Source organism: Furipterus horrens, unplaced genomic scaffold (assembly GCF_987537825.1).
Source record: "Furipterus horrens unplaced genomic scaffold, mFurHor1.1.pri manual_scaffold_10, whole genome shotgun sequence".
Classification (NCBI taxonomy): Eukaryota; Metazoa; Chordata; class Mammalia; order Chiroptera; family Furipteridae; genus Furipterus; species Furipterus horrens.
Genome location: NW_028327180.1, coordinates 73,970,470 through 74,215,192, shown reverse-complemented (window position 1 = coordinate 74,215,192; position 244,723 = coordinate 73,970,470). Strand labels below are relative to the sequence as shown.

The 244,723-nt window shown below is 44.8% G+C and overlaps 1 protein-coding gene, 3 non-coding genes and 2 pseudogenes across 6 annotated transcripts; 3 read left to right on the top strand and 3 right to left on the bottom strand.

The window, feature by feature from the left end:
- Nucleotides 1-3,474: 3,474 nt before the first annotated feature.
- On the bottom strand, nucleotides 3,475-179,452 carry NRG2 (neuregulin 2). Of its 3 annotated transcripts, XM_090288191.1 has the most exons (11): nucleotides 178,579-179,452; nucleotides 39,875-40,046; nucleotides 33,460-33,578; nucleotides 24,920-25,040; nucleotides 18,515-18,573; nucleotides 14,291-14,314; nucleotides 10,520-10,622; nucleotides 8,302-8,425; nucleotides 7,850-7,977; nucleotides 6,775-7,002; nucleotides 3,475-4,334 (listed from the first exon to the last, which is right to left on the bottom strand). In XM_090288191.1, exons 1-11 carry the CDS (start codon nucleotides 179,258-179,260, stop codon nucleotides 3,581-3,583), a joined length of 2,514 nt encoding a protein of 837 aa, XP_090144317.1. In that variant the 5' UTR covers nucleotides 179,261-179,452; the 3' UTR covers nucleotides 3,475-3,580. The 3 variants fall into 3 exon arrangements, with proteins under 3 accessions (XP_090144317.1, XP_090144318.1, XP_090144319.1); XM_090288192.1 differs by lacking the exons at nucleotides 14,291-14,314; nucleotides 18,515-18,573 and adding an exon at nucleotides 18,956-19,032; XM_090288193.1 differs by lacking the exons at nucleotides 10,520-10,622; nucleotides 14,291-14,314; nucleotides 18,515-18,573.
- On the top strand, nucleotides 70,882-70,990 carry LOC150000696 (U6 spliceosomal RNA). The gene has a single exon (XR_016513888.1). It is a non-coding gene; the product is annotated as a U6 spliceosomal RNA (small nuclear RNA).
- Nucleotides 179,453-185,569: 6,117 nt separating the features above from the next.
- On the bottom strand, nucleotides 185,570-185,674 carry LOC150000694 (U6 spliceosomal RNA). Its single transcript, XR_016513896.1, has one exon. It is a non-coding gene; the product is annotated as a U6 spliceosomal RNA (small nuclear RNA).
- Nucleotides 185,675-188,962: 3,288 nt separating this feature from the next.
- LOC150000693 (checkpoint protein HUS1-like) lies at nucleotides 188,963-194,963 on the top strand (annotated as a pseudogene).
- Nucleotides 194,964-200,070: 5,107 nt separating this feature from the next.
- LOC150000692 (U1 spliceosomal RNA) lies at nucleotides 200,071-200,233 on the top strand. Its single transcript, XR_016513900.1, has one exon. It is a non-coding gene; the product is annotated as a U1 spliceosomal RNA (small nuclear RNA).
- A 10,046-nt stretch (nucleotides 200,234-210,279) lies between these two features.
- LOC150000691 (large ribosomal subunit protein uL23 pseudogene) lies at nucleotides 210,280-210,746 on the bottom strand (annotated as a pseudogene).
- Nucleotides 210,747-244,723: the final 33,977 nt, after the last annotated feature.

Below are 244,723 nucleotides of genomic sequence, written 5' to 3'. Positions count from 1 at the left end.
AGAGAGAAGAAAGAATTGGAAGAGTGGGGAAGAAGACTGACTCAGGAAGTCACTCGAATGTCCTAAGTGCTCTTGGGGACAGAGTGGTAGTAAAGAAGACACTTAACCAGACTACACCTCTTCCTGAAAGGCCATACTAAAAACGGCCCAACACAGAAATTTTAGAGGCAGAGTAGAGAAGGGCCTCTCTGGCCACACCTGCTCCCAGGTCCCTTTCACACCTGTGAAACAAATGAGTGGATGCAATGATGAGAAAGGAGTCAAGGTTCAGACTTTACACTCTCAGTAGGTATCTTGGAATCCAGAGCAGATAATGAAGGCACCAAATGGGATCACGGGAAGGCCAATACATCTACCGGGTAGTTATTCAGAATTACTTAGGGTCACATAGAGGTTGGTGGGTTCATTGGAGTTTTAGAGGTGCTTTCTGACTGAAAGTTAAGAAGGTAACAGCAACTAGGTCCTCAGAAGGGACATATGAGGACACTAAGCTGGGTCGTGAAGAAGTCAATGGGTTCACCAAGAGTTCATTCCTAATTAGTTGGGGTCATGAAGAGGTCAATGGGTTCACCAAGAGTTCATTCTTAATTACTTGGGGTCACGAAGAGGTCAACAGGTTCATTCTGACTAAAAGTTCAGAAAGTAACAGCAAGACCTTCTCAGAAAGGTTAAATGAGGACACTAAGCTGGGTCATGAAGAGGTCAATGGGTTCACCAAGAGTTCATTCCTAATTAGTTGGGGTCATGAAGAGGTCAGTGGGTTCACCAAGAGTTCATTCCTAATTAGTTGGGGTCACAAAGAGGTCAGTGGGTTCACTGGAGTCATGGAGGTGGTTTTTGACTGAAAGTTTAGAGAGTAACAGCAATTCCCTTTCAGAAAGGTTAAATGAGGACACTAAGCTGGGTCATGAAGAGGTCAGTGGGTTCACCAAGAGGTCATTCCTAATTACTTGTGGTCACATAGAGGAACTACTGGCTTTCAAAAAATTTAAAAGCCAACAGCAAACTCAGAGCCAGTAGGGGGATCTGGATGAAAATATCAGATGGGGGTCAGTGATTTGCAGGTTTTTGTAGCATTTAGTTCATTATTTTCATTTGTTTCTTTGTAATGTATTTTTTTCCAGTGACCCACAATGAATAAAATGACTTTATTATTTGTTTTTCTCCATAACCTCCCTTTCATCCAGTTTTTGCCATTCTGTGTGACTTAAGAATGCAGGACACAGGATGTCCTCATCACCATCATCAAATGAGCTATTAACAGGCACCTTTAGGCATACCTCATTTTATTTCATGTTGCTTTATTGTTTCACAGATGTTGCATGTTTTATAAATTGAAGGCAAGATCTTCCACCAGCAAAAAGTTTACGATTTGCTTTATTGCAAGACTCGCTTTACTGCAGTGGTCTGGAACTGAGCCTGCCATATCTTTGAGGTATGCTTGTATCATGTGCCAGAAGCTATACTGGATGCTTTATGTATATAATCTCCACAACAACCTTTTGAAGTAGGTATTAACATCATTTCAATCGAGGAAACTGCAGCCTAGAGAAATCACACAGCTAGTGAGGGGTGGAGGTGGAATTTGAACTCAGGCCCTGTTGATACCTAAATCTTCTCAATCCTAAATCTCTGTCCCTCCTATCCATAGGTCTCAGAACTGACCAGACACACCCTGGGGGCATTTGAGTGCATGCATACACAAGTCAAACACTTGAGCAATTTGAATAGAAGACTTCCTCATGTTGGGCTGGAACCTAATGGCTCCTGGTGCTGGGCACTGGTTTAATAAATTAATCAACGAGGGCAAAGGCTTCCTAACCCTGGACCTCCCTCTGCCTTTTCCATGCCTGAAATCATGTACTCTTCATTAGGGACTGCAGGTTTAGACAAGCCCTAGCTCTGAGGGGTCTAGAGTCAGGAAAAGTGTAACACCCTGTGGGCTTACAAGCTGCAGCAGCTGTGGTCTTCCTGGCAGCTGAGGGTACCCATTATCCACCCTGCATGTCCAGACTTTGCCTGTGACATGCCTGAGGCCCTAAGGGTCATCTTGCTTCAGCTGCCACAGTGCCAACCCCACAATCCTTCCCTCCTCACCCACCTAGGCCCGGAAACTGTTGCCTCAGTCCGGCTCCTGTAGCTCCAGGGCAGGAACTGGGCCAGGGTTCTGAGGCTGAGCTTGAAGCAGAGTAATTTGCGTCAGCCCCTTGGCCAGGTTCCCCAGCAGCCACGGGGGATACCTTGTGAATGTTCCTGGAAGAGGGAGGAGGGCTGGAGCCTGTCCTGGGAACTGGAGCCAGGGAGATTGGAGGGAGTATCTCTTCCTTCCAGGGATTACCTTGGCCCTTTCCAACTCCCAAACCAACATCCATCCATCTGCCCCCCAGGTCTTCATCTTCTGTCTGCCCTCCTCACTTGGGGGCTAGGCACACACAGTCAAACATGAATTATTTCTGATTTTATTTATAATATAAAAATGTTCAAGTGTCAACAGTCAGGTGTTTGGACAATTCAGGGCAGGGTTCCCATTTGTTTGGGATATCTTTTAAACAATACCTTTTCGACAAATTAGCAGTGGACCCAGTTTTAGGGGGTGGGGAGGATGGGGCTGGAGAGGAAGTGGAAGTCATAGGTGGGTTGGAAGCTGAGAGTTAGACTGGAAGGAAGTGGGGTTATTTTATTGCTAAAAGGGGGATCAAATAGACTGCCCAGTGACTCTTCTTGGTCCCAGCGTGACCATGCATCCAATCTAAAGAATCTGAAATGCAAAGGACATGCAGGCATAAAATAGAAAAGACAACCTGTAAACGAAGATGCTGCAGAGGAGGAGGGGCGTCCTGGAGGCGATGGGGGAGGAGGAGCCTCGAACATTGGGGCCCTGGCAGAGCTGCCCCCTCCCTGTGGTGGGGACTGTTGGGAAGACCTGGTTCTCAGTGCCCCCTCCCTTAGCAGCTGTGAGGAGTGGGGAGGCCCCCTCCCCATTCAGGTTGCTGTCGCTGGGCCTTAGTCTCCCTCTGGACGTGACCTGACCCAACTCTAGCTTCCAACCTAGGATCCCTAGCCTTTCCTCAGGGGACCCAGGACTCGAGATCTTGCAAGGGGGCAAAGGGCCAATCCATCACTGCCCCATACCTCGCCCCACCCCCACCCCCAACCGCGCAGCCTCTTCTCTGCCCCTTTTCTCTCACCCTCACCAGCTCAGGATCCTACATTCCCCCCACCCCCACCCTGCAACCCAGACTTTTCTTTAGGAGCTCCAGATTAGCGTACAGCAAAAGGCACCACAATATAGGTTTCTATTAAAGAGTCAAAAAATTGGCCCATCTCTCTTTTTTTTTGTTGTTTCTTTTTTTTTTCCGAAGCTGTAAATCAGGATGTTACATATAAATAGTTTCCCTATAAAAACGTCTTTGCCGTTAGCTAGTATTATAAGACAATTTTTGCTAAAATGAAAATAAAACATTTTGTTATACCTTTTCCTTTTATAGAAAATAAAAATATTTTTATTTCATTTTTTCCTCCTTTCTCCAGTCGGTGGTCTCCCTTCTCCTTAAAGACCGGGGAGGGGGAAGGGCGGGCCCTAGAGGGGCGCTGAGTCCTGCTTGGCCCGCGCGGGCGGCCCGCGGCTGTGTCTGCTGCTGGCCTGGGTGCTGTGGCTTTCCAGGGAGTAGTAAGTCCTGCTGTCCGCCGCCCCGCACAGCGGCGGCGAGTCCGAACGCAGCGCCTCGTGCGCCGCTCGCAAGCCGAGGAAAGGCGTGCTCTCTGCTGCCAGCGCCCCGTCCGCGTCGTCCTCGTCGTCTTCTGAAGCTGAGACCGAGCCGCAACCAGAACCGCTGCTCAGCGACAGCGAGTCCCGCGCCGCGCGTGCGCGTTGCGCCGCCAGCCCATTGAGGCGCGAGCGGCGCCAACGCCGAGGCCCCGCCGACGTCCTGCGGGACGCACCGCGGGCGCGCGGCGGCGGCGGCGGGGGCGCGCACTCCTGCGTGGTCTCATACTCGTCGTCCTCCGGGATGCGGAAGGGGCTGGCGGGCAGGCTGCCCAGGCTGCCCCCTAGAGCGCAGGCGCCACGCCGGGGCCCCGGCCCCACCGCGGGGTAGTAATAGCTGTCGTAGCTGCGCTGCATATCGGCTCCGAGCTCGGGGCCGGGGGGCGCCGGTTGCCGCAGTAGCGGCTGCTGCTCCGCCAAGCGGTAGCTGATGGGTGCGGCCGGCGGCAGCGACACAGCGTGCGCAGAGTTGGGGGACGTAATCTCGAAAGTCGGCACCTGCGTGGCCAGCGAGTAGTGGAAGTCCACCGGAGAGAGGCGCGCAGGTGTGGTCAGGGCCGACACGTACCTGTGGGGAGAGGCAGAGGTGTGGGCCGGGGCGGAACGGAGACCACGCACACCTGCAAGAGCTGTGGTGCTAATCCTCAGTAACCTTAAGCAATTTCCTTAACCTTTCCGAGTCTCAGTTTCGTTATCTCTTAAGTGGAGATGAACTACGAGTCCTTAAATGTACCAGTGGGATGTTATAGCCCAATGCCTGTCTGAACCTCGATAAGCCTCGGTGAAGGGTCCTTTGCTGTGGAGATGCTGAGTCATCGTTATTCCTGAATGGCTACTTTGGGTCAGGCTCACGCTGGGGCATTTGACATGTTCGATCTCATCTAATACACTAATTCTATAAGACCCTATGCTATCTCCCATGTGGCATGTGAGGAGACTGAGACGCAGAACATTTAAGTCACTAAAGGTTCACACAGCCAGGGAAATAGTTGAGCTGGAATTTGAACAGAGGCTAGGCAGGAACCTGGATTCATACTGCCCAATTCCAGAAGCCACTAGTCCCCCTTTTAGCCTCCCCTATGACTTGCACTCACTGTTTCTGCAGGAACAATTTATACCTTGGCTGATGACTTCAGTAGGGGAAACATTTTCTCTTGAATCTAAAAGCTGCCTCAGGGAAATGATTGCTCACACCTCAGATAGGATCCTCAGCTCAGGGCTGACAGTTACCAAGATACCACTCACTGAAGTGTCCCTGCTCGGGCCTAAAGGCCACCAGTTCCTCCAGTTGTCCCTTACTAATATCTCCCAGCCTGGGCCCCTGGCACCTGTCCCTTTTTTTCCCCCATATCCCCCATGCTGAAGTCCATCAGCCTCTTGCACAACATTTGTCCATTTCAGTACAGGTACCACCCACCTCCATGCCACTCATCCAAACAGTAGAGCCAGGACCTCACTGCTCTCCAGAGTCCCCATTACTCTCTGAATCAACGGACTCCCTTCTCTTCCCTCTCTCACATGCACATCCAATTAACCACCAAGTTGTACCTATTCTCCTTGTGCTGGAGCTACCTTCTACCCTATGCTACCCCATCCTGGTCCTAGTTGTTTACTCTGGTGATCCCCCCACTCCAGGGTCTCTCTCCTCCTTCACTCTATGCAGTCCCCAGAGTCACAGCTCTGCGTTACCCACTCAAGGCCCACCCCCTAAGCAGAAGCCCAGGTCCCTCAGCCATCCATCTGGTCCCATCTTGCCTGTTCAGGCCCAGCTCCTCTCCCCACAGTTCACTCTGCTCTAGGCATTTCACTCACCAGCCATGTTCTGAAGTGCCTGTGCTAGAACAGCTCAAGATGTTCCCCTTGTACTTTCCCCATCTCTCTACCTTCCAACCATTAAGGAGTCCTTTTGCTATTGATAACAATGGCTACACCTAGTGAGCACCAGCTCCACACCAGGTAGGAAGCAAAGAGCTTTGTACAAGTGATCTCTGGTGGCCGTCACAAGAACCACGATGATAGGCATTGTTCTCCCTGTTCTACAGCTGAGGACACAAAGACACAGAGGTGGTCAACCTCCCCCAAATCACACAGGTGGTGGAGCTGGGTTTGGAAAGGTTGGTCTTTGAAAACCTGAGTGCTTTCCAGAGCCTGTAGCACATGGGGTTTCTTTGCTATGGTTGGATGTTCTGTGCTTAGAACTTTCCATACTGGAGCTGTGAGCTTCAGTGGTCTGTGCTCATGGCCAGGAGCTCCCCGGAAGCAAGAACCAGGTGGATCCCCAGGCAGGCCTGCACAGCATGGGGATAGCTCCGAGTAGGCTGAGTTGAGAGCAGAACATCTGCTCTTCTCCCTCCATTCCAGCCTGGAATTCCTGGTACTCTGCTCTCCTCCCACGGAACCCACTTGCCAAAGGCCACTTGAGGATTAAGCAAAGGAGGGGCCTGGCCCCTGTGACTTCCGGCTTGGGGTCAGGGAAGAGGGGAGCTTCGTGATTCTCACTGCGTCAATTGCTCGGGAGCCCAATGGTGTCTTGATCCATTCTGCAGTCATTCTTGGCTCATGTCCCTCCGGCACTGGTCAGTTTCCTCACAGACAACGTCTCCTCCCACCCTCCAATTTGCTCAATCTTAGTGTCTTTCTGTTCCTGCTGGGACACAGGGCCTTTAGGTAACACAAGGGTAAGGCAACCCTATGTTCTTATTAGTTTGGGACAGCCCTTCTTTGTTCCTGATGTTTCAGTGCAAGTAATAGTAACATCCTCTTCTACTCTGAAAAGTGTCCTTGTAGGACAATTAAATTAGATGGTCACTGCACACCAGGGTCCACTGGCCCAGCCATAGACCCATTCTATCATTAACATCATCAGTCCCTGAGCAGATCTTTTAGAGATCTTATTTGTGCACCTAAAAGATGGGATAAAGCTCTGAGGTGCCCTGAAGGTCATCCCTGGGTTAGTGGTGCCAGTTCTCTGGCCAAGGTGGAGCATAGATCATAGGGTAGGAACTGACCGCTCACTGTGTGGAGAGTCACGCAGGGAGTCTATGGAGTCATGGTAAGGTGGTACGGTGGTCCTGCGCTGCTCCTCCAGGCTGTAGGCTGCTGCCCGCCGTGCCCGGGCCTCCACGCATGCTGGGCTGTTGCACTTGCTCGTGCCCACTGATGACAGCATGATGCCCGACTGGGAGTCGGAAGTTAGGCTCTCAGAACGTTCCAGGCTCCATGTGTGGCTCTCATGCCTGAAGAAGCCAGGAGGGGGTAAGGTGGAGGGCCCGGAAGGGGCAGGGCCGCATAGCAGGTGTGGTCCTAGGCCCACCCCCTCCCTGGTTCTTTATTCCATTTCAGGCTCTTTCAGCTCACTGCCCTTCTCCACTCTGGGCTGATGTGTAGTGTCACAAATGCCCAACCCCAACATAGGGAAAGGAGGGCTGGGTCCTGTGAATGGGTGAGCTACAGCATGCACACACCTCTTGCTTCCCTCCCTGCACCCCCATGACCCAGCACCCAGCCTTAGCTCTTCCACTCCTGTAGTCCTTAGCCATCTGTCTCAGGAGCCCAGCCCCAAAGGCTAGTCACATGGGAGCCTGCCTAAGGCATGCTGGTCCCCAGGGAAGAAAGGGGCCAACCATGTTACTTCTGAGCTGTGTGTGTGAGTCTTTGTGCTTGTGTGGACAGGCCTCCCCACCTTTGGAGAGAAGGAAGCTAAGGTGGACTAGGTTCCTGTGGGCAAATCCAGGAGAGGGCATTAAAAAGCTTTGGGCAGTTGAGTGAGTTAGCACTTTATGCCAGAGAAAATGGTGCTAATGAGGTCCAAACAAAACTAGTCATTAGGTGGGAATGCAGTGATGCCATTGTTCCCCTGGGGCTGATGTAGATGGAAAAGGGAATCTGGTCCCCTGAGCGTGTAGATGAACTTTGGCAGTGGGTTCTGATCTGGAGGCCCCCACATCAATCCTCCCAATCAGAGGGGCCCTCAGTACGGAGTCTGGCTGAGGATTTCTCTGTGTGTCCCTGGGCAGGTGTGTGATGCATGTGTCCTCGCTCTCTGCGGGTACACGTCTATATGGTGACCTCGGTGGTGCCCACCTGTGGCTGGAGGTGGGTGTGGCCGTGGAGCAGTGGTGAGACGGAGAACAGGAGTGACTCCCAGAGAAGGTGGTCTCATTTTCCCTTCGGATGACATGGTCTGTGGCTGGCACATTCTTGGAGATATACTGGAACAGAGAATTGGGCAGGAGTTAGTGACGGGTGATGGAGTTGGTCCTCCTTTCTGATGGGAATGGGGAAGTGAGGCACTAAGCTCCAGGTTGGTGGGTGGAGGGTCAGTGACTTTGTGTTGGGGCAGTGATGGCCCCTGCAAATCATCCCCCACCACCGTTCCTTAAAGAAGTGGGCAAAGAGACCAGTCACCCTGGTGAGGTGAGCAAACAAAGCTAAGAATGGGAGGGGCTGGCTGTGGCCCTGGCCCATCCTTTAGGGGCAAGAGAAGGCTGACTGTACAGCGAGAGCTCAGAGTCGGACCTGGGAATACCACTCACATCTGCCATCTGGATCTCCTCAGGGTCCAGGCGGGGGTGGCTAGGCCCATTGGCCAGGCTCCGGTTCTGATGGGCTGGACACATATTCTGCCGGAGGTGGTTGTGCATCTGCTTCCGCTGTTTTCTGTGCAGGGGAAGGGTGCGTTAGCCTGGCATGGCCTCGCACAGTGCAGCAACTCCCGTAGCTGCCCCTCCAGGGGAACAAGTCTCTTCTGCCTGGACTGCTGTGGCAGCCTCTTGCTTGTGCTGTGCTTAGGCTGCCCTCAGCCAGGACCCCTCCAGTGTGCCGCCCACACCATCACCACCAGCCTGAATTCAGCAGCACCTGACCATAGTGGTAATGAGCTTTGGCTCTGCTGAGAGAGTAGAACTCCACTACTTTTTAAGTGTGTAACCCTGGGCGAGTTAAATTCTCCATGTTTCGCTTTCCTTGTCTGTAAAATGGGGTGATTATTTACCCATCCTAAATACCACTGAGGATTAAGAGTAGATAAAATATTCAAGCACAGTGCTGGTCCACTCACTCACTCATTCATTCATTTGGTATTTATTGGCTTTTTACTATGTGCCAGATGCTGTTTTGGAGCAGAGGAGGAGACACAGTCCCTGCTCTCAGGGAGCTTGCAGGTCAGCCGGGAGGCTGACCATAAACACGTAAACAAATGCATGAACAAGATACTTTTGGCAAAGTGTTATGAAGAAAATAAGACAGAGTGCTGTGGTCAGGAGTGTAGACCCAGGGTGGGGCTACTTTAGTTTGGTATAATATTAAGTACTCATTACCTTTGTTTTGTAATCAACAGGTCTAATCATGTCACTCCCTTGTTTAAAGCCCTTCCTTGGCCCTCAGTTCTCATTTTTCCCCTCGGTCCTGTCTCATTGGCCACTTCCCACCCCAGCTTGCAGCAACTTTGGAGGGCTTGTTTCTGATCCTCTACTGTGCCTGCCCGCTCTGGCCACTGGACCTTTGCATATACTCTTATATCCAACAGGAACACATTCTCTGTCTCTTCACCTGCTAACTCCTGCGCATCTCCCAGGCCCAGCCTAACTGCTCCCCTCAGGGAAATCTTTTCTGCCCTCCAGTTGAGTTTAGGTGCCCCTGGAATGTGTGCTGGGACACAGGACCTCATGCTTAGGGCACTGGCCGTGGTGCTGGGCTTGGTGTCCAGCCGGCACTGAATGGAAGTTTCTTGAGAAAAGGAGTAACTGCAGTGGGGGTTAGAACAGGGGGCTTGCTTTTCAATTCTTGGCTTCAATTTTCCTACTTGGGCCCAGTCTCCCCTCCCTGAGCTCCAACTCCTTCCATTCCTCCCCTCGGCCCTTTTTGGTCCTGGACTCATGTAGCACAAGGCTAGCAGAGCCTTAGGTCCCATATATAGGGTAGCAGGACTCAAGACCCAGAGGTTCAGTCCCCCAAATGGTGGCTATGCCCACACTCTTTCTCTCCAGATAAGAATATGACAAACCTACCATTTTCTACATTACATCACTCTATTACCTTTGTTGGCTCCCCATTACCTGCAGGATAAATCCAGGATCCCTAGCTTGGCATTCAAGGCCCCGTGGTGCCATCTGGGTAGGATAGCTCCAGGAACATAGCTGACGCTCTCCTAGAACTGCCCAGACCCTAAGGTTCTGCCCCAACCTCTTTTCTGCCCAGGGGTGACCCAACACCAACTTCTCTGTGTTCTTGCCTGGATTGCTCCAGGTGGGACCAGGCAGTGCCTTGTGAGGTCTCTTTTCCCCCTGGGAACATGGCTTGCCTCTCTGCACTTCCCCATCTTCAACACTGCTCCATGTGTGCCCACTTGACAGGGAAGATGCTCCCTCACAGCATCCTCCGAGATACACGCTAGGTCATTGCCATTTAATAGGAGAGCTTGGAGAGATTCATCAATTTGCTTGGGGTCCCACAGGAAATGGCCGAGCTGGATTCAAACCCAGATCTGTCTTCTTACAATGCCTGTGCTCATGATCATTCCTGTTCAGTCCCCTGAGGCCCCTCTCCCCGACCCACTGTTCCTGACTCTTGACCCAGCCCTTTAGCCCCATAGGAACTGCAAAGGGCAGCTGGGTTATATGAAGGTGTATGAGTTGGGGGTAGGCCAGGCACCATGGGTGGTGGTCGGGGGGAGGAAAGCCTGTCCTCACGTAGCAGTCTTTGTGAGGCCCACCCCTGGCTTGGCCTGACCTGGCCTGAGTGCCTGACACTCACTTGGTCTTGCAGTAGGCGACCACGCAGACGATGCCCACAACCAGCAGAGCCACGCAGATGCCAGTGATAGTCAGAACCCTCTTCTGGTACAGCTCCTCAGCTTCTGCAGAGGCAGGAGATGTGAGGGGGCCGGGCAGGAGGTCAACCTGTGGTGACAGTGGTGCAGAGACACCCCCTGCCCCCAAAGCCTTGGGCTCTCTTCAGCTCAGGTTCTGCCCAGTTCCTCCCCCTCCTTCCCTCCCCAACAGTCTCCTCCCTCCTGCCTGCTCCTGGATTGCCTTCTGCTCCCCTGAACTCCACCCACCCATGGATCTGGGCACAAGTGACTATGCCCAAGTTCACCTTCCCAAACCCCACGCTCTGCCCAGGGCACGTGAGTGGAAAATGCAGGGGGATGGGCGGCATGGAGGCAGATTTCCCAGGGCCATTGAGGACAGCTACACAGCTTGGCCAGCAACCCTTCCCTGTCTCACTATGGCCTCATGGCTGCACAGAACCTGATGGGTTGGGGGAGCTGTTCTTTATGGTGGTGAACATGACAACCCCAGGCAGAGGCCTGGCTTGCTACTGCAGCTTCTCTAAGAAGGTGGCAAGTGGCTTGTTCTGGGCTGGTGACAGGGCATCTGACCCAGAGGCTGGACAGAGCAGACCTGGCCCATGGGGAAAGGTCTTTGCTTATCCCGGCAGCCTGGTCAGGGATCTGGCCCTGGCCCACGCCAGCCCTCCCAGTCTCTGGCAGCAGAGCCCTTGTGTTCCAGGTACAGCCCTACCCTTTCTGAGGAGCTGAGCTAGGCTGGACCTCAAAGCCCTCAAAAAGACCTGCTTAGCCCCTCCATTTCTTGGTGAAGTGCCTTCTACCCTTCCAGAATAGAGGAAGCAAAAGGAAGGAAAGGAAAGAGGTGACAGTACCAGCCACAGTCAAGTCACACACCCTGGACGCCCCGCCTGCCCCACCCACTCCTTCTGACTGGCGTTTCCACATCGCTGGTCTCCCACCAGCACAGGGATAAGTGAAGGCTGGACCCCAGTGCCTTGATGGAGCCCTGGGAAATGTCTCCAAGCTGTCAGGCTTGTTGCACCTCCTATGGCAAAGGTATACCAACCAGCAAACTCCTGAGGGAACAAACCCCCCAGACACACATACTTGTAGGGCTATGCCTACCTGATACACAGACAGAGCCCCTTCACTGACTCATTCACACACACATCCAGAAGCACATGGACACATGCATACACATGTGCACGTGCAATCATGTCCACAGACACACAATCATGTGGTTTCTTGGACAAACAGCCCTCCACCCCAGACCCCCACCTTGGGGCCCTGTGGTCTGTCCTGCTCCCAGTTCTCTTCTCTGTCCATCTCTCAGCCCTGTTCAGTCAGACATCTGTCTCCGTCACTCCTGAGACCACCCTGGTCATGGTCACCGACATCCTCTCCGCTGACTCGCCTGCTGGGCCCACTCCTGTTCGCTCCTGGGTTTCCTCCCCCTTCATTGCCTTAGTATCTGTCTCAGTTGCTGCTTCCTCCTCTTCTATGTGGGCTGCAAGGCGGAAGGGTCCAGAGCTTTCAGGCTTCTTTTCCTCCACCTGCTGACGCTCAAATGTATACCCCCTGCTCTGGCTCTTCCCTGAGCCCAGACTTCTGCATCCAAGGGCCACGCCTCAACACAAGCACTGATTCCTCTTTCCAGCCTGTTCCCTGCCCTCCTCAGCTCTTCAGTGGCAGCCCCACCTTTCTTGTTGCTCAGGCCCCTTCCCATCACCCTGGCACTCGATCCATCAGCTCTACCTCCCAAGCAGATCCTGATCTGACCACTTCTTACCATTTCCACCTCTTCCAGCTTAGTGCAAGATGAGGCCATCTCTCACTTGGACAGCTGGTCACCTTCCGACTGGTTTCTCTGCTTCCACTTCTCCCCACCCTGAACTCCAACCCAGTCTGTTCTCCAGCCAAAAGCCACAATGATTTACAACCATAAAGCAGATCATTTTACTTCCTGCTTAAAAACTTAATGGCTTCCACTGCATCTTGAATACAACTCAAAGCCTCACCGTGGCCTATGAGGCCCCAGATTGCCCAGCTCCACCTTCCCTCTTAGATCTCACCTGTGGTCCTCTTCCCCATGTGTACAGTGCTCCAGGGTTGCTGGCAGTCTTTCCGTCCACTGAATGAGGCCAGCCCACTCCAGCCACGCCATCCCCAACTTGTGCCACTGCCTCAAATCTGCCCCCTACTGTTTGTAGGGCTGGCTACTTTTCATGTCACTAAATGTCATCTTGTTGGACAAGCCTTCCCTGACTACTTAGGTAAAGTAGCTTCCACCCCAGCTGGGCACTATCCCATTACCTTCTTTTATTTTCTGGATAGCACTTACCACCGCCTGTCAGCTTTCCAGTTTGTTTTATTGTCTGTCTCACCCTGTGAATCTGAGTGCCAGGAAGACAGGGACTCTGTGTGCTGGATTGCCAGACTGGCAAATTCGGGGTTCAGCAGATGTTTGTTGAGTTGGAGAGTTAATGAATGTACAGACCACCATGATAGACACAGACACATTTACATAGGCTCCCATCCACCTCCTCACCCTCACAGTTCCAATTGCACAACACTCAGTCCTTAACTGAAAGTACCCACTATGGCCCTCCGTGCACTCACATCTTGCACTGAAAGACCGAACAGGCGTGAACACTTTCACCCTCCACAACACACACAACCCCCCTACAGATTCACCCCTGTGCACCCTGTCACCACCACACAGACACCACCCAGATTCAGCCTCTCTTCTCCCACACCCCAGTCACAGTCAATAGATACTCTGATATACAGACTTTCAGTTCTAGCTTATACTGAGAACGGCTGATAGGGGCTGGGAGCTGGGGATGCTGGGCCCTCCCCAGACCTGCCATAAGAACAGCCCTTTCATGACTGTAGGCTCCACACCATGTCTGAGGTCTGACACCACAGAGGCCTTGGCCCCTCTGAGCCCCTCCATCTCTCCTGCTGTAAAACATCTGGACACGTGAGGCAGGATGGAGCCTCCCAGCACAAGCCAGAGAGCTGGACAGACCAACCTGTCAAAGTTCCTTCCTATCTGAGGTGTCTTCCAGGGGCCAGAGGGCAGGAGTGGGAAGGAGGTAAGTTCTCCACTGGGGGGACAAGCACCAGAGGCCAGCCCACCCTAGACCCTTGCTTACAGATGAACACACGTGCCATCATGGGGACAGATCATGGAGGGAGTGACAGCCTTAAGCAGATGGCAAAACCTGGATGACCCAGGGCAGGGGGCAGAGACAATCAGTGTTCTCAGCCACCAGCCTGGTGCAGGATGAAAAGCAGTGGAGATGGAAATGCGAGAAGGAAGGGAATTAAAGTTAAGTGGAAGGTGCTGCCTCTCTGCACAACTCTCTCAACCAACATGCTGTGGCTTCCAGACACGAACTCTCTGAGGGGCCAACCCACTGGACTGCACACAGCGTGGGAGGCTCCTGCCCTTGGAGGCCTCCTAGCAATCAGCCCCGGGCAAGGGGGCCGTCCCATACATTGGGGCCACAGTGTGACTCCCAGGGTGCCTTGCTTTTCATGAGCTTCTCTTGTCTCTCCAAAATTGAAGTAGTTTATGACTGGACACCTTGATTGGGCCAGGGGAGAATTTGAGAATCACCCCTTTTCCATGTTTTGGAAAGGAAGCCACACATCTAGCACACACGGTGTCAGAGGTTGTGAAGAGGGGCTATGTGGATGGCACTTAGTGATAAATGAAGGCTCCGTACCCTTTAGTTCAAATCCAAGGTGCTCTGGCAGTGCAGAAGAGAGGAGGGTCAGAGAGGGGAAGGGACGGAGGGAGAGATACAGAGAGAGATGGGAGAGGGAGAGGGTGGGAGAGAGAGAGAGAGAGAGAAAGAGAGAGAGAGAGAAACGTTGGTCAGGACTCTTCAGACACCAGCAGCCAGCCTGTGAGGTGAAAGCAGGTTAGTGGTGTCCCCTCCCAGCTTCCTGAGCCCCTTCCCTGGCACCCTGTCCCCAAGAGCCCCTGAAAAGGGTGGAGAGAGGAAATGTTAGGATCGGCAGGCAGGGCAGGTTCTTTAGAGATGAGCTGTGGGGTTAGTACCTGGTGGAGGCAGAGGCATTAAGAGTCAGTTGGTATATGTCTCCAGGGAGGAAAGGTGAGTGGGAGTGGGGGTCTGAACAGTCCCCATTGTCCCCCTGCCAGCTCCAGTGCCAGGCCCTCAGCACTCTCAAGCCCCTCTGGAAACAACAGCTTGCTCAGTCCCCAGTTAATTCGTGGAGCTTGCTTTTCTGTTTGAAGAGTGTGTGGGGTCCTTGGACTGGCCCCTTGCCCCTGTCCGCCCCCACAGGCCCAGCTGGCCTGCCCATCTACTAGGAGCCTGGGCACGGAGACTCAGAGTTTGTGGGGAGCAGGAGTGGGGGAGAGGAAGAAGCTCCAGTTGGAAGGTCACTTCTCCATTTGACTCCCCCAGCACCCTAGAAGCCTATAGGGTGCAGGCCTCAAGGTCTGAGCCTGATTTCATAACTTTGCAAAGCAAACTGCAACTCTGAGAGAGACAAGTGGGTTCACTTGTGGAACACCTGTGCCCCTTAAGTGGTGGGCCAATCGCACTCTTTAAAGTGGGATCATGTTGCAAATGTGTGAGAAAACGCCCATGCTACCCAAGGGTTAGGTAAGAGGGCCTTGCCCAAGGGTGTGACCCCAAGCATACCTCGTCTACTTGGCTGTCAGTCTCTTATCTGTTAAAATGGGGGTTAGGCCTGACCATGGCATCTCTGGGGGTTTGCAACCTGGCTTTGCTTCAGAATCATCCAGGCCAATGAAACCAGAGCCTGGGGTGGGAACCCAGAAATCTCAGCAGCGTTTTTGAAAACCTCACCTACCATTCTCATGTAGTAGCCAGCTCCTGACTGGAGGCCCTGAGGCTCAGTTTTGCCCCTAATTTGCTGCGTGGATGTGAGCAAGTCATAATCTTTGCTCATCTTTCAAAAGTGCCCGCACACAGGCAGGGGTCAGGTATGAGCAGGTCAGGAGAGCGTGAGGCTCACACAGGGGCAGGGCCCACACTGTGGGCCCCTCCCCTGCCCCCTAGTCAGCTCTGCTAGATCAGGGAGCTGAGGAACTTGTGTTCTGATGTTCTCATCCTCTGTAGAGGAAGGAGATCACCGAGACATCAGCAGGAAGTCCTGCGCATTGTCCATTCCTGCATCTCTTTCTGCTCCCTTACTGGGACTCCAGAGGGTTCTGCAGTTGGAAAAGGGAAGGAGAGCAGGGTGGCTCTGACCCAGGGACCAAAATGGCTCTGACTGAAAGAGGCTCAAGGGAGATCCTGGGCTCCGACAGCAGTTCCATGCAGAGACCATGTCCTTGAAGCATGAACCCCAGCCCTCCTGTTAAATGCGAGGTTGGGAGTGACCTTGAATGTGGTTTCTTTGCAGTTTTTTTTTTTTTGAGTAAGAGTCACCATAAGCATAGCGAGGCCACTCCTCTCCCTGTGCTAAGTAGACAGTACAGCCTTGACAAACTCACAGTCCTGAGGGGCAACCTTCCCTGAGTAATTAAACCTGTGGCCTGAGGGACCCTCCAGGTAGCTTGAGAGAGTTCCCATTGTTTGGCTATCCAGCCAGGCCTCCAGAGAGAGAACAGCCTAACTTGACCACAGCACCTGGGACACTAAGAAGTCTGTGATTCACAGAGCAGGTCTGGGCCCACTTTTGATCACTGTTGTATTAGATGAGGCAGCTGGGGCCCAGAGGTGCTAGAACACTTTCCTAAGGTCACACAGCAAATTAGGAGGCAGGAGGAAGACTGGAGGCTAGGTCTCTGCTCTCTTGTGGCTAAACCATGGCCATTCTTGCCCACTGGGTCTCTGGGCAGGCCCGACTGGCCAGTCTGAAGGACAATGACCATCTGGAGAAGGGAGCAGGGCTCCCAAAGCTGGAAGTCAGCCTCTAATGGATTGGTGCTGGCCCTCCTGCTGGAACTACACTCAGATAGCCATGGCAAACTCTCTGCTAAGCTCTTCCTATGCATCATTTCATTTCATCCTCACAGCAACTCTAGAGGCAGAAATGTCATTATCCCCATTTTACAGATGTGAAAATAAGCACTAAGAGGTTAAGTGAGGCCCCAGAGCTGGCATTTTTATTCAGGTCTACCTGAATTCAAAGCCTGAACACTTCATCTAGCATCTTCTGCTACCTTTTTAATAACAATCTATAGAGCACTGCATGAAGAGCTCTGGAAAAGTGCTTCAAGAGTATATAAATCCTTTACCCAAAGCTAATAAGGGAACAGCAGAGATTCTGATAACACTAGGCAGGAAGGCCTGGGGCTGCATTTTCAGGCTCTTTTCTGAGCTCCCGGGGCCCTGCTGACCCTCCCAGCAGATCTGAGCTGAAAGATGAAGCAGCCCAGCTGGCAGAGAGGCTTGGCCAGTGGCTGAGTTCCAGTATCTCTGCTGCTCCAATTCAGGATGGGCTGGGACTCCCTGTCCAGAACAGTACCATAGGCCAGGGAGGCTCTGGACCTAAAGGTGAAAAGGAATAGGCCCTCAATGTCTCTCTCCCCTGGTCTACCTTGCTGCTCTGCCCCATCCTGAGGCCCCTCCTGACCTATGGTCCTCCACTGGGGCTGGATCTGACTCTGCAGTTTTCCTGGAGCCTGGGCTCTGGATAATTCTGTTGGGCTACATGCCCTGCCCACAGGCTCTGCTCTGACCCCATGGCCTTCCTCTCCAGCCTCCAACAGGAAGAGCCTGGGAGCGTGATGCCTCCCACACTTTATTAAGATAGTTGACCATCTGGGATGACCAGCCCTTACCCCCCTGGAGCCTCTACTTTCCTCTCCAAGTCTTGGCTTCCATGCTCCTAGAAGAGGAGGCAGGGAGTAGCATCGTCTAGGCTTTTGTGCTATGGCCTGAGCACCCTTTTTTCCAAGAGCTACCTCAATGGCCCCAGGGGTCCCACCCTCAGCCTCTTCTGGGGCTCCAGCTGTGCATGCCCAGGGCCCATCACTGTGGCTCCTATGTCCTCACGGGATCCAGCTGTCCTCCCTGGAAAGGAGGAGGTTGCGGGGAGGGCAAGCAGGGGCCTAGTGTACTAGGAGGATATCCTGCCTTACAGGCCAACAGACCAGTGGGCCCCAAACGGAGTCCATGGCCATGGCCGCCCTGTGACTCTTTGCTCTGCTCCACCTCCACCTGGTGGCACTTGAAGGGAATTACTTGCAGCTCCAAATAAAAGCACAACTATGGCTTCATCCTTCCACTGCAGAGCTCACTTTTTAAATTTTTTCCCCAAGCAAACTGTGCACACCAGAAAGCTCCAGACTTGGATATGGAAGAACAGAAGGGAATGAACACCTGTATGGGGACTCAGACCAGGGCCTGGAGGGTGTCACCAATGATCTCTCGATTCTCAGTCCCTATATCTTTTAGTATCTGCAGCAACCCTGCCCCCGACCCCCTCCTGTAGCTACCATGGAAACCATTGCCGTGGGACCTGTTTTCCCTCAGCCCGTGTTCTCCACTCCCCCATTACCTAAAACCAAACCAAAACCAACTTTGGCCTCATCCAAAGACAGGCTTTCAGAGAACTTGTTTCTCTCAAGTGCACTAGCACACATGTGCACACACTCACTGCCCAGCTGCATTGGCAGCTGACATCCTCAAACAGCCTTCAGAGGCAGGGGAGGGCTGTGCCAGGCTGCCTGACCCCAGGAGCAGTGAGGAGGCCTGAGCAGGCTCCCACCAGCTACAGGGAAAATTTGGCATTACTGCATCCAGGCAGTACAGTGACGTAGGAGGTGGGGGTGCCAGGGGTATATGGATCTCCTCCATACAGGTCTCTGGTGAGCACTGAGGACTGAGAGGAGCCTGGGACACCCCCGTGTCCCCCGCTAGTCTGGCTAAGCAAGACCCCATCCCTCCCACAGTGGGAGACTGTCAGTCACCAGGGAAGAAAAGAAATAGAAGAAAGAGACATACTGGAGAAGTTGACCATTGCGAACTGCTGACACCTGTCCCCGGTGTATCCCACAGGACACCTACCAAAAGAAAGAAAACCAGAAAGAGAGAGCCAGGATAGCAAGACACAGGCATTGCAATGCCCTGGCACGGGCTCCTGCCAATGCCAGTTGGGTTCCTTGCCAACGTTACCATTTGTACTGGCCTTGCCACTCTGCCCCTTACCTGCAGCCCTGAACTTTAAACCCAAGGATTAGGCCAAAAATGAAAAAACAAAGCAAAACAGAACAAAACAAAAAGAACTAACAAACCAAAATACAGAAAAGAAAAGAGAAACAAAACGAAACAGCCGAAGATCAAAACAACCAACACCCCTGGCCCTACGCCCTACATCGGGGGTGGGGGGACTGCACCCGAAGCTTTCTAAGGAGCAGGGACTTGTGTTTGTATCTTCAAACATACTTTGCTTAGGATCTGGCATGTACAATCGCAAAGGCAGTTTCTCCAAACATCTCTGTCCGAAGAATCCGTTTGGACATCTGGAGAAGGAAAAGGGGAAAAATCACAGAACAAACTGGCATCATCCGCGAGGCTCAGGTTAGAAATCAAAGTGCACAGTGATGAATGAGAAAACCAAGTTGGGCGCTGGGGCACACTCATCGCAGGAGGGGCTGGAGTCGGCTGGGTGGAGGGCTCGGAAGTCTTCAAAATCTCTCTAATAGATGTGGCTCCGTGGGTGGTGGGGAGGGGGTGGGGCAGGGAGGAGAATGATATAGGGAAGCAGGGTGGGGAAATGGGGGACTTACTGCCTAATTGATCTAATGGCCTTGAGACTTCCCTTCTGACCTGCCTGGGGCCCCAGGAAGCCAGAACTGCAGCCCCTTGGTGCCAGGCAGTCAGCAGGCAGGGTGCTGGGGGTCTTCTGGAACACCAAGTTCTGGGGAGCCAGTTCTTTGAGGCCCTACCACCGAAGGATTCTCTCCAGGGCTCTGGGCAGGTTTTCTCATCCATGAAACAGCTCCCAGAAAGCTCAGAGGAGAACTCCAGAATGCTGTTCCCGGACTCCATGCCCATGACAAAAGGGTCCTTGGAGATATCTCATCTGTTCTCTGAAGAGGGTTCTATGGCCAAGTAAGTTTAGGAAATCCATTCCCAGGCTTCCTTGTAGAGTTGTGGTGCACATTGGCATCCGAAAAGTTCTGTAGGAGGAAAGAGCTGAACTTTCCAATATGTCACAAATTTATTTGACCATGGAAGTCTTTTTTTGAGGAACCCTTGTAACACAGTTTGGTGGGAGGCTGTCCTAGAGCAATATATATGGGAAAGCTTAGTGGGGCATAGGGGGAGCTAGAGAAGAGCCGGAATTGCAAGCATCCCAAAGCTGGCCTGCCGAGGCCGGGGCAGAACATCTGGCCTCAGGTGGGAAGAACTGCCATGGGAACTGGAGTAGGCTCCCTGGGGCTCCTGAAGCCTGGTCACTGTCAGGAGCCTATGGCTGCCTGGCACACCTGCCTTTTCCCCTTGACCTGCTCCTCCATCCCTGCTTGGCTCTGGCAGGGCTCATTCTCCCATGTTGCCTCCTCTGTAGCTGTAAAGCAACACCCACTTTCATCTCCTTGAATTTGTCCTTCCTTCCACATATATGTCCTTCTGCTCTTTGGCTGCCATTCTTCCCTCAAGTGAGTCCCTGTCTTGTAGGTTTCTGGGAGACATGCCCAACCCTGTACTCTCTCCTGAACCCCAGCAGGATGAGATACCTCAGGGAAGCTTACAGATAGGGCCAACTAACCCCTTTTCCCTACTCAGAGATGAGTTTATGCTGCCTTTGCCTCTTCTTAGGAAATTAGGCCAGCCTATCACCAGTGTGCTCTCAATAACGGGTCATTGTTCAACATTAATCAAGAGGTGAGTGTACTCGACCTCTTAGCATTCTAGTATATACAAACCATCAGTAGCCTCTTAAGCTTATAGGAGGTGGTGGCCATTGGCTGTGACAGACACTCATGAAAACCCTGTGGCCTCCAATCTAGCCTGGAGGATTGGGAGTGGTTGGTGAGCAGGTAGCTGGGGTTTTTCTGGGCCTTGACATCATCTCCCTCAGGGGAGGCAGGAGGCTGGCCCCTGCCTGCAGTGGTGGCAGCGTGTGCGCAGGTGTGCCTGGCTAGCGGGCGGTGGTCAATGACTGGGAAGTGTGCCTGGAGAAAGCGAGAGGGAGGCTACAAGTAAAACTGATGCATGCTCATCCTGTTGAACAGGGTGGCTCGGGGGAGCAGGCTACCACCTTTTCAATACATCCTTCTCTGATCCCTGGCCCTTGTCCCCAGCCATCCCAGCCCAGGAAAATTGAGGTCTTGGTTAAGGCTAAGGCTTCTCAACCAGCTGCAGTCAGGCTCAGCTCTTCTTCCTCAGCTCTCAGAAACTGATGTCCATTTGGGATGGGGACTAAAGGGGAGAAGTGATTTTTCAAGTAGCAGCACCTTTGAGGGTGGAGGATAAAGACCTAGGAACTTGCCAAAATGATTCTTGGAATCACAAAGGAACAAGAAAGAGATAGGGTTGATTGTGTCTAATGTCTGAGATTAGCCTGGCTCCTGTGTGTGTGTGTGTGTGTGTGTGTGTGTGTGTGTGTGAGAAAGACAGTGGGGGAGTGCAGGAGGAAACAAAGAGGAAATTTATTGCCAATGCATCAGTACTAACAGTCCGGGAGGCTGTCCCATGGGTCTTGGAGACCAATGATAACTAAGCATACCCCTGTGTCCCTGATCCCACACCCAGCCTGGACTAGCCCACCTGAATTCTCCTGTCTTTTGCGGCCACTGAGTTGCACAACTGAAGGTGGTTCTATGGACATGGTCTATAACATGAACATGCCCCTGGAGTTGTGCCTTCCTGCCTGGGAAAATGTGTTCTCCACTGGCTGAACAAAAGAAAAGGCAGTGGGAGATGGGCACAGCATGGGTGTCGGGGTGGACTGACACCTCATGCTGTTCTTTGGGCACTGGCTCCTTCCAGGGGGCTCCTGGACACTCCTGTTCTCTCCTTAGCCTTGCTTTTTGAGGATGATTCACATCCAGGGGGCTGGGGCTTCCCTGGAGAAGGTTCTGGGGCTGGGCCTACAGCCTTTCTACCGTGCACCCAGGACCAGGTAACAGGGTACTCAATGTGGGTGGCTGGCTGGTAGTTTCCACTCAGACAGGATTGACGTGGCACGGGAGCACAGGGGACAGATTAGAAGGAGCGGCAGCTAACAGCCTTCCCAGCCCTTCCCCTCAAGTCATTGGCTATGACTATGGGAAGGTCTGTGCCCAGGGCTGGAGAAGGGCAGAGATGAGAGAGGGGCCGAGAGGAGAGCCCACGGGCTGCATCTGGGGTGACAGAGAGGTTGGGACTCTGCCTCCCCGTTTTCCCACCCCACCTCCCGGGCCTCAGTTTCTCCCTTTGGTAGCCTGGGGATAATGCCATGTGTGCTGCCCTCACCCGGGGGAGGGGGAGGATGAAGGATGAGGGTGTGCCCCGGGCACTGGAGGGAGGGAAGGGTCTCTGGCCTCATGAGGGGTGGGGTGGCGATGTGGGGAGGATGAGCAGGCATGTAGGTATGGGATGGCAGAATCACCTGAAAATGGGAGGAGGGGAGCAGAAGGAATGGGGGGGATGAGCTGATGGGAAAGGGAGGCATGCCACTGGTATGTGCACAGGGCTGGAAAGAGAGTCTTGTTCTGTCATCATCCCCTGAACCAGTCCCCAAGAGTCACGCACCAACCGTGCTCTACAAAAACACGGAGAGAAGAGGAGAAAGCAGCAAGAGGAAGCACAAAGGCCCCTGTCTGGCCCAGACAGGAGACAGTCCCCTTGATTTGGACCCCCATTTTCAAATCCCCCTAAGTTTTCTTCTTAAAACAAAATCCAGTATCAGTGACACTGTTTCTTTTGGCTCTGAATTCCAGAAAAACAGGAGGGCGGAGTGTGCCTGCTCTCCAACACTCCCTGCAGGGCTCTGAACCAATACACAACAACAAGTGTCAGAAAACCAGGAAGGAAAACTGATTTTTGTAGAAACTGGAATGAAACTGACCAGTCTAGTTTCATTATCCAAGCTAAGCGGAAATGCAAAAAAATCAAAATAAAAAGTAAACAAACAGCACAAATGGTAAGACGTGAGTCCCGTTTCCTGAGTTCTCTCCTTTGCATTCCATTCAGGTGTCATCAGGAACCCCAAGAGGCCTGCCCCCCTTCCCTCCCAGCTCACCCGCCCCCAGAATGGCCTCTGGGCTCTTCCCGGCCCCCCTCCCCCTGTCCTTCTCCAGCACAGCTCTGAGGACCTGCCTTCCTGGCCGCAATCCCCTCCAGGGATGCCCTTTCTCCCCTGAGGGCTCAGGGAGTCAGGGAAGTTGGTTCCAGGGTGGGTTGAGATGAGGAGGTGGTGGTTCTGGGTACCAAGTTCAAGTGCTAAGCAGTGACTCCCCTCAGGTGCCCTGGTGGGGAGAGGGAACAGGATACTACCTTCACAATAGCTCAGGTTCCTGCCCTCTATTCCTCTCAGATGGAGCTGGGTGGGACCCAGAGGGTCCTAAGGGTACATCCTTGATGGCAGGGCCCTCTGGGAAGCTCATTGGCTCATCCCTCTCTTTCCCACTCTAGACTCTCTAGCGCTGGAGTACTTGGCCCCCAAAGCTCTCCTCAGCTCTGGCACCTGTCCTGGGTGGCTGGAACTTTCCCTCTCTGGAGCCAGGGCTGACGTCCGTGGCATTGCTGGATCCCTTCAAGGTTCCAGGGTCCAAGGGGCCAAGGAGAGGAGAAGCCTGGTGTGTGTGCGTTGGGGGAGGGGCAAGTAGGGGGTACAAGGCTGGGCTGTCTCTGAGAGGTATTCCAGACCCTTGAATTCTATGTCTATTCCAAGGAACTCAGAGCATCATCAAAGCTAGAATGTTCCCCAGGGTCTGCAGCACTAATGTGGCAGCCTCCTAGAGGCAGAGGAGGGAAAGGATGAGGGACTGAGTCTGGGCTGAGAACTCCCCTGGGGGACCTGCTGTTGCTGTTGTGACTGTCCCCTGAGATTGAGGATGGGGGAGGAGGAAAGGGGATGGCAGCAGGTGAAGGGTGGGACCGGGGAGGAAGCTAGCAAAGGAGGCCAGCTCGGGCATGAGGCACACATCTGCCGGGCAGTCCAGGCCCAGCCAGCCCAGCACTGGTGGGAGAGCATAAAGGAGGCATAGCCCCTCGTTACACTTTGTGTGGTCCGGTGGTTTTTAAAAGTCCCCGGCTGAGGCTGTAGTCAGGAGGGAGAGCAGGAAAGCCGAGGAGTGCTGAATCTGACGTTGTCTGTGGGGACGGCAAACGCCTCTCTGAATCTCCATCGATACTCTGGTGGCCTTTGCCCAGATGCCATGGGAATGGGGCAGCTTTGGCACCTTATCAGATCCTAGGCTTGGGCTGCTTTGAAAACTCAAAATTGTTAACTAGACCCCCCCCCCCCCACTCCTCCTGAGGATCCGGCCAGAACCTGTGCTTCTCTTACCAAGCGCTCCTCCTCCTCCTCATTCACCTACCAGAGAACCTGTCAAGGGGGGCACTGTGGGCCCAGCTGCACAGAGGTCTGGCTGGGCCTGAACAAGCCCTCTCTGATGACCATGCTCCCACCTGCCCTGTCTGTAGGCGGAGCAGGTGGTTCTAAGCTCCTGGGAGGTCCTACTGGGGCAGCCCGGCCTGGCTGGAGAGGAGACTCTGACCCTTGGGAAGGGGAAGAAGCCCCAGCTTGAGCTTCTTTTCAACGCTGACCTCTCCATTGGGTCACTTCCAGAGTGGTGCTCTCACTGGTGCCCCTTCACCACATAGAGGGGCTGGAGACTAGGGTAGTATAGGCAGCAGCCAGGACATATCTGTGGATGCTGGGGTCCTGCCAGGCAGGGAGAGCAGCCAGGCCTGAGGCGAGCACTGGGGGTAGAGCCCTCCTCTCCCCTCAAGGCTCCAAGAGCACGTCCTCAGCTACCAAGGGCTCCGTTCTCGGTTCTCGGGCCCTGCCTGACCCTGCCAGGCTCCTCCCTGCTAGGGAAGACGCACCCTGGGAAACGTTCATCAGAACAACGTTTGGAAAGTTGCTGAGAGATGGGGAGGGGAAGTGAGAGAGAGAACGAACCCAATGCCCAGGTCCAAGACTGGCCTCCTCACCTCCTTAAAAGGTATTGGTGAAAGGGTGGACATCGGGAGAAGGGGTGGCTTGGGCCTGGGAAGCTGGGACTGCAGAAGCCTTGAGCCCTTTGAAGTTTACAGCTCCCAGTATTCCAGGAAGTGGGGCACACCTCCCTGCCTACACCCCTTGGGGACCCCTTGTTAGTGGCTCAAAGCCCACATTTCCTAGAGCCCTCCACTTCTGCCCCAGCCTCTCTCACTCTGCTTTTGCCCCCACGCCCGCCCCCACTGGTCACTTACTTGCAGGAGAGCTGGTTGATGCCCTCGATGTAGTAGCAGACTCCTCCATTGACACAATAGGACTTGGCTGTCTCGTTGCACTTCCGGGCGTGCCCCGACCAGGATGACAGAGTGGTGCTCACTGGAGGTATGAGAGACATGTGCCAGTGACCCACTGAGACCACCTCTGGGCCCCAGGACCCACCTCCTTTCTGGCCCTTCACTGCCCATCTCAAAGCTTGAAGCTCAGAGACTGCAGGGATGGCTGAGCCGGGAAGGTCTGGAGGTCCTTCTCAGTCGCCAACAAGGCAAAGGGGAGGCCACCATGAGCTCTGACCGTCTGCCCAGCATCACCCTGCACCCCTGCTCTGGCCAAACCTCCAAAGGCCAGGAAGGTTTCCCGTTTTTGGAGGTGGTGAGAGGCTAGCAAAAACTGTTCCCTCTCCTGGAGTAAGGCCACCTCTGTCCCCTCCCTGCCTGCCTTCCTGATGAGACACCATGTCTTCTCTGGGGAGCAAAGTCACAGGGAAGGGACACTTACGTCCATCTGCACTGCTTGGGCTCCCACAAGCTATGCTTTGGGGGAACAGCATCCTTTGGACACCGTCATTTTCTAAGCTCTAAGGAGATGTGGGGAGAACCCCAGCTTCAATTTCTTTCCCCTTTGTTGGGAGGGGGCGAGGACAAGCCTTCCAGGAATGTTATAAAGGCTACTATGCCCATCTCCATAAGCACCCAGGGCGTTCTTCACATCTGCCCTTGCCACGTACCCCACCCCCTTCCCCACCTTGTTAGCTGCAGCCTCCAGAGGAGCCTCAGGGCCTTGGGCAGCCCAGGCCATGAGCCCTGAGCTTCATGTTGCGGAGAGAACTCTGGCTGGGAGAGGGCTGGCCCGCTGGGGTGTGAACGCTGGGTGAGAGCAAGACTAGGCTTCAAGGCTGCTAACCCAGACTGCACACCTGATTGATCAGCTTCCTTTGATGAATGAAAGTAACTGAAGTTCTGCTTTGGCCTCTGGCTCTGAGGACCTCTCACTCACCAGCAGCAACTCCTGACTGAGGCGAAACCTCCTACCTTGGCTGGTCCTGTCTCCTCAGGGGTATTGAGTGTCTACCACCTCCCGTAGTAATGCGGGGTGAGGAGGAGGAGGAGAAGGAGGGCAGGCGCTCAGCGCCCTCAGTGTTTAGACATGTGGGGAGACAGATGGAGCGCGGGGACTGGGAGTGTATACACAGCTTTGCCTCTGTATATGTCTGAGGAGCTCGCTGATAAAACCCAGCGGGCAGGGCCAGCTCCCACCTTCCCCTCCATGCCGTGCCTGCTGCTGGCCTGGCACCCTGAGCCCCACCCTTGCCGAGGGCTCCTGCCTACACTCAGCTCCACGCCCAGCTGGGACCCACATGCTGGCTGGGAGAGGAGGCCTCCTGCTGGTCTCTGGCCCACTTCTGGGTCAGTGAGACCCAGGGAACTAAGAAAGGGACAGAGAAGAGAAACAGCTGAGGTGACCACGCCTGTGAGTTATAAAATCCCGTTGCTGGAATGACCCTAGAGGTTGTCCTGCCCTTTGGTCACACTGCCAAGGAAAGAGAGCAGGCAAGTGCCTGTGCAGAGTCATGATGTGTGCTGTGACAAGGCTTCAGAACTCCCGATGCCTGGCTGAGCATTCTTGCCAGCCACCCAGTCCCTTGTGGAAGAACACGTCAGCACCCAGGTTGACATAAGCAGATAAATGCAAACCCGATGTGGACCACAAGCCTGGGTGCTCTTGTGAGCCTTGGCTAAGGCAGAGAAATCTTGTCCTGGAGCTGCCAGGCCTAGCTTGGCCTCCACTACAGCCATGGGTGGTGAAGCCTGCCCATTGCCGCGCTGAGTGAGCAGCAGACAGCAGAGGGGATGGTGGCAGGGACCACAACTGCACACTTGGCTCTGTCCACATGCATGTCTGTTCTTATCAAGGTGCCCTGGGAGGCAGAGGACGACTCCTGAAGGAGTGTACCCACTGGGGTACATGGGCCTGGGCTGCCAGGACTGTGTTGTCATGGGGAGTGGTCTGGGGCCCAGAGAGGCAACAGGAGAGGCCAACGGGGAAGCCAGACACAGAGGCTGTGGGGAAAGTGACACAGGCCCTTCTATTTCAGAAGGAAGTACCTTGAGGCCACCCCCTGGGATGCCAGGGCCTTCCCTAGTTATTGTGGCGCAACTCTGCTGGTGGTGAAGGCTCACGCCAGGGAGAGTTCCACGCCCAGATGTGTATTCACGCTGTTTCAGTACACGTGTCCTCCCGTGTTTGGGGAAGTGAAGAGGACACATGGACTCCAAGTTGCAGAATCTGGCTACTCCCTTGACACCTCCACTGGGTTGGCTCCTAGCCACCCCAAACTCCGCTGCCACTCATCTGCCCAGCCAGTGACTGCACGGCCCAAACCTAGAGCCTAGAGGGGTATATTTGATTCTCTTCTTCCTTTGTTTCCCCCAGCTGCCTGTCACCCAAGCGCTGCCTTCTACCTCCTCATGGGGAACCGTCCATGTCTCGTGCCTGCCTCCCCAGCCCTGGCTGCCATGGTCTCTTTTGTGCACGACCTTAATAGCCTCTTTACTGGTCTTTCTGCCCTCGGTGTTATGTTCAATTGGACGTTTTTGCTTTGCAGCTGCCAAAGTAGTTTTTAAAATACTAATCAATTACTTCTATTATCAAAATCCACCAAAGGCTTCCATTTGCACTCAGAATAGTCCCCCAGTTTTTCCCAGGTCTACTCTGGGCCTCCACACCTCTCCTGCTCCGTGTTCTGTCCCTCTCTTGCAGTATATTCAGATGATACTGGCTTAGTACAGCTTGTCTAAAAAGCCAGGTGCCTCCCTGTCCAGAACTTTGAAAATATCAGTATCTCATCTCTGGTGAACTGAGTGTGAGGACCTGAGGCTTGCTAACAGCCAGCCATATGAGAGAGTTTATAAGTGATCCTGACCCCTTGGTCCTGACTCTAAACACCCAGGTTGAGTGCCAATGCTCTTACTGAAGTTTTGTGAGGGGCCCTGAGCTGCAGGAATCAGCTAAGCTGTGCCTGAGCCACAGGACAAACAAACAAACAAACATCCAACACCAACAACAAACTGAGAGATAATAAATGCTGTTTTAAGTAACTAAAAAAGAAGTCAGTATCTCAGAGAGGTTGCCCAGGCTCCTCCTTACTCCTTCTCTTAGCTTTGTGTATGTGTACTTGTAGTACTTATTCTGACATAATTAACTGACTAGTTGTGCAATCACTGGCTGTTTAAAGCTTAGCCACTCCACTAGAATGTAACTTCCATTTGGGCAGGGGCCCTGTCTGTCTCGTTTACCACTGAACCTTGGCTGATGAGGAGCTATCTTTTCTGTAGATGAAAGCACTGTTTCCTACTAAATGCAAATATTAGGTCATTAGGAAAGTACAGATCGAACGACAGTGAGATACCACTTCACCTCAGCTTGGACGGCTACAATAAAAGAGATGGATAATAACAAGTGGCGGTGAAGACTAGGAGCAATTGGAACCAGCACACATTGCTGATGGGAATGTTAAATGGTGCTGCCCCTTTGGAACACAGTCTGGCAGTTCTTCAAAAACTTAGACATGGCGGTATCATGTGGCCTGGCAATTCTCCTCCTAGGTATATACTTATGACAAATGCAAACGTATGTCCTCATAAAGACATGTACATGGATGATAGAGCAGCATTATTTATAACAGCCCAAATGTAAAAACAAGCTTGAATGACCCAACAACCCACTGATGAATGGATAAACAAAATGTGGTATATCCATACCATGGAGCATTATTCAGCCATAAGAAGTAAAGAAGTACTGATACGTGCTACGACATGGATGCAATGCGAAACCATTATATTAAGTGGAAGAAACTAGTCACAAAAGGTCACATGTTGTATGATTCTATTTATATAAAATATTTGGAATAGGTCAATTCATAGAGGCAGAAAGCAGATGAGTGGTTGCCAGAAACTAAGGGGAGGGATAAACAGGGAGTGGCTGCTAGCGAGTTGGGGGTTTTCTTTTTGAGGTGATGAAAATGTTTTGGAATTAGTGGTGATGGTTATACAGTTTTGTAAATATACTAAAAACACTGAATTGTACGCTTTAGAAAAGGTGAATTTTATAGTATGTCAATTAGACCTCAAAAAATTGATTTAGAAAAATGCCTGGGCAGAGTAAACCCAGAAAACCTCCATCAGCCATTAGTGTCTTCATGTGATAAGGTTACTGGAGCCCTGAAGAGGGAGCGGGCCAGGAGGGAGTGGCACTATGGGCATGCTCTCCCTGCTGCCAGCTGCTTCTCCCTCACTCATGGAGAAACCTCTGATTATCTTTCAAGGCTCAGATCAAGTCTCTCTTCATCCATAAGGTTCCCCTCCCACTTGCCCAGATGCCCCCTTTCCTGTTGGTCAAATTGCCTATCCTTCCTCGTCAGTGTGTTGGAACAGGCAGACACTTTGAGTTTAGGTTTTAGCTTCTGCCATTTAAGGAGCTTTGTCGCAGGGTCTTGCTGAGTAAGGTATGCATGTGTGCGCATGGATATGATTAAAAAGCTGGACTTTTTAAGTCCCCAGGTTACAGACAGACTCAGAGGCCTCTCCAGGACTTCCATGGTCCTGTGACACCCCAGGTCAACACCTGCCTGCCCTCTGGGTGAAACCAGGCTCAGCCCAACATCCTGGAGATGAGGCAGCTGGTTTCTCTAACTCAGAAGTGGACTGGACCAAGTGGATTGTTTTGTTAAAAGCACCACAAACTTCTTGCCTACTCCTCCTCATCCCAGCCACCCCAGGAACGTGCCTCTTGTGAGCTGGTAGAGCTATGACTGCAAGAAGGGTGCACTGTGGTTTGGAGAAGGAGCATTGAGGTCACTGGAACAGAGCTACAATAGGCAAAGAACCACCGCGATGCCCCTTGAGCAGCTACTGCTCCTTGGCAGCCCTCGCATGCCCTCTTCCGGCCTCCCCACCCCAGTAGTCCTGGCAGGAGACCCACCTTGGGATGAGTCAGAGGGGGACAGACACAGATGCCGCTACTCACCCTCTACCCCCATACCCAGGGTGTGGTTGCTGCAGGTCTTCTGGGTTCCATGGGAACACAGGGAGCCTGAGGATCTCTGTGGGAAAGCATCCCCAGCAGGCGCCTTTGGTCCCCTTGAGTGACCCTGTTCACCTCCCCACATCAAGGGTAGGCTCTTGCCTGCTGTGGACTGAACAGGACAACAGAAGAGGTGTGGTAGTGGTGGTAGTAGTGGGGTGTGTGTGTGTGTGGTGGTGGGGTGTGTGTGTGTGTGGTGGTGGTGATAGTGGTGTGTGTATGGTGGTGATGGTGGTGTGTGTAGTGGTGGTGGTGGTAGTAGTGTATGTGTGTGTATGGTGGTGGTGGGGTGTGTGTGTGGTGGTGGTGGTAGTAGTGGTGGTGTGTGTGTGTATGTGTGTGTGTATGGTGGTGGAGGTGGTGTGTGTAATGGTGGTGGTGGTAGTAGCAGTGGTGTGTGTGTGTGGTGGTGGGGTGTGTGTGTGTGTGGTGGTGGTAGTAGCAGTGGTGTATGTGAGTGTGTATGTGTGTGTGTGTGTGTGTGTGGTGGTGGTGGGGGGTGTGTGTGTGGTGGTGGCTAGGTGCATAGGATGTCACCCTCAACACCAAACTCAGAATCCCAGAGGTTTCTCCATGAGCAAGGTAGCAGGGGCTTAGAGATCACCCAGCTGAGCCTCAGATGGGAAAACCTAAGACTAGGGAGATAGAGTAACTTGTCCTGGGTTGTACCTCAGAGCTGAGATGAGACCAAAGCTCTGGATTCTTTTCACCACTCTGCCCTGCTGCTCTGCAGCCAGGCTGGAGGGACAAGGGGCAAGGAGCCACGTGGGAAGTCCTCAGGACCCAGCCTCAGGCTCCCGTCTGATGCCCTAACTGATCAGAACATGGGCTGCTGTGGGCTGACTGGAGCCTGTATGGGGGGTGAGCTACAGCTTCTCTGAGGGATCTCACAACAGTCCCCAGGGTTCGGTCCCAAGACTTGCGCAGGAAAGAGGGCGCTCCTGTGGCTCTCTGCACAGCAGCCCTCTCCTCCTCCTCCACTAACAGTACACATCTGGGCCCCCTCTCCCCACCCCATAGTTCTGGCCGGGTCACACTCACAGTGCTCTGTCTCTCAATAGCCCCTCTGCACACTCACAGGTCTGGCAAGGATGGCACCTACTCCCCTAAGCACCATGACTGGGCCAAACGGGGCACAACACCTAAGCAGGAGCTGTCGGAATCCACCTTTCTGATTGTATGAATGGACACAGAGACAAAGCTATCCCTTTCCTCTGGGTGGCGAGCTGGGATGATGTCAGCCTGGAGCTGTCTGAGGCCATGGCCTCTTCTTCTCAATCCATTCCCCAAACACGGGAGGAGCCCATTTTCCAGCAGGAGAAAATGAGGCCAATGTGGAGTGGGAAGTAGTGTCCTGGCCCCTGCTCTGAGTTCTTGTCATGTCTGGGGCCTTATCCAGGTATCTCAGTTTTATAAACCCCTGAATTCCTTCAGGTAGTTTTAAGTTGAGTTCTTATAAGTTCTAAGCAAGAAAGTCTTGAATTATGAAATAGGACACCTCAAATCCAAAGTGGACCTGAAACTGCCTGCCCACTCTGGCTGAGGTAGCAGGTGCTGGACACTTGGTGAGCCCATTTTTCCAGGCTTGGGGCAGGTTGGGAGGAGCAGGGGGGCCTAGGTAGCCCCACTACAGCCATACCCAGGCTGGGGCCTGTGGGAGTCAGTTAAAGGCCTTGGAGCAGGTTCTAAGTCCTTTTATATAATATTTCCCAGGTGCCTGCTATAAGCCAGGCATGGTGCTAGGCCCAGAGCCCAGAGCAGCAAACAGGCCCCACATAGCCCCCTGGAGCACACAGTCTCATTGTTTGCCAACTACTGATATATTGCACAGTTCCATCATTAACCAGTTCTTTGACTTTGGGCAGAATATTTAACCTCTCATGGCCTTGAGTAAGGGCTCAAGAGACAATGGGGAGCCTGGCACATGGCAGGCGCTCGGGAATCGTAGCTATTATTGAAACTCCCAGGGAGAAGCTATCACCCATGCTCTCCTCACTCCCGGCTCACAATCCACTGGGGCGGGCACACCCACACAGAAAGCTCGGCAACATTAGGGTACTTGAAGAACCTAGTCAAAGGCTAGAAATCAAGAGACACACAAGACCATGGTTGGCCAAAACATGGCCCAGGAGTGGGGTCCAGGCTGGGAGTGTTCAGGGAGGACAGCCGCCTGGGAAGGATGACATGGGAAGAGAAATAATGGTGAGATGTGAGGGACAGGCTGTGGTTATGACCAGAAAGATTATTTGGGCCTTCCTTTGAGGGCTTGGCTGTGGGACAAAGTCTTTGCTCTGTGGCTCCAGAGTGGGCCCCTGACAGGATGAAAGGGTCCTAAGAGGCCTTTACCCTGGGTCAGGTGACGGTTAGCACCTGGGCCAAGGTTGCTCCAGAGGTGGGGTTGGAATGGAAGGGTCAGGCGTGAGAAAGATTCAGGAAATGGCCCGACCTGGATCTATTAGATACAGTGGCGAGGGAGATGGAGAAGGCTGGGAGGCTGGGAGAGCATTGGATCCCTTACAAGACAGGACAGACAGGGTCCGCGCCAGGCTCTCCTCTGAGAGCAGGGCCCAAGGCAGCAATGTTGTTCTCTTTAGACTGTGCTGGGTGTAGAGAGTACTGGAAGGCTACATGGTGGAAATACAGCTGGGCGAGGACACATAAAGGATGAGACTCTGTGACAGGGGCAGTACTGGGAAGCAAACCCAAATAACCAGGGAGCCACATGGTACACTAGGCCTGTGGGTGTCGAGAGTCGGGGAGAGTAGAGGGGTGCAGTCCAAGGACAGGCAGTTCTGGTGACTGTCCCCAGTCAAGGGAAACGACCAGGGCAGCAGAGGATAGCCTGGCGGGAGGCAGCCTCTACATTCAAGCTGGAGAGGGAAAGCTAAGGGTGCCTAGAGCTCCTGACCTCACACGTTTTCAAGGGACAGGATTACACGTGGGGAAGGGGCCTGTCATTCCTGAACAGAGGCTGTCCCTGGGGCCAAAAGCACCCGAGCCTCCCACCATGGCCCTGTGGAGACAGTGGCCTGCACTCGGGTGCCCAGCAAAGCAACAGGCAGCAGGCAGTCAGCTCGCACACACCCTGGGCCTGCCTCTCCCCGGAGCCGGGACCTGGCAGCCCAGCCTCCCATAATTGCCTTCTAAAAATATCCTTCCCCCACCCCCACCTCTTGATTTCAAAATATTTAGTTTTTAGGGTATTTAAAATGAGAGCTGGCGGCTCTTCCAGGCCCAGATAACAAAGCTAAACATTTATGCTTCGACTGCATTTCTCTGAATCGGCCCAGATCTTGGGGCTTGATATGGCAGCAGCAAGAGGGAGGGGAGTCAAGTGCAAGATGGATCATGTGCTGGCCTCCCCAGGGCTGGGGGACAACCAGCCCGACCCACCGAACCCCTAAGGGACCCCGCCCTTTGTCAGGGGACTACCTACCGCTGTTGACATAGAGCCGGCCTCGGACTGTGTCCTTCCCTAGGATGTTCTCAGCCTCGCAGACGTACTCCCCTGCATCCTCCACCTTCACCTTGTTGAACTGTAGTCGTGAGTTCTTTCTGGTTAGGGAGGTAATAAGAGGGGGAGAGGCATGAGCCAGGCTGCAGGCTGGCTGTGACTCCCCAGCGGCCACCCAGAGGTCACCTCCCCCTGCAGAGCCACAGTGGCTGTGCAGCGTGGACGGGAAGTCAAGTCTGGGGTCCGGGTGGAACATGGAGTCCCTGGCACTTGAAAGAGACCTGGGCGCTTGGGAGAACACAGGGCAGGGCTTGTGGCTACACAAATGTTCTAAATCTTTGAATCTCTACATCATGTTTCCAGTGCTGGCCTTTATTTGTAGTTAGTATTTTCCTAGGGGAGGAAAGCAGGATCCCTTAGGAAGTTCCATGGCCACCTCCTTCCTCTTCTTTCAATGCCCCTCCCCCAGTCCCAGTGTCCTTCCCCCAACTGGAACAGGTCAGCCACGGGCTCACCAGCTACCTCAGCCATCCTTTAGAAGTGGCAGCATGTCACTCTATAGGCCAGGCCTATTGCCAGGTACCTGGGGGTGGGGGCTGTTCTAACAGGTTCTCATGGCAACTGTGCCCAGCCTCCCAGTTCCAACCTGTGACTCCCCTAACCTCACATTAGCCCTGCCACTAAGGGGCACTCTGTGGCTTCTCCAAGGGGCTTTCGCTTGCTTCACTCATTCACTCATCAATTCAGTAAATGTTTCCTGAGTGCCTTCTGAGTGCCAGAAGCTTGGATAGATAGGGAACAAAGAGGTCCTATCCTCGGTGGCCTGACTTGACCAACGTGGCTAATCGGGGGGTAGACAGGATAGCACAGGTGGGAAAACTGAGTCCTAGAGGAGCTTCTAGGCTTGTGTAAGGGCACATGGCAAGGCACAGGCAGAAGTGGATAAGGAACTGCAGTTCCTCTCACCAGAACATGGACTGTCTCCTGGAGCCTGATGCTGCAGCTAGTCGCCTTGGTGGAGGACTCTGCATCCAGTTTCTACAAGCTGAGTGGTGTGGGGCCAAGGTCTGGGCAGGGACTCCAGTGCTGTTTGTGACTCCAGAGCACTTGGCCTTGGTTCCCTTTTCTGAAGACCCTGCCAAACCTCTTCTTCCTTCCCAGAGTCTTTCTGCATCTGCCCCCAGGAGCCTGGGCTCTGCAGGGTGTGGTCACACCGCCCACTGCCCGCTCTGCCCCAGTGTTCTCTAGGGGCTGCTCAGAGCCCCAGGTACAGCCCGGGCCCCTAGCCTGGCGCCCACGGGGAAACAAGTAGCACAAAAATTTCTTTCCATGATGGAGTCTTCTCCTCTTTTTAGTCCCAGAACTAAACACCAGATTCCCAGAATGTGTGTGGTGAGTTGGAGGGGAGGTGAAACAGGAGGGTAGGGTAGCACAACTGCCGCTGTCCTGAGCCCAGGGAGCCGAGTAGAGGGGCTGGGTTTGGGGGAGGAGACAGCAAACTGACCCACATCTTTACCTGGGCTGTGTGTGGCCACCTGTCTCCTAGGCTCCACCTGGGCCTCTTCCCAGACCTCCTCACTCTATGATCCCCCAAACAAGAGTCCATAAGGTTGTCTTGTCAGTAGGCCCTGTTGCTATGGCAATATCCTTACTGATGTTACAGTGACAGCTGCCTGACCCTTTCCCCCCAATTCTTCCCAGCTCAAGCCGATCTGAGTCTCCTTGGCCTGGTGTCTGCCTACAACCCTCTTCTGTCAATTCAAGTTTGTTCCCTTCATTATAAACAGAGCCTTGGAGGCCCCTCTGACTAAGCATCTTCTTCCTGGCTTCAGCCTAATTAGATGCCACAAAGCCCAGCTGACCCAGGACCAGGTTTCTCTTGCTTCCGAGCCCCCAATTTCCCCTGACGTAGACAAGCAGAATGAGGGATCACCTGAGCGTCATGGGGTCAAGGTAGAATGAACCTAGAGTCTGAACTTCCTTGTTACCATAGCTGAATGCAAAGGACCTTCCTTTACATGACATCATATGTAGCACGATAAGGCAGAGCTAGGCTCAGATATCTGGAGAAAAAAAGCTAGAACTGGAAAGAAGAGCTTCTCACATGAAAGTGTGTGAGACCTGGGGAAACGAGGCACAGGGAGAGCCCCTTGCCTTTGAGGAACCAGAAAGAGGCAAGGGGACAGAATCAATGACCCCTACTGTATGAGCTGTGTGAAGATCTTGCCAGTCCAGGGAGGTGGGCCCCAGACTTGTGTAAGAGGCCCTGGGGTTAGAGGTGAAGGGTTGGGCTTTATGGGTCTCTTGAGACCTGCAGGAGCAGAGGGCTGGTGGGGAAGACACACTTCATTCTGTTCTCCTCATTCCTGGCCACCTCCTGGCAGGCCTGGTGCCCCCTGGCCACCCTGCCCCAGGCCTGCCCCTGTGATGGACACCCCGTCCTTCCTTCCTCAGCCAATTGTTTTGCTGGCAGGGACAGGATTTGGGCGGCCATGTCCTCTACCTGCACATTTTCCTCAGCGCCTGCCTCCCTCTGCCTGCCTGAGGGGCCTGTTCCAGCCTGCCCCTCATAAACATGGGAACACGCGGTGCTGCTGGGAGGGCCCCGTGCCCAGGACTTGGGGGGCCAGTTTCCTCCTGGCACAGGAAGGCTGGGGTGAGACACCTTGTGCGGTGGCCCCTGAGACAGACAGCACCTGCTGCGGAGGGCATCTTGCAAGGTCAAGAGCAATGTCAAGACAGAGTGTGGCCTGGGTAGAGGACTTCTAGGAGAGCCAGAGAGCAAGCTGCAGTGCAGGCTGAAGGAAAGATGGTGCTTCCAGAATGGAGACACCTGCCCCTGCCCCTGGCCTCCATGCCAGGTGAAGTGTGTGTGGAGGTGGCAGCTGTCTCTGAGTCACAATGCAGGAATCAGCAGTTCCTGATCATGGCCCACTCCTCCACCCCATGCACTCACTGCTGGGAGCCCAGGGGCAGGATGGGTGGGGCAAGAAAGTTTCAAAAAGGCAGCAGATACCATGGGGTCAGGGGGACACTTCAGGCTCTCAGGGGTCCCTGATACCTAGGAGAAGACATGACCAGGCCCGATTTCTGGATTGGCTGACCTATTTGTCAGATGAAACTGAGGATTTACTTGGATGCTAAAGTGCTCAAAGTCCAGGTCAACTCAAAGGGCTACCTGCCCAGTCCTAGTGTCACCCTGTACCCAAGAGAGGATAGCTAGTCCTGCAAGGTTCTCATTAATTCAATCCTGAATGCAGATCTCTGCCAGGCCACATAGGGGATAGGGTGTGTGTGTGGGGGGGGGCTCTATCTTTCTGGGAAGAGAGATAGTCCCCCCAACAATGCAATGGAACTGTATTTGAGGCATCACGACAAGATTTGACAAGAGCTTGCCTGGAGGGCTCAGAAGGTGTCCCAGAGGATATGACATTTACGCTGGGCCTTGGAGGACTTTTCCAGGGACAATGTGTGTGTATGGGGGGGGGGGTGCTGCTGCCAGCATAGGGAAGAGCCTGGGCTCAAGTCCTGGATCATGCAAGGAAAGAGCAGGGATCAGGAGCACTGAGGCCTTGGGGAACAGTAGGACAGTGACTTAGAGGCCAGGGAAAGAAGAGTCGGAAGAGCCTCAAGGCCTAGGCTGTTCCTGGCGTACAGCAGGCTCTCAAGATCTGTCAAGTAAACGAATGAAAGATCGGATATGTGCCCGTGTTAGAAAGATCATTATCCCCTGTCAGAGTCACGGGAGTCAGTGACTCTGTAGACTTCTAGAATTGTAAGCCAAACTGGGTGGATGAGATTTTTTTTTCTGAAGAAAGGGTGGAGGCCTTTACCTAATTTTACACTAGAAGCTAGACTAGAAACTCTGTGAAGGTTGGGATCATGTCCGTTCCATTTCCTGGTGCATCTCCAGCCTCTGGCAGAGTGCCTGGCACATAGTTGATTCTGTGTTAGAAACAGAGATGAATTCACAAAGGGGCCTATGGCCCAGAAAAGGTGGGGATAGCCAAGAGTGGCACAGTGAAGGAAAAGAGGCTAAAAGCTGGGAGACCAGAAAAGGAAGTGGCGGAGTGGGGAGAAGGGTGCCTTCCTCTGGAGAAGTATCTAACAGGAGGGGACGGCAAGGGGTCAGTGCTGAGAGGGGAGCATGAGAGGGTGAGGCAGGGCCAGAGGGAGAGGCTGGACTGGCGCATTCTGGATCAGAGACACCTGTGGGGTATGTCAGGATGGTCTCTAGTGTTTAGCTGGTAGCATGGGTCTGGAACTCAGGTTATAAAAAAGCCATCAGATTAGAGATGGAGGCTTGGGGTCATCAGATATGAGAGGGTGCAATCACCCAGAGGTGGGGAGGGAGGAGAAGGGTAAAGCTCAAAACACAGAAAAGTTCCAGCATAGATGGCAACTGAGAGAGGGTGGTTAGAAGCAGAGGAGCAGGATGACCACAGGGGCAAGGAAGCACATGGCACCCATGCCAGCGGCTGCTGAGAGGCCTGGAGGTGCAGGGCCAGGAGGCATGGAGGTTGCCGGGTCTCTCCAGAGCCACAGCCATAGGGGTGGAGGGTGTATTTATAGGGCAGGTGCCGCCATAGCCGAGAGGAGGCAGGACATGGAGCATGGAGACAGTGGGCATGAAACTGACTCCATGGGGTGCTGGAGGGAGGAAGCTAGATGGGGCAACAGCTGGAGGAGGAAGAGGCAAGGAGGAGGGAAGTGGCATGAGTGGGTTTGTGAGTAGACAGAGAAAAGCTGATGTCATCAGAGAAGGAATGTTGTTGGTGGCACAGGCGCTCTGGGGGTGTGCATGCTCATGTGTGTGCAGGAATATGGGGGGGGGTAATGAATGGTTGTGGGGTCAGGAGTGGGGGGATGAGGATGGCCAAGTTGAGGACATGCTCCAGAGTGATGAGGGGACAAGGAGGACACTGTCTCCTGACTTCTGATGTCTTTCTGGAAGATGACCCCCCCCCCCCCCCCCACAGTTCACTGAGACAACAGAAGACTGGAGAGAGTGCTCTTCCTTGCCCTCCTAGGATGCGGGAATAGGAGCCCCAACAACTGCAGAAGCTCTGTTCTCCAGCATGGAGCTAGTCTTGGCAGGACAGTGGGAAGGGGTGGGGTGGCCTCAGGAGGTGGACTTGGTGGGCAGCCTGAGTTTCTTACTAAATCTATAGATTGGGGACACACAAGACCCCATCTCCCCAATTCCCTTAGGCAGCAGCATTCTTTCATCTACAAACTTTTGATCTAAACCATAGACTTTATAAATCACTGTTTTCTGCTTGGCCCACTTTCTAGGTGACGAGGTTTGCCTCTGCTCCCTGCTCTTGAAAGGACAGTAAAAAACTGGAAGTACCTCTCAGACCCCTTAACCCCACATCCTCTTTCACAGATTTGGAGACTAAGGTCTAGGGGCAGAATGTGTGCATCTAGGGCCACACTGGAACCCAGGAGCAACCTTAGCCTGGGCTTTCCATCACTTTCTGTTGTGGGGGCAGGCTGGGGTCCTCTAAAACCACCCTTGTTTGCATTTTGGGGCCAGTGAGAAGGGTAAGGACGGCCAGGAAGAAGGTGGTTGTATGCTACCCCAGCGGGGCAGAAAAGACTAGGGTGCTCCTCAACCAGAGAGGGAAGTCCACTTGGCAGAAGAGAGGTCAGGTAGAGCTTCTGTTTTGCAGGCAGATGGGGACCTCCCTTCTTGATTGTCCTGCCTTCTAATAGCCCCTCAGGGGCTGAGAGAGGCAGGAGAGAAGTGAAGAGTAGCCCTTGGACTCCTGGCTTCTCTGAAGCCCCCATCCAATCAGCCCAAGATGGAAGACAGGCCATCTTCCACAGCTGGAGGCTCCAGAAACTGTGATTCACTTCTCTGGAACACTGACTCCAAGATTAAAGACAATCCCCATGTCACAGGTGGAAAATGTCTAAGACATAGCCTCTCCTGACACTAGTCAAAGCCATGTGTCCTTTCCCCTTATCTAGCTCTCTGCCCAGTAGGGATTGTTGGGCTGAGAAACCAGCCCATCAAAACACATGACCTCCCAGATGCATTCTGCAATCAGAGACATTCGCCAAAGACTGCCAAATGCTGGCTTTCAGACACTGTGGCAGGTCCTTTGAAAAGTTTGAGGACTAGAGGGGACTTTCACAGGTAAAACTGACTCTGACAATCAAATTGCCTTCAACCATCCAGAGACATTAGTTAAGCATCTACAGTCTGAGGACAGTGGGCCACCACAGGCAGAGGAGCCCAGGGTTGCAAGGAGAAATTGGGCGTGGCGAGGAAGGGGGATGAGAATTTGATCCACAGGTGGACCTGAGGGCACAGCCCTGGGTTCTGCCAGCTCAGGCCACTCCTTCTCAGGAGGGAAGATGCCAGGAGGGAGGGATGGCTGCTGCTCACCTGCCATTGCCGTACTTGATGCGAATGTCGCGGGTGCGGTTTAGCTCCTTGCCATCTTTGAACCAGCGGTAGGAGGGCAGGGGGTTACCGGCCACTGCCTCGCACTTCAGCGATTGCTTCTCCCCCACCTGTCCCGTCTGACTTTTCATCTTCTTCAGCTTGGGCCGGGTGGCTGTGGGAGTACAAGGCAGGGAGGTGAGCATGGTGGTGATGGGGCACTGCCAAGAATGAGCAGTGGAGGAAGGGCCACTGTCCTTGGGCTAGACCTGGGGAGCCGCCCTTCTGGGTGTCATTTCGTAGTTCAACTCAACAAACATTCACAGAGGGTCTGCAATGATGCAGGTGTGGCTACTACCAGTGGAGAGTTTCCTTCATGCCTAGTATGGTACTGGGAGCTTCACATACATTACCTTATGAAAATGACCCCATGAGTTCACTGCAATAATTAAACCTATGTATAGGTGGGGAAACTGAGGCACAGGATGGTGAAGTCACTTCCTTGAGGTGATGGAACAGGGATTCAAACCCAGGTCTCCTTGAATTCAGTGCTCATGATCTAACTTCTGTCCCAGGCTTATACTGGGCCCAGGGGACACAGGCAGACAAAGATGACAGATACAGCTCCTCCCCTCAGGGAAGCTGCTACCTGGCATTGAGATCACAACATGGTTCATGGAGGCATGAGGGTGCTGAAGCCCAGAGGAGCTACCCCAACTCAGGTTGAAGGAGGAGCCAATTCAGTCAAGAGCTAGGGCTAGAAGGAGGAGTAGGCCAGGCCAAGATAGTACTGAGACTTGAGAGAATCATATTTATAGATACCCATTTTCATAGATAATATATTCACATGTTTCAAAATTCAAGAAGTGAAAAAAGGTATATGGCTCAAAAAAAAAAAAAAAACAAAAAACCAACTCTCTAACTTCTGAGCACAGCCACACAGTTCCCTTTCTAGAAGGCAACCAATTTTATCACTTCCTTTTATATCATTTCAGAGGTCATTTATGCATATACAAAACACACAATCACACACACTTTTAAACAAAATGAAATCATTGCCAGTAGCATACATATAAAAACCCCCTATTGTTCACACACACTTTTTTCTATCTCATCATTTTTCATAGTTGCATAATATTCTTGTGAGCATATATAACAATTTACATGACCAATTCTTATCATGGGGCACTCAGCATGATTTCCCCTTCCCCCCCATTACAAACAAGCCCAGAGGAACATCCTTGCAGCTTCATCCAGTATATACAATGTACACATCCAGCGCACACAGTGTTCATCCTTTGCACACATTCTGTGCACACTGCTGTACAGGTAGTGTGACTCTAGACTCCTTGGGTTCAAATCCAGGCTTTGCTACTGGTTAGCTTTGTGTCCTCAGGTCATTGACTCAATCTTTTTGCACCTCAGTTTCCCCCTCTGTAAAATACAGGTGATAACAGTTCCTACCTTGTGGGATGATGACAGTGAGGATTATATGAGATAATGTGTGTGGAGCCTGGCATGCACAGAGCATTTAATAAGGGTTAGCTATTATTGTTATTATTATCCACAATTATTTCCTAAGGCAATCTTCCTAAAAGTGGAATTGCTGTGTCAAAAAGGTTTGCAATCTTCCTCAGCTTTATGGTAGCCAAATTACCTTCTGGAAAGGCTGCATAAATCTGTACCCCCACCAGTGAATGACAGTGAGTGGTTTTTTCCACACCCTCGCCAACATGAGGTATTGTCATTATCGAATTTTCACCAATTAGCTAGGCAAAAGATAACATCTCTTTTGTTTTAATTTGCATTTATTTGATTCCTGGTGAGGCTGACCATTTTTCCTAAGTGTATTGGCCCATTGTATTCTTTGTGAATTGTCTGTTCTTGTCCATATTCTGGTTTTATACTGGATGCTCATCTTATTGATTTGTAAGAGTTCTTTATACATATTAAAACTATGTATGAAGCTTTTGCTACCCACCCCCCCATTACCTGCTTCTTGAATTTTATAATGTTGGGGTTTTTTTCTTTTGGACATCCAGAGGTTTTATGTCTATCAACCTACCAATCAGTGGGACCTTCTGGAACTTCGTTACTCTAAATGAGACTGAAGTCCTGCCTCAGCATCCTTCCCTCTTACTTACACCTCAATCTTCCTTCATCTGCTTATCAATAGTTCTTAACCCTACATGCCAATAAGAATCATATGGAAAGCTTTAAAAATTATATAAGTGCCTAGGACATATCCTAGACATTATGAAGCAGAACCTGTGAGAGTGGGCCCAGGCATGTGGGTCTAAAAAATAAATAATAAAACTATACATACAGGAAAGTGCACGTATTGTCAATGGATAGCTCATGACTGGTTACTGACTGAACACATCTTTACAGGTGGCTTTGCTCTAAATTTGGGCTGACATCCAGTGATCTAATCTCTTTGTCAACTGGTGATCTCCAGCTAGTCTCCTCCCCCTTCTTGTGAACTGGAGACATCAAGAGCTCTTCTCAGGTGGGAAAGTGTTGACCTTCTTTGCAGTTCTGAGGCAGGGGGCCCTCTAACAACCCCCTCACTGGGAGGCTGCCTTCCTCCCAACAAGTGGGGTGAGGATTCCTGGTGGGAAGAAGTGGTGGATACTCTACTACCTTGTTTCTTGATGTGAGTGTTAGTGCAACACTGTGCACTGAGCCTATGACCACTGCTCAATGGTGGTGGTGATGGGGGTGGGGGGTACAGTTACTAACCCCAGAAATAACAGCCATGGCCCCAATTCAGAGGTCTCGAGAACAGGGGGCTTCAAAGTCATTCTTTGCCACCAGTAGAAAACCCAAGACCAGATCACAAGGAGCCCACTCCATCTAGTAAGAGCCATGTGTGATCCATTAGCCACTTCTTGATAGTCTACTCCAGAACAATCCCACCAAGTTCACTTGTTCCTCATTCATTCATTCATTCATTCATTTATTCAACCTACTACATGACAGGCACCGTTCTGGGCCCTGAGAATAGAGCAATGAACAAGATAAGCTTCCTGCTCTTGGGGAGCCTGAAGTTTAGTGAGGAGGATAGACAATGGCAAATAATCATAAGGAATTATGAGGCAGTGATAAGCAGCCAGATGAAAGAGGCCCATGTGTCTGGAAGATTCTGAAAGCTAGGGGTGGTGGGAGGGGAGCCTGGAGAGGTAGGCCTAGGTGACTGACATGCAGCTATATGAGCAAGGCATGACAAGAAGTCTGGATTTGTCCCCTCCCCCCCTTTTGGGGGTAACTTTTTATGTGCCTACTAGAAATTTTAAAACGACCTCTATATAGACCACATTATTTTCCTATTTGACAGCACTCGTCTAAAGAATGACAAAATAAAAATAGTCATATATTTGAACCACGTTGTGCTCTTTACAGAGCCTTCTTTTCTATCTCTTAACAGTTCCTCACAAGAATCAACTAAGGTACAGTAATCACCCCTTATCCACATTTTTGCTTTCCAAAGTTTCAGTTACTCACAGTACAAATATATTAAATAGAGAATTCCAGAAATAAACAATTCATAAGCTTTAAATAGTGTGCCGTTCTGACTAGTGTGATAACATCTCAGGCTTCCCTGCTCTGTCTTGCCCAGGATGTGAATTATCTCCTTGCCCAGCATCTCTACTTTGTATATGCTCCCTGACCATTTAGTCACTTAGCAGCTGCCTTGGTTATTGGATGGACTAGCTCAGAACCCTTATTTTACTTCATAATGGCCCCCAAACCATTCATGCAACTTTTATTACAGTATATTTTCATAATTGTTCCATTTTATTATTAGTTATTGTTACTCTCTTACTGTGTCTAATTTATAAATTAAACTTTATCATAGGTATGTACGTACAGGAGAAAACAGTATATGGAGGGTTCAGTATATCTGGGGTTTCAGGCACCTACTGGTGGTCTTGGAACTTATCCCCCAAGGATGAGAGGGGGCTAGTGTACTAAAAACCATGTCTTCTTCTTTAGCAATGTCTAGTCCTGGTTCCAGTTCCCAGAAACCTCAGTTCACAGTTCTTTGAAAACCAAAGATGCACATTTTGAAAGGCAATTGGATTCTGAGAACAGGCTATGGCTTTTTGTCTGTTTTTGCCTCAAGCAAAGCCCTCGGGGAAGGGCAGCAGCTCAGGTGGCAGGAAAGTGAAGAACCTTCACCAGGTGGTACTCTGAACCTCACTCCTGGGCCCAGAGCTTTCTATCATGAGAAGTATGGACAACCTCCTCAAGATGGCTCTGGATTTGTCTTGCAATGTGATGGGAAGACATCAGAGGCTTACAAGTCAGGAAATGACTTGATCTTACTTTTTGCATTTTAAGTTTATTCTTATTCTGAGCATCACGCTTTTCCCACAGTGGTTTCTAGCCACTGGAACCAATACTGGCCCTTGGAGATACCTGGGATAAGACTAAGAGGCTATTCACACAGCAGGCCTTTGAGGACCTGGAGATAGTTTACAGGGCATTGGATACAACTAGGCAGCTATGTCTGGGCCCCCTCTCTGAGCTAGGTCCAGTATTGTCTGGGTCACTTGGATGGCCAGGGCCCAGAATGCAATGCTAGTATGAAAACCACTGTATCATGTCTCCAGAGTGTCTTGAGGTCAGAGCTGACCAGACAGAGGAATAGGCTTCCTGGGATGAATGGGATCTGTCAGGACAACAGCTGAAGCAAAGCACTGGGCAAGCACTCCCTCCCCCCGCCCCAGTCAGTTGACATGCGTTTACTGAGTGCTTACCATGTGCCAGGTTCTGTGCTTTGTCCCAGACAAAAATGACTAGCCTACACAGAGTAGCCACTCCTGCCCCACAAGGAGTTTAGCTTGTCTCCCTCTGTTATTGTTTTGTTACGTAAGAAATACATTTTTGTTGTAGAAAAATTACATAATTCAAGTAAGGAATAAGAAAAACACATTTAAATCCATTCAGTTACCACCAGAGAGAAAACCACTGGCAACATTTTCAAATATCTCCAAGACTTTTCTCTCTAAAATGTTTTATGTTCTACTTTTTTCTTCCAAAATATATTGTAAAAACATTTCCCCAAATCTAGAAAATACAGATCTAAATCATCTTAGTGGTTGCATAATAGTTCATTGTTCAGATGAATCTGTTAGGTTCTGCTACTGTTAACAAGACTGCAATAGACTTCTCTATAAATTCAGCTTTGCAGCCAAAGGGAGGAGTCATAGTCCTGAGGGTCTCAGCACATTTCCCCACGTGGGGGGTGGGGGGAGGTGCTCAGAGGCTCAGCACACAGGAAAGTGACAAAGAGAGGCATCCAGTAGGGCATGAAGAAGAAGGTGAAGATTCCCACACTCTGCTCCCATGACTGTCATTGACACCCTGCTTCCCCGTGGCTTCTTCCCCACATGTGGACGGGCAGGTGGCAAGGTGATGGCCTAGTTGGTCCCTTTGGTGTTGGGCTACTCTCCCTATGTCTCCTTTCCTCCTCAGACCAAGCCCTCTCTGCTGAGCTCTCACACTCCTTGAGGCCACTTTCCCCGGCTCCTTCTCTCCTAGAACAATGCCCATCCAAGCAGCAGGACTAGGGCTCTCTGGCGTGGGGGTGTGGGGAGATCTCTTTGGCAGTTTTATAACAACAAGAGGAAGGCCTCTCAAGGATGATCCAGGTCTCCATAGAAAGAGTTCCCATCAGGATGGGTCTTCTAAAATCTAAAGACACAGCTCAGTTGCCATGAGCGGGACATGGGGTATCTGGTGGCTTCTGCGTCCTCATAATCTTATGCCAACCTAGCCAGGGCACCTGGCCTGTGTTTGACAGGGAATCCTCGGAAGGCACCTCACTGAAGATAACAACAGCAAGAACAGCCAGGGCTGCTCCTTCCCCACATCCCAGCCCTGAGGCCAGAAGATACCGCTGCTGCCAGCAGTTTGACCTCATTCCTCTCAGCAGTGGGCGGTGGGTGCGGAGCCTGCAGAGATCTGAGAGCAAGACAGACGCCCAGGACATGGCCGGGCAGCCCAGCCAGGAAGGACCTGGCCTGGCCTGGCCTCCCTGGGGGGCAGGGGCAGCGGACTCTTAAAAGGGTTAATGATCTTCGTTTCATGACTAAGGCTGAGCAGTCACCTTTGCAGGACAACACCTGGAGACAATGTGGCCAACCCGCCTGTCATCAAAGTCTCCCACTGTCCTGCTACTGGAAGGCTTTGGGTCGGACCCCTCCCCACCCCTCTCCCACCCACAAAGTGACCTAGAGGAAGTAATTACAGACTCCAAGTTCAAATGAGAAAGAAAAAAAACAACAACTAAAAACACAGCTGACTTAAATGGGCACAGAGGGCCTACTCTGTGAAAAGGGCAGTCACGTATCCTCCTGTGGCCTGTGGAAGAGCCATCTGACACTCACAGGCCAGTGCTCCCAAAGGGAGTGGCCCCCGAGCCACATTTTCTTAGCCAACCAGGCCCAGCCTGGCACCTGGGCTTGCCTTGCCCTCTTCTCACATCCATCTAACACATGCCCCCCTCCTGCAGTCCTATGATATACCAAGCACCTACCCACCATCAGGAATATGATGCTGAACAAGACAACAAGGCTTCTGTGCTCAGGTCAGGCCCTGCCTCCTTTAGGGCTATGCTGAGACTGGCAGGGGCCACAGCCTCACAGAGGGCCACTTTCCCTGCGCCAGTGAAAGCCAGTCCAGACCTGATGGGCTTCCAGCTGAGCAGGCCAGCTGCCTGGCTCCTTAGCTAGAAGGTAGAGAGGAGGGGTCAGGGCTGGCTAGGGACGGGAGCTAGAGGCGGGAGGCTGACGCTGTTCCAGGAGGGCAAGTAAAGAAGGACAAGGGAGGAAGGGGGGAGGAGACAAAGCTCTGCAAGCTCTAGGACCAACAGAAATGGTTTCTGCCTTAAAGCTTCTTGCCTGCCCATCCCAAAGCTCCCAGCTACTGACACCCAACATACAATGTGATTGAAGGGCATAAACAGGCCTGGCTTGACCACCAGGGTCAACACTATGGTCACCCTCAGCACCCTCTGCCAGGAGCCAGGCATCCTGACCAAAACGCTGGCCTCCTCAGGGCCCTGCCAAGGCAGAGGTGGCCAACCCCAGGATTCAAACAGGTGCCTGTCGAGGAGGCTCCTTGCCTAGGCTCGGGCCTGAGACATGGGGACATGATGGGGCAGCAGAGATAAGGGAATTGGGGGATGTCACCTATGCTGAGGGAGATTGCACAGGCTCACAAACAGAGGTGGCAGTTGCTGAGATAGCACATGGGTACTCAATGCACGCCGTTTCCCTGGCTTCTTACCAGAGACATGTAGAGCTGGCGTAGATGAGACAACAGGGGCAGCAGTGCTTAGCAGAGGAAAGGATGGCAGCTGAGGACACAGCAGTTTAGGCCTTTATCCTGGTCACCTCATTTTCCAGCTGTCTGCCTGTTGGTAAGTAGTTTAGCCTCTCTGGGCCTCAGCTGACTCATCTATAAACTACGCTCTGCCTATTTTAGAGGAACATGGTAAGAGAAAGCTCTCTATGGAGAGATGGAGGCTTCTGACCATTATCTCTTTAGGCTCTGGGGTTAGAGGTAGGAACAAAGCAGAGGTGACAGACCTGGGAGGTCATTACTATTTGTCCAAACTCTGTTTAATCTTCCCACCAGGGAAGGCTGGGCCTTGGCCCAGAGAACCCTCCAAGGAGAGGGCATGCTGCTGATGAACTAGGCAGCTCCTTTCTCAAGGAACCTGAGAAGATCTCAGAGTCCCCATCCCCTTTGGGATGGGCTCGCACTTCCCACCTCCTCAGCCTGGTGGAGAAAGTTGTTTTTGAAGCTCTGGGTCACGGGAAATGTGGTGGGGACAGGGAAAGGGGAGGCACCTTATACACCAGACAAGACCTTCTTAAACTGGGATACAGGCAAAGCCCCAGGATGATCTCAGGGCCTCTTTCTGAACAGTCTGCTGAGCTCATTAATAAGGAAAAGCAGCACCTTTATATTAAAGCAAACAGGCATATGATGGAGTACAATGTCAAGTTCATGTGGATTTTTAAGAAAATAAAAATACAAGAATGTGCCCTGGCTGGGGTGGCTCAGTGGACTGAGAGCTGGCCTCTGAATCAAATGGTCGCAAGTTCAATTCCCAGTCAGGGCACATGCCTGCATTGTGGGCCAGGTCTCCAGTTCGGGGTGCGTGAGAGGCAACCACACATTGATATTTCTCTCCCTTTCTCCCTCCATTCCCCACTCTCTAAAAATAAATAAATAAAATCTTTAAAAATATATGAGAATTCAAAGAAATGTAGGAGAAAAGTCTCAGCAGACCTGTTACAGGTAAGGATAAGGCCCATGTGCTCACTAAATGCAGATACCCCAGAAGCCTAGCTTCCTTTCCTATAAGTCTACCTGAAGCATGGATAGCCCTGGCCTAGGCACTCTGGGGTCTGGAAAGGTGGAGATGTGGTCCTTGTGGTCCCGGCCAGTGAGAGAGAGGAAGCTGGAAAGAACTCACCCCAAAATGAATGACTGCCTGGATATTCAAACACTGGCTCAGATATAACATGTAGGAAACCAGTTTCCCTGTCTACTCTCCCAAGACCACTCTTGCTCCTGGGTTCTTTCTTTCAGTCACCTTGTCTTTTCTGATAACTGTCTCTTTTGACTCTCTCCCCAAATCAAGAACATCCACCTTGCACCAAGCCTCCTACCCTCATAGCCCTTCATTGTCCACCAGGCCCTAGTTTAGGCTTTACTGCCCCCACCCCCATCCCAGTACTACTCTACCTGCAAAGGACTCGGGGCAGAGTCATCTCTATGTGCCTCCGGCCATGCAGAAACTTTCCTTGGTTCCATGATGTCTGTAGAAGAAAGGCCACCTGCCTTCCTTGGGTGTCAACCAGGGACCCGGAAGGGTTGCGGGGGGTGAGGGGTGGGGGACTTACTGGGTCAGTAAACCAGGCCACTTCCCATACATACCTGTCCGTTTTTCCCCTACCAATTCCTTTCAGGAATTGAATATTTCAGGCAGACCAAAATCACTGGCTATTTCCGAAGCATGCCTATTCTGTTTTCTGCTTGCCTCATGCCCTCTCAGCCATGCCATTCTCCACACAGTCAAGAGGGTCAGACATGCAGGCTAGGGGCTCAGACTGGTCTTGGTTTGCACTCTGGCTCTGCCTGGTGTCCTATATAACTAGACAAGTTCCTTAACTTCTCTGAGAATTTATTTCCTTGTCTGTAAAACAGGGAGAATGTCACCTACCTCTTAAGACTGTGGCAAGAATTAAATGGGGGTACTGTCCGTCCAATTTAGCACAGTACCTGAAACAGAGAGAGCTCAATAGTCGGCAGCTCTGAGTAATCTAAATCTCCACCGGTCCTACCGCCTCCTCTAATCCACCCAGCCAGAAGCAATCTCTGCCTCACATAGACTTCTCAAGCACTTCTGCTCTATTTGGGCCTTTCTACTTTGGAGCAAACTGCTTTCTTAACTTTCTAGACTGTGGGGACGTTGAGGAGGGATGTGCTGGAGCATTGCTATTTATTCTTTGCATCTGGCACTGAGTAGGTGCACACTGATCACTGGCTGAACAAGTGGATTAATGATGGGTGTCTCAGAATGGTGTGTGGCTCAGTGGATTGAGTGCCAGCCTGAAAACCAGAGGGTTGCTGGTTTGATTCCCGGTCAGTGCACATGCCGGGGTTGCGGGCCAGGTCCCCAGTTGGGAGTGTGCGAGAGGCAATCACACATTGATGTTTCTCTTCCTCTCTCCCTTCCCCTCTCTCTAAAAAATAAATAAATAAAATCTTAAAAAAAAAAAATCAAATAAAACATACATATTGGCCCCATCCCCACAGTTTCTGATTCAATAGGTCAGGGGTAAGGCCCCAGAATTTGCATGTCTGGCAAGTTCCCAGTTTACGCTTTAAATCGGGTTCTCATTGACTTAAACATTCATCTTTTACACCAGGGGCTCCATAGGAGCAGAAAACCATCCAGATTAGTGCTAGATCTAGCTGAACTCTCTAGACCCTCAGCTTGGTTTCTGGCTAGGCCACTTGACCATAATAACCTCTTCCCAGGAGCTCCTGCCTGTTGGTGCAGCCCCAGGGCTTCAGGACTGCTCTCCTGTGTCAGTGCTCCACGGGTCCTGTTTGCTATAGTCACACTGCAAGCTCCTTGTGAGGGCAGGGACTCAACTGTTCCTCTGTGTAACCTCTAAACCCCTTCAAGAGCCCAGAAAGGAAATACCTGACCAGTTGATGTGATGGGAGGACTTGTTCCAACAAGTGAACAAACAGAGCGTCCTCTGCCTCTGGCTGGTTTTTTCTTGAGGGACACAGACTGCAGAAGAGCCCATAGCCAGATGAACTACACACAGCGAGGCAGTGCAGGGGGGCAGACCTGAGCTAAAGATCACATCCTGCCGCCAATTCATGGCTGGATCACAGGCAAGCCATAGACTTTTCCTGCCTCAGTTTTCTCATCTATAAAGTGGAGAGGATAAAATAATACCCACACTTCATAAAATTGGTAATGATATGTAGTCAGAGCTCAGAAAGTGGTAACTCCCTCCCTCCCTGTCCCCCTCACCCATGTAAGTAGGCATGGTCACGTTTCTCGTCTTAGAAGGCCCTTTCTCACCCTGGTGAATTCCTACTCACCATCAAGGCTCAGCTCAAATACCACCCCCCCCCCATAAAGCTCTCCCCACACCTCCCCAGAACAAATCATTCCCATCCTCACCATACGCTGCACATATCTCTGGCCTTACCCTTGGTTCCAGTCATGGTATTTGTGTGAGGATCTGTCTTTGATCCTGAGGGTAGAGGCTGTGATTCATTCACATAGTAGGTGTTCAGTGAATGTTTGCACAACCAAGTACACAAAAGTGAGCAAAAGCACATGCAGTTTGTATAGTTACCATGTGGCCAGGACCTGGAAGTCTTGCTAAATGGATGGTAAGACCAGGGCTGGGCTGGAGAATGATAAGGAGGATTTTGCTGCCACTTGCCTCTGCTAAGTTATGTATAGTGACTACAGGCTCAGAAATGGTGCAAAAACACAATGGGATCCTGACTCTGATGGGCCCCAAGCCTCAAATTTTGGCAATGCTTTGCCGGTGTTTTAAAAAAAAACCCAACTCCTCTCTTCTGTATGGCAACTGTCCCACAGGCCAGCTTTGTGGGCCAGAGAGCAGAGGAGGCCTAGAGGGGTGAGTGGTGGTAACTAAGCATTGGCAATCACTCTAGGAAGCCACTATGACCGGGACTAGGGCCTGCCCATGCTGGGCCAGCACCTTCCTCCATACACTCCTCACTCTGGTGCTGTCCTAAGGTCAGGCTTACCCTGACTTGGCCCCGAACCTTCTGGCACTGAGGGCACAGGGCAGTAACAGGGATCGCTTGGGGATTCCTGAAAATATTTGAATTATAGGGCCTGTTTCCCAAGATGCTGCTTCTTCTTCCTCTCATAATTCACATAGCCACATGGCCAGAGTGCCTGGTGGGAGGAAGGGCCCAGCTTGTACTCTTTTAAGGGAGAATATTCCCTCTTGTTGCAGCCTGAGGCCCTCAGTCCAAACTTACTGCTATCCCAGACCTACCGGACACCTGAATCCCCCACCCTAGGTGACTCAGTGTCCTACCCCAGCCCTGCTGCTGTGCCATTCTGGAAAACTAGAGCTCTCTGTTCCCACCCCCACCCCCGCCCCACCCCCCACCCCCACTGAGTGCCTGGAACCTGGGCAGAGGAGGACCGATGAGTCCTGATCTGTAAAGTGCTTTGAGCTTTCAGGATGAAAGACAGCTGGTAAGTACAAAGTCATTCTCTGCCTGTTGTTATTGTTCCTAATGAACCCTGAGGTGCCAGGGAGCCGGAACAGAGCGTGAGGCACAGGCTGCGCCCCAGAGTGGCAGGAGGATTGCTCTGGGTGCCTGGCTCAGCTGGGTCAGCCAGGGGCCAAGGCCAGAGGTGGAAGCTGCCCAAGCAACTGCCAGATGTGGCTCAGCCACATTCAAATGGGCATTTCGTCACCTCTGATTTGGACAGCCTAAAGATAGGAGTTTGTCCTAGAAGTCTGGGCACTATTTTTACCAGAGACAGGAGACGGGAAAGATGGGGGAGAAAGACCTTGCAAGGATTCTGTGTGCCCATTCAAATGAGATGTAACCAGAGTTCTCAAGTAGTGATAGTGATCCACTTTCGTACTCCAGGACACCGGGGTGAAGAGCGAAGCTGCCTGTGGCAGACCTAGCTTCCCAATCCACAGGGGAGCTCCCACAGAGGGGGCCTTCCCATCAAACCCTGACTGGTTTTCCAGGGGCATACAGAAAAGGCCAGCAACTTAGAATCCAATTCTCAAGTTATTCTTTAAAATAACATGGCACCTTCAGAAGGGTTATCGCTTTCTTCGGGACCAGCTCCCTACCTTGTCCTGCTGCCCAACTCATAGCTCTCCTCCTTTAGGAATTCTCAGAGACACAGGGCCCGAGGGCTGCGGCTCTGCCCTTATGGGGAGAAGGTGATAGCTGAGAGCAGAGAGCATTTCCAGAGGCCCAAAGAGGCAGGGCAGTGCCAAGGTCACAGAGAGGCAGAGAAGGATGGACCTCAGCCACCTTCCCCTAAATCCCCTAGGATAAGGGGAAGTGGGGGCTGGGGGAAACCCAGCCCCAGGTAGGGATACAGCCCCAAGAACTCTGAGTCATGGAGCAGAGCTCACACCTGCTGTTCAGCCCCACCCAGCACTCCGGTGCTGGGGCCGAGGGAAAGCCCATCTTCCCACACTGGACTGAGTGTGTCTGGTAGGGAGGAGATGGGGGAGGGGGGCTGTTGGATATATGGTCAGAGGTGGGACCAGTTCATTAATGTCCCCTTCTCTCTTCTTCCTTTCTCCTTCCCACTTTCCAGATTCCCTCCCCCATCTAAGCTAAAGATTTTAATGGATAACTTGCTCACACTCTCCATGTCTGCACCCCCTGATCTTTCTACAAAATGTGGCCCTACCCTGGCTAAGACTGCTCTCTAACTGCCCAGTGCCCATGTTTTCCCTGGCTGGGGCCCTCTAAGCATGAAATAAGAGAACTCTGCATCTTCGGGTGGGCTAAAGGGGAGTTGCAAGGGAGGCCTCCAGCTCTGTAGGTCACTGTTGGCTCATGTACCCATTCCACCTCTAGTCACATATCAGGAATTTAAGATTGCAGCTTCTCATTGACATGGTACTTGACCCTTCCCTATGCCCTCCCTATTCCAGTGTCTTAGGTCTCCCAAATCCCTCTAGCCCAGGCCTCGTGTTTGTCTGGTTTCTGCTCACCAGCCAACTCATTGAAAAGGCATTCTGAAGAGCTGGCTGTCCACTTGGAAGCAGGGAACAAGAGAAAGCGGAGAAGAAAAGGTAGTAGGAAAGATTTTAGACATGAAGAAAGACTTTCTCTCCTGGGTAGAAGATGCCGGAAGAGATCATTGAGAGGCCCATAGAATCTCCTACCTGTAGCGCTCTCCCACCTCTGCCCCAATGCATACTCTATCCTTAGCAGCAGGCTCATTCCCCTGGCATCTTTACTCCCACCAGATGAAGCCCACCAAGTGGCTGGCTTCCAGCTCAGCTCTTGCAACCTTGACATTGGGAGGGCGCCCTTACCTAGCCAGCCCTCCAAGGTGCCACAATAGAATGTGGGGGTGGGGGTGGGGTGGGGGGAGAAGAGCGGTGGCTCACTGAGCCAAACCCATGAATTTTGATCCCGAAAATAGTCATCCTGAATTCCTTCAAGTCTCAGATTGGGAGCTCATTCCACACCACATGAGCCCAGCATAAGCTGACCCACATTCTACTCAGTGTCCCTGTCCTTAGGGAGGTCTCCTAGACATACTCACCCAGCAGAAATGGGCAGAAGCCTTCTTTATAAGGAAGAGAACACAGCACTGGACTTTAAATTCCCTTAGCTCCTTTTCTCTACTGAGTTGAAGGCATTGTTGACTCCTTGGCTCTTCCCAATCATGAGACGTCAGAGGCGACCTTGCTACCCACCCCTTGTTATACAGAAATTTAGAAAAGGAAAGACATTTGGCCAAATTCTCAACCACAACTAAAGCTTCCCAACTCCCAGGCCAGTGCTCTTTCGAAGACATTTCTATGTTGCAGTTCTGGCAGAATTCTGATGGGAGGATAGAGATCCAGCAAAATGGGCGTCATCGTCCAGAGAATGTAGATTTGAAGCCCCCAAGACCTAACTCTGGAACTTACTTTGTGATTTTAACCTCAGTCAGCCTCAGTTGCTCCCTCTGTAAAATGGGGCTGGGACCACCTGCCCCCAGGGTCATTATGAGGATTAAATGGAGTTGAAGCATTTGAACATGCTTAGCTTGCTGACTAGTACAAAATAGGCATTAACAAAATACCAAAGAAAAAAGAAGTGAGAACCCAATGGCACCCCAACAATACAAGCCTGTTTTTGCAGGGGGCAGACCTTAGGTCCATCCTTGAGAAGTCCCAGACCAGTGTACTGAGTGGGGGCCCCTCCTCCTTCACCCTACAGTTGCCCACGGAGGGCACCAAAGTAGGTCTCAGCATGATCACCCAGAGCACCTTCTCATCTCCCTCCTTGGGGACAGAATCCAAGGGTCCATGGGAGTCACTCCTGAACACTAAAGCGATACAACTGCCTGACGGAAACATTCCAAGGGAAGTATCTGTCACAGAAGCAGCTGCTCCCTACTCCCTGGGGCTTGCCCGCTGGACTGGGCATCCCCTCCGGGTCTGGGGAGGTGGTAGGCGCTGCAGCCCCTGCTCCAATAGCTGAGCAGAACTCACGGAGGTGTGGCACATGGGTAGGAGTGCGCCCAGAGCACACTCCAGGAAGGGAAGGCAGTGACAGCTCCCTGAGCTCCCCGCAGCCAGGCCAGGCCCCGCGTCTGCTTGTCCGCTGTCTTTCCCTGTGCTCTGGCTCCACTCTCTGCTTGCTCCGCTTGCTCCAGGCTCCTCACCTGCAGGCGGGTACCCCCGGCAGCGCTTCTTTCCCTCCCCTCTAGTGGGACTCACTGGCCCGGGGACAGGCGCGCATAGCCACTGATGGCTCCGGGGCACAATTCCTTGTCCACCGGGACACATCGACTAGCTCGCTCGCGTGCAAGCATGCACGCCCCTCGGTGACTGTCACCTCCGCCTCCGAGGTGGCTCGCACAGCCCCAGACTCACCCCGCGCAGTGCCACGGGCAGGTGAGCAGGGCGGCAGGTTTCTCCCAGCAAAACGGGGTTTCTGGGTGAGCCGAGGTGCCCTACCTTTCTCCCCCGGGTCAGGCTCCGGCTCCGGCTCCCGCTCCCGCTTCCTCCCCTCTCGGTGCTTCTTGCCGCGGCCCTGGCCTTGGCCCCTCTTCCTGGGCTCGGACATTCTGTATGGGGTCCCGGAGTGGGACAGACGGTGGGACAGACGCGAGTTGCGCGAAGGCTGAAACGGCCTTTGCTCTGCTCGCTGCCGCCACGCTGCGCCCCCCGCCGCCTGCAGCCCCAGTGCCCGGCGCGCTCCTGTCTTATAGGCAGTCACACCCTCCGGGGGAGGGGAACCATGAGCCTTAACTCTTCCCCTCCCACCGGGCGCCTGCTGCCCTCATCCCCCCTCCCCACCCGCTCAGGCTGCCTTGCGGGAAGGGGGCGGAGGAGGGGAGGTGCAGGCGCCCTCTCCGAGCCCTGGGCTCCCTCCCTGGGTCCACCGAGCGAGGGAGCCAGCGAGGCAGGACTGGCGCCGCAGCAGAATGCCACCGACCTCCTCTCCGGAGAGGAGAGGGACTCGAGCTGGGCTGGGGGCCTGAGCCAGGATGGGGGTAGTGGTGGGGAGTAGAGATCCCACAGCGAGGGCCAGGCTAAGGACAGCATGGGGGTGGGGAGACAGCAAGAGGAGGGCCCGAAAAGGGACCAAAATGAAGCCACTGGACAGCCCAGCGGGGTAGGAAGCTGTCTCCACTGCCTGGTGCCACCCCCCACCCCCAAGTTCATAAGCAGTTTGCCTGCGCCTCCTCAACCTTGACAGTCTGACCTCAGCCCCATGGGATGCCACCATCTGGGGGAATACCTTTTATGCAGCTACCATTTGTGCTTGGTTGCAGGGGTCTGTGGCCCAGGAGCCTCTCCCAGCCAGGGGGGCTGCAGCCTGAGGGAAGCCTATGTGCCCCAGGTGGCTTTTAGCCCCTCTCCCACACACACTCTGACAGCATAGGGCTGCCAACAACAGCTGGCTTCTCTCCTCAAGGCCTGTGGAGGTGAATTCAGACACTTACGCCCCACCCCCTGAACAATACTTCCCACAAGCCATGGGACATGGACTGCCAAAAAGGACAGTGTCCTGCCTCCTGCTTGGGTGTGGTGCTGAAAGGGTTACATAGCAAATGCTCTCCCTCTTCTGGCTCCCAGAAAGCCTGAGCCTGCGGTTTGCCTGCCTCTCTCTGCCTGAGGTGTCCCCTTACAGCCATCCCAACTGGAATCCCAGTCAAAGATCATCTCAGCCAGTCCTCTGCCTCCTCAAGAGAGGGACCCAAGGCCTCTCTGGACAGTGCCCTCCTTAGGAGAGCCTGGAGCAGGCTAGGACTCTGGGTCAAGGGCAGGTACTCTAGGGCTCTGGGGCTACCTGGGGGCCTGACCAGACCTTGAGGCCAAACTTGGGGGCAGACACAGAAAGAGGGAAGATGGAGGCAATGTCCATGTAGAGGGTTGATTTCTGGTACTCTTGGGGCCTCAAGTCTGTCTCATCAGGGGCCAGCTCTGGGGAGACAAATGTAAGAGATAGGCCTCCTCTCCCATATCCCAGCTAAGGTGTAGTGAACACTCACCCCCATTCACGTGGTATCACTCTCTGTGAGGTAGGCAGTGAGGGGTCCTGGGCAGAGCCAGAGCCAGACCCCAGGTCTTACCCCTGCTCTAACCCCCTGCTCATTTAGCTTCCAGAATGGCGTTCACATCCACTCCTCCCCAGCCACCCAAACCCTGGTCAGTTCACGTCCTCCTCCTGTCCCTCAGACTCTGTTTCCTCAAGGTCATCAGAATGAGCTTTCTAAAATTTAAACCAGATCACTTTGCTCGCTATTATTTATGGGTTAAACCGAAGCTCCTTATTGGAGTCCAAAGCCCTCTTCCACTGGGCCCAAGTTCATAGCCTTCTAGCCCCCAATCCTATGTCTCAGCTACATTTACCTTCAAACAACACACACTATACTATTTCCTTTCCATATCTTTGTAGATACTCACTCTCTCTGCTCTGAGTGGTCTTCGCCCTTCTTGGCTTGGCCAGCCTCTTTGTTCATTAATTTAGCAACTATGTACTGTAGTAAGGCACAGTGCTTTGTGCTGGGGATTGGTCATGAGCAAGAGGCACGTGGGCTTACTTACATGAAAATTACAGTCTTGGTGGGGATGGACAAACAACTAATCATACCAACAATGAATTAATTAAAATTTGTGTTCAGTATTAAAGAGACATATTCATTCAATAAACACTTCTGTATGTTGACACACAGGTCGACAGAGTCAAGAAACTGTAGTGAGGGAAACCTTTTCCTAGAAAACACTTAAACTGGGATTCAAGAAATGAGTAGGAGTTGGCTGGACAAGGGCAGCTGGGGAAGAGCATTCCTGGCAGAAGCAACAGCACATCTGAGGGCTGTGGGGCAGCAAAGAGCTTCTGTGCCTTTGTAAAACAGAAAAATGGTCAGTGTGTTTGTGAGTGGCGTGTGTTTGTGTGAGAGAGAGTTTGTGTGTCTGTGTATAAGGTATATGTGCATGTACATGGGGTGTGTGGGGGTGTGGGGTGGCACACATGTCTGCAAGAAGCTTAGAGAGGAGGCCAAGTATAGACATTGGGGTTTATCCTAAGAGCAATGTTCTGCTACTAAAAGCTTTTAAGTAGGGTCTGTGAGGGGTAGGAGAGAGCAATGATTACATCTTCTGCTTCCTTAGTACTTTTAATGTATTTCTATAAGAACACATCACTTTGTATTGCTTTTTATTTTAGAGTCAGGCCCCTCTAGGGCTGGGAGCCCCACATCTGGCATGTGCGAGGAGGTCAGTAACTCCCTGTGGGACAGAGGAGTGGGTAACCCCATCCTGCTAGAGAAGAATGGCCCAGGGCAGCAGCAAGATAAAATGGCTCTAAGTGGGAGCCTGCAGCCAGCAGCCAGCTGAATATACAGTAGTCCCTCTCTATATCGTGGTTCACTTATCGCGGCCTTACTCTATTGCAGGACTTTTAAAAATATTATATTTAATTATTTATCGCAGATTTTTTGCTATATCATGGGATTTTGCGGTACTGTATACGTATGTTGTTGAAGTTATGTAGGTTTAAGAGTGTAGAATATGTTTAATAACATAAGTAGTGTTTATAAAAGTGTGGGAAAGGTTAATAAGGCACTGGGAACGATTTATAAGTGTGTGGGAAGGGTTTATAAAGCCTTAAAATATATATAAATACTAAAATAAATGTAAGGTTCCTACTTCATGGATTTTCACCTATCGTGGGGGTAGTCTAGAACGTAATACCGTGATAAGTGAGAGAATACTGTAACATGTCCTGGGTAGAGCTCTCCTGGAGTCCAAGACTGCTCAGGGCTTGTATCAATGCATGATATGACTCAGAAACACTAGGGGTACTCACGGGGGCATGAGCATGCTCCATAGGCAAGGGGTACACCACAGGACTGAGGTAGGCGGGGCTTGGAGAAGGTCTTTAAGGATGGGGAGGATTTCAAAGAGGGGGCAGTGGGTGAAGGGTTCTGAAGGGTGAGATACGGCAAAGCCCTAGTGGAAGAATTGCCTGGGTGCTCACCCAGGAGATGAGGGCACACCAGGATTACGTTAGGAGATGCGGAAAGCTACCAGTAATTAATACAGCAAACACCTACTGGGCGCTCAGTAAAGCTAACGGCGCTGAGAACCTTATATGTTATCTTTTGTCGTCTCCACAACACCCCTGTAGGTAGGTCCGATCATTATCTCTGTCAGAGAAGACGGAACAAAACCAGGAATGAAGAGATGACTCGTTCAAAGTCACGTAGCTGGGAGTGACAGAGCCGGGACTCACGGTGCAGCCGCTTTTCACCAGTGCCATGCTCTTCACCATCGAACTACACTGCTCGTGCGCGGGCCAGAGGTGCACTCAAGCTGCCAGGCTGAGGCTTGGGGACCTTATTTGCAAATAAGGGGAATTCGCTGATGATTTTTTTGAGGAAGGAAGTGACATGTGCATTAGAAAAATTAATCTGACTGGCATGTGTAGGATGGATGGAAAGGGGAAGAGTGGAGGCCAGTGACCCATTTAAGCAGGCCAACCCTTAACTATTTCTTTAGAGTTGACTCTGTGCGAGGACCCAAATATTTTGAGGGTCAGGTAAGGACGGCCTGAACCAGAGAGTCAAGGCAGTGAAAACAGTAGTAAGAGTAGCCAACCTTATATTCTTGATATACAATTCTTCACAACACCATTATGAAGCAAGTCTACTATTATCTTCATTTGCAGGGAACAGAGAGGTGAAGTTATTTCTGTTTGTCCAAGTCAAACAACTAGGAAGTAGAGCAGGGTTAGGAACCTCTATGCACATGGGGACCCAGAGCCAGACTCAAGTACAGCTCCATGATGTTGCTGAAGATGTGGAAAAGGGATAGAGAGCAGAGAAAGGGCCTCTTCAAGGCCAATCTGGCCTTGGGATCAGCATAGTCCCTGCAGCTCTGTGACCCATGCTCAGTGCCTAGGTGACAGGCAGGTGGAGAGAGCCACATGGCACCATGAAACATGCTAGCAGCATTCCTGCTGCCCTGACCTCCCAGTGCCCGCAGCAAAGGCTTCTAGGGGGAAGGACAGCAGGCACTTGGGGCACCCCCCCTCCCCCAGCCCAGCCCAGGTTCCTGCCAGAAGCCTGAAAATGACCCTGGGAGCTGGGCCTATTGCCATGGGGACTCCTTTCTCTTACCACAGGTTGTGTAATGCCCTGTACAATCTCAGGTGGGTGAAGAGCCGAACCTGGCGACGGCCTAGAGACCACATCACCCAGAGGAGAAGCCTCTCTTCAACCCTGGTTTCACAATGGGACACTAATAGTAATATAACAAGTTAATTCAATTCCTTTACAGAGCAAAAACACAATGTTTAACTGGCTAACACACTTCTCTTTTCCTTTTTAACATTTCCCCCTCCACTTTGAGGTCATGCCATGGGCAAACTTTGAAGTTCAGGAAAGTTTAGACTTGTTTGAGTCCTGTGCAAAAATGCCTTTGAGTAAAAAGGGGGGAAAATCTACTCATACTACCCCTTCCCTCACCTGAGACTTTGGGGCTCCAAGAGGCTTGCCTGTAAAATTCTCCTGCAAAGAGGTCTTGGGGACCAAGCCCCTTTCTCTTGGACTCACTCCCTGGTGGAAATCCTCAAGGTGAGTTATTGGTGACCTCGGGGTAGGGCAAGCCTACAGCAGTTCCTTAGTACCACCTCAGCATCAGGAAAGGGCACCCGGAACCATCCTCCTTGGAGAAGATGAGGCTACCCTTACCCTCAGACATTTCCTTTAGAGCCTCCAAGTCACGAGGCTCCTCTACCTCACTCTCCACCCAGGGAGGCTTCCAGAGGAAGAAATAGATCAAGATGCCACTCCCTGCAGGACCAGAGAAATTCCCTGTCACCCTGGAGGATTTTACAAGGCCTAGGAAGCCCTCTTACCCCTGTGACTCTAGGATGCGGCAGGATTCTGGTGGGAGCCAGGCATGTCCTGAGGAGAGGAGCTTGTGGGGGGCCAATTCCCGCTCACCAGGCCCAGAGAGTGCCTCTCCCTGAAGCTGCACCCCAGCTGCACGTTTAGCATCCCTATAAGCCACTCCGGAGTTCTCTCTCTCACTGAAGTTCACTCATACCTCCACCTGCTTCAGATAGCCTGCAGAGAACTGGGCAGCCAGAAAGAAGGGGGCTGCACGGTGTGGACCAAAAGGACTTGGTTAGATGCTATAACACCTGGGCTTGAGCCCAGTTTTGTCCCTAAGATTAGGTTACTCTGAGCAGATCACTTTCCACACTAGGAACCCAAGCTACAAAATGGGCCCCCGATGGACCCCTCTGCTCATCGGGGTTGAGTGCATGCGTGAAGCAGACAGGCACAATTTTGAGAGGAATGGCCATATGCAGACAAGTAAACCCTGGCTACTCCTCTCAAAAGTCTGCCTACCTGCTCCATGCGTGCACTCAGCCCTGGTGTGTGAATTTCCCTGGGCCCTGAGGCTGCAGAGACTGACATTGACCAGCCCACCCCAGCCCCAAAGCAGTCCTCCATTCATTTCTGATCTTCCAGAATTGAGGACAGTGCTGTCATGCCATTTTGACCCCCCATCTCCTTTCCCTTTGCTCCCGTGGGACATAAGTCAGCAGTCTCGGAGTCTGAGCTGGGTCCTGATTATGGGGGCTGCCATGGTGGGCACCTCTGTCTCCACTCCCACCATTCGAAGGCTTCTCTTGCCTTAGCCCACCCAATCCCAAACCCAGAAGGGAATTCATGCTCCCTGCTCAGGAGTTTAGTCTCTTTCTTTCATTTCAGACCCCCATGGGAGCAAGAAGATAGTGGAAGGGAAGGGGCAGCCCATCCCAGGAGGAGCCCCAAGACAAGCTGGGGGAAACCAGGAGAGACAGCACTGGCCAAAGAGAGGGTGCGGAGCCTCCCCTGGCTCCAGGGGCCGGGAGAAGAAAGCAGAGGCAGCAATGGGAGAGCAAATGAGGGGAGAGGTGAGGCTACAGGCAGGCCCAGGCAGAGCTGGAGGCAGGATGGGGAGAGGAAGTGAGAAACTGGAGCAGCCCAGTGAGGAGGGAGGGGCAGTGGGAGTGTGAGATGACAAAGGAGGGAAAGAGAAGGGAGGTTGCAAGGAGGGAAGCCAGGAGCTGCTTTTGGGACTTGTGCTGGGTGCCCTCGGGCAAGTTGCTTTCCCTCTCTGGCCCACCTCCCCATCTGGAAAATGAGAGGCCCAACTAGATGATCTTGATAGGCCTAGCCCTCTGAAGAACCCAGCATCCCAAGCTCTACAGCAAGAGAGGAAAGGGCTGGAAGGAGTGAGTGGCCCCCGGTTCCACAGATGGGGGGACTAGGTGTAATGGGTCCACAGGCCTTCCTCCCAGCTCCATGTTCTCCCTCAGCCCTTTCCTTCCGTGGCCTCTTGGCCTGGCAGAAGCCCTGAGTTGTAGTCTGTGAGTCCCTGTGTTAGGCTGGGGGGAGGTAATCAAGGGCTGGCAGAAAGCCTGAGGCATGCATGTGTATCAGGTGAGTAAGCCTGGATGCCTGCCGTCAGCCTCTTCAAGGGCCTGGCCTTGGGGTAAATTGCCCCATCTGCATGGAGACAGCTAGGAGACTCCAGCACTTTATCTTATGTGACCCAGAGCCACAGTTCTCCCTGGGGTGAGAGTTGGAGCCTGTCTACCCTTCCCAGGGTTGGGGGTGATTCAGTCCTTCCACCTGCCTCCCTCTTTAAGCTAACTGCATAATTACACAGCAATAATGCTAACTGGCACTTATATACCAAGTCCTGTGTAAGTACATAATTTATTTATGTAATGGCATAATGACTTCTTTGCTGTGGGGACCACGCACAGGGCTTAGCTACTGTCTACACCACCCTAGGTACACGTGGATCAGGAACCCATGGAAGCCATGTCTCCCAGAAGTAGTTGTCCCCTGCCCTGAGGGTCCTGTCCTTGGGTAGCAGGGGTACTGAGGGACCAGCCTGCTACATGGAATTTAGTTATAACTCTCCATCCACTCTAGAAGGTCAGACTGGAGGTGCTAGGACCCTTTCCCAATCCCTTGAGGACCGAGGGGGCTCCTCTAGGAGGTTGCAGTCCCTTTCTAGGCAGAAGGAGACAACTCAAGCCAGGCTGGCAAATCTGGAGACTCCTGGTCACCACCCAAGGAAACAAGAGGCCTTGCCCAATATAGGCATTTATAAGCCTGGAGGCAAAAAATTCTCTCCTCTTTCTCAGCCCTGCCCAGCCTAGCCCTACCCAGCCCAGCCCTGCCACCCTAGCCTTGGCTGCTCCTGGGACTACAGCCCAGGTTCCCTGGCCCCGTCTGGCTGTGGGTTCTCCTGCCAGACTTAGGTCTCTTGGGACCTAATGGACGACATCGCAGATGCTAATTTCACAGTGGCTGTGGCAGGCTTCAAGGACTCTGAAGACCCAACTCTGCCTCTGTTTTCTTTCTCCTCACTACCCAAAATCACCCCTTTCCTTCTCCTCAGAACCCCATTTACAGGTTCTGAAAGTTCCAGCACTAACAACAAAGCAAGGATCACCAGAATATCAATGTCCTTAGATCCTGGAGCACCCTGGAGGTATAAATGCCATAATTCACCCAGAAGCAAGATATACAAATACCAAGTAGAAAAATTCCGAGATAGAGGTTAGGAAACTTCTCCTTTCAGCTTGGCCAGGTTTTTTTTTTTTTTTTTCCTTCTGTTTTTTTCTTTTTCCTTCTGGTGGTTTCTGGGGTATATTTTCCCTTTGGGTCTCAATGTCTATTTACCTGTGAACCAAGGGAAACCAAAAGCCTCTCCAAGGACCACTCTGGCAATAAAACTTGAGACATAAATAAAACTCAGAAGAGCTCAGAGTTTCCAAATATGTTCCCAGCTGTGGGGACTTCATCCCTTACCATTACCTGCTCCCCTGCAGCTGGCCCTCTAGCAGCCTCCCTTCCATCTCTGGAAGGTCCACCACTGGTTTCCGGAACCTCTACTCTTGCAAGCCAGCCTGTGGATGAATATGGGAATGCCCATGGGAACCAGCGTGCATGCACATGGCCTCAGGAGCTCTGAGCACCTGAACCAGACCGCTTTGCCCCAGAATTCCTTGCTGTTTTCCTAGGACTGCAGGCCATAGCATCAAATCAACCTTCCCCTCCCCCATCACGATAATGATGACAATGAGGAGGAGGAGGATGACAATGACGGTGACCTGAACAGCTGGCCCTCTTGGCCATATTCATTCCTAAATCTGTTTCCTACACCCTGCCCACTCACACCCATGCTTCTGGTAAATCTGACTCGTTCTCCCAGCTAGAGGATTCTGAAAGCTGTGGTCAGTGAGTGCCTACATTACCCACATTGTTCTGGGTTCTGACTGATGCCTAGCCAAGTGCTTCTTTTATGTAATTTTATACAGAGTCTATTCCCCTAAATCAGCTTGCAGCTCCAATACCACCAACCCACTCCTAGTCCCCGGGGCTCACCTAATGGCCAATGGATTCAGGAGCTCAGCTGCCTGAAGGGATCCCCATCAGAGCCTTTGGACCCTTTCCTCTGCCTGGCCTTGGCCTTCTCCTTACAGTCAGACATTGCTCACTCAGTACCTGCTCTGTGACAGGCACAGTGCTGGGCACTGCTGGATGCAAAGGCTCTGTCTAGAGGGAGGACAGCATTTTTGCTGATGGACAAAGATTACACATAACGCAGCTGCAGCACCTTATGGATAATTTCCTAAGAGAGAAACAGACTAAATATCCTGAACATTCCTTGGGGAGATAGATAGTTGGAGTGACCTGGGATGGCCAGTCAAGATGGGCTTCCTACGGGAGGAAGAGGAAGATTCCAATTAGCAGAAAGGGCTGGAGGTGAAATGTGAGCTGGGAGGGGATATGGAGGTCAGAGGAAGGTGCACTGACTTATAAGGGCAAGTCTGGGGCCTCAAGTCCCACATCTGTGCTCTCTGTCCATTTCACTGTCCCTACCACCTCAGAACCAGTGAGTCCACCCATTTGGAGTGGCCTGACAGCCACCTTGGGTGCAGACCTCAGCCTCACTTAGAGTTACCTTCTTGTAGCTGCTTTCCAGGGTTGCAGAGAGAATGACACCCCCCACCCCAATATGCACATATACACATGCACACCCACCCTAAAGACAAGGGCCAAATCCCCTAGAATTTCCCCTCCCTCTCCTTCATTCGCTCATACCAATATACATCTCGCAGCATCATCCCTCCTAGCATATCCCTCCCATACCTTACATAACTCTGTTTGGGATTATTTGTGCCCAGAGGTATGAGCTGCATTTCTGCATATTTAAGCTGTCCTTGATTCATTCCTGCCCGTTTCTTAGTTCTGTTTGCCCAGGTGCCCGCCCCACCCATAGGCTCTGAGGCCCCTGGGAACATGCCCACATTGGGTTCAGCTTGCCTCCTAGTTACTGGCTGCTCGACTCTAGGTCCAAAGGAGCAGACACAGAGCTACACAGCTGGGGGGAGGTGTGGCACTCAGGTGGGCCCTAGGCCACGGTAGGCCCTGGGGCTGCTTACACTGGAATCACAAAAATTCTGATACTTTCCTCTGATACTTTCCATTACTCTTCATTCTTTCCTGTGAGACTTGACCCGTGTATCTCCTCATTTTTTCCACCCATATGCCTATACCCCCAGTCTATGGCCCCAGGGTGCAGCTGCAATAATTCAAGGGGGAAGGGACAGTGGGAGAAAAGAAAAGATGCTAATTAATGGTTTGTTTTCTATTAGCTTCTTACAAATAGAATGGCTTAATGTAATTACTGAAATGGTTGCAAGGGGGCTCTTGTTGCACTGTAAAATAATTATCTGACAATCATTATTTTATTTTTAAGGGCTACTGCCAAATAAGAGTGTAATCTGCTCGTTGGCCTTCTCTCCTGCTGTGGAGACAAAGATGAGGTGATTTGGTGGACAATGGGGTGGGGAGCCCTCCTAATGGGGTCAACAGTTAAAGTGAGAATTCAGCACAGCAGTTCCCAGCTACTTTGAGGAGCTGGCGCCAGCAAAGCTGCTGAGGCTTGACCAACTTGGTGGTAACCAGGGCCCCCCAAGTCCTGCACACATCACAGTGGCATCTGACGCCAGCCCCCCCAAGTCCTGCACACATCACAGTGGTATCTGACGCAGATCGCTGATCCCTAGGTCCCAAGGAGGACATTGAACTTCTCAGAATCCACTGAGTTTTCTCCTGATGTGCCAGCACTACCACCTCCATACCCGCACGCTGCACACTGGGGGCCCTGTTGTGTGCTATCTCACTCAGTTATTATGTTCCTATCATGTGTCAGGCTGTGTTGTTTGAACAACATGTGTCCTCTCATAACTCTGAGTATTGTTATCTGATTTACAAGCAGCAGAATTACATAGTTTAAAAGTTAATGAAAAGACATGTGCTAAATTCTAGATGATCATCTAGTTAAAACGAAAGGCATTATGGTTAAAAATGAAAGGATCGTGGTAACATTTGTATTGCAAAACATGAGCTGGGAGTATATGAAATGCTTTCCTGGATTATGGGACAGCCTGGGCAAAGGCACACGAGTAGGAACCCACAAAGTGGGTTCAGGGAATGATGAACATTCCAGTTTGACCGACATAGAAGACTCATGTGGGGAGTCTGGGAAAAGAAGGTAGAAACCAGATGGCTTAGAGCTCTTGGAGCCCATGCCAAGGAAATGAGAAAATGTAGAAGGTTTCTGAGCAAGGAGGGGACCAGACGCAAGTTCTCTTGGAGGCTCATCTGGCAGCAATGTGGTGCAGGGCAGAAGAGAGCAGGAGTCTGGTTGCAGCAAGATTGATCAATGCAACGCCTTTTTTCTCAATGGGCTGTAGCCACCTGCTGCAGCCTCACTGGGGTGCTTGCTACAAAAGTGGGGTACTGATACCATCCAATACATTCTGGATTACTGTTTCTGGGATGGGGCCAGGCTTGGTATTGTAACTATTCTGATGCAGATGGTAGATGAAATGCATTTTGAGAAAACACCCTACAGAATCCAGCCTGGCATTTACAGCTTACTATAACCCTCCCCACCAATTTTTTCCCTTCAACTGTATTTTTAAAGTTGAGATATAATTCACATACCATACAACTGACCCATTTAAAGTGTACAATTCACTGTTTTTAGTATATTCAGAGTTATGCAACTATCATTATAATCAATTTTAGGACATTTCTATCACCTCCTAAAGAAACCTCATATTCTTTAGCTCCCTTTTTCCCCTTCCCCTTGTAGCTCTAGCAAGCACTATTCTCCTTTCTATCTCTATAGATTTGCCAGTTCTGGACATGTTATGTATATGGAACCATACATGTGGTCTTTTTCTTTCACTTAGCATAAGGTTCATCCATGTTACAGAATGTATATGTACTTCATTCTTTTCTATGCCTGAATAATATTCAATTGTATGGATATATCACTTATTACTTATATATTCATTAACTGATGAACATTTGGGTCATTTCTATTTTCTGGTTATTGTGAACAATGTTTTTCAATGAACATCTGTATACAAGTTTTTGTATGGATGTATGTTGTCATTTTTCTTGACTGTATATTTACCTGGGAGTGGGATTGCTGGGTCATATGGTAATTCTGTTTAACCTTTTGAGAAACTACTGAGTTTTTTCCAAAGGAGCTGTATCATTTTATCTCATTGTGTGTGTTTTTTAAAGTAGCTTTACTGAGATATAATTCACGTACCATACAATTTACCCATTTATACAATTAAATGGTTTTTGGAATATTACATGATTTCATTGTGGTTTTAATTTGCATTTCCCTGTTGAGCATCTTTTCTTGTACATATTGGCCATTTGTCTATCTTCTTTGGAGAAATGTCTATTCAGATTCTTTCCTCATTTTTAATTGGGTCATTTATCTATTCTAAAAATATCCTCACTCAAGGATATATTTATTGATTTCGGAGAGAGAGGAAGGGGGTGGGGGAGAGAGAGAGAAAGAGAGAGAGAGAGACATTGATATGAGAGAGAAACATCGACTGGCCACCTCCTGTATATACTCCAACTGGGGATTGAACCCACAACCTAGGTATGTGCCTTGACCAGGAATCGAACCCACAACCTTTTTGAGGTATGGGATGACATTCCAACCAACTGAGCCACCTAGCCAGGGTTGGGTCATTTATCTTTTTATTGAGTTATAAGAGTCCTTTATATGTTATAGATAGAAGTCCCTTATCAGATACATGATTTGCAAAATGTTTCTTCCAATCTGTGGACGGTTGTCTTTCACTTGCTTGATGGTGTTCTTTGAAGCACAAAGATTTTTAATTTTCATGAATGCCAATATATCTATTTGTTCTTTGGTTGGTGTACTTTTGGTGTCATATCATAGAAACCATTACCTAATCCAAGGTCAACAAGATTTATGCGCCTACCTTTTCTTCTAAGAGTTTTGTATTTTTAGCTCTTACATTTTTTGTCTTTGATCCAGGTTGAATTAATTTTTGTTTATAGTGTTAGGTAGCCATTTGCACGTAGATATTCAGTGGTCCCAGCACTATTGTTAATAAGACTATGATTGCATTTTTAATCAGTCCTTCTCAGTGATTCTTACGTGGACTGTAGTCTGAGAACCACTGAAATAGAGGATACAGAACTAGGCTAGGCAATGGGGGTCATATCAAGAATTGAGATAAAAGGACAAATGGGAGTTATAGAGATGAAGGAAATGGTAACACAAGGTAATAAAGCTGTTGTAGTGACCCACACAAATCTAAAGATGATAGTCCTGTGATTGCACTATTTCTTCATGTACCTTTTTACAGCTTAAAACCTGTCTCCATATACCTTGTTTCATTCAGTCATCTTAGTGAGGCAGAGAGGGCATTACTATCTCCATATAACAGATGAGGAAAGCGAGGGTCCAAGATGTGGATTGTAAGCCATCCAGACAGGACAGGCCCCAAGATTCTGAACATCAGTGACTAGGTCACTGATGGAAGTTGGGAAAACAGGGGGAAGAGTGGCTTGGGCTGTTTCTGCAAGTTGGATTTGGGTTGCCAGCCAAATGCGTTTAGCAGACATCAGAAAATGCACTGGTAGAGTCAGCTCAAGAGATCTGGTTGAAGATAGGATTTGAGGAGTCACTGTTGAAGGGCATCATTAAAGTCATCAGGAAAAGCATGCAGCCAGAAAAGCATTGCAGAGGAAAAAAGAGAAGGGCTGAAGCAGAGACTCATGAGAATAGGCCCATATTTAGAGTCCAGGAAAAAAATCTGAAGATGAGACCATGAGGAATTAAAGGAGTAAATGGGGGAAAAGGTAGGAGAAGAATTTTCCTAGCCAGGAGGGTGAAATGTCCAAAAGGCAGAGGTATGTGAGTGAAGCGGGCAGGGAAGGAATATCGCAGGTCACTGCTCTGAAGAGCTGGCTGTTGGACCACCCTTTATTGTTTGATGGGACTGTGTTTCTTGAAGGAAATGCTTCTTAATTTCTTTTAAAAAGCAAATAATCACTCTCTAATATTTTTTTCCCTCTCTCTCAAAGAGAATTTTCATAAAAAGTTTTGCTTGAAGCTAGCTATGCCTGCCTGTGGAAAGGAGGACAACATGCTTCTGAAATGCTTACCCTCCAAGGGCAGAGGAGCCAGGCCAGGTTTCTTCAGAGTATAGATTAAGTAGGTAGTTCATTGAGGTTGAGCTTACATTCAAAATTGGGGAAATGATAGGTATGGGGTCACTAACTCTACCCTCTCCATGACCCTCTAGCCCAGTGGTTCTCAGCCTTCCTAATGCCGCGATCCTTTAATAGAGTTCCTCATGTTGTGGTGACCCCCAACCATAAAATTATTTTCATTGCTACTTCATAACTGTAATTTTGCTACTGTTATGAATCGTAATGTAAATATCTGATACGCAGGATGTATTTTCATTGTTACAAATTGAACATAATTAAAACGTAGTGATTAATCACAAAAACAATATGTAATTGTATATGTGTTTTCTGGTGGTCTTAGGCGACCCCTGTGAAAGGGTCGTTCGACTCCCAAAGGGGTCGTGACCCACAGGTTGAGAACCACTGCTCTAGACCCTTTATGGCCTGTGTTACTAAGAGCAAGAAGCACTTGCCAGGAACCTGACCCTTATGTTTGGCTTGTGTGCATTAGCTCCTGGAGAAGATGATCTTCAAGATTCCCTGAGAGATGCAATGTTAGAGCGATCAAGCATCTGGAGACTCTCTTGTTTCACATCTTAGCCTGTATGGGTTTAGTTTATATCAAGGTAGAAGTGGGGGGTGAATTATATGGCTAAATGCCTGGCTTTGGGATAATTTAGTTCTACTGAGCAGGGCTCTCTGAGCATCTGGTATATGCAAGCTAAGCGCTGTGGGGGAGAGAGTGATGTTGAAAATAATCCTGGTCTTGAGGAGCTCACAACTGACATCCTAACAGACAAGAGATGTGGTCTCTTGCACATACTTGCATGAAAAATTGAATCAAAATACACAATACAATGATCTAAAAGAGAAGCAGAGAGTGTGCACCATGGAATACTAGGTAACCACGTCAATGACAAATACAGCGACGTACTACAAAGATTGCAAATAAAATGTAGCCATTGAACAAGGCAGAGACCACACCAGGGACAGCTGTGCAAAGTTCTCCACCAAAACCACAGGGACTGTGGGCAGTAAAGGTTTACCTGTTTGGCATTCCATAAGTTTTCTTCTTGTAAACTTGTGTAGGTGCCCTGATGGGTGTGGCTCAGTGCGTTGGTCTTGCAAACTAAAAGGTTGCTGGTTTGATTCCTGGTCAAGGCACATGCCTAAATTGCAGGCCAGTCTCTGGTAGAGGCGCATGTGAGAGGCAATTGATCGATGCTTCTCTCACATATCAATGTTTCTCTCTCTCTCTTTCTTCCCCTCTTCCCCCCTCTCCAAAAATAAACAATATCTTTAAAAAAAATTAAAAATATTAAAATAAATTTGTGTAGGTTCATAATAAAAATAAGTGGTCTAGAAAACAAGTGCTATAAAACTGTGCAGGATAGAGGAGTCATGGAAGAATGAGACTACAAATGGTGGATGTTCAAGGATAGGTAAAACTCATCCACACCAAAGGGGCTGGGGAACATCCCAGAAAATAGACTATAACAAGACATAATGAGGAATCCAGCTTAGCTTGGAAAAGTAGATGTGGATCCTGATAGGAAGGCTTATCTGACAACCTAATGTATCTGGATTCTCATAGTAATCAAGACAATGTGGTGTTAAGAATGAATAGACAGTGCTCACTTCGGCAGCACACATACTAAAATACTGGAACGATACAGAGAAGATTAGTATGACCCCTGCACAAGGATGACATGTAAATTTGTGAAGTGTTCCATATTTTTAGGGGAACCAACAGTATGGGAAAACATACTTGCCAATGGTACCTCAGACAAGGGTTTGATCTCCAAAATATATAAAGAACTTATATGACTCAACACCAGGAAGACAGACAATACAATTAAAAAATGGGCAAAGGACCTGAACAAACACTTCTCCAAAGAGAACATGCAGAGGGTCCATAGGCATATGAAAAAATGCTCAACATCACTAGCCATCAGAGAGATGCAAATAAAAATCACAATGAGATACTACCTCACACTGTCAGAATGGCCTTCACTAACAAATCAACAAACAAGTGCTGGTGAGGATGTGGAGAAACGGGAACCCTACTGCACTGTTGGTGGGAATGCAGACTGGTGCAGCCAATATGGAACGCAGTATGGAATTTCCTCAAAAAACTAAAAATTAAAGTGCTTTTTGATCCAGCAATATCATTGCTAGGATTATACCCTAAGAATCCTGAAACACCAATTCAAAAGAACCTATGCACCCCTATGTTCATAGCAGCACTATTTACAATAGCCAAATGCTGGAAACAACCTAAGTGCCCGTCTATAGATGAGTGGATCAAAAAACTGTGGTACATTTACACAATGGAATACTATGTAGCAGAAAGAAAGAAGGAACTCCTACCATTTGCGACAACATGGATAGAACTAGAGAGAATTATGCTTAGCGAAATAAGCCAGGCAACAAAAGACATATACCATATGACATCACCTAATACAGGAAACTAATGAACAACACAAACAAATGAGCAAAATTGAACCAGAGGCATGTAAACAAGGAGCAGGCTGACAGTGACCAGTGGGGAGGGGAAGAAGGGGGTAAAGAAGGGGAAGAGTCTAGTCAAGGAACTAGTGTGGATGACCCATGGACACGAACAATGGGGTGGGGATTGACTGTGGGAGAAGGAGTGGGCAGGGTGGTGGGGAGCAATGAAAGAAAAAGTAGGACAACTAATAGAAAAACAATGAAAAAAAAAAGAATGAATAGACAAATAGATCAATGGAACAGGACCTACAGGACCTACATAAGTATAATCAACTGATCTTTGACAAAGGAACAAAGGCAATACAATGAAGCAAAGACAGTTTTTCAACAAATGGTGTTAGAACACCTGAAGATCCATGTGAAAAAAAATCAGTATAGGCATAGACTTTACACCTTTCACAATGATCTCAAAGTGGATAACAGATTGAAATGTAAAATGCAAAACCATAAAACTGGAAGATAATACAGGCGAAAATCTACATGACTTTAAGTTTGGTGATGACCTTCTAGATACACCACCAAAGGCACAATCCATGCAATAAATAATTGATCAGCTGTACTTCATTAAAATTAAAAACTTCTAAATGTTCTTATCACAAAAAGAAATGATAAGATGACTAGAGGTGCTAGCTAATGCTATAGTGGAAATCATATTGCAATGTATAAATGTACCACATCAACACCTTGAACATCTTAAACTTACATAATATTATATGTCAATTATATATCACAAATAAATAAAATAAAAAGCCCAAAACTTCTGCTCTGTTAAAGACAATGTCAAGGAAATGAGAATACAAGTCACAGACTGGGAGAAAATATTTGCAAAAGAAACATCTGATAAAGTACTGTTATCCAACATATGTAAAACAACTCTTAACACTCAACAATAAGAAAAGGAATGACCTGATTTAAAATGGGCGAAAGACCTAAACAGACACCTGACCAAAGAATATACACAAATGGCAACTAAGCATAAAATTGTTCAACATCATATGTCATTAGGAAATTGCAAATTGAAACAGTGATATGTCACTACACATCTGTTAGAATGGCCAAAATCCAGAACACTGACAGCACCAAATGCTGATAAAGATGTGGAGCAACAGGAACTCTCGTTCACTGCAGGTGAGAATGTAAAATGGTGCAGCCACTTTGGAAGACAGTTTAGTGCTTTCTTACAAAACTAAATACACTCTTACCATACGATCCAGCAGTTGTGCTCCTTGGTATTTACCCAAATGAACTGAAAACTTATGTCCACACAAGAACCTGCACAGGGATGTGTATAGCAGCTTTACTCGTATTTGTCAAAACCTGAACATAACCAAGAGTCCTTTAGTAAGTGAAAGGATAAACTGTGGTATATCCAGACAACGAAGTAGTGCTAAAAAGAAATGAGCTATCAAGCCATGAAAAGACATTGAAGAAACTTAAATGATATTACTAAGTAAAAGAAGCCAATCTGAAAAGGCTCCATACTGTATGATTCCAACTATATAACATTCCGGAAAAGGCAAAACTGTGGAGGCAAGTAAAAAGATCAGTGGTTGCCAAGGGAGTGGAATCAATAGGCAGAACTCAGAGGATTTTTAGGACAATGAAACTATTTAGTATGATACTGTAATGGCAGACACACGTTATTATACATTTGTCAAAACCCAGAGAATGTACAACACTTAAGAGTGAACCCTGATGTAAACTATGGATTTTGGGTGATAATGGAGTGTCAATGGAGTTTTCTCAACTATAACAAATTACAATTGTGGGAAGGCATGCTGATAGTGGGGAGGTGATGCATTTGTGGATAGGAGTATATGGGAAATCTCTGTACTTTCTACTCATTTTTTTAAAAAAAATTCAGAGACAGAGAGATAGAAACATCAATCAGTTGCCTCCTGTATGTGCCCTGACTGGGGACAGAACTCACAACCTAGGTATGCGCTCTGACTGGGAATCAAACCCACGACCTTTCAGTGCATGGGATGATGCTCCAACCAACTGAGCCACAATAGCCAGGGCTCTGCTCAATTTTGTTGTAAACTTAAAACTTATCTAAAAATAAAGTTTATTAAGTAATGAAAAAGCAAATGGCAATTATGAAACAGCACTGTTCCACATAATCTCTCATTAAAAGGTATCTTGTGTTCTCTAGGGGTCTCCTAGGCATGTCTGTGGTAGACAGCCCTGAATTAGGACAGAGCATGATGAACACAAGGCAGAAGTGAGCTACCAGGACTTGCTAAGAAACCCTAGTTCATGTTCTGCTCAGACACTAATTAGCTCTGTGGCTTCAGATAGGTCTCATACTCTTCCTCTGTCTTTCTCTTCCCCAGTTTCTTCCTCTCACATCCTGTGACTATGCCAAAGAACTTGGGAGCTTTGGCTCTTTGGTACCTTAATTGGAGAGAAGGCCCTTGGAGGTCAGTCTCAAAGGAATCAAAGCCAGAGCCCCAGTTGTAATTCATAAGACTTGACAAACAAGAAACCAGCAGGATCCCTAGGGCTGATGAGATCCATTTGGCCTGCTGGGGACTGCCATGCTTGGGACCTCTAAACTCCCTGAAGGGAGCAGCATCTCAGATATGAGCTCTCCCCAAACAAGTGAATCCCAGGATCCTGTGACCAGGTGACGTGGTGCTGCAACAGCAACCCCGTTGGTCATTTCCCCCTTGTGCTGGCTGTCAACAGGGTTAGCTGGAAAGACCGGCTCTGACGGCTCTAGAGAGCGTGCACTGTACTAAGGACTCCTAACTCCAAGTGGAAGCAGAGAAGAGAAGATAGTGAGCAGAATACAGAAGACAGTCCAGGCCTGCCCAGGATCACTGGAATGGATGAGTGAGGCTCCGTCTCACCTTCTGCTGCCACCTCCCATATCCCTGCAGACTGGCACTGAAGAGATCTTTGAGGGGCCCATGATCTTGGATAGAAGAAGTGCCCTGGCTGTCTGGGCTCATGGGTCTCTGGTGGATTTCCGCCTTTTCTGATCAGAACTGAACTCTCTTCAGTAGAACACCCTGGTGCTAAATTAATTAGTTTTTGACAAGAATAAGTCTTTTTGGTTTGCGAGGCAATATCAAAAGCACAGAATTTCTGGTAAACGAGAAAAAAGAGAAAAAGCCTGAATATTTTTCTCAAGGGCGATGAATTATGCCTTCCTGGTTGTGTCCTACAGACAGAATTACTCAACTGGCTTGTTCTATTTTAATTAACCCAGCTAATAACTTCCCTGCTGGATTCCCTTGTTCATAACTTCTGGGTTTCACATAATAATGTGTTTGTTTCTTCCTTTGTGTTCTAATGAAATGATAATAACCTTCCCTGGCATTCATTTCACCCTTAATATCCGGAGGTTTCATTAATACAAATCCTCTTTCCATCTGCTCTTGCTCCCTTTTAAAGGAAACATTTGTGTTCTTTTTCCTTCTCTTTTTTGGGGAGGCTCAGCTAATCTGTTCTTTCCTCTAGGAAGAATCTCTCAGTAAGGCGTCCTTGGGCTGACGGAGCTTGGCATAGGTTCTATTGGCCACCTATCTTTCCAAGGCCTCGCTGATGTCTCTGTTGCTGCTTCTGGGATGAAGATCATTGCTCACTTAGAGCCCATCCTTCCAAGGAAGGCAAGGGCACTAAGTTGCTAACACCTCAAGGTACAAGAGTGAAATGACATTGGTGTGGGGATTGTGAGCTGCCCCAGGGCCTGTCCAAGTCTTGGGACAGTAGTGTATATTAAGACCAGAGGCATACCATAGGGATGGTACTGGAAGGCAGGAACAAGAGGACAGCCTGAGGTCAAGGAAGATGTGAGGCTAACCAAGGTATTGGGATGAAATAGGAACATACCATCTGTCAGTTCATCAATAACTTCCACTGTCTGGCTGTCTTTTTCATGGTTTTCTTGGTCAGGAGCTAAATCCTGGGTATAAGCTAGTGCCAAAATTTCCATGGAATAAAGTCTGGGTTCAAAATGATGCCTCACTGGAACATTGACTGGGTAACCGACCCCTTGCACCACACTTTCTTGTATGTGGTCTTTTATTGCTGGTGAGGGGAGCCTGACTCTTCCCTGAAGAGTTTCTGTACTGGTGGGAGACTGAGACAATACAGCCCAAAACACCAGCAATCCCAGATCCCAAGGGCTGGTGCCCATTGCATGTACCTACACTGATGGTCTCAGAGGGGGAACTTTCCTCGTAGCCAAGTGGCGAGAAAAGGCTTCCACTCTTCCCTGGTGCCTATTTACCTTATTTGCCACTACCATCTAGGCTAGGGGTCTCTCCAGGACTCCTATGCTGTAGCTAATCTAGCCCCTGCACCTGGAGTTGGGGGATGCTGGGAGTAGAGCCATTCAGGCCCCTTGACCTACTGGTTAAGGGGAAAAGCACAGGCTCTAGCCAAACGAAGTTAAAGGAAGAACCGTGCCTGCAGCAAACCTTTGAGGTCTGTTAGAGGACTTCTGAAGGGACTGAAGGCTTGAGGGAAGATGGCAGGGGTCAATTACAGTCTGTCTTCTCTCACCTGCCTGGCCAGCACAGCCTGGCAGGCCTCACCACTCTACCCACTCCACAGGGTCTCCCAAGCAGTCATCCACAGCTGCAGGGTGACTGCTTCTGCCAGCTGGCAGGGCCCACTCCAGCGGCCTAGGGCACCTTTACCTTGTTTCCTTCCACCTCACATGCATCCCTGCCCCCTGCACCCAGCAGGCGCAGCAGACATGGCCCCTGTAGCTTCTGAGTCATCCCATTGCCCCTAATACGGTGGCAGGATGTGGGAAGAGCCGGGGCCTGTCTCTGACCCAAAAAGGGGGCAGGAGAGCCTTTACCACCACAGCAGAGTTACTTCTTCAGGACCCCAAGAAAATGAGCCACATGCACTGGCTGCTCTGCTACGATCAGCATGCACGCATGTGTGCTTCTTGGCTCCTTGCACTTAACAGGTACCTTGGCATGGGGTGTCAGCCAGGACAGATGACACCACACAGGCAGCCGGGGAGTAAGCACCGGTATGCGCAGGCCCTCTGCAGGGAGCAGTGCACACAGCACAGGCACGGCCATGCTCAGTCACATATCATTGTGCAAGTCTGACTCTCCACGGCTTCCCGGACTCCAGGCTGGCTGCAGTGGGGGATGCTGCTGTGCTTACGGCCTCAGGAGCCTGGCCCCTGGCCTCATGGTTTGTCCAGAGGTGTGCGCTGCCAAGGAGGATACCGCTGGGCAGAAAAACAGCCTAGCTGTGCTGTTCTGCTTCCTTACTCATGAGGCTAGAAGAGGTCAGCCTCCAGCTTCCAGGCTCAGGCAAGTCTGCCTCTAGCCCACAGGGAATATGTGAATGCTCAGTAAAGCCCTCCAGGAATGGAACCCAAACTTCCTCTCCTTTGGTAGGTCTCATCTCACTCCTTACAAATGCCCTTCCATTCCAAAGTGGATGCAATGGATCCCGTCTATGAGGTGTACCCCCTGAGCTCACCTTCCAAGCACATGCCATCCAGACCTTTGCCAGGCAGTTGGACAGGGCACTCTCTGCGTCAATGGAAGGGAGAAAAACTGCCTGCTCTCAAGGAGATGGAGCTCAGGCCTTATGCCAGCCACCGCACTACTAGGACCTCACTCTTGGGATGTCCCTACTGCACCCTAACTTAGTTTCTTCCGCAGAGTCAAGATTCTCATCCAGCCCTGTTCTAAGAGGCCAAGCAGAACCTAATAAAAGGATGTGGTACCTGGCAAGGGTCACAGCTGCCTCCCCAGGAGACCGTACTGGGAGAGCGCGCTCGTGGGAGTAGCAGCCTCTCCTCCTCCCCCCTTCCCACTGCGGTTATTCTTGGCTCACTCTGGGACCAGATGCCTCACCCCTGCCCTATTACCCCATCCTATTTGGAACCTTTACTGCAGTGAGTTCCAAGCAGCCACTCTCCCCCTCCCTCCTCTCACCCTACCTTTAATCTCCATCCTATACCTGAAGCTCTCCTGTTCCTGCTTAGAGGCTGTGGGGTTGCTCCTCAAAGAATACATTAGACAGGAAAATGAAAATTACAACAAAGAAATCTGGCAAAGAGTACAGGACAAGTTTTGAATCCTCTCTGGCACCACTTTCCTCTTATCTGATTTCTGAAGAAAACCATCCCTACATTTACTTCACTGGCCTTGAATGGGCTGTCTACCAGCTCACAGCTTTGTCCGCTCTTTCTCTGGGAGGCCAAGATGCAAACTTTACAGAGATGGGGGCTATGTCCCCACTCTGCCCCTTGCCCTAGGAAAAGCCTCTTTTGTCTTAGAAAATAGAACCATCTTAGTCCACACACTATCACCCCACAGCATGCTCTGCAGTCCTTCACTGTTGGCCAAAGGCAAGGGATAAAAGGAGCTCCCTCGCCATCAGTCAGCATCCCACAGCCAATACTCACACAACAGGTGCAGCCATTATGACGAAGCAGGAAAGACAACAAGGTGAGCATGAATGGCCAGGCCCGGAGTCCCATCACCGAGGCAAGCTATAGAACTTGCTCAGTGCATAGCACCAAAGCCAGCCATCCCGACAGCCTTCCCAGGATCTGCACTTTTCTGCAGTGATGAACACTGTGGGCCACCTCCTTCCAGAAAGTTTCCCCTCCACTGTCCTCTTCTCCCAGGGCCATTCTCTTGGTTCTCCTAGCTTTCTCTCCTTCACTGACAGATTATACTTTTTCTCTCTCACTCTGTACATGTAAGTGCTTCTCAGGACTCTGTCCTAAACTCATTCATCTATCACTTATTTCCTCCTTTCATAAACACAGGAGTCTTGCTCTGGGCCAGGTACTAGGCTGGGCATTGGCCATTTACTTCTCACCTCCCACTCAAGGGCTTCCACAATTTCTGCAGCAATAACTACCACTTCTGTGTCTCCAATGCAGGCCTTTCCTGCTGACTAACCCTATGTTCTTAACTCCAGATGGACACGTGAGCATGGAAGACGGAGCTCAGACACCACAAAAGGCACTGAGCATCAGCTCCCTGAGCCTGCTCATTCTGGTTCCTGACTCTCTGACTTCTATTACCTGTCTCAGCATTTTCTTGGCCACTGGAGCTGAAAATCAGAAGTTGTCTCTGACTGACAGCTTGGCATCATATCCAGTCACCAGCTGTGCCTGGTTAATTCTGCCAACATGGTGTTTCTCTAATGCATCTGCTTCTTTCTTCCTCTCTACTCATTCTCATCACTAACACCGTCATCTAGCCTTCAAGAGTTTCCCCAACCTCCCCCTTTCATCCTGGTTCTCTCTCTAGTCCACCTCCACCAAAGTCCCACACAAAGTTGCTGGATTAATCTTTCCAAAAAGGCTTTTGTCTTGTCACTTCTCTGCTCAAAAGCCTTTTTGAAGTTTCAATCAGCTCTCAAGTAGTGCCCAAATCCTGTGACCAGGCACTCAAGGTTTCCATATTGTGTCTTTTCTAATTTTTCTGGCCACATGTTCCTAAACACACCCTCCTTTTTCCCAACATTGCTTATTCTCATCCCCAGACACCTACCCATCCCTCAAGGACACAATCAGATGTAGCCTCCCTTAAGCACAACACGCTTCTACTACAGTGATTCCTTTGGCCTCATTGCCCTGACTAGACCATACTCTTAATTTAGAGGGGTCTTTTCTCCTTCCTCACTGTACTCCTAGCACCTAACACAGTGGGTGTTCGTAGTGCTTGTCAGATGAATGAAGATAAAATTTCTGCACCCTGAGGAAGGCAAGAGGTTAAGTAAGAGTGGGTATGGGCTGTGAGTTCCTCAGAAGGAAGTATGAAGAGTGGTCACTGTTGTACAGAGATGTCTGCCAAGCAGAGAAGACCTACTTCCATTTGAAGAACAAGGAAATGGTACTCCTCAGGAGGCTACTTGTAGGTTTTTCTCTAAAAGTTTCAACCATAGGATTGCTTCTCCCCTTTGTCAAAAGATTGGATACCATGACTTCTCAAGGACCCCTCTAATACTCAGGCTCTTTCCTCCAGGGGGGGTTGGCACCTCACAAGTCCCTCATATGTCAACCCTCCCATCAGCTGCTGGGTCACTCTGTCAGTGAGAAGAGTCACCTCCATGTTCTAGTCAATTCTTGACTTTACCATCGGGACAAAGGAAGAAAATCACCACATGGGCCATTCAGTGTTCATTTGTTTGAATACATGATGGCATTTTTCTTTTTTCTTTTTTAAGAGAGAGAGGGGAAGGAAGGGAGAAAGAGAGGGAGAAAAACATCTATTGGTTGCCTCCTCACAGGCGCCCTGCTGGGGACCAAACCCACAACCCAGGCATGTACCCTGACCAGGAATCAAACCAGTGATCTTCCACTTTGAGGGACAATGCCCAACCAATTAAGCCACACTGGTCAGGGCCATGATGGCACTTCTTAACCCAAGACACCCCCTTCAGCTTCAGAGAGGGCTTCTGTACTGACATGTTAACAAACGTAGGACAAACCAGGATTAGAGCACTTTCCCACAGCAGCCTCTCTTTTCCCTAAATTTTTCCACTCTAAGTCAGGACTTGACTTATTCCCTCTTAGACTTAAGCAGAAAACCAGCATAAAGCACAACTGGCCTCTTTCTTCTACACATTTGCTGTTTTGTGCTTTCCCTGGTGGGGGGAGGGGGGTTAGTGGGTTAAAAAAGAGGGTTTCTGTTGCAGTTTACTGATGCTGGAGTAAACCAAGGGTTTGGCTGAGCAGCAAAGAGGCAATCATGTATATAAGGCACTGAAAGTAAGATGTTTCCTAAAGAACTCCTGCAAAGAGAGGGTGTGTGTTTTATCCGTTTTAGCGGCGTGGAGGGTATATTTGAAAAATGATTCAACAAAGAGAACCAAACTCCTCCAGATCTCAGAGACAGAAAAGGAGCAGAGTTCAGTTCAAACTTGAGATAGGTTCCTTTTGGTTTGTGTCCTCTCCTGGCGGGAGGTCTGCTTTCCATCTCTACAGAACACACTTCTGCTTCTGATGATTAAGGGTGTGCCTCACTGTCTACTGCTGGCCCTGCTCAGGGCCTCACTCGGCAAAAATGGCTGGGAAAAACCCACCAGGGGACAACAAAGGCCCTGTGGACTACCAAGTAGGGGTCCAGGGGGTGGCAGCCCATAGGTAAATCCTGATAGAAAGGGTAGCCTCAGCTAATGCAGACAGAGAGGCCAAAGATGTTTGCAGAGAACGCTGGGCCATCAGATACCATCCGGAGAGTCAAATTTATCTGGCGCTGTTCCACCTGGTGACAGTCAGACTGATGACCAAGAGGTTACAAGTCCAGCTAGAGTAAAAGCCAAGGGCACATGGGCATTGAGTCAGATGGAACCCAAGTTTGAATTGCTACCCTAGTCATTCGTTCTCACTAGCTGGTAAATTTTGAGTCACTCTCTAACCTTGCTGATCCTCAGTTTTCTCCTATGTAAAACAAGGGAAATGACACCTGCCTTAAAAGGTTGCTCTGAAGATGAGATGAAATGATAGTATAGTGACCAAGACAAGACCTGTCACAGAAAAGGAACTCAATTTGCTAATATTTTAGAAAAATATATCCCAGTCTTGAAGGAGCCTATAATCTAGTTAGGCATACAAATCACATGAACATTAGCAAACAAACAGGATATGATCAAGCACTAGATTGTGGGGTGCAACTCTAAATGTAGCAGTTCAGAGGTAACAAGGTATTTGACGGTCACAGTCATCTGGGAAGTCATCTGCAGAAGGTGGGATGAGAGTAAGTCCTTGAGAGCAGAGTGTGAAGAGGAGAAGTAGACCTTCTTCCAATTTCTAGGCCACAGAGGAAATGCTGGGGCCAAGTTTAAAGAGTGAAGCCCAAAGGGCCAAGTATAGCCAAGTCGATTTTGAAGAACAGGTAGAGGTCAAGTAGGCGTGTAGGCCTCATTCCAGGTGCTGGGAGTACAATGATGAACAGTGAGTCTAGTGGGTGAAGCAAGCCATGTAAAAGGTGCTATAACAGCTTACATACATTGCTGGTAGGATGTAAACTGGTATAACCTACATGGAAGAAAATTTGGTAACATCTGTCAAAGTTTTTAATGCATATATCCTTTGATCAAGAAATTTTCACTTACAGAACTAATGATGCTCATTGATAATTTCATAGTAAAAGATTGGAAATAACTACCTATTAAACTAAATTCCAATAATCTTAATTAACATTCATGGAACATTCCACTGAACAACAACAGAACATATTCATTTCAAGTGTCCACAGAACATTTACCAAACTAGATCATATTCTGGGCCATAATATAAATCTCAATAACTTGTAAAAGATTCAAACATACAAAGTAAGTTTCTAATCACAGCAGAATTAAATTGGAAATCAATAACAAAAAGATATATGAGACTGAGCGTCTGCCTGCGAACCAAGTGTTGGTGGTTTGATTCCCAGTCAGAGCACATGACTAGGTTGCAAATCAGGTCCCCAATTGGGGGAGCAAGTGAGAGGCAATCACACAGTGATGTTTCTCTCCCTCTTTCTCCTTTCCCCCCTCTCTAAAAATAAAATAAATAAACAAACAAATAAAAAATATATATATATGAAAAATCTCCCAATACTTAAAAACAATAAATTTTAAGTAATCCATGAGTCAAAGAAGAAATCTGTATGGGAATTTGGAAAATATTTTTAATCAAATAAAAATAAAAATGAGACATATCAAAATCTGTGGGATGCAGCTTAAGCAGTACTTAGAGGGAAATTTATGGAATTAAAACCTTATGTGAGAAAAGAAGGACGGTCTCAGTCAGGGACCTAAACTTCCACTGTAAGAAACTGAAAAAAGTAGAGTAAGTTAAACCAAAAGTAAACAGAAAAAAAGGAAATAATAAAGATAAGCACAGAAATCAATGAAAAAGAGAACACAAGTAATAGAGAAGATCAATGCAAATAAAAGCTGGTTCTTTGAAAGATGAATAAAATTGACCAGACCAGTCAGGGAGAAAAAGGACAGAAGACACAAATTAGCAATATTAGCAATGAGAGAGGGGACAACACAACAGACCGTACAGACACTAAAAGGATAACAGGGAATATCATGAGCAATGGTATGCAAATAACTTAGATGAAATAAAAAATTTCCTTGAAAGGAAGAAACTACCAAAACTCACTCAAGAAGTGGATAACCTTAATAGCCCTATATCTTTTAAAACAATAGAATTTGTAGTTAGAATCTTTCCCACAAACAAAACTTTAGGTCCAGATGGCTTCATCATACATTCCAACAAACACTTAAGAAAGAATAATAAGTGAGCTTAGCAAGATTGTAGGATACATCACCATTATATAAAAATCAAATGCATTTTATTTCCGTATTTATTCTATTAGTGATTAACTAGTGCAGAAGAAAACTATTTGGGGTAATGGGAATAACATGATTGAAATTTAAACAATGCCATAGACAAATGGGGGGATTTTAGTGCAGACTGTACACAATATTGGATAATAGTGTATATTTAGGTTAAAGTTCTTGGAGGTGAAAAACAGAAGTTCTTGGGTGATTATGATCACGTAGGAGAATGTCCTTGCATAGGAGATATATACTGAAGATTTAGGGGTAAAATATCATGGTGACTGCAAATTACTTTCAAATGGTTTAGCAAAGTGTGTGTGTGTGTGTGTGTGTGTGTGTATGTGTGTGTATACTCCTGTGTGTATATGAGTGTTGAGAGAGAGACACAAAACAAATGTGGCTAAGTGTTATTAATAGGTGACTCTAGGTGAAGGGTATATGTGTATTCTTTAAGTTTTTCTGGTTTTCAAATTTGAAATGTTTGAAAACAAAAAGTTGGAAAAACACCTAAAAAAGAAACTTAAACAATAACATAAACATAAAAATATAAAAAACTTCGTGGAAATTTTGACAAAAAATATGTAAAACTATACACTGAAAACTATGAAACATTGTTGAGAAAAATTAGGACCTAAATAAATTGAGAGACATATTGTGTTCATGGATCAGAAGACCCAATACCGTTAAAATGGAAATTCTCTCTAAGTTGACCTAGTGATTCAATGAAATTCTAATAAAAATCCCAGCAGTCTTTTTAGCAGAAATTGACAAGCCGATTCTAAAATGTATGGGGACATGATTTCACTTATTTGTGAAATCTAGAGAACGAAACAAACTAACAATATTGAAACAGACTTATAGATACAGAGAACAAACTGATGGTTACCAAAGAGGGGAGGGTCGGGGGACTGGGTGAAAAAGGTAAAAAGGGATTAAGAAGTGCAAATTGGTAGTTATAAAATATTCTTGAGGATGTAAATTACAGCATAGGGAATATAGTCAATAATATTGTAATGACTATGTGGGTAGTTATTACATGGGTGCCAGGTTGGTACTGGAAATATCAGGGGGAACAGTTTCTAAGTATATGATTGTCTAACCACTACACTGTACACCTGGAAGTAATACAAAATAATATTAAATGTAAACTGTAATTGAAAATTAAAATTAAAAATATAAAATGTATGTGGACATACAGTGGACTCAGAATAGCCAGAGCAATTTTGAAAAAGAAGAAAAAACTTGAAAACCTTTTGCCACTTGGCTTCTTATAGACTTATTTCTTAAAAACTTATTATAAAGCTATAATAATCAAGGCAATGTGATAGTGGCACAAAAATAGATATGTAGATCAATACAATAGAATATCCAGAAATAGATCTACATTATATGATCAACAGATTTTTAACAAAGCTCCTAAAGTAATTCAAGGAATTCTTGGGGGGGGGAAAGAAAATCTTTTCAACAAATGGTGTTAGACAATTGGGTAGCCATATTAAAAAAAAAGAACCTTGACCCTTTTTTCACACCATATACAAAAATTAACTCAAAATGGACCACAGAACTAAACAGATGAGCCCAAACTAAAAAACTTCTGAGAAGTAAACATAGGAAAAATTCTTAGTAACCTTGGGTTTGGCAAAGATTTCTTAAATAAGACTCAAAATATGAAATATAAAAAAATTAATTGGACTCAAAAATTAAAAACTTCTGCTCATCTAACAGTGCTAAGAAAATGAAAAGGCAAACCACAGATTGGAAAAAAATGTGCAAAACCTATCTGACAAAAGAACTATGTCTAGAATATATAAAGAACTCTTATAACAAAGTAATAAAAACACAACCAACTCAGTCAAAAAATGGGCAAAAGATGTAAACAGACACTTCACCAGAAATGATATGCTGATGGCAAATAGACACACGGAAATATATTTAACATCATTAGTCATCAGGAAAATGTAAATTAAAACCACAATGGGGTACCACTATATGCCCCCGCCCCCCCAACCCCACAAAAAAACAGCCAAAATTAGAAAGAATGATCATAGAAAAGGTTGGGGAGGATGTGAAACAATAGGAACTTTAATGAAATGCTGCTTGGAATGTATAAAATGATACAGTTTGGTGGTTTGTTAAAAAATTAAACATGCACCTCCATATCACCCTGCCATGTCCCTTCTTGGTATTTATCCAAGAAAAATAAAAATACATCCTTACAAAGATTTGTACTCACAAATGTTCACAGCAGTTTTAATTGTCCCAAACTGGAAACAATCAAAATGTCCATCAACAGGTAAATGGATAAACACCTGAGGTACATCCATACAATGGAATACTACTTAGCAATAAAGCAGAAGAAACATAAAACATGGAACAACATGGAAAAATCTCAGCAACATCATGCTTAGTAAAAGAAACCAGACACAAAAGAATACATATACTGTGATTTCATTTAAATGAAATTCTAGAAAGACGAATTTAACTTGCAGTGACAGAAAGCAAGTCAGTGTTGGCATGGGGCAAGAAGGAACATTTTGGGGTACAGTATTCCCTCACTTATCGCAGGTATTATGTTCTAGATCCCCCTGCAAAGTAGGCACCTTACATTTATTCTATACTCTTAAACCTACATAACTTTAACAACATACGTATACAGTACCACAAAATCCTGTGATACAGTGAAAAATCCGTGATAAATAATTAAATATAATATTTTTAAAAATCCCGCGATACAGTGAGGCCATGATAAGTGAACTGTGATATAGAGAGGGACTACTGTAATGGAAATGTTCTATAACAGGATAGTGGTAGTGTTTTACATGACTGTATACATTTGTCAAAACTCAGAATTGTACCCTTAAAATTAGTAACATTTATTGTATGTAAGTTCTATCTCAATTTTTAAAAAGTTGAGGCAGTTCTATCTGGTATATATGGAATAAAATTCCAAGTTTATAGTAAGTGAAAAAAAACTAGGTACAGAACTATGTATAAAGCATTCTATAATTTGTGGGGGGGAAAGAAAACATATATGGGCAGACTTTATTTTCTATCACGCATTTTTGGACTCTCTGCCCTATAGATTTGCTTAAAGATTACTGGTATAGGGCAGGTACAGGATGTTGCAGAAGGTCATAGGAGGAATATCTATCTCTCATTGGTGTGGACTGTCAGTAAATACATCCTTGAAAAGTTATGTCTAAGCTAAGACCTGAAGGACAATAAGAAGTCATCCAATGGAAGTGGGGAAGATGAGAAAGAGCATTATAGGCAAAGGGCATAGCAATGTGCAAAGAAAATAAGGAAGTGTGACATTAGGTTAACTGCAGGATAGTTCTGAAGAGCTGGAACATTAAAGGACAAAGATGAGGTTGGGAACATAGGTCGGGGGTAGGTTTTCATCTTGTAAGCTAGGGTCAGCAATTTTTTTCAATAAAGGGCCAGATAGTAAATATTTTAGACTTTGTGAGCCAAGAGGCAAAATCAAGGCTATACAAGAAAAGAAAAAATTTAATTTCTACAATTTTTATTGGTAAAATTCAAAATATAATTGCATTCAAGACTTTGTAATGTAGGTCTACTAAGGAGAATACTGGAATTCTTTTTTGGCAGGGGGAAAATAACATTTCACTTCATCGGGATGCAAAGTTAGTGTGCCCTATCATCAAAATTGATTGCAAATGTGCACCTGTTAATGCTGACCTGTAGTGAGATTTTATGTATTTCACCTTTGAAAATGTCTTTTCACACAGATGAGCACTGCCAAATGTTGATATCAATCCATGAGTATATGATTTTAATTGGGCATATTCATCACTTAGAAGATATTTTTAGAATTCTACTAGACTCTTATATTGATATTTGCCTTTTAGCCTGTCATTGGATGGGAGATTAATCACTTCCAATTGAAGGTTAGGTGGAAGCTCCTTAACTGCACAGTTAAATGAATTTTGAAATATGGAAATTTCCTTTGAACTTGCACCAATGTTGGAAAAAACACTGGAGCTATAGTTTGAGCTAGAAAAAACTTCACTTCAACTTTCTGTGGGAATGAAGATCCTGATTCTTATTTCAACTTGTGCCAGCATGGGAAGTACATGAAGCAGCTTGACGTAACTTGTGATTCAAACATTAGTCATAGCTGAGATTATTTTACCACAATACAAGTTTCACAAATAAGCATTGTTTTGCCTTATAATTTTAGGTTTAATTTGTTGGTAAATATATCAAGTCTGCAGCAAAAGCTAAATTCCAAAGCCATTTAGGTTTGATAATAGTGGTGGTGGGCCATTTCCTCCTTCAGAAAAATTTCTGTCTCAGCTCTGAGCTCAAAAAAAATCACAGTAAAACTTTACCACATTAAGCCATCAAAATTCTGTATGGTAGAAGAAGTTAATATACTCAGCTCTTACTTATGACAAAAATTCACAGAATTGTCAATGGTCAAGTTTCCAAGAATATGTGTAGGGGTGTGTGTGTATGTCTATATAATATCTGTTTGTAGTATATATAGTAAGAAGTTCACTGTTGACACTACTGGTTCAATAACACGTGATAGATTAAAATATTTTTCTCAAAGTACCTGCCAATGAATACTACAACTAATAACTGTAGGCTTTAAACACCTTTTACATTTTTACAAGTTTTGTAAATTTGCCCAACTAAGCCTTTTTCTGCTCCACACATATTTTTGCCACACATACCATTAGTTATAACATATTTTAGCAGATTTTATTTCAGGTTGTACTGAATCAGTGTTTTTTCAACTATGCTCACCTGTAAGTCTCTACTTAGACTATTCTTGGAGGCTAATTCTTCAGTCACTCCAAACTTGGCATTGATTCCTCAAATAAACAATAATAACTGGTCAGTATCATTAACATCTGTCAACTCATCAAGAGCCAAGAACAACCTCTTGAAATCATTTGTCTTGTCTTTTAATTTACTGTTTATGTTGCTCCCAATGTCGTCAGCATTTTGAACAACTATTCTTGCCAAAAGGCTAATAGTCTTAAGTGAGTTTATTTTCTCTGGACATATTTTTTGTTGCTACAATCAAACACAATTTAATTAACTCGCCACTTGTAAACAGCTTTCCTTGCTTTGCTAACAAATGAGCCACTTGGAAACTTAACTTTGATTGCAGTCTGATTTTCATTTTTTTATTTTTATGAAGAAATCCTGCTTGGATGAGATATTCCACTTTAAATTTTCTAATTTTTCTAACCATTTCTTTCCTGTGAGTTCGGAGTATTACAACAAACATTTAGTTCAACAATGTTGATGCATATTGTGTTCTTTTAGCATAGCTATAATGTCATTGGGTAATAAACAACTGTTATTTAATTTGACAACAAAATAATCCCCAGCCCACCGTGGCCTCAAAAGTATGACAAAGTCCACTTTTTCTTCTTTCTTTGTTTTGACATGATATGTTTACTGGTAATAAAAAAATAAAATGCTGCAGTACAACGATATACATGTTACTTTTGAAACATTGTCAAGTTATAAGTGCATCACTGTGATGTGTAGTGCAGCAGTGCAAAGTGATGACAGTATCATATATGGTTTTTTTTTTAAAGGCAGGTCCATTTTTAATTTTTTAAAAATAATTTATTTGTTTATTTATTTTTAGAGAGAGGGGAAAGGAGAAAGAGAGGGAGAGAAACATCACTGTGTGGTTGCCTCTCACTTGTGCCCCAACTGGGGACCTGACATGCAACCTAGTCTTGCTCCCTGACTGGGAATTGAACCAGCGACACTTGGCTCGCAGGCCGACACTCAATCCACTGAGCCACAGCAGCCAGGGATCATATATGGTTTTTATTGCAACCATTCAACTCTGCTACTGTAGAGAAAAAACATCCAAGCAATATGTAACAAAAAGGCATGGCCATGCATTCCTAAAAAACTTTATAGGAGCTAAAATTTAAATTTCATATAATTTTCACATGCCAAAATTTTGGTCTCTGGTTTTTTTTCAACCATAGGAAAATGGTTAGGCAAGGAAATAAAATAAAAGGCATCCAGACTGAAAAGAAAGAAGTAAAATTGTCTCTATTTACAGATGACATAATCTTGTATACAGAAAATACTAAGGAATTCACTTTAGAACTCATAAACAAGTTCAGCAAGTTTACAGAATACAAGACATAGCTATCCATTTATCTCTCTTGGTATAGATATGTATGTGTATATATTAGATATATATTGAGTAGATATATATATGTTAGAATATATAACAATTGTATTTCTATTCACATGCAATAAGCAATCAAATGAAATTAAGAAAATAATTTTACTTAAAATAGCTTTAAAAATAAAAATCTAGAAATAAATTTAACAAATGAAGTGCAGAACTTAAACTCTCAAAAATAACAAAAGTTTGTTGAAATAAGTTAAATAGCTAAATAAATGGAAACATCTTATGCTCATAAATCAGAAAACATAATATTGTTAAGATGGTAAAATTCCCCAAATATATAAAGAATGCTTACAACTTAATAATAAAAAGGTAAACCACTTGATTTTAAAATGAGCAAAGGAAAACTCAACAACAACAACAACAAAAAACCCCAAATAACTTGATTAAAAAATTGGCAAAGGACAGGAATAAATGTTTTGCCAAATAAGATACACAAATGGCCAATAGGCACATGAAAAGATGTTCAACATCATTAGTCATTAAGAAAATGTAAATAAAAACCATGAGACACTACTTCCCACCTACTAGGATGGCTAGAATACAGAAGACAGGTAATAACATGTGTTGGTTCAGATGTGAAGAAACTGGGAATCCTCATACACTGCTGTTAATAATCCAAAATGGTTTGTCTGCTTTGGAACACAGTCTTATAGTTCTTCAAAAGGTTAAACATGGGCATCCCATATGACCCAGCAATCCCATTCCCAAGTAGATATATACTCAAGAGAAATAAAAACATATGTCCATATAAAAATTCATACACACATGTTCATAGAAGCACTATTCATAATAGCTAAAAAGTAGAAACAACCCAAATGTCCATCAACTAATGAATAGGTAAATAAAATGTGGCACATATATACACATATGTACATCCAATGGAATATCATTGGTAATAAAAAGGCGCAAAGTACTGGTACATTTACAACATGACTGAACATTTGAAAACATTAAAGAAGTCAGCCACAAAAGACCATATACTGCATAATTTCATTTATATAGAATGTCCAAAATAGGTAAATCTATAAAGACAGAAAGTAGACAGGTGGTTGCCTAGGACTGGGGATGATGGGAGTGATAGAAGGCTAAAGAGTACAGGGGTTTCTTTTTTGGAATGACAAAAGTGCTCTAAAATCAATTGTAATGATAGTTGCACAACTCTGTGATTATATTAAAAACCATAAAAACTTTAAAGGGTAAATTGTACGGCATGTGGACGTTATCTCAATAAAGCTTGCTGAGACATACCAAAACAGGCAGCAGGTTCCTTTCCTGCAGGCAAATACTCTCCATAGCCAAGACTGAACCAGGGTCCACAAAATCCCTGACCTCTGATCACACTCAGCCTTAGGGATCCCACATATCAACCCTTCTGGCAATGAGAAGTCCAGCTTTGGACTTCCTAAGAAGACTAACCTGAACGGACCCCAGCGCCCTGAGACTTGTCCCCCAAACAGAGATCCACCTCACAAATCATTGTTACTATCACTTTGATTACCACTGCCAACATTCCAGCTCACCATCTCAGTCCCTATCCCAGTCTACATTCCAACTATTAGCCCAGCTCATATCCTGGGCAATAATAGCAGCTTCCACTTATTGGGTACCTGCTATTTGTCTCTAATCCTTATTGCCAATCTGCACACCAAGGAATCTGGACTTTATATTGAATGTTATGGTTTTAATCAGTATAACCATAAGGTCATATCTGCATATTAAGATTTACTGACTATAACATGGAGAATAAATGTAAGACAGAGTAGGCCATTTAGAAAGCTGTTGTAGCTGACATAAAGGGGATGATGGCAAGGATGAAAAGAACCGGCAGAATTGAAGAGATGCTTAAGAGATAGAACATGTAGAACCTGATTTCAGATCAGGCATAGAGGCTACAGTCAAGATTCCTTTAGCATAGGCAAGTTCAGCAGCCAAGGGCAAGTCTCCCTCTAACTATATAAGGTCTTTGATTCTTGATGACCCTGAGGCTTCCAAGAACAGATCGATAGGATTCCTCAAAGATTCAGCATGTAGGCATTTCAGTGGGGAATGAGACTGATAGAATTAATCTGACCACCACAGAAAGGGTCTCCTATTTTTCCTTTCCTTTTAAGAGAAAAAGGAACTCTTTACTCTGGATGCCAAAGGATCTCTAGGAGGCCCAGTCTTTCTTCTACCAAATTTCTATTATTTCCACTTTTTTATTAGTCCTTAAAAATCCATCAATCAGTTAATTCCACAGACATCTGATGGTCCTGCTAGGTACCAAGTGTGATATACTGTGATTGGTTTAAGGATTCAGAGAGGGTCTCTCTACCCTTAGCATATCCTGCTCTTAAGAAAGGACCCAGGGCTGATCTTTACTACAGCACAAATGAGTGGTGTCTTAAGGTGATCTTCCTTTAAGGGGAATTTGAATTAAAATTTTTTAACTTATTTCAAAAGCAACTCATGGAGAAATACAAATAAGACATAAAAATTACTAGAACTTCCATAACCTAAAGACAATCATTATAGACATGTTGATTGTTCTCTTGCGAGACTTCTATGCTATTTCTTTGTTCTCTGCTTCCATTTTATTTTAACTAGGGAATTTACATTTCACTTAAGAAGAGCATCTTGGGATAAGAAAAATGACCCCCATGTAGCTGTTATTTGGTGTGGGGACCTTTCTCAAGCACTCAGAAGTCACATCTCTAAGGTTACTACATACGTGATTGTTTCTAAAGGAGGCCCGGCCGGATGCCTGGCCACAGCTAGGTGTTAATATTTACCAGCTTCTTCTACACGAGCTCTGCCCACTTCGGTTTTGGACTACAAAAAGAAAAGTAACAGACAACCTCAAAGCCAGGGCAGGGGCTGGTCACTGGGTAAAGTCTCCCAAAAGGTAGCTGGAATCACTACATTCTTTGCATGGCTCCTGCTTCTGTCTAAATAGGAAATTGCTGCTAGGACCTGCCGGCGCATCTGTGACAGAGACAAGTAAAAATCTGTTACGAGAATGATGCCTCAGATTCGTCCTAGGGGAAACTGATTCAAATAATTATTTCAAAGGATCATTAGTAGAAAAAGACTTTCGGGTTCCCCAGGGTAGAGTTGCCTTCAAGCCAGGCTGTTTCAACACTCCTAACATGTCCCCTAGAAGGTCATTGGAGTGAGCCACACACAGAAACCAAACTCCCAATGCCAGGAACAGAGATGGTCAATGCTGGCCCCGTCCCCGACTGGCTGAACCTTCATGATCGACCCCAGGGGAGAGCTGGGGAGTTTGCCCATCCCTTGGGAGCTAGAATGTAGCACTGGAGGTTCCAATACTTCCCTCCCACCCAGGGCCAGAATATGCTTTCTGCAGAGCATTTAGTTTCTTTCTAAGTAGAAAATTATTGATGCTGAGAAGAGAGCTAAAATCTCTCCTTTCACTGAAGCCTAAGAGCACCTTCTCATGCTCAACTCTTTAGGCAGGTGCTGGTCCCAAAGCTGTGTTGTGACCTACTCTGTCCTGGGGAACTGAAGTGGTAGTCTTGGATGTCCCCAGGCAGATTTCTGAGGCAATACTCTCTAGAGCCATGGCTGAACCAAGTTCTACACAGTCTCACTACACTTGTCATCTGGCCATACCCAACCTCAGGGCCCCCACCTACCAGCCCTTCCAGTGGTGGGAAACAAGTGCAGCTCTGGACTATCTGGGAGACCCAAACTGAATGGATCCCACTTGTCCCCCAAACAGAGATCCACTTCACAAATCCTTGTCACCATCACTATATCACTGCTGCCATTCCAGCCCCTATCCCAGTCACCATTTTAGCTGCATCCCAGCTGCTAATCCAGTCAATATCCTGGCCACTGCTGCCAACAACAGCTCCCATTTATTGAGCATCTGCTATGTTGTCTCTAATCCTCACTGTGAACCTGCAAGTTCACTGATGAGAAAACCGTGATTCTACAATGTTGAATCACGGCAGAGAGAAGAGGTAGAGCTGGGTTTTCAATCTAGCCTGTGCTGATCCCACTGCCCCTGCTGCCTCCCTATGGTGGGCTGAACTCTAGATATAGACTGAGACAAATTTGCTGGCTATGTGATTTTGGACAAGTCACTTACCTTCACTGTGCTTCACTTTCATCTCTATAATGACAGTTTTCTTAAAGGCATTGTTTATGTGTGTCTGCGATTGTGCCTGTGGCTTTGTATTGGGATGAGGTGAGATAAGAGTGAGGCAATTGTTCCTGATCTCCAAGCCCTGAGCGGCCAACAACCGGAACTGCCACAGGGACCTAGTCAATCATGGTCAGGCTGGCCGGCGCCTGTCTATCCCCTGATGACCCTCTAGGATGCCGCATTCTTTGCTCGGGAAGATGGGCCCAGGGAATGCTGTTGGAATGTTCCATCTTCTGGGAGCCTGTGGAGGGCTGATGGAGTGATAAGGCAACAACAGCAGCCTGGGCTCTGTGGCTCTCTTCTTTCCCTCTAATGAGGTTCCTTCTGCACCATAGCCATGGAAAGCTCCCAAATCCTCCACAGATTCCTCCTCGGTCCCTCTGTTTGCCTTCCATCCTACACCACCTGGTTTCCTCAACTTCTAACTGTGTTTCTGAGATCTTAGTCCGCAGGCCCTTGACCAACCAGGCAGGAAATCCACTGGTTACAACACTGTGGCCTCAGCCCAGCGTCCCTTTGCTATATACCATCTCTCGGCTCACCCTGACAGTCCCTCCTGGCCTGGCAGGAAGGCCGACGTTCATAGCCTCAGGGTCTCTGCAGAGTGCAATGGCCAGCCAGGCAGGAGGATCTGTGGAGAGGTAGAGGCATTCGCCAGCTAAGTGGCCAGGGAGACAGCATGGCATAGGGGCATATAATTTATAGTCAAACAGACTAGGCTTAGAATTCTGGCTCTACCTTTTCCTAGCCACTTGACCTTGGGCAAGAGATTTAACCTTTCTGAGCTACACTTTCCTCATGTGTGAAACAAAGATAATAATATTTACATTGCAGGTGGTTGCAAGGATTAACCAAGGTAATATATTTAAGGCAGCTAGCTCAGTGACTGACACAGAGTTGGCACCTAAAAATGTTGGTTTCCTTTCCCTACCCTGAACCCCCTACCCAGTCTCTGCCAACACCAATGGGCAAACAAATTGGGCAGATCACCTCTCAATGATTTGAGGAACCAGGGCTCAGGTGACATGCCTTTTGTCCTTTAAACTGTGAAAGTTGTGGACTACAAAAGATGGGAAAGAGAAAAATGAGACAAGGTGAGAAGCTGGGTGGGCAGCAGAAGGGTGCAGAGGGGCACCTCAGCATGAGACAGGAGAGCTTGTGTGGCTCAGGGCCCTGAGTGCTCGAAGAAGTGCAGGAGAAACTTGTTAAAAGCGCAGGCCCCTGGAGGGTTGAGGGGAGAGGTCACATAGGCTCCAGATTCAGAGCCTGGTTTCAACTGGGTCCTTACCACTGGCTTGTCTGGGCTGGAAGAAGGGAATCTGATAGTTACATACCTCTGCGGATGTGTCCCAACAGCCTGCCTGCCCCACTACAATGCAGAAGAAATACTCACACCAAGGCCAAGCTCCCCTCGGAGGGCCAGGTGACCTCCGTATGCTCCAAATAGAGGGGGGCAGAGTGTGTGTGCGTGTGTGTGTGTGAGAGTGTGCCCGTGCGTGTGTGTGCATGCATGTGTAGAGGAGGCTGCAGGCCTGGGTTCATAGGGAAGCAACATTTGGCCAGCTGTGAGCCTCAGCCAGATGTGCACCTGCCAGATGTAGGGCAAGCTCCCCTGGGTGGGGGCTGCACAGGCGGGAGTCATAACCTCATTGTGCAGCCTAATCCTGAACATATTACTCTGGAGTATGTGCACCATCAACAGCATCGCCATAAAAAAAATTTTTTTTTTTTTTTAAAAGGCCCTTAATAAAGAGAGAAGAGGAAAGAGCAAGGTCCAGAGCTTTGTCAGTGGGCCTCTACACATTTTCTGGGGTAGAGGCGAGCCAGGGAGAGAGCATGGGCAAATACTTAACCCTGGTTCGTAGCAGTGCATGTGCTTGTGAGGAGTGGGGAGGCTAGTCATGGAGAGGTGTCCCCCACCCCACAGAGAGAACAACCTAAAGCTCAAAGCCATGGATATGGCGAGAAAGAGCCTTTGTGACTGAGGTTGAATGGTTAATGGACCTGGGGGAAAGGGCGCCTCAGTCTGGGAAAAGCTAGAAGTGAGCCAGTGATCAACTCTGGGCCCCTTTCCTGGGACTGCCTGAAACTAGGTATTCTTGATGCTTCAGGCAGGGAAAGTGCTAGAATGTCTGTCTACTCATCCCTTTTCCACTGTCCCTACTCCCACCCTCATCCCGAGAGAACCAGCCAGGCAAGCCACAGAGATGCAAAGCCAGGATATCAGTGCTGGGCGCCTTAGTACCTGGGGGCATTGGGCCTGGCTCCAGCCAGCTTTTCGGGAACAGTGACAAGGTGGGGTGGTCACAGCAGGCTTCCTGGAGGATAGGGGGCTTCCAAAAGATAAGAGGAATTTAGCTAGATGATGAGCAGAGGACAGCACAGGAGGGTGTCAGGCCCTGAGAAGCCAAGGCAGAGAGGGATACAAAGAAAGAATTAAAGAGAAAAATCACAGGAGAACCAGAAGGACCTCAGAGCCCATGTGACTCAAGCCCTTTATCCTACTACATGGAGAAAGAGAAGAAAGAGGTGTACTTAGCAGGAGGAAGCTGTGAAAGGGATCCCCAACAATGTGCTTACAGGCACTTGGGGAACCCCACCGCCACCCCAGGCTGCTTTTCTGCCCTGGAAACTCAAGGAGAGCCAGAAAGAATGGGCCCAGATGGAGGCAGGTGGACTGGTCACTAGGAAGGAAGGGGAGGTGGTGGTTGGCAGCTGATGAAGAATGAAACTGAGAGAGGGGTGGGAGACACACAGAAGCCAGCAAGGGGCTGGGGTACCCGTGTCCTTTCCTTCTACCTCCTACAAGTTAGAGGCAAACACAACTGCTTCTCATTAGCAAAAGTGACCGTGGAGGAGAAATCCAGCCCAGCCCAGGTCATGGTCACAGCCTTGAGCAGCCAGCCTCAGCCAAGCCAGAGAAGGGCAGGCGGGGGGCCCCAGGAGACCCGCAGCTGCTCTCCAGCCCAGGGAGTCCCCGGGCCACTCATGTCAGCGCCTATAATGGGCAGTGGTGACAGAGAAGAACTGAAATGGCTGGAGGAGCAGAAAAAGGAAGGAAGTTGTGTTAGGTCAGTACCCTCCTTCTGGCTTTCTAGCCTGTTTTTTCCTCCTAATTCATTTATCACCATCCTGGCCAAATCTGACCCCACCAACCTCCTGCTGAGAAAGTGGCAATGGCTTCCTAACACCTAAATGAAGACAAGCTTCTGAGCCCAAATTTAAAGATTCTCTGTGATGTAGCCCCCTGAACTTCATCAGTTTTCACTCCCATGGTTCCCTACACCGAGCCCTCCACTCCAGCTGCTCTCTGCAGAGGTCCCGTGTGTTTCCTGCCAAGTCCCTCTGTTTCTTTGCTCACACAGTTTTCTTGACATAAAATGCCTTTTCGTCTCTACCAACTTATTATTCCCCTTTTACATTCCACTCATCTGTAAAATTGGAAGGGTAATAATGCCTACCTCACAGGGTTTTTGTAAGGATAAAATTAGAAAGTGCTTGGAACAGAGCCTGGCACAGAATAGCGTTAGCTGTTTGTATGGTTATTATTGCTCTATTCACTCCCTGCCCATCTGAGCCCAAGTTCCACCTTCTCTCTAAAGCATCAACTCCCTGATCTGCCCACCCATGACTGTCATCACTTTGCTTCTTGCACTTATCAACTCACTTCTGTTCAAACAAAATGTGCCAGGCGCCTTACATGATGCTAGTCATCATGCTAAGCAGCAGGGAGGAAATGGGGACTGAGACAATTACTGTTCTGCCCTCAAAGAGCTTACAGCCTGGAGGGAATCAAACAAACAAAAGGCAGTAAAAGAGGGCATGCGAGTGCTGGGCTCAGAATTCCTATGCACAGAGGGCCATGGGAGTACAGAGACCAGCACTGAGGATCCAGGATGGCTTCTTGGAGGAGGTGAGAAGCACGTGGGCATCTATCTGAAAGCTGAGTAGGAGTTAGCAGGGTGGAGTGAGGGAGAGAGGTAGAAAACAGCAAGAACAGCATGAGGTGAGGGGAAAGGTGATGGATTTGGAAACTACAGTGAGCTCAATAGGGTTAAGAATGAACTGTGAAGAGGGATGGTGAAAGCTGAGGCTGGAGAGGTTTGGCAGGAGTGAGATCTGGAAAGGCTGCGTAAGCTGGAGTAATGCTAGGGCTGAGTCCTGTGAGCAACGGGGAATCATGGGAGGGGCTGTGCTGCTCACTTTGGCCCTTAACATATATGTCTGGAACTATTTTTAACTGTTTCACATCTGTCAGGCTTGTCTCTCAGGAGATGTATAACCTGGTGCCTTTTCACACGTTTTTTTAAATGAGATAGAATACAAATAAGTAGATGTCCATTCGATGCTCCCTGAAAGCAGACCACTGGCTACACTGGTTTGTGCACAAAGCAGGGGCTGAGCACATGCATGGGGCCAGACGGTATTCAAGGAGCACTCTGCATTCAAGGGGCGGCCGGGGTGGAGGGGACCGGGATCAGCACCCAGCCACAGGCAGCCTGGGACAAACCACTCAGATGACCCAACACTCAGTTTCTTCCTCCATAAACTGAGAACCATGCCACCTGTCTACCTGCCTACACAGCTGGCTCTGGAGGCTGAGGAAGGGATCCTAAACCAAGAAGAACAAGAAACTAACGTGTCTCTCAGCAGCTCTCCCAGCCCTTCCACAGTGCTTTCTCTGTCCATTTCTCTCTCTCCAGCACATGGGAATCACTATCAACCCTGGAAGTCACCCAGTCGCCCTTTCCCAACCCATACTATCGGGGACCTGAAGGTGTCAGGTTAGAAGGCTCCCCAGTATTCCTGTCCTGAGCAGTTAGCACCTCCTTTACAAAGCCTTCCCTGACCCCTAACTCACAGTGCTCTCTCCCATCTCTGAGCACCACTCGTGAACTACATGACTGTGACTTCCCTCTAAGGGCTCCAGCCCTCAGAGGAGCTCTCCCATCCTCAAGACTCTAAGATCCTTGAGGGCCAGATCTGGCTGTCACCTCTCCATTCACCATGGTCCCCAGCACAGGCTTCCCAAAGGTGTTGGGTGCTGGTTCCTGTTCCTTCTCCTTTGAAGCTGAGGAAGAGGAACTGAGGTTCTGGATGGGCCAGAGCCAGAAGCCAGGGATGGAGAAAGGGAAAAGACTGCCTCTCCTGACGTACACCCACTCTTCTTTCATCAGGCAAGGGCCATAAGCTGGGAGCAGCGCTCACATAGCTGCCAGATGAAAAAGGCTCAAGCAGCTGGACAGCAAGGGCCAAAATCCCAATCAGCAGGATGTGGAGGTTCCTGGAGGCTGGGTGATGGGGCAGGTGGGGAGGCCAACAGCTTCCCAGTAAGAAATTGACATGTAGGCAGGCTCTAGTGCCTGACAATGGGTCTAAGGCAAGGCTTCACTCCAGGAAGCTGCCCCAGCCCCTCCCCAGCTTCGTGGTACAGTGGGTGTGTCCAGAGCAGAGAAGCACAGCTGAAAAATCGGCAGCCATCTGGAGAAGATGACAAGGTCTGCAAGGCAGTGTCACCACACGACCTTCTCCCTGAGGCGATCAGGGCAAGCAGGCCTCATCAGTACTTTGAAATAAGCATCTGTCTGGTTCCAGATGTGTAACCAGATGTGAGAAAATGACATCCTGGCATTGGATGGTCCATTTTCTACCCTCCCAGCTGGCAGGGACTTCTCAAGGTCTTTCTGTCCGCGCCCCTGCTGGCATATGTCCCTGGGTCACATATGCCCAGCTGCAGGACTCTAGTGGCTGGCCAAGGGGCTCCTCATATCTGGCTTTGGTCCACCCCAGAATTAATTTATTCTCTTGTTCCACTGAGATGGGAACTAGCTGGTCACCATCCCCCAGTCAAAAATCGTGTGTGTACATATGTAGGTGTATGCACGCACATTTGCCAAGTCAGGAGGTGCGGCTGGAAGATGGCAGGTCCTCTTCCAGGCTGGATTAAGCAGGATTAAAAAGAGTCTGAAAAAAGTTAAGAGGGATTTGGGTGAGATGGTAGATGATAGAAGAGAGGCCCCCAAACCCTGGTTTCTGAGGGATGGAGCCCTAGCCATGTGGCCCGACGTGGGACGGTGCCCTTCCTCCCATAGGGAGAGCCTTCCATTTCCAGTGGGGTCTTGAGCCGTCATCACTTCATTCCTCAGGGGCCTGCCCTTCTGGATTCTCCCCATGGTGGGTCCTGGAACTCCAGACTCTAGACCTTAAGGCACCTTGTGTCCCTGACTGGTGTGGCTCAGTGGTTTGGTCAACATCCCAAAAAGCTAAAGGTCGCTGGTTTGATTCCCAGTCAGGACACATGCCTGGGTTGCATGTTTAGTCCCTGGTTAGGGCATGTGTGAGAAACAACCAAATGACATTTCTCTCACACATCGATGCTTGTCTCCCTTCTTTCTTTCTCCCTTCTCCTCTCTCTAAAGATAAATACACAAACACCTAAAAAACAACAACAAAAAAAGATAGCTCTGGAGCTTTCCTGGGGCAAGGACCACAAAGGAAATCTTTTCAAAGACCAGTTCACTTCATCTTACAAAGCAGAGCAAGGCCTGCCTCCAGTTCTGCCCAGCCTCAGTTTCTCAGCCTGGAGCAGGTACAGACCACCGGGAGTAGGAGAGGAAACAGCATCGTCAGACAAAACATGTGGTCTCCTGACCCCCAAACCACTCCCACAAGAACTACAGTCTGTGACTCGGGGCCTACTCTGGCTTCCTAGGAGGGGTTGTTGCATAGGGCCCAGAGCTGGTAAGTAGAAAAAAATGCTGGGCTTTTCAAAAATTGATGATTTTCTAAATTTGAAATCTCAGTTTTTTACAACACATATTGTACAGTCCCTCCATTAAGGATTAATTATAGCCAAGTTTGAAGTCTTTGGATTTGTCTGGGAGTTACGTGAGCTGAAAAAGAAAACATAACTATGTTGTTTTCTTCTAAACAGAAATAGGATTTTTTTTTTTTTTTTTTTTGGTGGGTGTTTACAATGCTTACAAACAGCTAAGGGGGTTTTCACTCTATCTTTCCAAAAATCATTGCTCTAGGCCATGACCAAATATGGAAAAAATGACCAAAAAATAAAAATCCCCAAACCACAAACTTTTTAGTTACAAATAGTTGAAATAGAAGCATGTAATAGAAACGGCCCGTGGCCTTGCCTAGTTCAATTTCCCTGCATTTCCTGCCCTCCCAGTACACCATGCATGTCTGTGAGGTGCCTAGGCATCTCTCAAGAGATATTCCCTTCTAGGCATCCTAGAACCAAGGAGCCAGGCCCGGAACTGAGTTATTATCCTCATTTCACAGTGAGGAGACCGAGGCCGTCAGAGGGTTTCAGTGACTTGCCTGAGGCCCCATAGCCAGCTATGGCAGAACCAGATCCCCAAGCTGGCTTTTACCTAGCTGTCCCCCCATCCCGAGAAATGTTGCAGGGCAGACCTGGGAGGGGGTGGGCATAACAGGTAAAGGGGAGCGAACATAAGATAATGGAAAGAAACTAGACTTTGGGTGTTGAACATTCAATTGAATATACAGATACTGAATTATAGTATTGTATACCTGAAATGTATATCATGTTATTAAACAATGCACCTCAATAAAAAAATTATGCACACAAATACCCAATGAATGGGAAAACATTAACAATAAAACATTAAGTGAATAAAACTGGAAAACAGAAAGTTGTCTGTGGCTGGGCTTGGGTCATGCACATCACTGAGAAAAAGGGGAGCATTATAGAGGAGAGGGTGTGGGCTTGAAGACAGAGACAAAGACTTCTTCCCTGTCTTGGTAGGGGAGGGCGGCAGGCTGCCGTGGAAGAATACACTCCCTGTGCTAGCCGCTGCCCCAGGTAGCTCAGGAAGTCCCCTGCTCAGCTGGTGTGAGGAGACAGTGAGTCGGGGTTGATAATGCCATACAGGTTCCCTGGGTCCCAGGCTCTGATTCCCCAGAAACTATGTCAAATCAGGAATCCCCTCTGCAAAGTCTCTATAACCAAGGTCCAGGCCAAGGTTCCTGGGATGTCGTTCCCCAGACCAATGTTCTCCAAGGAAGAAGAGGGGTGGGGGGACAGGGGCTCTGCTGTCCTCAGAGCTGAGGCACACGGGTCTGCCCTATGTATACATGGTCCAGGATGGTAATGTGATGTTGAGGTTTAAACTCTGGCTCCAGACACCTGGGGTTTGAATCCTGACACTAACACTTGCTAGCTGTCTGATCTGAAAGTTACTTAACTTTTCTGTGACTCAGGTTCCTCATCTGTAAGTGGAAATAACGCCACTTCACAGTAAATGCTATGGAAGATGTTGTTATTCTTACTGTTATCTGCTTGATATTGGCAACTTACAGAAGAAAGAATAAGCAAGTGGATACCTAAGAATCCAGAACCAACTTCCTGAGTTGGACAGAACATGCTGGCTCCCAGCTTCCTGCCAGCTCCTCCATGAACGCTGAAAAAGTTGCCAGGCTCGTCTGGGCCTTAGTTTCTCCATCAGTAATATGGGGATAATAGAGCCCTTTGCTGTTCTGTCAAGTTCTTTGAGAGGCTCGGATGAAAGGCACCAGCAGTGGGGCAAGATGCTGCTATTACAGCTAATGACAGAACCGCACGCTCATAAGCTGCTGCCCAGCTCTGACTCAGGCTGTTTACGGTTCCAGGCCTTGCTAGTGGTGGGGGGAGGGAGGTGCTGAGTGGGTCTGTGGTTGGAGCAAAGGGGGAGCCTGGGCCGGTGCCCTCACCTGGCCTACTACATTAGTGCAGCTCTGTGACCTGGCTGCCTCAGGGCTTCCTCTCTCTGGGTTGAACCCCTCCTACCCTCTCTCCCTGAGAATCCCAGTATCCCTTACCCCACGCCTGCCCCCTCTCCTTCCCTCCTGCCAGGATTCAGGCTCCAGCCCTGCGTGTGACACACCACTCCAGAGGACAATCAAGTGTGTTTAGAAACATGTGGAAGCCATGGTCTTAGGATGCTGCAGCCAGAAGAAGAAAACATTCCTGAAGGCTAGGCCCTCCCTCTCCCACCAGCCCATGGACAGTGGCCCAGAAGGGGACCATCCACATGGGGCTGGACTCCCTCTGAGACTTCACATCTGGTCAGATGCCGCAGCCCCTCCCCCCACCCCAGGGAAGCTTCTCATGGGAGGTTGACTAGGGAAGGGAGGCTTTCATAAATAAGCACCCCACTTCCAGAAGGACATGCTGTGGTGCATCACGCATTCAGTGTCTAGACTGGGGTGGCCCCCTGGACCCCTATGGGAACTACTGGTGGCAGGGGGACTGGTGAAGCCAAAACAGTTGATATCTGGCTGTTCCCCAGAGGCCCAAGAGAAGAGCTCTCTCCTTGGCAGCTCAGACCAGCTGCAGGAAGCACGGCAATAGCCTCTGTCCTAATCCTAGTACTGGCCTGGGGACATGAAAACTTGTTCAACCTGGATCCCAAGATGACTTGGGGCTGAGGCAGACCTGAGCAAATGCCCCTTGGTCTTCCAAAGTGTCTCCCTCTCACCAAAGCTCTGGTTTTCCTCACCAACCCAAAGAGCAACAGGTCTCTGGATAGCCAGGTGGCAGGAGGCACTGCAGCAAACATCACCTGCGTGCCTTTCCCAGTCTGTCTCTCTGGCCCCAAGAACTAGTTCTTGACCTCGTGACATCCTTTCCCTCCTCTCCGCCCTTCCTTAGGCTCCTGCTACTCCCAGGTCCAGTCCTGACAGTCCTTCCTTCCACCAACACTGCTAAGCCCTGATGGCAGATCATGTGGCAGACACCGAGTGCCAGAACTGGGATAGCCAAAGCAAGCAGAGAGAGGAACACTATGCTGGAGGCAAGCTATGGAGGATGGAGCTGGGGAGAAAACTGAACCTCCGATGGGAACAGGGCTGACCAGAAACCAGTGGGTTTCAAACAGGACAGGATGGAATACATGAAGAGAAGATTAGGGAGAGCATTCTGGGCAGGGGTAGTAACAGTAGCAAGAAATGGAGGAGGGAAGTCACTTGGCATCTCCAGGAGAATTCACTCCTGCAGGGCACATGGGCTGGGGGAAGGGGGTGGGGGAACAGAGAGGGACCTCAGATTGTGCTCTGGAAATCCTGGGCAGTGAAGGAAGCACATGGGGTGTGGATGTAGCCAGGGAAGTCAGCTCAGACTACCTTCACAGGAACTCCCTGGAGTTAAAAGATTGGGACCTCTTCTTTAGAAATCCAAGCAACCTTACAGAGGTTGGGCCCCTTGCCGTCCCCAAACCCTGGAAGGCAGGGAGGATCTGAAAGAAAACATTCCCATCATTGTTTAACAGACAGGGAAAACTGAGGCTCATTAGTGCTTAATCATTAGTGCTTAGAGTAAGTCAGCCACCAAGCGGGTGGAATATTCTAGATGCGTAGATGCGTAGACATGGACAGGTCCTCGAGAGGTTACTTACTCCACCGCTCACCCCAGGCATGCCGGATCCCAACAAAATGGGTTTTCTGTCTATGCCTAACCATGTCAGGAAGCTTTTTTTTTTTTTTTTTAAACCACCAATGCCAAATATTTGTTGAGTTCAAATCTAGCCTAAATCCTTCCTGCTGCAGTTTGAACATACAGCTTGTCTAGTTCATAGGCAAGATGGAGTCATATAAAAGTCTCTCTAGACTTCATTATTTGGGGGCTCCCCCTTAGATTTCTTGTCTCCGGATTCAATCTCAACAGTTTCTTTCTCTAGAGGCCCAAACCTGCCATGATTGACAGGGCACACACACTAGGTACTTTCCGTGACAATCAGATAAATGGATGGATGAAGAATAAATGAACAAATAAACCCAGATAAGCACAATACTTTGACCTCCATGAAATAGGTCTCGTATCACAGTTCCCAACACCTCTAAATTTGCTTAACACCTGACATGTAGGGCCACTACCCATGGTAGTCTGGAGATATTCTTGGGCTATATCCTTACTTTAAAAACACGGGTATCTTCCCTCCTTATCTATCTCAGTGCTTTTGCCAGGATGGGGCAACGTGTTTTCTCATTGCCTCCTAAACCCCACAACACCCACATCCCTCCATACACACCCGCACATGTATTTTATATACAAATAAAGCACAGGCACCAGCCTCTGGGGAAAAAGCCATCCCAGTCTTAACCAGGTTGGCATCTTTGCTGGGGTTAGTTCTGCAGACAGATAAGACCTCTCTTCCTCAAAATCCTCCTTATCTTCACCCCTATGATCCTGATACATGGAAAGAATCAAGCCCTATATAGGTATCATTTATATTGACCATGTGACAGGCACCATGCCAAACACTGTATATTTATTTTCTCATTTGGTCCTCACAACCACCCTATAGGTTACAGGAGAGGAAACAGACTTAGAGAGGTGATGCCTGGCTAGGAAATAACAGAGGCAGGCTCAGACCCCTGACTGCCTGACTCCAGAGCCCACTCTCGTACCTTGCTTGCTGCCCTGTGTCTTCCTAGACATGGTGGTGCGGGAACTTGACTGCCCCCAGGCTCCCTGACCACCCCCTGCCCCACGGTGCACAGAACCACATCTAGTAAGAACATTCAATCGCAACAGTGGGTGTTGGTCACATCCAGCAACTTGTCTTTGTTCAGACTGGTTCCTTTTCTGGTTGTTTCCTTTTCTCCTAATCTCAGATTGAAGACCTATTATTTCCAAGCCAGGAAAAGAGAACAAGGAAAAAAAGGGGAGCTCTGTTCCAGGAACTATAACATCTCTCTCTGTGCTGCTCAGTTTCTCACTTCTCTGACTCTTGGACAAGCCCGGCCGTGCCTGGTCCCCAAATTTGGCAGGACCATTGGTCACAAAGCCTTTTTAGGGTCTTTTCTTCCCCCATATACCTCCAGGCTAAGACTAGGGTGAGAAAACAAGGAAGGAGGGAAAGAAAGGCAGATCAAGGAAAGCACTAGAAAATGATAATAAGTTCTAGTTCCCAATCTGGCACTCCAATGTGTGCCCCCTACTCTCTTGGGACTTTACTATGTATCCCCGCCCTGGCCTAGAGGAGGAGCTCCAGAGAAGATGTGTGGTGAGTCACACACAGAAACACAGGTGCATGTACACACACACACACACACACTGGTGCCCACACCAGAATCAGACTGTCGTGAACACATATCCCAGACTGCTCTTATTCACAGAGGCACTCAGAGCCTCAAGGGACACAAACCTCCTTGAGCCCAAGACACACATAATCATAAGCACATGTACTCGCAATCACATGTTTCTAAACACTGCCATAAACATGCCCTTTCTCTTAGGCACAAACATCATCACAGGCACATGCAGGTCTCTGGACACAGGCATTTGTGGACAAGCCCAAAGAACAAAGGAGGCTGGAGCTAGACCTTGGAATCGGAGGGGTCCCTGAAGTTCACAGAGCCTGTTTCTCAGCCCCCATTCCAGTCATTCTCTGGAGTTAATAAATTGACTGGGTCCCATCCAGTACAGGGAGGGAGAAAGGCCCTTCCCAACTCTGGCTATGACCCCTACCCCAAAGCCCAGCCCATATACTCTGAGCCAATAGAGGTCAAGCTTATGCCTCAAAGGTGGTTTGTGTCCAAATGTCAGGAGACGCCACTGTGTCTCCCTGAGAGAGAGTGGAATTTCTGGCCTCAGGCCAGCGGGAGCTTCTAACCTGCATCTGGCACCCACTTTCCTAGCTGAAGGGGAAACAAAGGTGCCTTGACGCAAGGGCACCAGGATTGTTGATGGCAGGAGACACGTCAGCCCTGCCCCAGGGCAGGAACCCTGCCACCACCCTGTTAACCCCACATGGTCAGGCTGGCCCTCCAGCCTCCTCACCTGGTTCCACAAAGCAAGGTCCCCCTTGCCCTGGGCCCAGGCTGGCACATGCTCCCCTCTGAGACCTCCCAGAGCCTGTATGAGCAAGCCAGAGGAGAATGAGGTTTGGGCCAAGGGGGAGCTAGATGGCTCTCTGTGTTCCACATTGGGTCAGGGGAAAGCACCCCAGAGGGACATTGCAACTCCCTCCACATGAGCTCACCCAAACCAAAGTCATGAATTTTCCCAGAAGGCAAACAGCTGTTCAGAAGAGAAAGCAGCCCACACCAGCACAGCTGCCAATGCTGCTGGAGGCACTGTATTCCTCAGTCCCAGGCCACGAAGAGCAGTGACTTGGTCCTCCTAGACAGTGCCAGTGGTAGCAGCTCCAGGGGCTGCCTGGAGCCTATGGCTTTCATGCCATCCCACACCGGTTCTGTTGATGTTCCAGTATGTAATCAGGGACCAATCATTTCACCCAAGCAGACTCTGGACAGAGGGACTCCATCTCTGCTGATGAATCCAAGCCCTCCTGAAGGCCTCCTCAGCTGGCAAAGCCAGGGGCATCCTTGTCGCTGAGATCCATCTCCTCCCCACTGTGGAGAGCCCATCCCTCCAGACAGCCAGTGCTGAGAGGAGAAGCTCCCAGGAGTGCTCATCAATACAACTCTTGTCGAGGTCAGAATGTGGCTCTGAGGTAAAGCCAGCAGAGGTGTGACTGTGGGGGCTCAAGCCCCTGCAGGGAAAGGGGGTGTGCTAGCCACAGGGGAGAGAGATTGTGGGAATGACCCCTCCTATGGCCCTGTCATAGCACCTGAGTCAGCCCAGGCATTCCCTTATGGGACTTACCACAGTATACTTGTGTTATTTTCATATTTGCTTACTTATTATTTGTTTTCTCTACTAGGATGTAAGCTCCATGAGTTTAGAGACCATGTCTGTCTTATTTACTGGACTCAGTGATATTTTCTAAGGGTATGAATGAGTGGTCTCTACCCACAGAACTCTGCACACTGAGCTCCACTGCCCAGAAACACAGGACTGAAGTCCCTAGAGGTCCAGAGAATGCAGCTCAGGATGGCAGCAAGTTCTCCCCGGTAGGCCCACCTGCTCCCATCCACCCACCAGCTCATAACACATTCCGCAAACCTATCCTGAGTACCTGCTATGTGACACTGGGAGCAGAGGACACCTCTGTGAAATTAAAACAGAAACAAAAAACCAAAAAAACCTGGCCCCTTCCCTTAAGGAGATAGCACTTTGGTAAGGAAGGCATATCAGGAAAGAAATGACTATAACTCAGTCTGACAAATGCCGTCAGAATGGTGAGAACAGAGGACCCAGGCCAGTCCTAGGGAGCTGAAAGTTTTCCAGAAAGGGGATAGCTCAAATGAGCTCTAAGGGGTGCTATGAATTGGTCAGCAAAGCTAGGGGGAGGAAAACACTATTTCACAAAAAGGAATCTATACACACAGGAGTCTGGAAGTAAGAGTGTGTGGGTTAAACAAGGGGGGAAGGGAAATTCACTGTAGCCAGTGAGGGCGAGGAAATGCCTAGAGAGGGGCTAGAAAGTCAGGCATGACACCCTGGAAGGTGTGGAACAGGACAGGGAGAGCCACTGATGGCCTATAAGCAGAAAAGGAAAAGAATCTATGCTTGTGACTTAAATTCCCTAAGCACTCAGGAAAGGAAGCTCAGAGCACACCTGCTCAGAAAGAGGCCCTAACAGGTGGGTAGAAGAGTAGGAGAGTGGCCCAAATAGAGGCCTTGGAGGGGACAGGGTTGTGCAAGGTGCCCAGCCTTCCCCAGTGGCTCCAGCCAATAGATAACCCCCTGCCTCCTTGCCCCTCACTCTGAGAGGTTACCCTCTCGGGGGATGGCAGGAGACCTGAGATGCCAGTCATGTGGGAACCAGCTGTAAGGGGCCCCCCAGCTGCACCATCCATAGGGACAGAGTGAGTCGGACCGCCTGCAAAGGAAGAGGAGGCACAGAATGATGCTGGGGCCAAAGGCCATGGGAATCACAGAAGCTATTTACAGTCAACCTCCTCTCTACATCCCAAGTGCCTTCAGGGACCATCTCATAACCTGCTTTGCCCTGGGCAAAAAGGAGAGGCCCAAGAAGGCTGCTCTTGGGCAGAGGGACAGAAAGCCTCTGGACACTCTCAGGACACAGGCCACGCCCGCCCCTCAAGAAAGTCTCTCCGCTCAAGAACAAGTCTTCTGCTCCTTCTGCAGGTGGCTAAGTCAGAGCCCAAAAACTGACAAAAATGCTGCTACAGTGTATGAGGTGGGCCGAGAAGACAGTTTTTGACTGAGTGTGAGGAGCAGAGACACTTAGAAGAAGAGGCTGGTAACTTAAGGCCCTTCAGAAGCAAGGCCTCATCAGAGCTGTAGGAGGCCTAAACTCCAGACAGGGATCAGCCACCAACCTGTCATGTAGCTTTGAAAATTTTCAAGCCTGGGATTCAATTTTTTTTTTTTTTTTAACCCATAAAAGGATAACAGGACTATGTAGTCATTCAATTCCTTCCAGTGCTTTGAACCAGTGGGAAAAAGCCCATGTTGGCCTCTAACTAAGGCCTCTGACAGAAATAGCTTTGATTTTTCTAGGAGACACTGGCGGCCTCCTTCCTGTTAGGTCTTCCCGTGCTCTGGTAGTCCCTGTTTCAATAAAATATCAAGGTTGGGCCCAGAATGGCCACATTAATCAGACTATCTGAGTAAGGGTTAAAGGGGAGGATGTGGAAGCAAGAAGGCAGGAGCAGCTGTTGACACAGAATACAAAAAGAAAGGGACTTGGTGGGTCTGGGCCCTAAGCTGAGTGGCCTGGGTGGGGAAGCCAGGATCCCCAAGAGTTTAGGTGCAGCCTGGGACTCAAACAACCGACCCACAGAGAAGAGGTCCGCAAAACTCTGCCAGCTAGTCCCAGGACTGTCCTTTCTCCCAGTTGTGTGAAGGGAGGAACCTGGTAGACAGGCGCGGAGGGGGGCCAGAGAGACAGCAGCAGCTTCCCTCCAAGACCTGCAGGAGTTTGGAAGGAGGGAGGAAGGCTGGAAAGGGCAGAAGGGGTAGGCCCCCAGTGGGAGAATCAGTTAGTCATCCACAGTGGGAGGTCTCCATTGAACTAACCTGCAACGAGGGCATGCTCCCATTAGGCTGTATTATAGACACAACTCTGCGGAGCAACATGGTAAATTCGCTAACACGCTGCACAGGACTCAGACAGCAAGGCCACCAAGAGCCTCGCTCCATTGCTCCCACAGGGCAGCAGAGGCACCAGCTGGCCCTAAATGGGGAGGGAGGCCAACTTCTAGGGAGCACCTGGTTAGGCTTTCCTGGTAGCCTTAGCCCAACACTAGGGACCTCCATTGGAGGGCAGCTCAGGAGCCAATATGCAGCGTGCCCCGCCACCTGGTGGAGACAGAAGGAAGGTGCTCCTGAGAAGGCTCAGACAGGTAGTGCCCTGCCACCTGGTGGAACGCCGGCTGCTCACGGAATCAGCCCCAGCAGCTGAGCACCCCAACTTGGCATCTGCTATCCTGACGCTAGAGCATGAAGACTGTAGCCTTTTAGGGCACAATCCTGATCCTTAAGGGGTCACAGTTGTTTTGGGCGAAACAGAGCTTATTTACGTGAAAGATTAGACAATACAATTGTACATGCTGGAATATTCAGTTCAGTTCATTTACCCATCCAACCGCCCATTCATCTGTCCATTCAACTGAAACAGAGAGGTTAGGTAACTAACTGGCAGGGTCAAGATACAAATACTTAGAAGCCCTTACTGTATATAAGGTATTATGGAGATTTTAAAAGGGAATAAAAGTTAGGAGACTTTGTCCCAGCCGTCAGAGAGCTTAAGCTCTATTGTCCTTACTTGAGTAAGGCTTTATTCCTCCTAGGACTTTTCTCTTTACCAAAGACTTTCACATAATCACCTCCCTTAATCTTACAAAACCAGAAGAGGTGTGTATTATTATTCCCACCTTTCACATGAAAACATTCGAGCTCCAAGGAGTTAAATAATTTGTCCGAAGTCTCAAAGTTGGTAAGTGTCAGAGCCCAAATAAAAACCCAGGGCTTTTCTTTTGTTAAACATTCCTCCAGTGTCTAATATAGATGCTTCTCAACTTACAATGTGGCTCCATTCCAATACAGTAAACCCATCATAAGTTGAAACTGCATTTACTGCGCCTAACCTACCAAACATCATAGCTCAGCCTAGCCTACCTTAAACATGCTCAGAACACTTACATTAGTTTACAGTTGGGCAATATCACCTAACACAAAGATTATTTTATAATAAAGTGTTGAATATCTCATGTAATTTATTATGTATATCACTTTTGCATCATCATGACGTCAAAAAATTGTAAGTCAACCCATCATAAGTCGGGAACTGTATATGCCAAGCACTGTGGCCACAAAAATGAATGGAAAATGACCCTTCCCACTCAGAGTCTGGTGAGTGACAAAGACACCAATACACACAGGATCTTGAGCAGGGCTAAGGCAGAATTTCGCACAAATTTCTCTCTAGAGCATGTGCAAGACCAGCTACAATTTTAGTAATGATAACAACAGCTATTAAGTACTTACTACACGCAAGGCACAGGGCTCAGTGTGTTATAAGAACTAACTCATTTAAGCCCCTACGAGGTATGGGTATTAACCCCACTTTGCAACTGAGGAAACTGAAACAGAGAGAGGTTAGGTAACTGACTGGCAGGGTCAAGATACAAACCCAAACAACCTGACTCTACAGCAGTGGTTCTCAACCTTCCTAATGCCGTGACCCTTTAATACAGTTCCTCATGTTGTGGTGACCCCCAACCATAAAATTATTTTTGTTGCTACTTCATAATTGTAATTTTGCGACTGTTATGAATCGTAATGTAAATATCTAATATGTAGGATGTATTTTCATTGTTACAAATTGAACATAATTAAAGCATAGTGACTAATCACAAAAACGATATGTAATTATATATGTGTTTTCTGATGGTCTTAGGTGACCCCTGTGAAAGGGTCGTTTGACCCCCAAAGGGGTCGCAACCCACAGGTTGAGAACTGCTGCTCTACAGTCTGCAGACCTGACCACTAGGCTATTCGGCCCTATTGTAATGGCAAGTGATTAGCACATGCTGCTGGAGTGATCTGGGGTAGAAGGGGGGGACAGAGCAAAAGCGGAGGCTCAGAGGCCATGTCATAGTTTTCTAATCCAGGGAGTAGACTCTGGTCCTGAGGCAGTGCTGAGAGAGCACCAGTCTCACTTAACCCAAACAGGTGGAAGTTGAGGGGAAACAGACTCTGCCTCAGTGGAAGGAACATTTCTCCTAATTAGAGGTGACCCCTCTGGGAACTTTTAAAGGAGTGAGGTATGAAGCAGTAGATGCATTCAAGCAAGGCAGGGTTACTAGTTGACAGATGCTCAAAGGGCATTTTCTGTACATGGATCTTCATGTTCTTCTCAAAGATGAGATGCTACACTAGCTTATTCCTTTCTCCCTGCCCTTCATGACAAAAATTTATTGAATCAACCCTATACTAGGCACTGGAGATTTCAGGTGAACAAGACACAACTGCCCTCAAAGATTTTAGAGTTTAGTGGGGTAGTGAGCCTCTAGACCCACTCCAAATAATATGTGATGACCTTTAGCTTCCTCTCAAACAGGAAGGGCAAAAGAAATGTGTGCTTTTCTAGCCTATTGGAACAATTCTCCACCTCCAATTGACATGAACTTGAAAACCAGATGTGCTATCATGATTTCAGAATGATAATATAAATATAAACAAGCAACATAATTTTACTCTGTAGCAGGCATTGTACTACTCACTTTACAAATATGATTTTTACTTAATTGCACTGGCAAAAATCCAAAGACAACTTTAATAATTTCTCAAGTCCCTAAAAGACTCTACACAAAAAAGAAGGTATCTGATTGTTGTCCACATTCTCTAAGTTGTGCCACAGGATAATGGTTAGACATTGCAAGAAGTTAGACTAGCTGCAAAATAAAACAATCTGGGAGGAAGATGGCTCAAAAGACCAGAGTAAAATACCAACCAAAGATGTGGTGTTTCCTTCTTTGGAAGATCTGAAAACAATATGGATTTCCACTGGGTTCCAGTGGCAAAGGAAGGGAATAGAGGAAATGACTCGGTTTGGGCACTGGATAAGGTCTGGGCACATGGCCGGAGCTTTAGGCCAGGTTCATAAAACTATTAATAAGGAGGTGGCTTTCATAGGACCACCAGGACTAGAGCTATGTCCCCACATGCACCAGAGGGACGTTTACAGTGATAACCAGAAAATGCAGGCAAGGCTTACTTGGGCTGTGCTCTGAATAAGACTGACCACAGGGTTCTAAGCTCCACTCCCCACACCAGCCCTTCCTGTCCACTACTTCCCTGTCCCTGCACATCTATCCCTAACAAATCAAGCCCTACATCCCTCTGCTAGGCTGGTCTCTCCTAGGGCACTTCTGGGGTCACCTTCTACTCCAGTATGCGACCTGTGTAGGAAAGGCCCAAAAGCAGGGAAGAGGGGTTGACTATGGCAGGGAACAGTGGGAAAGTAGGAGGATGAGGGTGTTCATCACTGGAAAATGACCCCTAAAACTCAGAGAGAAATGGCAGTGCTAATTTGAAACATTCACCCAAAGAAGAATGTGTAAAACCTTAATCAGCACTATCCACCAAATCTTTCCAAACATGTTTGCTTCAGACTTAACAATGAAGCCAGTCTCCATAACCAGCTTCTTTTATTTGTTTCCCCCTTGAGGTTTGAAAGTTAATGAATCTCTATCCTTCTTAGATAGCACAGAGCTGCAACACCACCACCCTGAAGCCCATTCAATTTGCCTGACCCCATTTTCTCTAACATGGGGAGAAAAGACCATTGATCCAGCCTTGCCTCTGGACCACAGTAAGGACCATCTCAGATGTATTCAGCTACTTCAGAAGCCAAGGGTATGGCACTAAATGGCCCTTAAGGTTTCCTGAGAGCTCCCAGGGTTTGCATCAAATTTAACCTAAACTCTCCGTGATCTCTCTGCCTGCCTCAGCTTTGATGCGCATCTATTTTTCACTAGATGGTGACCCACTGCTTCCTTGGGGTCCAAATGACTGGAGTTGGAGGGAAAGAATGAGGTGGGCGTCTGTCCCACAGTATGGTTTAAGAGGCATCTGACAAGGAGCCGAATGTGCCTGCCATTCTTTCTCTAAACTCCATGCTACAACCACAGGGAATGACAGAGAGGAGCTACGGCCCAGATTCAGAAGGAAATTAAATAGTCTCAAATTAGGTCAAACATGCCTTTGGCACAAACCCACTGAAGGAAGAACCAGAAGATAGTGTGTTTCCCTTCCAGTTAGAAAACGAATGTGTAAAAATCAGGAGCTCTTATGTATATGACCAATATACAATTAGAAAATTGCCAAAAAACCCCATCCCATTAACAATGTCAATAAAAACATAAAATGATAAGAATAAAGTTTGTAGGAAATGTACAGAATCTACCAATAGAAAACCAGACTCTGGCTTTACTAAAGGAAACAAATAAATACACATGAATTGACAGGAAAAAGTAGTACTTCACAATGTAAATCTGCCTGAGATAATCTCTAAGTTTAATACCACTTCAATCAAAAGCCCAAGGGCATAACTGATTCTCAAATTTGCTTGGAAGAAAAAAATATATGTTAATAGCACAGAAAAATATTGATAAAGAAAAACAAATCTAAAAGGGGGGGCGTGGAACTTGCATTGTCAGTATTAAAATGTACTGTAAATTAGACACAATAACTTAAAAAGTGTGGACCAGGCACCAGAATAGATTGAGCAATAGAACATATTATAAAGGCAAGAGACAATTGCAAGTGTCTAACAAAGTCTTCATTAATGGTGTTAGTGCTTATATAGAATATAATAGTATAAATATACATACAATGTATTTATTTTATAATTTTAAAAATAATCTTTAATAATATATTGTTATAATTTTATATTAAGAGAAAAAGAATGGATTGCCTGATAATGGTGCTGGAATAAGAAGTTAACTACATTTTAAAATACCATACTTATAATACACAGAATATTAAGTAAACACTAGAACATTTATATAGGTGACTGTTTATGTAACATAGGAATAGAAAAGTCTTTCTAAGCATAGATCCAAAGACAGTCAAAAAATAAATATTAATGTTAACTACATAAAAAATGTAAATCTTTTGTATCAAAGAATGTCACAAAACGAAAGGTAAATAATAAACAGGAAAATCTATATGCAACATTTATCAAACAAAATAAGGGTTAATACCTCAATAGAAAAATGGGTAAAGACATAAAAGCAGCACAAAATATTCAATATTAAAATATTCAGCTTAAATAGTAACCAAAGTAAAATGATTTGTAAAGGTGAAAAAGGACACCGGCGAGGGTGTGCTGAAATGGGTACTCAAGTCCTGGTGGTCGTAGAGTGTAAACTGAATTATAATTTAGCAATAGGTGTCAAAAGCCTTAAAATGTGCATATCGTTAGTCCCTACAATTCCATCTGGGAATTCATCCTAGGGAAGTAAGAATATGCACACTGACATAAAAGATCAAAAACAAACTACATTTCTGATAATAATTGATAAAATAAATTAGAATTGTATTTATAAAATAAAGTATCATGCAGACTTTTTAAATGATGGCATAGTTTGTATGTCAACTATAATTTAAAATAAATTAAAAAATAAAATGATGGCATGGCAGAGAAATGAAGCTATTGCTATGAAAAGGTGTTTCTGATGTATTTTAAATGAAAAAAAGGGGGGAGCCACAGCTGCTTTGGCTCAGTGGATTGAACGCTGGTCTGCAAACCAAAGGGTCGATGGTTCGATTCCCAGTCAGGGCACATGCCTGGGTTGCAAGCCAAGTCCCCAGTTGGGGGTGTGCGAGAGGCAACCACACATTGTTGTTTCTCTCCCTCTTTTTCTCCCTCCCTCCCCTTCTCTGTAAAAATAAATAAATAAAAATCTTTAAAAAAAAGAAAAAAAGGGGGGAATATTATGAGGCCATAGGTATAGTATGGTCCTATTTTTAAAACAATATTTATAGATAGCAAAAGCTCTGGAGGAATCTATTCCAAAATGTTTATACTTTGTGGCTGGGTGGTAAGATTATAAATGTTCTTGTTTTCTTTTTGATCATCCATCTTTTCTACTTTTCTATATTGAACACTTCTTATATAATTTTAAAATATTTAAAAAGAAAAACTTGGGAGCCACAGGCAATTCCTAGGTATGTAGTCCTCCCTGGCCCTGTTTAGTCTGAAGGATCAAAAGGCTTCATTAAGGAGAATTAATCTATGCATGGCTTAGAAATACATACCTCTACCCCAAACAGTTTCAATCTAATTCCTTGCTCGGGTTCCTGCTCCTCACACAGAAAACTGCCACAAAAGGCTTTAATGTGACAAGGACTCCAGCTTTCTCCCTTTTCCTCCTCTTCCACATCTCCTATCCCCAAAGAAAGTACCTCTGGCCCTGGTAAAATGGATGTCCTCAGCCTTGGAAGCCAGCAGTACTGCAAAATGCAGAAACCAAATGGATCACTTAGAACCAGGGGAAGGGGAGAAGGCCCTGGGCCAGCAAAGAAGGAATCTGGGTTAAGCTGTCAGCCCAGGAATCTGAGCATCACGAGGGGCCACCTGGAGTTGGGGTAACAGAGATCAGGGCTCCTTGAAAGACTGGAGGCAGAAGCAAGGCATTCACACATTCAGCTAGGGTCATGCTTAAACATTTTTGATAGAATAATTTACCAATAGTTTTTCCTGCCAGTCAGAGCCTAGATTAAACATTTAAAAGTCTAGCTTCTTCTATTCCCCAGCTATGACCATCCCTCAGTGCTCTTCTCCACACAGGATACAGGCCTCAGAAATGGCTGAATCCTTGCCGCAAACTCAGGGCCAACCATTCTCAGCACCAAGGCCGGGGACAGCAGCTCTCCACCTGGGCCTTGATAAGTGTTCCTGCCCTTAGAAGGCCTCTGCTCTCAAAGACCCAGGTCGCTTCCTTCCTAAACCCAGTGGGCGACAGGTCCATGGAAGGACTCCTTAGATGTGATAAATGTTCCTTGGATAAGGAAAACCCATTTGCTGGTCTGTATGTAGGCCATTGGCCTCCTATGTGGGCTGGCAGCCAACCTGCCTCTGGAAAAGAGGTTTCTTGAATAGTGATACACAAGCACCTCATGTGTGTATTACAAAAGTCTATTTATCATGTGCATTACATGGGTATGTCCAGGCTACCAACATTACTACAGTAAAGTTCCTGTACCTGCCCCTTAAATCTTTTGAAATCACTCATCCAATTCTAACCCCAGGCAGCAATGGGATCAAAATCAAGTCCAGCCCTGCTGGGTGGGTCAGTTGGTTGCAACATCATCCTGTACACCAAAAGGTTGCAGGTTCAGTTCCTGGTCAGGGCACACACCTAGGTTGTGGGTTTGATCTCCGGTTGGGGCACCTACAGGAAGCAACTGATCAATGTTTCCCTCCCACATCAATGTCTCTCTCTCTCTCTCTCTCTCTCTCTCTCTCTCTCCTGACCCCCTGCCCCTCTCTCTAAAATCAATAAAAACATGTTCGGGTGAGGACTTTTAAAAAATCAGGTCCAGCCTCTGTGATGCTCTGCCTTCTGGTGAAAAACAAAGCAGGGGGGCTGGTCTAAACACCTTTCTTAGCACTGCCAGAACTCACAGTGAGATCCCTCTATCCCTATTGTGTTAGCCGCTGGGGCCTGAGAGATGCAGGTGGGACCACCTGCTAGAGGAGTCAGCCCTGCTGAGCCTGGCCTTCCCCCCACCGCTGGGTCCTTCCATGACAGAGGGCTGCTTCCACTCCCCTCACTGAGTGTGGTGTCCAGGACCCCAGGCAGATACAAAGCACTCAAGCCTCTCTGTGGAAAGCCAGAGAGGTTGACACAGAGCCAGGTGCCAGGACTGGGAGGCGTCCTGCAGCAGGAACTCACTCTGTGGACAGTCCTGTTCACCTCATTACACAGGGGCGGTGGCCCTCCAGAGCCCATGAGCCATCTGGGGAACATCAGGCAGCACCAAAGCAGGCTGGTTGTGGGAGTCAGGGCTAGGCTGCGTGGGTCTTGTCAAGGCTACAGGCTTCCTTTGCAGCTGGTGTAGAAAGACCCCCACCCCAGTACATGAAAGTAAAGCCCTCTGTAGGGCAGAGCTGAACCGCTTCTCAGCAACTGGAGCTTTCTGGCTACTTGGAACTCTAATAGGGCAACAGATCTCAGAGTCAAAGAAAGAATAATTTTTAAAGCTGGAATTAAAATTGCTCTATTCAAGCAAATCCTAAAAACAACTACTATTTATTTATTAAATAATTATTATTAACTTAATTAAGCATTATATATACATTATTACATTTAATCCAAGAACAACTCCATGAGGTAGCTATGCTTATATTCTTCTTATATTACAAACATCAAAACGGAAATACAGAGTTGTTGAGAGACTTGTCCAAGGACATCAACTTGTGAAAAGTAGGCTGGGTTTGTATGACTCTCAAGTCCATGTTCTTCACCACTCGGGGACACTGCCTCTGGGGATCCTGACGAGTCACTCTTTTATGACTAAAGAAATGATCTGTTTAGTGCTTATGCTCAATGAGTGGGTTTCTTTTATGTTTCAGAAAAATATTGCTCAGAGTGGCTTCTCTAGAGGCCTTATTCCTGAAGGCTCTTGGACTAGTTAAGGGCAGTAAGCTCAACACAGAGCCCAGAGCCTTGGGGTCTTCCTTGATGGGCAGCCTAGCGATTGGATCCTGCACAATGACAGATCTATCATACTGTCTGATAGGTCATACCCGTTTGATCTACCACATACCCGTCTGCAGACTCATTCCCCAGGTGCCACTAAAGCTCGGTGCCTGGGTAAGCAGGACCCACTTTCTCTCCAGTGCTCCCACTGGCAGCCCCCAGATCCTCTGGACAAGGGCTTTGGGATAGACTGACAGGGTTCCAGAAAGTCAGAGGCAGAAGAGACCGTGTTATTAATCTAATCCTATTGGCCCACTGCTGAGAAAGCTGAGGTTGAAGGAGCTGGTCACCAAAATAGTCTCCTGGCATCCTCTTATCTTTCTCATAAACTTAAGCCCTAGGGGTAGGGCCAGATATTAGTGCTTATGTGAGTAATTCCCTCCCTGGAAGCAGGAGCTGGAGGCTGACAGTGAGGAAGAGAAGCATACATAGTTAAGAGCACTACGTGGGAGTGAGAGAGACCGCAGTTCAAACGCTCGCTTTGCTTCTGCACAGCTCTGTGATCTTACCCAGTTACTTAATCTCTTTGTGCCTCACTTTCCTCTTCTGTAAAAGGAGATAATAATAGTGCCATCCTCACAGGACTGGTCTGTGAGAATAATGTATAACCCAATGCCTGGCTCAATTACAAAGGAACAATAAAGAAATCTGAATAAAGGATGGACTTTGGTTAATAACAATATGTCAATATTGGTGCACTAATAGTAACCAATGTGCCACACTAACAGAAGGTATTAATAATAGGGAACACTGGGTTGGAATATACAAGAGCCCCTGGACTATCTTCAAAAATTTTCTGTAAATCTATAATGTCTAAAGTAAAGGTTTATTTTAAAAACTAAAAGGAGTACAGTGGAAAGTGTTCTTGTTATAGAAGGGGATGATTATGAGCCATGTCCAGAAATAGCCAGAAAAAATGAGCCCCAGAACCCCTCATGCTCAGTCAGCTCAAGTCAGCTCCAACTCCCAACCACAGATATCGATAGCAGGGGTTGGACCGGCATCAAGGCATCAGAGAAAAGACTACTGAATCTGAAGTCAGACAGACACCAAGGTTCAAATTCTAATATGTCCCTCAGTATCTCTGGGATCCTGGGCAGAGCCCCTCTCCTCTCTGGAGTTCCTTTCCTTCTTAACCTGTGGAATGTTTTTCCCTGTCTGGAGCATAAGAGTTATTGTGAAGCTGAAATGAGAGATGTGGCAGAAAGCCACTTAGGTAGCCCCCCCAAACCCCCACCTGCTGGTATTCACGCCCCTGTGTAATCTTCTCCCCTTGGGTGTGGGCTGGACTTGCTATTGACTTGCTTCTAGCAAATACACAGTGGTAAATGATAGGATGTCATCATTTATACCCTGAGATTAGGGTATGAAAAGATTGTGGCTTCCCTCTTGGATTGCTTGTCCTGAGGAAAGCTAGCTGCCATGCTGTGAGGGAGCCCAGTGGGGGCTCCCATGCATGAACTTGGAAGCAGATCTTCCAAAGCCTGCCAACAACTCATGAGCAAGCTAAGAGGCAGATCCCTCAGCCTCCGTTGGGTCTGGAGATGGCGCTGTCCTGGATGACAGCCGTACTGCAACCTCAGGAAAGACCTTGAGTCAGAAGCACCCAGCTAACTCACACCTGGATTCTCAAAACACAGAACTGCAAGATAACAAATGTTTATTGTTTTAAGCCATTAAGTTTGGAGGCAATGTTTTAGGTAGTATTATATAACTAATTCAAGAAAAAAAAATCTATGAAAATACTTTGTTGAAAACTAAGAAAGTCAATAAAGCCTGAAACCAAACCGAACCAAACCCGAAGGCCCATCAGATTTCACAAAGGCCCCTCTGCATTGTCACATCTCATGCCACTTTTGCTTATCGCTTCCCTCCCTTCCTCTCACTCCCTGGGCCTCTGAAAACAGATGGGTCCGGCGATGACAGCCGTGAGCTTCTCTCCCCACACTGGGAAGAACTCAGCCACTCTGGAGGCCAGGAACACTCAGGTGTGGTGGCCTAGCTTGTGCGGACCTGACAGAGGGGGCCTGCTGTAGACCAAGCCAAACGGGGGTCCCAGAGAGAATCAGTCCCAGCTCTTTGCAGGGATTGCACTCTCTAATCCACAGAAGGTTCACTGCCTTACTGCATCTACCTTGTTTAGCTCAAAGGATTTCCTGAAGATAAAGAGAAATTCTTGAAATTAAGAGTCCAATCCTTAGATCCAAAGGAATGTACAGGCAAACAAGCTCTGCTCCCAGTGCAAGCTGGTGCCAGTGTGTTCCCTTCACATAGACACTCTACTTACATGTCTGCTATTCTCAGGCAGGCATCCTTGCAGGATGAGGAACAGGAAGATCATCCACCTTCCAAGGAGTCCAAATCCTCAGGCACCCCCAACCCCACTGAGCTCTGTGGGGAAAGAATGATCTCGAAAGGATGAGGCCACCATGGAGACACAACTGCCTGTTCAGACAAGATGGACTCCACCTAATGCCAACACCAAACTTCACAATCATGTGGCTCCAATACAGAATCCCTTCCACCCCGAGTTTCTTTCCCTGCCCCTCCCTCCTACCACTACAAAGCCTCTCCCCAAACTTTCCTGAGCTAGCCAGGCAGCCCCTTTTTCCTGGGGAGTCTCCCTCCTAATTTTCTTTCCCAAATGGCTGAAATCTCTGCATCTCTTGACTTGATTACCCCCTACAAGGAGCCTGGGAGTACAGAGGAGAGATGTCTGTGGATGCTTCTTTGAGGGGACAGCAGGGGGGTAGAGACACGAAGCCTGAGCTCCTGGGGTACAGCTATGGCTGTGAAGAGTTGGCAAAAGCGTCAACAGTGACAGTGGCTCCCCAGGCAGGGCTCCCTGTGGTGTGACTGATCCAGAAATGAGGGCCCAGAAGAGAGCCAGCAGGGTTCAGGCTGGGCTCCCTGCACATGCGCCGAGGCCTGGTAGAGGGGGCTGCTGCGGGAGCATGCGGCACCTGCTTGCACCAGTGTGAGGGCTGCTCGTCTTGGACTGGGCCCTGCCCCTGGTCCTCCCTGCTCCTCCAACAACCCCTTCTCCCAGGAGGGGCTGGGACCATTCTTCCCATACCTAGAGCTGGGATTCACAGGCAGGAAAATGTAGCCCACCCACCCTTGATAGCCATGCGGGAGGGGGCCCCTTTTCCCAGAAGCCACTTCCCTCCCTGCTCCGGATGTCCCTCGTGTAGCATTTTTAACACACCTAACCCCACTACCCTGGGCAGTGTCTGTTGTGCCTCTGCCACCTTCCCCCTTCTCTTAACCAGGGGTGCTAATCTGGAGGGAATCCAGGTGGCTATGTAGAGCCTAGGCTAAGTTCTGTTTCTATCCCAGGCCCTCAAGAATAAGGAAGTCATCAAGGGACTCCCAGAATGCTATTGAGGGTTCCACAGTTCTGGGATGCTGTGAGGGACACCCAATTCAGCATTGGAGGTTCCAGGCTGCCAGGAAGGGAGCTGCCTGTCATGCTCTGAGTGTGGTACTTAATCTGGTGCTACCAGGCTATGAGGCCCAAGGACAGACACGTCTGTGCAGCACAAAGCCTCATCCAGAGTGAGCCCCAGTACGTCTGCCTTCCTTCCTGCCCCTGAGGAGCCCTTGCCTGCCGCCCTAGAGGAAACATTAATGCAGAGGAGAATAAAGAATGGAGTGGGAAGTAAATAAATAAAAAGAATGAAGGTGCTGCTGGAGAATGAGGGGCTAACAGCTGTCTCTAAGGCTATGTCAGCCACAGAACATGCTTGGGGCAGTACAGCTCAGCACTCGGAAGATGACTTATATAGTTCAGGGGGTTATGCAGCCTCACTGAGGGCAAAAAAGAATGAATTCAGTGGGAGCAATCAGCAAGGCCGGGCTTCCTACACTTCCTCACGCTAGGGGTTTTTCTAACTCTCAATTTGCTGTAGAGTCAAGACTAAACTCCTCTGCCTGAATTCAAAGCAATCCACAATCTGGCTGCCTCCCCACCCTCCCACTGCTTCTCCACCCCCAGCAGCTGGTCCCCAGCATCTCTGCACAGTCCTGGGTACCAGCAGGCTGGCTCATTGCTGTCTGTCCTGGGTATTCTTATCCTTGCTAACCTCCTCTTTTCCTCCTCCCGCCCTCTTTACAACAGGCCTGAACATTCAAACACTGGATCCTGGTCTCGTTCTCTGTGAAGCCTGTTCTAATCACTTCAGCCCACACCAATCTCTGCCTTTTCGGAACTCCTACAGCATGCCTAGCGTGCACCACGTGGCTGAGCCCGTTTATAGCATCTCACATTGCTCATTAGCTGCTTTTCCTCAAGTCATTGTCAATGAGAACATAAGAGCTGTGTGAGGGCCAGTGGAGTGCCTGTCAGGACTGCACCACCAAGTTTAAGTTCGCCAAGTGGGGACCATGTTAGGATCGTTCTGTGTCTCTCCTAGCTCAAGGCAGGCTCAGTAAATGCCAGTAATTATTTCTTTTCAGTTTTCAGGGACCACCCTCCTCTCATCCCCCTGCAAGGGACCTTGCTTTCACCGGGCACAGGGACTGGAGTCAGGCTCTGAAGACCAGCCCTTTTTGCGGGACTCTAAGCTGACTGAGGAGCTTTGCCCAGTGGCGACTTTTATCTTTTGCCTCAGTCAGGGACTGCCTTAACAGGGGTGCATACTGCCACCTCTGCCATGCCTACCTCTTCCTGTCCCTCCACCCCCACCAGCACTCCCCTTCACCAGCCTTTATCGGCTCCGTTCCCATCTCTACCAGGCAAAGCCCTGATGTCTGGGGGATTAACTCATACCCGCAGCTCAGTATCTTAGCCTCTGTTTATGACCCTTGGTCTCTGGCCTCCATGAACTGGGGAGTGTTGCACATTCCTGTGGACAAGAAGGAGCCGTTTCACACAAGGTATTCTGTGGGGATTTTCACAGTTGCTGTGTTGGAGACGGGTAGTGTAGTCTCTTCCTCTCCCCTCCCCATCCCCCCAGCCTGGGAGCCAGCCTATCTGAAGATTGAAAGAGAAGGCAGCTGTGAGTTTGACCAGACGAGCCACTAAAACTGCCTTCCAGAAAGTTGAATCCCAAGGTGTCCAGTGAGAAACACCTCTGCATCTTGGGTGGCCTCAGCGCCTCAGCCTGGGAGTGGGCCCCAGGATGGAGCTGACCCAGCGCAAGTCTCAGCCTGAGGGTTGGCTGGCCCATCCTGGGGCTGTTCCTGTGCAGGGCTTTCCCACACCAGGCCTCTACCACACACACCCCCGCCGAGGCTTCCTGGCCTCATTTTTCTCTCAGTCCCTCAGACTCTTGCCCTTATTGCCTGCCTCTCTGTTGTTCTCCTACTCCCATCAGCCCTCAGACTCATGAGAAGAAGCAAAGGAACAATCTTTACTGCACTGGTATACTTTCAATGAGTTCCCATACACTCAGTTCATGACCTCTTTACAACATTCCTTCATGTCAGATAAATTAAGGAATAGTGTCCCCAAGCCGGGCTTGCTCGTTATTAACAACTCATGTAGGGTAGTGACTGGAACACAAAATTTCAGACACTTAGGTGAGAGCTTGTTTGTTTGTTCTTTTTAAATACCATCTTTCCTAAACTCCCTGCCCTCTCATACTGAAAATTTTCTTAGCATAAATGATTTGTTCTCTTGGCATAAAACAATTCTAAAAGAGAGAAATGACACTAATTCTACTACAGAAGTTTAGACCTTCACCTTCCCCCAGGATCATGGAGCTATCCACTTCACATACACAGAAATGTCTCGACTGCAATGGGTATATAAGATGCATATGCATAATGAATGAACAGGGATTTGTCATCATTCTCATTAATGCCTTGCACTTGTATATTTATATATGTGTATATATGTGTGTGTGTGTGTGTGTGTGTGTGTGTGTATTTATTTAACTGTATCAGCTTTACATTTTGGCCCAGTTACCTCAGTTTTAAGAATTTATTATAAGAAAAGAGAGATGTATATAAAGATTTACATACAAGATTATTCAACATAGCATTTATAATAATAAAATACTTAGAAACCATTTATAAATGGCCTATACTTGGAGATTTGTTAAAGCTTGGTTTTTCAAATGATAAAACATCAGCCATTAAAAAGTCAGGATTCTTATGTTTATGCACTCCTGTGTTCAAAGCAGTGCTATTTACAATAGCCAAATGCTGGAAATGGGCTAAGTGCACATCAGTAAATGAGTGGATCAGAAAGCTGTGGTACATTTACACAATGGAATACTATGCAGCAGAAAAAAGAAGGAACTCCTACCATTTGCAACAACATGGATGGAACAAGAGAGAATTATGCTTAGTGAAATAAGCCAGGCAATGAAAGACAAATACCATGTAATATCACCTAATACAGGAAACTAATGAACAACACAAACAAATGAGCAAAACTGAACCAGAGGCATGTAAACAAGAAACAGACTAATAGTTACCAGGGGGTAGGGGGGAGGCGGAGGGGAGCAATGGGGGAAAAAGTGGGACAGCTATAATAGAAAAACAATAAATAAATCAGAAATAAAAAACTCAGGATTCTGAAGAACAGTTAATGGCATGGGTAAATAATCATTATATAATAATAGGTGAGAAAACAGTATATATAATTATATGAACATTACGATCTAACAGGGAGAAAAATTACATACATGGAAAAATGACTTGGATACAGATATTGAATCATAATACTGTGCTTCTGAAAATAATATAATGTGATATGTCAATTATGCCCCAATAAAAATAGATATAGACAAGTAAATAGATAAATAGAAAAAAAGAAAAATTATGTATTTCAGCATAGTAAAATTGTAAATCATTTTTCTTTTTGTAATATATTTTTGGTTTTCCACGTTTCCTACAATGAGCATTTATTATTTTTAAAATAAGAAAACATTAAAAAGTGCTACTTTTCATAAAATTCCTTTTTATTTTTTTATAACCACAGTCAGCATTTAAGACAGGGAAAGTTAGCTCATTTTACTGATTAGTATAAGAAGCACAGAGAAGCTAAGTAATAACTAGTGTCACAAAATGATTTAAGGTCATCATTAGGATCAGGACCGAGTGTCCTCAGTTCAGCCTAAGACCCCTTCTGCTTCCCCAGGTGGCCTCCCCAGATGATGATTTTGCTATGACATACACACACTTTTACTTCCAACCCAGAGACCTGCATGGCTTGCCGCACCAGGCACATGCACTCCACCCACATCTTCTGGGGTGTGCCCACACAGTTACCAACCTCACTTCGGGCCGAACATCTGGGAGGATCAGACCTCTTCCCCTAGGGGAAGAGGATGCAGATAAACAAAAAGCATCTTAATTCTACCTCAAGGACTGGACACAGTGCTGAGCAGAAAGTGCATGCAGACATACCCACATACTCTCACACGTAATTCACGGTGGTTTACAGACCTGGAGCTAAACAAAGGTCCCAGGCTTCCAGGCCTCAGCACACAGATTGCCCAGGCAGTGAGAAAGCCAGGCCTCTCTGCAGAGCCCTATCTAGACTTGTTCCTTCCCTGCCCTTTCAGCTTGCCACCTCTTTGCCTCAGTGAGCCATAATTAGTTCCTCTCTGGGAGGTGACTCAAGGCCATTATCCTGCCTCTGCTCCTGATGACCCATTGGGAGGAGAGGGGAAGTGACTTTATATATAAAGTCATATCATGAGTCAGTACACAAACCAAGACTGGAATGTGGCATTTGGGGCTTTATTTATTTTTATTTTTTATTTAAGCCACAGGGAAGAGCCGCTTCTCACAGCAGTTTCTGGATATAAGTAGGGTCTAGACGTAGGCAGATGCTGACCACCACTCCAGGAAAGTAGAAAGACAGAATTTGGAGCTTTATTACCCCTAGGCACTCCTTTCTCGCATCTCTAAAATGCTTAGGAGCAGCTCCATCCTCACAATTCACAAGAAGAAACTGAAGCAACAGGAAGGAATGAAGAACTCTGAATTTTTGGCTCATCTAACGTTCTTCTTCAGGACCACTGCAGCAAACCCAGGCAAACCCTCAGTCTGTCTGCACATCAGACAAGGCCCCTGCGATTTCCCTTCCATGACCTTGCCCTGGAGGAAAAGGGCTTTGGCCTGGGTTGGCCAATGTCATGAACTAGTGATCAGACTCCTCTTATAAAACACACACACAGTTGTTAAGACCTAACTGTGACATAACTGGAGTCCCCTGCTCAAGATCAGGGAGGAAAAGGTAAAAAGCAAAACCAAAAACAAACAAACAAAAACAACCTAAGTACATTAAGAACTGGTCTGGATCAGCAAGGAGAAGACTAGCAAATCATATCAATTGACATCAATAATGTCCACCTACCCTCACTGACCACCCCAACCCCACACCTAAAAGGACCCCTAGGAATATTTCCTCAGTAACAAAACTTCTGCAGAATTATTCAACAAGCTTTATGTGATGATAAAAATATTCCGTATTTGTGTTGTACAATATGGTAGCCACTAGTCAGATGTGGCTACTGAGCACTCGAGGTGTAACTGAGGAACTGAATTTTATTTATTTTTAATTAACTTAAGTTCCAATATAAATTGCCCTTGTGGCTGCTGGCTACTGTGTCAGGCAGTACAACTCTGGAGACTCTGAGGGGACATGAACTTGAGTCATTAATTGATTAATTCTTGTATATGCCTACTTAACCTTTACCCAATGAACTCAGAAAAACTCCCAGGTTCATTAGAAATCCCCAAGGCCTTTTAACTCTGTGTTGGGGGTGGGCGGGGTCTGCGAGAAATACTTTGTGCAGAAAAGGGAAGGGGTCACTTTGATTCATGTGTGAAGGAGCCTTCCCCAAGGAGAGAGAGACTATGCCATCTCATGTCCTGAACTGCATGCTCCAGGAGGGGCCCCAGTTCATGAGTCCAAAGCTCTAAGACTTCCCACTGCAGGAAGCAGGGCATATTCTATGAATGGTAAGGATTCTGTCCACAGAGAGACCGAGTAACCACAAAAATCATTCCAGGGGAAATTATTAGGAAGATGCACATGCCCTCAATTGCCAAGGAGACCATTCATGAGCTGTCCCTGGATACAGAGCTCTGGTTGGAGAACAGAAGGACGGAACAAGCCTCTCTGTGGGTATTGGCTCATACTGCTAGTGGGAGCTAAAGGGACTATTCAGGAAGGTAAATTGGTAAGAGGTCTCAAAAGCCTTATTAAATTCTCATATCCTTTGGTATAACAATTTCACTTCTGGAAGTTGAATTTAAGAAATTAATTCAAGGTTTATGAAGATTAAGCTCTAAGTATATTAATTTTAGACGTTTTTGTAGAGCAAAGATATTGTAAACATCTACATATACAATGAGAGCAGATTGTTTTAAAATGGTGGTAGTTTTCATGTAAGACTATTCTTCACTTCCTACACCTAAGCCATCAGAGCAAGTCCTCCATTACCTCCAAAACATATTCTAATTCTGTCCATTACTCTCCTTCACGGTGCCATGCCCTCTCACCTGGACTACGAAACAGCCTCCTAACTGGTCATCCTGCTTCTGCCTTTACCCCCTTCAACCCACTCTTCACAGAGCAACCAGAGCTGGCTGGCTTGCTGACTGGCTCCCTAGCTAGCTGTTTTAATGTATATAAGCACTCATAAACCCACCACCTAAAGTAAAAGCTAGGAACTTGTCAATCACCTACATCTTACCATTTGACCCCCACCCATCCCATCTCCTTATCCCTTCCCAGGCTAGGCAGCCATTATCCTGAACCCTCATTTGCTTACTTTCCTTTTTGTATAGTGTTATTTCATCTATAAGAAATCCTAAATATGCATATTTTTATTAAAGTGATTTTTAATTTATTAAAAGAATATTATGTGGTATGCAATATTTTTTCCACCCTAGTAGTATTTTGCTAAGGTTCATGAATACTATTGCATGTCACTATAGTTCATTCATTTAAACTGCTGTCTAAAATTCCTTTGTGTTTATAGACATGGTTTATCCAATCTCACATTGATGGGCATTTAGGATTTTTTTTCTAGGTTTTTATTATTGTAAACAATGTTGCCATGAACATTCTGGTCCCTATTCTGCAGTGTATATGTACAAGAGCTTCTCTTCTATATATATCTAGTGTGGGATGTCTGCATTTTAGAGTACATGGATGTTAAACTTCAACTGTTTTCCAAATTGTTCACCAATTTACACTCCCATCAGCAATTTTCAAGATCCTGTGGATCCACTTCCTTTCCAACACTTGGCATTATAAATCTTTTTCACTGTGGCCAATCAAATGGGTGCTCGAAGTTATCTCACTGTAGTCTTAATGTGCACCTTCTTGAACACAAACAATGTTGAACACATCTTCATATTTTTATTGATCTTAAGTGTTCCCTGTTCTATGAAAGGCTTGTTATTTATCCCCCTCCTATTTTCCAGTTGGGTTTTTTGTGCTGTTCTTCATTTGTAGGAGTTGTTTTTATGTATTACTAACAATCCTTTGATAGTTGTGTATGTTGCAAAGATTGTCTTTTCACTTTCTTGAAGATGACTTTTGGTACATAAAAATTCTTAATATTAATTAGCATTAATATTAATATGGTTAATCTACTTTTACTTTTACTTTTGTAGCCAATTTTTTTGTGTCTTATTTTAAGATCTTTCTAAAAGAGAATAGTCTATATTTGCTACTAAGAATTTTAAAGTTGTGTGTTTTTTTACATTTCAATGCTTAAAATACCTGAAGTAGATTTTTATATATGCTTTGAGGCAGGTATCGAATTTCACCTTTTTGCATATACATTTTTTTTCAAGTTCTGCTTATTATTAGTTCTTTAGGTCCCTACTAATTTGACATTCTACTTCTACCATATATCAAAGTTCCATATCTGTATGACTCTGTTCTTGAGCTCTCTAATCTATTTTATTGGTTAGTTTGTTTATCCCTGTGCCAATACCACACTGCTTTAATTACCTTAGCTTCATAATAAGTCCTGATATCTGGTGGGGCAAGTCTTCCCTCCCTACTTTTCTCTTCAGAATTTCAGAATCACTATCAAGTAACATGAAACACCCAGCTGGGGTTTTAATTGGAATCTGTAGGTTAAACAGGGGAGAATTGGAAAATTGACACCTTATAGATATTAAATTCTCCTATATATAAATGTAACATCTCTAGACATTTATTTAGTTCTCCTTTTAATATATCAATGAAATTACACTTTTCTGTAGAAGACTTGAACACCTTTTGTTAGATTTATTCTGAAGTATTTTGTTTTCTCTGATAGTATTCTTAATGTGTCTCCTCTGTGTTTTCTAGTTTGCTGTTGGTATATAGAATACGGATTACTTTTACATACTTATGTCAAGTTAGCTAGCTAAATTCTCCTATTATTTCTAATAATTTGCCCATATATTGTTTTTTATTTTCTATGCAAACAGTGACACATAATGCAAATAATGGCTGTATTATTTCCTCCTTTCTACTTTTTATGCCTCTCATTTATTTTTCTTGAATTTTGGCACTGCTGATAATGGGCACCTTTGTTTTATTCCTGGTTTTAAAGTGTATTACTCCTAACATTTCCCCATTTAGAAAAATGTTTGCTCTTGTATTTTTATCTGGTGAAAAAGTTCCCTTTCATTTTACCTTATGAGAGTTGGGTTTTTAAAAAACTTTTTAACAGCTAGCCCTACATATGTCCCTTTCCAACTGTAGCCCCTTCCTCCTTCTACCTAAAAGTACCTGTTCTGACGTTTTGGTAATTACCTGCTTACTTTTTCTTTGGTGGGGTTATCAACCAAATCTAACCATTAAACACTATAGTTTAGTTTTGTCTAATTTTTTCTAAGTTTTAATGATCAAGACTTTATTTTTTAGAGCAGTTTTAGGTCCACAGCAAAATTGAGGGGAAGATACAGAGTTCTCATATAGCCCCTGCCCACATATATGCCATAGCCTCCCCACCGTCATCATGCCCCACCAGAGTGGTACATTGTTACAACTGATGAACCTACATCGACACCATCATCCAAAGTCCAGAGTCTTCATTATAGTTCACTCTTAGTGTTGTACATTCTACAGGTTTGGACAAATGTATAATGACATGTATCTGCCATTATGGTATCATACAGAGTATTTTCACTGCCCTAAAAATCCTCTGTGCTCTGCCTTTTTGTTCCTCCTCCAGGCCCAACCCTTGGCAACCACTGATATTTTTACTGTCTCCATAGTTTTGTCTTTCCCAGAATGTCATCTTGTTGGAATCAAACAGCATGCAGTGTTTTCAGACTGGTTTCTTTCACTTAGTAATAAGCATTTACCTGATTTTTATTATGTTTTTTGAATCTCTAATTTTTTTCCTTCTTGAAATCTATTTGGTGCTTTCCTCTGTTGGATGTTGATAATTATTAAAGGTTTTCTTGGAATCTGAGTTGATTATGTGGGGTTTCTGTCTCTCTTTTAATCTCTCTGTTAATGAGGTAAATTACACTTATTGAGAGCAATCATACTAAAATAAATCCCTTCAATAGCCTCTCACCAAAGTCTTGACCATGACCTACAAAGCCCAGCAGGGTCCTACAAAAAGTCACATCTACATCTACCTTTCTGACTTAATACACAATTTCCCTCTTCCTCACTCTGTTTCAGCCACGCTGGCTTCTTCCTGGTTCCTCAAACATGCCAAGTTTTTCCCAAGCTTTGGTTCTTGTATTAGTTCCATTTCTGAAATGTTCTCCCCCTTGATCCCTACATGGTAGCTTCCTAGTATCATTAAGGTCTCAGTTCAAAATTTCCTTCCTCAGAGACTTTGAATCATCTGATCTAAAGTGGCACTCCAGTCACCCTCGCATTGCTCGTTTGTAATAACCCTTGTCAGTACCTGGAATTATTCTGTTCACTTATTTACTTTATCTTCTCTCCCTCATTCCAACCCACAATAGAAACTTTAAGCAAGTTTTGTTCATTGCTTCATTCTTAATATCTAAACGAAGAAATAATAAATTAGGTCCTCAGAAAATATTTGTTGTATCAAAATTGTATTATAATAGAATTTATCTATTGACAGGTAAAGCTGTTTGAATCACGTTAAGCTGATAAAAGGGGTATGTATCCATGACAAGATTTTAATTTTGTTAATTTCATGTGTATGAATTTGAAAAACCAAGTATCAGGAAGGACAGAAGCACAGCATTGACAGCAGTCACGTCTAGATGAGTGGGATTACATCTATTACTGGCACTTACATTCTTTTGCTTCTCTGTATTTTCTGCTTTTTTTACTTCTTTGATAAGCACATATGGTACTTATTAAAGGGCAAAATAATAAAAGTAACCTTGTTACAATGAAAAAAATGACAAGTTTCTTTCTTTAAAAAAAAAAGTTCAGTGTCTAGTGGAGAGCACATAAAGACCTCTGAAGTACTCAAAACTCATTTCCATCGGTATATGCTACCCCAAACAACACCCAGTAAGTGTATGTCCAGCCCTCTCCTCGGTGTCATGGGGAACCCAAGGGCTGTATCTGCATTTATTTAGTCATGATATTCTGCCTCATGCCAAAAAAGGAATTGTTGTGGCTCATAGGAAGGTCCCGCTCATATCGTCTATTTAGGGAGATGAGACATACACAAATGACAAAGCAAAACTCTATTCAATGACAATTGTGAACAATTCACGTTTGGTGGCTGTGTCTCATCTAGCTTCAGAGTCCCCTAGAACCTACCGAGGACTTACGTGGAACATCGGTGCTCACTAGATGCCAGTTGAAATAAACAGTTCAGCATTTATGATATCAAAACATGGTCCTTGATAACATGCCAAACACTGATATGGGGAGTCGGTGTTTAATGGGTATAGTTTCAATTCAGTGAGATGGAAATAGACTTAATGCTACTGAACTGTATACTTAAAAATGGTGAAGATGGTAAATTTTATGTTATGTATCTTTTTCAACATTTTTTAAAAATGCCAAATAAAGTGGTATAGACTGGAACAGACCAAAGTAGAATGAGGGATCTGGAGGAAAGACTTGAGCTGGCCTGGGACAGAAGTGTAGCACTGGCTTCCACCAGATGCAGGAGGCCAATTCAGAGAGGCAGGGCAGATAGAAGCCAGAGTGCAGATGTGCTGGGGGCCAGTGAATAAACAGGTCAATCGGCTCTGATGAATTACAAAGGACTTAGGAAGGTCAGTAGTTGGAATAAGGTGGGGTTGGGTCAGAATGAGAAAGACCTTTGATGCCAGTCTGGACGTGAGCCTAGAGTCAATGAGGAGAGTCGAAAGGTTTTAAATTTGGGAAATGATGTGATAAAAGGAGTATTTTAAAAACACTAATTAGCATTCAAATTAGAATATAGTACACATTAATCTCAAACCTGCTGAAAGGGACAGAAAAGGAAGCACCAGGTCTTCTAATGTGACATTCAGATGACAGCTATTACTGAGACAGACAGAGAGTCTAGACCAAATAGGCCACCCAAATTAGCTTTATAGGGAACAGAGAACTTGTCCCTCCACTACTGTGAAAAGATGGCATTTCATCACTCTTGTCTCATACCCTTTTCCCTGAGAGGCTGAGAATCTGAAAAGTACCTCTTTTTTCCTAGCACTGTAATTAGCTGGACAGTGGGCAGCAGTATTCCCTGACTAAAATGCAAAGTATGAAGAAGGCCAGATTCAAAAAATCAGGCTCCCACATAGGCTGACAGGGGCAACTCAGCCCCAGCTGCATGCCTAGGAAATACACAGGTCCCCACAACAAGAAGGAGCACTTAACAGCTTCCTCCCAGGCATTGCTTTCCGGACCAAAACTGAGCCAGCTCCCCAGTAGCTCCCCTCTCCAGCCAGCTAACTTGTCTTTTCAGGAACTGAAGACCAGAGTGAGCCATGGGCAACTGTCCCTTCAGACTAAGGAACATGCAACACCACTGGATCTGTCCATCCACAATTGGTATGAGACATTTCAACTCTTTTATTGAAAAAAGATGAAAATTTTAGAAGTTATTTTATTTACAAGTTAATGCATATGTAGCAAAAATCAGAAAATGGATAAGCAAAAAGAAGATTTTTAAAAAGTCATGTTTTGGCATGTTAACAAATATAAATGGACTCAGATTGGAACCTCATTTTTTTCCCACTGGACAAACTATTGTAAATGGTTTTTATTTTTATATATATCAATAAGTAAACTTCTCCAAAAATGATGTGTGGTGGTTGCAGAGCACCCACAACATGGGGAATATCGGAGACCACAGTCCAATAAACCAATGTCTCATTGTTGGACATTCAGGTTGTTCCCAACTTTGGCTATTATGAACAGCACTATGATGAACACCTGGGAACTAAGTAATCTCATCTCCAGGATTCTGACATTGTTATGTAGTGAATGTGTTTAAAATGTGCTAAAAAGTCCTACTCCAAATGGAGACACCTGTAACATCCATGGTAAGAAGAGCACACATCTCTCAGGGACCTTTCTCAAATCTCACTTCCTCTAGGAAGGCTTCTCATGATCAGATCAATTCAGAGGGCTTTCTCTCCCTCCCAAGTCCTCTGAGCGCCTGCTTAGAAGCCATGCTCTCCCTTTAGCACTGAAAACCTGCCTGGAATGGCCTGGCCTTTGCCATGTTTCCCTTCTCCCTCTAATTATACCAGAAGTTATTTAAAGGCAGACATCGTATTGAGTACTTCTTTGTAGCCCTAAAAGAATGGCACATATGATGCGCACTCAATGAACATTTGCCAAATTATTTCATTTAAAAGCCTGAGGGGAATTAAGAAGGGCATAATCCTTGAATTCTAATTAGAACTTATGGTGGTCACTGGGAATGAGAGATATATTTTTTTCCAGTTACAGTTTACATTCGATGTCATTTTGTATTAGTTTCAGGTGCACAGCATAGTGGTTAGACAATCATATACTTTACAAAGTGTGCACCTGATATTTCCAGCACCCACCTGGCACCACACGTAGTTATTACAATATTATTGACTGTATTCCCTATGCTGTACTACATCTCCATGGCTATTTTGCAACTAATAAATTGTATTTCTCAATATCTTCACTTTTTTCATTCACTTTCAACCCAGCTCCTCTCTGGCAACCATTAGTCTGTTTTCTGTATCTATGAGTCTGTTTCTGTTTTACTTATTCATTTATATTGTTCTTTAAGATTCCAAATATAAGTGAAATATTTGTCTTTCTCTAACTTATTTCACTTAGCATAATGCCCTGTAGGTCCACCCATGCTGTTGCAAATGTTAAGATTTTGTTCCTTTTTTGGCTGAGTAATATTCCACTGTATGGAGGTGCCTTGGCTTTTTTATCTGCTCATCTACTGATGGGCACTTGAGTTGCTTCCATAGCTGGCTACTGTAAATAATTCTGTAATGAACATAAGGGGTACACATATTCTTTTGAATTAGTGTGTTGGGTTTCTTTGGATATATACCCAAAAGTGAAATCACTAGGTCATATGGCAGTTCCATTTTAAATATTTTGAGAAACTTCCATACTGTTTTGCATAGTGGCTGCACCAATCTGAGGAATGAGGAACTAGGGAATAAAAGCCCACCCTTCCTCTGCCCATTCAAAGGCGCTGCTGAAGCTTAGCACCCTGTCCCCGACCTGCCTCACCTCCTTGGCCCCAAACAATCAGAGCTCTGACAACTCAAAGAGTAGTGGGAATAAATGGAATATCCTATAAAGACCATCTGACATGTGGTCTTCCCACACTGCTCTATGGGATTAAAAAGTGAGCCACTACTACTTCCAAACAGCACTTTCCATGTTCTTTAGTGAAGGAGGGGGAAGAACAAAGATCAACAAAACAGCCCTATCCCAAAGGTTAAGGGAAGGCACCAGGGTCTAATCCTGGGTGAAGGACACGGCATGACTACTCTACTAAAGAGCAGAAATAGATGGAAATCATCCTCCAGAGCAAGGGTTCAGCAGTCAGTGAGGCTACCCTCACTTAGCCTATGACAGACCCTGGAATGAAGCAAATTCCCAGGAAAAGCTAGCAGGTGAACTTTCAAGCCTGTTGCCCACAGACTGAGGTTGGTCACACATGGATATGGGCTCCCTTTAAGCAGCCTGGGATGGAGGGAGTGCCAGGGACCAGGGGCCTACCTGGGAGGAGCCAAAGTTAATCCTCCTTCCTGGCACTCAGTTGCTCTGAGCATTGTCCCTCCCCATAGATCGGGAAGCTTATTAGTCACCTGCTCTCTGCCTAGATTTGGGCTAAGAAGAGCAAGGTATGTGGGAAATAAAGCATGAGCCCTGTCTTTATAGAGCTAAAATCTGACTAGAGGTCTGAAGTTTGAGATGGAACTGTCTTGGTGGCTAGGGGTGGGGATGGTGGTCGGGAGGGGATAGTCAAGAACTCTAGGAGAAGTCAGGAAGCCTCAGTGCTAATGACATCTGCCACCAGTGAAAAATGACACCGCTTTGGGTCAATCATTGAATCTCTTGGGTCTTCTAGTTTCAACACTAGAAAAATGAAAGACCAATCTCAATGCTGCCCACAGAAGAGCTAACAGGTCAGATGTGGTTCTGAAAAAACCTCCGAGGGCTGCAGAAATGCCTTTACTGTGGTCCACACTTATACATTTGGACTAAACCAAAAGCCAAGAAAGCCATGGAGGTTAGCCATCCCTGCATCTCAGGTACACTCAGGTAAGCCTCTGTCAGGGTCTCCTGGCAGACCAACACCATGCCAGAGCCACACAGAATCTGCTCCATATCCAAATTGTAGTCCTACCCAGAGAAAAGACTGCAGCTCAAGATAACCTGCCTCCCCTTCTACTCTGCTCACCCCCCGTCATTCTCCAAGTCTGGTTTCTGCTGGTCATACAGCAAGAAGTGCAGAAGTCAAAGTCACCTGAGGGGACTATCTCAAGTCTCAAGAAGCTAACGCCTGCTCCTGAAAAGGCTGAAATCGAATTATGAGCTAAGAATTTCAGAATCTGGGGGCTGGATGAAAACAAATAACATCTACCATCCAGAGTCAAAGAAACAAACTGGGGCAAGACCAGAGAATCTCAAAAATAAAGGAAGATAGGAAAAGGATGTGAGACGGGAAAGAACTTGATCAAATCGGTGAAGCCAAGAACGGTTCTAGACTTTCTAAGTTACAGTAGGAGCCTCTGATGCCCCATATCACATCCTCCTGGCCCACCTCCTATTTCTTCAGAGCTGACAGGGTCACAATGCAAGCATATAATCCCCTGGGATCTTTTCTGACAAAGCTCAGCCAGTGGCAAATGGGGGGAGCTAGTGGATACATGCTCCAGCTCGAGTGCTGCCTACAGACAATTCCAGGAGGTCCTGGAAGAATAGAGTCCCTACTGCACACAGTAGGACTCTTCATACCACACCCTCATATTGGCTTCTCCTCCTCCTCTGTCTCATTCCCATCATGCTGCTCCCTCCTTTCTGCTTCCTGAAATTTTCTCTCAAATACACTATCTGTACCCACGTCTTCCCCTCAGGTTCTCCTTGCAGGTGAACTCAAACCAAAAATATCAGTAGAGAATCTGGTGCTTACAAGCTGATGGGACAATTCTATGGTGACTTGGCATCTTTTTCCAAGGGATACCAACCACATTGCTCTGAAAAGCTTTCCCCGTAATGCTCATGGCTCTCTGCTCACCCACCAGGCCTGGTTACTCAATTTGAAAGCAAATATTGCTCACTACTGCCTTATCCAGCAAGGTTCATGGGAAGAGGAAAGGGACCAAAAGTTCTCTACTTGTGCTCTGTGGTGCTTTGCAATCATTGTTCAGGAGGCAAGTTTAGTATAGAACCTCAGCTTCATCTTCCCCACTGCACACCGTCCCATGCTGAGCTCCTCCAAACATCACCCCTCCTGGAAGAACCAACTGGCTTTTACAAAGGAGCATGATTTCATTTTTGAGAAAATGGAGAGTCGTAGGAGGGAAAGCACCCAGACTGCATGGAAAATACACTCAGGGTGAGAACATTTGGGTGTTGAGGGTGTGGATCCCATTCTATACCCACCCAGAGGGTGCCAGGGAGAGATGACATGCATGTGTGCCACACGCAAACATAAACAAACCCAGGACCAAAAGCAGAGGGAAATGGTATCAAAATACTAGCCATAGTTCTCTCTGAATAATTGGGACACTGGGTCACTTTTAGTCTTTTCTTTATACTTGCACTCACTTTTTACAATGAATGTGTAATACTCGAGTTTTTTATTATAAAAGAATGACACTTGTCCCTTCTATACTATGATATCTGCAGAGCCCTAAACATGACCTACAAACACCCACAGATTTAGTTATCAGGTAATCTGGGGCAACACAGACTCTTAACTCTTGTACTGGGAGGTTCTTCAACAAGAGATGTGGAAACACAAAATATTATCATTATCAAGCATTTTCTCCCTCAGTAACTTTGTTTTTCAGAGTAAGTGAAGCACAGAAATACAAGTCAATTGCCTGCACACCGCTGTGCCTGAACTCTGACATTTGCCATCACCACCCACTTTGCTTCCAGCTTCTGTGCCACTCTTTCAGCTTCCCCTGCCAATAACCCATGTGGGAACCAAGCTCTGCAATCTGGCCACCCCAGGGACTTGTGCATCCTGCCGAACAGTGAGGGGACAGAAGGGCAGCAGTCAGTGAGCTGGGGAGCCCCTGAACCAAGCCAGTTGTTAAGTAGGCGTGAGAACCCATCAGCTGGAAACACCGAAGGCGGGCAGGCAGGCGGGATGATTCTGGGTGAAGGAACATTGTAAATGTTGTCACCCAAAATAGAGCGGAGCTGAACTTGGCTCCCAGGCACTGCAAGCCTCCTTCCTGCTCCCTGCTGGCTCCCTTCGGAGCCCTCTGAGATGCTCCCCAGGCGCCACACCTCCTTTCCCTACTGCCGGGATTGGCTTCCTCTAGACTGGTACTTGAAGTTGGGGACAGTAGAAGAGCCGCTGCTTTCACCTGGAGCTCCATGATTCCACCCAGGGGACAGGCTCGGTCCTTCCTGCCCCCGCAATCACACAGATTCCATGGGCAGACATCGGGGAACTCAACGAGACCCAAAGCAAATCTACCAGGACGGTAACACCGATCCCTCATCTCTGCCATCACCTCCTCCTCACCACTCCTGTGGCCTTGACCTCCACCTCTGTGTTCTGTGAACTGCCCAGTCACCCAAGTTAGAAACCTCAGCATTATGCTCAGTAAATTCTTTTCTCAGAAAATTCTTTTCTCTTACAGCTACATGTAATTATTCACCCAGATGCACTGACTTGTCTTCAAACTCTCTCCAATCCATTACTTCTTTGATTTTTACAGCTTCTGTTGTCCATTGGGCTTATGTTGTCTTCCCCTGATTACTATAGAAACTTAAAAAAAATTTTTTTTAAATTTTATTTTTGTTCAATTACACTTTTTTAAAAGAGTTTATTTATTTATTTATTTTAGAGAGAGGGGAAGGGAGAGTGAAAAAGAGGGAGAGAAACATCAATGTGTGGGTGCCTCTTGCATGCCCCTAATTGGGGGCCTAGCCTGCAACCCAGGCATGTGCCTTGACCAGAAATCGAACTGGCAACCTTTTGCTTCACAGGTTAGTGCTCAATCCACTAAGCCACACCAGCCTGGGCGATTACTATAGAAACTTACTAACTGCTCTCTCTGCCTTCAATCCTTTCTACTCCATTATCAGATGTGATCGATTATCACAAGTGATCACTTCAATCCCCTCTCCAAAACCTTTTCAGCGGCTCCACCTCACCTACAGAATGAAGTCCAAACTTTTTAACATAGGACTCAGGGTCCTTTACTACCTCTCTGTGACCTATTTACTTGCCTTGTCTTTTGTCTCCTCCCTACCCTCATGCCCCATGTTCTAGCTACATTAGACCTCTCAGAGTTCCCGACATTTTCCAGACCCAATGTGGTCAGGTGACACCTTTCACATGAAGCCCACTGCTGCAGGCCTTGCTGAAAAAAAACCCTCCCCCTCTGATCTCCTATCAGCCTCCATACCATTTATTTGGCACTTGGCTCATTTAGTCAGTTAGAGCTTTTCTTTTTCCTTTGCATCATCATAACTAACCTAGAAGAGCTTGAAAGAAGAAACAGTGTCTTCATATTTGTTTGTCCCTAGCATTTACATTGTGCCCTATACTTTCTAGCATTTAATACATCCTTATAGCTTATGATGATACCATTAGTTATCTTTTCACAAATGGGTACCTCGTTACCTCAATGAAATTATAAGCAACTTGAAGATATAGGCCATGTCTTAAATTTCTTTTTATCTGCCTAAACATAGAGCATAGTGTTTTGTATACCTCAGAAAGTAATTGATAAATATATAGCTCAATTATAAAAGCAGACCTTCATTCATTCCACAAATATTTATTGAGCACCTGCCAGTCACTATTCTAATTACAAGAGATACGGCAGAGAAAAAAGAAAAGAAAAAAATCCTTGTCCTCTAGAAGTCTGTAATTCTAGTGAAAGGAGACAGACAGCATTTATAAGATAAACTGGTTAAATATATAGTAATGCTAGATGATGATAAGAATGAGGTGAAAAATAAAGCAGAGGAGCAGGAAGTGATACAGAGTTGCACTTTTAGATAGGATGGTCTGAGAAGTCCTCATTGAGAAGGTATCATCTGAAGAGGTGAAGGATTTAGGGAATGAGCCATGAAGATTTCTAGGTGAAGAATATTCCAAGTAGAGAAAGCAGCAAACACAAAAGTGCAGTAACAGGAACAATTCTGGCAGGTACAGAAAAGAACAAGAAGGACCACAATGGGTAATGTGGGAGAAATAAGAGAAGGAAGGAGCTGGAGTCAGAGAGGTAAAAGACCAGAGCATGCAAGAGGGGTCTTTTGTCATCTTACTCTGAGCAAGAAGGAAAACCAGCTGGGGCTTTTAGTAGAAGAACCTCCTGAGCTGATTTATTTTTCATTTTTTCAATCTGGCTGCTGTGTTCAGAACAGACTGAAGAGGGGTAAGGGTGGAAGCAGACGGACCAATTTGAAGGTTATTAGAACAACTAGGCAAGAGATAATAGTGGCTTAGATCGAGTGGATAATTGGGGAGATGATGAGAAAAGGGGAATTTGTCCGTTGATGGGCAAAATTGCCTGGCTGTCTCCTGTAATCTTCTCCAATACAAAAAGTGTCAAAACCAGTGGTTCAGGTCAAAAACATGGTAGCCATCCTGCACTCCTCCTCTCTTCTCTCACCACTCCACATCCACTCCTTTCATAAATCCTGTATGTTCTACCTTCAAAACATATCCAGAATCCAATCACTTCTCATCACCTCCCCAATTATCCACTTGATCCAAACCACCATTATCTCTTGCCTACTTGTTAAATAGCCTTCAAATAAACTAGGTAATTTCCTACTTTTGATAATTATACTCTGGTTATATCGTCGTCGTCGGCAGCCGTCCGTCTCGAGAGACGATGGTGTAGCTTCTTAAGAGTCTATCTGCACCGCCGAGAATGGCTGTGCAGTCCAACTCGGGAGTGACACTGTATCTGTCTCCTCCCGTGTTGAATCGACATCTTGTGATGACGCTGGAGTGTCCTCTCCAGTGAAGCTGAAGCTACAGAGCCTGGGCAGGGTGATATGGAGGGTCTGCTGTTGCCCATGCAGCAGACCCCCCCTCTCTTCGCAGCTGAAGGGTCCAAGGGAAAGACGGAGTCAATACAGCTTGGCTTCAGGTGCGCCGCAGGAGTTGCCGGTGTTGACTACAACGTCGAACCGCCTTAGGGACTCCGGCTCCGGATTTTCTGTCGGGGTTTACTCCCTTAGCCTTTCCCCTGAAGAGGTATGCCGCAAGGCAGCGGAGGTTTTTTGGAGTCAGAGTTTTCCTTCTCTGATGTGCCCTGACTGGAAGATCGAACCAGCGACACTTAGCTCGCAGGCCGACGCTCAATCCACTGAGCCAAACCAGCCAGGGTATCTGGTTATATAACATGTTAACTTTAAGGGAAGTTGGGTGAGGGTGTACAGGAACCCTCTGCACTATTTTTGCAAATTTTCCATGAGCACCAATAGGAAGCTAATATACAGAGGTAGGAGATCAATACATCATATTTTGGAAAGAGCTACTATTTTTGAGTAAAGTCTTGATCAAGGAATAATATCTCATCAAGATTATGTCTCTAGCTCAACCTTACAGCAGATACAATATCATGTTCTACAGTTAATAAATGCAAAAGGCAAGGGATAAGTAGAAAATTACCATCAGGCAAACACCACAACCAACTTTTGCAAACAGTATCCACTGATGAATGCTAACATTAGTGGTCACAAAGGATTTGCAGAGCTTCAAAGTGTGTCCTCCAAGATATTTATTAAGTGTAAAGGGCAAAGTAGTCACTTCATAGTGGAGAAATTCAGCAGGCACCACCTATAGCCAAGTGCTCAAGGTTATCCTTGCCAGTAAGATGCACTGAGAAGACACAAGCTCCTTTCTGTGGTCATCTTGTCCAAAAGGCATAACCTCACTTCAATAATGAGAAAACACTAGGCAAATCCAACACTCTTCATAGACGTCAAGATAATGAAAGACAAGGAAAAAATGGAAAAACTGGTACAGAGTACCAGTTAATGGAGATAATGGAGGAGTAACAGCTAAGTGCAATGTGCGTCTCAGGTGGCTCCTGGAACAGAAAAGGGACATGAGCAGAAAACAGCTGAAATTCAAATAAGGCCTGCAGTTTAGTTAATAATATTATTAAACTGTTAATTTCCTCGTTTTGATCATTTTACTGTGGTTATGTAAGATGTTAATATCAGGGGAGTTAGGGTGAAGTTGTCTATGGTAACTCTGTACTATTTTTGCAACTTTTCTGTGAGTCTAAAATTAGGCCAAATAAAAAATTTTAGAAGAAAGACTAGGCCTCCAGATTTACCATTGATTGAACATCACCCCACAACTCCAGGCACCTTTCCCTGTTTTACCTGGAAAATAAGATGAACCTGATGTCCTCTGATGAAATGTGTCATTGGGTAGGGTTCTCCTAAAAATCTATTAGGCTTTGAGCTCCCTAGGGCCAGAGTGAGGATTTAAAGGGAAGGCCCCAAAGCTTTAAGCATGTCCCTTCCCGTGTATAAGAACTCCTCCTGTGAACATCAAAGGGCCTGATGATACATCTGAAATTGCCATTAATGAGCACCAGTTTGCAGTTTACCAGAGACCTCCCCCTTCAATCCCACCAGCCAGAGAAAGGTGCTCAGGGACTAGAAGCAGGTGTTCCCTCAGATGTGGTCACCCCAGGAGCACAGCTAAGGCCAACACTGATCTTCCACTCAAATCTCTGCCTCCATAAGAAAGGAGCAAGCTCCTGGTCTCAAAACCCATCTCTCTGACTACATCACTGCCTGCCTCTGTTTACCTTCTATTTCCTACAATGACTATATTCTTGGACAGAGGTGGCCATGGAAGGAGTGCTTGTGGTCACTAAAAGCAGAAAGGCCACCAAGGTCATCTCCACAACCACACAGACCCAACCTCTCAGGCACCACATGCCCACTCCATTGCCAAGTCTATCGCCAGCACTGCAGACATCTCAGGTTCATGTCAAGATGAGAAAGTACACTCACAGCTTGGCTCTTTCACCAAGAGAGCCTGCAACACATTCAGGAGCTGTGGGTGAGGAGGTGGAGAACGGGAGAGGTAGGGTGCGGTGAGGAGCAGGGAGGGAAGCACTGACACTAGCAATACTCCTAGTCAGCTCCACCTTAGATGTGATTCTCCAAGCCTGCACACAGGCCATGGCATTCCTACTGGAATACCACATGCCCAAGATGTCTAGGGCACAGGCTTTGGACATCAGTGGCCCCTTCAAAAGACCAGTTGGAAAAGGGCCATTAGCACATATCCCCCCCTTCCTGGGGCCAGGCCAAAAGGAAAAGAATCTTCCATGGCATGAGCTGCTGAGGGCCCTCCAGTCTTGGGTCTTAGTTCTGTCAATACAGTAGTACCTCAGTACTCACCATTAATTCATTCCAGAACTTGTGACTAGTGCCGAAACTGACAAGTACTGAAAGATGAAGTATTTTCTCTTTCAGGGTGGCGCTGTGACTCATAGAAATTCTAGCAAGTGCAACGAGTCCCGACCAAGCGCTGAGTGCTGAAACATATTTTTCTCATCAAAATGCTATGAATATAAGCTTTGATGAGTTCTGAAGCTGACGAGTGCTGAGGTATGACTGTAATTCTAAAATGTGCCTTCTGTCACTCATTCTGGTCAGTACATGTTCTGTCCAGCTGTACCATGAGAGCAGACCACCACTGTGTTTTGGAGGGCTCTTATGCACTATTGCAAACAAAATGGGGTTTAGCTGCAGCAGAAGCCTGAGGTGTTGAAGAAAGCTTTTATGTACAGATTGCCCTAATCTGTCTCTTCCATACATGGCTGATATGAAATGGCACAACCATTCTGCAGGGCAACTTATAATATGCATCAAGCCTCAAAAAATGTTCCCACCCTTTGACCTAGCAATTTTACTTCTAGAAGTTGTCCTAAGGAAATCAGAGTTGCACACAAAGATTAAGGTACAAAGTTGCCATCCCAGTACTAACATTAGTAGTGAGAAGTTAACTACAATAAATGTTATACAACCAAACTTTGATTAAATAAAATATAGGCCACTCATAGGATGGCCTTCTACGTGTACATTAAAAATCACACTTGCCCTGGCCAGTGTAGCTCAACTGGTTAGAGCATTGGCCCATAAACTGAAAGGTTGAGGGTTGGATTCCCAGTCAGGGCACATGCCTAGGTTGCAGGTTCCATCCCCAGTTGGAGCATATATGAGAGGCAACCATGAGAGGCAACCAATCCATGTTTCTCTCTCACATTGATGTTTCTCTCCCTCTCTCTTTCACTTCCTTTCTCTTTCTCTAAAATTGATAAGCATGTCCTTGGGTGAGGACTAAAAAAATTAAAAGAAAAAACAATTTTTAAATCATAAATATGATGTGCCATACAGTATGGTATGATCCTGACTTGGTGTGGATGTGGGGTAGGAGAGGAGAGGTATGAGAATTCAAAATGCAGAAAGAAAATACCCCTCAGTAGCAGTCCACTCTAGGTGATTGAGATGCTGACAGATCTTTTTAGATTTTCTTCTTTATACTTTTCTAGTCCTTCTAAATTTTCTCCAACAAACACATATTACTATTCTAGTAAGCAAAATAGATAGCTCCCATTTTAAAAGTGAACAAACAGTTAGAGTCTCCTTAGTTTGCCCTAGGCTCTTCAGTGAGTCAGAAGTAAAACCAAAAGCCTAGCTCATTTCACAAGCTGCCAGCCTGTGTGCCGTGGTTCTTAACTGGGGCAATTCTGCCCCTCAGGGGACAATTGACTTGTCTAGAGACATTTTTGTTTGTCAGAATGGGGGAAAGGGACATTACTGCTGCTGAGCATCTTACATTGCACAAGACAGCACCCCACAACAGAGAATTATTTGGCTCAAACTGTCAATATAGCAGGTTCTCAAATAACACCATTTTGGCCAATGTTCTTTTGTTATAACTTTGATAAGGGGGGGAGGATCGATTCCCAGCTAGGGCTGCTGTTTATGTAAGTTTGCATATTCTTTCCATGCGTGCGTATGTTTTCTCCGGATACTCCAGTGTCATCCCACATCCCAAAGGCATGCACATGAAATGAACTGGTGTGTCTTTATTGTCCCAGTCTGAGTGAGTGTGGCTGGGGGTGTGAGTGGGCCTGTGATGGAAGGGCATCCTCTCCAAGGTGGGCTCCCACCTTGCACCCTGAGCTGTTGGGACAGGCTCCAGCCACCCATGACCCTGAACTGGAATAAGGGGGTTGACAAATAATGATCATGCTTGTTTTTGTTGATTTTTACTAAATTTATATACACCCCACATTCATTTCAATGCTTCATACCAGAAGTGTTTGGGGTCTTTATTTAGAAGTTTGGTGACGTTTTTGTGTCCAGAAATATGCCATAGGAACTTAAGTCTTGTTTCTGTCAGTTAGCCTATGGGAAAATCGGTTTCATTATACATTGCTTCACTTCAAGTTGCAGTTCCAAGAATCTATTCATACTTTAAGTGAGAAGTTACTACAGTGCTACTGTTAGAAGCTCTGCTGTGGGAGAAGGAAGATAACAATTTATTCTTCCACCCCTGGACTTTGAAAAGGCTCAGGAGGCTCTAAAGTACACCAGGCTCCTCCAAACTGCTTAACATCCTGTGCGGCTGCACTGCCTTCTGCTTCAAACAGGATCTGACTCCGCAGTTAATGAGCCCCAGGGTGCAGAGTACCAAGGACTTTGTTACTTATATTAGGTAACCTTCCTCTTCCAAATGGAGAAAAATAAATTGTTCATTTCACTCCAGAGCCCTAACAGACACAAACAGAGCACAGCTTAGGATCAAGAGCTCAAATAGAGGAGATGAGCCAATGGGGACAGGTGGAGGGAGTGGCACACTGACAGTGTGACGCCAGCTGGACTGCGGAACAAGAGGCCTGTTTGCAGGTCCTTCTCAGCACTTTCACTTTCGGCACCTCAGGAGTCCTGGGTGACTTAGCTTCCAGACCCTGCTTCCTTCTAAGTATCTTTAGAATAGGAAAGAAGGATAGAGCCCCACCCAACCCCTAAGAAAGACTTTCCCTCTCAGAAACCCTTTTCTCCATCAAAGAGGCACCTTGCTTGGACTTACCCATGGTTTTCAAGGGAACATGGATGTGATGCTAACATTTCCTGTGCTCTTGGGCCCAACTTAGAGACTCACAAGACTCAAGAGCTGTAAAGAAACTTGGCCAAAGCCCTTCTCTTCACAGATCGGGAAACCAAGTTCCAGAGAAGCTAAGAATCAGGCCCAAGTCACACAGTGACAGAATCAAACCTGAATTAAGATATTCTAGTCTTTCCATTCCTTAACAGCATCTCAGTCACCAGGACGTCTGGTGCCACCAGTCCTGCCAGAGGAAGTTCTGTCCAGAGAGACCACTCTCTAGTGGCATTTCACATAAGAGCAGGTGTGGGGGACCCACACAGGAATGTACATACAGTGTGGAGCCTGTCCTCTGTATATCCCACTTGACTGCAGCCACTGAGGAAAGGCTCAGAGTCTATGCAGGATATGCGTGGGGAAATCAGACACGTGTGAATCTCTAGTGTTGCTACTGCCATCTCCTTCAAGTAGCCTAGGAAACATGCTTGCAGCTGGCACCTTTCACTGGACGGTTGCCCACACAACTGTTTGCTGTATTTATTTGACAGGTATTTATTAAGCACCTATTATATGCCAGAAATCAAGCTGGACACAGGCCTTTTGGGGCTGATCTAGTCTCTAAGGTCCAGCTCTGTTATGGGCCCCATTCATAAAATGCTTCAAGATCACTCACTGCTCACCACTCTAAGTTTCCCTAAAGGAAGCTCATCTTTACCTGAGCTAGCTTAGGACAATTTAACTTTGAATTGTAATCAAAAGAACACAACTAAAATAAAATGAAATGTATATATACTGCAATGAACGCCACGTGGGTCAGCCTAAAATGCCAACCTAAGCCTAGAAGGAGAAAGAATAGCCTATTTACCTAGCAGTAGAAGAAAAATAATCTTCTGACAAATGATATGATCAGAGATAAGATTGGTGGGTTTAAAAAAACAAAAGCATGAAGACAGGGAGGTATGGTAAAATGGTTAGTATATGGATTCTAAGGTCAAACAGGCCTGCCGATACTTCTAGCTAGCTGTGTGGCCTTGAGCACATTATTTAACCTCTCTGAGTCTCAGTATCCCATATGAAAAATAAGATAATAGCAACAGTGCCAACCTTCTAGAGTTATTGTAAGGACTGAATGAGATAATATGTGCCAGACTACCTATTCAGTTGCCATTCCTTCTGGCACTTAGAACCTACTTAGTGCTCATCTTCCTATCTGATCCTACCCTTTTCCAGAAGACCATAGCAAAATGGCACCACAAACTTCCCATGACTGCATCACTCACTGCACTGTGGGTTAACGCCACCATATCTCGCCACCCTCTTGGGTACAAGGAACCCTCTTAAGCCAGATGGCGTCTTGGAGCCCAGAACTATCTTGGGGTAATGTGGGCCCCTCAGTGACCCAGAAATCCCAGGAGGCTGGTCTGGAATGCTGTAAGGGGAGGATGAAAGCCCTTGCCCAGCTCAGCAGTGCCACTGTGCTATGAGGATTCACCACACATCAAAGACCCGCAGAGAAATCAGCAGTCTCTCAGCGCTGCTGCTACCGCAGGATGGGGGCACATGGAGTCTCTCACCTGCCTTGCTTCAGAATGCAAGTGTCCTCAGAGTCAGTGTCCAAAACCTAAACCAAATCTCCTTTTTCCTGGAACAAGGCTGAAGGTTCGTTAAGAGAAGGGCCTTGTCCTCTCTGTTTCCTATACACTCTGAACGAGATTCTACACACAGGATGGGCTTTAAAAACGCTTTGAACTAAATACTTCTTTACTGTCAGCAAACAGAACAAGGAATGTGTACCTTAATTTCATAGGTGAAGACCAAGTGAGCCAGGACTAATTTCCCCTCCCATCCACAAGGGGCAGCGCCTTACTCATGCTGGTTTAGGCACCTTCAGTTCCAGCCAGAATCCTCAGTGATCCAGGTGGAGAACTTCAAAATCTCTGATACAGGAGGCTATCCAAGACTTGTTAGTTATTGTCCAAATATCCTTTATATCTGGCTGACATTCATAAGGCCCACTACCATTCCCTTGGTTCAGGTCCTCTTCATCCACTGGGAGGCGCTCTGACACCAGTCCCTCCTTATCCCATGTGTGCTGTACACAGCCATAGAGACCAAAAACTAATCAGGCCACTTTCTTATCTAAAAGACTTCAAGGAATGTTCTCTTCTACAAAGAATAAAAACAAAACTCTTCAGTGTAGCACACAAGATCCTTTCCAATTGGCCACTCTCTATCTGAGCAGCAGTATCCTCCACCATTTTGAACACATAGTGCATTGCTGCTTTTATGTCATTGCCCGTGTTATTTTCTCTTCCTTAAAATTCTTCTGTGCCATCTTCTAGTTGTTCTTTGTCTCTTTCTGGCAAACTCCTTAGCCTTCCTTTAGGACTGTGGCAGGCAGCCTCTGAGATGGTCCCCAGTGTTCGCACCTCCTAATATTCCTGCCCCTATGCAATATCTCACCCGTGAGTGTGGACTGCACCTAGTGACTCACTCCTAATAAATATAATATGACACAAGTGAGGAGATGACACATCTGTGGCTGAGTTACAAAAAGACCATAGCTCCTACTTTGCTTGCTCTGAGGGAAGTCAGTCACTATGTCATGAATCCTATGGCAAAACTCATGTGACAAGGAACTGATATCTCTGGCCAACACCAGCAGAGACCTGAAGCCTACCCACGGCCATGTGAGGGCGCTTGGATGATCCCTTTTGAGGCCAGAGATGACTACAGCCCTGGCTGACACCTTAATTGTACTCTTGTGAAAATCCCTAGGCCAGAGGACTCAGTCAAGTCGTATCTGGTTCCTTGGCCCACAGAAACTGTGAGAAAATAGGTGTTTGTTGTTTTAAGCCACTAAGTTTTGGGGTAATATGTTATGCAAACTTAGATAGCTGATATCAGGACCCAGCTCAAATGTCCCTCATCTATTAAGCATTCCCCAACACCCTCTTTGATCCCTCAGTCCATCTATACTTCTCCTGTTGCTTATGGAATAAATCCTAACTCCTTAATATGAGGTCTGTCCAGAAGATATCCAGCCATATACTATGAAATATAGAGACATTTATTGAAGAAGATACAAGATACAAGCAACATTGTGCAGAGGAAAATGATGCCTCAGTCCCTTCAAAGTAGGTACCTTGGGACCTCACACAGCTTGCCGATCTTTGTTGATTGCAGCCCATACACATTCAACATTGTCAGGTGCTCTGCTTGTTGCAGGCCTTCCAGAACTTGGATCTCTAACAACAGATTCTTGACCATCTTTGAAGCGTTTGTGCCACGCTTTTATTTGCACTGCACTCATTGCATTGTCCCTGAAAGCCTTCTGAATCATCCAAATAGTTTTGGCGGAGGAAGGTTCAAGCTTAACACAAAATTTGACGCAGATTCATTTCTCTACTCGCTCAGTCATTTTGAATGCGACAGCCATACAGTACACCATGCTCACTCAACCACGTCTACCGCCCCCACCGACTAGTATAGTGAAGTCATCATTGCTCATGCATGTGCATTCCAGTCTACTCTGCCAGGTTACATCTATGTCATGCAAACCATTCTCGTTATATTAACAATAGCTGGACTTTTCCCAGACAGACCTCGTTGCATACCTCCAAGACCCTACATCATGATTCAGTTCAGCTAACCTTCTCAACCTCATCTTTCACCACTGCACCTGGCACCTGGGGTAACTGACCTTTCAGTTACTCCATGTGCTCCTGTCTTACTTTAATCGCTGCACATACTGTTCCCACTTTCTGGGATGCTTCAAAGTCTCAACTCAAATCTCTTTCCTCCAGGAAGACTCTCCAACTCCCAAGGCTGGGTTTAGATGTCCTCTATCTGTCTTCCCCCTTCCCTGTACTTTTTAAATCAGAGCATCTGTCACATTATGCTGTCAATGCCTTTGACTTGCTTATCACCTGGGCTGGACTGTAAGCTCTTTCAGGGTAGGGCACATGTCTGTCCTTCATAAATGTATGTATACTAGCCCTCTCTTAATTTTAAGAAACTTCATTATACTCATAAGTGGTCTTTCCAATACCTTGGCTTCTCAGTTCCTTGAATTCTTCTCCAGTGACCTTATGCTCTACCCTGCTCCAGCCACTGACTTGTTCACACATCAAAGTTCCTGTCAGTACCAAGAACTGCAACCTTCCATGATATGAATGTATGCATCCACTCTCCAACTACCACCCTGTACTTTCCAGCTCACTCCCTCTAGTATTTGAACTCTAACAACTCTTTTATCCTAACAGGATCTCCAATCTATTAATACTACTGTCTTTTCACGGCGCCTCACAGTGAAAATAATGTCCTGCTTTCCCTTCTCTTTTAGCTTACATTCATGATCAATCTTTATATAATAATTCCCTTTCTTTACTTTGCAAAACCACAATCCTAGTTAAATCCCACCCAGTATTTGTACCCATGCAATTACATGTAGCTTGAGGTAAGTACTCAGCCACATAGACTAGTCTCACTTTAAATTCATGACCATGAAGCAAAGATGGACCCTTAATGATGCCTGACTGTAGCTCTCTAGCTCAGCGATTTTCAACCTTTTTCACCTCATGGCACACACAAACTAATTACTAAAATTCTAAGGTACACCAAAAAATTACATTTTTGGTGACCTGACAAAAATAGGTAAAATTTTGATTTATTTACAAAAGTAAAATAATAGTAATTACCTACCCTTTTTGTTCCAAAGTGACTTTTTATTAAAAATCAGGTGCCTATACCTGTACATAAGGATTTCTGGTACTAAGATTTAACCAATCAGATACAACCTTATTGTGCAATGTGACTAATAACAAGCTAGTCATATTATGGTTCAGGTCAGGGCATTCCTACTGGATGGCTAGTGTTATGTTGTCTGTTGTCATTTTTTTAATTTGACAATCTAAGGGAAAAGAAATCAGTGCCCCTGACTACATAGTTAGGTATTGCATGTTTTAAAAATTCTTGTGGCACACCGGTTGAAAAATCACTGCTCTAGTTTATTCTGTTCACTCACCCATTCTTCTAGAGGGCTATTTCACTCCTTCTTTGTCTAACAATTCCTCCCCCATACTCTTAGCTGATGACTTTGCTTCCTACTTCACTGAGAAATTGAAACAATCAGAAGAGAAGTTCCACAGACTCCCACCACAATATTTATGTATCTACCAGCACCCATACACAGAACTCTGCCTTCCTTCCTCTTAGTAAGGATGAATAATCCACGGTCCTAGAATCAATCCCTCTACTTGTGCTCCAGTTCTCCCCTGCCCCCCACCACATCATTAATTTCCCCTTCTCACCTGGATTGTTTCCACCAGCATATGAACATGGTTGTTACTTCTCTCATGTTAAAAAAATCATAAGAGTTTCAGCTTGGGAAGATAAAGAACTTCTGGAGCCCTGGCGCATGTGGTTCGGTGGATTGAGCTCCGGCCTGCGAACCAAAGGGTTGCTGGTTTGATTCCCAGTGGGGGCACATGACTGGGTTGGGGGCCAGGTCCCCATTTGGGGGTGTGTGAGAGGCAACCACACATTGATGTTTCTCTCCCTCTCTTCCTCCCTTCCCCTCTCTCTAAAAATAAATAAATAAAATCTGGAGATGGACGGTGATAGGTGATGACAATTATACAACAATGTGAATGTACTTAATGCCACTGAACTGTACACTTAAAAATGATTAAAATGAATAAAATACACTTAAAAAAACAAAAAACAAAAATATGGTTAAAATGGTATTTATGTAATATACATTTTATTACAATAAAAAATAATAAAATAAAACCCCTCCTGATTCCACTTCCTCTACGAGCTATCATTCCCATTTCTCTGTTCCCCTTTGCACCAAATTTGCAATAAATTCCTTCCCTTCCCTTTTCTGTTAAATCCACTCAAATAAAGCTCTAACCCCCACTACTACACTGAACTGCTCTTACTGAGATCGGCAATGACAACCACGCTGCCAAACATAGTGCTCATCTCACCTGGCTCCTCAGCAGCATTGGAGCTGCCTCTCCCCCTGCTTGGTGTACTTTCTTCCCTTGGCTTCCAGGTCACCACATGCACTTGGTTTTCTTCCTACTTCACAAATCACTTCTTCTCAGTCTCCTCTGCTGGTCCTCCCACCCCTTCCCCCACAAACCTCTTATTATTGCTGTGTGCAGGGTTCAGGTCCTTGCTCTGCTTTCTGCTCTACCTATCCTCATTCCTTTGGTAACCTCATCTACTTTCTTGGCTTTTAATACCACCTATATGCCTACAATTACTATATATCTCCAGCCCATATCTAACTCTTCTCTTAACACATCTAAGCTATCCAAAACTGAATTTCTTATCCTCCGTCCCAAGTTTGGGCCACCCGCACTCACCCCCATTTCAATGGCAAGGTCACATTTCCAATGCTGTTAAAAAGTTTTAGATCACTTTTGCTCCTTTTCTCTCCGCAACTCTATATTTTATCCACTTGGAAATCGTTTGGGCTCTATCTTTTTAAAATGTCCAGAATTCAAACTCTTCTCATCCCCTCCTTTTCACCACCATGCACCGAGCCACCATCCTCTGTCACCTAGATGTCTGCAGTGGTTCTCGGTTTTCACTCTTTCTCCTGAAAGTCAGGTCTGAACATAGCAGACTTGGCAATCTCTTTCAACCATAAGTCAGATCATATTACTCCTCTACTCAAAACTCTCCTGTGGATCCTTTTATTCACTAAAAAACATACAAACAAACAAACAAACAAAAAAACCACCTTCGCAATGGCCTACAAGGCCCTACTTGACCTGGCACCTGGCGCCTGTTCATTGCCGCTCTAAGCCCAGCTCATTCCACTCTAGACATGGGCCTTTTTGCTGTTCCCTGAACTTGCCAGGCATACTTCCACCTTAGCTTGAATTCCCTCTGCCTGAAATTTCTTCCACCAAGATACCCATATTTTTAACTTCCTCGCCTCCTTTGAGTCTCTGTACTAATGTCACTTGTAAATTTTGTCTTTTATAACCACTCTATTTAAAATTGCAATCCCCTACTTGCATTCCCTTTGCCCCTTTCTGTTCTGTTTCTTTTTACAGTATTGACCAATTCTAAACACTATCGAATTTACTTATTTATTATGTATATTCTATATTATTGACCTCTCTTCATTAGAGAGTAAATTCCACAAGGGCAGAAATCTTTTGTTAATATTCTATGTACCTGGAATAAGTCCTGATATAGAGGAGGAACCCAAATATTGTTGAATGAATGAATAAGCCTAGCACAATGCTTAGCGTGTAACAGACGTTGACCAAATATTTTATTAGCTGTGAGCTTCCCAGGGGTAGAGATGTGACTTATTCATCTTTGTGTCCTCCAAAAGGAAAATTTGATAAATGTTGGTTAAATAAAAGGGACAAAACTGAAAATGAGTGAGGTGAAACTGGAAATGTGAGGTGCCAGCATTATTCTAAGGTTCACGTTCTAGGTATCTTCTTTCCTCCGGAGCCTCTCCCAGCCTACAGCTTTCCATTCCTGAATCTTTTAGGATGTAATTATCAGTGACTAGAATGAAATGGTCAGGTAAACACGATGGAGAATGTGCCATCTTACTTGCAGCTTCCCTGCAGGCTCTGGCTAAGGTGTCACCATCAGACCATACAGGTAGGGTTTCCAGGTGGGCACAAAGGAAATAAGTAATATACACAAACCAGGCTCCCATAAGTTTTAGCTCCAATGTCAAGCTTTGGGGCACCAAATTTTGATAACCCAGAAACTGGAAAATCAAGTTACTTCAACAAACACATCCCTTGTGTTTCTCCTTTCAAGGCTCCACATCTCAATAGGTAAGGCTGGCATTGGCTCAGATACCTTTGCAGCTCATCACTCATTTCTAACACTAGGGACAGGGGAGTGAAATGGCTCCTTATGCTGCAGTTGCGGGACAGGCTGCTCCCACCTTGCCACGCCCTCAAGTCAGGAAGGAAGCAATCAGCCTTCCTGATGCCAGAGTCCTGCTTGCAACTGGAGAACGTATAGGCTGTACCTGTAAGAGAGGCAGGAAGGGGGTGGGGGTGCAGGAGAGCTAGTGCCAACTTGGAAGTGAGGCAGGAGCAGTGAGAACTCTGCTACTATCTCACTCTATGACCTTGGGCAAGTGATCTCACTATCTAGGCCTTTGAGCATTTGAGATCTTGCCCCCTAGCATATGTTGTCAGTTTGGCTCACATAAACTCTTCTAAAAATTCAAAGAAATAGAAATAAAAATTTTAACCAGATAATCTAACTATATGATTCTCATAAAACTGAATGATTTATTGACTTCTCTAACTTGACAATTTAGGAAGACAGCATTATCTACATACACCTCCCTGCGAATTCCTGTTAACCTCTTCATCCCCAGCTCGGCTGTCATGCATCATAAAAATAAGCAATCTTGGTACCAACTACATGCCAAGCACTGTGCTAGGACTGAATGGATAGCTGTGAATGTGACAGACACAGTCTCTGCCTCCAGGAGCTTATAGTCTAGCAGAATTAGGGACGTGGAGTTCACTTAGAGCAGTTTTGATGAGTAGGAATTGGAGAAGAAACCAAATGGTTGTGAGAGGAGGGGTTGTGACATAGAGACAAGGTGCTTTGATTATTCTTTCAAGAAGTTTGGATGTGAAGAAAACAGAAGGATCAGTGGTCATTCAAGGTGGGAGAGATTTGAGTATGTTGTAAAATGGAGGAAAAGGATTCAGCAGAGATGATGACGAAGATGGGACAGTTGAGAGAAAGAAAAGTCGACAGTGTCAGGCTGAGAAGTCGGGAAGGGATGGAGTACAAGGCAGAGCTGGAGGACCGGCCTCAGACAACAATGGACAGGCCCTCTGTGCTTCAGAAGGAAGGAGGAGAAGATGCTGAGTGAGTAGGAGTATCAGTTTATATACTTGTCCCTCCAAACACACAAAATCATAAACTCAACTCTACTGTTTCCCAGAGGAAACCTCAACATCTATGGGCCTACATGTTCTTGGTGAGCAACATTGATCCCAGGAAGCATACAGCCTCTGTGGGCCCCATCTTGGCATCTAATACAAATGACGTTTCCTCCCCTGCCCGGCTCCTGAGTCAGAACAAGGCCAAATGGGAGCTGCTTCGAGCCCAGTTGCCCAGAAGTGATGTGACAGCACCTCTGGGAGATGGCCCAGGTATAACCAGGTCAAAGCTGGGGAAATGACTGAAAACAGCAATAAAGTAGAAGTTACAAAGTGCCAGCATACAGATGAGAGATCAGATGGGGATGTTAGGAGGGAAAAGGCCCACTCCTTCTCATGGTAACTTTGGAAAGGGGCAGAGGCTGCCTAGATGCCTAACAGACTAAGTTCTTATTTGACACACTACAGTCCATAGTGAGGTGCCTCCCACATGACTCACTGCACAGGCACCTAACCTATAGCTCCCCTAAGACTGGAATCTGGGGTAGTTTCTCCAGTTCACTGTCTCAGAGCCATGACTGTAACCCTAGGGCCAGGATTCAATAAGCATTTCTCAGGTCAATGTGCAGAAACAGCTCTAGAACACAATGATTTCAGAGGGCAAGTGCTTGTCAAGGTCACAGAGAGTAGAAGGCCAGACCAGAGGCCAAAATGAGCATCCTCTTTTTGAGGTTGGCATTTGACTCCTGCAGATCTAAACCAATACATAGCGCCCCCACCCAATCCTCCCCCACCCCCCACCAATCCAGGACCTGCTCTCCCAATTTGCTCTCTTCTCAACCCTTTGAGGCACTCCTCCTGTGGACCACACAGAGAATACCCATTTATAGTGCCAGTGCTTCTCACAAAAGCTCATCCCCGGGGGAAAATTAGCAGAAAAGCTTAATTCCAAATGAAGAACTGTAAGAGGAGCCTATTTAGAATGCTGCCTCCTAGGTCCCTGTGCCCAGAGTCCCCAAAGCATTGGGGAAGACAGAAGGAGAAGAAAAGGCAGGGAACCACAAGGAGGTGATAACTGAAACTTAGCAGGCTGCCTATAATAAGCAAGTGACATAATAGAAACAAACATAACTTTGGGGCGAGGTGCTGCAAGCATTGCCCTAGCAGGCCCAGGGGCTCCAGGGAGTCATGCTGGGCTAGAAACCCGGTTATTTCTAGGGCGCCAAGCAGCATCTGACCTGAATCAGGAGGCTCTGGAAGTAGGGGCCAGAGGGCCAATCAGAGGCTGAGAAACACAGCCCACTCCAGTCAGGGCACTTGATCACCTGCCCACTTCCAGAGTTAGGTAGGGAAAAGAAAGAAACAATATACAAGTCTTCAATCTCTTGAGTCTCCACATTAGCCAGGAAGGTCTGCCTGTTTAATCAGTAAGAGCAAGTAATCCCCTTATCACTTCTCTTTTTTATCAGACTGTCTCTGCCTAGAAAGCATGGGTGCAAAACAACTCATCACTTATAACCAGAGTGGCCAGCTTGGAACTCACCTAATTGCTCTGAGCCTAGAAGTTCCTAGATGTAACATTGAGAAGGGAAGACCCATCTTTTAGGTTGTTATGAGAATCAAAAGAAGTAATGTCTGCAAAAGTACATGCTCAAGAAGTGTCAGTGCCTCTTTCTTACTTACCCTGCTTTACCTGAGGGTTTACATTCATAACTCCCAGTTTTTGGTCTCCATTCCCTGAACCTACAGCAGACAGCAAGAGGGGGTGGCTCAGAAGTCTCCTTGCCATTCACTCAAAAGGTAGAAAGTCCACACCCAGATCATCCGTAGGAGACGAAATAAGAATTGGCACTAAGAATCTGCCATTAAATCTGAAGAACTTTCAAAGGTAAAAGAAACAAGAACAGAATTCATCCTGAAGAGAAGCTTCATCGAGAGTGTATCTGCGGGTCTGTCATTTGGAGGAGTTTATGGTAGGGGTTTACAGGACAGGGATAGGAAACCAGATGCTCACCTTCTAACATGTCAGGGCCCAAGATGTCAAACACAGCATTATATAAACAGTCCATTCACCAAAATGCATCTTGCCTTCCACTTTTGGAGGAAGCAGGCAATAACATCAAAATTGTCACTTGAGTTTTTTTTTTTTTTTTTTAAATCAACAGGCAGATTATGTCCCAAGATCAAGACATATATGTTCAAGCCAAATTTATGCTTTAAGCAATCTAGGCAATGAGAAAGGATGAGCAGGACCCAAGGCACGATGCTCAAAGACAGACTGAATTCTACACTTACTGAGGCAGCAAAATGCCCCCATGCGTTTTATCAATTCATGTAGAAAAAAGGAAGTTCGTGCATGTGGTCCACCTGGCTCCAAGAACAGAGTTAGCTGACTTCATCACAACGACTGTGCCACCAATTGGAAAGCACAGCCCAATTCAGAGATGTTAGTGGACGGGGTTTGGAGGTAAGTGCATCACAGAGCCGATGAAATAGAACATGTCTGCCTGAGGAAATATTTTACACTGCATCTCAGACTCCCACTCTGTGGCCTTGCCCTTTAAGTCCTTGGCAGAGGGACTGCAAAGAAGTTCTGCAAGAGATACTCTCAGAGTATTAATTTAAGTGTGAGCAGGCGCGCTTTCCCTCCTGGGAACATGCCTGCGCCTTTCCCTGACCCCTCTCTTTCCCCCACAGGCGTGCATCTCCTAAACTCTAAGGGACTCCACAGACTTGTAAACAGGGGAGCAATGTGCAACAGCAGCTTGTCCTGGGCTAACCCCCTGACCCTGTCCCCAAAGTCCCCTTTCCTCTGACTCTCCAGTTAGCTGACAGCAGACCCACCTTGGCTCACTTCTTTCCCATAATGTTCCTAGAGAGCCAAAGCAGCCCCGCCTAGACTCTCCTGTTGCTTCCTCTACCCTGGGCCCTTCCTTGTTTCACTGTCCCCAGCTTTAATAAACAGACTCTCAAAATAAAAAAAAAGTGAGCAAACTAGTTAGTGGTTGTAATAATAACAGCACACTCTGATACAGCACTTCGTAGTCTCTAAGCACTTTCACAGACGTTATTTCCTCTAAGCCTCACACAATCCTGCTGGTAAGAAAAGCAAATATCAACAACACTATTTTTCAGTGGAAGAGACAGGCTTGCAAAGGTCAGTTGTTCCAAGGTCATAGAGATATTAAGTGGAAAATTGGACTTTAAACTGACATCTCTGTCCTAGGACTGTGCTGTTTTATGAGATGAAGTCTGAGGTTAGGGTTGTCTTAGCATGTGCATTGAAGAAGTCCACGAGTAATGCCTGACCTCTGTACTTTTAAGTTCTGTCTCTACTCGGCACTGTTCTTCTAAGAATTATCCTTAATGGCCTAATGAGATGTGGATTACTAGAATGGATCATGCTTTGCTGCCTTCTGGAAGTGACCACCCATGACAAACGAGACAGTAATCTCAAGTCTCATACTACACACGGAACCCATGATTCCTTGAAATATCACCTCTGCACCTGTAATGTGTGCATGGCCTCGTATTTTGCTATTCCTTCTGGAGTCCAGGAAGAAGGGTCCTAAGGATTCCTGTCTAGTTAGGGGACAAGGACATTTATCCAGGTGACTGGGAAACCCCTGAAGAAGAAATAGTCTCCTAGTCTAGGAGAGAAACAACCACATCCCACAAACCAACAGGCTTCATTTTAGGAAATATTTGGGCTCCTCCCAAGGTAAGAATAGCCTACATATCTACATGCATAAAAACAAAGGGCTCCATCCTCAGCCCTCGGCACTTCCCGTAATCTTCCCTCCAGGAGTTATCCTTTCCTCATTTGTAGGCAATGGACTTGGAATTCTAATCTCCAGTCTCATCTTCTCACTTAGGTTACAGCCCTCTATCAAGGGAGCCCCAGACTTCTCTCTCTTTTTTTTTTTTTTTTTTTTTTTAGGTTTACTGGTAGTGTTTTAATTTTTAAAAAGAAGCTTGTTTTCATGATTCATTTGTGAGAAGGCATATATCGTTAATTAATTTTCAACAAAAAATCCAAGAAAATACAATGGAGAAAGGAAAGCATCTTCAGTCCTCAATAAAGGTGCTAGATACCCAGCCTTCTCTCTTACTGCTTCTCCAATTCATGTTGTATATTGCAGCCTAAAGAAACCATCTCCCATCCTAGTTCAAGTCAAACATTTACTGAGCTAGGTACTATACAGTGTACTGGTCCCAAAAATGTCTGAACTTTCTTTCGTGATTTTATTCAAGCTTTTATCTCTACCAGGAAGGACATTCCCCTCCTATCAACTATCAAAGTCTCCTTGACCTACCTTTTAAGGTTTAGGTATAATTCCTTCTCCTTCTCCTTGAAGCCTTTTCTGATATCTCTAACTAGATATGTATTTGTCCCCCTCTCTCTGTCTTTGTGTTCTATTCCCTTGTAGCATAAAACTTAGTACTTTTGACCATGATTTGACGATCTGCCATTCCCTCACTAGAACTTTACAAGCTCCTTGGTGGTTTATTCACATTATGTTCATTGTTACATTTCCTGCAAAGGGTTCTGCAAAAAGAAAGCATCCCCCAAATATTTGATCTCCTACTGTCTACTGTGTCTCTCAGCAACAAGAGGGAGCCTAGCATAAACTGTCGGGGTTCGGAATCTTGGCTTTGCCATTTATTTATAGCCTCATGACCTTCAGTGAATTATTTAACTTCTCTATGCTTGTGATTTTCTCAGTGTAATAAAGAGGAATATAACATTATTTATTTTATAAGGTTATTATGAGAACTAAATGAGTTAACATTTCTAAAGTGCTTAGTACAGTGTTAAGTACGTTGTGTCACAAAAGTATTTCTTAAGTAAATAAAATCATTGCCAAACTCATCATTTTCTCCCTTAAAGTTACTTTTCCTCAAACTATTCAATTTTTGCTAATGGGACTATTATTTTGCCCAGCTTTCCAAGATCAAACCTTGACCCCTTTCTCTCCTTCAGGCTTGCTACCCAGCTTATCACCAAGTCTAATAGAATCTGGGAAAAAAATGCCATCTAGTTTACCAGACTCTTCCCCTAGTCTCCAGGGCTTCAAGGATTTTATAATGCCCTCCTTGATTTATTGAACATTTATCTCTCTCCAATTCCAGTACACTCCAAATTGTGTCTGCAAAGTATCTGCAAACATTCCTCACTTCATATCATATCTCTGCACCAGTACCTACAATGGCACCATATCACCCCCAGAACCCAGTACAAACTTCTTTGCCTGTCTCTGGAGACCCTCTTTAATCTGGTCCTGCCCTCCTTTCCTAATCTTATCTCCCCTATATCTCTACCCCCTACCACACTAATCTCCTTGTGGTCCTGTAAAGACATCATGCTTGTCTCTACTCTGCTCATGTTGTTCTTTTGGCCTAGAAGCCTTCCCCGTATCCTCCTAAATCACAAAACCTATTCATTCCTTATTCAAGACTGACCTCCAATCCTAACTCTGTCTTGGACATTTTCAGCCCTTAATTGATCTTCCTTATCTCTGAATTGTATAGTCTAGTTTCCCTCTTTACAATTGTTATGTGCCTTTTGTTTTATGTTGCTTGTTATTGTTTCACGTTAATCTGATATCCCCAACTAGACTGTATAAACCTCTTAAGAGCAAGACACATGACTACTAGACCACTCACTGCCCGCCCCCACAGCATCCTTCAAGAAACAGAACAAGAGAACAGCTAAAAAACATACCTATCAGCCAATATTTGATGATGATCTTGCCTCTCCCTTTCTTTGGGAAGAAGGGAGTGGATAAGAACAGGACCGCATGCCCATCTAGCTGATCCTATATGCTGTGTTCACAGATGGTGTGGCAACCCTATCTGAGGGATTAACTATAGCCAAAAAGCCTGCTCTCTGTTGACAAACGCCAACAGTCATTGTAATCTAGGCTGCCATATGGTTCACCCAGCTCTGTAGCAAAATTGGTTTCTCAGGGATATGGAGACACCAAGCAGGCCAACTCTCCCATCTATGGAATGGAAAGAGGTCACCTTGAGCTAGCTCTATCAAAAACAGCAAGGCACCGAGTCTCCAAGGACAAGCCAAAGGTCACGCAAATGCAAAACCCACCATCCCCTGAGGTTCCTCTGAACTGAATCTACCCCTTCCCTGGAATCTAGGGGCATGGGCCCAATAAGCCCTCTCTCTCAAGACTCTTGAGACTTCCCTAGACGAATCCACAGCTGGGCAAGGGCAGAGAGAAGTTGTTACACTGTCCTGGCTGGATGGAGAGAACTGCCCAAAGTCATTGTTTAATTTCTGTTTCCATAGTATCTAGTGCTGAGAGCCATTAGCAGAGTAAAACAATTTTGTCACTGAGCCAGCTGTCCTAATTTAGGAGGGACACTCCCCATTTTTTGATCAACTATTCATCATTTTCCCCATTCTCCCTCCTTTATGAATCCTAAAGGCAGGAAGAGGTCAGGCCCCCATCATCTTCCTAAATTGCCCCGATCCCTCCCATCCAATTATCACAATCACAGACTTGGAGAGGCTTCCCGGGTTTGATACTCAGAATGGAATACAGGGGAGGTCCAGCTTCAAGAAAGATATTCAGTATTACAGACATCCAGATCATCTCTCAGCCCAGGATTTTGCTAAAACTTTCAAAGAAAAACTATAAACCCATGCAGGCTCTATTTTGATGCCATACCACTTACCTAATTATCTTGAAACACTCTCTCCACCCCAGTTCTCACAGCTGAAGAAGAAACCTCCATTTGTCAACTCATAACAAAGCACAGGGTATAAGTACAGCCCACAAAAGATAATACAGAAAACAGTGGGCTGAGATTGGACTCAGGAAGGCTGATTTTCAGGAAGGATTCTCACCATTTAAAAATAAAACAATAACAAAAAACCTGACAAAGCTTAAACAGTCTCCTCTTCCTTAACTAAGGACACAGCCCAGACTCTCCTCCTGGCCACCTAAGAGAAGCTCCTGTCATTTCTGGTTGCCTGATTTAGATTGCAATTCTGCCATTTCCTTGCCACTGATCACCCAGCCTACTCCGAAGGCCCTAATATCTCCTACTCCTCTGAGGGATCCTCTGGGAATCAAGAGGATCCTGGATAAGTCATGTGTGACAAATAAGCCTTCTCTTAACTTGAGCTGATTTTGAACAAGCTCCCCTGGTTCTGTTCCTTGGGTATGGCACATGCAGGTAATCTGGAGTCACATAGGGGAAATCACTTCTCTCATTTTTTCCTTAACTGATATTTATTGAGCTCCCATTACATGCCAAGTATGATGAGGTGATAGGGATACAGTCGTATAAAAAAACTTAAATTCTCCTATCCCTGAATAATCTTTTCAAGGTGCTTCCCATAGAGGCTAATAAAACACACTCCAATCCACACATCAGAGATTTGGTTTTCATTATTATAAATAACAGGAACAATGATAGTAAAGAGTCCAATGTCACAACCTGTAACTAAACCAACCCCCCATCTTCATGTAAAGTGGCTGCCTCAATTTACCATTGATATCTCTACCAACATTTTACCTCCCTCAGCCAATCTCCTCCCATGAACAAGATGCTTATTCCCAAATGCCAGTTTTATTCCTAGATTAAAATTCATTCTCTTTTCAAGTCACCAAGCACTTGTTAGCTATCTAAGTTATATAAGGACACAGAAAATAAATACATAAGATGCATCCTTTGCTCCAGTTCCCTTTTACACTCAAGAAGCTCAGCATCTGGAGGACCATACACACACACCCTCGTCCCCCATCTGACTATGCTAAGTAATAGGATGGACCATTACGATTACAGAAGAGCTATGAACGTCCACAGAAACATAGTGAATGGCATGGTTCATTTGAACTGAGGGGGTCAGAAAGAGCTCTGAGGAGAAGTGGGATCTGAGTTGAGCCTCGAAGGATGAGGCTAGCAACTGACTGAGAAGGAATGAAAATGCATACCATGCCAAGGAAACAGAGTATGCAGAAGCACTATGAAGAAAAATGCAAAATGTGTTGAAAACTTTCACAACAGTACATTTTGCCTATGTCAAAGAGTGAGTGTGGAAGTGTGGGATAAAGGCTCAAAGGCAGGTAGGGATCAAAATTTGGAAAGCCTTGCATGCTGTGTGAAAGAGCTTTTACTCTAGTCTATAGATAATAAGCTATTGAAGATTTCTGGGTTGGGGAGATAATTAATTTGTTCTAGAAAGCTAATTCCAGTCATAGACTATAGCTGGAAGAGAGCAGAGACTCTGAAAATAGGAAATCCATTCAGCAGCTGCTATAGCAGTCTAGGTAAGAAATAAGTACCCAACTAGAGCATCATGAATGAAAGACTTGAATTGAAGAAATTTTGCTGGAGTAAACACTGTCATGACTTGACAATACACTGCATACAAGGGATTAAGGTGAGAAAGGAACCAAAGATGATTTTGAGATTTCTAAGGGCTTGGAAAACTAGATCAATGCTGTTATCTGAGATGGTCACCCTAGTCAATAGACTATGGCAAGGAGAATATAATGAGCTCAGTCTGAGACATTTTGGGTTGTATCCTTTGTTAAATCTCAGAAAGATCAAAGACAGTGCCTCAAAGAATCTTTGACACAGACAATAGGCCCTCTAAGAATTCTAGGGAGGTGCCTCTCAGGTCCTTCCTGTTAAAGTATAGGGATTCCCCTAATCTGAAAGATGTTGTCCCACAGCAGCCTCACAGGGAACTCAAGGTAGAGAAGAGTTTATTTTGATAAGATTTAAGAATGTGGCTTTTGTCTAAGGTAGTTAACCCGAATAAGATTCATAGGCAAATCACAAATATTTTTTGAAAGTGTACTCGCAGGAACACGGCCAGCTTGGACTAAAGGGGACAAGTAGTACAAACTGAAAAGAAGCCTTTGGACTCCCAAACTTCTACAGGAATGAAGCAGGCTGAGTGGACTGCATGTAGTGTTTATATTCTATATAGTATGATGTTTAGGCAACTTTAAAAACCCTTTCTAGGAAGAGGCTGTTGTCAGAGCTAGCCAATTCTTAGAGATAGCAAAGGACTCAGCCAGAAGCATGCTTTTGGTATGCAAACCAACCAGTCCAGAACTATACCACCTCTAATCTGACCCTTAATCATTCCAGGACCAGGTATCAGGCCACCAGAAATGACCTCTATAGTTTAGAACCCACAAAAATTACTCAAACTAGCCAATCCTAATTTGTCACCCTGACCTCTTTGCTTTCCCCAAGAAAACCCCAATAAAGACTCTAACCTAATGCCCCCACCACCACCATTTTCTGTCTTCTGCCACCTGACCAAAACATGGTATTTCCCCTGTGGCAGGCAGTGACCCATGTGAGTATAGTAAATTTGGTTCTTTTGTTCCTCTTCTGTGTCTTCTCTTGTGGCCATACCTGACTGACCATCACCTGAGAGAACACAGAACACTAAGAAAACTACTTAACTGCATACACAGGCTGCTACATTTTATGGAAAAGAAAGGATAATTCAGAGAGCAAAAACAGGAGCCCATACGGTAGAACCAAGAACAGTGGAGAGTCATTCTCAGGTAGTAGGACTGAGCCTACTTATGTGCCAAGCTGGATTTCAGAACTGCTACGGACTAGTGACTGCTGGCTTCCACCTTTCTAAATGGTAACATATACCCCAGATAGAAGATTAAGGAGACATGACAAATAAATGTGATGTGAGATTTAGATTGGATCCCAGACTAGCAAATAGTCATTATGAAGATAACTGATAAAATTTGAATGAGGTCTATAGATTAATTTAATAGTATTGCATTGATTTCCTGGTTTTGATTGTTTTACATGGTTGTATCATTTGCAGAGGGCAAAAGACTCTTTGCACTATCTTTGCAACTTTCTTGTAAGTCTGAAGTTATTTCAAAATTTAAAGTTAAAATATATATCACCGGTTCAATTCCCAGTCAGGACACATGCCTGGGTTGCAAACCAGGTCCCCAGCTGGGGATGTGCAAGAGGCAACCACACATGTATGTTTCTCTTCCTCTTTTTCTCCCTCCCTTCCCCTCTCTCTAAAAATAAATAAATAAAATCTTTAAAAAACTTTTTTAAATAAAAATAAATAATGTCTTAAAAATAATAAAATAAAAGTATATAAATAAAATGTTTAACCATTACCAATATAGGGGCATCCATAGCAGTTATCCTAAGTCTATTCTAGCATTGTTGTGGCGAGGGGGGGGGGGTGATGCAGGAGAGGCAGATAACCTGTCCTCTTAATTTACTTCTTCAGATCAAGAGGAGCAGCATTCAAGTTGCTCTACTTAGGGAACTGCATCAGAGACGTTTCATATGGACCTAGACCTGATTTAGATGAGGAGACCCTGGCTCCTGAGCCTGATCCTAATCCAGCAATGAGACTTTTTTGAAGAAGGAGGATCTTGGGTGAAGATGAGTGTATTTTTTATGTGTGAGGAACATAAATAATTTGTGACCAGAGGGCCAACTGTAATGGTTTCAAAATATGTCCACCAGTTCTCTGACAATCTTTCCACCAAGAAGTGAAGTTTAATTCAGGTCTTAGTAACTCTCTTCTAACAAAAAGAATGTGGCAGAAGTGATAGAGTAACTTTGGAGGCTGGATCATAAAAGGCAATACAGCTTTGGCCTGGCCCTCTTCTGGGATGCTCACTCTGGGACCTTGCCACCCAGCTATGAGGAAACCCAGGCAGGGTCCCTGGTCCTCCGCCTCAGCTAAGCTCCCAGAGGAAAACCAGCCAGAATCAGCTGCTAGATCTATCAGAGAGGAAACTTTGAAATGACCCAGTCTCAGCTACTGTCTGACTGCTTGGCCACTATCTGACTAAGACTACATAAAAGATACTAAGCCTCCTAGCTTGACTCAGTAAATCCCTAGAACTGTGAGAAATAATAACTAATAATTAATGCTGTTTGAAGCCACTACATTTAGGGATGGTTTGTTATGTAGCCATAGATTACTGAAACAATGTGCCACAGGCTATTGGGAATTTCCCAAGTTCACATAGCTAGAAAGGAGCAGAGTCACAATGTTAATAAAAGAATTCAAAGCCATTCTCTTCCCATCACCAACAGATGTGACAATAACAGTAATTGCAGCTAGTCTACATTAAATATTTTCTACAAGTAGGTACTGTTCCTAAGCACTTTACATGGTGCGACACTCTGAATCCTTATGACAATACTATGAGGTAAGTATTATTACTAGCCTCATTTTACAGTTGGGGGACCTGAGGCACAAAGAGGTTAACTAATTTGCCCAAGGTTATACAGCAAGTAAGTCACATAGCCAAGATTCACCCTTGAAAGTTGGCTCCAGAGCATACAGTTTTAACCACGGTGCTCTGTGTAGTTGAAGCTTCAAAACAGATTACATAAATTGAGAAGAGAACCAAGGACAGTCTCTTAGGAACTGTAGCCTTTACAAGGCAGTCAGAAAGAAGAGCCAGTGATGGAGTGACCTGTGAAGGAGGGGATGGAGAAAGAACCAAACACTACATCTGTAACATTATTGGAGGAGCGCATGAAAGGATCCACAGACCAGCCTCCATCTTTAAGAGTGATCAGGTCAAGTGCAAGTCAGCCAGGAGACCCCTCCCTAAAACCCACAGTTGTCAGTAATAAACTCTTCCAAGGAAAGTGATCTTTGAAACATAGAATGAAGAGTAATGTCTGCTGGATTACCCTGAGTCACAAAGACGGAGCAACACTACTACCCTTTTCCATTCTCCTCTTACAATGACAAGACTTATCCCTACCCTGGAATGATTAGGTTGTTATTTAACTTCAGAGATGAGAAAAGCAAACTCTTGTATTTACTTTTAAAAGATATTATTCATGGACCTGGCTGGGTAGTTCATTCAGTTAGAGTATCATCCCGATATGGCAAGGTTGTGGATTTGATTGTCAGTCGGGGCACATACAAGAATCAGCCAATAAATGCATAAATAAGTGGGACAACAAATCAATGTTTTTTTCTCTCTCTCACCCTCTCCCTTCCTCTCTTTCTAAAATCAATCCATCAATCAAAATATATGGTTCATAACCTTGGCCCAACTTGATGTTTTCTTTTAGATACAGCTCCCTATACTAAAGGTTCCAAGTGACCCCTTTACAGAAATAACCCAGAACCAATGTCTTTAACTCTTAACTCTATACAACAAGCTCTGGGCTTAAAGCAGCTCATTCATCAGAGTCCCTGAGATTGTGACACCACGCAGGAGAAGCACGGAGCCCACATTATGTGTGGGCAAAGGTAGAAGCTGGGGTAAAAGGAGCAGGAGTGACAACAGTATTCCCAAGGGAACCATTTCAGCTCCAGCTCCCATTTGCCCTCTCTGTGAGCTGACTGCAAACCACGCACAGTGGAAACCTACTCAGGTAATTTATATAATGAGAAACAAAGACAGTGAGCTCCCTCCCAAGCTGGGGCAACTCGTGTGCCTCCCTTTGGTCTACCGGTTAGATTCTCTCCCAGCAGCAAGGAGTTTATCTCAGAGATGGTGATATCTTGCTCTGCCCAGAGTATGACACTACCCAGCTCCACATCCTAGGCCTTCTCAGTATCAGCCTAAGTCATCTGGGCTGAGCCTCAGAAGTGCCATCTGAAAGGGATTCTCATCAGTACTTGGCCAAGACAATTTTATATACATGTTACTAAGAGGCCAGTGAATGTTACTAGCCTTTTTAGAGAAAACATTCGCTTTTGAAAATGAGACCTGAGTGTATGAGAGAAGCCTCCTTGGGAAAACCTCATGTTTTGTCCAAAAGAATCAGACCTGAGACTTCTGGCCAAGATGGAGGCCTAGACAGACATGCTGTGTCTCCCTCCACAACTAAGAAGGAATACAACTACCTCAAAACTAGAGACAACCAGAAGTTCCAGAAAACTGAGCTGTATGGAAGTCCAGCAAAGATATAAAGAAGAAATACTCATCCAGACAGGTAGGGGGGGCGGAAGCGGGGCGGAGAGGATGCGGTGTTGTGGTAGCAGTGGCAGCGGTGGCAGCGGCAGCAGCAGGCCAGTAGAAAGTGCAGTCACATGTTTTAAAAAGTCAGGAGGGACACATGGGGAGCACTCCCAGCACTGGACCAGATCATGCAGCTCACAGTCCCAGCACCGAGGAAAATAAAGCCTCACTGCTCTTGACTAGGCAAACTAGTGGGAGTTGGGGCAGAGGAAGAAACTGCCGGTCTCTCAGCAGAGTCCGCTTGTTTAAAGCTCCACCCCTCCACCCCCCCCACCCCCCAGCCCTATAACATCCACAGACTCACCCACTCTGGCAACAACAGCCAGGGCAATAGCTAGAGAGCTGCCAGTCCCATATGGAAGTGGGAGAAGTGTCTGGAAAAAGGGCAAGTGCTGAGCAAGTGGCATTGTTCCCTCTCAGACCCCTCCCCCACACACAGCACCACTACGTGGTGAAACAGGTCACCCTGCACTGATGAATACCTAAGGCTCCACCTCTTATAACATAACAGGTGCAACAGTTCTACCTAAGATACAGAGGCAAACAAACACAGGAGCCTGTCAAGATGAGGAGACAGAGAAGTATGGCCCACAAGAGAGAACGGATTAAAGTTACAGTGGGAGAAATAAGCAATGAGGAGATAGCCAACCTAACAGACAAGGAGATAGCTAACATAAGAGATGCAGAGTTCAAAACACTGGTGATAAAGATGCTCACAGGCTTGAAAGATATGCTTAAGTATGGCAAATGCATAAGGGAAGAAGTGAAGGCTATGCTAAATGAAATGAAGGAAAATCCACACAAAACCAATGGTGAAGGGTAGGAAACCAGGGTTCAAATCAATGATTTGGAACATAAGGAAGAAAAAAACAGTCAACCAGTATAGAATGAGGAAACAAGAATTGAAAAAAAATGAGAGGCTTAGGAACCTCTGGGACAACTTTAAATGTGCCAACATTCGAACCATAGGGGTGCCAGAAGAAGAAGAGGAATAGCAAGAAATTGAAAACTTACGTGAGAAAATAATGAAGGAAAATTCTCAAAATTTGGTGAAGGAAATAGACAAACAAGTCCAGGAAGCATAGAGAATTCCAAACAAGCTAGACCCAAAAAGGACCACACCAAGACACATCATATTTAAAATGCCAAAGGTTAAAGATAAAGAAAGAATCTTAAAAGCAGCAAGAGAAAAGCAGAGAGTTATCTACAAAGGGGTGCCTATAAGACTCTCAGCTGATTTCTCAAAAGAAACTTTGCAGGCAAGAGGGAACTGCCAAGAAGTATTCAAGGTGATAAAAAGTGAGGACCTACAACCAAGATTACTCTATCCAGCAAAGCTATCATTTAGAATAAAAGGGCAGATGAAGTGCTTCCCAGAGGAGGTAAAGCTAAAGGAGCTCATCATCACCAAGCTATTATTACATGAAATGTCAAAGGGACTTATTTAAGAAAAAGAAGATCCACACTATGAACATTAAAATGACAACAAACTCACAACTATCAACAACTGAATCTAAAAAATAAAAACAAAATCCAACTAAGCAAACCAGAATAGGAACAGAATCATAGATATGGGGATCATTTGGAGGGTTATCAGTTGGGAAGGGGAAGGAGGAGAAATGGGGAAATGGTGCAGGGATTAAGAAGCATAATTGGTTGGTACAAAATAGACAGGGGGTGTTAAGAATAACATAGGAAAGGGTGAAGCCAAAGAACTTATATGCATGACCCATGGACATGAATTAAGAGGGGGTGGGATTGCTGGAGGAAAGGGGGGTACTGGGAAGAAGGGAGCAAAGGGGAAAAAAATTGGGACTATTGTAAGAACGTAATCAATAAAATACACTTTAAAAAGAATATCAGACCTGAGAGAAATTTAGCCAGATTTGTCACATGTAGTTCTTCTACCTTATCCCAGGCCTTGTTTCTACTGTCCCACGAAGTCTGTCAGACCTAAAGCCCAAGGCAGGGTTGGAAACAAAGCCCAAGGCAGGGTTGGAAACTTTGTACTAGAAATTTCTGGAATGGGGGCTGAGTAATGGCTGTTATATTTATTACAAAAGCAAGTATGACAGCAACCCTAAGTAGGAGGCAGGGAGCATGGAAGGATAAAATGTGAGAGATGGAGCCCCAGGTAAGAGGGTCTCAGAAATAAAACCACCTATATGAATAGACTATAAAAAGGAAACCAACTAAGAGTAAGCAATCTGACAGGCTGCCTTTGGAAGCCCCAGGGCCCTTTGAAAGAAATTCTTCAGTTGTGAGCCTTGGTTTCACTCTGCAGCAACTGGATCATATCATGATCTGAGACTCCTTTCTTCTTTTTTATTTTTAAAAATATTTTATTTATTTTTAGAGAGATGGGAAAGGAGGGAGAAAAAGAGGGACAGAAACATTAATATGTGAGAGATACATTGACCAGTTGCCTCTCACATGCCCCTAACTGGGGACCTGGCCCACAAGTGAAGCATGTACCCTGACTGGGAATCGAACCAGCAACTCTTTGGTTCGCAGGCTGGCGCTCAATCCACTGAGCCACACCAGCCAGGGCTTTTTTCCCTTTTTAAAAAACTATTCTTCTTTTTGTTTTTTTCCCCCTGAAATCCAATCAACCAATGACAATGCTAGAAAAGTCACATTGGATACAAGCCCTGATGGTTTTTCTCATTCAGAGACAGAAGTCAGAGACAACAGATCATCAACTAAACTGATTTGTTTCATCCTGAGTAGGATGTAAACTCTCCTCTCTAAAGCCACATAAAGTTACTCTAGAATACAGTCATCAATGGTACAGTGTTTGTGAAATTCATTACTGGCCTAAGCAACAGGGTGGGTACTGTATTGAGATTATACTAATGGCCACAGGCACCAGTGGAAGGGACCCTGACTTGAGCAAGCTGAGTGCCATAGCAAGGTGATGACTAATGGTCCTTAGGAGCTCTGAGCTAGAAGAGAACTCCCTCTAGAGAGCCCCTGCCCACAGCCCCCATGGGGTACTTCTGCCCAGCACACGTGGCAGAAAATGTCTCATTTCAAGGAAATGGTGAAAGAATGAATATGCCTAAAGAGAGATATGACAAAGCATTGGGTTCCCACTCCATACACTTTTAGGAGAAAAAAAAAATCTAAGAACTGGCCTCCAGACATCCCCTAGCTACCTACTAGGCAAAAAAAGGTACAACCATTCCTAATTTGTGACCTCAGCTTACTACAGAAGACACCTGGTCACACCTCTTACTTCCTAAGCTATTCATCTTCAAGCACAAACAGGCGAGAGTAACAGACCAGAATGGGGAATATCCAAAAAGCTCACAAGGCAAGTGAATCTGGAAAATTTTTCAGAATGCTAACTAACCAAGACAGAAAGAAAACATAAGCCAAAATATTGACAGGCGTGAAGAAAACCACCTAGATATAATTCTAAAACTTGAGAAGAGAATTACTTACAAGAAAATAACACTATGGACTATCAAGAAAAAGAAAACTGAACTGAAACATAACCGAGAAGCAACACTTCTGCCCTTTATCAAAATGTCTGAAGATATTTTCCATGGTTGGTCTGTCACTTAGTCTGGGCTGTCATTCAAAGAACCCTGACATTTGTCTAGGACATATAGACAGTTGGCAGAGAAAGCAAAAGGGATCACTCATCCCCTTCTTTCTTGGCAATAGCCATTAATCAAATACTTACTTAGCCATATTTTAAGTTACTGCCCTCAAAATCTACGATCAGGTGAAGAAGATAAGATACTGACCCACCAAAAATAATTATTAAAATGCATGACATTAAACGATAAGTGTCATGTAAGTGATACAGGCCAAAAAGACTAAAACTCTAAGATTAAGAAAAAAAATGAGGAATACTTGTCAATTTCTCTCTTTCATCCTGGTTATTTTCTGTATTACTAACACATCCCACAGCTACTTGCATGGAATCAATTTAATCAGTTGATCTCATCTTTCTTTATCCATAAGCCACCCCAACTTACCTATATTAGAACCCTAGCTCCAACTACTTCTCCAAGAAAACTTCTTTAATCCTCTAACCAGGTCTAATATTCCCTTTATGACTCTTCCCCTCCTCCCAAAAGCACTATATTTGTATATCTTATGGCATTCATCATATCCTGGAGTGAATGACTGTTCTATATGTGAACTTCTAGATTGTAAGCTCCTTGATGGCAAGGACTGTGTCTGATGCAACTTCCCTAGGGTCCTTAGTTCTTGACACAGAGCATGTATTCAAACATTTGTTGAAGCAAACATTTGAAAGATAGAATTGAAACAAAGCTCTTTTAATAATACAACCTTTGGGTTACCAAATTACATCACTGTCACAATCAAATTGATGATGTCCTGACTTGCCCGTGGGTTGGATCAGGTATTTAGCCATGTGGTGACCTTCCTCTCATTCATTTAGTTCTGAGGAATGTTAGCTCAGCTTGGCTTCTGTTAGTTGGACCAAGATCAGGATCAAGACCAAGTAAAACATCCCAGCCTAAAGGACAAAGACAAATCTTCAGTCTGTATAAACAAATCAGGGATGGAAAGAGGATGGGGGGGCGGTGCGCAATGTGCTCTGCATAGGGCAGGAAATCTGTGAAGGAAAAAGAGAACCATTTAGGATTCTGTTTCTGAAGAGAAAATAAAAAGTAATCTGAACATCACATATTGGGGGTCGATGTTGCTAGTAGGAAACAGAAACCCTCTAGGATACCTGTGCCTTGGCCACTCTGGAGACCTCCGCAAGGGTAAATGGAATGTTAACCACCTCCAGCCCCAACCACAGGAGGCAAGCAACACAATCAGGTCCTGAGCAGAGGCACAGAGAAGAGCTACACAGGCTCTCTGTCCAAAGAAAATCCCTGGAGAGGCTATTTGGATTTCACTGCATGTACAAAGTGGGAAGGGAATGTTGCTGTAGAATGAAGCTCGTATGCCACACTCCACTGACGGCAACTATCCAGAAAAAGAAGGTGCCTTAAATTAACCTCATTTCATAATTACCAAAAACATCACAGCTGATTAGCAGCAAATGCTCTCAGTCAGTGTGAATCTGTCTTTTTGACCTCAGATTGGCAAAAGCTCCCCAGTTTTTGCCTGGGTACAGTAGGTTCTCTTTCATGTCGTTTTAATGTCATTTATTTATTTATTTAATCTTTATTGTTTTTTTTTCCCCCATTACCATTTAATCCCCTTATACCTCCCTCTTCCCAGCAATCACCGCACTGTTGTCCATGTCTGTGAGTCCTTTTTCCTTTTTGCTCAATCCCTCCACGCCCTAACCCCCTCCCCTCCACTACTATCATCTGATTCTAGATGATACGTAGAATCTAATGCCTTTTAATCACCCTCCAGGTTTGCTTCAGTTCCTACAGCCTTCAGTGGATCTCTAGCTCACCATGATTCGTCTCTGTGCTGTTGTTTTTAAAGGACTCATTTCACATAAGACAATGTTTTTTTCAAACTTGTCATAATTTAGTATTTCCACCAATCAATTCATCTACTTTCCCCATTTTTCTAAAGAGTTCCTTATATCATCTCTTGAAATTCATAAACCGGATGTATTGCTTTCTTTTTCTTTTTTCCAAAACATGTTATCCATTTATTTTTAGAGAGAGTAGAAAGGAGGGAGAAAGGGTGAGAAACACCCGTGTGAGGTTGGTTGTCTCCCACATACCCTCAACTGGGGACCTGGCATGCGCCCTAACCAGGAATTGAACTAGCGATCCTGTGATTCACAGGCCAGTGCTCAATCCCCTAAGCCACACCAGCCAGGTCTAGATGTATTTCTATGTACAAATTCCAATCAGTAGAGTGAGAGAGGAGGGTTAATTCACTAGAAACAAGCAAGACAAAAATCCGCATTTCACAGACATCCAACCAAACCCAAATTTGGGAGTACATTTCTTTACCTTCAGTGTAAATTATATTAACAACACTTCAGACCTTGATAAGAAAGACCCAGAAACAAGTTATTGAAGACTGCACAGGTGGGGATTTCATTAATACTGACGTCACCATTCCTTTTCCAAATTAATGTTCAAAATTGCTACATACCATTAAGCCAACAGGATTCAGAGGGTTAAGACTTCTCACTGTTTAGATTTGCATAGCTGCATTTTCCCCATTTATCCAAATAGCAATTCCCTGATCCTCTGACATTTTAGCACTATTGTCAAATCAGTTACCTTAAACGCAGTACTTCAAACTAGCACGTGAGGGGCTAATTCCCCCTGGAATCCCTGTACAGGAATATGGTCAAAATCAAACTCTTCATCAGCAACTGGGGTCTTCGGTTTCTAAATGAAAATCAAAGCAATCATGCACTGTGGAGTTTTCTCTTTCCATATATGGAATCATGTGATTTCCCACATGGATGCTACTGTGCGATTAGCAAGAATGTGAAACAGTAGGAACTGCTGTATGGGCACAGCTGCAGCCCCAAAGCTCAGTAACAACCCTTTGGCTCTCTTCCTGAGCACCTCAGCTAAGAATCACAAAATTCATTGTAATGGAAAACTTCTGAATGGCAAAGTATCTAAGAAGTAAGTTGGTATTTTCTCTCCTGACCCTAGGGTTATATCTGAGAGGTAAATTACCAATTAAGATCTTGGGTCAGATTTTTAAAAATATCTATTATAAGGGAAGAATTTACCATAAAATTAGCTTAATGGCAAAATTAACATTCTCCATCTGTTAAAAATATATATGAGACTACTTTGAAAACATTCTGCTTTTTAGAAAAATACACATTTAAAGAATATGTTATTTTACAATTGCTGTAGAACTGGGTAGCCGAGGACAAAGTGAGAGGGAGACTTTCCACCCTATAGTCTTACGTACTTTCTGAATTGAGCCATATAAATGTACTATATATTCAAAAGTACAAATACAATTTTATAAAGAAAAAGCTAACTTGATGCATTTGCTGTTAGGAAATAAATTTAAAATGTCCTCAATAATAAAAGATGGTAAGAGGAAGTTAATTGCCTAGTTAGTTAATATACCCCTCTCTAGTTTACCATTTGTTAGTTCAAACTGATAGTCATTTTATTGTTTCAACACAGGGTTGGGAAGTGGTAATCTACCCTCCAAAAAGAAAAGGTCTTTCCTCTACAACAAGACTTTTATTCTCCACTGCTTAAATCCCATTAACGCTAATCAGCACAATGGTTAAGCACTTTGTGGTTAAGTACTCCAGATGATAATGATTCCTTTGGAAGAAAGGTTTCCACAGCATAGGTAAAGGCTATCATTAAACTTAGCTTTTCAGCACAGGACTTAGTGTCACACAATGGCAAGTTAAAATTGTTTTAGTATTAATCTGGAAGCTTGCTTTTTTAACTTCACTTGACTTTATTCAAAAGACACTCTGTGAGAGTCTCACTGTAAGCCAGGGGCAGCCTCAAATTCTGAGGGCAGGAGAGCAAAAAGAAACAAGAACTCAGAGATAAAATATGGTTCCTGCCTCCAAGAATCCCAGTCTGCTGAGGAGAGCAGCCACTAAAAGGAATAATGACATTATAATGGTAATTCTACCCCTGAAGATACAACCAAGCCTTGTCCTCCTCACCATCAGGACTGGTCAGTTTCTAATCTAGTTTCACTTTCCCATCTTCAAGCTGCATCACAGCTGGGTTTCCAGCTGGCTAGGGAAGAACAGATTCTTTAAATAAACAGCATTTTAAAAATATGCAGTCGCTTTTGCTATACTGAATTGTGTGAACCACCTTCCTCTAATATGTGAATCTAGGTGCCAAATGAATTAACAACGACCCTAAAGAATGTGAAGTCCCCCAGGAATACACCTTTTCTGTCTTCAACAACAAAGTACACTATACTCTGGAAGAAAACTTCAAATAAGAAAGTCCCCCCCAAAAGAATGATCTTTTTTTAAATGCTATCTACTATATCTATCAATAAGAAAACTGCTTAAAATCATATATAGGAAAGCAACAAGTTATAGTGTGATTATCCCCAAAATATATGTAAGCATTGTTTAAAATGCAGGACTATTTGCAGAACAGGATGCTTTTGTAGCACTGTACAGAGCTGCTAATCCCTGAGCATCCTTTCTAACTATTTCTCCTCTCCTTTTCCACAAAGGCACAGAAAACCCCTCCATGTAAAAATGCCCCTCTGGCAGGTAGTGCTATTCCAGGAGGACTTCACAGGCTTCAAGTAAAAACTTCACAGTTGCAGTGAAATTAGCCATTTATGAGGACCTTTTAGAAGGGGTGTGGTCTGACTCCTGAGTTGATGCTACTGATGCATGCCAACTTTTAAGCATAACATATCCTTCTATATAGTAGGTTATTCCAAAGTCCTGGTCCACCCAAAGACAACTTTTCAGATCATCTCCATAGGAACCACACCTTTCAGAACCCAGACACACTCAGAGCTGAAACTGGCAAAACAAAGTAACGATTCAACCACAATTGCTCAATATAACAGCCATGATGACAGTTTCCAAGTGCCAGTTTCCCTATTTTGCAATGGGCAAACCTGCTCCAAGGAGAAAATGTTCCCAATGACCCTGTGGCCCAGAGGGCTTTCTTTAGAGACAGAAAACAGAAAATGAATTTGTTAGTTATTTCCTGCTGAGCACAAGGAAGGTGTTGTGGTTAGTTAGGATGACTTTGTTTCCTTATTTAATATACCATTACCAGTCCATGTTTTCTTTAACCACATGGTAGAAAATAAGAAAATGCAGTTTATGTTCTTCTGTTATATTATCACCAGTTCCACAAGTTTCTTCTCACAAACATGTCCTTTAATTTCTACTTCCCTTACATAATCCTCCAAAACTGACATGTATCTATTCACCACCAATTCAAAGCAAATACTTTTGTATTTTAAAATGTTTACTTCCATGCCATTCCTGCTCCTTGATAATTTGTGGGGTGTGAGGATCTTTTCTTGAGTAGTGATTGCAGTCCTAAATTTATCTTTTTGAGATATATATATATATACTACACATGCTATTTTAATTATATGAGATGACCATAGCCTAAAAGCAGACTATATTTCTGACCCTCAAATCTTTCATAATCTCCACATTCAACTATTAAACTCTTAAATGCTCACTAAAACAAACAAGGTATAATTGAGAGGGGGAGGGGAACCGGTAGCAGAGAAGTTAGTGACTCTGTGGGGTTATCTGACAATGACCATTGGGTCTCAGTGGACAATATTGGCAATGTGCTCTGTGCATATTTAGAAGCAACTCACCAAAATCTAAAACAGAAGCTGTCCTTGGACAAGGTTCAATAAATGTTTTTACTATTTCCCACTGCACAATACAGTTCCACAGCTCCCTAAAGGGTCTCAGATAAAATACTTAGCAGAATAAAAAAATTAGAAAGTCTTAACTGTTCTCAACTTGTCATCATAAAACATTTCAGAACATAAAACTAACATTAAAAGAGCAGTCAACAATAGTCCACAGTACAATTATCAGAGAAAGAACTGCTTTGATCACCAAATGTTTTTTTCTTCTCATTAAGACACTGCAAGGTTCTTCTGACTAACATGATATAGTTGAACTTAATGCCTACATATACTCCCACCACTAAACTAAAATTTGTCTTTTGAAGGACAGGGGTGGGGGTGGTAGTGGGCAGGGGTGGGGGGCAAACTTCCAAAAGCCAAAGGCATTGATCAAGAAAGATGAAGGCAGCAAAACTTCCTATGAGCTGTTCCACATTCTTTGCTACTTACCCAAAGCCTCATTACGCTACCCAGAATCAGTAAACTGGGTAAACATCCCAACTTCTATGACAGTCCAGGACATCTATCACAATTCAGTGATTACACAGCTCAGAGTCACACCACAAGCACCAAATTCAGCCTTAACTGGGACAAAATGAAACCCCAACATGAATAAGCATAAGACAAACTAACAGCAAATACTCCAGTTTGGGGACAATTTGGTTTAAAATATCTTCCTAAGAAGAGAGTATTGTAAAAATAAAGAAATAAAATCTCTTAAAAAGAAGAAGTAAGCACTGGATTCAGGGACAAAAAGAAAAAGCTCTTCAATTGACATTTCTTTGGCTTCTGACACGGGAGATCTCCATCCCAGCTGCACAGATCTACAGATTTCGGCGCGTTGTTTCTCTTCACCTGCATTCCCGTGCAGCACCCAACATCATGAAGATGAGAGATGCAGTCAACACACCCTGCCCGTAAGATGTCAGAGCTGAACTTACAGTATTCATCAGAAGTTACTCTATTTCATCATCATCGCCATTAACAGACCTGGTAAGATCTCCCAGAAACAGCCCAAAGAAGTGTCTGCTCGCTAGTCCTGGAGGTTATGAGAAGGCTGTGCTACCCGCTGAGCAGGCAATCACAATTGAGAAAATCACGATAAAGGGAAAACAAACAAACAATAAAAAAAACCCTGAGCCACATGGAGGTCAGAAAACAGTAGCAGAAAAAGTCCAACTCTGCCTGCGCCAGCGATGTGGATGAGCAGAGCCGGGAGTCCAGGAGAGGAAGGAGGGGGCGAGGGCCATCATTCCCTAGGAGAACTTGTAAGCGGAGGCCTTCACAGCCTGGGAGTCTACCCACCTGCTCCTGCAGACCCTGCCAGCCTGGGCAAAGCAGGCCCGTGGGAGCAGAGCGGGCAAAGCCTCCGAGGGTCACTCCTGATTCACTGAGCCTCGGGCCAGCACCACCCGGACCTCTCCGTTTTTCCTGACTCTGCTGGGCTATGATGGCAGCTTTCCAGCCCCACATGCCATACATCAGCCGCAGATCCCTGCTGGCACAGGCCAGCTCTTCCCCCGGCCCTTCCCCATCCCTGGCACACTTTGAACCTGATCCTCCTTCTCCCCAACCTCAACCCCCTCACCCACCCGTGCCAGGCACCCTGGCCAGGGGCAGCCCCACCCCCAGTGGCCGGGCGCTGCCAGGCCTGAGCACCTGCAGCACCTCTCCGCCCCACCCCCATTCTCCAACAGCTCGCCCCTCCCCCCTTTCTCCAGCAGAGAGAGGGGGCGACTCACCGCAGTCAGTGCACAGGATCTTGCCCACCTCTTTCTTGAGGTTTTTGCCGTTGGTGTCGAGGGGGGCAAAGGCCGTCTTAAAGACTAAGGGCTGCTCCGTGGGCTCCAGGAAAAAGATGTAGCGCTGGTTCCTTTCGAGCGGCGCACAGGAGCCCACGCTGATCACCTGCTCGCGCTGCAGCCCCCCGCTCCGGAGCGGCCACTTGTCCAGCACCTTCACCAGCGCCACGCGACCCGAGGCGGGCGGCTCACGGGTGCTGTTGGAGCTGGATCCGCCGGCTGGGGCCAGCCCCTGTACCTTACCCTCCACCACCACGGGTGCCTTGTACGCCTGGTCCTGCACCGACTTGAGGCTAGGCGAGTAGCAGGCAAGCGACACACCGAAGAGCAGCATGGAGAAGCCGGGGGCCGGGTCGCGCCTCATGCCGCCGGCGGCTGCGGCTCGCGAGCGGGCGGCGGCTCTCCGGGCTGCGGGGCTGCGGGGCTGCGGCTGTTGCAGCGGCCGCGGCTCTGGGGGCGCAGCGGGACGGGAGATGCTGCTGTTCCTGCTGCTGCTGCTGCTGCTGCTCCTGCTGCTGCTGCTCCTCTTGCTGCTGTTGCTGCTGCTGCTGTCGCTGTAGCTGCTGCACGGAGCCTTCTCCAGTGGCGGCGGCGGCAGCGCTGAGCAGCAAACCTGCCGCATCTGGCCAGGCCATTTGGGGGGCTCCGCCGCTCCGCCGCCGCCGCCTTGGGAGGGGAAACAGAGCCTGCTGGAAAACCGGAAACAGCGTAACGTTAGCGCCTCGTAGCCCTCCACCCGCAGCCCCGGGACGTGGCCCAGCTAGGGCAGGGGGCAGGCGGCAAGCGGGCCGCGATGCGCAGCGCGGAGCCGCGCAGCGCTCCCACCCTGCGCGCCAGGACCTGAAGGAGGATGCGGAGGATGGGACGCCCGCCCACTTGCTCTCTCGCGCCCCCTCTACCTCCGGACCGAGTGAGGAGCGCGGCTTCTGCAGGGGAAGCTTGGGACTGCACTGCTTTAGTGCCCAGCTCCTCAGCCCGCAGGGGCGCGGAAAGGATCGTGCTACCCTTTGCTCTTGGGATTTATCAGCATGAGAATGGGGTAGTGTATGAGGAGGGGCCAGAGTAGGGATAACGGATTCTGGCAGCGTCCTATGAACACGGGAGTGGAACACAGGGCGTGTCCCTGCCTTTGGCCAAGAGCTGTAGCTTCCAGGGAGATTGCCGCTGACAGGCTGGCGGTCCAGTATCCCGCTTCCTGGGTTGCCCCGTCCCTAGGAGGCCCCCAAAGGTGGCCCCTAATCGAGCCCACGTGCTTGGCCCTGTCACCGCCAGGTGAGCGCTGAAGATTCAGGTTGAGTGGAGAAGGATCCAAGCTCCGTCATTTGGTAAAGAGTTGGGGCATGAGGTCTTGTCTCGGCGTTGAGGACACTTAACCAGAGGTGGTGGTTGGGAGAGGGTCCAGCCCCCCAAGATCTGGGCTTTCTCCAGCCGCTAGGGGTGGCCAGGGGGTGACCTCATCCTTTTAAAAACTGCTCCCTAAGGAGTTGGGGGCTTCCTGGAGCCAACCTGAGAGCCAGAGCCTGTCAGGCCAGAGGCTGCTCCACAGGAAATGGTTTCTTTGTAAAAGTCTCGTCGTCGTCGTCGGCAGCCGTCCGTCTCGAGAGACAATGGTGTAGCTTCTTAAGAGTCTATCTGCACCGCCGAGAATGGCTGCGCAGTCCGACTCGGGAGTGACACGGTATCTGTCTCCTCCCGTGTTGAATCGACATCTTGCGATGACGCTGGAGTGTCCTCTCTAGTGAAGCTGAAGCTACAGAGCCTGGGCAGGGTGATATGGAGGGTCTGCTGTTGCCCATGCAGCAGACCCCCCCCCCTCTCTTCGCAGCTGAAGGGTCCAAGGGAAAGACGGAGTCAATACAGCTTGGCTTCAGGTGCGCCGCAGGAGTTGCTGGTGTTGACTACAACGTCAAACCGCCTTAGGGACTCCGGCTCCAGATTTTCTGTCGGGGTTTACTCCCTTAGTCTTTCCCCTAAAGAGGTATGCTGCAAGGCAGCGGAGGTTTTTTGGAGTCAGAGTTTTCCTTCTCTGATGTGCCCTGACTGGAAGATCGAACCAGCGACACTTAGCTCGCAGGCCGACGCTCAATCCACTGAGCCAAACCAGCCAGGGGCTTGTAAAAGTCTAGTGCTTACAAAAGGCAGGAGAGTTTGCTCCACTGGAACCAGTATCCTATTTTAAAAAGCAAGTCCACGATCTAGAAAGTTTTCAATATCCAGCTTATAAGTTTGAAGGATGTGGAACTCAGGAATTTCAGTGAGATTTTGGAGAATTTTATCCCTGACTACCCCACCCCAGGCCCAAGAGACTGACCCAAGGATGTCTGACTGAGGCTAGGACTGCTATTCTGGAAAGGAAGGAGACAGACCTTTCCTCCTGGATCTCTAAGAGACTCCTCAAACTTAATATACCCAAAGGCAGCAGCATTATCTTTCCCACCCTAATCCAGATTCCCTGTAATTGTTAATGGCACCGTTTTATACTTGGCAACCCAGTCCATTCCAATAAATTCTTTAGTCTCATCCTCTTTTCCCTCGTCTAATCAATCACCAAATCCTTTTTATCTACATTTTAAAATATCTCTGACTTATCTAGCTTCTCTTCAACTCTGCCTTGAATATAGGTCCAAGTGCTCATCACCTTTCACTTGAACTACTGCAAACTCTTAACTGGTTTCTACACCTCACCTCCTCACCCTTCTCCATCATGCACTGCCAGAATGATCTTTCTAAAAATAAAATGTAAATATAATCTGCCAATGCCATCGCTCTCAGGAGTAAAGTCCAAGCTCTTCAGCAAGACTCTTCATGGGCTACTTTGGCCTAACCAGCTCCACACCCTGGGAGCCAACCTCCTACCCTAGCAATCCTCAGCACATTGAACTATTTCTTGGTGTGCTTCTACCCATAATGCCTCTAATGTCCAGGAAGTCTCACCTCTACCTTGTTTCCCCAAGGCCCAGCTCAGCATTATACCTCACCCCTCCCTTCTATCCCCATACACATACATGATAGAAGGAATCCTTCCTCTTCTGTTTTACCATGTGCCTCATACATATTACTGGACTGACCTATACTTTACTTTAAACAACTGTTAACAGGGCTGCATTAGACCCATCAGACCAGTCATCTTAAAAAAAAATATTTTAGAGAAAGGGAGAGCTAGAGAGAGAGAAGCATTAATTTGTTGTTTGACTTACTTATGCATTCACTGGTTGATTCTTGTATGTGTCCTGACTGGAGACCAAACCCACAATCTTGGCATATCAGGATGATGCTTTAACCAACTGAGCTACCCGGCTAGGGTTCAGACCAGTCATCTTAATGGTAGGGACTATGTCTTTGTATCCCTATCCAATGAAACATCCAACACAATGCCTGGCATAAAAATAGAAGCAACAAATCTTTAGTGAACTGAAAATCAGCTCTCTTAAAGGCACAGTCCATGTTGTTGGCCCCTTCATTGTCCCCCTTTTCATTTCACAGATCACAGAACATTGCTAAAAAGATCACTAACTCCACCTTCTCATTTTTCAGTGGAAGAAACAGTCCCCAGGAGAAAAAGGGACTTACTCAAGACCACAAGCAGCCAAGACTATATGCAGTCTTCTGTTTCTGAGACCAAAGTGGTGGGAAAGAGCTTGTGCTCTGGGGCCAAGCAGAGCTGGGCTGCAATCAGTTTTTTTAAAAATATATTTTATTGATTATGCTATTACAGTTGTCCCATTTTTTCCCCTTTGCCCCCTGCCCTCCGGTACTTCCCTTCCCTCCAGCAATCCCTCCTCCCTTAGTTCATGTCCATGGGTCATGCATATAGGTTCTTTGGCTTCCCCATGTACTTTGCTATTCTTAACATCCATCCCCCTATTTTGTACCTACCAGTTATGCTTCTTGATCCCTGCACCTTTTCCCCCATTCTTCCCCATCTCCCTCCCCACTGATAACCCTCCATAGGATATCCATATTTATGGTTCCATTCCTGTTCTAGTTGTTTGCTTAGTTTGTTTTTGTTTTAGATTCATTTGTTGATAGTTGTGAGTTTGTTGTCATTTTACTGTTCATAATTTTGATCTTCTTCTTTTTCTTAAGTAAGTCCCTTTAACATTTCATATAATAATGGCTTGATGATGATGAACTCCTATAGCTTTACCTTATCTGGAAAGTACTTTATCTGCCCTTCCATTCTAAATGATAGCTTTCCTGGATAGAGTAATCTTTGGTTGTAGGTCTTGCTTTTCATCGCTTTGAATACTTCTTGCCAGCCCCTTCTTGCCTGCATAGTTCCTTTTGAGAAATCAGCTCATAGTTTTATGGGAACTCCTTTGTAGATAACTCTCTGCTTTTCTCTTGCTGCTTGTAAGATTCTCTCTTTATCTTTCACCTTTGGCATTTTAATTATGTTGTGTCTTGGTGTGGTCCTCTTTAGGTCCAACTTGTTTGGGACTATCTGTGCTTCCTGGACTTGTATGTTTATTTCCTTTGCCCAATTAGGAAGTTTTCCTCCATTATTTTTTTCAAGTAAGTTTCAACCTATTTTTTAACTTACTAACTTTGGGATGAATCTATTTCACTCTCTAGGCCTTAGTTTTCTCACCCACATAATGGAGGTAATATGAGGGTCTACCACGTAAAGTTGGTTTTTTGTTTATTATGTAGGTAGTCAATAAGTCAATATAATGGCTCCTCTGTGAAAAGCATGAAGGCACGGTACTGGTCACTGGGTAGACTGCAGTGACCAAAACTGACACTGTCTCTGTTCTCAAAGCTCAAACTCTAGTTGATAAGACAACATTTAACAATTAAATAGATGAATAGGTAACTAAATTACTTAGTGATACGTGTTCTGAGGGAAATAAACATGATGGAATGATAGGGAATAATGGAAAGGGGAGATGATAGATCTACTTGGATAAGGGAAGGCTTCTTTGAGGAGATAACATTTAAACTGAGACTAGGAGGATCTGAAGGATGTAGATTATGTGAGATAAGTGTAAAGTGCTTAGAACAATGCCTAGTGCAGAGTAAGGACCAAATTAATGTTGAACATTATTTATATTTTATTTATGCCAATGGTTTCCAGTCTAAGGGCTGAGAATCTCTAAGTGGTGCGTAGTTATTGCACACTAAGACTTTCTGTATATTAAAAAATTCAGTACAACTTTTCAATAGTAGATGCCACTGGGAGGAATAAAAATACATATTCTCTTTTTTTTCACAAATCCATTTTAAAGTATAACAAGACACTGTCTAGTATGAAGAAGACCGAATCAAGGTGAAGAAGAGTGGCAAGACATGCTACCATTTTTTAAAGATAAATATATATCCCTGACTTGTGTGGCTCAATTGGTTGAGGTCCTACAAAACAAAAGGTCACTAGTTTGATTCCCAGTCAGGACACATGCCTGGGTTGCAGGTTTAGTTCCTGGTCATGGCACATAGAGAGACAACTGAAAATGTTTCTCTCTTTCGTGAATATTTCTGTCCCTCTCTTTCTCTCTCCCTCTCCCTCTGTCTTATAAAATAAATATTTAAAAGATAAATATATAAATATTTGCAGAGCATAATTACCTTTGAAAGGACATAGTACAAATTAGAATAATGGTTGATTCTGGGAAGGGCACTGAGTAACTGAGGAATGGGGCACACAAAGGATACTTTTCATGGTATTCCCTTTTGTTCCTTGTGAATTTGTACCAAGTTTAGGTACTACCTACTCAAAAAAAATTTAAGAGGGAATCCTCTAAATTTTTACTGTTGCTTAATTTTTATCCTGTATTTTCTCAATCAAAAGCTACTTAAAGTAGAACTATTGTTATATGGGATTTCTTTAAAAAACTTTTTTTTACTTCTAAATGAGATTCTCATGCTTAAAAGCATTGGGAATTATTTCACTGTAATTTTATCTTATTTAGCATGCAAAGGTAACTTTTGAGATCCCAAGTCTACTAGAATACCTGCAGCCACAGAAGGTAGGACTTAGTCAGGGACTTCTAAAGGGAAGAAAGGTACCTGTCCAGTTTTCCTCAAGGTGTGATGTGCATGAGGACAAGCCTCAGTCATTTAGTATAAAAGAGCAGGGTATTTGGTTTCTTAGGACAGACTAATTCTATGTTGACTTTTTCCTGGGGATAAAACTGAATTAACATGCATGTCTTAGAAAATAAAGCTTGATATTCTAAACCTACTAACTCTTCATCATAAATTCAATAATTGATAATAATAATACTAATAGCTACCATATATTAGTAGCCAATTTTGTCTCTATTTCCATGCCTCAATGACTTTGCATTTTACAAGTTGAAGAGACTTAAAGAAATTTAATAACTTGCCCAAATGACAGAAATTGGGTTCCCATTTAGGCTTGCCCAATGTCAAAATGCTTCCTTTGTGCACCACCATGTCTCTGAGTGAGAGGTGGCTCTCAGCTTCACTTTCATTGTCATCTGAGAGGTCTCTAATATCTCCAGACTACTTTCACCAATGTCAGACTATTTGAAATTTATAACACTACAAAGCAAGTGGTATAAGCATCATTTTACAAAAAGATGAGGAAAATTGAGACACTGGGGAATTTAAATTACTTTCCCAAGATCACAAAACTACTGATGGGGCCAAGACTTATTACAAACTCAGGCTCACATTTTTGGGGTACCCCCCTTATTTATTTAAATTTGTCTAGACTTACTGAGGTATAATTGATAAAGTTGTTATTTATTTATTTACTTTTAAATCAGTCGATTTCAGGACTTTAAGGTTCATGAAGGAAATGCAAGTTAACAGGCACAAATAACCTAGGTATAACACAGATTGCCTCACACAAATATTTTTATAGTGAAAAGTCATGATTTTGCTATTAAGTGCCACACATTGTGCTTTGACTCATATTTCTCCTGAGGGAATCAAAGGGTGTGAGGATGCCCACTGGGATACTGCACAAAATATGGAATGCTTCACAAATTTGCATGTCATCTTTGCACAGGGACCATACTAATCTTCTTTGTATCATTCCAATTTTAGTATATGTCCTGCCAAAGTGAACATGTAATATAATTAAAGTGTACAAGGTGATAATTTGATACACATTGTGAAAGGATTCCTACAATTGAGTTCATTAATACACCCATCACCTCATATATTTACCACCCCCCTTTTTTTTTTTTTGGTGAGAACACAAGTTCTACTCTCTTAGCAAATTTCAATTATATAATATATCACTATCAACAATGGTCACTGTGTTATACATTAGATCTTAAGAGCTTATTCATTTTATACTGGAAGTCTGTATCCTTTTACCAACTTCTCCCCCTCCCCCCACTCCCCAAACCTTGGTAACCACCATTCTATTCTGTTTCTATGAGTCCAACTTCTTTTTTGGTGGGGCCCAATATAATGACACCTTGTAGTATCTATCTGTCTTTCTCCATCTGAGATATCTATATCTATATCTATATCTGTCCAGAAATAGTCCAACCATTATTAATAAAATGAGAATAGTTTGCACAACATCTATGTAACCTGGCAGCCAAGAAGAGTGGACTGTAATGCACATTCACGAACAATCATGACTTAACAGTACTAGTCAGTGGGGGTGGTAGATGCCATTGAGTGAGCATGCGTACTGTGTAGCCATTGCATTCTAAATGACTGACTGAGTACAGCAACGAATCTGCATCAGGTTTTTTTTTTTTTTTTTTTTTTTTTAGATTTAATGTGTTTTATTGATTAAATTATTACATTTGTGCCAATTTCCCTTCCCTCTGCTCCCCTCCACCCGGTGGCCCCCCTCCCTCCAGTTGTCCCCCCCTTTTAGATTATGTCCATTAGTTGTGCATACAGTTCCTCCCAACCTCTCTCCGTCTATTCCATTCCCTCCTACCTTGATCCCCAATTCCTATATCATCTCCCTCCCTTTCCCCATTCCCCCTCCCTGTTGACCTCCCCCCAATATGCTTCCCGTACCCACAGTTCCTCTTCCACTCTCGTTGCCTATTTAGTTTGCCTTTGTTTCATCTCCCTAGCTTCTGGTTTTTTTTTTAAACCAGTCCCTTTAACATCTCATATAACAGTGGTTTGGATCTAATGAACTCTTTCAGTTTTATTTTGTCCTGGAAACACTTTCTCTGTCCTTCTATTCTGAATGACAATTTCACTGGGTAGAGTATTCGTGGTTGTAGGTTTTGGATTTTCATTACTTTGAATATTTCTTGCCAGTCTCTTCTTGCCTGTAGGGTTTCCCTTGAGAAGTCAGCTGATAGTCTAATTGGGACCCCTTTGTACATAATTCTTTTCTTCTCTCTTGCTGCTTTTAAGATTCTCTCTTTATCTTTAATTTTTGACATTTTGATTATAATGTGTCTTGGAGTGGTTCTCCCTGGGTCCAGTCTCTTGGGAACTCTCCTTGCTTCCTGGACCTGCAAGTCTATTCCCTTCCCCAAGTCTGGGAAGTTCTCCTTTATTATATTTTCACTCAATTTTTCAAGTTCTAGTTCATCTTCCTCATTCTCTGGCAAACCAATGATTCTTATGTTGGGCCTTTTATAGCTGTCCCAGAGGTTTCTGATCCTTTCATTGTTGCTTCCCATTTCCTCTCGCTGCATTGGTTGACTGCTTGTTCCTTCTCCATATTCCAGTTTGTTGAAATGAACTCTGGATTTTATTTCCTTTCCTTCTGTCTCGTATGTGGTTTTGTTCCTTTCGTTATGAAAGTTTTTCGCTTCTTTCATATCTTTTTCCTGCTCTTTTGTGAATTCTGTAAGCCACCTGATAACAATGGCCCAGAACTGAGCCTCTGACAGGTTTCTTATCTGTTCATCTGTCAGGTTCTCTATCTGCTGCCTGGTGAGTTGTGTTACCGGTATTTCTAAAGTTGCCTGCCTCATTTTGACAGATGCGTTTTGTTTTCTTGGGCCGGCTGTCGGGGGCAGTGCCTGTGTACGCGTCACAAATCAGCGACCGGCCGGCGCCTGCCTGTCTGCGACCTATTTCGCAGCCCTGTAGTGCTTTCTTTGGGGGCTGGGGTCCAAGATGGATTCACACAGTTATTCAGCTAGGAGACCGGGATCCGTCCTCCCACCCCCCTGGGCCTCACTGTTCAAGGCGATGCGGCGGCCGCTCTCCCCAGCTCCGGAGTCGCGCACCGCCAGGGGCCTGGCCGCAGCCGGGATTCCTCGCCGGGGTCGTGCACCGCCAGGGGCTTGACGGATCCGGGATTCCTCGCCGCCCGCCGTTGTCCAGGTGCGACCGCAGACAGCACTGCCCTCTTTAACTCTTACCTGCCCAAATGGTACCGCTGGTTTATAACTTCATATGTTGGACTTCCGTGTAGTTTTATTTTCTGGAATTTCTAGTTATCCTTTGTTTTGAAGTAGTTGTATTCCTCTATAGTTGTAGAGGGAGACCTAGCGTGTCCGTCTAAGCCTCCATCTTGGCCGGAAGTTCTGCATCAGGTTTTGCATTAAGCTTGATCATTCCTCTGTAGAAACTCTTTGGATGACTCAGAAGGCCCCAGCTATGGGCAACTGGTGACTGGCAGCTTCATCACAACAATGAGCCTGCTCATGCATCATGTCATCTCATGCAGAGTTTTTGGCAAAACATCAAATCACCCAGCTACCTCAGCCTTGATTTGGTCCCCTATGACTTTTTTTTTTTTTTTTCTGAAGACTAAAATCACCTTTGAAAGGGAAGAGACTTCATACCGTCGATGAGATTCAAGAAAATATGATGGGGCAGCTGATGATGATCAGGAGAACTGTGTGAGGTCCCAAGGTGCCTCCTTTGAAGGGGACTGAGGCATCATTGTCCTATGTGCAATGTTTCTTGTATCTTGTATCTTCTTCAATAAATGTCTCTATTTTTCAGAGTACATGGCTGAATACTTTCTGGACAGACCTCTTCATATATCACATCCATTATTATCCATTTATCCAGTGATGGACCCTTAAGTTTTTTCCATACCTTGATGATTGTGAACAATGTTGCAACAAACGTAAGAGTATAGAAATCTCTTTGAGATAATGATATTTTTCCTTTGGATCAACTTCATACTTTTGAACAGACTCATACCTCATACAGAGAAATGGAAGCTGGACCTGTTCACTACCCACTGTGGCTCCCACAATGTTGTAAAAAAAACTGGTTCATGGTAGCAGTGGACTGTGTCACTATATACTAATCACTGAGAACAAAAACAGAAGTATGTAGACAGAATGGTATAAACATTCTGAATTCATGATAGAACACCCACATGAAAAGCTTGACTTTTTCTCTGAGATCCTTCCTACACAAGATGGACTTCGTCCAGCTTTAGCCAATTCAGTGGCCAGAAATGGCCACCAAACCAGGGTACATGACTTACTACATCCAGGAGAACTGGATAGTCAGTGAGACGTGCATGGCCTTTTTGTGGTGACTGAGTCTCACAAACCAAGCCAAACATTTTGCAGGACAGTCACATTTTCTGTATAAAGTGATTTTGTAAACTTTTTTTTTTTTATCCTTTTGAGATCTGTTTTCTAAATTTGGCTTCCAGAGTCACTCTCAGGTTCTGTGTGGTTAATTTCTTTTTCTCCAGGGATTTTTTAAACAAGGAACTAAACAGAAAACAGACACTGAGAATCTGAGAATATTAGCACTGGGAAGGACTTTAGCAACCATGTGGCCCAATGTCCTCCTTTCACAGAGGAAGACCTCAAGACCATAGAGATTATTTGATTTGCTCAAGGTCACACAGCCTCTTTAGTGGCAGAAACAGCACTAAGACCCTGATTCTTTGCCTAGTGCTCTTTTGTCTACATTTCAAAATTCTGGCTCTACCCCTCCTGGAATGTGGACTTGGGTAAGTCACTTCACCTTTGTCAGCCTTAGTTTCCTTCTCCAATAACATTGGGATAATAATAACTCTACCTCTTAGGGGTTTTGTGAGGATTCACTGAGGTAATTCATGCAAAATGCTTCACAGTATCTGGCACAGAATAACTGGCTAAGAGTGTGGGCAATGAACTCAAACTGCCAACCTCTGAATTTTAATTCTACCACTTGCTTAATTGACAGTTGGTCTAATTACTTCACTTTTCTGTGTCTTGGTTTCCAATTAAATGGACTAAATGATGATAGTTCCTACCTCATTAAAATTGTTGTGAGTCTTAAATAATATATATAGCCCACTTACAGAAATGCTCAGCTCATGTTAGCTATTATTAGTCTGACCAGAACGACCACTTTTCTTTGTTTCAGTAGCCATACTTTACCCCAAACTCAGAAGCTTTAAAACTACCCATTTTCATATGTTTTGAACACATGATAAAATTCTTAAGAGTAGAACCTGATGTTTTACTTTATATATTAAAAAAAAGTCACATCAATGGTAGTCCCAGCTCCCAATCAAGAGAGGACCTGATTCAATAATTTACAGCCTATGTCAGGAGTTCAACGGCTTCCACTCCCCAATTTGCTGAAAAGGGTAGCAGTCCCTGTGTCTGAGTTGTTCCATCTGGGATAATAATACTTATTTCTTTGCAAAGTGCTTTGAGACCTTTGGATGAAAAGTGCTATGTGAGCACAAATTGTTATCTCTTTTCCAGATATTACTTTTAGATACAAATCCAGAAACTCCCTAAAATAGACCACAGCAGAAGTATAATCTGGATTTAGACATATCTGTCCTATAGTATCACCATCGGATAACACTGTCACGTTTCACACCATCATTAGTTTTCTTTTATAGGTCATAGCATATCTGATTTGAATTGAGAAAAAATAAGAGGCCCTCAAGTTGGTTTGGTTTTTTTTGTGTTTTTTTTTGCTGCATAACATTCAAAGATTTTTCCTCCCTCTGTTTTCCTGATTTGTGTATTTAGAGTCCTCTACTGAGGTCAACAGAAACTTTGAGGGTGATTCAACTCTGGGGGTGTGAAGCAGGATGAGAAGAAAAAATTACTCTCGTATTCCCAAATCCTTCTCTCTCTCCTCTCTCTTCTCTCTCCCCTCTCTTCTCATTCTGTTCTCACCCTTCTTTCCATTTCAGTGTCCAATTCAACCTTGTTTCTACATTATAATTTTCTAGATTATGTGCATTCTTTTTCATTTGCTTCCTAGACACTTCCAATATCAGCCATGGTCAGAAATTTTAAGACTTTAATTTTCCTGAGGGTTTTTTTTTTTTTTTACAATTCATAGGTTTACTTATTAATTCTATCAAGAAGCATTTCTTGAAAACCTTCTTTGCATACTGATTCAGATGCTAAAGAAATAATAGCCACAGTTTGTTAGAGCTAAAATTGAGGCAAAATTAGTCAAGAGCTATTACTGGTTGAGCTAGTGCCTGCCCTGAACCTCCCACTCACCCCCAACATTTTTTCCTTTGATGTCATCTCTCCCATTTGCCTTTCAGGCTCAGTGTCCCACTATCCTCTCAGCTCTCTCAATTCTGAGGGCAGAGAACATATGCTCTGCAAAAACTAGGCCCTTGATATTTGCTGAACTTGACAAATTCAATCACACTAAGGGATTAATATCTATTAGGGCCCAATGCATACAAACTCCTTACGTGTTCTCTTAGTTTCTAAGATGTTCCATATTATTCATTCCAAAATGAAATTATTTATTTCAAACATAATTTTATTCATTCTTTTAAAAATCTATTTTATTAATATTCATTGTACAATTTATCACTCAAAACTACAATATTTTTAGTGCCTACTCTTGACCAAGCTTTTTATATCAGATGCTGAGAATGCAGGTACAAATAGACACACGAGGTCCCACTCTTTTTTGTTAATTTTGTTTTGTTTTGTTTTGTTTATTGATTTGAGAGGGGTGGAGAGGGAGAGAGAGAAACCTCGTTTGTTGTTGCACTTATTTATGCATTCATCGGTTACTTCCTGTACACACCTTGACTAGGGATGGAACCCACAACTTTGGTACATGGAAATGACACTCCAACCAACTGAACCTGGTCAGGGCTGGTCCGACTCTTGAAGGGAGACAGACAGAAAAAAGAAATGAATACATAAAACATTTCAGTAAGAAAAAGAAGAGTGTGTATGATTAGGTCGAAGGTGACTAGGACAGAATGGCACTTGCAAGGATGGTCTCTTAAAAGAGGCAATATTTGAGCTGAGGTCTGAAGGATGAAGATGAGTTAGTCACACAAAACTCTGGGAGAAGTGCATTTGAGGCACAGGGAAGTATTCTGTACAGAGGACCTGAGATAATAAGAAATTTGACATCAAAGTATGGAAAAAAGGCCAGTGAAGTTAAAGATTGTTATAACAAGAGTGGCATGAAAGGGTTAGGAAGATAAGATCAGATTTATGCTGGGCCTTGCTTTCATATGTTTATTTATTTTTATTTTATTTTATTAGTATTTTTTAAGTATATATTATTGATTAAGTTGTTACAGTAGTTCCAATTTTTTTTCCCTTTGCTCCCCTCTGCTCAATACCCACCTTCCCTCCAGCAAAATCCCACCTCCCTTAGTTCATGTCCATGGGTTGTGCATAAGTTCTATGGCTTCACCCTTTCCTATATTATTCTTAACTTCCTCCTGTCTATTTTGTACCAACAAATTATGCTTCCTAATCCCTGCACCATTTCTCCTTCCCCCTCCCAGCTGATAACCCTCCAAATGATCCCCATACCTATGATTCTGTTCTTATTCTGGTTTGCTTAGCTGAATTTTGTTTTTATTTTTAGATTCAGTTGTTGATAGTTGTGAGTTTGCTTCATTTTAATATTCATAATTTTGATTTTCTTTTTCTTAAGTAAGTCCCTTTGACATTTCATATAATAATAGCTTGGTGATGGTGAGCTCCTTCAGCTTTACCTTGTCTGGGAAGCACTTTATCTGCCCTTCCATTCTAAATGATAGCTTGCTGGATAGAGTAATCTTGGTTGTAGGTCCTTGCTTTTCATCACCTTGAATACTTCTTGGCAGTTCCCTCTTGCCTGCAAAGTTTCTTTTGAGAAATCAGCTGAGAGTCTTATAGGCACCCCTTTGTAGAATAACTCTCTGCTTTTCTTTTGCTGCTTGTAAGATTCTCTCTTTATCTTTAACCTTTGGCATTTTAATTATGATGTGTCTTGGTGTGGTCCTTTTTGGGTTCAGCTTGTTTGGGGTTCTCTGTGCCAAATTTGGGGAGTTTTCTTTCACTATTTTCTCACATAAATTTTCAATTTCTTGCTATTCCTCTTCTCCTTTTGGCACCTCAATCTATGGATTCAAATGTTGGCACATTTAAAGTTGTCCCAGAGGTTCCTAAGCCTCTCCTCATTTTTTCAATTCTTGTTTCCTCATTCTGTACTGGTTGACTGTTTTTTTCTTCCTTATGTCCAAATCTTTGATTCGAACCTGTTTTCTTCCCTTCACCATTGGTTTTGTGTGGATTTTCCTTCATTTCATTTAGCATAGCCTTCACTTCTTCCCTTATGCGTTTGCCATACTTAAGCATATCTGTCAAGCCTGTGAGCATCTTTATCACCAGTGTTTTGAACTCTTCATCTGTTAGGTTGGCTATCTCCTTGTTTGTTAGGTTGGCCATCTCCTTGTCGCTTACTTCTCCCAGTGGAACTTTGATCTGTTCCCTCTTTTGGGCCATACTTCTCTATCTCCTCATCTTGACAGGCTCCTGTGTTTGTTTGCCTCTGTGTCTTAGGTAGAGCTGTTGCCCCTGTTACATTGTAAGAGGCGGAGCCTTAGGTATTCATCAGTAGAGGATGAGCCGTTTCACCACGTTGTGGTGCTGTATGTGGGGAAGAGGTCTGAGAGGGAACAATGCCACTTGCTCAGCACTCGCCTCTTTTCCAGGCACTTCTCCCACTTAGTATGGAACTGGCACCTCTCTAGCTGTTCTGGCTGTTATTCCCAGAGTGGGTGGGTCTGCGGACGTTCTAGCACTGTGGGGACCCTTTAAACAAGTGGACTCTACTGAGAGACTGGCAGTTTCTTTCTCTGCCCCAACCCCCACTGGTTTTCACAGTCAGGAGCAATGAGGCTTTATTTTCCCCGGTGCTGGGACCATGATCTGCGTGATCTGACATGGTGCTGGGAGTGCTCCCCAGGTATCCCTCCCAAAATTTTAAAACATGTGACTGCACTTTCCGCCGGCCTGCTGGTGTCGCTGCTGCTGCCACCGCTGCTGCCGTCACCGCACTGCATCCTCTCTGCCCCAGGTCTGCACCTCCTACCTGTCTGGATGAGTATTTCCTCTTTATATCTTTGTTTATTGGACTTCCATGCAGCTTCATTTTCTAGAACTTCTGGTTGTCTCTAGTTTTGAGGTAGTTGTATCCCTTCTTAGTTGTGGAGGAAGATGCAGCATGTCTGTCTAGGCCTCCATCTTGGCCGGAAGTCCACTATCATATGTTTAGATTGTATTCCAAGTACAATGGAAAGTCACTAGAAGGTTTAAGTAGAAGAACTGTATAGTCTAGTTTATATTTAAAAGAGGTCACTCTACGGTTAGGGCCAGAATCTCCTCTGCTGCCAACAGGTTCCCCTGTGGGTAAAGTCCCTGTCCTGGAGTTTCAGGTCAAGATCATGGATGCAGCCTGTTGGAACTACTTCACGTGCATCAGTTACATGGTGGCCAAGCCTGCCAGGCCTGCACCCTGCGCAGTAGCCTGCACAAGCTCAACTTCATCTGTGGCAGGTGGCAGGCTCAGCATGTGCTGAGTCTTCCCAGGAGAACTTCAGCTCATTCCAGATGGAAGGTGTCTCCAAGGAGAACAACGATATTTACATAGAGATCAAATGCTCCATAGAGCTGTTATCTGTGCCAAGCAGTAGTAGCATGGTGACCCATGACATCACCATAAAGGCTATTCCTAGGAAACTTGGAATTTACAAGAACCAGACAGTCCCAGACTCTGATGTTAGTACATATTTGCCAGTCTTGAAGATGATGATGAGCGTGTGGAAAGAATGAAAAACATCAGCAATCACCTAATTATTGAAGCAAACCTAATGGAGACTTGCACTTGAAAATAGAATCTGAAGTAGTGCGTGTTATAACTCATTTTAAAGATCTTAGAAATCCTCCATTAGGTTCCCTGTTACATTCGGGGATATTCTTGTCATTTTAGTCTCTGAAAATGCTTCCCAGGACAGAAACCCAGAGCAGATGGTGGAAGCGCACATACAGATTAGGAAGTTCCTGCAGTTTCTTGCTGGAAAACAAGTAAACCCCACAAAGGCCGTCTGCAATGTCCTGAATCACAAGATGGTTCACTTTGATTTGCTCCATGAGGATGTGTCCCTGCAATATTTCACTCTCAGCCTTGTCATAGCACTGCTCCACCACATTGGAGCCCAGGGACCTCTGTCGTGACCTGGACAGGCAGCTGGTGATGTGTTCAGTCATTTGTCTGTGTCCTCACAGCAGCACAAATCCTGCACATTTCCCTTATTTTTTCCTTTATAACATTTTAACTAGAAATTGAATTTATGAACCAGTTGGATAAACGTGTTAGTTTCTTCATAATACATACATACATACATAAAAGAGATCATTGTGATATGGAGCAGAGACTGTAATGGTGCAAGAGTGGAAGCAAAGAGAGCAGTTAGGAAGCTATGACAGTAGTCTGGGTAGGAGGTGACAGTGGCTTAGACTGGGGTAGTGGCACTGAAGAGGAGGAAAAATTGATGGAATTCAAAGTATAATTTGAAGGTGGCACTAACCAACCAAGATTGAATCAAGTAAGTAAGAAAAGTAGAATGATCAAGGATGACTCAATTTTTTATTTGAGCAACTGGACAGATGATGACACCACTGACTGAGATGTGGAACTTAGCAAGTAACACAATGAGACTAGGGGAAATAGTAAATTCCATTTCTGACATATTAATAGTGAGATACCTGTTAGACATTCATATGGAAAGTTAAGCACCAGCTGGATATATAAGTCTAGACTTCAAAGGAGACATCAGAATTAGAAGTATAAATTTGGGAATCAACATATAGATGGTATTTAAAGCTATGAAACTAGGTAAGATGATGAAAAGAGAAAGTTTTTTTTTTTCAGATTTAATGTGTTTTATTGATTAAAATATTACATTTGTGCCAATTTCCCTTCCCTCTGCTCCCCTCCACCCGGTGGCCCCCCTCCCTCCAGTTGTCCCCCCCTTTTAGATTATGTCCATTAGTTGTGCATACAGTTCCTCCCAACCTCTCTCCGTCTATTCCATTCCCTCCTACCATGATCCCCAATTCCTATATCATCTCCCTCCCTCTCCCCACTCCCCCTCCCTGTTGACCTCCCCCCAATATGCTTCCCGTACCCACAGTTCCTTTTCCACTCTCGTTGCCTGTTTAGTTTGCCTTTGTTTCATCTCCCTAGCTTCTGTTTTTTAAACCAGTCCCTTTAACATCTCATATAACAGTGGTTTGGATCTAATGAACTCTTTCAGTTTTATTTTGTCCTGGAAACACTTTCTCTGTCCTTCTATTCTGAATGACAATTTCGCTGGGTAGAGTATTCGTGGTTGTAGGTTTTGGATTTTCATTACTTTGAATATTTCTTGCCAGTCCCTTCTTGCCTGTAGGGTCTCCCTTGAGAAGTCAGCTGATAGTCTAATTGGGACCCCTTTGTACATAATTCTTTTCTTCTCTCTTGCTGCTTTTAAGATTCTCTCTTTATCTTTAATTTTTGACATTTTGATTATAATGTGTCTTGGAGTGGTTCTCCCTGGGTCCAGTCTCTTGGGAACTCTCCTTGCTTCCTGGACCTGCAAGTCTATTCCCTTCCCCAAGTCTGGGAAGTTCTCCTTTATTATATTTTCACTCAATTTTTCAAGTTCTAGTTCATCTTCCTCACTCTCTGGCAAACCAATGATTCTTATGTTGGGCCTTTTATAGCTGTCCCAGAGGTTTCTGATCCTCTCATTGTTGCTTCCCATTTCCTCTCGCTGCATTGGTTGACTGCTTGTTCCTTCTCCATATTCCAGTTTGTTGAAATGAACTCTGGATTTTTTTTTCCTCACCATCTGTCTCGTATGTGGTTTTGTTCCTTTCGTTATGAATGTTTTTCGCTTCTTTCTTATCTTTTTCCTGCTCTTTTGTGAATTCTGTAAGCCACCTGATAACAATGGCCCAGAACTGAGCCTCTGACAGGTTTCTTATCTGTTCATCTGTCAGGTTCTCTATCTGTTGCCTGGTGAGCTGTGCCACCGGGATTTCTATAGTTGTCTGCCTCATTTTGACAGATGCGTTTTGTTTTCTTGGGCCGGCTCTAGGGGGCAGTGCCTGTGTACGCGTCACAATTCAGCGACCGGCGCCTGTCCGCGACCTATTTCGCAGCCCTGTGGTGCTTTCTTTGGGGGCGGGGGTCCAAGATGGATTCACACAGTTATTCAGCTAGGAGACCGGGATCCGTCCTCCCGCCCCCCTGGGCCTCACTGTTCAAGGTGATGCAGTGGCTGTTTTCCCCAGCGCTGGGGTCGCGCACTGCCAGGGGCTTGACTGCAGCCGGAATTTTTCGCCGCCCCGCCGCTGTCCCAGGTGCGACCGCAAACAGTGCTGCCCTCTTTAACTCTTACCTGCCCAAATGGCACCGCTGGTTTATAACTTCATATGTTGGGCTTCCATGTAGTTTTATTTTCTGGAATTTCTAGTTATCCTTTGTTTTGAAGTAGTTGTATTCCTCTCTAGTTGTAGAGGGAGACCTAGCGTGTCCGTCTAAACCTCCATCTTGGCCGGAAGTCCTGAGAAAGTTGTTAAGAAAGAGCAACTAGAACAGCTGTCCAACAGAAATATATGTGAGCCACATATGTAATTTTGAATTTTCTGCAGCCATATCAAAAAGGCAAAAAGAAACAGCTGCAGTGCATTTTAGAGGCTCTGTTCCTTGCCTTTGGAGAAAGAAGGATGAAATTTGTAACAAATATTTATACTTCATTAATAAGTTTATCAGAAGACTTTCTGGGGGAAAAAACAACTGAAGTAACATTGATATCTTCTGGGAACCCCTATGTCTGACACATGCCACACATATTATCTTTTTTCATCTTCCAGTAGCCTGAGTAAGGTATAAGGGGCCGAGGTTCACAACAACTGAGTGATTAAAAAAAAAATCTGTGTGGGTACTAAGTAGCAGAGCTTGATTTCAGTCACTGGTCTCTTCACAATATAGGAGAATGTTTGGCATGTAGAGAGGTGGACCCATGCTGCAGTGCATTTTAATAACCCAATATATGCAAAATGTTATTTCAATATGTAATCATATAAAGTTATTGATGGGGTACTTTATATTCTCTTTTATACTAAGTCTTTGAAATTCAGAGCATATTTTATGCTTACATCATATCTAATTTCAGACTAGCCACATTTCAAGTACTCAGTAGCCACACATTCATGATGCAAGTTTAGAACTTAACCCTGAGGCAACTCAACATTTAGTAAGTTGAATAGAGGAAGAAGAATCAGGAAAGGAGACTGAGAGAATGGTATCGTGGAAGCCAAGAGAAGAAAGCATTTTAAAAAGAGATTGGTCAACTGTGTCCAATGGTTACAAGAGCCTGAGTAAGATGGGAAAGAGCAACAGAATTCAGCAACATGTAGGTCACTGATGATTTTGACTAAAGCTATTTCAGTAGAGTGATGGTTTCCTGGAAGGAAGCCAGAATGGAGTCAGTGTAAGGTAAGGAAGTGGTGACAGCTGGTATAAACAAGTTTTCTGAAAAGTTTTGCTGTGCTGACAAGCAGAGAAGTGAAGTACTAGTTGGAGGTGGATGTGGAGTAAAGGGAGGTTTTAACCAAAACCGGAGGTCCTAGAGCATGCTTGGATGCTAATGGGAATGTTCCAATGAGGAAGAAGAAAGTATTGTGGGAAAAAGGGGATAAGTAAAGAGGGAAGCCCTTCAAAATACAAGAGAGGATGGGCACAAGAGCACAGAGAGAGGGGCTGTGAGCTCTGGCAGGAAAAATGATTCTTCTATTATAACAAAAGGAAGACCAAGAATGGATAGAATATCAGAGTAGAGATACAGATTAATTTATAGGGTAACAGGAATCTTCACTTTAATACAGGATTGAAGTCATAAGGGGAAAAAAAAATATATATATATATATATACACATATACATATGTATACACACATACATATATATACATATATACATATGTGTGTGTGTGTGTGTGTATATGTGGTGTTAGCTCTAAAAAAGAAATAATGTCCATAAAATATAACAATAAAATTTTGATTTTATTTGTCTAATATAATACTTTATGTAAATAATTATCCAGTAACTACATGAATTTTAATACAACTGAAATATCTGCATACAGTACAAAAAAACAATACATATTAGAAATGCAAGCTAGAAAGAAAAAGAAGGGTATTATGCTTTGGATGGAGGAAAGTGGGAACTGTATTTTCTTTCTTTAAAAATATCAATTTGATTAATATAAGAGAAGTCCTTACTTTTTCAGGGTCTGGAAAGTTGTTGTCCAGCCTCCAAGGTACCCCTTTCTTTGAATCAAGTTACCTAGGAAACCAATTCAGTAATCACAAGATTGCTTGATGATCAGAGTCTTAGGGCAAAGAGAATGAATAATCTTGAGTTCATTTCATTCAAGCTGTAAAGAAAAAGCCTGGTGAACTATCTCTGCTACGCATAATAGGGGCACATGTCTGTCACATTCAGAGGCTCTTTCCCCTAAATAGTGTTGGACACAGAGTGATAAATTCTCCCAATCCAATTTATGGGGCAATCTACCTTAGGCCTATTTAATTTTATACCTATTTTGAAGTCTAGGCCTCTTCCACACCTTTAATTTACAATACTGCTAGAAGGGAAATATATCAAGGCAGGGTCCTACTCAAAACAATTTACTGAAAATAATGTATTAAAGGGACTATTTATAAAGATGTGGGCAAAGTTCAAGGAAATGAGAAGTATGCAAAAGAACTCAGGGACTAACAACAGTGTGTCAAACCTTCCAGTCCCTATACCTGGAGGGGCAAGGTAAAGAAAGTGTTACAGATCCCAGTGAGTGCTGGAACCACCTAGGCTGTCAGGCAGCTACTGCAAGAACATGGCACCAAAGTAGGAGAAAGGGGGAAGAAGAAATACACTAATCTTTCTCTTTCCTCCTGCTGGCACTTCTACCCTTATGCCAAGCTTCCACTACACCTTTTGGAAGTCAGAGGGTGAGGGAACCTGGTGATGTAACTCATAGAGGTCAGTGCTCCAGGGTTCAGAACAGAAAGGGTGGAGAGTGAATCTTGGGGGTGGAAATGGGTGGGGGCAGGCAAGCAGAGTATAGTTAAAACAGGAAGATAAGATACCCTTACACAAACAATTAGAGAAACAACTAAATAGGCATATCAATTACGGACTATCTAGGGAGCTCTAAACATGTGATAGAGATGCGGGGTGGGAAGAGGGAAAGAAAAATAAAATTAGCTTATTCACAGTAAGACTATAGGGAACTCATACTTACCTGGCAGGGGAAATACCATGATCATGAAGGTGGTTTTCCCAGGGCGAGGCTTACCCACTGCACTCTGGATGTGCTGACCCCTGCGATTCCCCCAAATGTGGGGAAACTTGACTGCATAATTTGTGGAAGTGGGGGACTGTTCATGCTTTCTCCTGAGTGGGGAAAAAAAGACTATAGGAACTCTTAGCTTTCATTAATCTTTCTTATTACACCAGAAACTTGGAAGAGGAGGTTATTTTGTGTTTTGTTTACTAAAGAAATGGTTTCATTTTCTCTTTATTACGTACAAGGCAAAAAAAAAAAAAAAAAAATCCTAGAGGTAAAAATATATATTTGTTTAACTTTTTGAGAAAAGGAATCCTGTGCTGATTTTTATATTTTATCATCCTTAGTCCTACTACTCCCACCTCCCTCTACCTGCACCATTCGAAAGAGGCCTAAACATCCAGGATACACTGGCTTACTGAAGCTTAGATTTAAACAAAAGCCTGATGCAGACATTTGAGGTCACTGGGCCTCTGTTACCATATGGACACAGTCAAACAATAAAGCAACATAGCACTGTGATCAAGAAGGTAGGCTCTGAAGTCAGGTTGCATGGATTTAAATGCTTGCTCTACTTGGTCCTAGCTGTATGACCTTGGGTGAGTTACTCCTCTTGTCCTCCATATCTATATAAAATGGTGGTAATAATAGTACTTATTCCATAGGTCATCTTCTGAGGAGTACTAAAGAAACTGTCTGGCATAGAGTAAATGCTTAAGAAGAGTCTGTTAATAAAGCCAATGTTCTAATTCCAAAGTATTTGACAGCCATCTTGATTTCTCTTTAAGAACCTGGTCTTGGTCTCCTCTCCGCATCTTTAGATTCTCTCTCTCTCTCTTTCGCACATACACACACTGAGAGAGAGAGAGAGAGAGAGAGAGAGAGAAAGAAAGAGAGAGAGAGAGAGAGAGAGAGAGAGGGAGAGAGAGAGAGAGAGAGAGAGAATAGTGAAGTCCTCATTTATACCAAAAGTATATGGATATTTTTAAACTCATTCATATACTCATATGTTAATTGAGTACCTATTATGTTTCAGATAATAGATGAGGTTCTGGGTGTAATATAAAAGCAAGAAAAAGCCCTATCTGATGTGGCTCAGTCAACTGGGTGCTGGCCTGCAAACCAAAGGGTGGCTGGTTCAAGTCCTAGTCAGAGCATATGCCTAGGTTGTGGGCCAGGTCCCCAGTTGGTGGCACGCAAGAGGCAACCACACATTGATGTTTCTCTCTCTCTTTCTCCCTCCCTTCCCCTCTCTCTAAACAAATAAATAAATAAAATCTTTTTTAAAAAGTGAGAAGAAAATACAGCCCTTGTCCCTAAGGAGCATGTGATCCAATGAGGGATACAAACATTAGTTAAATTACTATAAATAAAAGCTGTCTGATAGGGCAATGGCTGTTAGTAAATTAGGATATTGAAACTCATTTTTTTTCCCCAAATTCCAGATAAAAGGAGGTGAGCAGAATTCTGTGAGCTACAAGTGAGACATCAAGCTGCACGGTCTAACATGGTAGCTACTACTCATATGTGGCTATTTAAATTTTAATTGTAAGCAATTAAAATTAAATAATTTTTTAAAATTCTGTTCCTCATTTTCACAAGCCACATTTAAAGTGCTCAATTATATGTGACTAGAGGCTACTGTATTAAACGGTGAAAATAAGGATGATTTCTACCATTGTAGGGAGTCTTTGGGAGCCTCAAATATGAAGGAAATTCTCATGGTCTGGAAAGTGAAGGTAGTGAGTAAAGGTAGGGAAAGTGCTATAAAATAAAGAAGCCATGACAAATACAAAGTTTTCTAAATAGGAACTATAATTTTTAATAGACATAAAGGTACAAGTATGGTACAATATTTACAGTATCACATGGACTGGTTCCCCTACCAATCACTTCCTCACCAAAATGACATTTTCCAATGGAAATTTATATTTAGTTTTAGGTATTTTTTTAGTTGGCAATTTTGTGATGTAAGTTCAGGAGAAAACCTAAGTCCCTTAAAATGAATTATAATGCTTATAATTCAAATTTTTTGAAATGGAAAACTATAGATGTATCAGTATGGGCCACGTGGTTTTCCCCCAGAAGCTCCATTTTTTTGTATCTATCAGTATTTTATTTGTATACGTATCTTTCATATTTTACCAACTACAGTTTCTTACTCATGAACATACCACTTTTTCAGGTTCCCTTTTCTCTATTCTCTTGGGAACACGAAACTTTGAGTATAATTTCACATTGACTGTGTTTATATCCATGGAATCAGAAGCAAGAGCTCTTCATTTCCCCTGTGTGCAATCATTCTTTCAATGTTCCTTTATTTTATTTTATTTTTTTGTATTTGACAGAGCGTCAGAGAAGTGCCATAACTAGTATGTGAAGGAAATGGGACATTAAAGTTTTGCACTCAGGATAAATCTGTAACATGCACAGAAAAATAAGAAGAATCAGTGACAGATAGCAGTTTTCTACCTGGAAAAAGAAATTCAAGTCACCAAATAAAGCTTGCTTATTTTCTAGGTCTATTGTTGTTATTGTTAAGGATTCTTATCATACAGTTTTAATTAGCAAGACAAAATATGGGTATGGTTTCCCAGCTAGAGACTGTATGGGTAAATTGTAAAATGTGGTCCCCAAAGCTGAAACTACCTTAATACTGAATCCCCTCCAAACATCTCAGCTGTCCAACATGTAAGAAGTTTTTCTCCCTTGAGACCAGCATGCTGTGAGGAAGTCCAAGCATCTGTGTGGAAAGGCTGAGGACGAAAGGCAAGGCCCCTGGTTGGCAGCCCAGCTGAGCTTCCAGCTAGCAGCCTCCACCTTCTGCCAGCTTTAGAGCGAGGCCATTGTGGACATTACACCATTCTCAGCACTTCAGCCAATACCATGCAAAGCAGAAGAACCAGGAAATCCAAAGAATGGTGAGAAATAATAAATTGTTGTTTTAAGTCACTGAGTTTGGAAGTAGTTTGTTAATAGGCAATAGAACCAAAAGAGTATCTTAGGCAAGACTATCTAGAGACTATATAGCTTACTTCCCTTATGCACCTTATACATAATGTTAGGCATATATTTTGTTTTGATGAACTCAACTATGTTATGGTAAAAGAAAGAAAAAATCTGACAGTCATTCCCCATTCTTCCCACCCCCATATATACCTACTATCACATGCCTGTATTCACATTCTCTCTCTCCTCTGTTACACTGGAAAAACTCTTCCTGTTGCTATCAAAAGCCAACACTTCTGACTGTGTTCCAGACCCCCCCAATTTTTTTGCCTTTTCAAGGACTTGCTCAATTATCTTTTCCTTTTGCTACATCATCAATTTCCCCTATCTATGGACTCACACCTATCAGTAGATAAACATGCCTTAATATCATCCATTTAAAAAACTTCTTCGTGCCCTGACTGGTGTGGCTCAGTTGGTTGGACATTGTTTTGCAAAGCAAAGGGTTGTCAATTTGATTTCTGGTCAGGGCACATGCCTGGGTGGAGGGTTTGGTTCTGGTGGGAGCGCGTGCAAGAGGCAACCGATTGGTGTTCTTTCTCACATTGATGTTTCTCTCCCCCTCTTTCTCCCTCCCTTCCCCCTCTATCTAAAAATAAATAAATAAATCTTAAAAATAAATAAATAAATAACTTCTTCAACCTCATACCCCTTTCACCCTTTGTCCCACCTTCTTATTCCCATTCATAGCATAACTTCTGGAATCAGTTGTCTATGGTCCCTTTTTCCACTTTCTCATCTGCTAATCTCTTAACCCACGTCCACTGGGTTTCTATTCACATCATTTCACTTAAACTGCTCTAGTCAAGGGCACCAATGACTTGAATGTTGCCAAATTTAATAATCATCCCTGTCCTCATATTCTTATTCAATGCATCTCTCAGCAATATTCACAACAATTCATCACTCCTTTTCTTGAAAGATTTTTTTTCTTTTGGTTTCTGCTATACCTCACACTGCTGATATTTATCCTATTTCACTGGTCATTCTTTTATTTTATTTTTTAAATTTTTATTTATTGATTTTTAGAAAGAGAGAAGAAGGGAGAGAGAAAGAGAGAGGCATCGATTTGCTGTTCCAATTATTTATGCATTCATTTTTTGCTTCTTGTATGCGCCTTGACCAGAGATCAAACCTGCAACCTTTATGTATTGGGACAATGCTCTAACCAACTGAGCTACTTGGCCAGGACTCACTGTCATTCTTTTAAAGTCTCCTCTTCTGGTTCATCCTCCTCTGATCAACCTCAAATTGTTGGTATTCCCCAGCATCAGCCGAGACCCCTTCTTTTCTTCATTGAGCCTCACTTCCCAGGTAATCTCATGGCTTTAAATATATTTAAGAGCTAATGACTCCCACACATCTACACCTACCTCCTCTCTGAATTCCAGAATCACATATCCTATTGCCTAGCTAACATCTCCACTAGAAAGTCTAAGAGGTACTGTACTCAAATTTAACATTCTCAAAATATAGCCTTGATTTCCAATCCCATCTCCAGATTATTCTTCACCATTTTGGTAAACTGCACTGGTCTCTAATTAGTTGCTTAAACCAAAGTTTTATAAGACACTGAATCTACTCTTTCCCTTACCACCCACATTTCATCCAAGTCTTGTCAACCCTACCTGCAAAATATATTACAAATTCTTCCACTTCCTCCTCTCTCCACTGCTACCTTCTGCTATCATCACTTAGATAATTCACCATCATCTCTGCCATGGACTACTATAACCACCTCTTAAGCACCCACATTTTCTACCCAGGAGATTTTAAAAATGTATATCACATGTCATTCCTCTGCTCAAAATTCTCCAAGATTTTCCATTGTATTTAGAATAAAATCAACATTTCTTACCCTGACCTAGAAGATCTTATGTTACCTGGCTTCTGCCTAATTTTCCAACCCCATCTCCTATCACTTCCTTATTAGTTTAGTTCAGTTCCAACTGCACATACCTGCTTGCTGTTCTTTAAACACACCAAGCTTGCATTGGCCTCAGGGCCTTTGCATTTGCTATTCTCGATGCCTGAAACACTTTCCCCCAGGACTTTGTATGACTGGATCCTTCTTGTCATTTAGGTATCAATTTGGATGTCACTTCCTCAGAGAAATCTTAAAAAATTACTCACCTAAGGAGTAACTCCCAGTCAATCTCTACCACATTATTTTTATTATAGCAATTCTCACTCATTGATAATAGTTTACGTGTTTATTTGTTTTCTTGTTTACTGTGTTTCTCCCCACTAGAATGCAAGTTTTATGTGAAAAGAGACCTTGTTGGCTTTAATATTGTTTTTTCTCAGAGGCTAGAAGAGTGGCTGACATACAGTAGGCACTCAAAAATATATATTGCATAAATTAATGCTAACTAAGAATATTAATTATAATAATATCATTTCTTAACCTTAGTTCTGTTCAAGAACTTCATATGGATAGTAATATAAATATTTCCTAGGCAATTCACATCATTCTTTATAAATAGCTACCACATGCCAAATACGTGGTACTTTAGCTATGACTCTGCTAGATTACAACTTTTCATAAAGGCAGAGACCACACTTTATTCAAGTTTGTATACTGGGAGCCTAATACAGTGTCTGATATGTAATAGGCTCTAAAAATATTTTGGTGACTTTAATAATACCAGTCAAGTATCTGAATACTTGATTTGAGCTTAATTTAAGTAGGGATGACATTTTAAAAATGTATGAGTGATCCCTTTCCACAAGAGATTTAAAACCTAAAACCAAGAGGATAGGTGTGTAAAATCAAAATACAGAAAACATTAAAGCATTTTACTTATAGAAGCAATCCAGCAGTTTAAGGATAGTAACTCCAAGAACAGAGAAAATTGAAAACAATTAATGACTTTTTAAAAATGTTTTATTGATTATGCTATTACAGTTGTCCCAATTTCTTTTCCCTCTGCTCCCCACCACCCAGTGACCCCCCCTCCAGTTGTCCCCCCACCTTAGTCCATTCCCGTTGATTGTGCATATAGTTCTTCTCAAGATCTTCCTGTCTACTCCACTCCCTCCTACTATGCTTCTTAATTCCTGTACCATCTCCCTCCCTTTCCCCCCGCCTTCCTCCCCGCTGACTTCCCCCCAATATGTTCCCCATACCTATAATTCTTTTTCGACTCCTGTTGCCTACTTAGTTTGCTTCTGTTTCAATTCCCTAGCTCTGTTGTTGGTTGTTGTGATACAGTTTTCATTTTAATGTTCATAGTTTTGATCCTCCTTCTTTTAAACAAGTCCCTTTAACATCTCATATAACAGTGGTTTGGATCTGATGAACTCCTTCAGTTTTACTTTGTCCTGGAAGCACTTTCTCTGCCTTTCTATTCTGAATGACAGCTTCGCTGGATAGAGTAATCGTGGCTGTAGGTTTTTGCTTTTCATTCCTTTGAATATTTCTTGCCAGTCCCTTCTTGCCTGCAGAGTTTCCTCTGAGAAATCAGCTGATAGTACCCCTTTGTACATAATTCTCTTCTTCTCTTTTGCTGCTTTTAAGATTCTCTCTTTATCTTTAATTTTTGACATTTTGATTATAATGTGTCTTGGAGTGGTTCTCCCTGGGTCCAGTTTATTTGGAACTCTCTGTGCTTCTTGGACCTGTAAGTCTATTTCCTTCCCCAAGTTAGGGAAGTTCTGCTTCATTGTTTTTTCACATAATTTTTCAATTTCTAGTTCTTCTTCTTCACCTTCTGGCAGCCCTATAATTCAGATGTTCACTCTCGTATAGTTGTCCCAGAGGTTTCTGAGCTTCTCCTCATTTTCCTCTCTTTTTGTTTCCTCTTTCTGCACTGGTTAACTGTTCCGTCCCCATGTTCTGATTTGTTGATTTGATCCCTGCTTTTCCTTCCCTCACCACTTATTTTGTACGTGTTTTCATTCATTTCAGCAGGACTAGTCTTCATTCCTTCCCCGTCTTGATTAAGTCTTGCTGTTATTTCTGTAAGATGTCTTATAACTATAGCTCTGAACTGAGCCTCAGAAAGGTTATCTATCTGTTCATCTGTTAATCATGTATTTGCTTTCTGGTCAGCTGTGTGATTGGGATCTCTATCATTATCCCTGCCATCCTGGCAGTTTTTTGCTTCCTGGGTGGGGCTGTCACACCTCCTACGCGATAGGGGGCGGAGCCCCATGCACTCATGACTAATGGGCGACCCTTCTCACCACGCTGTGGCGCTTTGTGTGGGGGCGGGGGTCCAAGATGGATTCCTCCCGTTCTCCCTCTGCTGAGAGACCGGGAGCTCCTCCCTCCTCATGCCCTCTGGGCCTCACAGTCTAAGGCAATGGGGGTCTTCCTTCCCCAGCATTGGAATCACGAGCTGACAGTTTGGTCTGCAGCTATGGGTTCTCCCAGGTGCTTCTCACCTCCCCTTAAATACAGGTGTCTGTGCTTACCACAGTCCCGCTGCCAGTAGCCGCTGCTGCCACCGCCAGCACAGCTTGACCTCTCCGCCCTGACTTCACCCCTCCTACCTGTCCGGACGAGCACCACTTGTTTATAACTTCATACATTGGACTTCCATATAGCTTTATTTCCTGGAACTTTCAGTTATTTCTGTTTTTTTTTTTTTTTCAGATTTAATGTGTTTTATTGATTAAAATATTACATTTGTGCCAATTTCCCTTCCCTCTGCTCCCCTCCACCCGGTGGCCCCCCTCCCTCCAGTTGTCCCCCCCTTTTAGATTATGTCCATTAGTTGTGCATACAGTTCCTCCCAACCTCTCTCCGTCTATTCCATTCCCTCCTACCTTGATCCCCAATTCCTATATCATCTCCCTCCCTTTCCCCATTCCCCCTCCCTGTTGACCTCCCCCCAATATGCTTCCCGTACCCACAGTTCCTTTTCCACTCTCGTTGCCTATTTAGTTTGCCTTTGTTTCATCTCCCTAGCTTCTGTTTTTTTTTAAACCAGTCCCTTTAACATCTCATATAACAGTGGTTTGGATCTAATGAACTCTTTCAGTTTTATTTTGTCCTGGAAACACTTTCTCTGTCCTTCTATTCTGAATGACAATTTCGCTGGGTAGAGTATTCGTGGTTGTAGGTTTTGGATTTTCATTACTTTGAATATTTCTTGCCAGTCTCTTCTTGCCTGTAGGGTTTCCCTTGAGAAGTCAGCTGATAGTCTAATTGGGACCCCTTTGTACATAATTCTTTTCTTCTCTCTTGCTGCTTTTAAGATTCTCTCTTTATCTTTAATTTTTGACATTTTGATTATAATGTGTCTTGGAGTGGTTCTCCCTGGGTCCAGTCTCTTGGGAACTCTCCTTGCTTCCTGGACCTGCAAGTCTATTCCCTTCCCCAAGTCTGGGAAGTTCTCCTTTATTATATTTTCACTCAATTTTTCAAGTTCTAGTTCATCTTCCTCATTCTCTGGCAAACCAATGATTCTTATGTTGGGCCTTTTATAGCTGTCCCAGAGGTTTCTGATCCTTTCATTGTTGCTTCCCATTTCCTCTCGCTGCATTGGTTGACTGCTTGTTCCTTCTCCATATTCCAGTTTGTTGAAATGAACTCTGGATTTTATTTCCTTTCCTTCTGTCTCGTATGCGGTTTTGTTCCTTTCGTTATGAAAGTTTTTCGCTTCTTTCATATCTTTTTCCTGCTCTTTTGTGAATTCTGTAAGCCATCTGTTAACAATGGCCCAGAACTGAGCCTCTGACAGGTTTCTTATCTGTTCATCTGTCAGGTTCTCTATCTGCTGTCTGGTGAGTTGTGTCACCGGGATTTCTATAGTTGTCTGCCTCATTTTGACAGATGCGTTTTGTTTTCTTGGGCCGGCTCTAGGGGGCAGTGCCTGTGTACGCGTCACAAATCAGCGACCGGCCGGCGCCTGCCTGTCTGCGACCTATTTCGCAGCCCTGTGGTGCTTTCTTTGGGGGCGGGGGTCCAAGATGGATTCACACAGTTATTCAGCTAGGAGACCGGGATCCGTCCTCCCGCCCCCCTGGGCCTCACTGTTCAAGGCGATGCGGCGGCCGCTCTCCCCAGCTCCGGAGTCGCGCACCACCAGGGGCCTGGCCGCAGCCGGGATTCCTCGCCGGGGTCGCGCACCGCCAGGGGCTTGACGGATCCGGGATTCCTCGCCGCCCGCCGTTGTCCAGGTGCGACCGCAAACAGCACTGCCCTCTTTAACTCTTACCTGCCCAAATGGCACCGCTGGTTTATAACTTCATATGTTGGACTTCCGTGTAGTTTTATTTTCTGGAATTTCTAGTTATCCTTTGTTTTGAAGTAGTTGTATTCCTCTCTAGTTGTAGAGGGAGACCTAGCGTGTCCGTCTAAGCCTCCATCTTGGCCCCAGTTATTTCTGGTTTTGCGGTAGTTGTACTGCTTCTTAGTTGTGGAGGGAGATGAAGTGTGTCAGTCTAGGCCTCCATCTTGGCCAGAAGTCTCACAATTAATGACTTTTGATAGAGGCATCATGGGTAATGTTTTCTTCCTTAAATTCCCTTCACTGTTGTTATAATATTGTTTATGTGATGAACATATTTCATAAGAAGAATTCTAGGATCAGTATGTACCCATATTTTTTCCCATTAGAACTTCCACAGGGTAGGAAGAGACTTGAGGAATTCTTTCCCCAGAGAACCACAATAATTTAGTGCACTACCAATTCTTTCAACATTTCCCACCAGGCTGATATCCCTGGACAGCCACTCATGTTACCTCTATCACTACCAGATCAGTTAAGTAAATATTTACTGAGCACATGGTTCTACCTTTAAGAAGCAACAGGCTGGTAGAGGAAACATATCTGTAAACACATAAATGCAATGCAGTATGAAAAAATACAGCAATAGAAGTATGTACAAGGCATGAAAATACTGACAAGGAGGATGAATTAATTCTGTCAAGAAACATATCACAAAGGAGGTGATGATGAAGTAGGCCTTCTTAAAAAAAAGAAAGAAAGAAAGAAATTCACCAGGAGGACAAGGAGGCAAAAAGTGTATCAGGCTAAGACAATCACAAGGTGGTATTCCTAAAGCAGATACAAGCCCCTGGACAAATCATACTGTGTGTCCTCCTCCTGAAATTTTTTTTTTATAGAATAAAATTTTTATGTTTAGAATTAGCCAGCTGGACTCAGTTTAGATGACCCTAATTTTGTTGGCAATGTCCAAAGCATCATAGTCTGGAGCCAGTCAAACATATGCCTTCTTCTCTCCATCAGGCCTAATCAGGGTGTTGACCTTGGCCACATCAATGTCATAGAGCTTCTTCACAGCCTGTTTGATCTGGTGCTTGTTGGCCTTGACATCCACAATGAACACAAGTGTATTGTTGTCTTCTATCTTCTTCATGGCTGACTCAGTAGTCAGAGGGAACTTGATGATAGCATAGTGGTCAAGCTTATTTCTCCTCGGAGCACTCTTGTGAGGATATTTAGACTGCCTTCGGAGCCCCAGTGTCTTAGGCCTCCGGAAGGTAGGTGACGTGCGGATCTTCTTTTTTTTGTGGCTGTGGACACTTTTTAGCCCTGCTTTCTTTGCCTTCAAAGCCTTTGCCTTGGCTTCGGCTTTGAGAGGGGCAGGAGCTTCCTTCTTTACTTTGGGTGCCATCTTCGTGGAAAAGCTTATGGGTGATGTCACCTTTAAAGAAATAGCAACAAAAGCCTTGAAGGAAAAGTATAAATAAAACATAAAATTTAAGTTAGGTTGATAAAGAGAAAGAGGCAGTCCAGCCAGTCTTGGTGATAGATTGTGTGTATGTGTATGAGTTTTTATATATGAATATATGTATGCATATTTTTATTTATCACTAATTAGCCAACATTGAGATCATGATATATTAACTAAAAATGTTCTGCATAAAACTTTTTAGGATGCACTCTTACATAAAGTAAAGTGTAATAAATAAACTTTAAAATTTCTTTTGGAGCAAGATAGGGCTTAAATTTAAAAACTATTAAAAATTATTTCTTGCACTTTATAACTCTCTATGTTCTCATCTGTAAAAGTATGTTAATTAATGTGCATTCTTCCTATTAAGACTGGGATATATACATAAATACAAAAATTGTTTGGGGCCTAGACAGAGGAAAGAAATAGAATTAAATCTACTACCACTTTATTTGGTCCAGGCTGGAATATCTAAATCAACTAATAAGTATACCACTATTTATCTAGCAGCACTGTTAGATATAATGAAGTATTCAGGATATGAAAAAAGAGTTGCCATATGTACTCATGTAAAAGACAGAAATCATTTTACCTAGCAAATATTTTATCAATATATGGACTTATGGGCTGTATAGTCACTGTTTGTTTAATCAATAGTTTTGACCTCAGGAAGTTCACAGTCTAACTGAAGAGAGAATACTCATATTTATTTAACAATGAGAAATACACAAGAGAGTGTAAGTGAAGTCCTAAGCCGTCTAGTAAAGAATAGGATAAAGGCAATATTAATAGGCATCATGATCTTCAGAATGCCAACGTCCTGCCACAAATCTCTATTTCTTTTTAAAAAATAATGTCTCCCATGTTAAAAAACATAGTTCACTGCCCTGGGTAGGTAGCTCAGTTGGTTAGAGCATTGTCCCAATAACACCAAGGTTGTGGTTTGATCTCAGTCAGGGCACATACAAGAAGCAATCAACGAATACATAAATAAGTGGAACAACAAATCTCTCTCTCTCTCTCTCTCTCTCTCTCTCTCTCTCTCTCTCTCTCTCTCTTTCTCTGTCCTTCCCTCCTTCCCTTCCTTACTCTTTCTCTCTCTCTAAGAAAAAACAAACAAACAAACATAATTCACTGAGGAAAACTTGGAGAATTACAGAAAAAAAAAATAGAAGAAAAACTAAATCGCCTATAGTCCAACCAATTATTATTAATATTTCAGAGAATTACCTTCTAGGTGTTCTCCTTTTTTTATATTAGAGCCATTTGAAAAAAGATAAAATTAGACTCATTCTTCACACCATACATAAGAGTAAACTCCAAATGAATCAGAGACTTAAATATAAAAAAAACTTACATAAGCTCTAGAAGAAAACATGGGTGAATTCTTCTTTAACTTCTGTGTGGAAAATGACTTTGTAACTATAATATAAAATACAGAGGCAATAAAAACAAAAGATTAATAAATTTGAATACATGAAAATAAAAGTGTTTTTAATGACAAAACATAAACAAAGTCAAAAGCCAAAGGACAAAGTGGGATGTAACATTCACAACATGTATCATAGAGACAGGGTTAATGTTTCAAATTTACTTATTTAAAAACTCTTCAAAATAGAAAATCCTATGGAAAAATAGGCAAAAGGCATGAACAGACTGTTCACAAAGAGATACATAAAAAGTTTTTAAACATATTAAATGATAGTCAATGTTATTGATAGTAAGAGAAATGCATATTATTAAAGCATACTGAGATATCATTTCTCACTCATTAGTTTTGGGGGGAAAAAAAGCAAAATCATGACAATACATTCAGTTGGTGAGGATATAGGGAAACAGACACTCTTATACCTTCCTGGAGGGAATATGACAAAACTACAGACAAATTTACCCTCTCATACAGCAATTCCACTTGTAGAAATTTATCCTAAAGTTACACCTCCAATAATATAAAAACACACATGAGCAAGATTATACACTGTAACATTATTTATAATTTCAAAATACTGGAAAATACCTAAATATCTAAGTGAAGGAAGATGTTTGAATAAACTGTGGTACACCCATACAATGGAGTAGTATGCAGCTGTTGAAGAAGAATGAGGAAGATCTTTATAAACTGATGTGAAATTATTTCTTGGATATATTAAATAAAGAAGCAAAGTACAAAAAAGTATATAGACTATGCTACCTTTTGTGTAAGAAAAAAGGGAAAATAAGAAAATATGCACTGTCATCACAAAAAGAAATATAGGAAGGATAAGCCAGGAAACAATGAAATATGTTTTCTCTAAGGATTGAGGGTGAGCAAAATGAATGGAAAGAACACAGAAGAGAGTGACCCTTCCTGAGTATAAATTTTTATAGTTTTGACTTATGAAAGCCTGTTAATATCTTACATACTCAAAAAATAAATCAGTAAGAAGAGGGGAAAACTAAAATCAAAAGCCAATAGAAACAAATGAACACACTTCATTTCAAATGAATACCATTACACTGAATTGGAAAAAGTAAAAAAGAAAGAAAAAATCCAATAAACTTATGGACACAGTACATCCTCAGTTTTGGAGGGGGTGGGGAGAGAACAGTGCAAACAAGACCTGAACGTTTTTTTAGCAGGACTGTTAATTGTGATATAGGCAAAGTAATTCTAAAGCTGTTTTAGATGTAACCTAAGATTGATCAAGTGAGTACATTTGTTGCTATTGTTAGGAGTCAAGGTTCTTGCTGTGGAAGATGAGATGTGTAAGCAGGAATGGAGGAAGCTAAGAGTATTCTGTAAAGATGGATTAAAATTAGAGGAAACTGTTATGAACTCACGATTTCTAAAATATGAATACGTATGTTTATATCCATGTTAATGTATGTGCCCATATGGATGTGTGTGTACACATGCCTATATTTCCTAATTCAAGAAGTAAATACAGGCCCTGGCTGCTGTGGCTCAGTGGATTAAGCGTCAGCCTGTGAGCCAGGTGTCGCTGGTTCGAGTCCCAGTCAAGGCACATTACTAGGTTGCACGTCAGGTCCCCAGTTGGGGGCATGAGTGAGAGGCAACCACACAGTAAAAAAAAAAAAAGAAGAAAAGAAAAAAAGAAGTACATACAATCTAATAGCAGTGAGCATGCCTAATGCGCAGAACTTGGTTTTGAATACCATTACTCACTTAAAAGAACCTGGGTTCCATTAAGAAATGGCTGATTCCAGGAATGGGGCAGGTAGGTACAATTGGAGCCTGGAACATCTTGTTATGGCAGAAAATACATGTGAAAATATGAGACGGACGGCTGCCGCCGACGACGACGACGACGATGATGGGAGAATTTTGCAAGGACGTAGGGGCCAACTTGAAGAGGCTTCTCATTGGCCAAATATGGAACAATTGGAGCATCAAACTAGGTAAAAACAGTGAATTATAAACCATGGAAAAAATAACAATCTATAAGTCCATATAATTAATAGATAACTGAGAGAGGGAGGGAGAGAGAAAGAGAGAAATGAGGGAGAAGGGAAGTCTCTTGCTTAGAGCAGAATGCTGAAGGCCCAGAGCCAACTTAGCCATTAGGCACAGCATCTAAAGCCCATGATACTTTTAAAGGCCCATGAAAATGTTTTCCTTTTGATTTCTTTTAAAAGAAATCCAGAAGAGGATCATTTCTGACTTCTGGTCAAGATGGAAGCATAGGCAGACATGGCTTGCCTCTTTGCACAACCACATCAAAATTACAACTAAAATATAGAATAACCAACACTCAGAACCATCAGAAATGGAAGTCTGACAACTATGGAACTAAAGAAGCCACATCCAGACTGGTAGGAAGGGCACAGATGCAGAATGGTATGGTCCCACATCCATGTGTGGTGAATAAAAATTTGGGAAGAATATTTCGGGAGCGAGGAGTTCCAGCCCCACTCCAGATCCCCCAGCCCAGGGTTCCAGTGTCAGGAACCAGAGGGGATTGAGTCACTGGAAGAAACTGCTGGAGCTCCACACAGTTCCTCTTAAAGAACCCACACACAGACTCATCTTCTCAGACTCACTCCCTCTGAGCTCCAGCACAGAGTGGTGGCTTGAAGGGCACCAGTGGCATACTGGAAGAGACTGAAGGGTTTGACAATGGGGCAAGCAGAGGCCATTGTCTCTTTTCTGAGAACCTCTCCCCGCAGCGCCATGGAGCCAACAGGCTAGTGCCATATCTGAAACTCCACCAACATGGCTAACACTGTGTGACCTGCCTTGGGAATCCCCAGAAACTGCCCCACACAACTTACTGGCCCACCCAAGCTGCTTTTCCATGTGAATGGCTGGTCTTGGCTCATGCTTCACAATTTCCTAAATCTATCAAACAAGCAACAACTGGCCTCAGTGAGCCCTAGGCCATTCACTAATAGCAGCCAGCCTAGATTCACAGCTTGCCTTAGCCTGGGAATCTCCAAGCCCAGCACAAGGAGCAGCTTGGTTTATAACTCAGGCAGGGTGGCCTCGGGCAAAACACAAGTGAGGGCTGAACTTGGCCTGCACAACCAGAGAAACCCTAGGGCCAGCGCACCCAGTGGACAGCTACAGATCATGCTGGAGCATCATCACCCTGCCTCTGCACAGCAGATCCTCCACAGAGGGTGGAGGTTGGTGGTCAGTGGTCACAGCCAATCCTTATAGCTGACTGGCCTGGGTAAATCCCTCCCAGTGATCTGCCAACAGCAACCAAGGCTCAACTATAAGAGGAGGGTGTACTCAGCCCACACGAAGGGCACACCTTGAGTACACATCTTGGGTAATAGGGGAGGCTGTGCCACTGGACCCTACAGGACACCTACTACATTAGACCATGCTAACAAGACATGAAGTCAAAGCAGCCAATACACAGTCTAATACATAGAAACAAAGACAAGGAGGCTGCCAAAACAAGGAGGCAAAGAAACATGAAGCAAGTGAAAGAACAGATCAAAATTCCAGAAAAAGAGCTAAGCAAAATGGAGATAAGCAATCTATCAGGTGCAGAGTTCAAAACACTGGTAATGAGGATGCTCAAGGAATTCAGTGAGGACCTCAACAGCATAAAAAAGATCCAGTCAGGGGGTACTTCCAGCCAAGTTGGAGGTGTAGATAGACACGCTGTGTATCCATCCACAACTAAGAAGGAATACAACTACCTCAAAGCTAGAAACAACCAGAAGTTCCAGAAAATCAAACTGCATGGAAGTCCAGCAAACAAAGATATAAAGGAGAAATACTCTTCCAAACAGGTCGCCCTGTACTGACGAATCCCTAAGGCTCTGCCCCTTACAACATAACAGCAGCGACAGACAGCTCTACCTAAGACAAAGAGGCAAACAAACACAGGAGCCTGTCAGAATGAGGAGACAGAGAAGTATGACCCAAAAGGGGCAACGGATCAAGGTTCCATTGGGAGAACTAAGCAAGGAGGAGATAGCCAACCTAACAGATGAGGAGATAGACAACCTAACAGATGCAGAATTCAAAACACTGGTGATAAAGATGCTCACAGACTTGACAGATATGCTTGAGTATGGCAAACTCATAAGAGAAGAAGTGAAGGCTATGCTAAGTGAAATGAAGGAAAATCCACACAAAACAATGGTGAAGGGAAGGAAACTGGGGTTCAAATCAGTGATTTGGAACATAAGGAAGGAAAAACCAGTCAACCAGTGCAGAATGAGGAAGCAAGAATTGAAAAAAATGAGAAAAACTTCCCAAATTTTGTGAAGGAGATGGACATACAGGTCTGGGAAGCACTGAGGGTCCCAGGTGAGCTGGACCCTGAGGGGACCACACCAGGATGCATCACGATTGAGATGCCAAAGGCAATAGATAAAGAGAGAGTCCTGGGGGCAGCAAGAGAAAGGTGGAGAGTTGCCTACAGGGGGGTGCCTATAGGACTATCAGCTGATTTCTCAGAGGACACTTTGCAGGCAGGAAGGGACTGGAAGCAGTATTCAATGTGATGAAAGGCAACTTGCAACCAGGATTACTCTGTCCAGCAAGGCTATCATTTGGAATGGAAGGGCATATGAAGTGCTTCCCAGACAAGGTGAAGGTAAAGGAGTTCATCATCACCAAGCCATTATTATATGAAATGTTAAAGGGACTTACTTAAGAAAAAGAAGATCAAAACTATGAACACTAAAATGACAACAAACTCACAACTATCAACAACTGAATCTAAAAAATAAAAACAAAATCCAACTAAGCAAACCAGAATAGGAACAGAATCATAGGTATGGGGATCATTTGGAGGGTTATCAGCTGGGAGGGGGGAGGGGAAGAAATGGGAACATGGTGCAGGGATTAAGAAGCATAACTGATTGGTACAATATAGGCAGGGGGAAGTTAAGAATAATATAGGAAAGGGTGAAGCCAGAGAACTTATATGCACGACCCATGGACATGAACTAAAGGGGGTGGGATTGCTGGAGGGAAGGGGGGTACTGTGCAGAGGGGAGCAAAGGGGAAAAAATTGGAACTACTGTAACAACTGTTAATCAATAAAATGTACTTTAAAAAAAAGACTCGGTCAGAAATGAAAGATATACTAATTGAAATAAAGAACAATTTACAGGGAAAAAACAGTAGAGTGGATGAAGCCAAGAATCAAATAAATGATATGGAACATAAGAAAGAAAAAACAATCATCAGAACAATAATAAGAAAAAAATCCAAAACATTGTGGATAGTGTAAGCAGTCTCTGGGACAACTTCCAGTGTTCCAACATTTGTATTATAGGGATGCCAGAAAGAGAAGAAAATGAGCAAGAATTTGTCAATCTATTTGAAAAAGTAGAGAAAACTTCCCTAATTTGGTGAAGGAAATAGACATGCAAGTTCAGGAAGCACAGAGAGTCCCAAACAAAATGGGTGCAAAAAGGCCCACTCCATGATACATAATTAAAATGCCAGAAGTAGATAAAGAGAATCTTAAAAGCAGCAAGAGAAAAGCAGTTAGTTACCTACAGGGGAGTTCCCATAAAACTGCCTGCTGATTTCTCAAAAGAAACTTGGCAGGCTAGAAGGGACTGGCAAGAAATATTCAGTCATGGAAAGAAGGGACCTACAACCAAGATTGCTCTACCCAGCAAAGGTATCATTTAGAATCGAAGGGCAGATAAAGAGCTTCCCAGATAAGAAAAAACTAAAGCAGCTCATCATCACCAAACCATTATTATATGAAATGTTAACAGGACTTATTTAAGAAAAAGAAGATCAAGACTATAAAATGCACAAATACAAATCTATCAACAATTGAATCTAAAAAACAAACTAAGCAAACAAGAACAGACAGAATCATGGATACAGAGAGTGTTTTGATGGTTGCCAGATGGGAGTGGGGTATGGGGGAATGGGTGAAGAGATGAGGGATTAAGAAGTACACACAGGTATTTACAGAATAGCCATGGGGATGTAAAGTACAGTATAAGAAATGGAATAGCCAGAAAACTTATATTCATGACCCATGGACATGAACTATGGTGTGGGGATTGCCTGAGCGAGTGAGGAGTGCTGGGTGGAGGGAGGCAAAGGGGGAAAAATTAGGACAACTGTAATAGCATAATCAATAAAATATAAAAAATAACTCAAAAGAAAAATAACATAATAAAATAACAATAAATCCAGCTTAGATCATATTCACCTTTATGCCAACACAGTCATAAAACATAATTTAAATTTTTTTATGAATAGAGGGGACCACAAAAGCAAAAGAGCACAGGGCTCATGAAAGCCATAATGTGGCCCTGTGAGGACAACTGCTTTATGTGAACAGAGTGCTATTTGGAAAATCATCATTTTGAAAGCATCATGGCAAGAATTATGAATAGATACTAAATCTAAGGGAAATTTTTGGTGAAGAATAGGATATTTGCATGGTCCTAAAGTATCTCCCCCACACACTTATTAATTGCAAGAAAGAAAAAAACAATTTTACAGTGGAGAAATTAGGCACCAACCACCATGACTGAGCGATCAAAATTATTATCACCTGTGAGGGACAGAGGGACATCATGTGCCTCCAGATGTAATAGTCCAAGAAGGTTATAGCATTGCCTATGCAATTTTCCTACTGAAGGTGCATGAATTCAATATAATCATGAGAAAACAAACAGAAAATGAAAAGTGCTCTATTTTTTTTTAAAAAGGTGGGAGTGTAGAGGAGTTATTCTTCAAAAATCTCAAATGTCAAATGTCAAAGAAGACAAAGAATGACTGGGATATGATCCAGGTTTATGGCGGCTCAAGAAACAAGACAACTAAATGCAATACCTGACCCTAAAATTGAACTAGAAAAGGAAAATCCTAGAACTGTCATTATTGCATTAAATTAAAGATCTGAAATATGGACAGTAAATTATATAAAAGTATTACACCAACATAAAAATATGAAGTCAAGAACTATAGATCAAAACCCTATTTTCAGAAATACATGCTGAAGTATTTAGGGATAAAGAACTGTGATGGTTCAGAAAAAAGTGTGTGTGTGTGTGTGTGTGTGTAAAGAAAGAGAGAAAGAATAAATGATAAAGAAAATGGGTTAAAATAGATGAATTTTTGTAAAGAGTGTATGAGTGTTCCTTGTACTTTTTAATATTTGCAACCTCTTATAAGTTTGAAATTATTTCCAAATAACTTTTTTTAACTTAAAAAATAAAAATACGTTAGAGTGCCATATGTAGATGTGTAACTCATAATGTATGCATAATATTGGCTGTACTTTTCACATTATCAATGGTTTCCTAGGTTATTGCATAATCTTTTAATCTATCATTCTATCATTTTAAATGCCTGCATAACATTCTATCCAATTGACACTAGAGTTTACCGTGTTATTTCCTTACTGTTCAACATTTAGATTATTTTCAATTTTTCCTAATTTAAACAATGTTTGCAGTGGTTAAGCTTAAAAGCTGTTGAACCATATTACTTATATGCAAATCTCAGTTCTGTCATTTACTACCTGTGAAGTTTGGTAAACTACCTGTCTTTCTATGCTTCAGTTTCCTCATCAGGCATAATATTATTCATAGGGTTGTTGTGAATATTAAATGAGAGGTTCATGAAATAACTTAACAGTGGTGCCTAGAACATGGTAAGCATTCAATAAATATTAGCTATTTGTATAATATTTGTGCATTAAGCTTTTTCGATCTGGCGTTATCTAACCTTTTGCAATAACAACTGTTTAATATAAAGGCAATATTAATATTTTGGGATATGAGTAAGAATGCATAATGTATAGATAGTAATGGCAATATTCTGAACAATGACACCAATGGTTTTATAATTGTTGCTTTTTTTAATTTAGAAAACTGTACAGGAATTCATCTAATAAACAAAACATATATCGTGCTACTCTAAAGTACACCACAAGGTGGCAGCAAAACCAATTAGTTAGCAATATTAATTTAAATAGGTGATTTTCACACAAGTTTACAAAATCCCAAAATAGAAAGAGGGTTCTTTGAAAAGAAGCAGTGGTCACAGCAGGCCCATTAAATTTATGGCAGGAGAATTAGTTGAGATACATCTATCTTACCGAGTATTAGGCGGCCAGACATCTCTGAACTGATTCCTCTTTTTTTTCTGACTCCATATCCACCCAGCTTAAGATTCCTTTTTTTCCTCAGACTTTCTCATCTCAGTAAATGGCTCTAATACCAAACACTTAATTGCGTAAGGCATAAACTAAAAGTCACTGTATTATAGGTGTGGGACTTTTTGTTTATTTCTAGTTTTGTTATGGTAAAAAATAATATGATTTACATAATGTCAATTTTTTTTGTTATTTCTTGAGACTGAATTTGCAGTAAAATTTTATAAATTTTCTGTGTTTACTTGAGAAAAACATGTACTCTCTGTTACATGAAGGATTCTGAAATCAAGTGTTAACTGTGTTCATATCTTTTATATCCTTATTAACATTTTGTCAACTTTTTCTGTTTCTGTAGAAAATGTGGGGAAAAAAATCCCCTTCTCTAATCAAAGATTTTTTAATATATTGCAATTTTGTCAATGGCATTTTTGATTTATATCCATTGAAGATATATTGTGACATATACATTCAGAATTGCTGTATCTCCTTAGCAACTTATTTCTTTATTGTTTTTATAAATCTTTACTCCTAAGAATACTTTTTACCTTAAGGTCTATTTTGTCTGACACTAATATTACTACACTAGCATTCTTTTGGGTGATTTTTGCCCATCATATATTTTCCATTCATTTCCTTTCAACATTTTTATGCCTTTGTTTTAGCTATGTCTACGACAAACAGCATATAGCTAGATTTTTTAAATTATCTAACATGCACAGTTCTGATTTTAACTGACAAGCTTAATCTATATGTTAAAATTGCTAACATATTTCTACCTCTTCCTACAATTCTGTATATTTTTTAAATTTATAATGCTATTTCTCTGATTCTTCTTTTTCCCTCCTTGCATGCTTTTTATTGGATTGATCTGGTTTTATTTATTCGTCTTCCTTTAACTTTTTGGCTTATATTTATATGTTCTTGGTAATTATTTCTACATTTTCAATAGGTTCATTATAAAGTCTAAAGTAAGTTAATTTATTATCATCCTGAATGATCAAGAGCCTTACAGAGCTTTGTCTCCAATCACCCTCCCTCCTATCTTGCTCACTGCTATAATCTAGTATTTTAGTTTTATGTTCTCACATTATGTTACTCCCTTGACTAAAATCCTTCAGCAGCTTCATCTTAGAAAGAATAATAGCTAAACCCATTGCTATAGTATATAACACTTAGCACAGCCTGGTCCCTGCCTGCTTCTCCAATCTCCCCTTATGTCACTCTTCCCCAATGATCACCGCCCTCCAGCTACAATCATCTTTCAGTTCCTGGCTATGATTGAACATCAGTTTCTTTCCTACCTTAAATCCTCGCCACATGCTTTTCCTCCAATTCAGTATGGTCTTCTTCTATTCTTCCCATTGCTCGCTCTCTCTCATTCTTCTCAACCTAAATAGGATCTTCTCAAAGAAGGTTTCTCTTGCCACTACCTTATGTAGATTAATGTCCTTCCCATCCCATAATTTTCTATAACAGCACTCTGTTTATTTCCTTCATGTACTTATCACAAGTCACAATTACATACTGGAATATGTGTTTCCTTGTTTAGTGCCTGCCTCTCTGACCAGATTTGGCTAAGAACATCAGTAGGAATGGAAAAGCAAATGTGAATAAAAAACATTTTAAAAGAAGGATTTACAGATGTTTATATCAAATTAGATAAGAGAGCAAGTATCAATAGAAGAAAAAGTTAAATGTAATTTTAAGGTTTCTCCTTGGAAAACTGTAAGAATAGAGATATCACTTGACAGAAATAAAGTAATTGGGAAAAGAATTCAATTTGAATGAAATTGAGGAGGGAAAAATTACTTCTGTTAATATTAAGGCTAAAGTAACAGTGGGACATCCACGTGAAGATATGATATAGAAAATCAGAATTATGGTGGTGAAACATAGGTTAGAGGTCAGGACTAGAAATGTAATTGTGGCAATAACAAAATTTTCATTCCTTATCAATTTAATGTTCAATTTTTCAGTGAACCATTCCAAACCTTCTGCTTTCTCCCCACTCATTCAATAAATATTCTTCCTGGCTCTGTGCTAAATGCAAATACCTTTGGAATAGTTAGTTAAGATAGATGCTATTCCTGCCCTGGTGGAGCTTATGGAATAAAGAGGGAGAAAGAGAATTAAAGAAGCAGTTGTAATAGAGTATGATATACCCCGTCGTCGTCGTCGGCAGCCGTCCGTCTCGAGAGACGATGGCGTAGCTTCTTGAGAGTCTATCTGCACCGCCGAGAATGACTGTGCAGTCCGATTCGGGAGTGACAATCCCTGCCACACATGTTACAGGTGAAGGCAGATGGCTGTTGTTGCTGCTGCTGACGCTGCTTCCGCCTCGATCTTTTCTGGACCGCCTCCTCGTTGCGCGCAGCCTCCGCGCGTGACGTACCTTGCCTGACCGCGAGCCTCCAGGCTAGGCGGTCGTCTGCTTGTACTTCCCATGTGTTGAGATTGATGGAGCATTGTGTCATGTCATATCATTGTGTCATGATATACCCCACCACAAGGATTAAATAAAAGTGTTATTAAGAGCATGTAGCAAGAAAAATTAACCTAGTTTATGGGGTCAGGAAAAGTTTTCTGGAGAAAATAGTGCTTCACTGAAACCTAAAAGAGAATAAGAAGTTAGGGAGAAAAAAGAGATGGGGGGGGAAGAGATGTCTTAAGTAGAGGAAACATGTATGCAAATTCTTTAAAGCAACAAAAAAGATGCATGATCAAATATTCCTACTTTTGCCAAGGAAATATTCTCTATCCAACCCTTAAACAATTTTTAAAGTTGATTGAGGTATAATTTACATATAGTAAAATTCACCCCTTTAAAGTGTTAAGTTCTATGAATTTTGACAAACAACACAGTTCGTCAGTGCAAAAAATTTAACCATTGCAAAAATCAAGATACATAGTATTCTTATTGTTGCATGTATCAGTAGTTTGTTCCTTTGTATCGATGAACAATATTCTCTTCTACAGCTATGCCTTAATTTGTTTCACCAGTTAATGAACATTTGGCATATTTCCAGTTTTTGAAAAATATGGACAAAACTGCTACAAATATTCCCCCAGAGGTTTTTTGTTGTTGTTCTGTTCGTTTGTTTTTTGTCTGGGTATCAGTCTTCATTTCTCTTAAGTGGGGTTGTTGGGTGATAGTAAATGCATGCTTAACTTTGTAGGAATTGCCAAGTGCTCCCCTAAGTGGCTAGACCATTTTGCATTCCCACCAGCAGCACATGAAATTTCCAGTTGTTCTGCATCCTCACCAGCATTTGACATGATCAGTTGCTGTTATTTTTTTTATCTGAGTCATTCCACTAGGTGTGTGGTGGTATTTCATTGTTATTTTAATTTTAATTTTCCCGTCTGATAATGTAACATCTTTTCAAGTACTTATTTGCCATCTGTATATCTTCTTTTGTAAAGTGTTCAATCTTTTGCCCATTGTTTCTTTATTGTATTTTTTCTTTATTGGATTGTTTCTTATTATTGAGGATATAGAGTCTTTTACATATTCAGGTTGCCAATACTTTATCAGATACATGTTTTGTAAATGTTTCTTCCCAGTGTGGGGCTTGTCCTCTCATTTTCTTAAGAGTGTCAATCAAAGAGCAGAATTATTTTATTTTGCAAAGTCTATTTTTTCTTCTGTACCCAACCCCATTCTTTTCTAGCACAGTCTTCTTTCTCTTTCAATAATGCAAAAGTTTCCCATTTTTTACAGATCCTCACTTCCACTTATTGCCCTTCCCTCATCATTACTAGCCTTCTTCTTTATTTCTCTGCCAAGTATTTGGAATAACTTCTGTAGAAGCCACCATTTCCTTACTATTTATTACTTCTTAAACCCTGAAATTTTGCTTCCATTCACACCACACTACCAAAACTAACCTCTGGGTGTCACCAAAAAACCTCTTACATGTGAGTTCCAATAATACTTTCTAGACCCTAATTGTCTACTTCCTTTTGGCATAACCCTTCCTTACAAAAATTGGTTTTTAACATTTCACTTGCAAGTTTCCCAAGAGGCTGATCTAAGGTAGTATAGTATTCCCTTAGGGATTAATTCAATTGTTATTTAATGTTATGTAAACAAGAATTTCTTTGCTGAATAACTTCAACTTTTTTTTTGTTCTGAATTCAGACTGAAGCAGTAAACATCAAATAGGTGTTAAATTATTTATAGGTAACTAGTTCTCTTAAATGGGTTGAATATCACCATTTGTTTTTTCAATGACTTCATTGTCTTTAAAAAAAAACTTATAAAGCTAGACACTGCATAATGACATTTTCATCAACAGCTTATAAGACAGTAGTATCATAAGATTATAATGAAGCTAAAGAATTTCTATTGTTTAGTGATGAAGCCACATAGTCTTAGCACAATGCATTACTCATGTGTTTCTGGTGATGCTGGTGTATACAAACCTATCGTACATAATATTTGATAAAAACTTATAAAATAAGGATATAAAGAAAGAATTTTGTACATCTGTATAACATGTTTATGTTTTTAAAAATATTTTATTTACTTTTAGAGAGTGGAAGGGAGGGAGAAAGAGAGGGAGAGAAACATCAATATCTGAGAGATACATCAATTAGTTGCCTCTCCCCTGACCCCAGCTGGCAACCTGGCCCACAACACAGGCGTATACCTTGACTGGGAATTGAACCAGTGACCTGACATTTTCAGACCAGCACTCAATCCACTGAGCCACACTAGCCAGGGTATGTTTGTATTTTAAGCTAAGTGTTATTACAAAAGAGTAGAAAAGATTTTTTAAATTAAAAGTTTATAAAGTAAAATGTTACAGTAAGCTAAGATTATTTACTACTGAAGAAAGAAAAATATTTTATAAATGTACTGTAGCTTAAGTGTACAGTGTTTATAAAGTCTATAATAGTGTTCAGTAATGCTCTAGGCCTTCATATTCCCTCACCACTCACTTACTGACTCACCCAGAATAACCGTCAGTTCTGCAAGCTCTATTTATGGGAAGTGTCCTATACAGGTGTAGCATTTTTTTTTTTTATACCACATTTTTACGGTACCCTTTAAATTTTATATAGGATTAAATACACAAATATTTACCATTGTGTTACAGTTGACCGCAGTATTCACTGTAGTAACATGCTGTACTACAGGTTTGTAGCCTAGGAGCGATAGGCTATACCACATAGTCTAGGTGTGTAGTAGGCTATACCATCTAGGTTTGTGTAGGTATATTCTGTGATGTTTACACAATGACAAAATTACCTAATAACACATTTCCCAGAATGCATTCCCATTGTTAAGTGACACGACCATATTTCCAATGACATAAATTTCAACACAACCTATGACTGACTTATTGTAAATGCTGAATTATCATTCTAAATAAATAAAAATTTCCTCTAGCTTTTTCATTTTATATACATATATATTTTTTATCCCTCCATACCCTCCTCCACCTCCCTCCACCACCATCCCCAGCAATCACCGCACTGTTGTTCATGTCCATGAGTTTTTTCTATTTTTTTCTTTTTCTTTTTGCTCAATCCCTCCACCCCTCAGCCCACACTCACAGCTGCCAGCTGGCTCTCTATCTATGAGTCTGTCACTCTTTTGCTTGTTAGTTAATTTTGTTCATTATATTCCACATATGAGTAAAACCATATGGTACTTGTCTTTCTCTGGCTGGCTTAGTTCACTTAGCATAATGCTTTCCAGGTTCATCCATGCTGTCACAAAGGGTAAGATTTCCTTCTTTTTCACAGCCAAGTAGTATTCCATTGTGTAAATGTACCACAGCTTTTTTATCTACTGCTCAACTAACTAATGGACACCTGGGCTGCTTCCAAATCTTGGCTATTGTAGATAACACTGCAATGAATATAGGGTGGACATATTCTTTCAAATTAGTGTTTCGGGTTTCTTCAGCTATATTCCCAGAAGTGGAAACACTGGGTCATAAGGCAGTTCCATTTTTAATTTTTTGAGGTAACTACATACTGCTTTCCACAGTGGCTGCTCCAGTCTGCATTCCCACTGATAGGGCACAAAGGCTCTCTTTTCTCTACATCTTTGCCAACACTTGTTGTTTGTTGATTTATTAATGATAGCCATTCTGACAGGTGTGAGGTGATATCTCATTGTGGTTTTAACTTGAATTTAGCTGATGATTAGTGACATTGAGCACCTTTTCATATGCCTATTGGCCATCTGTAATGTCCTCTTTGGAGATGTGTCTATTCAGGTCCTTTACCCATTTTTTAATTAGATTGTTTTTTGTTTGTTTGTTTTTTGTTTTTGGTATTGAAAATTATAAGTCCTTTATAAATTTTGGATATTAGCCTTTTGTCAGATGAATCGGTGAATATGTTCTCCCATATAGTGGGCTTTCTTTTCATTTTGTTGATGGTTCCCTTTGCTGTGCAAAAACTTGTTAGTTTGATATAGTCCCATTTGTTTATTTTTTCTTTTGTTTCCATTGCCCAAGGACATATATCAGAAAAAATATTGCTACAAGAAATGTCCAAAGTTTTACTGCCTATGTTTTTTTCTAGAATTTGTATGGTTTCAAGTCTAACATTTAACTCTTTCATCCATTTTGAGTTTATTCTTGTGTGTGGTGTAAGAAAGTGGTCTAGTTTCTTTCTTTTTTTTTTTGCATGAATAGACTATCTTTATCCCATGTATATTTTTGCCTCTTTTGTCAAATATTAACTATAAAGGTGTGGGTTTGTTTCTGGGCTCTCTATTCTATTCAATTGATGTATATGTCCATTCTTATGCCAGTACCATGCTCTTTTGATTACTATGGCTTTGTAGCACAGTTTGATATCAGGTAGTGTAATTCCTCCAACTTTGTTCTTCTTTCTCAAGGTGGCTGTTGCTATTCAAGGTCTTTTGTAATTCCACATAAATTTTTAAAATAATTGTTGTAGTTCTGTGAAATATGCCATTGGTATCTTGATAGGAATTGTGTTGAATCTATAGATTGCCTTGGATAGTATGGACATGTTAATGATGTTAATTCCTATTATCCATGAACACGATATATGCTTCCACTTATTTGTATCTTCTTCAATTTCTTTCTTCAGTATCTTATAATTTTTTGAGTACAGATCTTTTACCTCCTTGGTTAAATTTATTCCTAGGTATTTTATTCTTTTTGAAGCAATTGTGAATGGGATTTTGTTTTTATTTTCCCGTTCTGATAGCTTTTTTTTTTTTTTAAGATTTTATTTATTTATTTTTAGAGAGAGGGGAAGGGAGGGAGAAAGAGAAGGAGAAAAACATCAATATGTGGTTGCCTCTCATGCGCCCCCAACTGGGGATCTGGCCTACAACCCAGGCATGTGCCCTGACTGGGAATTGAAATGATGACCCTTTGGTTTGCAGGCTTGTGCTCAGTCCACTGAGCCACACCAGCCAGGGCTGACAGTTCATTTTTTGGTGTATAAAAATGCAACTGATTTCTGGCTACTTATTTTGTATCCTTCTACTTTACTAAGTTCATCGATCAGTTCTAGTAGTTTTCTTGGTGGAATCTTTAGAGTTCTCTATCTACAATATCATGTCATCTGCAAACAGTGAGTCTTCTTCCTTTCCAGTTTGGATGCCTTTTATTTTTTCTTCTTGTCTGATTGCTGTGGCTAGGACTTCCAGGACTATGTTGAAATAATAGGAGTGAAAGCGGACATCTCTGTCTTATCCCCAACCTTAAGAAAAATATTTGGAGGTTTTGCCCACTGAGTATGATGTTGGCTGTGGTTTGTCACTTATGGCTTTTCCTATGTTGAGGTATGTTCCCTCTATTCCAACTTTGGTAAGCGTTTTATCATATATGTGTGCTGGATTTTATCATATGCTTTTTCTGCATCTATTGATATGATCATGTGACTTTTAGCCCTCATTTTGTTTATGTGGTATATTGTGTTTATTGATTTGCAAATATTGTACCACCCTCACATCCCCAGAATGAATTTCACTTGGTTATGGTGTATGATCTTATTAATGTATTGCAGAATCTGGTTTGCTAATATTTTGTCGAGGATTTTAGCATCTGTGTTTATCAGAATTATTGGCCTGTACTTTTCTTTCTTTGTAGAATCTTTATCTGGTTTTGGAATTAGCATAATTTGGCCTCATAAAGTGAGTTTGAGAGCCTTCCCTCCTCTTGAATTTTATGAAATAGTTTGAGAAGGAGAGGTGTTAGTTCTTCTCGGAATGTTTGGTAAAATTCACCTGTGAAGCCATCCAGTTCAGGACTTTTGCTGGGAGTTTTCTTATTTCTGCTTCAATCTCACTAAGTGTAATCTGTCCATTCAGATTATTTGATTAATCCTGATTCAGTTTTGACAGATTGTAAGTTTCTAGAAATTTATGCACTTTGTCCAGATTGTCCAATTAGTTGGCATATATTTGTTCATATTTGCTTACAATCTTTTACATTTCTTTGGTGTCAATTGTTACTTCTCTTCCATTTTTAATTTTATTTATTTGGGTCCTCTCTCTTTTTTTCTTGAGGAGTCTGGCTTAAGGTTTATTGATCTTGTTTATCTTTTCAAAGAACCAGGTCTTGGGGAGACTTCCGGCCAAGATGGAGGCTTAGACGGACGCGCTAGGTCTCCCTCTACAACTAGAGAGGAATACAACTACTTCAAAACAAAGGATAACTAGAAATTCTAGAAAATAAAACTACACGGAAGCCCAACATATGAAGTTATAAACCAGCGGCGCTCTTTGGGCAGGTAGGACGAGCGAAAGGGGACGGAGCTGTTTGCGGTCGCACCTGGGACAGCGGCGGGGAGAACAACCCCGGCTGCAGTCGAACCCCCGGCAGCTCGCGACCCCAACGCTGGGGAAAGCAGCCACCACATCGCCTTGAACAGTGAGGCCCAGGGGGGCGGGAGGACGGATCCCGGTCTCCTAGCGGAATAACTGTGTGAATCCATCTTGGACCCCCGCCCCCAAAGAAAGCGCCACAGGGCTGCGAAATAGGTCGCGGACAGGCACCGGTCACTGGCTTGTGACGACAAAGCACCACGGCACAACAAGAAAGGCTGCCAAAGAGCGCCAGTCGCTGGGTCATTACGAGTACACAGGCACTGCCCCCTACAGCCGGCCCAAGAAAACAAAACGCATCTGTCAAAATGAGGCAGACAACTATAGAAATCCCGGTGGCACAGCTCACCAGGCAACAGATGGAGAACCTGACAGATGAACAGATAAGAAACCTGTCAGATGATCAGTTCTGGGCCATTGTTATCAGGTGGCTTACAGAATTCACAAAAGATCTGGAAAAAGATGAGAAAGAAGCGAAAAACACTCATAACGAAAGGAACAAAACCACATACGAGACAGATGGTGAGGAAATAAAATCCAGAGTTCATTTCAACAAACCGGAATATGGAGAAGGAACAAGCAGTCAACCAATGCAGCGAGAGGAAATGGGAAGCAACGATGAGAGGATCAGAAACCTCTGGGACAGCTATAAAAGGCCCAACATAAGAATCATTGGTTTGCCAGAGAGCGAGGAAGATGAACTAGAACTTGAAAAATTGAGTGAAAATATAATAAAGGAGAACTTCCCAGACTTGGGGAAGGAAATAGACTTACAGGTCCAGGAAGCACAGAGAGTTCCAAAAAAACTGGACCCAGGGAGAACCACTCCAAGACACATTATAATCAAAATGTCAAAAATTAAAGATAAAGAGAGAATCTTAAAAGCAGCAAGAGAGAAGAAAAGAATTATGTACAAAGGGGTCCCAATTAGACTATCAGCTGACTTCTCAAGGGAGACCCTACAGGCAAGAAGGGACTGGCAAGAAATATTCAAAGTAATGAAAATCCAAAACCTACAACCACGAATACTCTATCCAGCGAAATTGTCATTCAGAATAGAAGGACAGAGAAAGTGTTTCCAGGACAAAATAAAACTGAAAGAGTTCATTAGATCCAAACCACTGTTATATGAGATGTTAAAGGGACTGGTTTAGAAAAAGGAGGATCAAGACAATGAAATCTAAAATGAAAACTGCATCACAAGAAACAACAGAAGCTAGGGAATTGAAACAAAGGCAAACTAAACAGGCAACGAGACTGGAAAAAGAACTATAGTTACGGGGAACATATTGGGGGGAGGTCAACAGGGAGGGGGAATGGGGAGAGGGAGGGAGATGATATAGGCATTAAGGATCATGGTAGGAGGGAATGGAATAGACAGAGAGAGGTTGAGAAGAACTGTATGCACAACTAATGGACATGATCTAAAAGGGGGGGACAACTGGAGGGAGGGGGGCCACCGGGTGGAGGGGAGCAGAGGGAAGGGAAATTGGCACAAATGTAATATTATAATCAATAAAACACATTAAAAAAAAAAAAAAAAAGAACCAGGTCTTGGTTTCATTGTTCTTTGGTAGTTGTTTTCACTCTATTTTGTTTATTTCTGCTCTAATCTTTATTATTTCCCTTCTTCTACTCACTTTTGAGCTTTGTTTGTTGTTCTCTTTCTAGTTCCTTTAAGTGTAAGTTTAAGCTGTTTATTTGAGATTTTTCTTGTTCCTTGAGGCAGGCCTGTAATGCTATCAATTTCTCTCTTAAGACTGCTTTCACCGTGCCCCATAGATTTTGGGTTGTTGTGTTTTAATCTTCATTTGTTTAAAGGTATCTTTTGATTTCTTCCTTGATCTCATTGTTAACCCATTCATTGTTTAGTAACATGTTATTTAGCCTCCATGTCTGTGTGTTTTTCTGTTTTTTCTTGTGACTGATTTCTAGCTTCATACCATTATGGTCAGAGAAGATGCTTGACATGACTTATTGAGACTTATTTGGTGACCTAATATATGATCTATCCTAGAAAATGTTCCATGTGCACTTGAGAAGAATGTATATTCTGCAGCTTTGGGGTGAAATGCTCTGAAGATATCAATTAAATCCATCTGATATAGTGTGTCATTTAAAGCCGCTGTTTTCTTGTCGATTTTCTGCCTGGAAGATCTATCTACTGATGTCAACAAAATGTTAAAATCCATAGCTATGACTGTATTACTGTCAATCTCTCCCTTTATGTCCATCAAGATTTGCTCTATATATTTACATGTTCCTATGTTGGTTGCATAAATATTTACAAGGGTTATATCCTCTTTTGGATTGCTCTCTTTATCATCATGTAGTGTCCTTCTTTGTCTCTTACTATAGCCTTTCTTTTAAGTCTATTTTATCAGCCCTGGCTGGGTTGCTCCATTGGTTAGAGCATTGTCCCAATATTCCTAGGATGTGGGTTTGATATCCAATCAGGGCACACACAAGAAGCAACCATTGAATGCATAAATAAGTGGAACAACAACTCAGTTTTCTCTCTCTCTCCCTTCCTCTCTCTCTCTCTAAAGTCAATCAATAATTTTTTAAAAATAAACCCATTTTATCACATATAAGTATTGCTAACCCTACCCCAGCTATTTTTTTATTTTCATTTGCATGAAATATCTTTTTCCATCCCTTTACTTTTAGTCTAAGTGTATCTTTAATTATGAGGTGGGTCTCTTGCAGATGGCATATACATAGGTCTTGTTTTCTTATCCTTTCAGCTACCCTATGTCTTTTTATGGAGTGTTTAAGCCATTTACATTTAAAGTGATTATTGATATGTATATATTTATTTATTTATTCTTCCTTTTTCTCATTAAAAAAAATTTACTGATTATGTTGCTAGAGTAGTCCCATTTTTTCCCTTTGCCCCCTCCACCCAGTACCCCCTTTCCTTCCAGCAATCCCATCCCCCTTAGTTCATGTCCATGGGTCATGTATATAAGTTCTTTGGCTTCACCCTTTCCTATATTATTCTTAACTTCCCCCTGTCTATTTTGTGCCTACCAATTATGCTTCTTAATCCCTGCACCATTTCCCCACTCCTCCCCCTACCCCCTCCCAGCTGATAACCTTCCAAATGATCCCCATACCTATGATTCTGTTCCTATTCTGGTTTGCTTAGTTGGATATTGTTTTTATGTTTTAGATTCAGTTGTTGATAGTTGTGAGTTTGTTGTCATTTTAGTGTTCATAGTGTTGATCTTCTTTTTCTTAAGTAAGTCCCTTTAACATTTCATATAATAATGGCTTGATGATGATTAACTCCTTTACCTTTACCTTGTCTGGGAAGCACTTTATTCGCCCTTCCATTCTAAATGATAGCTTTGCTGGATAGAGTAATCTTGGTTGTAGGTCCTTGCTTTTCATCACTTTGAATACTTCTTGCCAGGCCCTTCTTGCTTGCAAAGTTTCTTTTGAGAAATCAGCTGAAAGTCTTATAGGCACCCCTTTGTAGGTAACTCTCTGCTTTTCTTTTGCTGCTTGTAAGATTCTCTCTTTATCTTTCACCTTTGGCATTTTAATTATAATGTGTCTTGGTGTGGTCCTCTTTGGGTCTAGCTTGTTTGGGACTCACTGTTCTTCTTGGACTTGTATGTCTATTTCCTTTACTCAACTAGGGGAGTTTTCCTTCATTATTTTTTCACATAGGCCTTCAATTACTTGCTCTTCCTCTTCTCCTTCTGGAACCCCTGATGTGTTTGTCTCTGTGTCTTAGGTAGAGCTGTCACACCTGTTACATTGTAAGGGGCAGAGCCTTAGGTGTTTGTCAGTATGGGTGACCTGTTTCACCCCGTTGTGGCTCTGTATGTAGGGGAGGGGTCTGAAAGGGAACAATGCCATTTGCTCAGCACTCACCCCCTTTCCAGGCACTTCTCCCACTTCCATATGGGACTGGCGCCTCTCTAGCTGTTGCCCTGGCCATCGTTCCCAGAGTGGGTAGGTCTGCAGATGTCCTAGGATCGTGGGGACCCTTTAAACAAGTGGACTCTACTGAGAGACTGGCAGTTTCTTCCTCTGCCCCAACCCCCACTGGTTTGCACAGTCGGAAGCAATGAGGCTTTATTTTCCCTGGCGCTGGAACTGTGAGCTGTGCAGTCTGGCTTGGTGCTGGAAGCGCTCCTCAGGTGTCCCTCCTTACTTTTTAAAACATGTGACTGTGCTTTCTGACAGCTTGCCACTGCTGCCGCTGCCGCTGCTGCTACCACACCACATCCACTCCACCTCGGCTCCACCCCTCCTACCTGTCTGGATGGTATTTCTTCTTCATATCTTTGTTTGTTAGACTTCCATGTAGCTCAGTTTTCTGGAACTTCTGGCTGTCTCTAGTTTTGAGGTAGTTGTATTCATTCTCAGCTGTGGAGGGAGATGCAGCATGTCTGTCTAGGCTTCCATCTTGGCCTGTTTTTTCCTTCTTCTTAAAGCAAGTCCTTTAAAATTTCTTGTAATTTTAGTTTGGTTGTAACAAACTCCTTTAGCTTTTTCTTGTCTGGGAAGCTCTTTATTTCTCTTTCAATTTTAAATGATAGTCTTTAAAGTAGTGTTGGTTGTAGGTCCTTACTTTTTGTAACTTTGAATATTTCATGCCAATCCCTTCTGACCTGAAATGCTTCTGTTGAGAAATTAGCGACAGCCTTATGGGGGCTTCCTTGAAGATAACTAACTGTCTTTCTCTTGTGGCTTTTAAGAGTCTCCCTTTGTCTTTAACCTTTGCTATTTTAATTATGATGTGTCATGGTGAGGACCTCTTTGGGTCCATTTTGTACTGGACTCTCTGAATTTCCTTGACTTATGTGTCTTTTTCCATCACCAGGACAGGGAAGTTTTTGTTCATTATTTCTACAAATAGGTTCTCAGTCCCTTGCTCTGTCTCTTCCCCCTCTCATATCCCTATGATGCAGATGTTGTTATGCTTCATGTTGTCCAAAAGTCCCTTAAACTATCCTTATTTTATAAAATTCTTTTTTCTTCTTGCTGCTCTGATTGTGTATTTTTTTCTACCTTGTCTTTCAAATTGCTGATTCAATCTTTTGCTTCATCCAACCTACTGTTTAATCCTTCTGGTATATTCTTCATTTCAGATACTGTAGTCTTCATTCCTGACTGTTTTTTTTCTTATGGTTTCTATGTCCTTTTTTCATGCTGTTGAGCATCTTTATAACCATTACTTTTAACTCTATATCTGATCAATTGCTTGCCTTCATTACATTTAGCCTTTTTCTTGGAAATTCCTCCTGTCCTTTCATTTCTGGACTGTTTCTTTGCCTGCCCATTTCATATGCCTCTTTGTATTTGTTTCTATGCATTAGATAGATCTGCTATGACTCCCAGTCTTTGAGGGGTGGCTTTATGTAGTAGGTGTCCTGTGGGGTCCAATGGTGCAGTCTCCTTGATCACTTGAGCTGGGTGCTCCAGAAATGTCCCTGTATGGGTTATGTGTGCCCTCCTGTTGTAACTGAGTCATGATTGCTAATGGCCTGTTTGTGTGGGATCAGCTCTCAGACTGGCTGACTGTGAAGCTCAACACCCACGATGGTGTACAAGGTGCTATGCAGGTGCTGACCACACAAAGCAGAATTCATCTCAGTAGGGTTTGGTGCCTACTGAGATCTCCCTTTGGATATGCCACTTGTGAAGCTTATTGGATCCTGTTTTGATGTTGTCTGAAGCTGGCTACTGAATGTGTTGGTTCTGGGCCTCTTGGGAGAGACTCTGGTGCAGGCCAATGTAAGACATTCCCTGTGACTGGCCCTCGGCAACCTGTTTGGAGCCAAAAGAGATCCACAGCTTGTGGCTGCCTCTGCTGGGCCTGGGTGTGTGCAGGAAGGACCTTTCATTATATTATAATTTATGTCTCTATATATTACATAATATATTAGGAAAAATATAATCCATGGACAATCTCTTAGGCCAGGGAAAGAAGTACTTATTCAAATCACAAATGTTGTTTCTAATATTGTTTTAGGTAGAAGCTAAAATACATTGAAATAGATTTTTTTTTCCCCTAAAGTAAAATCACAGAGGCACAGCAGTTTCAGTTTTAATTTCGCCACATTGGAACCATTAATAGCAAATAGTTTCATTCTTCTTAGGTATTCCCCCAACCACCACCCTTTTCCTTTCTATTTGCCTTCTCTTTCTTTTCCCCTTTTTATTTCCTCTAAATAGCATAATGAGAGAGAATATGACTGAACTAAATCATTTCTCTCAACTCTAGGTCAAGATCATTCCTTCTTATTATCCCATCTATCTCTTCTGTTGGTTTCCCATTACCTTCTAGAAAATCTATTTTCAGGTGGAAAGCTCTCGCTTCTTTCTTGTTGGACAGAGCAAAAGGGAACAATGGCTGCAATTTTCCTGAAATGTCATAAGGTCAGACTAGGGTGATCAAAACCCTGAAGTCTTCTGTGTCCCTATCATGATGATATCAACACATTCGAAGCACTTCTAGAGGGCAGTATAATATGGTAGAACCAGCTTTGGAGTTAGAAAGACTTCAGTGAAAATTATTTCTGACCACCACTAGTTTTTGACCAGAAAGTCAATAAACCATCTGAACATGCTTCCTCATCTGTGAAAGATAATAATATCTACTTTAACAGGAAACATGAGTAAAAAATTTGCTACTAAGTAAGTACTTAACACATTTTGGCCCATTTCTCCCTTTTCCCACAATATTTCATTTAATTAAGAGTGACTCTTTAAAATTTCATCCTTTTCTTGGTGCACTGATGTAAGGCAAATCCCTTGGGACTTTCCATAGGATGCACTGACATGACAGTGAGATAAGGATATATACTGCTTTCTGGTAATATTTGTCTCTTAACAAGGACTTCCAAGATTGGAATTTTTGATATGGCAAAGACTAGTGGTGATTTCTATATCATGTTCTGGGAAATCTAAACTTTCTATGAGGCATCTCAAGAAGTTCTGAAAAGCATGGAAATAGGAGACATATTTCATTTCTGCCTACTCTGTGGCCTACAGACCCCAGATTGACAATAGGTGCACTGGTCATCAGCATTCAATTGTACTACTGTACATAGAAAGGGCATACAGGGTTCTATGAAGATCACAAGTCTATGAATAAAGTTGAAGTCACCCTATAGAGCTTTTTATTTGTCTTGAAATATTGTACATATAGTATATGAAATAAATTAAACATTAATTTTTATTTTAAACTGTATTTGTCAGATTAAGACTGATCTTTGACTGAGCAACTATATTTTTAGGAATCTCTCCTAGAATATACTCACATGTGCATACAAATATATAGAAGCATATTTACTGCAGCTTATTTGTACAAAGGCCAGAAACAACTTGATAAGTATCATAGAGTAGTCATACAATAGAATACTATGAACCCATTAAATGATAAATACTTATTAATTAAATAGCTACTGCATCCTTAGAATATTAAGTGCTGAAAGAGAATAAAAAGTATAAGCCATGGTTCTTTTCTTTTTAAATTTTATTTATTTATTTTTAGATGAAAGAGAGGGAGAGAAACATCGATGTGTGAGAGAAACATCAATTCGTTGCCTCTCGTACACCCCAACCAGGGACCTGGCCTGCAACCCAAGCATGTTCCCTGGCTGGGAACCAAACCAGCAATCTTTCAGTTCGCAAGCCGGCGCTCAATTCACTAAGCCACACTAGCCAGGGCTAAGCCAGGACTCCTATCCTGGAGGAGCTTATGGCTGCTGGAAAGGGTCAAAAGTGCACAGATCCCTGGTTTTAAATTATGTGCCTTCTATGTTAATTCACATTTTTGTGTTCTTGAAAACACAAACTATAGTCCATGAACCAAATACAACTCCTTGCCTATTTTGTAAATAAAATTTTATTCAATACAGCCATGTCCATTTATTTACCTATGATCTGGGGCTACTTTCCTGATACACAGTTAAACAATTGCAATAGAGACCACTTGGCCCACAAAGCCAAAAATACTAACTGGCTCTTTACTGAAAAAATTTGTCAACTCACTTTAGGACTTTAAAAAATACCTTAAAAATTGTTTGCAAAAAAATAAAAAATTGTTTGCAATCAAACTTGGTGGTTTTAGAATATATCTATAAATTCTTTGATACACCTTTCCTTAAAATATGAAGCTTAATTCTCCTCTCTTTGAGTGTGGATGGAATTCAATAGCTTTTTTCTAAACAAATAGAGTATGGTGTAAATAAGGGTGTATGACTTCTGAGACCAGGTCATAAAAGATGTTACAGCCTTCTCCTTTGTCTCTCTCAGATCACTTGCTGGGGAAAGCCAATCACTATGTTGTGAGGACACACAGGTAGTCCTATGGAAAGGTCCATGTGGCAAGGGACTGTGACCTCCTACAAAGAGCTAGTAAGGAACTAAGGCCTTCTACAAGCAGCCATGTGGATGAGCCATCTTAGATGGATGATTTAGCTCCAGTTAAGTCTTCAGATAACTGGAATTCTGTCCAACATCTTAACTGCAACCTCACGAGAAACCCTGAATTCTTGACCCACAGAAACTGTGAAACAAAAAATATCTGTTGTTTTCAGCTGCTAAATCTTGAGGTAGCCCTGGCTTGTATGGCTCAGTGGATTGAGCACCATTCTGTGAACCGAAAAGTCGCTGGTTCGATTCCTAGTCAGGGCACATGCTTGGGCTGCAGACCTGGTCTACAGTTGGGGCCGTGCAAGAAGCAACCGACTGATGTTTCTCTACTGCTATTTCTCCCTCCATTCCCCTCTTTTTAAAAGTAAATAAATAGAATCTTTTAAAAGATGGGGGGTAGTTTGTTTTCAGCAACAGATGACTAACCACAAAGCTGAAAGTTATAGATGCTCTAGAGCAGTGAGTCCATAAAATATTTTCTTAAAGGGTGAGTCAATATTTTAGGCATTTGGACTATATGTTCTCAACCAAACTCTGCTCTTATAGCAGGAAAACAGCCATGCACGATAGGTCAACAAATGGACATGGCTGTGTTCCAATAAAATTTTATTTACAATAACAGGGAGCTGACCTGTGAACCATTGTTTGCCAACCTCTGCTCTAGAGAAAACAATTTTAATAGTATTAAGCAATGGTTAGAAATTAGTGATAGAAGCTGGGGGATCTCTCAGCTTAATGTTGCAAAGCCAACTACCAAGGAAATCCCTAATTTTAAAAAGGTGTGTTTTAATAGTTTTTATGTTTACCTGTAAATTTTTGCCAAGAGGAGAAGAGAAATTAAATATTTGTAAGACTGATGGGACTTTTCCCCTAAAAAATATAATAGAATAAGGACTGAGTACTAACCAGATAAGAGAATAAGAAAACTGAAAATAGGAGAAAAATCACTTTTAGGGTCTTTTTACCAAACTGCTAAAATCTTTGGGCACCAGTGCCAAACTGGTATTTTAAATATGTAAAGCAGGCATGTTAAGGATGGAAACATGTAAAGCAAACTTGTTAAGGATGAAAGGAAGATAATTTTCCATTAATATCCAGAAATAAAACAAGGAATTAAAATGTAGTTGATAACTAGAACTTCCAGTCAAGATGGGGGTGTAGGTAGACATGTTTGCCTCTTCATGCAACTATAGAAAGAATTACAACCAGGTCTCAAAAAATAACAACCAGAACCATTGGAAAATTGAGCTATATGGAAGTCCAAAAACCAAGGATTTAAAGAACCATGTTCATCCAGACAGGTAGGAGAAATGAAGTTGCAGAGAAGGAGTGGAAAGGCAGTGTGGCTCAGACAAGCAGTGGCAGTGAAACAGATGGTCCCACATTCACGTGTGGTGGATAAAAGCTGGGATGGACAACCTGGGAGCAAGCAATCCCAGACCCAGGCCAGACTGCACAGCTCAGGGTTCCAGCACCAGGAAGATAAACCTCCATTATCTCTGGCTGTAAAAACCAGTGGGAGTTGGGGCAGCAGGAGAAACTGCTGGATTTTTGCTGCTTAAAACCCAGCATAGGGTGGTGGAAGAAACTGCCAATTTATACTGCTTAAAGAGCCTGCATAGTCTTAGAATACACACAAACCCCAGGGTAGCAACTGGAAGGGCGCCAATTGCATATGGCAAGTGGGTGAAGTGACTAGAAATGGGGCAAGAGTCGAGCAAATCACCAGAAAACAAGCAGCGTCATTGTCCCCTCTCCGAGCTCCCACCACAAACAGAACCACAAAGCGGTGAAGCCAGCAGCCCTGCCTTGGAAACTACCAAGGCTCTGCCCCACACAATTTACAGGTGCTTTTGCTACATAGGCCACACTACTAAGACAGGGAGTAAAAGCAGCTCAACATAATACAGAGAAATAAATACAGGGAGGCAGCCAAATTGAGGATACAAAGAAATATGGCCCAAATGAATGAATAGAACAAAACCTCAGAAAAAGAACTAAATGAAATGGAGATAGCCAACTATCAGATGCAGAGTTCAGAACACTGATGATTAGGATGCTCATAGAACTAATCAAGTACGACAAAATAAATAAATAAAGGAAGAAATGAAGATTGCACAAAGTGAAGAAAAATATACAGGGAACCAACAGTAAAGGGAAGGATGCCAGGATTTAATTGAATGATTCAGAACAAAAAGAAGAGATAAACATTTAGTCAGAACAAAAAGAAGAAGAAAGAATGCAAAAAAATGAGGCAAGGCTCAGGAACCTCTGGGACAACTTTAAACATTCCAACATCTGAATCATAGTGGTGCCAGAAGGTGAAGAGGAAGAGCAAGAAATTGAAAAGTTACTTGAAAAAATAATGAAAGAAAACTTCCCTAATTTGGCAAAGGAAATAGACATATAAGTCCAGGAAGCACAGTCTCAAACAAGTTGGACCCAAAGAGGATCACTCATCATAATTAAAATGCCAAAGGTTCAAGATAAAGAGAGAATCTTACAAGCAGCAAGAGAAAAGTAGAGAGTTACCTACAAAGGGGTGCCTGTAAGACTATCAGTTGATTTCTCAAGAGAACGTTTGCAGGCCAGAAGGGACTGGCAAGAAGTATTCAAAGTGATGAAAAGCAAGGACCTACAACCAAGATTACTCTATCCAGCAAAGCTACCATTTAGAATGGGAGGGCAGATAAAAGTGCTTCGTAGACAAGGTAAAGCTAAAGGAGTTCCTCATCACCAAGCCATTATTACATGAAATGTTAAAAGGGACTTATTTAAGAAAAAGAAGATCAAAACTATGAACATTAAAATGACAACTATCAACAACTGAATCTAAAACACAAAAACAAATACAAAAACAAACTAAGCAAAAACCAGAACAGGAAAAGAATCATAGGTGTGGAGATCATTTGGAGGGTTATCAGTTGGAGTGGAGAAAGTGGAGAATGGGGGAAAAGGTGCATGGATTAAGAAGCATAATTGGTAGGAACAAAATAGACAGGGAGATGTTAAGAATACTAAAGGAAATGGAAAAGCCAAAAAACTTACATGCACAATCTATGGGAGATAATTGGAGGGAAGGGGGGTACCGGGAGGAAGGAGGCTAAGGGGAAAAATTGGAACTATAACAGCATAATCAATAAAATATACTTAAAAAATAAAATAAAATACAGTTGATAACTATTAATAGAAATTAAAAAGGGATCCAAGCTTTAAGTCTATTTCCTAACATTTTGCTCTAAGCATATCACATTTACTTTGTGGTCCTTAAAAGTTATTAATTATTCAGATCTATAAATTTACTAAACATAATGTTATGAAAAAAAACTCATGACATGCTGTTATAAGGAGGGCTGATTAGATCTTACCATTATAGTCAGAAATCACTGTTTTTAGTGGTAACTCCTCAAACTATAGACTTACCATGTAGCCATGTGTCAATGTAAGAAATGTACAAACCTGTAGAGAATTTTTACGAGTTTATTTGAGTGAAATTGACAATTGCTGGGAACCAAAATCTCAACAGATTGAAAAAATACTTTGAAGAATGCAGTTTTATAACTTACTTTTTACATTAGAATAAAAGGAGAAGTAAGGAAGGTTACATGAAATCTATCAGCAGTAGATTAAGGAGGCTGGAGAAAGCAAAAAGGGAGAAAATCTCTGGGATTGGATAAAAAGTGAAAACAGAGAGACACAGACTTCTTTTACATTGGTGGGTACAGGACAGTTAATAATTAACATCCATGGTAGCACATGGAGTAGATATGGAAAAACAAGATAACACTGAGGGGGTTCTACAGTGGTTGTGCTCTGAGGGGTTTGGAAGAGGAGATTACTCTGACATTTCAAAAATATGTTATCTTAGATGCAAAAAGACAATAAACAGGCTCACTTAACTTAAAGATTGACCAAGTAAGCTACAGGCCTAAGACCCACCATTTTTATGTTCAGACCATCCTATGTGGTTACTTTCTATCTCTGAATTTGTAAGGCCCACCACGCAGGCCTCCCCTGAGTTTGGCAAGTTTAGTATGTAGTCCCTTTTTCATCCACCCATGCAACCCCAGATCTATTATAGTCATGGCTAATATTTATCAGATACCTAGTAAACACCAGGCATATTATACACATTATACACATTATGAGGTTGGTATTAGTATTATCCCAATATTAGGAATGAGAAAACAAGTGAAAAACACTATTACAAAACACAATAGCAGCAATCATTCATTACTATCCAGTGGAATAGCATTGATGGAATAGCACTGTTTTTTCAACACATAAGGGAGAAACTAAACATAGACAAATTACTCTAAAAGTCCTTAAAACTGTTCATCAAGTCGTCGTCGGCAGCCGTCCGTCTCGAGAGACGATGGTGTAGCTTCTTAAGAGTCTATCTGCACCGCCGAGAATGGCTGTGCAGTCCGACTCGGGAGTGACACGGTATCTGTCTCCTCCCGTGTTGAATCGACATCTTGCGATGACGCTTGAGTGTCCTCTCCAGTGAAGCTGAAGCTACAGAGCCTGGGCAGGGTGATATGGAGGGTCTGCTGTTGCCCATGCAGCAGACCCCCCCTCTCTTCGCAGCTGAGGGATCCAAGGGAAAGGCGGAGTCAATACAGCTTGGCTTCAGGTGCGCCGCAGGAGTTGCCGGTGTTGACTACAACGTCAAACCGCCTTAGGGACTCCGGCTCCGGATTTTCTGTCGGGGTTTACTCCCTTAGCCTTTCCCCTGAAGAGGTATGCCGCAAGGCAACGGAGGTTTTTTGGAATCAGAGTTTTCCTTCTCTGATGTGCCCTGACTGGAAGATCGAACCAGTGACACTTAGCTCGCAGGCCGACGCTCAATCCACTGAGCCTGTTCATCAAGTACAGTTCTAAATATAGACATAGCTTTGTAAGAGAACAACAGATTCACAGAATCATTTTGGGGAATGGCTCAGACTTACCTTCAAAATTTAAATTCTCTCTCCTTTCTCTCCTTTCCACCCTCCCTTTTGCTGTGTATAGTTGAATATATAAAATTTAAAAATCTTCTGATGTTACTCCACCATAATACAAACCTATAACAGAACATAAACATTAAGGCAACCCAAAGTGAAAACCATTAATTAAAATCCTCTTTTCTAAATATAGCTCAGGTGTAAGTACCTCAGGGATATTTTGACATGTCTCTGCCATGGCACGTACACGTGTCTATTCTTCTAAGTGAGCCATCTTACCCTGCCCTGTGACTAGTGGGCATAATTAAGGCACAAGAAACTCCATCACAAGTGGAGCAAATTTCTCTTTCCTCCTAGTTGTCTTAAGTCAGTACAGGACTCAACTGTTTTTGTGAGATGAGAGATGAGAGATCTTGGCTAGCTGGGATCAAGAAATTTAAGAGTCTTTTCATTTTTGTTCAAAGGACTCATGAACATGGACAACAGTGTGGTGATTGTAGGAGAGGGGGGTATAAGAGGACTATATGGTAATGGGAAAAATACAATAAAATATTTTTTAAATAGTCACTTAACGCATTATAGAATCATGTACACAAAACTTAAATGGACATTCCTAATAAAGAAAAACCTGTTTTTATACAAAAAAACAGAAAAGGAATTTAGGGAGCACTGCTTGGAAAAAAAGAAAAAAAGAAAAGCAATGAGAGGACAGAAAAGGACAATTTTAGAGTGCTCTGTGAGGGAACCGATTTCAGAGAAAGAGGGCAAAGAATGAAGGTGAAATGAGAAAAGCTCTCTGCAAAAACTAGTACGTCCTGTATATTATCAGTTCTGATTATATTAAGTCTAGTTCAAGAGTCTGTTCATAAACAGAATCATCATAAGGTTAAAAAAAGACACCTTGGCTGGTATGGCTCAGTGGATTGAGCGCCGGCCTGTGAACCAAAGGGTTGCCGGTTGATTCCCACCCAGGTCAGGGCACATGCCTGGGTTGCAGGTCAGGTCCCCAGTTGGGGGCTCATGAGAGGCAAGCACACATTGATGTTTCTCACCCTCTCTTTCCCCCTCTCTAAAAATAAATAAATAAAATCGTTAAAAACAAAAGAAAAAAAAAAGGGGGGAGATTCAAACAAGGTCAGAACTAGGGTAAGGTGAGTAACACACTCCCCTTGGGAACCAAATTCAATAGGTACAAAAATAAAATACCTTTCAGTAATCAAGATAAATAATACTTTTTAAGATAAATAATATTTTAATACAGGAGTTTAAAAAAATCAAACTGGAAAACTATAGCCAGCCGCCTGCTTTGCAAATAAAGTTTTATTGGAATCAGGGTCAGGTTTAAGGTGAAGTGATTAAAGCAGGGTTGTACAAGTGCAGTACAGAATTCTGTCTTTATTTAAAATTTTGACTTCTTTGCATCATGGATTTTTTTGCACTAAGTTTGAAATTTAAAAAATATTACATTAAAACATTATCTTCCTTATTGAATATTTTGGCTCCCCTTAAATTTTGTGCCTCACTCACTGGACCCTTGTCTTGGCCTGGGCTGTGAGAGAGGAGAGGAGGCAGGAAGAAAAATAGTCAGTGGTTTAAAGACTTATTGCAGGGATTTGGGGTCAAGACCTAAAGCATAAAAGTTGGAGATTCCATTTTATCCTGCTCTGTGCATTCTGTGCCCTGGGTACCCTCATGCTAGTGAAGGCTGTTCTTTCATTGAGCTCCTTCACTTGCCTTGGCAGCTGCACTCACTTTCATATGCAGGTTCTGGAATGCTGGGAGCTGTATGCCAGCCAACATCTCTCCTCTCCCTTCTCGTTCTCTGTAATTCAGTTACAGACACCTCTTTCCTTAGCCTTCTCACCCAGGGGGCCTGATCAAGGAATCTAAGAACTAAGCCTCATTTGCCTTCTCTGGGTATGCAAGTGAATTTGCATATATCTTGTGTCCATTTGCATTCCCCTCACATGGGGCATTTAGAATAAAAACAACATTCATGAATCAAAATGGAGCTTGTTCCATTCTTTTTCTGTCAAAGTATGGTGTAAGTAAAAGGATACCGCAGTGTGAGAAAAGAGCTGAAATTATATTTACCAGGGTTATGTGTAGTTTTGAAGGCAATCCAATTTGGTGGCATTCACCACCACAAAAATCGGTGTTTAA

Coding starts and splice junctions, on each gene's coding strand:
- NRG2 (XM_090288191.1), bottom strand. CDS start 179,260: ATGCGGCAGGTTTGCTGCTCAGCGCTGCCGCCGCCGCCACTGGAGAAG. Junction 14,315..18,514: donor CGCAATGGTCAACTTCTCCA/GTATGTCTCTTT, acceptor CTGCACTGCCAG/AGCACCTTGGATTTGAACTA. Junction 10,623..14,290: donor CCTTGGATTTGAACTAAAGG/GTACGGAGCCTT, acceptor CTGCCTCTGCAG/AAGCTGAGGAGCTGTACCAG.